Source organism: Cimex lectularius, unplaced genomic scaffold, assembly GCF_000648675.2.
Source record: "Cimex lectularius strain Harlan isolate CLEC.00 unplaced genomic scaffold, Clec_2.1 scaffold283, whole genome shotgun sequence".
In the NCBI taxonomy this organism is placed as follows: domain Eukaryota; kingdom Metazoa; phylum Arthropoda; class Insecta; order Hemiptera; family Cimicidae; genus Cimex; species Cimex lectularius.
Window position 1 is genome coordinate 58,631 of NW_019394189.1, and position 288,358 is coordinate 346,988.

At 32.2% G+C, this 288,358-nt stretch overlaps 19 protein-coding genes and 5 long non-coding RNA genes across 60 annotated transcripts in view; 12 read left to right on the plus strand and 12 right to left on the minus strand.

The window, feature by feature from the left end:
* Positions 1-25,310: 25,310 nt before the first annotated feature.
* On the plus strand, positions 25,311-33,196 carry LOC106669098 (sorting nexin-14-like). 2 transcript variants are annotated; one of them, XM_014398370.2, is made up of 19 exons: positions 25,311-25,663; positions 27,287-27,355; positions 27,420-27,612; positions 27,873-28,004; positions 28,060-28,256; positions 28,340-28,547; positions 28,616-28,730; positions 28,796-28,951; positions 29,012-29,127; positions 29,187-29,245; positions 29,350-29,385; positions 30,453-30,594; positions 30,653-30,800; positions 30,858-31,006; positions 31,132-31,355; positions 31,420-31,595; positions 31,650-31,814; positions 31,905-32,050; positions 32,984-33,195. In XM_014398370.2, exons 1-19 carry the CDS (start codon positions 25,539-25,541, stop codon positions 33,047-33,049), a joined length of 2,622 nt encoding a protein of 873 aa, XP_014253856.1. In that variant the 5' UTR covers positions 25,311-25,538; the 3' UTR covers positions 33,050-33,195. The 2 variants fall into 2 exon arrangements, with proteins under 2 accessions (XP_014253856.1, XP_024085830.1); XM_024230062.1 differs by lacking the exon at positions 29,350-29,385 and having other exon boundaries at positions 32,984-33,196.
* An 11-nt stretch (positions 33,197-33,207) lies between these two features.
* On the minus strand, positions 33,208-35,489 carry LOC106669101 (diphthine methyl ester synthase). Its single transcript, XM_014398374.2, has 3 exons — positions 35,219-35,489; positions 33,783-34,016; positions 33,208-33,729 (listed from the first exon to the last, which is right to left on the minus strand). The coding sequence occupies exons 1-3, from the start codon at positions 35,351-35,353 to the stop codon at positions 33,271-33,273; spliced, it is 828 nt and encodes a 275-aa protein (XP_014253860.1). The 5' UTR covers positions 35,354-35,489; the 3' UTR covers positions 33,208-33,270.
* Positions 35,490-36,817: 1,328 nt separating this feature from the next.
* LOC106669103 (60S ribosomal protein L39) lies at positions 36,818-38,759 on the plus strand. Its single transcript, XM_014398378.2, has 3 exons — positions 36,818-36,929; positions 37,024-37,127; positions 38,613-38,759. Exons 1-3 carry the CDS (start codon positions 36,927-36,929, stop codon positions 38,659-38,661), a joined length of 156 nt encoding a protein of 51 aa, XP_014253864.1. The 5' UTR covers positions 36,818-36,926; the 3' UTR covers positions 38,662-38,759.
* LOC106669104 lies at positions 38,676-42,767 on the minus strand. Its single transcript, XR_001340870.2, has 3 exons — positions 42,375-42,767; positions 39,193-39,328; positions 38,676-39,129 (listed from the first exon to the last, which is right to left on the minus strand). It is a non-coding gene; the product is annotated as an uncharacterized LOC106669104 (long non-coding RNA).
* A 278-nt stretch (positions 42,768-43,045) lies between these two features.
* On the plus strand, positions 43,046-80,651 carry LOC106669096 (phospholipid-transporting ATPase IA). 17 transcript variants are annotated; one of them, XR_001340864.2, is made up of 27 exons: positions 43,046-43,576; positions 56,427-56,595; positions 58,798-58,906; positions 64,294-64,508; positions 64,579-64,677; positions 64,772-64,932; positions 64,990-65,187; positions 65,243-65,520; positions 65,588-65,694; positions 65,749-65,844; positions 65,911-66,045; positions 66,888-66,935; positions 68,070-68,184; positions 68,248-68,444; positions 68,512-68,658; positions 68,715-68,852; positions 68,909-69,061; positions 69,129-69,314; positions 69,376-69,534; positions 70,470-70,655; positions 70,742-70,996; positions 71,055-71,173; positions 71,235-71,369; positions 71,445-71,546; positions 72,659-73,040; positions 73,113-73,214; positions 73,692-73,907. XR_001340864.2 is itself a non-coding variant. In XM_014398362.2 (27 exons), the coding sequence occupies exons 3-27, from the start codon at positions 58,816-58,818 to the stop codon at positions 79,577-79,579; spliced, it is 3,537 nt and encodes a 1,178-aa protein (XP_014253848.1). In that variant the 5' UTR covers positions 43,047-43,576; positions 56,427-56,595; positions 58,798-58,815; the 3' UTR covers positions 79,580-80,651. The 17 variants fall into 17 exon arrangements, 10 of the variants coding, with proteins under 10 accessions (XP_014253848.1, XP_024085828.1, XP_014253849.1 ...); XM_014398362.2 differs by lacking the exons at positions 72,659-73,040; positions 73,113-73,214; positions 73,692-73,907 and adding exons at positions 76,060-76,154; positions 77,796-77,819; positions 79,482-80,651 and having other exon boundaries at positions 43,047-43,576; XR_001340868.2 differs by lacking the exon at positions 66,888-66,935.
* An 844-nt stretch (positions 80,652-81,495) lies between these two features.
* Positions 81,496-85,969, minus strand: LOC106669102. 3 transcript variants are annotated; one of them, XM_014398376.2, is made up of 3 exons: positions 85,843-85,969; positions 81,926-82,195; positions 81,496-81,865 (listed from the first exon to the last, which is right to left on the minus strand). In XM_014398376.2, the coding sequence occupies exons 1-3, from the start codon at positions 85,967-85,969 to the stop codon at positions 81,567-81,569; spliced, it is 696 nt and encodes a 231-aa protein (XP_014253862.1). In that variant the 3' UTR covers positions 81,496-81,566. The 3 variants fall into 3 exon arrangements, with proteins under 3 accessions (XP_014253862.1, XP_014253863.1, XP_014253861.1); XM_014398377.2 differs by adding an exon at positions 83,436-83,573 and having other exon boundaries at positions 81,496-82,195; positions 85,751-85,948; XM_014398375.2 differs by having other exon boundaries at positions 81,496-82,195.
* A 37-nt stretch (positions 85,970-86,006) lies between these two features.
* LOC106669099 (heat shock 70 kDa protein 4) lies at positions 86,007-97,002 on the plus strand. Its single transcript, XM_014398371.2, has 16 exons — positions 86,007-86,602; positions 91,612-91,807; positions 91,877-91,999; positions 92,283-92,516; positions 92,603-92,847; positions 93,033-93,109; positions 93,175-93,430; positions 93,521-93,648; positions 93,716-93,954; positions 94,018-94,164; positions 94,240-94,382; positions 94,453-94,549; positions 94,623-94,784; positions 94,891-95,010; positions 95,075-95,236; positions 96,771-97,002. The coding sequence occupies exons 1-16, from the start codon at positions 86,487-86,489 to the stop codon at positions 96,783-96,785; spliced, it is 2,460 nt and encodes an 819-aa protein (XP_014253857.1). The 5' UTR covers positions 86,007-86,486; the 3' UTR covers positions 96,786-97,002.
* A 2,354-nt stretch (positions 97,003-99,356) lies between these two features.
* LOC106669100 (sensory neuron membrane protein 2-like) lies at positions 99,357-122,708 on the plus strand. Of its 2 annotated transcripts, none has more exons than XM_024230063.1 (10): positions 99,357-99,458; positions 115,691-115,824; positions 119,673-119,830; positions 119,914-120,058; positions 120,140-120,400; positions 120,466-120,680; positions 120,771-120,967; positions 121,097-121,215; positions 121,748-121,873; positions 121,941-122,708. In XM_024230063.1, the coding sequence occupies exons 2-10, from the start codon at positions 115,702-115,704 to the stop codon at positions 122,304-122,306; spliced, it is 1,710 nt and encodes a 569-aa protein (XP_024085831.1). In that variant the 5' UTR covers positions 99,357-99,458; positions 115,691-115,701; the 3' UTR covers positions 122,307-122,708. The 2 variants fall into 2 exon arrangements, with proteins under 2 accessions (XP_024085831.1, XP_014253859.1); XM_014398373.2 differs by lacking the exon at positions 99,357-99,458 and adding an exon at positions 103,255-103,540.
* Positions 122,709-124,535: 1,827 nt separating this feature from the next.
* Positions 124,536-129,029, minus strand: LOC106669136. The gene is made up of 4 exons (XR_001340884.2): positions 128,616-129,029; positions 124,904-125,095; positions 124,671-124,834; positions 124,536-124,611 (listed from the first exon to the last, which is right to left on the minus strand). It is a non-coding gene; the product is annotated as an uncharacterized LOC106669136 (long non-coding RNA).
* LOC106669134 (histone-lysine N-methyltransferase KMT5B-A) lies at positions 127,169-139,887 on the plus strand. 4 transcript variants are annotated; one of them, XM_024230064.1, is made up of 10 exons: positions 127,169-127,543; positions 131,293-131,406; positions 131,683-131,989; positions 132,054-132,166; positions 132,237-132,423; positions 133,004-133,140; positions 133,220-134,576; positions 135,319-135,415; positions 138,882-139,600; positions 139,683-139,887. In XM_024230064.1, the coding sequence occupies exons 3-8, from the start codon at positions 131,684-131,686 to the stop codon at positions 135,325-135,327; spliced, it is 2,109 nt and encodes a 702-aa protein (XP_024085832.1). In that variant the 5' UTR covers positions 127,169-127,543; positions 131,293-131,406; position 131,683; the 3' UTR covers positions 135,328-135,415; positions 138,882-139,600; positions 139,683-139,887. The 4 variants fall into 4 exon arrangements, with proteins under 4 accessions (XP_024085832.1, XP_024085835.1, XP_024085834.1 ...); XM_024230067.1 differs by having other exon boundaries at positions 133,220-134,528; XM_024230066.1 differs by lacking the exons at positions 138,882-139,600; positions 139,683-139,887 and adding an exon at positions 136,390-137,014.
* A 2,724-nt stretch (positions 139,888-142,611) lies between these two features.
* On the plus strand, positions 142,612-170,376 carry LOC106669141 (tetraspanin-9). Its single transcript, XM_014398442.2, has 7 exons — positions 142,612-142,829; positions 166,954-167,027; positions 169,042-169,233; positions 169,464-169,643; positions 169,713-169,821; positions 170,018-170,142; positions 170,209-170,376. The coding sequence occupies exons 2-7, from the start codon at positions 166,965-166,967 to the stop codon at positions 170,299-170,301; spliced, it is 762 nt and encodes a 253-aa protein (XP_014253928.1). The 5' UTR covers positions 142,612-142,829; positions 166,954-166,964; the 3' UTR covers positions 170,302-170,376.
* On the minus strand, positions 170,357-174,628 carry LOC106669140 (ubiquitin-fold modifier 1). 2 transcript variants are annotated; one of them, XM_014398441.2, is made up of 4 exons: positions 174,428-174,610; positions 174,303-174,359; positions 170,640-170,770; positions 170,357-170,568 (listed from the first exon to the last, which is right to left on the minus strand). In XM_014398441.2, the coding sequence occupies exons 1-4, from the start codon at positions 174,436-174,438 to the stop codon at positions 170,498-170,500; spliced, it is 270 nt and encodes an 89-aa protein (XP_014253927.1). In that variant the 5' UTR covers positions 174,439-174,610; the 3' UTR covers positions 170,357-170,497. The 2 variants fall into 2 exon arrangements, with proteins under 2 accessions (XP_014253927.1, XP_014253926.1); XM_014398440.2 differs by lacking the exons at positions 170,357-170,568; positions 170,640-170,770 and adding an exon at positions 171,556-172,614 and having other exon boundaries at positions 174,428-174,628.
* A 3,052-nt stretch (positions 174,629-177,680) lies between these two features.
* LOC106669090 (intraflagellar transport protein 52 homolog) lies at positions 177,681-180,144 on the plus strand. Its single transcript, XM_014398357.2, has 9 exons — positions 177,681-177,774; positions 177,851-177,978; positions 178,044-178,261; positions 178,322-178,445; positions 178,646-178,794; positions 178,859-179,007; positions 179,137-179,385; positions 179,447-179,611; positions 179,880-180,144. Exons 1-9 carry the CDS (start codon positions 177,760-177,762, stop codon positions 180,018-180,020), a joined length of 1,338 nt encoding a protein of 445 aa, XP_014253843.1. The 5' UTR covers positions 177,681-177,759; the 3' UTR covers positions 180,021-180,144.
* A 5,394-nt stretch (positions 180,145-185,538) lies between these two features.
* On the minus strand, positions 185,539-213,730 carry LOC106669105 (CREB-binding protein). Of its 8 annotated transcripts, none has more exons than XM_014398382.2 (33): positions 213,188-213,730; positions 205,375-205,476; positions 203,082-203,275; positions 202,848-202,995; positions 202,639-202,773; positions 200,839-200,963; positions 200,438-200,558; positions 199,477-199,754; positions 199,218-199,410; positions 198,934-199,143; positions 198,544-198,716; positions 198,307-198,458; positions 197,706-198,237; positions 197,311-197,622; positions 197,064-197,229; positions 196,869-196,991; positions 196,519-196,805; positions 196,279-196,436; positions 196,109-196,189; positions 195,874-196,008; positions 195,594-195,809; positions 194,476-194,736; positions 194,237-194,402; positions 193,989-194,156; positions 193,682-193,918; positions 193,378-193,608; positions 193,186-193,305; positions 192,894-193,100; positions 192,562-192,831; positions 187,350-187,516; positions 186,808-187,129; positions 186,398-186,683; positions 185,539-186,173 (listed from the first exon to the last, which is right to left on the minus strand). In XM_014398382.2, the coding sequence occupies exons 1-33, from the start codon at positions 213,267-213,269 to the stop codon at positions 185,785-185,787; spliced, it is 6,747 nt and encodes a 2,248-aa protein (XP_014253868.1). In that variant the 5' UTR covers positions 213,270-213,730; the 3' UTR covers positions 185,539-185,784. The 8 variants fall into 8 exon arrangements, with proteins under 8 accessions (XP_014253868.1, XP_014253869.1, XP_014253867.1 ...); XM_014398383.2 differs by having other exon boundaries at positions 199,477-199,739; positions 202,848-203,007; XM_014398381.2 differs by having other exon boundaries at positions 187,350-187,510; positions 202,848-203,007.
* Positions 213,731-224,028: 10,298 nt separating this feature from the next.
* On the minus strand, positions 224,029-231,646 carry LOC106669108 (membrane-associated progesterone receptor component 1-like). Its single transcript, XM_014398389.2, has 3 exons — positions 230,897-231,646; positions 225,082-225,231; positions 224,029-225,016 (listed from the first exon to the last, which is right to left on the minus strand). Exons 1-3 carry the CDS (start codon positions 231,207-231,209, stop codon positions 224,898-224,900), a joined length of 582 nt encoding a protein of 193 aa, XP_014253875.1. The 5' UTR covers positions 231,210-231,646; the 3' UTR covers positions 224,029-224,897.
* Positions 226,966-230,973, plus strand: LOC106669112. 2 transcript variants are annotated; one of them, XR_001340873.2, is made up of 3 exons: positions 226,966-228,289; positions 228,350-228,504; positions 230,657-230,973. It is a non-coding gene; the product is annotated as an uncharacterized LOC106669112 (long non-coding RNA). The 2 variants fall into 2 exon arrangements; XR_002910901.1 differs by having other exon boundaries at positions 228,350-228,491; positions 230,657-230,890.
* Positions 231,647-235,616: 3,970 nt separating the features above from the next.
* Positions 235,617-238,017, minus strand: LOC106669110 (lipid storage droplets surface-binding protein 1-like). The gene is made up of 4 exons (XM_014398390.2): positions 237,733-238,017; positions 236,003-236,188; positions 235,797-235,941; positions 235,617-235,728 (listed from the first exon to the last, which is right to left on the minus strand). Exons 1-4 carry the CDS (start codon positions 237,865-237,867, stop codon positions 235,721-235,723), a joined length of 474 nt encoding a protein of 157 aa, XP_014253876.1. The 5' UTR covers positions 237,868-238,017; the 3' UTR covers positions 235,617-235,720.
* A 1,136-nt stretch (positions 238,018-239,153) lies between these two features.
* On the minus strand, positions 239,154-252,690 carry LOC106669107 (TWiK family of potassium channels protein 7). Its single transcript, XM_014398388.2, has 5 exons — positions 252,453-252,690; positions 240,463-240,633; positions 240,275-240,404; positions 239,603-239,935; positions 239,154-239,537 (listed from the first exon to the last, which is right to left on the minus strand). The coding sequence occupies exons 1-5, from the start codon at positions 252,573-252,575 to the stop codon at positions 239,206-239,208; spliced, it is 1,089 nt and encodes a 362-aa protein (XP_014253874.1). The 5' UTR covers positions 252,576-252,690; the 3' UTR covers positions 239,154-239,205.
* Positions 249,082-256,615, plus strand: LOC106669111. The gene is made up of 6 exons (XR_001340872.2): positions 249,082-249,183; positions 254,808-255,030; positions 255,107-255,195; positions 255,961-256,020; positions 256,084-256,237; positions 256,510-256,615. It is a non-coding gene; the product is annotated as an uncharacterized LOC106669111 (long non-coding RNA).
* Positions 256,616-258,695: 2,080 nt separating this feature from the next.
* On the minus strand, positions 258,696-263,769 carry LOC106669138 (BTB/POZ domain-containing protein KCTD5). The gene is made up of 6 exons (XM_014398436.2): positions 263,522-263,769; positions 259,908-260,153; positions 259,723-259,831; positions 259,444-259,631; positions 259,248-259,373; positions 258,696-259,152 (listed from the first exon to the last, which is right to left on the minus strand). Exons 2-6 carry the CDS (start codon positions 260,097-260,099, stop codon positions 259,123-259,125), a joined length of 645 nt encoding a protein of 214 aa, XP_014253922.1. The 5' UTR covers positions 260,100-260,153; positions 263,522-263,769; the 3' UTR covers positions 258,696-259,122.
* A 2,643-nt stretch (positions 263,770-266,412) lies between these two features.
* On the minus strand, positions 266,413-274,451 carry LOC106669137 (mitochondrial dicarboxylate carrier). 4 transcript variants are annotated; one of them, XM_014398434.2, is made up of 7 exons: positions 273,920-273,947; positions 273,587-273,690; positions 270,298-270,453; positions 268,929-269,092; positions 267,192-267,399; positions 266,982-267,119; positions 266,413-266,914 (listed from the first exon to the last, which is right to left on the minus strand). In XM_014398434.2, the coding sequence occupies exons 2-7, from the start codon at positions 273,683-273,685 to the stop codon at positions 266,807-266,809; spliced, it is 873 nt and encodes a 290-aa protein (XP_014253920.1). In that variant the 5' UTR covers positions 273,686-273,690; positions 273,920-273,947; the 3' UTR covers positions 266,413-266,806. The 4 variants fall into 4 exon arrangements, with proteins under 4 accessions (XP_014253920.1, XP_014253916.1, XP_014253919.1 ...); XM_014398430.2 differs by lacking the exon at positions 273,920-273,947 and adding an exon at positions 273,791-273,878; XM_014398433.2 differs by lacking the exon at positions 273,920-273,947 and adding an exon at positions 274,164-274,451 and having other exon boundaries at positions 266,414-266,914.
* On the plus strand, positions 274,060-275,850 carry LOC112128215. The gene is made up of 2 exons (XR_002910902.1): positions 274,060-274,099; positions 275,256-275,850. It is a non-coding gene; the product is annotated as an uncharacterized LOC112128215 (long non-coding RNA).
* A 6,214-nt stretch (positions 275,851-282,064) lies between these two features.
* Positions 282,065-286,808, plus strand: LOC106669124 (SUN domain-containing protein 1-like). The gene is made up of 8 exons (XM_014398409.1): positions 282,065-282,385; positions 284,083-284,195; positions 284,267-284,351; positions 284,409-284,522; positions 284,747-284,862; positions 284,936-285,103; positions 286,464-286,556; positions 286,635-286,808. Exons 1-8 carry the CDS (start codon positions 282,232-282,234, stop codon positions 286,746-286,748), a joined length of 957 nt encoding a protein of 318 aa, XP_014253895.1. The 5' UTR covers positions 282,065-282,231; the 3' UTR covers positions 286,749-286,808.
* Positions 286,809-288,252: 1,444 nt separating this feature from the next.
* Positions 288,253-288,358, minus strand: part of LOC106669121 (dual 3',5'-cyclic-AMP and -GMP phosphodiesterase 11A-like) — a 203,154-nt gene continuing 203,048 nt past the window's right edge. For both annotated transcript variants that reach the window (XM_014398401.1, XM_014398402.2), the window contains one exon: positions 288,253-288,358. This exon is cut by the window's right edge and continues 1,031 nt beyond it. The gene's annotated coding sequence lies outside the window, so the exon portion shown is untranslated.

Sequence of the window (288,358 nt, forward strand, 5' to 3'; positions counted from 1 at the left end):
TGAAAACCCTTTTAAAACTTATTTTCATTTAAAATTATTAAAAATTGCTAATCACTTTAAATATTCAAATATTTAAACCTATAGAAAAATACTAGGATGCATGTACAATCTGCATAGTGTATGTATGCAACAATAGTGTATGTATTAAATTATGAAAAAACGAAAAGGACATCAATAAAAAAATTATATCTACATAACACATAGTTGAGCAAATTACCTTCGCTCACTTCAACCCTTTTCGCATAACAATTTTCCATATTCTATATATTTCTTATTTTGCTTAATATTACCGATCTTTAAGGACCTTTTCTGCCAAGACCCTTGTTGCTGAAATACAGACTTAATGTATTCTTATTATGTGTGCATGAGTATTATTTGTTTAGGTCCTGCAGTTGAGGAATTCTGTTCATTACTACGTGATTAAATTTAACCGTCTCTTCCAGAACAACACAAGATTCATCAGTTGGTATCGTAATTTCCATCGTTGACATGAATCATTTTTTCCTTGCAGTTAAATATTAGATATTAATAACACTGTAATTGTTACCAAATTTTGACAGTTTTTGTTAAATGAGAGTAACTACGTTGATTGTAGTAATAAAGGAAAGAGCATCTGTATCAAATTGGCCACCATTTCATAAAAGTGGGATATTCCATAGCTATTTTTCACCTCGCTCAGGATAAATTGTGTGCTAGCCGAAGAGAAATACATATATCATCAAAAAAAGAAATAAAGAAATGGGTCAAAATTTGTGAATTTTGTTATACAAATAGTGTATATCAGCAAAAATGAATTAAACCTTTATATTTTGTTAGAGGTCTGTGTGCATTTAAATGTGAGTATTAAAAACGTGTGAATTTGTTAATATAGGTCATTTAGAACACAATTATTGCTAGATAAATTCAGCAATGTCTTATGTATCAAGGGGGCAATGAAAACAACCCCGTTAAACCGTATTATTAATGCCGCTAAACCTCCGTCGGAAATATTTATACACCGATAGAATAGGAAAAGCACATTTATACACCAAAAACAACCTACTTGGATGGGGACAAAACATTATGGGCATATATCAATACTCAATTAAATCAGACACTCATTCATAGAAATGGGGACCTACTACTTGACCTCGGAAACTTCACAACATACTATAAAGTCTCAACAGACTATAAAGCAGAAGATGAAATTAGAACCAGATTAAATGATATGGTATGCAAATGCTACAAAACAAAAGAAGGAACCGGATCAGGTATTTTCCGTAGAAGAACAAAATATGAGCAATCTAACTCATCAGGGAAGTACATCTCGGTCTTTCAAGCAGAAATTCATGCTATGCAAAAATCCTCATACGTCAGGCAGCTAAGCAGCCATTAACACATTACAATACAGGCAGATCAGATGAAAAGTAGTCAGTGAATGGTTCCGAAATTTCCAAAACCTGAGGAAATGTAATAATAACCTGATGATATCTATGATAAGAACCAGGGCACTAAGGAAACGAAAATGCAGACAAACTTACCAGAAAAGGTTCTGCAAGACCACATATAGGCCCTGAACCTGTACTTGCGATGACAAAAACATCCTCCATCTCGGAATGGATCCAAAAGAAACAATAGGAGAAGAGGATAAACTCTAGAGGTGCCAGACACACAAGCTTCTGATAAAAGAACTCTCACCAAAACTGGCAAACTCACTGCTACGGTTAGAGAATACAAAACGCAGAAGAGTGATAGGAGTATAGTCATTGGCATCTGAGAAAATATCTTCATAATATGATGATGAACCCCATTTCCAGATTATGCAATGAGGACAAAAGAAACAGCCATCTAAATTATCATATATATCAATGAAAACATAACTTCGGAATCGAAGAAAAGCCAGGAAAAGAATTGGTTGGGGAACATAAAAACCCCACTTCCTAGTCTTCATCCATCACCATCAGTGTCCTGAATTTTTAAAACTATTTAATAAGTTTTGTTTATATTTTGCAAATTATTAAATGGTTATAGTATTTACTATTAGTAATACGCATTGTAGTAATAATAGATATTAGAATAGAATAATAGATACCTAACCTTCCCTAAATAATAGTACTTAGCAGTAATAGCCTATAACCATAGAATAAAAGAAAAAGTGGTGTAAAATTTATTTCGAAAAAATGTTGGAAGCCATTAACGAATTCACCAATTCCCTAAATGGTTTCAAAATATTTGACTACTTTAAGTTTACTAATTATTACTACCCTAAGTTAAAATTACAGTAGTTTCTACCAACAACTGTTACACAGAGGGAACGTTAGAGAGAGAGAGAGAGAGGAGAAAGATTAGATGAGAGAATAGGCGGGATAGTGAGAGAGAGATAATGAAAAAGAAAGAGAAGGTTGAAAAGTAATTGACATGATGAGGAAACGTTAGAGAGAGAGAGAGAGAGAGAGAGAGAGAGAGAGTGAGAGAGAGAGGAAATAGGAGTTATGTGATAAAGAGAAAGGTTAGGGAGATGACAAGCAGTAGCTAGGGAGATAGACACAGAAAAATAGATATATATAGATAGAGATAGGTAGATAGAGAGAGAGAGAGAGAGAGAGAGAAAGAGAGTAAGCAGTATTCTTAGCACGTAATAGTACTAAAGTACATAGAAACAATGAAATTTCAACGCATAAGGTTTGAAGTTATTGTTCATCCCCATAAAACTTATTTTTTTATAATATCGGAAGCCAGAACTGTATTCAGTGATTTTCTAAACATTTTATAGATATTTAATTAGTTTCGGAACTTTGATATAATTGACAACAGCCTTTAGCACTATTATTTTATATTGAAAAATCGGTTGAAAATCTAGTCCCACTTTCAACTTGGAAATTCATATTTTGAAATGTTAAGTTTAGGTTTTTAAGTTTGGTATGTATGTTCATATTTACTAACCTTGTGAATTCAAAGTCCTGATAAATGTGATGATATATGTATTCCTCGAAACCATGACCTTATCCCTGATTTTTCACAAAAATACCAAAATCGTAATAAATAATATACTAAATGTAACATGACTTTTATGAAACCCGTGAAACTTATTTCGAACAAATATCGCAGCAAGCCAGGTAAAAAGAAAACACCCTACTTTTGTTTAAAAGCCTAAACTTCATTGGAGGTAAAAGTTGTTGAAATGTTGTTATGCTTTTGCAATAAAACTAAATTGTCTCCGTGATTATAATAAAACGTTGCGATAAAAATATTTTCAGAGTTAATTTAAACTTCAAAGTTTTAACCGAAAGAGGGGTGAGTTTATGTTTTCCTCCTACGATTTTGACCCTAATGGCGTAATTTTGTATTTATTAAAAATCTTGAATTATACGTAAAAGTTTCAGGAGAAAATTATCCCCCTTCGTCCAGTAAAATCTTTACCGGACGAGGGTGGGAAAATCGGAAAAGTTGGCCACCTATTTAAGAGAGGAAACCGTCACTGCAAACAATATATAATTATAATTGCAGAAAGTTTTGTTAATAACCAGAGAGCCATTATGCCATGGAGTGTATAGAGCAGGAGATAGGGGTTTGTAAGACGGCAATTTCCAGTGGAGGTCTGAGTTAGAGCCTTTAATAGGTACATTAGACTTAGGAAAAGAGGAAATTACGTGGCTGAGCTCCTCTGTAAAGAAGAGAGAATAATCTTCCAAAGAGATTCAACCTACGATACCCCTTAATTAGCCTGTATTTCCTTCATTAAGTCACTGCTATGCTTTCGTATTTACTGTAAATTATATTGATGAGGGATGAAATTTATATCAAACCTAATCAACATTGTAGAAGTTTACTGTTAATTATGTATTGTCTATCATGTCTTTTCTAGCACCTTTCGGTGCTTTATCCTCCACGTAAAACACCAAGTGCACTACTGACACTTATAGGTTTTTCCCTAAGTCATATGAACATATAACTATTACAAGTGATCAATAGTTATAGTTCTAATAGTCTATTTTTATTTAAAAATCAATTTACTAAGTCTGAAAAGCTTTCAAACTGTTTAAAAGAAACTGAACTTTTAATTTAAAATTTTAAAAGGTTTCTGTAGTTTCAGTTGTGCAATCATTGCTTGATTCAATACTATTATCTTATGAATAACAATGCACCTACTTAGTAAAAAGATTGTAAGGATATGGAAGTTAAAAAAACTATAGTGAAGGAATGGTTTACGTCCCTTTCTGTTATCTTTAAAAACAGAATATTTTGTTCTAGTTGATATTTTTCACAGCAGCTCTGATAATTGAACCAGGTTCTTTCTAATGTTTAACAACCATCTACATTCCAAACAAAAAAACACCATAGTAGTTTTCAAAGTAGCATCCTTTCAAAAATTTGGGCATAGGCCGCACATTTATATCATATGTAATAGCGTTACATCGGGAATGTAAGCATGGTGAGTAGTATTGACTACAAGCGCATCCGTTACCGCAACGCTTAGACTGTCTCTCTGAAGTGTCTCCGGTTCGAATCTCAGCGAACCTACTTACATATGACCTTTTCCAAATCCCTGTTACCCCAGCGGCGGATTTGATCTCTCTTTTTCCATCAAAATCGTTTAGCCACCATTCGCATTGTTTTGAGACCATACGGAGCGACGAAGCAAGACGTTCTCAACTTCCATTTCTGTCGATCAGTGTTTAGAGGCCTTGATTTTGACTATTTTGCTTCAAAAACTACATTATTTGTAATGGCAATCTACCAACGCTTACTATCTACCAGTTTAGCTTAAACTGGTAGCATTTATGAAAAGGTCCACTTATGTATGACCTCTGTGCGCACTTCCCTAAGTCTCGATGGTCAATATTACTTGGGTCCTGGGCACCTCCTTATCGCCGCACCCCTAGAAAGTCTTCTTGAGTCCCACGGACTCTCACATTAGTGTGAAAACACGGTGAGGTCATATCAATCAATTGTCGCAACAGTTTTGGAAGAGACACACTCAGATCTTTACACTCAAATAAAGCAAAGTATATGGATTCCAAAAAAAAAAAAAAACAATTAAAAGTGAATGAAGTTAGGTGGCTCTACCCGTACAAATCTATTACTTAATTATTAAACAATAGAAAAATTACACCCCGTATCAAAAGGGGTTGTATGTAAGACTGCTAAGCGAACTCGTTCGGTTACCTATTGGCCGTGGCACGTCAAAATTTACATAAAAAAGGTAACTTCTTCTTTGGAAATCTCCGTGGTTTTTGTTTTGTTTGTTCTTGCTTTTAGCTTTAGAAATGTATGTCATTTTTAGCATGTAGACTTAAATTAAATAGTCAGCTCGTACCTGATATTTTGACCAGCACAATTAGCATAGTCTCCATTTTCCTGTACTCCGCTCAATTATATACCAGTCAACCGCTATATTTGTCGTTGTTTTTTAATCCTTTACGTTTTTTATTATTTCGTAAAGTAAATAAGATATAGTTTGTAATAAATATAAAAATAAAAATAGGTTTGTACCATAGCATAAGCACCACTTCTAAGTTAAACTCATAACTACATTATGGTCGAATATCGGCAACTTGAAAACTTTTTATGATAATTTCAATATATTTATACCTAACAATGAGCTACCACTATTCATCATTTTCTTTAACGAACCCATCTTAAACGCTAACACAATCTTAAAATTAACGGGCAAGAATAAATCTACTAGAGTTGATGCCGGGTTTGGTCTGCGAATCGGTGAACTCGAGCTGACCCGGCACTGGGTCACTTATTGGGTCCGTCTTCATTCCTGGGTTTGTTAAACTATTCAAACTGTACAAGGAAATGAACAGACAAAGTGACAGACAGTGCCTCATTGAAGATGAACGCGTTTGAGAATTTTAAACAAACCCACGAGTGAAGACGGACCCAATAAGTGACCCAGTGCCGGTTCAGCACAAATCTGCTAAGTAAACTTCCGCTTGTATCTGAATGGAAAAGACACTACTTATTTGATTGTGAGGTGGTGTCAGGTATATAAGTGGGCTCTTCGCAGGAAGAGTTAATTCTACTTCCATTGCTGAGAACTCTACTTGTGGCAAAATCGGTTGAATCGACCAAACATTTTGCTTTTTAACCTATAATACTCTACAATGACGTATGAGCGTCAAGTGCTTGCTATTCATCTGTCACTCACTACGTATGTCTATAGAATATTTGAAAAATATTCATTTTTTAGTCAATTGTAATGATTATTTTTTCAAAATCAGATGTCCATTCATATGATTGTAAGTCTCCTCGTTCAACTGTCTGTAGAACGAACGATAAAAATTTCATCTAGGTACAAATGTCTGGTTTCAATACACTTGTATGTGTCAAAATATAGCCAAGTTCATTGTTCTACTTCCACCTACAATTTAGCTACATTTTAAATGGGAAAAAGTCTAATTGGTAGATGGTATGGCACAATATCATTTTTATTCCAGCAAATAAAACAAGAAGTTAGAAATAAAAACCCTACTTTTAATTTAAAAGTTAAGATTTATAACATTATCAAGAAATACAGTATAATCATGGATGAAATACTGTTTTTAGAGAGGCAGATAAATGGAGTAACTAGAGAAAAGGTTTCTAAGTTGAATGCCAAGAAAAAAAATTCCAAGCAATATGATCCTCTTTTATTACAGTGAAACAGTAGGTTTTTCCTCTAATATAAAGTAAATACAACACTTCCACTTCAGATCAGAATGTATTGAAAACATTCTACGACTTAATTAATGGGCTTTGTAACTCATTTAAACCCGACTATTAAGTGACGTCCTCCGGCGCCTTCTTAGGTACACGTTTCAGAGGATTAATTAAAAAGACGTTTTAAACTCAGTGTTATCGTTGTAATCCCCCCCGCGGTCGTTATTAATCCGGATTACCATGTCACATCCGGTGAGGAATTACCGTAATAACAGCTATGCACACTGGCCTCCAAATTGAGTTACTTGCGTTTATGAGATATGTCATTTTCTGGAGGGGCTGAATTTCTCGAATTATAAATGGCCGGGAAGATAACCTGTTGTCGTACGTACAAAGAGCAGTGCTATTATTGCTCGACCATGATAAATGTTTCTCACTTTATTTCTTTCTTTCCACCACATTAGGGTAATGTATGCGGCGTTCTCTGCTCAATAGACCACCGGTATATTTAGAATGATCTCTATTTCAGAGATGAAACTCCGAATTGCTTGTAGGGCTTTTTTATCCTCGCCTTTTCATATTTATATTGTTCCTTTTTTTAATATTAATGTGAAAAGGGCTTTCAAATAAAAATTCCTTGAGGTTATTTGAAGGTATAATACCTAAGGTCAGCGAAAGGAACGAAAAATCTTGTCTTTCGAATTAAACTGCTCCGAAAGGCCTCTCTAACTTCGCTTTTTTCTAGACAATATTTAATATAAATGAGTAATAATTATCTATTTGTCAAACCATAAAAATCCTTAGAATGTGAGACGGATGATACAAAATGTTATTGACGCTTTGCCACTTAAAGCTGATGAATGTGGGTTTGTTTCAAATGCTCTTTGTCAAACAATGTCTTTGTACACTTTTGTAGATTGAGAAAAAAGAGTACAAAGCTCCTCGCCTTTTCCTTTCTAGTGTTGACATAAAGACGTAGCGTGTTGTCAAATATTTAGGCGTGTCTTTGATAAAAAAAACCTTTAGATGGAAACTTCAAATGGGTCAACTGGCTAATTCGGATAGAAACGTTCTTCGCCTGATGAGATTTCCTACCAGTTAGGATTGAAAAGATAATGAACCGAATGACATGAGTTCCAGCCAAAATTAATTTCTCTATATTGGATTCTCAATTGTTCAATAATAAAATATATCAATTAATTATTGTTTTATCTAAGGTTTTTGGTTGAGATGAAAAATTAGTGTCACGAGCGGGATTCGAACCCAGGACCTTCGGCCCAATACGCCGCTGCTCTAACCACTTGAGCTATCGTGATTCTCAACCAAAACCCTTAGATAAAAAGAATAATTAATTGGAATAATTAATATGGTCAATTATGGCCACCAAGCAAAATATATCCATATTAACTCACGTATTTCAGAAAGTTTTGGAATAAGATGAGGGCGAGAGAGTACCGACAGTTGTTACGGTAAAAATCTTTCTACAGCCTTGTATAAAAAAAGTACATTAATGAATAAAATAATAGTTCAGGATTTCAATTTAACTAATATAAAAACTAAAATCCGCGTGCATCTAATCTGCTGAAAATTTGTAAAATGGAAAAACATCCCTTCCAATTAACCAATACCACTCCAACTTAACTAAAACCTATGTGCATCTGGTAGACATACTGTTAATAAGTTGACCTTACTTTCATAAGTAATTTCACTCCATAGATGCTACAACGCTGCACTCAGTTGTTGTAGGTCAACTGGCTGTGGATGGTTATCGAAAAGCCTTCTCTAACGCACCCCACATTCGTTCAATAGGATTGAGGTCTAAAGATAATGGGGAAAGTGCAGATGGGAAATTCCCAGGTTTTCTAAACATTGATGAACAACTCTGCCCCTATGAAGTAAGGCATTAGCATCCAGAAATCGAAAATCCCTGCCTTGAGGAATGTATTCCTCGATAATGTCTTGGAGATAACGGACTGCGGTGATTGCCTTCAACAATAGTCCAGTTCGTCCTCCAGTGTAAATCCCAGCTCAGACCCAGACCACTACACTGCCTCCTCCATACTGCACTGAAGGGAGCACGAACTATGGCATTGTACGCATCCCCTGTTCTCGGTACACTCTTCGGCGCTTGCCATCACTATACAGACAGAAACGGGACACATCAATAAACATAGCATCATTCAAATTGGTGTTCTCTTCTGGGCGCTGGCTGCACCATACTCTCACATATGGACTGGTAAACCTTCCGTAAGGTTGGGGGATGAAGCCGGATCAATTGAACTACGGGCGCAAGCATCTTTCCAGCTCAAATGCAATTGCGGTTTGGATTCGTAGTGGTACGTGGTGAGACCCCTGGCGGGTACTCTGAGAAAGACGACTATCCGTTGTTCGGGTAATCGGAGCACATACACTGGGTAGCCGCACTCTTCCGGGGGTGGTTGGTATTTCCACTTAAAACCAAAGCCGTCGTCGGAACGATAAAGAACCTCATTGTCTTTCTCAAGACGATGCGACCCGAAAGGGAGCTTTATGCACTATACTCTCCTGGGTTCTGGTGGCGGACTGTAGCTGCAGATCGTCCTAAAGGGGCATACGATATGAGGCCAACTTCCCACAAACGATTACGAATCATTTGTGTTGATAAAGGCCTTGCCAAAACATCTTGTACTTCATTTAGAACCTGGACACTATAGGAAGCGTTCCTTGTCCACCCTTAGCGTCGTAATGCGCTGAGATCAGGCCTCCTACGGCATTTCCATTCCGTCTAAAGCCCGGGAGAACACGCTTTGAGAAACGCCAATTGCTTTTTCGATATCCACATGCCTATGACCTCGATGATTCATTCTCACAACAATATTGCGAACTTCTGGTTCAATATGATGTTTTTCCATGGTTAAAGAGAATACAACTGGATTAAAATGGAGAAAAGACAAGAAAAGGTGTTGTTTACAAAATAAGTAATCTTCATGTTTTCTATTTTTAAGTAAATCCGTTATTAAAAATAAGGATTAACATTTGTTTGTTTTATCAAACTAGAAAGAATATGTTGGTTAATTTAATTAAAATTAATAGAATAAGAATATCAGAAATATCCCTATTCATTTTTGATCAGTTTAGAAAAAATAAAAGTAAACCGGACACTATAAAAACCTGTTAGGGGACTATTTGACATTAGTATGTATAGCTGGTTTATCGGACTCAATTCGGAGGCGAAAAAGGACGTGAACAGGACAAGAACAGGAAGCAAACAGGACTGGACAACAAAGGACAGTGCGAGGAGAGAGATGGTCAGATAGTTTGAAGTACGACATCTAGAGTATTCGTGAGTGAAAAAGTGGTCGGTACATCTTACACTTTAAATTTACAATTACGACATGTTATTAGAGGGCACAGGATACATAAATATTTATAAATATTTACAGTGTTGAGTTGCACTGATGGGAACAGATAATCAATAAAATTCTCCACTTCTCTTCACTTGATCTGTTGGAGCGATGAGAGAATTTACAAAGAAATTTTTGAATAATTCATTTTTGGATAAATGGGATTTTAAGGTCGTTGTGGAGGGTAGTATCGGAGGTATAATACTGAGCATTTATAACGGATCCAGGAACTTTAGATTGAAAGGGGGAGACGTTGGATATTGGAAAGTTTAGCGGTTACCCACAATTCTATGCCGTCCAAATTGGTTGTAGCATAGTTTTGTACATTGTAAGTTTGTTTCTCATCGAAAACTTGAATATTCTATCATATATTTGAAGAGTAGACGTAGTACATATCAAAATTCTACACAAAGATAGAAGTTCACACTTCGATTTTATTTCATGGTGACAATTTTGTGATTTAGAGTTCATAATTAGCACTGCTTTACCTGGTTAGATGGAAACACACTTTTAGGGTACAGAAATCAGATTTAGCCCATTCTAGCATAAGAGAGCAGTATTAGTTCCTAAAAGAGTAGAAGAAAAGTCGAAGTTCCCAGGGGATTGCCTGAAAATAAAGTAGTGAGTACGTATCCACCTTTTTGGTTTGGCAAATAGTTGGTACATAGTTTTTAAGAGTTTAATTTTGATTAGTATATATTATAGAAAGCCACCTGATCTTTTTTCAGGTCGGATCAAGATCTCTGTGGTTCCCACAATTAGGATAAACTTAACACTAAATCTCAGATGAATTAAAACAACGGTTTATATTTCAACAATTGGTAACAACAGCCTACAACCTACCACAAAGAAAATCGTCTTCGAGGCCTTGGAGCGTGAACGGGATGCCTGCAAAAAAAGGTGTAAAACAATGGGAATTCAACTTCAGAACTTTCCGAAAAGAAAAACCTTCTACCCCGGCTTCGAATTGGTCATTCCCGGCCCACCCGGAGTTTCCTCCTTTACAAATAAACCTTTAACCCTATGTCCAATCTGTGTATCTCCTACCACTATTTCCCATATCATTGATTGACCATACACATGCCAAACCCCACAGCCAAATCACCAACGACCACCCTTCCATGTTATAAACGATAAATCGCTATCACTAAACAAAATTGTCAACTTTTTACCAGGATCCAACTTATAGATTAAATTATCATCACAACCTCTCCATCCTTGTTTATTTTCCTGATTCTTTGAGTGTCAGTCGGTCCTGACACCTGGATTAAAGGGTGCCTCCCCGGACTTTGATATCAAAGCATTTCCAGTGAGTTTAGAGAAGTTGTCGTTGGTAGCTATTTACCGACTATTCCTCGGTTGAGTCGAGAATGATTCCGGGTTCCGTTATTTCCTTGCCTGGAGCCGCCTTTGCTCGGTGGTGTGATGGGGCTTTGGGCCCTTGCTGTGCCGCTGTCTTTACAGACTCGTGACTTATTAATGACCGATGAGAGGTAAAAGGTATGAGGGGTATGATGAGAGGTCAAAAAAATCAATTCATACATTATGTCCAATAGATTTTAAAGCACTATTCATACATATACTGGAAATAAATCTAGCGGTACGATTGGCCTAGATAATCCAAAAGAACAATATTTTTAGATATATTTATGGGAACACCAAGTATTAGGCATTTTCAAATATTGTGTTTAATTATATTTCAAAAGTCCATGTACATTTATATTTATATTACCAGAACCCACGACAGTAAACATAAATATTGATCGTAGCGTTTACAGTTTAAGCTTTTTTTATATGGTGGTTTGAGGTTTTGCGAGTGTAATTCTTAAGTGACTAAACCCATTGAAGGTGTTAAAAGAAGGCAATGTTACAAAAGCAATTTTAAACGGCTTTTTATTAAGGCCATAAAAGGCGCAAACAAGTTATAAAATCACCATTAAACTTTCACAGCAGTTTATTAATAATGAGCAACACATGAAACTTTCTTCTTTTTTTTTGCGGATCGTAATGTGAATTTCGTTAGGGTAAATGAGGCAGTTTAAGAAAATTGCTATCATACATTCAACAAAAATTGTTCCCAGGGCTAGCTTAAAGAAACAAACGGCTAGCTTAACTTGTTTACCCTGGAATTACATAAAATTACAGTATCAAATTAATGCACCCAGCTTTTATTAACTCCTCTTCAGTTCCATACATAAATTTATACATGAAAAGTGATTCATATGAATATAAAATTAAAGTATTGTTTACATTTTTTTAATTGATTATTTTAACAAAAAATAAAATATTTTGATCAAAATAAGTCATTTATATAATCATTTTGAAGGCTTATTTTTATTACTCCATTAAAAACCTAAACAGTAAGAAAACGTAAAACTTAAAAACGTAGTTCATTACTCATGCAATTAATCTGTGTATCATTTACTTAGTTAACTTCTTTTCCATACTGCCATTAGTTATTTCATGTCGAAGCCTCTAGTAACGAGTCCTACTTCCTCCTTTCAACTTCTTCCCTCGACCGTACGTAAGGGACGTATACTAACTAATTACGAACTTGTCCGAAACTCAAAAGACCCTTTGAAAGATAAGATTGATTTTGAAACCCTAAGGTGAAGGGAGTCACAAAAATAAATGTTACCACTAGTCGACCACGTTTATGTTTCAAATTTGTATATGAGAAAAGACTACAAAAGCATAATTAACAAGCGAATATTTGTCGTTTTTTAATTATTTATAACTGGGTGTAAGGAGATTTTTGTTTTTAATAATATGTTGCCGGGTTTTGTGGTCAAAGTGAATGCCATTTTTATTTTTCTGAACAATTAAAAATTTTCATTCATTTAGAAAGTCGAAGTTGAAATTGAATTTGGTTGCTTTTAAGTTATTATTCATCTTCATATTACCTTTTTTTAATTATTTTTAAATCGACATCATACATTCAATATTATTATTGAAGCATGTATTTAAATAAACTCCCTGGCGTTAGGGTGTACTTTCACCAGAAGAAAAGCACACACACTAACTCGTTTAACGGAGGGTCGATGGGGTACTTGATATGCTGCCTTCGACGCTCTTATACTGCACACAAATTCACGTTTATGAAAACATTCTCACAAAATAGTTAACATAGAATATATCTATCACCGAAATTTTATACATAAAATTTTATAAAAAGGGGCGTCGGTGGCCGAAACGGTTTAGGCGTTGACCCGGTGCTCGTCACTGTAAGAAAAGGTCCCGGGTTCGAATCCAGCGGCCCTGCATTTGAACCCGACAAATGGGCTATTTTTCAAAACCACCGGCACCCTGAAGGTTTATACGACCTCTGCTGTTGCGAACCCTCGTAAAAAAAAATAATAATAAAACTAGCTGCAATCAAAAAATCTTTATATAAAAATACGAGTTTTCTCGTAAAATCGGAACAAGGGGCCCGAAGATTCCCTTGTACTCTAGATACTTGCTCTTTATAAGGAGCAATGAATGGCACTCTTCAATTAATTGGAACACATTGGGCATACTTTCTTTGCATGCCGGACACATACGCGGCTTTTGCTTTGACTCAAAATCCGTATGTCATTCGGTTATGGCCGATTCTGAGTCGGGTTAGGATGATCCTTCAACTCTTATCGCGCAGATATCGCGCAAGAGCTTCTCGGACGATTCGAGCCCACTGAGGCTGTCACTTTTTACTATTTTTTACCATTATTTTCCTAAGGTTCTTAATTGAAATATTTTATTTTGCACATTTTGGACTCTAAACATTAAACATTTTTTCTTCTAAAAGACATCTTAATTGATAGACTTAAAATTTATACAAAAAATTCCTTGTGCTAAAAGCTAAAATAACTATTGCTAGTGCTAAACTATTTCTTTTTTAGTTGAAAATCCTGAATCTAGTCATTATTTTATTGACATCCTAATATTTTAAAAAACTGTCACTTACACAAAACCTTTTAAAACTTTATTTGGAAAGAATGGGAAAACAAAACATGACAATTTGTTTTAATATAATAAGCTGTTTTCTCATATAAGCATATATACTGCTTAAGATTAAATAAATAACTCGTTTTCGTCAGCTCATTAAATCCTAATCCTCGAGGTTAGGATATGGGCAAAAACTCAACATTTGCTACCCCTTGAATAAATTAAACCTTCTATGTTCTTACTCATTTCAGTATGATTTTTGTATGTAAACAAAATCATCGTGCTTCTCATTGATTTGCTAATTGTACGTTAAATCTTGGCTAAGAGGGTAAATTTTTAAAAGAAAGTAGTTTTTCTCTAGGGAGCTTATCGGACACTCCTACAATTTTGGCTTTTTTTTTTACTTTTTGAGGTTTCGGGAAAAAATAAAAGACCGGGTAAACGAGTGAAAAATTCACACAAAAAAAAACCGCGCGAGTACTGTTGTGGTTTTCATTGAACGCCTTGTGTACAATGGTGATGGGTGTGGGGTTTACACAATGCTCTGAATGCTCTGGCACAATTATATAGATATCAGAAGGCCACAATGCCGAGCTGTGATTTATCCGACTGCGTCCTTTTGTCCCAACTCTTCTGCGAAACTCGTTTCGCTTCAATTCCCTCGGCCAAGAGAGGAAAACCCTATCGCGATCACCTCCCTCAGACCAAAACAAAGCGGGATCGATGGCAAAATATTGCGATTTGAATGAAAACGATTGTTTCCCCATTAGGCCTGCTGCCCTTATCCAGCAGATATGAAATACTTTTTACCCTCCCACTACCCTCTTTAAATAACAGTGAATAGAACAATTAAATCGTACAGTTGTACGGGAACACGGTAAAGTTCTTTTGTTAAAAATGTCAACTCCCTTAAAACAAAATTGAATCATTTTTTTAACCAATGTAGCAAATTTTACAAACGCTTTGAAGGAACCCAAAATAATTCATGACTAGATCACTATTTTTAAGAAAAACCAAAGGCTAAAAAGTGAAATTTATCGGGTGACATGACAATTCAGTATTGTTCCACAGTACTCTCAACACAATGCAATTAATATAAAAACAAAACACATCCATCGCATAATACTCAACAAAGTAGACCAGTGTCTTTGCAATTGATAGGTATACACAATTTCATTTAAACAGAAAATCTAAAAGTATCGACATAGCTTCAGATAGACAAGCAGAAAATATCATCAGCTCAAAATGGTGAACTATTTTAAGAATGCAAAACATTCACGTTTTACTGAGTTCTAGAACATACAGATGTAAAAGAAAAAGATGCCCTTGCAAGAAATATGCTTCAACGCCGCTGATGTGTCTCGAAGGCAAGGAGGAAGTAAGGGAAAAATGAGAAACACTCACCGTACACAAACAATCCAAAACCTCTTTTTGTGATTTGAAAGGACAGAAAGAACAAAGTGCATAATGGAGATCAAAAAGCCAACCTTTCTTCCTAGTAGTAACCTGGAAGCTTGGCCGAAGTCGCGGTGGAGAATTTCTTCCACCCTTCTGAAGCCAAGGGAAGCAGTAAGTGAAAGAGGCATCACAATTGATTAAAAGTCCGACTTTTAATCTAGCAAAACCTGTAGGTCCCAAAGCAGCAATTTTCCAGCTGCGGTCAATGCAATTGAACCCAATGCACAAGAAATACTCTAAAAGATATTAAAAGTTGCATTGAAAGCTGACGACATGGCAAAAATAGCATTAGCCACCTTTGGACCAAACCAACGAATTGGAACACCCTAGAGCACACTAAAAGCCAAAATGAATAAATGGATAGAAGTGTAGATTTTCTTTTATGTATATAAAATAAGAAGGGGGCGTGGTGGAGTGGTGCGCGCCTAGGAAATCTCTCACTGCAGGTCCTTTTCTGCATGCCTGAAGGGACAGCTATAAACAACAAAAAAAATCGGTGGTGCAAAACAATCAAAGAGATTTCTCAGCATCTCGAGCTGGAAAACAGGGGATATAATGGCTCTTAAAGCCTTGTTTTGTAAAACACAGGATAGTATGGAAAGAAAAAACAAGGCCATATTTACATACTTAATAATAGAATAAACTTCAAAAATAATGGACTAAATTCCTAGTCAGAATATTGAGACTATCAATCACAAAACCCATTGTTTTTATAATTTTTTTTCGTTTTGAACTTTAGCTGAATAATGAATTAAAGTACCATACCAGAGGACTTATGGCCAACAACTTACTGGTCCAAATCCAGAAAACTATTCGTTGATAATAGTACCTTGTCTACCAAGGATTTGAAAGTTAAATATATATAATAAACCAATGTCATAATATCTCTTACATAGAAAAATTGTCAGATCGCTAAATGGTCATGTCCTTATTTCTCAGTATTAAAAGGATATTTGAACGAAACTCTATACGTCTGTAGGGAGCAGGACATACGATCTGGAACACACATTGTTGACAATACAGTACATTTTCGTCCTTTTCCCGCACACCTTTGTTATGATTGAATTTTCTTCTTTTGAGTCATTATCGGTGAACCATGGTCTAGAGTTCAAACCAGAGTTGACGGAGAAATATAATGATCCAAGTGAAATAGAAAAGAGACGACAGCTCAAGAGTTTTAAATTCCCAAACGAAAATATTTATCTCTTTTATGTACTGAACAGAAAAATACCATAGTTCATTGTAATACGTCAGAGACTTAAGCAGTGAGTGGAAAGACCCTTTTTTTATTCAGCAAACTATAACTAATGGAAAGGCTATACTGCAGCTTTCCCTGTTGCAGCATTGATTCAATACGATTGACAAAAGCTTCTTGTTACAGTGAATAAGCTTCAATGAACACATATTCTGGCGTTAAAACTGTGCAAATCATAACTCTACTATTAAATATGTTTATTACATTCTCGTTTATCATCCATCGATGTTGGATATATAACATCGTCCGGAAAAAGGACGTAATCGGGGTTATAGGCAGGGTGAGGGATTGGTGGGATTCCTACATACAGTGCCAAACGCAAACCAATTTTAGCATTGTTTTCTTCCTGTTTATCAAATTTAGACATTTTACTTCTAAAACTTCAAGCTCTTCAGAAAAAGGTCATTGTCCATAGCCCCGCTATAACATGCTCAAAGCGCAAAAATAATAAAAGCAAAGCAAGAGCTTTTTGTCAAAACCGATTCCCTGCCTAGGATTAAACAATGTTTCTATTTTAACAATTTTGTATGTTGTTATGCTCTGCAGAAATCGGCTCAGTGATTGGCTTAAGCCTCTGATGCTTAGCCCGATGTTCAATAAGCAGTAAGGCAAATTATTTAATATGGCTTTCTAATGGTGGCATTTAAAACCAAATTTTGGCGAATGGTATGAGGGAGCGATCAGATCGAAGTCTGCGTTTTCAGCATTCAGCAATTTTTGAACAAAAATGTACAATGGCTTTACAGAAAGCTCTTCTGATGTCGCTTTTTCAAGGCTCTTCTTTACACAACTCTTTTTTTCTACTTAGAATTGAGTTTGTAATACATTTATATTGAAAAAAAATTCCAATAGATGCCAATACAGTACAACAGCCAGCCCTTCGAAAGCAAAATAAACAATCACAGAAGGACAATTGAAAACGGTGAATAGAGTGGAAAGAGTATATAAAACGATACCAGTAAATTGTCTGGCTTTAAAAGCGAGAGGGCGAAAAGAAAAAAAATGAGAAAACCGGCCGGTGTAAGTTAAGAGAGAAAGGGCGCAAGAAATACAAGCGACGTGAACAAACCTAGGGAAGTAAGGGTAAAACATTGATATTGCATTTGTAAAATAAACAGTTGCTATCAATAAGAATATTTATGTGAGCTCTCGGAAGGGAAAAGGCGCTTATAATGTGACATTAAAAAAGGAAAAGAAGTGATGGGTTCCGCCACTGTGGTACTTTTCCCCTTTCCGTCTGCGCCGCGGAATCCAATTTTATTACACCGTCGTTGTTTATATTGTTGCGAATTGGGAGAATGCGCATTTTATGGGACAATTTCTAAGGCCTATCAGATTACTTTTCTATCGAAATTGCCCCATTTATACTTCCCGGTATTTCTTTATACCTGATTTCCAATTTGCATGAAGAGGTACTTCCAATGTATTGTTCACATGCAACAACATACAATTGAAAAATCAATTTACAAAAAAAAAAACATCAAAATTGGCATATAGACGATACGTATGCAATAAAATATTAAATATTTATTTAAATCATCGTTAAGAAATGTGGTTAGTATTGATATTATTTTAATAACAATCAATCATAATAACAAGGAACGTTTTTAATTTAGTGATATATTAGAAGTTCATAGAAGAGTTTTAAAAAAAATCGTTTAAAGATTCAAAAGTTCAAAGATTCATTCATTCTCATTAAAAAGCTCAACGTCAGCTATGAGATTATGTAATTTAGTCTCATGGAAAAAACCTTATCCTCGAAGAAATGGCTTATAACTCAGAAGTTTTTAAATTTGGTGTATTGTAAAGTCTGTAATTTTCTGAAATATCTTTCTGATGACATTCCCGTATTATTTAGAGATAAATAAATCCTTGAAAATTTTGTACATATAATCTCGACAAAACAGGCGTTTTCCAAGAAAAAACATGAGTCAAGAAAATCAAGAGATATAGTAAGTGAGAAATTCTTGATATAAAGGCAGTTTTAAAATTACACTATTTCCTATGATATCCTTTTTTAAGAAGCAAAAGGTTCTGGAGTTATACAGATACTAAGAAATCATTGATAATGCATCAAAGAATGTTTACACGTAATTTACTAATTCTTTCCTAGAGAAAAGCCATGGCATTCAAAGCTGATTTCGTAACTGGAAAATTTTTAGGAATTACTAAGAGAAATTGTACCAATTATTTAGATATTCTTCTTAAAAAGTTCCGAAGTCAATTGGGGAGTGAGTAATTCTAGAGAATGAATTAGTGAAAGTCATTGGAAGGAGTCAATTTTCTAGAAACTCTTTCATAATGATTAGTAACTATAATAAAATCTTAATTGATGATTTTTTCGGGTTGACAAAAATAACCTAATAGTTTATTCAAACGTTTAAACAGTAGTTATTTGTTTATATAAGGTTTTTAAAATTACATAAATTTTTAAAAAATATTATATTTTCTAGAACGTATTTCTCAAAGAATAGTCAAAAGCATCAGGAGTTATTGAAAAACTAAGAAATACGCGATAAAGTATATAACCATCAGGATAGTGAATTATTATGAACTAATACATTATTGAGAATAAGACATAAAATTCCTTAGGGTGCTATTTTACTAAGACGCTTTCTTTTAAAAGAAAAAAGATAATTGGGATTTATGTAGAAACGGACAATTTTTTGAGAAAACGACATAGCAAGTTTTTCTAGCTACTTTTCTAGGATAGACATGAATCAAGAGAATCGAGAGTTATTTAGGAACTGACATATTCTTGAGAATAACTTATGAAAGTTTTTAAAGTATTAATTCTTCTAAGTCACCTTACTACTTTACTTACTTAGATAATCAAGAGGATGAAGCTTTATTTAGAAACATACAAATTCTTGAGTGAAATATATAGAAAGGAAATTTAAATTTCCATGTTTTTCAAGTAGCGCATTTCTAGAATACTCTTCTTAAAAAATATCAACAGGATCGAAAAAATTTTAGAAACTGAGAGAAAATTGAGTACTATAAAGACTTCCATAAGTTATTCTCAAGATTATATTAGTTTCTAAAAAATTTTCGATTAAATTTACTATAATATAAATCAAGAGGATGGAAAGTTATTTAGAAACATAGAAATTCTTGAGAAAGACTTATACAAAGAAACTTTAAAATAATTACTATTGTAGGAAACTTTCTTTTTAAAAGTATTGTGAGGATCTGGACTTATTTAAGAACTGATATACTCCTCAGAGTAAGACATGAAGTTGTCTGACCGTCATATGTTGTATATTTTGAAGGACTTCATCCTTAAAAAGATCAAGAAGATAACAAGTTATATAGAAACAGATTTTTTTAAGTTATAAAAAATCTTTAGAATAGCCACTTTTCTAGGACACATTCCTTAAAAATAATCAAAAAGATCGGGAATTTTTTAGATACTGATAAATCCTTGAGTAAAAGTCATAAAAGTTCTTTTAAGCACATTTGCAAATAAATCTAGCTAAAGTAAAGTCTAAAAAATTATGAATATTATAATTATAAAACAGAAAAAATCTTTAGAAAAACAGTTGACAAAATTCGCTGTGATGAATGAACGCATCAATGAATTTCTACAAAATAGACTATTACCTATTAACAACTATTTCTAATACACATTAGACATGACATTTAGTCGAATTTCTCCACAATATTCTAAGAAGTGATCACAGAAAAAGTTATTTTAAATAACTGGTCGATTAATTATCGTAGAACTAAAAGTTTTTGTTTGTGACGGCCAAAAACCAACAGTTGGTTAAAGTTTCAAATCACTATTTATTTACTTAAACCTTTCTAGAGGAATAGAAGAAATACTAGGCAGGGCTTACGACCCAATTTGAAGAAAAATCGGTTCCTTTACATAGGCCGGTCCCAAGTCACGTAGGATTGTTGTTATTGGAAATAGAGTGGTGGGCAATAAGGGGAGGACTAATTTATCGTCGAGCATCTGGGCTCCGCCAGTCGACTTATTGCTCCCCACTTCAATTATCAACTTATTTTATATTTTTCTTCGCCGCTGGCTCCTTTTTCTCCTTTATTACGAGTCGGACACACCGACGGCCTCAATAAGCCAAACGGAATGGAATGGAAAGGGCTAAGCCGTGCTATAAGGATTTTTATTTTAACGTACAGGAACAAAATGTGGACATGTTCTGGTCTGGTAGATTTAATTTTTAACATTTTTGTTTGGCAAATGTACTACCAAGGTGTTTTCAAAATTGTGACAATATCCAACGAGTTGAGTAACTCAGATTTCAATCTTAGAGTTTCTTCATTTTTAATGGTTTGCCTTCTAAAAATTAAACCATGGACGGAAATTGGAATCCATCCGAAGGAGAGGAATTTCCTGGACAATTTCATTGTATTTCATCATATAGTTATTATTTAGCCTCGTTGTGGAAAAACTTCAGCTCAACAAATCTGACCTGACTACAGCGAAAAAAGTTTTATTTCTATTTCACTGATAAAGACGTTTTTCTGGGAATTTATATAAAATATCTAAGAACGAGTGATAGGTTTTAGACAAAATATGTATTGATTTCTGTAAAGTTTCTGTCTATTTCACAAAACTACTGGATATGGCAGGCTGTGTACGTTTTCCACTACACCAATAATTTCCCTTTCAAAGGAGTGTTTTTAAATGTGTTTTTAGAAAAGAAAAACTCAGCGCTAGTTCATCAATCATAGAGTTTCTTCAGTCTTGGACTATTTCTCGATGTTAACAAAAAATGATCAAAATCATTTAATATTATATTAACCTCGTTATGGAAAAAGTACAATTCAGCAGTTCTATAGGGAAAAAAATTATTTCTACTTCACTGATAAAGACATTTCTCTGGGAATTTATATAATATATCTACGAACGAGTAATCGATTTTAAACAAAATATGTATGGATTTCTATAAAGTTTCTGTCTATTTCACAAAACTACTGGACATGGCAGGCTGTGTACGTTTTCCACTACACCAATAATTCCTCTTTCAAAGGACTGTTTTTAAATGTGTTTTTAGAAGAAAAAAAAAACAGCTCTAGTTCATCGATCATAGACTTTTTTCAGTCTTAAATGCTTTGGCCTCTAAAAACGAAACCATGGACGGAAATTGGAATCCATCCGAAGGAGAGGAATTTCCTGGAAAATTTCTCGATATAAACAAAAAATGGCGCAAAAATCATGCTCTACAATCTTGAACTAATCCGAGGACTCAAAGGAAAAGGGGTGAAAGGAAAGAATAATCCCGCCAACACAGGTGAAGAACCATTATCAAGGCTATTGAAACTAATGAAAACCCTGAACAATCACCTAAGAAGCGTAAGTGTAGGAGTACAATAGTCCGCAGTGCACACTGCTTTAGCCACCTAAACAAATCTACGTCTACATTTACAACCCATGCTTGGAATAAGTTAGGGTCCGAAGATATAATGTTATGGCCGTTATGGTTGGAATTACAAATCATTATTTTTTGTGTGTTCCTTCCGACGTATATGCCCTTGTGCCACCCTGCAGACGAACATGTTTCTCAAGTTGAGTTGAATAAAGTTGCCAATTTATCTAGTGATCGTTAGAAACCAGCTAAAAGAGAATTGATTTCGAAAGTCCACCAAACGGACAATCTGTGTATTTCGGCGAGACCTGGTACGTTGATTTAGAGATCCACTTGAATTTACCGCCTGGCTTTCAGAAATCAGAAATTCCATCAAATACCATATTCTTTCTTTGACTATCCTTTTGTGTCTTAGCAGAAGAAAAACTCACTTCCCTCACATAAACCATTGTTTTAAAGGATTAAGAATAAAATATTTCACCTTCAGTGGCAGGTTGCAGATGAGTTGCCCATACTTCAACACGATGAGTAGCATCGAGAGGCGATTAATCGTTTAGGAATGCAGATTTTATGAATAAATCCGATACCCCGTGCCAAAAGTCCTAAATCAACTGTAAGTTTCTTTTTCTTTTTGGTTGGCGGTATGATGGTATGCGCTTACTCTACTAACTCGTATGTTACAATCGAAAATGTTTGCCTTAAAAACAGTTTTAACTTAATTTTCTGCATTCTTTTTTATGCGTTTATTAGAGAAGAAAGCATTCAAATAGATTCAAAATGAAAGAAATTACTTAAAAATCGATGTTTCCTTATTTGTGTTAAAAGTAGAAATATAATGTTAAAGCTGTACTGACTTGAGAACAATACATTTGTCGTGTTCGATTATTCGATTTCCGTTTTGTTTATTCTTTCTGTTTATTCGTGTTGATAAACTAAACGAATTTCTTTTCACAAACTTCTACAAGAAGTTTTGTAGTTGCTTTAGTTAAACTACATATTCTGTAAATTGTTACAGACATCAGATAAAGAAAATTACGACATTTTTGTACCAAAGAAGTGACTGGTTGTTATTTAAAGCGTTGAGAACAATAATAGCTTATTAAATCCTGGTAAGAAAACAGCAGAAAATAACTGTGTTTGTTCAGTAAAGCTGAGTAAACGCGCAAAACTCGTCAACTCAAAACTCCTTGTCCTCGATTATGACGTCTGTGAATATTACTGTAGATTTTAAGTTAGGCCTTTTAGCGAATCCTGAGCTGAAGCTTTGTGTAACCTACGACCATTAGGCATTTCAGGCATCCCCAGACTAGTCTGGAACTAAAAGCATACGCATTTAGTGTCTTTCATTTTCTGAATATCCGAAAGTATGTAGATCCGTACAACTTCCATTTTCTACTTTATCAACATCTGTGCACAGATTTCGATTGTATGAACCTCGACTTGAAGAATAGTTACAATCCTATCCCTGTTGTATGTTTGATCCATCAGTGTATCATATTAGGGCTCTTTTCTAAAACTTCAAATTACCTTTCTTCCAAAGATCGCTGTTCTCTATGATCAATTGGATGGGGCTGTCAAAGTTAAGTTTTTCTCTGATTTTATCGGGTACTTCTCAATTATCACTCTTTTGAATCGATCCTTCATTAGTGACAGAGATAATGGTAAAATGGATCACATAGTCTGCAAGAAGCATTATTTTGGGCAAAGACAAACACCACAGCAGTTCTAAAGCAGCAAATTCACCTAGATATCTGAGTATATGGTTGGACAGTCCATCGTAGTTTGCGATTTTACATGTTATCGGTCGATAAAATTTGAAAAATTAGTTCTGTTGACTAACAAATAAAAATAAAAGGGGCGTCGGTAACCGCAATGGTTAAAGCGTTGACGCTCGACTCTGGTGTACCGAGTTGTGGTTCTGGTCCCATGGATGGCTTTTTAGTTAGTTGGTCAGCTCAACCTACTTCTATAGCTTAACTTCCTGGAACCCACTTTAATGTAATCTAGTGGGTTCCTACAGCCATTCGGCAATTTAGGCAATCCCAGACAAGTTTGGATATGAAAGCATATGGGTTTAGTTATACGTGCCTAACTGTCTACGAGTATGTAAATCTGTGCACCGTTCATATTTTTCTTTATCGACTCCTGTGCACAGAGTCGATGGATTGCATGCAATATAATCTAGTTGGGGCGAGTCCAAGAGGTTTTACTAGAGTGTATTTTCCTTTTAAACCTTACACTACTCTCTGTTTTATCTTAGATCCATCAGTCACCACCTTCATAAAACTTAGGGTCGTCTTTCTTCCAAACATCCGTTATCTATGGCCACTTGGAAAGGTTCAATTTTCCTCTTATTTTCCGTTATATTCATTTTCTCAGATTCTGTTATAGCCTACTATTTATTGTAATTCTCTCCAGATTTCGTAATGGCTTCTAAATCTGATTTTATTTCATTGTACCTCACGAGTCTGACTTTGTCGAAAGCTACCTACATAAATCAGTAAAGGTGGGAGATCGAGGTGCGGTTTCCATCGCTGCTTCGACACAAGTTCGTATTGCTCCTCTTATTATAAGACAGCTATTCTTTTTAGACTTTGCAGTTTCCTTTGTGCCTCCTTATGCAGTGTTTCTGGCCATCATAATGTAGTCGATAGACCGGTCTGGTCAATGTAATGTATAACCAATACACCATCATGGCATTTATTCCCCAGGTTTTGCTGCATAATCTCTAGCCAAGATTAGTAGTGCTTAGTAGTGCCTGGGCCTTATGTAGTATGTTGTTTACATCTTCTCCATCTGAGCGTTTGTTCAGGGGTTACAGTACCTTAGATACTGTACTTAGTTTCTTTTGGAGAAAGTGAAGTCTTATTTTATAGTGGGTGCTTTTAGGTATTAATAGCAACCAATTGAGCCAAAATTATTGATAGTCGATCAGAAAGAGCGTATTTCTCCTGTTCGTTAACATAATGGACCTAAAAAGCACAACCGACTTTATGGTTTATCCATGACCCACCCGTAAAAATTTTATTATTGTTTTTGTTCTAAACGCCTTTGAAACTTTTTGTGTGTTTGTAAGTGTTTTACGAGATTACAACTTATTAATTATATAAACTTGGTATTGGATTTATATTAAGTATAATTTTAATTACTGCTTACTGGGACAAATCTGTCATGTCCCGGGTATCCTTTAAAGGACCTATATGCTGCAATAAAAATCCGAAAGATGTCAGCATTGACCAGAGTAGTCATGATGTCACTTTTTGTACATTCAGAGTCCGATTTTTTTCAGATAGCAATAACTTTAAATAGACCAACGGGGGGAAAATCCTAGAAAAAAAGTTCGGCTCATTCTCCGATAGTCTCCGACCAGACGGCGATAACAGAAGCAGATATCAGAACAGGGAGGTTGCGACCGCTGTTACCAGATCAGGAAAGTAAATAATGATAACAGAAACGATGTACCTCGGGCTCGTATGGTACAGAAATGTTATAACCAACGGTCCGACGACAAGCTGATAAACCCACGGAAAGAATAAAAACAGTCAAAAACCGCTACGAATGATTATGGAACGTGATGATGATGGTTCAAAACTGGATTGCAAATTTCTACTCAAAGACGGATTTGTCCAGTCGGTCTGTATTATCTTGCTCATCGCCTCTTTAACAGCTTCAGTCTTATTCGGGTGAGTAGACAGACGGTTTCTCATTATGTACGCTGCTTATGTCGATAAGTCTTTAAAGTTACATTATCAACATGTCTCATATGTTTAGCCTCAAGAAATTTATCATCTTAGCAAAACAGAGTAATTGATTAAATTATCAAGTCTTTACACTTCCTTATATATGCAATTATTTCAGCTATTGACATCCATACTTTTGTAACATTTTTTCTAAGTGTGATGAACCCTTTGCCTAGTCATTTCCAATCATATTTGGTCTTGAACAAAGCAAGATCAAAAATGATCAGCAATGACAAAACTTCAGATCCATTCTTTGTTCTATTAAACAGAATTTGGTCTATCAAATACAATATTGTATTGATGTGTATGGTGTTTAGTGACAGTTAATTAATGATTATTGGGAGATAGTGAGATGCGGTCTGGTATGATATAGGTTTAAAAAAACATTTTCTTTATCGTGCCAATGTTTCGAGCTTTATTGAGATCATCTTCAGGGTTCAAAGTGTTTGTATGTAGAAGAGTGGTTACACAGAAAACAGACACTTTGAGCCCTGAAGATGATCTCAATAAAGATCAAAACTTCAGTGCCACGAGCAGAATTCAAACGATCTTCGGCTTGATACGCCGCTAATCTACTACTTGAGCTATCATGACTTCGATCCTCTCAGGCAGTAACTTCCCATCTCAACCTCACCTTTTTGAATGTTCCCTCTTTTTTGCCAATTCGGGTTCGAATCCCACTCGCGACACTGACTTTTTTATCTCAACTAAAAACCTTAATTAATTGAATGATATTAATTGGTCAAGCGGACTATGAAAAATAGTGAAAGATCAAAACGTTGGCACAATTACGAAAATGTTTTCTAATCCTACATCACACCAGATTTATTGATCTCTGAACTACACTGAGAGGCAAAAAGTGGCCAGCCTTAATATTTTTAATTATTTACTACTAAGACAATCCTCTATTGATTATATTACAATAATATTTGGTCCATTTTGAAGGATTATAGATAAACAAAAACACAGATAAAAACTCCCATTTTTGTTCATGATTGGATTTTGTAAATAAATTATTGAATAGTCAATCTTCTTTGTTGGTTTTTCTGTAAAACTTCTAATGTTCCAGTGGTTTGGTTTTTTAATTTGTACCATTTTTAAGATTCAAATTTGTTTGAGTGATAGTTTTAAGTGATACAGATTCGGATAGAATCATAGCATTGTTGGAAGATGGAAAAAGTCAAGCTTATGTGCCCAGGATGTTTAACATTCCCAGAACAACTATCCGAGATACTGGAAGTTATTGGACTTAGCATATCTCTTGTGTGCATGCCCTGTCTAAGTGGAATCTATTTTATTAAAAGGAATTAAGAATGTTTGTTGTTTTCCTTTACTCTTGTTGCATAAAATGTCTCTGTATGTAGGAGAAACAAATTTTCAAATAAATTAAGTTTGTGTGTCTTTGCAACTTCAACTATCAGCTTCATATATCCTTAAAATGCTTTATCATTGGTCATTATAATTTTTGTTTTATTTTATACTCATTATGTCTTTTACATGTTAGTGTTAAACTATGTCAGTGTGTGTTATCCTGCTTTAATGGAAATATATATTAAATGTTTTCAGTTTTTTATGTGGCCTGTTAGTGTTTTCCTCGTTCTTTTTGGGGATTGTCACTTTCCATTTATCCTTCAGGTATACCTAGTGCGTACAGTCGGGTTTTGTAATCATCTCTACTGTTAAATTTCACCAATTTTAGATGCAATGTCGAGTTGTCCAGCATTGTACTTTTTCTTACAAAAGGTTTCCAGTCTGCCGTGAAAGAAGATGCCGAGCCAAACAAATGCAACATATGCGATGACAAGAACTGCGACAGAGAGAAAATTGTACACAAACAGAAACCGTGGGCTGGACTTATGGTCTCTGAAGAGGTTGATACGGCCATCCAAGATGTAATTAATGTTACTGTAAAATTAAACAGTTGTCAGTATAAAATAATTTTAATGAAATTGGAATAAACTTAACATTGTATTTATTTTAAGGTTCTTAATATTCCAACAAATTTGAAATAATGAAATATCTTGCCAAAACCAACAATTCTTAACAAAATAATTGTATTTTCTTTACTTATTTTTAAATTTAAAAATTAGAAAAGTTAAATTCAAATGTCAATTATCATTTATTACCTTCAATAATAAAAGAAAACTCTTAGCTACTAGAAAAGGTGATGGAAGAGTTCATCCAAAGTTGGTATAAAAAGATATCTATAGACAGCAGTTTCCCTGCCGAGATACGCCAAACGATAAGATACGCATCCAGCACAGCACTATCTAGGGTGCTACAGGTACTTGATTTTATTTCTTAAATTGAACTTTAGCATCAATCACAACCGGCTTCAGGTCGATATTGGACTGTTTATAACATCAAAGTTGATCCCAGCAGTAATAACACATATCAATATGTGCATTGGTAGTGGGCCAGGCAGGATCCTGTTCCACCCTGCCGTCTATAACAGGAAAGCTGAACTCGATTATCTTAGGTGTAAAGTTAAGGAAATACTGCCTGTACTTCTTGAACAAAGAAATTTTAAATGCAGGTATTTTACAAAAGAATATTTGTTTAACTCTTGCACTGAGTATTTATTATGGAGGTTTTTTAAATGATTGTCCTCTTTGTCAGTACTTTTTCAGCGATGATGGTGGAAATTCTAGCAGGCTGGATTTTTCTTCCATTGGCGTCAACAGCGGACAGTGCAATCTTAAACAACCTACTTCTCCTACTCCTTGGAAATCAAAACCTCACAAATTATTCCAATTTAGATAAACCTGAAGTCGAATTCTTAGACAGATTTGTTAAAAATGAAATCGGCTTGGAGAGCAACAATTGGGTTTGTGAATTCACCTTTGACATTTGTCTCGTTTTGAATTGAACATGATTTTTAACAATGTACTTTAGGCTCTACACCCTGATTTATGTAATATATTAAAGGACCAATCTCTCCTCTATGCATTTATGCAGTTTTTAAAGGACCAAGGAGCTGTACACATATTGCAGTTTTGTTTGGACGTAGGTCAGTAGAGATTACATGATAATAATACAGTTTCCATTAAATAATATGACAAATTGAATTTTTAGAGGAATTCAACAAACGAATGTTGACACCTGAACTGAATTGTGTTGAATTAGATTTACTGCATAGAGACGCTTGGGACTTATTTTCGGTATACTTCAGCCCACACTCACCCGACAACATTGGATTCCCACCTGACCTAGTAGTGCAAATGAGGAAAAGTAAGCAAGGTCCATTCTAACATTTAAACAGTTTAAATTATCATTTCTTCCTTTGTACAGTTTTATCTAAAGATGTTACCAAGCTTAGGACGTCTCGACCATTGTTTCAAGCCTATGAACATGCTTACAGCCTGTTGGACAAAAACTATTGCCCACTCTTTCATACAAGTGATGAGGTTTGTTCAAAATAAATAAAATTTTAGATAAAACTATTTATTCCAAAAAATGCCTACAGTTTTTCACATGGCTTTGTGGTCCAAGGACACCAGCAAGTTATAACATATCAGGAGCAAGGTATGTTTTACTCCTGGTAAAAATTTGCATGATTTTAAAGGCATGTGATTCTATGTGAATACAATAAAATTAATTGGGTGTTTTTTTCCATTAAAATAATTCAGTTCCCCATCCTTAACTGGATCCCCGGCAAAACACGGGTAAGTGTAACTAACATAATTGTTGAGATTTTAAAGTTCTTCTAATCACATAATTAATTTTTTTAAATCCAATTTGATAATTATATGTGTACTATTGTATAACATTTGTAACATTGGTGTGGGATGGAATTTGCTTACTTTTGCTTTACCCATTTACTGAAACCATGTGGTGGTGTTTGTGTACTTCAAGTACGGTTTGTAACAATTTAAGCCATATCAAAATGCTTAAATAAGTTCTTCTAACAGGATAAATTTATGTGAAAAACTCAAAGCGGAAAAAAAATTTTCAGGAGCACTTCCATAGTCATAAAGTTTTATGTATATATTATTTTATATAATGTTTTCATTAATACATGATACAAGGTACTTTTATGTAACTAAATTAATATCCAGAAAAACTCCCAGTAAAAAATTATGGAGGAGGGATTAAAATCACCCTGTAAAATTTTGAATTAAAAAAAATAAATAAGTAAATAAAGAGGTGGCTTAAAAAATAACAAATGAAAATGTCAAAATTTACATTTGTAAGCATTTACAACAGTTATTTTTGGTAATATTTTGTATTTTGAAGAGTATGATAAAATACTATAGATTATACTGCTTAATTATTTTCAGCTCTTTCCTATGTCCAAGCCTTCCAAGAGTTGGTTTCTACAAAAACTAACTAAAATTATAAACTAGTTGGTTGCAATTTTATCAAATACTAATTATATTTACTAATTTATTGTTTAATTTTAAAAAATACATAAATAAGCCATTTTTTTATTTTATTTTTTTAAGTTGATGCTGCACATTATAATGTACTTATATTCAGTATGTTTATTCCCATAATTTTTTTTATGCTAATAATTGTTAGTAGTAATATATGGGGTTTAACAGTTTTTACCCATAAATAACTTCTGCTGAAAATTTGATGTTAACAAGCAGTTTCTGGTAAAACAGCATCCACTCTCCTACAGCAAATGATTTCATAACAACATTCAAACTAGCAATAATAGTCTATTAATATATTTTTAATTTATTTATATTGTTTGTTGATTCACCCTCTAAAACAATTTATTCAACAGACGATCTAAGAAACAAGAAGGTACTGTTTCTAAATTAAGCTCTAAACTACATAAGATAAAAGGTGCTCTTCGATCTCAGACCATATTAGATGGGCATGCATATGATAGTGAGGTGTTGCAATTGGAAGCGGATACAGAATTTGTAAGCTTCTTTTCCACTGGTTTTAAATCAAATTACAATTGCAATTTTATTTATTCAGGGGGATGACTTAGTATTGATGGCAGAAGAGGAAGAGCGTGATTTGAGCTCTTGGAAAATAAGGATTAACAACGTTGATAACAAACTAGACTTGTCAACAGGCAAATTGACGCCGACATATACGATTCGCATCCACAGATACGTCGAAGGTTTGTAGATTGATGAAAATTACAGTTGATCGTAAAGGTTAACATGAAAAATTTTAGGTCAGTCATGTGGAAAATGGACTGTTGAAAGGAGGCTGGCAGATTTTTACACCCTTGAAACAAAGCTCACAGAATTTCATGGAGATTTTCCAGATACTCAGTTACCCCCTTGTGGTCTACTTGCCCCCAGTCCTCCAACTGAACCTCATGTAATTTTTTTTTAATGTTGAACTTTTTAATAGTTTTTAAATTATTTAAAAAGTCAATATACAAAACATTCTCCGCAAAAATATAAATATTCTATTCTATTTAATATTTCACCTTACTTTTCAAGGTATATGAAGCATATTTACAGAAGCTTTTGTCAAATCCATCGCTAAGGGGCTCGGATCTTTTGTTCTTTTTTTTGACTAGCCCTGGAGAGTTCAGCGTGAGCGATAACGCCTTTGGCCGACTTTTAAGAAAATCCGTTCCTATTTCTCTTAGGAAAGAACGAGGCCAAAATATTGATTCGTTCATTACTACTTTCTTCTTGTCTACAGATAGCAAAAAAAGCAGGTGACTACTTATTAACCAGGTTTTATAGCATTATATTATTTTGATTTTTTGTTTTGTTTTTAAGGCAAGATTGGAAAGATGGAACTTTAGACTTGACACCTCGGAGAATCAGGTGTATAACCAATACAGTATTCAAAGATAATTTAGGTCTCAAGCTTAGCAATTTTCCCTCATTTCAAACAAAGAACACACCAAACATTCCAATTTTAAAAGGGCCTTCAGACTGCTTATTGCTTTTAGGTAAATAACACATTGAACACATTGCCTTGTAGATTTCATTTTTTGTTTTTCCAGGAGTAAAAGTGTTCAAAGTGCCAAATTTTGTAGTGAGGTTGGCTCTGGCTGTGCACTCTTTGCTCAACAAACCTTTGGACATGATTATAACATACTTTATTGAAAAGAAAGTAAAATCTCTTCTCGTTCCTCAAAGAATAGCAAATCTCATCAATCTTCTTCAGTGTGAGTACTGCAACACAGTCTTCCATTGATCCTTCAGTCTTCCTTTGACACATTGTGCTAGTAATTACAATTTTCATATTTTATTTATAGGGGTAGTTTTTGAAAAACAAGGGAAATCAAACCCAAAAGAAATCTCTGACGAAGTCAGTAAGAAAATCAACGCTCTCAAAGGAATCTCACATACTTTATTTCAGACTGTCTTTCTAATTGTACAAAACCCAATTCTTAACAAACAGGTAATAACTTTTAAAATATTTGTGTTATTTTGTTTTAATATATAAAAGGGTACTTGGGCATAATTTATATTTTTAGTTATATTTATATTTTTGTAAGATAACACGTCTGTAGATTATTACGTATATTTTTTACCTTTTTTTATTTTCCTAAAAAAGGATTTTTTTAAAATAGGGTTAGTACAAGAGACGTGTGATTTTTATACAGGTTAATTATTTCACATTTTTTCATCTCGTTTTGGGCTGTTTTTTCTTTTTCTGCCCATCATACAAGAACTACACTCAATTAGTTTACATTATAGCATTAGTAATTAATATCATTTACATTTTTATTTTTTTATGGTTAAACCATCAATATTAATTACCTATAAGTCTCGCCTGTCATCACATTAATAGCACTACAATAGTGAACGAGATGACAAGCAAGACTGCTAGATAATTAATATTGATGTTTTAACCATAAAATTAAAATAAAAATGTAAATTATATTAATTATTAATGCTACAATTTAAACTAATGGAGTGTACTTCTTGTATGATGGGCAGAAAAAAAAACAGCCCGAAACGAGATGAAAAAATGTGAAATAATTAACCTGTATAAAAACCACATGTCTCTTGGATTAACCCTATTTTAAAAGAATTTTTTTTTTTTTTGAAAATAAAAAGGTAAAATTATATACATATTTGGTCAGAGAATTAATTCATTTAAGTATACAGATATTGAACATGTAACATATTTATATTTCATTTAATTAGTTAAATTGGAAAAATAATCGTTTAATTGTTATTGATATAAAAAAATGTAGGCGTGAGAATATCTTACTTTCACAGTTTTGGTTAATGCCAATAATACAAGGACCCCAAATTTTTTTGTGAAACATTTATATCATAAAGCTATTTAGTTTTCATACTCAAAGTTGATTCTTTATTTTTTCAGCTATTTTATACTATTTTTGATCTTGTGATTGAAGAATTATTTCCCGAAATTCTCAAAAAAGGGTAAACAAAACAAAACCAAAAACATTGTACATTCCTATGTAAAGAATATTTTTGTTGTTAAGTTTAAGCTGATATGTAAGAAAAAATGTTACCATTTATAATATAATAATCTATTCTATATGTAAAAATAGGGGGGACATGGGTATTTTTATTGTAAACCAATGTTTTCAGTTAGTATTATTTATTTTGTATAATATATCATTGCATTGAAATGGAAAAAGAATGCTATTTAATCGCACCCCCACATTCTGCAAAATTTTCGATGTATTCCTTCTCTATTTGATGCATGGTTCCAACAATTACCAAGGAATGAAGAGGAGGGCCTAAATCGACTTGGGTCATCTCTTGCAGAGTGCACATTTTGAAGATTTGGTCATCTGACCCAACACGTGCAACACCGATACATAAGGTATCCACTGTAACAGACAATTCTGGACAATTTTTTATCTTTATTATTTCAACTAATTGCTGTGCTGCTTGAGCAACCGTCATGAAGTGCGGCGGCAGGTATTCCTTCTTCTTTTTTGTCATGCTTTCCCATGTAGGCTCTTTCACCTTAATATCGAGCAGACACAGCGTATGCAGACCCCTTTGTTTATTGTTACATATTTTTTCAAAGAAGCTGTCTGGCTTCCACGTCTCAGTCCAGAATGGGATCGATACTGTTTCCCCAAAAGTATAAAGCTGAAAAACAAGAGAATAGTAACCTATTATAAATAAACACACAGATATTGTACCTGCAAGCCACAGCATCCGATAGAATTCATAATTGAAGCATTGTGAACCACTTTTGTTGGTATACCCAACTGTTTGGCCCGTACTAAAAGGTCAACATGAGTTGTAGCACCAAATGGATCACCAACAACAAGCATTGCTACATCTTTTTCAAGGGCTGAACTCAAAATTTCATCAGAGCCTAGTTCAACTAGATCTCTGTCAGCTATTACTAACTCCCGTCCATAGAATTCCTCCTAAAAAAATCCAATGAAAGATTAATTTTAATGGTAAACAAATTAATATATTTTTCTTGAATTGGATTTTCTTTTGTACCCTTGGGGATTTTGTTTTATTTATTATAGCAGAAAGAATTTTTAACTCAAAAATGAATGTTTCTTTGGAAGATTATATATATTCACATATATTTGTTAATTCCAGCACAGTAATAGTGTTATACCACGGTGAAACAGGTAATTTCTGTCAGGGTGATCAAAATCAAACAATATAATTTCATGAAGTTATATATCATAAAATATGCATATCATTTACTATGCAAAAATGGACAAAGTAGACAAAACAAAACAAAAAACTAGACAAGCTTTATTCACTATTGAAAATATGGCAAAAAGAGAGAAAATTCGAACGGTTGTAGGTTGAAATGAGGAGTTGGGTCCGAGGGGATCGAAATCACGATAGCTAAAGTGTAAGAGGAGCAGCGTATTGAGCCAAAGTTCATGGGTTCAAATCCCACTCGTGACACAATTTTTCATCTCAACCAAAAACCTTGGATAAAAATAATAATTAATTGTAATAATTAATATGGTCAATTATGACCTCTAAGCAAATATGGATTAATTTAATAATTAAAAGAAGTAATTACTTCACTAAAATCTCCCTGTTTTGCCACTTTATAAATCGCTGAGAATTGAAACCTGATTACGCACATTTGAAAATTTACCAAAGAGAGAAAATTGGTCGTACATTGAGATGAGGAGTTTGTGTCCGAGAGGATCGAAGTACGCTAGCTAAAGTGTTAGAGCAGCGGCGTATTGAGACAAAGGTCATGGGTTCAAATCCCACTTGTGACATTAATTTTTCATCTCAGCCAAAAACCTTAGGTAAAACGAAAAATTACTATGGTCAATTATAACCACTAAGCAAATATGTATTAATTTATTCATCAATTTAATTATGCATATTATACAGAATACACAACAGAAAATATAATTTTACACATTTTAACTAAAACATTGCTGAATGAAATATGTGTACATACAATTAATTACCTATATATTGCATAAAGAATTTATTTAGTATGGTTCAGATAGTCTATTGAATTTTGAATCTCATACAAATCTAAATATTTTAACAATTTTTTGTTTTTAACTTTTTGGTTAGAAATATGAAACCTCAGGTAAGAAGGAAGAAATAATATTGCTTGAAAGGATTTTCTTACTAGAACATGCTTTCCAACTGATAGCACAGATGTGTACGATTCCAAAAAGACTTTCTCTGCCTTTCTGACAATTTCGAGCCCCTTTACCGTGATGTCTTTAGCATCGCCGAGGCCGATCCCGATTAAGTAAAACATTATGGAAATGTAAATAATAAAAACACGTGTTGATTTTTTGAAATGTGAAGCAGGTTTTGCCCAGGCCGGACTGGACTAATTCAAAAAATATCCTTTAACCTTTAGTCGATAGACAACCGTAACCTGCCATACTTCCCAACCCAAGTTACAACTTCCAATCTTGCCTGAAATGCACACAGAGCTAAAAATATTAAAACAATAAACATTTGCCAATCATTTAAAGTGTGATCATTGATTATACCTTTCGGTCCGACTAATTTCATCGATGAAATACAAATTTAATTATCAGCCTTCAATATTAATAATGTTATTGTACATATACCAATCATACTTAGTATCACAATGCCAAAAACATACAAGAGAAAAACAAAAAAATCCAAGGTGACTCCCAAGAAATAGCAATCAGAGAAACTAAGTTGAATGCAGTCATTTATTGAAAAACTCCTTGAATTTGAATCCTGTACAATTTGAAAAGTGGATATTTAAATATTCTGACATTACACTGAATATGTTACATGAATGTAATGTTGTGTCATCAAAAAAAAAACAGGGAGTTTATCTTTTCAACATTTAAAAGAAGCATATTATTTAAACCAGTATTTATTTTTATAAAATTATCGAAGCCTGTATTTTTTCAAATCCTTCACAAAAAAAGAAAAGGAATAAAGAATCATTAGCAAAATGGTTAACCTGTTACATCTAAATTTAATAAGTTATTAATGTAATGAATAAATAGCAAAGGGCCCAATGCTGTTCCCTGAGGGACACCACAAGTTTAGGGGAGTTAATTACTTTAGCTCCCTGTATCCTATCAGATGGGTAGGAAGGGCAAGAGCATGGATTCAATAACTCGTTTCTCTAACTGAATCGAAATATTTTTGAATGTCAATAATCAGTTTAATAAAGTAATATTTAATACGTTGCAAAACCATTTGTTTAGTATTATTTAATTTATAGATATATTTTTATATACTATCTGTGAAGGTACATATTATTAATTATCTATTTAACAATAAAGCATTCTAAAACAAAAAAAAAACAGAAAGAAAAAGAAGATTAAATATTTTATTTAAATTAGTTGAAGTCGTGAGGAACGGTCAAGAATGAGGTAGATTAGAAAAACACCTTTTTCATTTTTTTAGCGACATTTCTGGCCTGGGTAAGGATGACCCGAATAAAGGTCGAAACGTCAGCAAAAAAAATGAAAAAGGTATTTTTTAAACTACTTCATTCTTGACCGCTCCTCACGAATTCAACAAATTAAGAAACAACAGGTCACTAAGAAACACATTTTATTTAAAATAAAATATTGTTTTAGTTACTTGTTTTATATTTGTTTCATTAATAGATTTTTTTCTCTTTTGGGAAAATATTCATTTCTGATATAATCGCAACTTTACGATTTCTAAAGGTTTGTTTTACAAGGTGAAAATTTAAAAATTGGCGTCGTTTTCTAGCTCAGCCTTTTGAATCAGAGTTCACCTATAGAGAAGGCAGTAGACCGGTTTACCTATAGAGACGTCTCCTCCAGCGCTACCGATCTCCACTTGTGCACCGATCTCGCATTGCGACCATGGTGAGTATTTTTTATCTAAAAACATCCTACTTACCCAATTTTCGATTCTTCTGGATTTGTTTGTGTTTTCAACTACTCGTTTCGCACTTTCCAGTCGGCTCACAAGACGTTTAAAGTCAAGCAGAAGTTAGCGAAAAAGCTAAAGCAGAACAGGCCCATCCCGCAATGGATCAGGATGAGGACTGGAAACACCATTAGGTAAGGAATTTTCTCACATATAAACTTAACATGTCTAGTTTATTTGCTGGTTTGGATATTAATTTTTAACAACTTTGATACGGATGATTACCAAAATTGTAATTATTCTGAACCTTGTTTGAATCAAAACGTGTTTTTGTAGATTTTATTTAACAGTACCGTTTATTTGTATAGAATGCTCATCAATTTTTGTATAGAATCGTCATCCAATTTTTGTAGTACTACTATGTTACTACGTATACTATAAGTAGCTAATTTTAAATATTTAAATGTGAGGGGTCCATCCTAAATTTTGTTCTGTGAAAGGGTCCACTGGCTAAAACGTTTGGAACCCCTGATCTAGAGGATATACATGGAAGCTTTTAATAAAACTATATTTTTAGATTTGATAAAAAAAAAACGATGAACTTAGCAAATAGCTCTAAACAATAATGGAGATGGCACAATAGACAATATTGATTGCAGTGCGCAAGGTCCTAAGAGACTAACTCCTTACTGTAACCTTAACTGAACTGAACTTGGTACATATTTCACCAGTGACATACTTTCGTCTCAAATGGTTCATTTTTCACTGAACAATTTTATTTATCTTTACTATGATGAGATTTATAACAATGCCAGTTTGATTCTTTTCCAAAAGTTTATTTATCAAGTTTTTATTTGATATGTTGGCCATTGATCAATCATTATTTAACCTGTGTTAATTTAACGAAGCATGAGCATTTCTATAGTTTGAACTCGTTAGAGTAGACGTGTTAGGGACATCAAGAGACAGCAGGTATTGGGCGAGGAAGTGAAGTCACCAAAGTGGCTGGTTTCGTCCACTATTTAACAAGTGTTTTTCTAGTGTCTGGTGGTTATCATTTGTTGAAGTCGTGAGAAGCGGTCAGGTCAAATTTTGTTATATTCAAAATCAAAAATGAAATAGATGATTTTCTAAAATACTTTATTCCTCACTGCTCGTCATGAATTCGACAAATGTTTCTAGTGTTAAATTTGGCTTTGTTTTTCTCAAATCTTCATCAATTTCTCCATGGATGAACCTGAAGTTGTTAATGATTTATTTTAAATATATCTGCTGTCACATTTTGTTTCATAAATGTTCCCCGATTTAATCTGGTGGTCCATGTACCCTTTGTTGACATACCATAGTTAAAAAAATTTACCCCATTCAGGACGATCCGCCTGATAACATGTTCTTTGCCCCCCCCCCTTATGTGAGGTACTGAAAGCATGATATGTGCTCTAGTCTTCACAGTTTCAAGTTCTTAGAAGCAGTGTATTGTTTTAGTTAATACTTTTATGCACTAGTAAGAGTGGGAAATGTTTAACAAGAAAGTTTACTGTTTAAGCAACACAGTACTTTGAACTGCAGACAGCGTGTGAATATTCTTTGTATAGTAGTTGTTGGGTGGTTTCCTCAATTTGTGAATAATAATTCAAATTTTCACAATCAACATGTAATGTGTTTTTATTTTTTTACAGGTACAATGCCAAGAGGCGTCACTGGAGGCGTACCAAATTGAAGTTGTAGAGTGATCTGCTTTACCCTCATCTTTTCTCTTCTTTTTTATTATAACCATTGTAATGGTGTTCTAAGTTAGGGACAATAAACAGCTTGTTTTAAACGAATTCTCAGTTTCTAATATTTTATTTACATTCCTATACGAAGTGTAAAAATAGTGTAGAAGGTACGGAATAATTAGGGTGAGTTCACACAGAGCAGTTTTTGTCAGTTCGATAACCATGCAACTTTTCACACTAGGAATGATGTCAAAAACAACTAGGTTCATGGATTAGTGGTGTGTATGGATCCATCCCATTCTATATCAGAGCGTTCGGAGAAAGGGTTTTTTAGTATGTTATGGCCTCAATTGAAGGCATGAAGAGAATTTTTTCAGTTTTACAAGCATGACCGTGGTATCTTTTTACAGCTCCTGAGCACTGAATGTGTTCCAAACAGATGGCCAGTACGAGGGTTTCATTGTTTATTTTATCCATCCTATACAGTTAACAAAATGTAATTTCAAAAGGACAAAAATAGAAAACTGCTTTAATTACTTACCTTGTTGCCCAAAGCTTCTCAGGCCCACCTCGTAGTGTGAACAGAGAAAAATAGGTCAGAACAGCACTGTAAAACATTGAATGATGGGCTGAAGCAACTTTTGTGTCTTGGTGTCATTGTAAATCCATGATTTGAGCTGAAAGGTTTCAACATAAAAGCAAAGCTAGAAAGCCCATAGTCAAATAATCCGTCAAGTCGATAAAAATCACTCAATATGAACTTCGCCTTATAGGTCATTAATCCTGGTTATATTTATTCAGTCATCCAACTTTATATTATATTGTATTTACAAGTTTGTAAACTGCATTATGAATTAATGCTCAAATATCTTACTGGGTTAAATGTAGGCTAATTAAGTTTGGTTGAGCAATTAAGTGTTTATAGTTGATCAGATCATTTATTCAGACATGACACCTTGTCACAATATTAACAAATATTGATGGAAAAGTTGTTGGCAGTTGCCTGTAGTTGTTAACTTTTTTAAATTGTGTAGTTGTCAAAACTTAGTATAGCAATTTTAAGATATTTTTAAATTAACATATGACAATGAACTCCAATATAAAAATGTCTTATTCAATGTAAGAAGCATTCCCCTGGAGTACCTAGGGGCAGAGCACATCTGTACACAATGTGTAGAGATTAGTGACCGTTAATTGATAGTTATTCAGGTATCGTGAGATGTGGTTGGGTGTGATGTAGGTTTCAGAAAAACATTTTCTTTATCGTGCCAACGTTTCGATCTTTTATTGAGATCATCTTCAGGGCTCAAAGTGTCTTCTGTGTAATTGTGCCATCCTTGCGTGCCGTGTTGAGAGTGCCCTCAATTATCACTTTTTGTTCTACTTTTCCTCATCATACAAAATGTATAAGTTTTAAGGAGAGTAGGTGATGGTTTGGCAATAAAACCTTTATAAAATTATTTCAAAAATCAGAATTAACAAATTGCCAATATTCATTAATAAACTACTCAGTGTATCACAGGTAAAATGGTTGATTTTACATTTTTTTTAAATCATCTCTTTAAACACATGTACATGTGTTAACAAGTCTTGTAATCAAGGCAATCAAAAATGGAACCACTACTGATAGTTGCTGTAATGTAGAGAAAAGTTCTAGTGCATTAGAGGTCCTTCCACTAGGCACTTATAAAAGTACTTTTTATTTGAAAAATGTCCATTTCTTCATGTTATAAACCTCGGATTTTCAATAGTTTAGTTTAATTTAAAAAATTCTATGAACCTGTGTGAACAGGTGCAAGCTTGTTAGGAACAATGCATCAAAGATCAAAGGAAAACCTAATGTTACAGAGATATTTTGTCTAATTAAATTAAAGTTGATATGAAACCTTGGCATAGAAGCAATGTAGGCATATTGTGCACCTGTGTTCAGCTCTGTTTTTCAAGTCTAGGAGTTAGTTTAGTGAAGTTTTTGACAATTTTGCTGATAAACTATTTGTATCTTCATTGGATAAATAAGCAGATTCTTCCATGTCTTACCAATAGGATGGTTAGCATTAACGTAAGTTTGTACTACTACTAGCTATTACAGAGTTGTATAGAACATGCGCTGTTGTTTGTTTTTACTATATATAAAACACTGGTCTTTATCTATTATAGACTAATTTTGTACCAAGGTAGTACTTTACTGGATCATGCCCAGTAAATACACCAGTTAGAGTATTTAATTCATTAATGTTAAGTAGGATTTCCTCTATCTCCTTTTTTTTATTTAAAGAAATGTCTTTTTGCTTGTTTAATACCTAGTTGTAACTCCCAGTATTTGTTTTCTTCTTCTGTAAAGTAGTAGATAGTGAATATCCAGATATAGTGGGATGGGCAGCGAGCCACCCATAAGGAGAGGTATTTAACCGCTGACCAAGATGCACCCAACACTACCTACTACAGCCTTATATTTAGGTTTGCCTCATCTGCAGAGCTTGTTTTTCAAGGCTGTGGATAAAAATCATTAACAATTCAACACAGAAAAGACCACTTCTTCTGAGGCTAACTTGCACAGGGAGCCAGACACCGTAGCAAGGCCCAACCTGAATGTGAACCCCCCCCCCTGTATATACTATTATTGTATACCTACTCCAAATAATTTAAAAAGAAGAGCATACACACACACATGCCCTCTTCCCCCACCTGAGAAGTCAGACAGAAAGAAAACATGTGAAATTTGGAATTGGATGATGAATCTGTCAACAGTTATTGTGGATGCTTATTCACACTACTAGCAACAAACTTTTTGTTAATTTCATTCAGTCCTTTTTCTCCACCCATTTTCATTTCATAGCATATCTTTGGTTTTGGTTCTAGTCTGTAGGGTAAGAGACGGAGTTTGTGAGAGAATTATTCCAAGATATGAAATTTAAGAAAGGTTTATTTCGTGTTTCACAGGGTTAGAGCTGTAAGATGGAGCTTCTTTTCCCTGGTGAACTTACAAGTTTTGCATTTGAGGGGTTTATATTTATTTTCCTGGCACATTGCAGTGTTAAATTTAAAGCTTTTTGCAATAATTTACCCAGAAACTTATCAAATTTTCCTCTAATTGTTTTGAGACTCGACAATGCCATCTGTGTACTCTTGTATGTCAAAGCCCATTGTGGTTATTGCTTATTTCTTTAGCATTATTACTTTAAAATAACTACTATATTTGTGATTTGGCCCATTGTCACAATGGAAGTGATAGTTCGCTTCCTCTCGTTGCATTGGTAAACAACATACTGAACTTTGCAGTTTTTAAAAAATTTAAAAAAAAAATCAGTCATAATTGTCAAAGTCTTTTTCTTCATTTCATGCCTGAGAAGACAAGGATATGGATATACCTTTTGAAATATCGCAAGTTAGGTTATGAAATTGTCAATGGTTATCTTGGATGCTTATTTGCACTGCTAGCTCCAAGCTCTTTTGAAAGCTTCATACAGTCATTTTTCTTCATTTCATTTTAATCATCAGTGTATTCTGTGGTTTTTGTTCTAATATATCAGGTAGGAGTTTCTCAGGAATTTGCTTCAGCCCACTTATTACTCATGTTGAGGCATTCTCATTTGATTTTCACAGGTAATGTGTTGGTTATGTGATATGCACATTTCATGCCTGTGCCTTTTTTTATTTAATTTTAGACGTAAGTAATAAATAAATGAATAAAAAGTAAATAAAATAACTGGTGCATCGGCCCACCTGGATTGGAGCACTAGGCCAAAGTTTCGGGGCGAAAATTACCCTTCCGGCCCCTTTAAAAAAATCTTATTTTCTTGCATTTCATGTAATACAATTTTTCATTTTACCCTACCAGCACAGCACAGTTTATAAAAATTCCAAAAATAAAATACAGCTGATCCCAATTACTTTAAGCTTCTTGATTTTTAGCTCTGTATGATTTATACATAAACACCTCGATGCAACTTTTGTGATTTTATATCTAGATGAAGCAATTTATTGCATTATTTTTGGCAAATATTTTAAAAAATATTCAAATTTAGCAAAGGTAGTGAGTGATACGGTTATAAGTTGGTAGATTAACACCTGTTATCATTAAAATCTGTGTACTTAAATTGTGAAAAAGTTAATAAACATAAGTATAAGGTAATAAATGAATTATTTTATATTGATTAACTCGATTCTCGTTGTTTATAAAAAGTTGGAAAATCCTTGGATTTCGTGTTTTTTTCCTTGTAATCATCACTGCTTGTGTAAATAAAAATGATCGGTAATCGTTCCGACCACTAGTAAAACCCTAATCTCCGAAACCGACGGCAAAATCAACCGTTCAGCTGGGAAATTTTATTTCCAACTTAAAATTTACGTGAACAAAACGCGAGTTTTAACAGATTTTCTTTTTATTGGAACATATGTACAGATTTGAAGCGAGTTGTGATTCGAAAGTCTTCCAGTTTGGTCTACCGGTCTCAGACGAGAGATCTACGGGCGTGAGGTGCGAGTGGTCTATCGTTGGAGAGTCGCGCTCGGCTCCAGGTCGGAAAGGCGAACGCGGATTGACAAAGGCCGACGTCTTTTAGGGACATTTTTCTCAAAAAAAAAAAGGATCAAAGGAGAGAAACTCTGAAGGCAACGGATCCGAGACACCTCCAAGTCACAAAACAAACAACAGCTGTCAGTCAATCGATTGTCCCAGCCTCGGGAGGTTATCGTGTAGCTGTAGTTTGTCTATTGAGGTTACCAAAAGAAGTTCCGTAAATTCTCCGTCCGTTGGGATTGCAAGTTGAATCAATGTTTTACGAGCATCTCTTGCGTTTGGCCTGTTTCGACAATACTTAAACACGCTGTGCGTTGATAGGTGGACTTTTTCTCTTTTTAAGCTCGGATTATGGTGCACTGTTTGAGGGGCCGGGCCGATTACACCGAAATCGAGGGAGAGACATGTAAGTACTTGATGTTTTTTCTTTTTCTTTCTACCCGCTACCCAGTAAGTACTAAATTAAAATTGAGCTCACATCGATCTTGCCCGATGTGCTTTTGTCATTTAAATGACGAGCTAGAGTGAAATCGATACCGGCCGGGTCGATACCTAAATAGCTCGCTGACCGCTGTTGAACTGTTGCACGACAGGAGTCAAGAAGGGCGCAGTCTTATTCTTTCATGTATATTTTCTTCTCGTCTCGTACCAGACGGTTTAATTATTTTTTAATTAAATAATGTAATAAAACTTATGAAACTGAATCATCTTCAGCCACGCTAATCTAGTTTAAGAAATAAAAAAGTTTGTCAAAATTTCAAATTACAATATTTTCCATTATCAGGTGGAAATTTACGTTAGACTTTATCACAGAATGAAATGGGGTTGGTCGTAATTTCATATATCGCACTGTAAATCGTGTAGTTCCAATCCGCCATGATTTACAAGATGAAAGTGTTCGTGTGTCTTGAGATTTGAGCCTTTAAAGATAGAGAAAACTATACTCTCTTGAATATGAAATAATATATTTTTAAAACATCATAGAACCGAGCATAAAGTAGGAAATTACGGTCATCCTTTAATTTTTCGCCGCTGGAACTGTGCCTCCACCTTGCAAAGATTTGTAAAATGAGAGTGATCGTTTGTGGACGTAATATTTATTTGAGCCTTTCTATTTATTTGAACCACGCGGTTTTGATGTCAAATAATATATGACTAAATAAAATATTGGAAAATTTGATCCTTTGGCACGATATAAGGTGCCGTTCAATCGCTCCATGATATCGCGATAAAAGGCTGTTCCTATATACACCTTTTAGGCCAAATATTTGTGTCTATTTCTGACTAATATTTGAGCCTTTCTATTTGTCTTAATCACGCGGTTTTGATGTCAAATAATATATAATTAAATTTTATAATGGAAAATTTGATCCTTTGGCGTGAAATATCGTGCCGTTCGTTCGCTCCACGATTTCGAGATGGTCGTGTGTAGATCTCTCAGGACCAACATTTGAGCCTTTATAGGTAAAGAAAACTATACATCATTGAATGATAAATAATATATTTTTAAATTCATCATAGAACTGAGCATAAAGTAAGAGATTATGGTCATCCTATAATTTTTCATCAATTAAGGGGACATGGCGGGTTGTCGGGATGGGAATGTGTTTGGCCTATGTGTCCTATTGGACTACGCTATATAAGTACAATACCAAACCCCGAATTATTTAATCGAGTGTAACAAATTTCAACCATTGATTGTTCTTTTATTAATTTTGTTTGGCCACATTTCAATTTTTTCTTCCATCGGAGTACATACCAGTAAAAACAGCAACTATCTAGTTTTTCGTTAATTGTGAACATGACCTCGATTTGTCAGTAACAACGTCAAGGGGTAATGTTAAACATTTACAAGCGACAACACGCCATTCCGGATGAAACGATTAATGAATATTTCTGACCTTGGCTTCCACCTCGGAAACAGTCGTACCGCTAAATCATTCATGCCTTAAAAAGTATTAATCTATTTTTACTACAAGTTTTTCCTTCGTCGCGAATACCATGCCGTTCAAACGTGCCAAGGAAAGAACATCGGGAGGCTTTTATGGTCTGATATCCGATTCATACTGTTTATACATAGTTAATGCTTCATTAACATAAATCACAATCCGACCATAAAGACTTGGCAGAGCGTTTAGGATTAATGGCTGTTTATGTTGGTTGAAGGTTTCGTTCAGAACTTTTTTTTAAAATTTATTTTATTTATTGCTATCTGTAAAAAATAAATATAATTGAGCAAATAGTATAGTTTTGTACAAACCTGACAGATCTGTCAGACCAGGAGGCAATGGGAAAGAAACAAGCCAATGCTGGAACTCTCTTTTATTTAATTGGGAGGGTTAACATAAGAGATCATGAGGCCATCGTCGTTTTAAACGGATTATAAGGGCGCTACGTTGAAGAAAGAGTAGATTAGGATGTTAGGATGGAAGTTTCGAGTGAAATTGAGGAACTTTGTTCGAATCAGATACTTCTCGAATGGGATTTTAAGGTCTTTATGGATCATTTGATTGGTGACATAGAAGGGAGCATTGAACATACTGCGGAGAACTTTTGATTGGAAGGATTGGATACGCTGGATGTTGGAGGATTTGGCCGAGCCCTATATTTTAACTCCGGAAGTCCAAATAGATCTGATGATTGTGTTTTAAGCGGTTAATTAGTTATTTATGCGTAGTGTTAATGGTCCCAATAGGTGTCTGAGTAGTCCATATGTTTTGTTAAGTTCTTGTCGTTTTAATCTTGTACGTGGGCTATTTAAGTAAAATCCAAGGTAGTGGACTTGTTTGGATGGTGGTATTACCTTGTGATTTATGTGCATTGGTGAGTAGGTTTGACGTTTGAGCGTAAACGTAGATTGTTGGTTTTTTAGCTCGTCCCGAGTGCACCTGTCTGTAATGACGCTAAGATGTTGTATTGATTCTGTGGATAGGATTGGAGTCTGTAGATAAGAGTGCATGATATCCGCGTGGTTATGAGTTTGGATGTTTAGGCATGGCAGTAGTGTCTATGGTGTAAAGGATTGAACCTAGGATACTTCCTTGTGGAACGACAGTCGTTCAGAACTAACTTAATAAGGTTATATACAAAAATACTTTTTACCGTTTAATGGCAGTTTTTGGACACGTTTCATATTCTTCGCGAAAATCTTATCATACCAACAGGACATCATTATGGGCAACCGTTAAGGCTAGTACGTAATATTCAAGCCCTTTAACTTGCGCCAGTCCTTCAAATCTTTTCATTTAGATGGTATTTGTTTTTAATCTTCTTTTTTTAGCCTGCCTTCCAATATGATCCCACAAGCGCTCGATAGGGTTTAAATCGGGCGATTGGAGTGATGTCTGGTCTGTTAGGTGAATTATATACTAGCCATTCTTGAGCTTTCCGAGCTATGTGTTTCGGGTCGTCGACTTGCTCTAAAAAAGAATGTCCTTTCTTACCAAATTTAATAGTGCTTTCCTTTAAATTCTGTTTTATATCATCCATGTAAACGTGAGTATTATCCATGATCCCATCGATTGTGTAAATTGCCAAGCCCCAGACAAGCACCCACACCTATGTTTAACCGTCGTTAGTGTATTCTTTAATTTCAAGTGTTCCCCTGGCTTACTACGTCACTTTCTTTCTTCCATCAGACTCTGAAGCAGTAAATAAACTCATCGGTGAAAATAAGTCTCTCAAAATGCATCGGGTTTACTTATCGTTCCCTTCTTGCTTATATAGTTTCTTTCGTGCATGCCTTGTTTTTAATAAGTATTTAGTACTGTTGTAAGGATCAGTGATACAGTTCTGGTGGTCAGGGTGGGGCTATCGTTTTATCTGGAAGGTTGGTCTAGCTTCGCTAAACCATTAGTCTTCCGAATTGAACCTATTTATCGATGTTGATGTTGATTGGAGTCTTAAAAGTCTCGTTTTTTTTCTTGTCCTATCCATTTGCTATTTTAAATATTTTTCTTATGCTCCGTATTTACCATAAATTAAGACGGTACTGCAATCTCGTTTATTCGTAGTTAAACCATCGTCACGAGAGTCTCGAGTAAATTAAATGAAATTGACTGAAAAAAATTCAATTAAAAAGTGTCATTCATCCCAACACTACTTAACCAAGCACAATTGGCCTGCTCGGCTAACTTAGCTAAATCCGGTTGGCCAAAACCTTGAGAAGTCCAACAACCGCAGAAAGATTCCACCCCAAGGTTAAAACATAAGACGTTTGTGTTAAAAATAGGAGGTTTGTAGCTTAAATACTGCTGAAGACATTTGCTTGCCTCTCTCGAGATTTCTTTGCTTTCTGGAGTCTTCCTCGAAAACTTGGCAAAACTAAGTCTTGTCTAACCCACGTAACTGTTGTTTTAGTGAAAAAATAAGCCTAAGTTTAGGAACTGAAAACATTCAGATTCACAGAGCCAGGCAATGTTTACAAAAACATGAAGAGGAAACATTCTGAAACTATAAAAGCACCAAAAGAATATTTACAGGCAGGATCTCCCTTTCTCTCTCAAGAAATACCATATTCCTTCAATTCTATGATCAGACAAGGACGAAAATCTCTATAAGAAATCAGAATATACATTAAACGTAAAATAATTGCCGGATACACAGAACAAGAAAAAACATAATTGCTTTTGAATAAGCTAGTAGCTCAATCTAAAAATGTTTTTATGAAATAAAAATAAAGGGGTTCTTAGAAAACGAATAATAATTGAACAGAGAAGTAAAGTTCCAAAGTCTGTTCACCGATAGTCAAATGAAACCGTGACCACGCCCAACGTGCATAAGCAATCAACTTAGCCACGCCTTAAGTCCAAGGTCTGCGTCCATTCAACTACGGTGGTTTTGGTCTGCGAGCCGATGAATTTATGTTGAATCACTGACTATGTTAGTTTGCCTATCAGCCAACTTAGACAGTTCTAATTGGCTTAAACCTTGATATTGTTGCGAGACCTAGGCTCGTGGATACGTTATCTCTTAAACTTGAATAATGAAATTTGGTTTCAAGAAAAAATTTCTGATGAAATTTAATTCACTAATATCTGCCAAGCTGAGGACACTAATTAAATTAAACTTGCTTCTTAACAAAGGTGACCCAAATTATTGCCTGAACTACATGGGCATTGATTGTCAAGTAAAACTTCACAGGCATAATTTTCAAGCGTCTTTACAAGTGGGCGGATATAACAAATTAATTCCGGAAGAACAAATACCATTCAGAAAAGGGAGGGGTTGTTTAGATGCGATTTTTACTCTCTCGGCAATAATAAATTTTCAACTAAGATTAAAGAGAAGTAAGTTGTTTATAATCTTTGTAGATTTGAGAAGGGCGTTTGACTCCATAGCCCATGATAAGTTTAAAAAGTGTATAAACTGGGTCTAAATGAAAATTGAGTCCTGAAGTAGCCTATCAGATACGAAGGTAGTTTTGCAGGGCTAAAAGCTGAGCGCACTATTTTTCTCACTATTTTTGGTAGGTATAATTAAATTGTTTCGTAACCATGCAGAAGGCATTAGTGTTGACAATATGAGAGTCCTCCTAATGATGCTGTACGCGGATGATGTAGCCCTAACTGCCTATTCACGGAAGGATACCCAATCTAAACAGCAAAAACAATGTAATTTGAATAGTTAGCTGTGAATACGCACAAAAAATCATTGTACCTTTTCAGAAATCATCCTCTGGAAAATTCAAAAGAGCAGGGGAATAATTTGTCACGAAGAGTTATGTTTCAATCCCTAGAGTTTTAAATATACATTCTCGCTTTCTAAAAATCTAAAAAAAGAACATTAAAAGTGTATTGTTCAAAACATTGGTTCGTTCAATTCCTGCTGTATGAAGAAAATATCTGAGGTCACTGTTATGTAGATGAATTTGAAAAGTGCAACTAAGATTCCTAAAAAGTTTACTACATTTACCAAAAAACTGCTGCCTATGTTCCAACAGAGATCGGTTTCCTACACCTAAAAGTAACTATTTTAGACCAAATGCCGAAGTTCTGCGTAAAACTACTCTCCCTATTGCTAATAGTCTGGGCCAACATGTGGAAATCAAAGATATCCCAATTAATTAGGTACAATCATTAAAAAAATCTCTGAACATATTTGTGCTTAATCTTGGAAGGACAAAGTGTGGCAACAGTAGAAAAACAAATTATTCAGATTTAATTATAATAATAAAGTCAGAAGTTTATGGGCCGTCAAACAGCTGAGGTCTTCGTCGGCCCTCTGCGTGTTTTCCTTCTTTTTTCTGTTCTTTCGCGCGTATTTTGTTTTAAACTGCAGCCATTTGAGCGTCTCGATCTGGTTTCTGGTTCTCTGCTTTAAATGTGTACCAAGTCCATATCCTAAAATGCTAGCCTCTCGTTTATACTTCAGGTTATCAAATACAGAATAGAAACAAAACATACAATACATATACACATAACCATAAATATAGATGTCTGGTCACATTCACTCCCCCAGAGTACTCGATATTCCTCGGGGCGGGGTTGAACCCACTCCTTTCTCACTAATAACTTACTTTTACTCTCCAGACATCACACACTCACCCCAGAGTACTTGATATTCCTCGAGGCGGGGTTGTAAGCAACTCCTTCCTTTCACGCTAATAAATTACATTCATTCCAATAAATTAACATAAACACAACACTCGATAGAAGCATAGAAGTCTGGTCACATTCACTCCCCCCGAGGACTCGATATTCCTCGGGGCGGGCAGTTTTAATTATAAAAGTTGAAAATGACTCATTAAGTATGGCCATAGATCTGGCAGTTACTTTCCATTCAAATTCTCACTTTCGGAATATTAGTAATTGGGGTGGTTCAGAGACATGTCTCGAATGCTGTAAAGATTTAAAATTAATTAGGCTGTTCAGCCAATTACGGCTAGCCAGTGGCTGACACCCAACGATATATTTAAATGGAGAAAAATACAAATTCTCTCCAGATGGTCTTTGCCCTACTTGCTTCAACAGAGAAAAGGATGATGGATCATTTAATGCTGTATTGTACTTTTTTCAAATCAAACTCGCGAAAAGTATTTCCCACCGGACTCTATTCATGAAAATTTGAATCTAAAATCTATACTAATTTACAGATCAAAAAAGACTATATCTGCTGAAATTGCTTGAAATATAAAATACGCTCGCTATAACTGAATTTAAAATATTAGGTTTTGTTGTACAAATTTCTCTGATATTCAACTTGGCAGACACGTTATCATTATTGTACAAACTTTGCTCATCATTGTTTAAAATAAAACAAAACTAATAATTTGCCTCAATAAAAAACAGAAAGATAATTTTGTACAAGAATCAATTTCTTGAAATAGAATAAAGATTTTTTTTTAAATACATATTGTTACAAGCAAAATTTAAAACAATTCCTTTCAAGTGGCATCTATATTTTAACTATGAAGCTTATAATGATTTACAGAATATGTCATGCGCTAAAACAAAAAAAAAAAAATGGGATGACTATTGGCACGGGTGACGTGAAGATGATTTCATCTAATTTATGTGAAAGTATGAATTACGTGGACGGGAATCGCCTTTCCGCCACGACTGCTGTGTTTCTCCTTGTGAAAATTCTGTTCCTACTTCTATTATGGCATTTTATTCAAATATAGCAAAAATGGAAAAAGAACAGTCATAAAACGGTAGTATAATTGGTATTTTGATTGTGAATTCTCACGGGAGGGGGAGGGGTAAATTTATTTAGTTTTCTTTCAACTGGGCAGTATTTATTTTTAACTTTTGAAGACTGTTGAATTGATTTTTTTTTTAAATGGATTGTTCGGAATTCTTTCTGGTTAGAATCGAACGTTAAACGATGATTATCAATTTACCGTGCCGTTTCAGAAGATCGCTTTTAAATAATTGTAAGGAATGGATTTTCAGTACTACTGAAATTTCTACGAGGTAAGTTCAGCATGCAATAAATTAATGGAGTTGTTCGTTAACTTAATGCATAAAAAGTTTCAAAATCATGTTTCTTGGGAGCATGTTTGTGTTAAAATGATTACATGTAACACGATATTCTTCTAATTTTTCTTTATTCCATTAAATTGATTAACATTGCTTTTGAAACAAAAATTGCTTTATGGATTGCAATCGTGTGATCAAAATTTCAATTATTCTTTGTTTAAAAAACAAATATTGTTCCACTTCTTTAAACGTCCTTGGATTTTTGAACAATACCATCAAATACATTACAGAACTGACTAAATGTCTGATGTTTTTAATAATTAAAAAAAAAACAACTAATGTTTCAAAATTATTTCTAATCTCAATTCTAATGTTCATGGTGTGTAAACTGCTGGAAATCATATTTGTTGCTCAATTTTAATTTGGAAAACTGGACTTCTTATTCATTAGGGGCGGGGGGGATTTATGTGTGAAATAAATTATAAAATATATACATTTATAGGTATTTATTTTTTAGAAAATATGCAGGTTAAAAAAATGTAAAATTTAAAAAAAATTTAGTTTTGCATTTTTTAAAAGAATTTTTAAAAGTTATACATATTAATTGAATAACGTGTAAAAAGGAAGAATATAATACGTTAATAAATAAACCTTTAATTTTCAAATTTATTTGAAATAACACATTTTTAAATTTTCGCAAATAAAAATATATTTCTAGTCCTACAAAAAAATCTATAAAATAAAAGAGGCATTTTTTTAAATGAATAAATTAGAAATGCAATATTACGTTATGTATTTGGAAAACGTAAAAAGTGACAAAATAAAAATTTAAAACTTAATCTTTAAAATTATTTAAAAATGTAACTTTTTAAAAAGTTTTTCGAAAGTAAAATTATTCCTGGAGTTAAAATATTTTTGTATCGATACAATAACGTTCCTCATCTACGGAAGTAATAGTGGTCGAATTGAAGAATGCAGTTTCATTTGGAGCGGGAGGAATTTCTTTTTTTGCAATTTTCCCAAATCAAAATAAAAATTGGATGCGATAAAAGCTAAATTTAAAAAAAAATCCATGTTTCCATAATTTATTTTGCCTTTTCTAGAGCTAGTTTTACAATGACGTCCTTAATTTTTGAATTTTTTTACTGTATTATGGCGACTTCTTCCAGGTCCTCCATCTAGTTATCACACGTTGTGGTGGAAGCCATAAATCTGGATGGTTATCCGTTAAAATCTTTATTATACTCGGGACTTTAGGGGAAACTTTTTTTATGTTTGATATAAAAAAAATACGCATCAGAAAATTCACTTCATATATGATTGGCGTTGGGGGGTGGGGCACGTTACGTGTATTGGTCTATGATAAAAGATTTCCCCATTTTCTGTTCCTCGAAATTTTTTGTTTATGCCTTGACTTCTTTATTTCTCTAAAAATCTTTAGTTTTTTGCTCTTTTTTTAGATTTTTCAATAATTTTGTAGTTTATTTGATTAATTATTGACCAAAATATGTAAATTAAGATAAAATATTTATTATGATTATTTGGAGATCGTGAGAGAGAGGCGGTCTGGTGTGATGTAGGTTTTAGAAAAACATTTTCTTTATCGTGCCAACGTTTCGACCTTTATTGAGATCATCTTCAGCGCCTGAGATTTATAAACATTGTTTAAATTTTACAAATACATGTAGGATGTGAAAAAAATTGAATTTATACAATGCTAGAAATTCAATCTTTTTTCCACATCCTGCATGTATTTGTAAAATTTAAACAATGTTTATAAATCCCAGGCCCTGAAGATGATCTCCATAAAGATTGAAACGTTGGCATGATAAGAAAATGTTTTTTAAAACCTACGTCACACCAGACCGCAACTCACGATCGGTCACTAAACGCCACACATAAAATATGTAATTATATGGAAAACAAATATGTATATTTTGTTGCTTCTAAATAGCATGATACATGAAATAAAAGTTTCAAAAACAGTGTACGAGGCTCAAACAAAAAGTTAATACATATAAATCACCAAAGCTTTTGCCATTAAGTCTAAATAAATAAAAGGTCAACTAACGCTAAATGTTTGATTAAAAATGGTATTTTACGTACAAATAAAACGGAATTACAAATTAACATGGACGAAAATATAAAGGAAAGGGCTCAAGAGTCAAGTGACACGTTACCTCGTTAAGTGGACTAGGATGAAAACTTATTTCACGGTTTGTATAGTTCTGCCCTAATTATAAATGAAGATTTCTATCTTCAACGACAAATAAAGATGAACGAACGGTTTCCATCCATAACAAATGGACTTATGCCGTGATGACATTACACCTCCACTTTATTGACCTCTCCCTCTCTTAATAGCTTTCCAGAGTCTGCTTTCGGTATGGCACATAATCAATAAAGTCGATATTTTCCCCACATTTTCCACGGCATTCGCGGCTCGTTTAACGGGCCCTTTGAATCGGTTGGGAGCCCTTTAATTAATATTATTCATGGGAGTGTGTTCATTACTTTGACTTTGGAAAATTAAAATGCCGATAATCGAGGAGTACCAAGATAAGAATGAGAACGACTTCAATTTATCATAATTAAGAGAATTATTTAAATGAAACGATATGGGAGGTAAAGCTTCCTTCATTCTGGACATATTGTTCACGTCTTTTGTCTCAAAAAATTTATTTTCGCACCCTTGCTTTGTGTCGTTTTAATTTCAACCGCTTCACCTTTTAAGGAATGCTTGATTACCCCTTAAACCATAAAATGTTCAACGTCCAGACTTCTCTAAACACGAAAGCACAAAATGTTTTTCATCAAAAGACAAGTGTAAAAAGATTTCACAAGGGTCCCAAGACAGTAACAAAAATCAGCAGCAAGAGCATTGGCCCCTTTCAGAACCGGCGTACCTTGAGAATAGACTAGGTGCAGTTATGATCACAGACAATACTTATTTATCATTAACAGCCTGTTCTAAACACAAAACTCATAATGGAGCTATGTAAACTATAATAATTAATTATTTTTCTACATAGTCGGTGGGAGGTCGGACATTTCAGGTTTCAGGAAAAATATTCCAATAATATAAAATCGTTTAAATGAAATTTCCCGACATGGACATACATACCATTCATGTATATAGCAAATAAACTTAAAACGCGAATTAACGGGGTAAACTAAAAATAGATACATTTCGTAAGTTTGTTAAGTCCACAACACAGTGTACTGTACGAAACGAGCATGCTTGTAACAGATTCTTTAACTTTGATCTCTAGAATCTAGAGACGATTCGAAAATTTTCTTCTGAACATAGGCCGTCAGGGAACGAATCTGTTGTTTCCGTTCGGAACCAAGGTTTAAAATTTTATCAAGTACATTTAATACTTCACTTTTCTTTTTGTTATTTCTCAGGAAAAACGTGAATAGTTCGAATTTTCGAAGTTTTTGCAGAAAATCTAAAGACCCAATTTTGACAGAAATTGTGATGGTGTACCAGAATAGAGCTTGAATTTTAAAATCTTAATTGAAAGTTCAATATGAATGATTACTTGTACAACTTGTATTGTGTATATGTTAAATTAACCATGGGTGTTGCCTAAGTCAATTTTATTTTTATTTCAATTAATTAATCTTTATGTAAGGTATTGGTTAAAATGAAAAAGCTAGTGACACGAGCGGGATTCGAACCCACGACCTTCGGCTAATGTAGGAATCCCGCTTATGTCACTAGCTTTTTCATTTCAATCAATACCTTAGATAAAGATTAATTAATTGAAAGAAGTTATTTGGTCAATCGGACCACAAAATATAATGGATTTATTTTTATTCTTTTGTCACTCCGTTGATTTGATATAATCTACCAAATTCTCATGCATTTTTATAATAATTTTTTCTTCAGATATGAAAACGTTAAAAAAACCAAACTAATTGATTACTGAAATTCTATCTAATTAATTAAAATTTAAAGAATTATTTGCGGAACACTTTGATTGATTTTACACTTTTGAATTTTTTGCTTTATAAAACAATTCAATCATAATTTTTGCTGTCAAAAAACCCATTAATATCATCATTTATTTCCTAGTAGTCTGCATTTGTAACTTTTCTGTGGAGTATCAGAGGACCAAATTTTGCCAGAAATAAGTAAAGTTCAAATTTGCAAATTTTAACGAGACTTCAATATGTAGGTACAAGTTGCATGTATGAGAGAAACCCCTTGACTGAACAAATTTTTCTCGGAATCAATTTTATTTTTATTATTTAGTCACTATTACTTTCATATTGACATTTAATCTAAGAAATTCTCATACATTTTTTTAAATGTTTATTTATTCAGAGGTATACTTTGAAATCCTCGACTCTACAGAACAGTACAATCCCAAATTTTGCCATTAATTTTTTTTTAAATTTCTAAATGTTAAAAAATTTCATTCTTGAATTTTTAATTGCATTGATTTACAAACAGATATCAGGTACACAATCAAGAGACTTGTTCAGTGTCAAGTGGAATAAGGAAGTTATAAATAAAATGCCTTACAAATAAATTGATTATTAAACTATAAATTTCTTCTTGAATAATGAAATAGTGTCATAATAATCATTATTGATAAATTATTTCCCGAGATTCAAAAACTCCGTTTCTACTCACTTCGTTGAACTAGTGGTTATTACTTTTGAGGAAATCACACATTTTTACATTAAAGTAAATTTCCTTATCCCCCCCCCGAATTGGTATACAAACAAAATATTATGATAAATAATGCAATGAATATACGTTTTTAATACAAGTAATTTGATCTTTGCCTATCATCTTATTGTTAGTCTAACTATCCTCCCTGGTCTGGTATGTAAGATGCATTTGTGTCTATCTTTTAAAAGAGACTTAACTTCACTTAAATTACACAGACACACTTTAGATGGCAATACAAATATAACACAATTTTGGTTTTTGTTGTATTCACAGCAAAACCTTTTCTTTTTTTTTATTATTTCAACAACAACGCTAAATATATAGATAGAAATGTTCTTGAATATGAATTGTGCTGTAAAGTACTTTTCTGCAAATGAAAGTTGTTTCGCGCAGTCAGCTTGATTTCCTTTGCAATTTGTATATAATTAAATTTAAATTGTATTATTTAATGTTGCTAGTTTATTTTATTATAACTTTGTTAACCAATTCTGTACAATTTGATAAATTAATATCCAATATTTCTAAAATTTAAACAATACTTTTTCTGGCCATTATTCCTTACAATTATAGTTTATTCCAGTATTATTACCTTAGTTTTATTAATTTTATTTAATCAGCCATATTGAATTTTTGTTTTGTTTTTCTAGATCAGTTTTTAACCCGCCGATTCGATGATGAACCCAAGAAAAATGAAAGATAGACTTGTGGCAATTCGTTTACGATTTTTCATGAAAATAGAAGATTTAATACCTGTAAAAGAATTTAGACAGAAGTTAACAAAATATTCCAAGATATAAACGCGCATCTCAATGCCAGGTTTGTCGAAAAAAATAACACAAAAAAAGGACAATTTTTTAATAGTCTGTTGTAATTTTTGCCTACTTAACAAACAAAAAACTGAGTGTTTAATAATCTATTTGTTCCTGTGCGATACTAATTTATTATTTATTTTATTTATTTATATATTATAAATAAAATAAATAAAAAAATAATATTTATTTATTAATTATTGGATTAAATGTTATAATCTCCAAAATTAAAGGCTTACATAATTAATAAGCCTTAAACTCATTCACTTTATAAAATGATAAAGAGATAAATTTAAAACTTCTTCTATAATTTATAAGATATAAGTCTTATTAAATCTTAAATTTTTTAAGGTGTAAAGTTATATACACATTGTCAGTATATTTAAAGATCATACCGGCATTTATTGATTTTACTTCCATCCAAACATTTTAAGTTTCACATAAAAAGTTCCTTTAAAAAAATGCATGTTGGTGAAGGTAAAAATTAGTGGGATAGGTCTAACATTCTCACCTTTTAAAACTGAACTAGCTGATTTGAAACTAGTTACTATTATAAGCTGGTTTAAACCTCTTTTTCATATTGATTTGCTTACAAGGTAGAAGACATCTCCACCTCTCACAATCATTACTGACTAATTTCGAATTTCAACTTTTAATTTAAAAACGTTCTAAATTTAATATTCTCGATTTTTACCGAGTGTAAAACTCTTATACGAACTCTGTATGCCCTTTTGTCAAAGTTCAGGTCATTTAGGGTAGTTGACATTTGCTTAGTACCCCTTGGAACATTTAGGTCAATGAGCACTTAGCACATCTTCATTTTTAAATAAGGAATAGTCAAATTATGTAGAAATAATTAAAATGTTTTAAAAATTACTACTTAATAATCAAGGATCCAATTTATTAACAAAATTTAAAAAATAATTTCCTCCCCACTCCTAATCAGATTGTAGGAAGTGCACTCTTTTTTTTACTCTCGAGAGTTTAATAATTAATTGTCAGAATTAGCTTATGAGTCAATGAGTGATGACCCTCTTAAGCTTCTTATCTTTTCACCAACTTGTATACACAATTATCCCTCCTTCTTAGTCAAATAAAAAAAATTTATTAACCGTATAAGGACTGACTTTCTCGTCCTTTTTTTTCCTTATTTGCAAGCTAGAACAAGCATTTGTCATATTTGCGAGCCTAGTAAAACTAATGATGCAATTAGAAGAGTGGCCACTAACAGAGGGTTGGAATCCACCCCTGCTATCAGTGACCTGATTGTTCTTCTAGCCTTCAGTTTTGAACAAGCCACGTAAGTGGCAACACATCCCAGGAGCTAAGTTGGTGTATCTTATGTGGGAGGTCCATGTACTATCTGTATGGTTCTTATTTGTAATCCAAATGTTTTAAATTTTTTTAAAAATATTTTTGACAATTAAAAAAAATTATGTGCCAATTATAATCAATTAACAGTTTAATAATAATAATAATATTTGCATGTTAATACATTAATATGGACAAATTATTAGTTTTTTTTTTTTTTTAAGAAATCAAATAATTTTCTCTTTACTTGTATAGTTAAGAGTTAAATGTTAATGATGTTAAAGATGTTAATAGATACATGCTCAACATTCATTTGAAGTTAATTGAAATGAATGTTTATCATAATCTTGTAGAACAAATAAAATTATGGAAATAAGTTGATGAAAGAATTAATTGACAAGCTTTAGTCAGCCACAAGGTGACTTCATTTAGGTTTTAACAAGAAATTCACATATTTGGTATCTAATTTTGAGTAAAGTTTATTCATTTGGATTTGCAGGTATCAAATTATTTTTATTAAAAAACTATTTATTTATAATGGACATAATCTTTATTATTTAAACATAAATATGGCTTAGATAAATTATTAACATTTAGTTTACAGGAAAAAGTTCAAAAATTTTCTTATGTATGATATAATGAGCTATATCTTCTTCCCTTTTATGCTTACAGCTTGATTTAATTGCAAAACTGTCTGCATGTTGGAAAAAATTGACATACAATGGGTTTTCATTGTAATATTTGCATATTCTCTTAACTTGCTTTCATTGAGGGAAACACTTGGAACTTAAACGCATCGTTTTTATTTTGTTTGCATGATATAAATAAATTTGAGAATAATTTTTGTGCGTTTGATTCACATCTCTTATGTTTTTGGCTCGTTATTTTTCCTTTTCAGGAGGTCCATTGGTGAAGAATGACCTCTAGAAATTCCAATCCAGAAACAGATCAGCAACATACAACTGAAACCAGTTTTACCAATAACCATCTCAATGAAGCCATTTGTGGTGAGGAAATGATACCATTTGAAAAGTTTTCCAAACTTGTACATTTTGAAAAATCCACTTGGCCTGGATAGCTGGAATATTTGCCTTTGCATGTTTTGTCTCTGTTATGTTTTAATACCCCATCTTGAATATTATCTACCATTGGATTAGGATCAGTGTAACCATAAAAACCAATTGACTGCTATGACCACACCCAGAATTGATGGATTTTTCTCTTCTTTTTTTAGAACTTCCTCTTGAATCATTTTAGTTAGTTTGATCGGTTCTGACAAGGTACGCTATCTATGATAATAGACCTTTTATTCACAATTCAGGGGTTTTTTTTTCCAACACAAACATTCTTTTATCCCACTTCTATTTATTGTTTTTTTATTTATATTTGTTTGCAACAAACAAAAAACAGGTGGTTTTGTTTGATATATGCAGTTGCATGTCTTTGTATATGTTTGTTGAAAAATATATGTTGCATTTTAAATGCCTGTAATTTTGTTTAACAGTCATTTTTTTCTTTTTAAAAGCATGCCCAAAACAAAAAATACAAACTTATCAAATAATGAGAAAAGTGAATGAACATTCAAAATTTGTTTGAATTTATTCCTGTAAAATGGAACAAACGATATTAGCTAAATTGATAAATAATTAAAATGCTTCATTGCATATTTTTTCATATCAAAAGTCAAACTGGAAAATTTTTTATTTAATAAACTGTTACTAAATCTAATAAATTATTTGGTTTACAATTTTTTACAGTCTAATATTTTTTTGTAACTTTCCTGGTCCAAAAAGTGCTGATAAACTTAATTTGAGCTTTTTTAAGTTACCCAGTGGTTCTCAACAAAATTTGACATTAAAAAAATACAAAAAGCTCGCACTACTACTTTGGTTTGTTTACCTGGTGTGGGGCTGTTTAATTGTGTACCAATTCCAGTTAAAAGTTATTTTAAATTGGCTCCCACAATTATTACTGTTTTGGTCAAATTTTCAAAATCATTAAATTGACAAAAATTACTTTTTAAATTTTAACTAATTCGTTATAATGTTATTAATATAATGCACATTTCAGGTTTGTGTTAGTGTTCTTATGCACAACAAATTATTTATTTAATTATTAATTAATTATTTCATTTTATTGCTTTATTATCAATCAATCACTGTGTACTGTATGGTATATATATATTGCCACAAAAATTTTGCTATGTTTTGTTATATTATAAATTAAACTACACTTTTCTTTTTAAAAACTTTTAATCAAAAATGCAAAAACCCCCTCATATGATAATACATTATGTTAGTAGTACAATATGTCTCAGGATATCTCATGCTATCTGGATGTCCTATCTCAAGAGTTCCAATAAAATTGATATGAGTTTCCTTTGGTTTTGATCAACGAATGGGAATAGGCTGAACTGTTTTTCTTAAATTATACTTATTAGCCTTTAGTTGCATATGTACTTTGTTTTTACTGATAGAGCTTTTTTAATAATTATATACATGTAAATATATGTAACAATTTTAGAAACCCAAATCTTTTAGATCGTTGATGCAAATTGGAATAAAAGTTTTAAAATTAGTAAAAATAATTAATTTAGCAGAAAGTGATATATATCTGATGAGTAATAAACGTCCTTGGAGATAAAAAACGTTTTTATTTGTCCCTTTCTCCATATCGATTTAAATAGTACAAATATTGCCACAATTATTTACGATAAACATTAAACAACGCCCCTTGTTTTTCAACAATCTTGAACAATTCAGCAATCATCCCCTTATCTCGAAAATGGCTTAATTTTTAAATGACTAATTATTTTGAAAAAAGATATAAGCTTGTTTTTTGAATATTCTCATATATGGCCGTAAGAAGGGCCATAAGTGGCTTATCCACTGTGGATAACCTTACTGTTATGTGATGCGTAAAACCATAGAATAACCTCTGTTCTTGTGTTATTTGTGATTGAGAATGAGTAATCTCTCCCAAGTAAAAGGTTTAAAGAATACAGATGCTTTAACACAGGAATTAATTGTGACATATACCACATAATCGTCTCTCACAGAAAAATGGAATGGTTAGAAAATCTATTTCCATCTCTGTCCAGATTTAGATCAGGTATATCAACAGATGTCTTACTAATATTGTTGTAATTGATACATTTATATGACCAGCATTGTGTAAAACTAATGAAAAAGTTGAATATTTGAATCAAATTCACCTATTTTGCCAAATCGATTCATCTTAAAATATGATACTAGTATAAGCAACTTAAACGTATGCCTCCTTTCACTGGGTAGTATCTAAGTAAAATCTAGATTGTATCTAAATTATAAACAAACCAGTAATAAATGAAATCTCATTAGATATATACTGTTCTATTCCAAAAAAAGTATATATAAAAATACTCCAGGGGGTAAGGTCGTGGGTGAAATGCATTTTTATCCAACTTTTTTGACAAGAATGTGACAGTGTAGAAGCTCAACTTCTATAAACCCTTTGATCATATTCCTTTAACTTCAATTCTATATTTTATAAGACCTATGAATCAGCAATAAGCCGTTCACAGTTGTTGCTATGTACAGTTAGTAAAAAAAGCCTACATACACTCATTAATAATGACACAAAAGGGGGTTAAAAACAAATGGAAAAATACTTTTTAAAACAATTAATTTATTTAAATATAGGCCTTTATATTTAATTTGATGTATTTTGAAGTTTTTTTTAACCACTTTATCCATACGTGAAAATTTAATATTAAAAAAAGTAACAAAACGTTTGAAAAAAAGGACGCATATGTAGAAAATAACCAATAACAAACAAACTTAATTTATTAACTAAACAAATCTAAGGATCTTTAGGACCTCTTTATTTTTTATTGGTTTTTTCAAACGATTGCTCATACTGCTATTTTTTTGGTAAACCTACAATTTGTTTTTCCCTACACCTCCATACTAGCCTCAGAAAGTTGGCATTTATATTTTTATGTCACGCTGTTTTAGCTTCTTTTTAACTTCCTGCCAGATGTGCTCTATTGGGTTAAAATCTGACTAATACAGTGATGTTTTTAATTGTCAATTAGTTGTACAGCAACCATTTCTGGGCACTTTTGGGACGATGTTTAGGATAGGTATCCTGGTGAAAAATAAAATTCTTCTTAAGTTTAACTTGATTGTACTTGGTCACAGATTTTATTTATTAATTAATTTTTTTATATATACTTTTTTCAGAATATACATCTATTAATACATTATTCTTTTAATTATCTTTAGTTGCCTACTCCAATTGCAGCCATAGAACCATAAATGATGATCCTTCTCCTCGGTACTTAAATGTCAGTTATAAGTTCTTTAATTTCATGGCCTCGGCTTTTCTCCTCCTCACTCTAACATTGCCATCAGGATTAAAAGTATTGAATTTACATTTATTAGTGAAAATAACTTAGTCCCCAAAGGTAGAAAGCCAATAAAGGGTTTTTTTTTTTTTTTGTGCAAATTCCAATCGCTTAACTTGGTTTACTTTGCGGTTATGTGATTTTTTGTGGTCAGAAATTATTTTTTATGTATTACGTACAGTTTAAGGTGTTACATCAATGTTGCATTCTTGTAGTAAATTAGCAGCTATTTTAGGAGCATTAATCAGTGGTCAGGTTTGTTAAAAAAAAAAAAAATAGAACAATAACAACCAGCTTTCTTGCATATATCAAATATATTTCGGTATTCAGACCTACACATATACACATGCTTCTAGGGTGACAAATGTTATAGCTGAAGAGAGGAGGGGAAGTGTGAGTCCTGAAACATTCAATATATGCAAGAGAGTTTGTTGTTACAGTACCATGTTTTTAACAAACCTGACCACTGATTACATGAACAAATATTTAAGAAAAAATGGATAAATCTATAACTTTCTTATATATTGGCAAATTTCCATTGTGTTGAGTTGAACTAGCGTTTCACCTTTCAAGTTAATGTATAAGCAGTACTGATTAAATTTGAAAATATACAATAAAATAAAAAATTTGTTTGCATTTAGAGGATTAAATCCAAGTGAATGTAGACTTACTAGGAGTAACAAACAAGAGGCAGATGTTTAGTATATCTTGAGTATATATTTATTACATAATCCTTTTCAATTCTGAAACGATATTTCAAGGGTGATTTTATCCTCTAAAGATCTTAATATAGGAAAAATAAAAACTTTAAATAGTACACATATATGTTCATAATTAAATTAGAAAGTAGATTGTGGTGTATGAAGACTTGCTAACTGTACATATTTTTACATATATTTTTGTGTGTTTTTATTAGCTTTTTCTTACAACTATTTCATTTTACTTTTTTTTTTTTAATAATTTGCCAATATGTTTGTTTTATTCTAACTATTCATCTAATGTGATTTTAGGGCATTACTTATATTTTAACTCTTTGTTGCTTTGTTTGCAGGCAGTGAAACTTTGTTTTCTATGTGTTTATTTTTTGACATGTATGTCTGGCCCATCAATAATAATCTCTGTTAGAATTACAGAAATCATTTAACTACAGATGTACATGCTCGGTATTTGATAAAATAATATTACAATAAGTAGTGCAAGTTAAACTCAACAGACCCTCCCGTACAGTTATAAAATTTCCTTCTTTTTACAAAATCATGAATATATTTCTTCAGCTAATATCTCCTAGGTTTAGAACTTAGATTATTTCAACTTATTTATTAATAGACTAGATTTATTAATAGACTATTAGAAACTTAAGTAGATCATTTAACTTTTTAACTTAGAAGTTAAACTTAGATCATTTTATATCTCGTTGATTTTTCTTTTAAGGGCTGGATCGCATGTAGTAGGTTTTTCTTCATCTTAGATTGCTTAAGGTTGAATTCAAAATAGTAAATCAATTTAAAGAAGAAAAAATATCTATCCTTCATACTGTTTTTAACTTTATAATTTCACTTAATCATCAACATTTATATTTAAATTGTTGTACTGCATGAATATATTGATTATTTTCAATATTCTAAGGTTCTTTTTGAAAATAATAAACAACCATTTCTCTGTTAGATTAAATTTATGCAATAAATTCTAAAAATTTTGTTGCAATTAGTGAAGAAGTAAGTGGTGATCATCCTTAATGTGTGGAGCTAATTTTCATTTATAAAAAAGTTAATTTATTAATTCTAAAACTTACGTTCCCATCAATTTTTTATTATTACCAACAAAATCGACTCTACTCGTGTACCGTTCAATGTAAAATTCTACATATTCCGAACGAGAATGTGTGCAGACATATTTAATGTGCACTAGGAGAATCAGCAATGATCACACGGCCTGGTTTTTTAATTTTACTTATGTATTTATTTTAATTTAATGCTCGCTGGTGGTTATTGTCAATTATCTTTTTAGTTGATGGTGATCGCGGAAATTTGGTAGAAAATTCAGAAGCACAACGCAGCCCGGGCTCAAGGGTTGTATTTATCAACAAGCCTCAAACTGACAAGTTCGTAACCAATAGGATTACCACTGCAAAGTACAACAAGTACAACTTTATCGCTTCGTTTCTTTTTGAACAATTCCGAAGGTATTCGAATTGCTTTTTCCTCCTCATCGCCTGCCTTCAGGTAATGCAGTGTTTCTTCTAGCGTCTTAAGATTTCAATTCTGTTTATAATTTTTGTAATATTGTCCACAGCAAATCCCAGATGTATCTCCTACGGGAAGGTTCACGACTCTGGTACCACTTATTTTCATACTGTGCGTTTCTGCGCTCAAAGAGATAATAGAAGATTATGTGAGTTGTTTAATCACCCTTCTGTAAAATATTGTACTGTTTTATACTAAGCAGTTTACACATAAATTTGCTTTTGTTTTTTTCTATTTTATAGAAAAGGCATAAAGCTGATGATGAAACCAATAACAGATTAGTTGAAGTTTTAATAGATGGCAAATGGGTTAAGGTACAATGGCAAAATGTTGAAGTCGGGAATATCATCAAGGTGAATAACAACTGCTTTTTCCCTGCAGATCTTCTAGTCATATCTACAAGGTAAAAAATAATGTGTGTAAAAAAATAAAAAAATAAGAATGTTTTGTCATTTTATAGTGAGCCACAAGGTATGTGCTACATAGAAACAATGAATTTAGATGGGGAAACAAATCTTAAAATAAGACAAGCTTTACCAATAACATCAACATACTTGAACAGCCAAATGCTTTCACAACTGTCAGCAACTATAGAGTGTGAAAAACCCAACAAGATGATTTATGAGTTTGTTGGAAACATCACAATCGAAGGAGAGCGGTAAGTCCATTATTCGAAATCAATTATATTCTTAATAATTCAATATTTGATGTAGTACGTTACCACTGGGTCCTGAAAAAATTCTTCTTCGTGGAGCAATGTTAAGGAATACTAGCTGGATATTTGGAGCAGTAATTTACACTGGTGCCCAGACCAAACTGATGGTGAATTCATCAAGGGTACCTCTTAAAAGATCAACTGTCGATAAAATAACAAATACCCAAGTAGTTATGTTGTTCTTCTTACTTATATTTTTGTGTGTGATATCATCCCTTTACAATGAACTATGGACAAGACAAAACAATTCGGCCTACTGGTATCTCGGAATTAAAGGTAAATAAATATTTTTTAATATTTATGTCTGAAACACAATTAAAAAAAAAATTTTTATCATAAACAGATTTGGGAAAGAACTTCGCCTTCAACCTTTTAACCTTTCTCATTTTGTACAACAATCTTATTCCAATTTCACTTCAAGTGACATTAGAAATTGTTAGATTTGTCCAGGTAATACAAAAGCATTGCCAATTAAAAACCTATTAGTGATTACACCTCTTTTAGGCAGTCTTTATAAATATGGACTTAGACATGTATCATTTAGAATCAGACACTCCTGCAATGGCTCGGACATCAAATTTAAACGAAGAATTAGGAATGGTAAAGCATATTTTTATATACATAGAAATACAGATAAATCTAATATTTCAATCGAATGGTTTTAAGGTTAAGTACATATTTTCCGATAAAACTGGTACTTTAACTCAAAATATAATGGAGTTCAAGAAATGCTCGGTGGCTGGTGTCATTTATGATGCTGTGGGTAAAAATGAAAACCCAAAATCTCATCCTCTTATTAAGGTAAACAAAAATCAAAATTTTCCAGATGGGCCCTTGTTAATATTTTATTATTATTATATGTTTTATTACATTTCCTACATTACAGACAAATCTTATTTTTTGGCCTAAGATATTGAGATCTTATTTGTCTTATCATTATACTGAACATAATGTATCAATTAAATTCAATTGGCTGAACCAGTATAAAAAATTATATATTTTTTCTTTAACTTTTAAAAACTAAATATTACATAGGTCATTCTAATATTTATATTTAGTATAATAATATTCTGGCATAAGAAATTTATAATGTGATAGTATTTTGTGATTATTTAACTACTCTTGGGTGCGTTCAGAAATGGTTAGCAATTCATAAAGTTAATAAAACCGAAATCTTTACCCAGGGATAGGGCTTAGTTTAAAATTATGGAACTTTTTTATTTGTACTTTCTAAATTATAATATAATTCATCCAAAAAATTAAATTTTTTGTCAATTATTTAAACAATAATTGGTTTACAGATTTCAAGCCATTGACTAATAATATCTTACTGGCTAGTGGCTTCCGGTTAAAATATAAAAAGTAAAATAATACAATAATTATTACCAATGATCACCTGACTGAATGAGGTCATCGGTGACTTCGTTTCTCATAAACTAATCAGCATTTTGGAACTGCGTTTGGTAAGTTTGTGGTGAAGCTATTGGCATTGGTTGCCATTTCTGTACGCACCCTTTGAGTTTAATGTAAACTAATTTAGAATCAGTTACAATTAATGAAGAAGGGTACAAATGAACATTCAAAAAGAAAAAAAAATCCAAAACAACCAACACAGTTGTACAAGCACTATTTTTTGTTTTCAGACTATAACAGAAATGCCGAACCATCAGCCTGATGAGAAGGCAGAAAAGGTGAGTTTGATGGATAAAATTGCGTCTGAGGCTTAATAAAATAAAATCACCTTCTCTGCTCTTATCCTTCCTAGCTCCTATTTGTTAAGGAATAAAAGCCTTATGTTACAGTAAAAATGTAACAACAAATGATCCTTAAAAATCTATTCTCGCAACAAAATATATTGTCTATTATTTATAGACGGTTTGCATTTAATGTGGTTTAAAAATAAGCATTAATTTAACAAACCATAACCTGTAATTATAAGGTGAGTAAGAAATTAGCTACTTAATTCATGATTCAACTCCTCTGTTTTTTTACAGAAAAAACCTGTTCCAATGTAATTTTTTAGCTTTGCTGGTTATCTTGAAACAAATCTATTAATTCGTTACTTCATCATATGCTCATAGGTTATATTTTTCCCCTAATAGTCAGTTACTCTCTGTCTATTATTTTTATCACACTAACCTTTTAGAAGAAATAAATGAAGAGCATTTTTTCCATTGTGTACTTGGCACTTTTCACTTTCCCAATATGTGTAATTGGTCATTTGCCTGACAAACATCCTTAATTTTTGACAGTTGATGAGTGATTTTTATTAGATCAGCCTCAATTGTTTTGTGTATACCCTGCCAATATTTCAAAACACCTTCACACACAACTGACCTGTTGAGTGTACCTATTCAGTATTACTATTACCTATTCAATTTAGAACAGAATTCCCATATTTTAAAATAATTTCTTTAAATACAACATCAAACCAGTACTAGCTTAAGTGGCCAAGACGTTACGGGGTTAAGGCCCTTCAGGTTGTCTCAAATTTTATTCCCCCCAAAAAATGGGTAGAATACAAAAAAAATTAAACAAATTTCTTCTATTAAAAAGTTTAAATAAAAATAAATGATCTCCAAATAAATTGATTGCATGCAAAATAATAAAACAAAACAAGATAAAATGAATAAATTAATTAGACAATTTTCCGATTAAACAAAAGAAAATTTTTGCAATCCAAAACTCTGGTGATTGTACAGATATTGTTTTTTTTATTCATCCCTATACATTCTAACAACCTATCGTCAGAACTATTATCTTCTTATTTTCTAATTAGTATAAATATAATATATAAATATAATAAGTACAAATTACATCCACAGAGCATAAATCAACAAAGTACAGCAAGAGATTTCTTAACTCTGATGTCAATTTGCCATACAGTCATTCCTGAGAAAACACCCTCTGGTGAAGTTTTGTACCATGCATCTTCTCCAGGTAATAATTATTACCAAAAAAAATCTTGTCATTTTGCATCATATTTTCATGTTGTTTATACAGATGAAAGTGCACTTCTTCAAGGGGCTAGAAATTATGGTTTCGCCTTTGATACAAGATTGCCGAATTCAGTTGAAATAATAGCTATGGGAAAGAGGGAGACATATGAAATTTTACAAGTAATTGAATTTACCAGTGCTAGGAAAAGAATGTCAGTTATAACTAAGACGCCTTCAGGAAAAATAATATTGTTCTGCAAAGTAATTTTGTTACAAATTCACTTTTTGTTTTGTAAATGTTTACTTCACACATTTGAAATTTGTGTAGGGAGCGGATTCAGTTATTTATGACAGGTTAGCTCAAAGTGGACAGCAATATACAAAAGAAACGCTTAAACATTTAGAGGCTTTTGCCAATGAAGGTCTAAGGACTCTGTGCTTTGCCATGGCAGAGCTTTCAAATGAAGAATACGAAGTAAGATTATTTCCAGTATATTGTAGAATATGACTTTGTAACTGTTATATTTTTAGAACTGGAATAAAATTTACTATGAAGCCTCAATTGCAGTACAAAACAGGGAATTAAAACTAGAAGAGGCCGGTGAGTTAATAGAAAAAAAATTAATACTTCTTGGGGCTACTGCAGTTGAAGACAGACTTCAAGATAAGGTCAAATATCTCTTGATTAAACTTATAATTGAAATTTAATCGATCACTTATTGCAGGTTCCAGAAACCATTGCTGCAATTATTAAAGCTGGAATTAATCTTTGGGTATTAACAGGAGATAAACAAGAGACTGCTATAAACATTGGGTACTCTAGTAAATTATTGCAACAAGGCCAACCCCTAATAATAATAAATGAAACTTCTCTTGAAGTATGTTTTATAATTTACTTGACTGAGAAATTATAATATTAAATAAATTTTTTCTGTTAATAATTAGATGGTGAGAGAATGTATTCTTCATAATTTAAATACATTAGACACTGCGGGTCAGTTTGCACTTATTATAGATGGGCTCTCTTTAAAATATGCTTTGTTACCTGAACTGAGAGGAGATTTCCTTAAAATGTGTTTAGCTTGTAGGTCTGTGATATGCTGCAGGGTCTCGCCTATGCAAAAAGCTGAGGTGATTTTTTTTTTTTTTAAATTTGTATTTGTTCATCACTAAACTCAGTGGACATTTTCAGGTTGTGGGATTGATAACAAGCAATACAAAAGGTGTAACGCTAGCAATAGGTGATGGTGCCAATGATGTAGCCATGATACAAAAAGCACACGTCGGGATTGGCATATCTGGCCAGGAAGGCCTTCAAGCAGCTTGCGCATCCGACTATTCTATTGCACAAGTACGTTATTGTAATTTTTAAGTTTAAGGAAAAAATTGGTGTAATCATATTCGATTCTCGGCAACACATGGAGTGGATTTTTATTTGATGTTTGCATGATATTAGAAAGTATGCCAAAAAGAAGGAAACTTGAAAAAGTTGTAGATTGAGGGGGTTGGTGTCCCAGCGGACCGAAGTCACAGCAGCTCAAGTGGTTAGAGCACCAGGGTATATAGCCGGAGGTCATGGGTTCAAGTCTCCTTGTGTCACTAATATTTTAACCACACTTTACTTAAAAATTATAAATCAATTTAAATGTGGCAACTATTGAACTGTTCACCACATGGTTGACAGATAATTTAGCACTATTTCCTATAATCATCATTTGCAAATTAAAGATTTCCTTATTCAAACTCTACTCCTAGAGGACCCGTGGTAACAGAGTGATCAGCATGAGAACTCTCAGCTTGTAGTCGTGGGTTTAATTCCCATTAACTAACACCCCTGGGTTTTTTTTTCCTTCCCATGTTCCCTTTCATAACAATGAGGAAAAATACAGTACATTGAATATGAGTTTTGGCTAACATTAACAAAATAAATCCATAAAAAAACGTAATCATTTTTTATTTGTTTCTTGTATGCCTTTAAATCTCCATAAGGGATACAATGATTCATATCCTTTTGAGATACCTCCTTGAGCTACTTTTATATACACTTTATTTCAAGGATTTTTTCCTGTTTAGAATAAAATAAAATATGATAAGTCAGCACCAGGCATGAAAAATTTAGCAAATTTGAACAATTTGCCTACCACTTTATTTTATGCATAAGGTGTAGAGCCTTTTTAGTGGGTTTGTTGTTGCCTACACACCATCTTCAATCTTTCAATCCTCCCTGTACTATGTCCTTTTATTATTTTATTTATTTATTGAAAAAAATGTATTAATCCTTTTCAGTTCAGATTTCTTATAAAACTGCTATTCGTCCATGGATCCTGGAATTATAACAGAATGATTAAAATAATTTTATACAGTTTTTACAAAAATATTTGCCTTTATGTAATGGAGCTTTGGTTTGCAATATATTCTGGCTGGTCTGGGCAAATTTTGTTCGAAAGATGGTCCATAGGAATGTACAATGTTGTATGTATCATTCAAAATACTACAATAATTATTTTTTAAATTAATTATTTTTATTCTATTATAAACAAATTGCAAAATATATTTAGATTTTCACAGCTTTCCCTCCTTTTGCGATTGGATTATTTGACAAAGTGTGTTCAGCTGATGTTATGCTTCGTTATCCAAAATTATACAGTCACAGGCCAAACTTTGGTGTATTGACATTCTGGATATGGATTGGAAACGCTTTAGTACATAGTATAATATTGTTCTGGCTGCCGATGTGGATGCTTCAACAAGACACAGTTTGGCCGAATGGAAGGGAGGGTGGATACCTAGTACTAGGAAACTTTGTGTACACGGTAAGTTTTTAATTTTTGTAAAATGTTTATGGGTATAAAGGCAACATTTTATTTGCAGTATGTAGTGGTGGTTGTTTGTTTAAAAGCTGGCCTGCATATGAACTTCTGGACAGTTATCACACATCTTGCAATCTGGGGTTCAATTGCTGCATGGTTCATGTTCGTAATTGCTTACAGGTATTTTAAATTTTATCATATCCCTAAAATTGTATTCTCTTAACATAAATATTTTTTTTAGTCATGTGTGGCCAACATTGCCTATTGGAGCCATAATGTCCGGCATGGACATAATGCTCTTTACAGCAATTCCTTTTTGGTTAGGCTTGATTATTATCCCAATGGTAACACTTCTTCCTGATATTGCTATTATTGTGTAAGTAATCATCATTTAAAAACAAAAACAATTGATAAAAAATGTACATTCCTAAATGTTTCGAAATAATTTTAGAATCCAAAGAACTCTTTTCAAGACCCTTAAAGAGGCTGTTAGAGAGCAAGAAATAAAAAATAAAGACCCAAAAAATCTATTGCAAGAAGGAAAACAATCTGCGTAAGTAGTTAAACTCTTTTAATTATCTTTTACCAAGTTTTAATTGTTCACATCCTTTCACATCCATATAAAATAATGGATTTGGCTTGGTTATCTTCCTTTGGCATGGCTTTAGGAAAGGTTTTTTTCTTTTTTGTTAACATTTTTGGATATGAAATTAAAATATTTTGGTTCTTTTGTTCTTTTGAACCAAAAATTATTACATTCTTTTCAAAATTTAATAACCTAGAAGCAACTTTTGAGAAATTTAAAATGCAACTGTAACAGTTTGAAAAGGAAGAATTATCAGGATTAAATATCGGTCTAACAATTTCAAAAAATTGAATACGTCACTCGATAATCTTGGAGAATTTTTAGATTATAAATTTCAGAGGTTTAAAATAAAAAAGAAATTGTTCCATGTAGGAGGAGTTTGGTGGGCAAGGTTTTTTTTTTATCCAATAAAAGTATGCAACCCAAATTTTCTGTTGTACACATATTCACTCGTTTCATACTATTTTCGGTTGCTTACTATAACCTTTGCTTTTCAGTTGTTTCACTTCAATTCTTCTCAAATTGCCTCATCTGCTTTTTGTCCTGAGTTTTCAAACTGAAAGCAAAGATGTGCATGTTGTAATTTGCAATAAAATAATACGCTGATTTCAATTTTAGTTTTGATTTTTGTAAAAATGTTTCAACAAAGATATGAATTGACAATGAATTACAATACATACATTTTATATGAATGCTGCTAATAATAACATACAAAATTTGTTATATTCTCAATTGTTGCTTATTTTTGAGTTTGTAAAAGCTAAAGTTTTTTTAATTTTTCCATACAAAGTATAATTTCATGTTCAAAAATCATTTTACTATTATGTTAATGGTATATTTTGAGTATAGCATGAGAGTATACTATGTTAAATTTGTGATAGTTAAGTTGTTTTGATGAGGGTTGATGTGTTGGTAAACAAGTGTGTTCTAAAATTTTCAAAAAGATTAAAATTATATTTAAGAGGATCAAACCATATAAAAAGAACTGTTTTAATAAAAATAATAAAAGAAAACTTAGCTTCAGTCAGTAAGACTATCAAAGAGGATCATCAGATAATTTCAACATTTTCTGTTAATAGCCCACCCACGACACAGGGAGCCGATCCTCCAAGTGGTGATGCACACCCTGAATTTGTTTTTAAGCATAAGATGCTAAGAGAAGATCCAAGAATGACAGCTCATTTAAATTTACTAATAACTGATTACAAAAATCCCAGTTCTTCCAACCCACTAAAATCAAAAAATAATCATCCCAATGTGTCAATGGCTTCCCGATCTAAGAAAAGCCCCTCCGTTAGCCCAAACAGAAGCCCTTTTAGATCACCCTCATCTAAAACTGGTGCACAAACAAGCCCCACTAGATCTAGGATGTCAAAGAAATAAATAAGAACATATGAGCCTTAAAAGTAGATCTTATTCAACTCTACAAGAAGGTGTCAGAAGATCAAGACAAATTCAAAGGTTATTGACAATAATCTGAGAAATTACTTTATATATATATATTTTTTTTACATTGAAAATTCACTTCAACAGAAGTTGAACAAGAACAAGATAGAATTCTATCTTCGAAATACTAGTCTGGCCCATGGCCTGGATTTTCTCTACCCGGTTGAGAAGAAGAACTGAATTTTGACGGTAAAAAGTTTTGAAAAATTAATACGTATTTGTAAGAAATTTAAGAAATTAGGAAGCGATCTTTGAAATTAGAAAGTGAATTTTTTTAAATGTTCCCTTATCCCTGAAAAAACCCAAAAAATTTGTGCATTTTTTTAAAACATAATTGTCCTTGAGATGATGGTGCTTATGATATTGATGATGATTATGTGGGCAATTAAGACTGATCTTAGACACTTTATGAATTTGATAGTTCAACGAGTTGATACATTGAAATACAAAGATGGTTATTATTTTAAAGGAAATAACTTTACATTCAATTTTCAAAACTAATAGCGAGTAAGAAAAAATTGAAGTAAAGTTACTGATTATTAAACAAAAATGTTTTTGTCGGTAGGCCTTTAAAAGAATTTAAGATACGTACCATACATTATATTCTTATACCATTCAAACTCTATTCTTGATATATGAATAATATTATATTGTTTTTTTGTTTAGTTGTTTAAAGAGTAGACAGAGAAAACCAAAGCGTTCGGGCTACACAATTCAAGAACCTGATTAAAAGTAACAAGATAAGAATTTTTCCCAGTACATACAAAACTTGGCAGAAAGAAAAGTATATTGCCCTTAGTGCCATTTAATTCCTGTATATATTATGAACATAACTGTAAATATAATACTGAATTCATTTTAATAAAAAGTAACGAATTTCTGCTTATGTTTTTATTGGAAAATAAAACATTAAAAATGTGGGGAGATAATTTTTTAAAGAGTTAATTTATTTTACATGTTAAGTATTAAATAGTTGCAGAGGCTAATTTCTAAGGTCATCCAATTCTCATATTTGCTACGTTACTGGTTTTGGGTCTAAATTTGAAATAAAAAAGTGAGGAGGTTAATCTTACATTGATTTAAAGCTTAAATTGCGTTTGATATTTTGTTTAAACTCGAATAATAACTATCATGATCACTGAAGAGTGATATGAACAAGGTTGGTGTAACAATACATTATGATACTATGCAAATTTATTTAGTTGACAATTTCTCACTAGAGTTTTAGAATAAAAATCCCATTGACATTCTTGTTGCAATTTATAATCTAGTAATAAATTAATCAGTGTAATATAAACAAAAGAGTTAAGTAGGATGATCATTTCAAAGATTTAGTAATTTTTTGGTACTTTATTCTTGTTTGTTGTTGAAATGCTGAAAAGTTTCTGATAGATAAAAAGAATAAAAACCAGAATGATTAGGAAAGTTGAAGCATCTAGTCGCTATTATTCTTTTAAAAAATTCAACAAGTTTGATGATGTTAAGAAGATGGAAAATATGTTTTTAAAAAAAATTATCTAAGGTTTTTGGTTGAGTTGAAAAATTAGTGTTACGAGCGGGATTCGAACCCACGACCTTTTGGCTTAATAATGTGGCAAAAAAGGGAAAATTCAAATTATTGTAGGTTGAGATGAGAAGTTGGTATCTGAGGGGATCGATGTCATGATGGGTCATGATGGGGGTTCAAGGGGTTAGAAGCAGCGGCCTATTGAGCCGAAGGTCGTGGGTTCAAATCCTGCTTGTGGCACTAACTTTATCATTTCAACCAAGATCTTACATAAAAAAATAATTAATTGAAATATGTAATTTAGTCAATCAGACCACTAAACATAATGGATTTAAAGTGAAAAATATTAACTTTCTGATGATAACCTTTGATTGTCAAAAATCTAATTTTAAATAGACTTTAATTAATTTGTTTTCAGCTAAAGTTTTATTATTTCCTTAGCCCTAATAACTTTTGAGCTTGCACTCTGTTTAATTGTTTCGCAGGACATGAAAAAGTTTACCATAAACTTTAATCCATACAGATAAAACAACAAAGTCTACAGAAGTATATCAAATTAAATTTAGTAATCTCTAAAATCCTAATTCTACCCTCTAATAGTTATTAGGATTTTTTTAATTTTTAGCTATCCACAAGTAAAAGATAATAGTCCATTAATGCTTAATCAGTAAGTCTTTATATAAAATTGAATTTAATATTTAAAATTGAATTGTTCTACTGATACATAATAAGTTTTTCCACAGGATTTACTCAAGGAAATGCTTGGATATTCAATTAGATATTCTTTGAAAGGACTATTTACAAAAATTTGTAGTTCTTGCGTTACCAAAGCCACATTATAATTATCATCTGTTATAAGATCTACCATTCTGAATGGTGCATATAAAGACTTACATAAACTTTTTTTAAACCAAAATTGTTATTTTATCATTTTGTTAAAATATAATTTTTTAAATTGATTGCATGCTTTTTCACCAATTTCCAGTATTTAACCTTATTAGAAATGTTAAAAAGTGCATGACTTTTGTAAAATCTACATTCAAAGTCATTTCATCAAACACAATATTCCTTTTTTTTAATCAAAGTTTAAAAAATAATGAAACATTTATTTCGTTTTAAAGCATATAGCACAAACATATATAACCACATTCCCTCAACGCAAAATGCATTTATTATTTTTTTAATTTTATTTTTTAAGTAAACTAAAGCAGGTTTTAATTAACTTCTAAAAAATGTACAATTCATTGTGTTTAGAAGTATACACGCCATTGGACAACTGGTAATGTCGTGTAAGTACAAATTCAGACGGTACTCAAAAGTTTGTCATGCCTGCTTTATCTCAGTACACAAGCACAGCTTTTCCTGACTTGGTTGGGCATGCATTTCTCTCTTTATTTCTTTTTTAATACCTCTAATATTTATCTTTATTTTACTTTGATTGAAATCGGCGGAAAATAACTCATATACAGTTTAAAATGTTCCTACTTATCTGTACATAATAAGAGTATTGGGTTGTAATTAATTCAGGATGACTGAAACGGCGAGACTCCTCAAAGGGGTCAGGAGCGTTTTTCACTTAAGATCGACTGCACAGAGGCGAAATACAGAAGTTGAATTATCACGTAAGTTTCTGTTTTGTATAATTAATGTGATGTCACAATCTCATTGCTGTGCCCTGCTACTTTTTGGTCAATATTTCAACAGTGTGTTTACAAGTTAATTGTATAACACATTTTGGCAAAAGTAGCAGTTAACAGAAGAAAAATGAAAAATTCTGTTTGATTTTTGTAATATTTTATATATTCACAATTAACTTATTGCAACTGCGATATTATTCTAGATCATTGGGAATTTTTAAATTAATTGGCATATCCTGAATTAAAATATGTAAAGAAATAAAATAAAATGGATAAGATCCAGAAAAGATTGTAAAAAAAAAGGTTTGTCTGTTTTGATAGCACTGATTGATTTGACAACTCACATTTTCTTTTTGGCACCTTGTACATTGTGAGTCAGATCTAAAATATTCAGTTTGTATATAATATGTCGTCCTTTGTAAATCACTGTAGATACTTAATGCAATTTGGTTAAAACAAAAATTGAGGATTTTTATACTTTAAATTTTTTTAATTAACATTTAAATGATAAAATTATCTTTAGAGTTTGAAGGGTGCACATTTTCACAAAATGTATTCATTATTCAAAACTAGAATTAAGTTACAAACTATTATGCGTACTTATCTGACGGCTGGTTTTTTATTGTATAAATTGCTATAAACAGTTGTATATTTGCTCTGATGGAATATGATTAGAATAAAAGGGATCAAAATAGTTTATATGCTTGGCAGTCTAGTGTAAATAAGTATCAATATCCTAATTGTTTTTATGTTTATAAAACTGTATAAATTTTTAGAAAGTCTGTACATAACAGATAGTTGTAATGATTACTATGATGATACACTTAAAGTAGAGGGAAGTAGTCTAGTATCCTAGTAAGGATTTGCACACTTTTTTTAAGCACAGCCTTAAAACCAGTGGGAAATGACGGGACCGTAGTACCTGAATGGTTAGAGTGATAACCCTTTGCCCTTCTACCCCTTATTGTTATGGTTGTGGGTTCGATTCCCACTCACCCCTGACCCTTTTATTCATACACACACAGCTAATATGCTAGAAGAAAAAAGAAAACATTAGAATTATACAAGCAAAGATTATTGAAAACAAGCTAATATTAGGGGATTTAGGAATTTCCTTTGAACTATATTGTTGTCCAATATGAAAAAGCCCAAAAATATGTCACACGTTCAGTGATAATTTTGGTTTTCATTTTGTTTATTTATTAAAACATTTATTAAATATTCAAAATTTACATCTTAAAAATGTACAAATGTTAAAAACAGCTGTATGACCAATATTGATGTTTGATGTAAAATTTAAATAGTTCAGCAAAATATCTTAGTTTTAACGATTACCCTTAAGACTACCTTAAAGTGAGGAGCGCCATATTATCGCCTAACCAGTTGCAGCCATTGCCTCTATAATTTTTTCCTATTTTGTTTCAGTTTTTTCATTCTATTGGTTTGAATTTTATTCATTTCAGGCTATAATTTAACTATTTTTTATGTTATAACTACCTGTTTTAACAAAAAAACATCCTGTGTTAAATTAAATGTGTAACAATATCTTATCGCCACCAATTACAGTTAAATATTCATAGATGATTTAGATGCAAAAATGATCTATATTGATACTCCTTTTTCCAGAAAATGGCATACAGTCACTGGATTGTAAGTTTTGTGAACAATATGGTAGTTTTTACTTTTATATTTGATGTTAATTTTCTAATTTGTATGTCGAGAACTAATTCTGCACCAAAGGGGTCCTGTATTTTCCTGTTTGACTGTTTTTGTTTGTTTTTTATTTGTTTATGTTTTTTATCATGCTTAAATAATACCTTACGCCACTTTTAACACCTATTAATATTTCCAAGTCAGGAAAGCCTCGTCACAATTATTGTGACAAGTCTTAGTTTTCTGCATGAAATGATCTGATGTCTAATGTTTAATAATAACGATTAATAACAACTCTCTTAATTTATAAATTTGGAATGATTAATCTCATTACTTTTAAGATGTAACGTCAAATAACCTGGATATCACAAAGTTAAATTTGAATTGTAAAATAAAAGCATGAATATATCAGATTGTCATTTAATCTTTATAAAATGTTCTTTTTCAGAAAAAAATAAGTATTTTAATTAAGAAAATCAATTATAGTAAAACCTCCATTCTGATGGTATGATGGGGAGGGGGTCCACAGAAAATCAAAAACAGTAGATAATGGTATTTATTTTTTAATGTGTTAATTAAAAAGTGAATATTACTTTTATTAATATGTATCAAATCTAAAAATGTTGGTAATTTTTTTCCAAACATTCGTAAAAACTTCTAAAAAGGCCGAAACGAAATATGGTTGACAGTAATGTTGACAAAGCGACACTAAAGGCCTGTAATGCTGATTCAATTCCAAAAGTACACCCAAGGCCCAACAACCTGCTTTGAAAGTGGGCGGGTGATTTCTAGAAGATGTGCAATGTTCTAGAATGACATTTGTAAATGGGAAACGATTAGTGCTTCATTCCAGAATGATGGCCATAACGAATGTGTTCAATGTAGGTAGACCGGTGGGAGTTTCATAGGAAAAAGACAAATGATGGTGTTCTTCAAATCAGAAGTTAATTGTTGCTATGCTAAATATGTACCTGCATACATAGTATATGTATATGGACACCTGGGGCCCGGATAATAGTATTCCTGTATAATCAGACCCTGGATAATGGAGGTTTTACTGTACTGTTAAATTTCAATGGTTGGCGGAGAAAAGAAAACCAAATGCTCTGTGCTGTAAAAATATTTCATTTATTCTGAAGTGAGCTGTAGCCCAGCCAATAGTTACAGATTCCCATTATATTGATACCCAATTGGTGCTGAGGAGGAACCAGTGAGCCCAAAACATAAAAGATTTTTAGGCCACAGAACATCTCATTTTCCTTTCTACACCAATCATCTAATTAGATACTAATTTGAAGGAGACATAGCAATATGAATATTCAATTATCCCATATAATGCAATAATAATGAAGGTATTTATTGATGAAAAAAAGAAGCTATCCTTTAGATTTTTATTATCTAGCTCCAGAATTTACCAGTTAACAATACAAAAAAAAAAATAATTAGAAAGTTTAAATTAAATTTAAATTTGTTTTTCAGAAGTACTATTCAATTTGCAATTTATGTTTAAAATAGTGTGAAGTGTATCACTGTTATTATAATACCATAATCATTGGGCAAAACAAAAATTGCTCTTGCTATACACTTTTATTTTAATGTTGGCTTATGATATTAATTAATTACAATGTGTATTATTTCTATTCTTTCTCCTGAATGTAGATGGATTCGCCTTCTCACAAGAAGAAGGTGGGGCAGTTACACAGTCGGACGTCATTCGTGCTTACAATACTAACATCCCAAAGCCAGGAGGAATGTAATTGTTCGATTAATTTAACTATAATCGTAAGTACAGTCCTGGTTAGGGTGAGGATTTTTTTAAAAATCTTATGACGTTTGCTTGAATTTTTATACTAATCAAAGGATAAAGAAGGGCATTTTTTTTTTTTTTTTATTCATACCTGTGTTTGTAGAATGCAGTTTTTTTTTCTTTATTAAGTCATTACTGAAATGTGGAATTGTTTGCATAGTTACACATTGTACTTATATATTTGTTTCTTCTTCCCATTATTATTTTATAAAACTTATCAAGATCGAAAACGCAACAGTGGTTGTGCTAATTTTTTTAAAATCTTTCTCTAGAGACAAAAACAAAGATAAAAATATATTATCATTTTTAATCTAACTCATTTTACAATTTTAAATATAACTACTTTAAAATCTTTGCATCGTATGTTCTTTGGGAACATAGGCATATGTTGTTATTGTTAAATTTGAACTGGATATTTTCAAAAGTCTGCATAGTAGAGACAGTTTTAATTTGTACATGAATGTCTAAAAAAACTAATCAAATACTTTTAACTGTGAATTTGCTAGTTTATATAGTATAGATTTGTTGATAAAAAAAGACCTGTGTTATTGACAAAAGTATTCAGTTTGTCATTGTTCAGGTGTGTTTGTAATACTCAGATTACTAAGAAAAAAACAGTTTAAGAAAGATAGAAAAAATTGATAAACTAATAAACTAAAAAATAAAGTGAGTGTACAAATTGTACCGAATTATTTTTTTAAGCTACTTAATACGTGCCCAAAAAACATGTCGAATATAGACGATCTCACTTTTTGTGACTTAAATTTTGTATACGTTGTAATGTGAACTCTTTTCATAACTGTAAAAAAAAAATCCTTTATTTTCTCGTTCCAAGTTCTTATTTTCTTTTTTACAATTTTAATAACATTCCAACCACTCTAAAATTATCTAATTAATTAATATCATCAAATGTGATCATCAAATGAAACATCAATTAACTAACTAGTCGTTTTAAATATTCAGTTTATTTTATTTCTTTGTTTAATTTATACTCAAAGCTTTGCAATTTTTAGTTTTTATCAACATATAAATTATAGAAAAAAAAGAAAAGAAGACATTATTTATAGGAAGTCAATTGTTAAAATATTTATATTATTATTATTGTTATTATTATCGTTATGTATAGTTTACTGTTTGTTGTATTATTATTGTTAGTTAATCAGTTGAAAATAAAGAAATTTTGGTTGAATTATGTATTTAATTAGTTATTGATACAGCCTCGACAATCACCCACCCCAGATATTGTAGTCCAGGTCTTGGTTTTATCCGTGCAGCCACTGAAGTTGGTCTCCAGGGGCTATCAATAGCTAGGTCATTTAAACCCCCAATGCAATCATTTTCTAGATTCAGACCCACTTCTTTCCTATTCACTCAGGTTGGTGGAGTATCGATATTCCTCCATCACCCTTCACACATATTATATGACTAAAATAATTTAGGGTCATTGGATACTCAATATTCTGCTATTAGCCCTCATTCTATACATTCACTTTCTATTCACTTAGGGGACCAAAACATTATGTACAACTAACAGTATTACATACTATAAAACAATGTTTCCTCTGAAAATACATTGTACATACATTCTATACATTCACTCTCAATTCACTTAGGGGACCAAAACATTATATACAACTAACAGTATTACATACTATAAAACAATGTTTCCTCTGAAAATCAGAACAGGAGACTCAATTACTAAAAAATGCAAGTGGCATTCTACACGCACTCTTTGGAGTCAAGTAATGCGCGTTCAATTTACACTGTAAGGGCTTTGAAAACTAATTTTATTTGAAATCTTTAAATTTTTCCATATATTTAGGTTGTATCAATTCGATAAAATAATTTATTATCCTTTAATATAAAAGCTTCTTTATTATCTAGCTTCTTCTATAAAGCTTCTTTACGTTAACTGGAATATGTTTAAATTTATTTAATCAACCGTAAATTTTATTTTCATTTTGTACAATATTTGCTAAGAGTTGAAGTAGAGTTTCGACAAATAGACGATCATCCTTTTCTGAAACATTTCCTTTTCCATCTTTGCCATAGAATATAGTTAACATTTCCGACACCTGTTCCTCCAACGGTTTATTTATGCTTGGAGTTGATACATTTTCCAATGGAGCATGATGAGTTGTCGTCTGTGGGTCTAATCTCTTAACAACTCTCTCACAACCAATCCTAGACTTTAGTGGTTCGAACAAGTATATTTCTTGATTGTCCAGGTTCAAATCTTGTTCATTAAAATTAAAAATTTTTTTTTTGTCTTCATTCAACAATAATTTACTTTTACCATTTGAAACTTTGTCTGTGTTTTCATTAACCCATTTGTTAAAAACCTCATCCTTGGAGTGCTTTTTATCCCAATTTTCTTCGTAATAAGGTACTCCATCTTCATTTTGAATGAATACTTTTTGTTGAAAATTATAATTTTGGTGTGTTAATTCTTTATTCTTGTAATTTTGGTCAGAAAATAATGACATTGAATCCGACAAATAATCATAAGTACTCTCAGTATGTTTATTTCTATCAATATAAACATGGTTTTTTTGGGACAATGTTTCTACAAAAATATCGTCAATTATTATCTTGGTCGAAGTAAATTTAAAAAAAATATATATATTTAATATTTATTTATTTATTACCTTTTACTTACATGGTATACCACAAAACTCATTAACATAATGTTTATTGATAATATGTGCCACAAAAAATAAAATAGCTTGGATTCTCTTAATTGAATTAAAACGACAAATAATGGATTATAAAAGTTAAGTAAGAAAGATCATACAAATATATGCAGAGAATTGCTGAAGTAGAGCAAACAAACAAAAATACAACTTATTTTTGCCTTCTTTTCTTATCTTAAAGTAAAGTGTAATGACTCACACAAATAGGATAAAAATCATGAGAAGAACGATTAATCTCTTGTCAAAGTTTAATAGACAAAATGCTGAGAATGATGACTAATTATAAATATGGTAACTAAAGTTTTTTGTTGTTATAGAATCCTTGCAGGAATGTTATTTATTTGTTGTGATAAAAGATTGTGCTCATTTTAAATCTCATTTTCTATTAAAATGAAACAATTTTGCTTTTTATAGCAGAAATCAGATTATAAAGAACATCAGGAATCATGAATGATAACGGATCAGTAAATAATAGAATTCTATTACAAATTTATGTAATAAAAGTATAAGGCTTATAACTGTACATTAATTTAGAAATGTTTATTTAAAAAAAGTTAAAATGAATTGAAACAATTTGAAATATATCAGTTATTAATTATCATCATCAATATAAATTAAATATATTAATGATAAAATTTGCTTAAAATTACTTAAACTGACAGTAAATATATCTATATTTTTGAACGAGTTTAACAAATTTGTTGTTCTTGGTAATAAAAAATGAAACTGAATTTGGCATCACTGGAAGTTCTACGGCAATCAATGGAGAATGTTATATGACTTCTGGAATGAGAAGATGAACATGAAAGTTAATTTGGTTAAGCAGTTATGGGCAATCAGTTAAGGAATGTAATAATTTATACAATAATATGCAGTCAAAGAATTTTCTTCTCCATAGAACAGTTGTTAATTTCAAATCTGACATTTAAACGACTTATTTTATATAAAATACCCAGGAATGTTATTTGTGCTTAGACAATTACTTCAGTAAAGAAATAAAAAACTGGCTCGTAATAGTTTAAAAAATGCAGACAAGAGTTTAATAATTTCATGTTCATAATGATATTAAATAAAATCTCTGCTAATTTGAAAAATGTTTAATTTGATTGTTACCGATAATTTTTGTCCACCTATACTTGCTCAGTTCATCTGTCAGTTTTGCATTTGACATCTCCAGTGGTTTACGTATTATTAAAATTCTTAAGAAAGAACAGAAGGCTGCATAGTCCAAGTAGAACTTCCAAGAGGAGACTACAAACATGGATTCACAAATTTTAACGAAACTTTTTGCTGATACTTGGTCGAAAAATATTAGACATGTATCTGAGTGTTTTAACGATCTGTTTGAGATGATAAATAAATTAAAAAATCGCTAATGTAGATAATTTTTGGAAATATGTTTCTCTGCCTTTCTTGTGCATGTAATTCGGTTTATAAGATCAAATTACAGGTTTAACACCCCATATACCTCAGGGAAAAAATGATGATAAAAAAATATTTGTTGTATCCCGCCAATTTTACATTACAATTGTAGATTTAATTTCAAATTCTCCTTTTTTCATATTTTTATATACAAATATGCATGTTATTTAAAACTTAAAAATGTGAATTTCCTAAAATCTTTGATTCATAAGACTCTCTCACCAGAGAGCAAGAATTGAATGTAAGCATGAGTTGTGGCCTGTAACATTTTAAATATTGATCAAACTTTCTCATAAAAATCAAAGTTTCTAGGATTGTTATTTTCTAAACTAAAAATTGTATTTTTGTATTTTATTATAACTACACACTAATTTCATGGTTATTTTCTAAATTTCTATTAATCTAAAAATTGCTTATCTTTATTGGGAAAAACCTAGATTATCAAGAACAAAGACGAAGAATAATTGGTAAATAAATAATGCATCAAAAAGGATGTCATATTTTGTCAATACTTTTAAGCAACTAAATATTGATGAAAAGATAGGTTTTTGTTTTTATTTATATAAGTAAAGTGTGTTGTTTATGGTGTGATTTCGAGGGAGCAAAATAAGCACCTAAAAAGATTAATGAATTGTTGTGCCAGGTTTGTATTCAGCATCCCCTGGAGGCCCAGGGTATCACAGTTGTATTCAGACCTATTCTGGCTCTATTTCTCTTCCCGGTTTATCTTTCTTTGGTTCCTTCCAGGCCATTAACATCAATCGGCCTCATTACATTATCCAGTCCATCAGAATCAAATCCTCTTTCCACTCTTACAATTCCCACTCATCTCCCTGTGACCTAATCCTGCCCCTTTAAACAGTCTTTCCTGGTCTGTGCAACAAAGTTCTGGCACTCCCTCCCCCTAACTTTCTACAGTGCCTCTTTCCCTTACTTTTTTAAATACCTGTTCATACACTGCCTCTCCCACCAGATTCTATTTACTACAGTTTAAATTCACTCTGTAATTATTATTTTCCTATGTTAATTTTCAGAGTAACTCATTTTAATTTTAACTCCTTTGGGTTTTGTTTTATATAAGCTCGTTGTTATTTCATTAATCACTATGATGGTTTATTGTTGTGGCAAAATTTTAATAATTTTTCTTTAACCTATGTATTATTCTAAGTGCACACTCCTGTCCCAGAATAAATTATTTCTTCTTCTTCTATCTATTCTCTCCATTTAAAATCGATATGAAACGGCATTAGCCAAAAATTTAAACTGCCAGCTAGATGAAGCCTTTTCATATCGATTTTAAATGCTTTCATTGGGGAGGAAGAAAATAAATCATTTTGGTTTTGTTTTATATAAGTCCGTTGTCATTATTGATCACTACAAGGTTTATTTTTGTGTCAAAATATTAATAATATTTCGATACCTATATATTATTCTAAGTGACACTCCTGTCCCAGAATAAATTATTTATTCTTCTATCTATTCTCCCCATTTAAAATCAAGAAAAGGCTTCAGCCAAAAATTTAAACTGCCTGACGATGGCAAATTTCATATCGATTTTAAATGCTTTTTTTGAGTTAAGGATGAAGAGAGAATCGATAAATAGAAACAAAATCCTATAATTTGAACAATATTTAGCTGTTTAAAAGTTTTTTTTCTGGTATTTCAGTTTAAATAATTTAAAAGCGATCAGAGATTAACGATGGAGCTGTGTAACATAAAAATCGTAAAGTTAACCGAAATGAAAGCATTGAAAACGTTTATTATATTATTGAAAAAGGCGCTGATATTCATTTATGTGGTTATAGTCTAGTGACTATTTGCAAGTTTGGGGCCAAAACTTTAAGAAAATTTCGTACTAAAATATAACAAGATAAAACGTGTCCTTATCTTCGATCATAAGGAACGCCTATCCAAAAGATTTGATCAAAATCGAACCAAAAGATTTGATCAAAATCGAACCAAAAGATTTGATCAAAATCGAACCAACAGATTTTGGTAGAGATTACCTGTTACATACAAACCACTTTCTCACTTTATAATAGTACAGATTTGTATAGTTTTGTATGAATAAAATTTTAAAACGCAAATTTTCTCTAACCTTTGATTCGTAAGAGCCAAATACTCAGGAATAAAAAATTTTCTATGAAAGTCATTACTTTTTGAAATTCAGTTTTTTGTGATTTTTTTTTTTTGACCAGTCGGCTTGAAGTTTTCCACCTTTTCATGTGATTCAAATGTTTCTTTAAAAAAAATAACGTATTTTTCAGGTCAGTTTTTTGTTATAGAAAATAGCCGGCTTTATATCGGAGGGAAAAGAAATTTTTCCAGAGAATTCCGCCGTGTTAATCGAAAGTGTGAGCCAACTCCATTACCGAACGCTTTTTCCGGCGTCCTGGAACTGGAAAAAAGCCTGGAAGTTCTAGAATAGTCCAGCCCTTGAAGAACGTTGTTCAAGTCGGCAGTGAACTATTGATACAGCCGCCCCCTTCTCCCTTCTCTGTCCGAATTCCAGAAATCCCCACTCCGGGGGACGTTTCAATTCAATCCGCACGGCGCTCACATGTTCTAGAACTTTCCTCGCCGGTCATCAAACCGAGTCCCGTACCAAGACTCTAGTCGGTGCCTTTTCGACGAACTGAAAAGTTGCCAGCGCTAGATATCTACAGTTTTTCCAGCTCTACGTTCCCAGCACAAAACACAAAGACAGACAATTGTAATTTTTCACGGGCTTGGAAACAATTTATGGCCGCTATGTCCGTGATCGGTATAGATTTCGGTAATGAGTACTGCTATGTCGCTGTCGCCCGTGCTGGCGGCATTGAAACGATCACAAACGACTACAGCCTCAGAGAGACGCCGTAAGTACTCAAAAATACATTTCATAAGATTAAGCACTAGAAACAACAGGAAAGGGAAAGTTTTTTTTCTCCTTCTCCCTATTGCCTCATAAAGTCATGGGGCACAGTTATCAAATTAACTCTCCCTCCTTTACACTTTGCATCTGTTTTCCTTCAAAAGTTTTTATTCAGTTTTTATTCTTTTACATCTAGGAGACAATCGCAATCTAATCAATCATCTTAAAACTACATCATATCAAAGACCCGACTGTCCGTCCTTTTCACCACCTTTAAAAAATAAAATGTTAAATTTCTATTAAACAATCTTGTGAATTTCAAATTCTCTCGATTCGCATTATCAGTAATAATTTTAATCGCAAGTCATTAATTGTATTCAAAAGAAGTGCTAGGCCACATGGCCAAACCTCTGTCAAGGACACTTAGGTCTAACGTTCTTGGTGTTACTCTATAAAATATTGCACAAACTTCTTCCACTCAAAATCTGCATTCGGTCTTTTAACAATCCAAAATAACATACTTCACATTTAATAGCATAACCATACACAAAAATACACCATACATCATTATTCTTTGTAACTGAGAACAGTTTTCTAATTTTTAATAGTTATCGTATTAAATATAACCAACAAAAAACAAGAAAAATATTTTTTTTTTAAATATCACTTTCAAAAGAAAATAGAAAAAGCACTAAAACAAAGCACATTTTTGACATTACACTTTTTTACAGACAACAATGAAATCTCCTTTTATGTGCTTCCTTTTCTTTCAGTCATATATTAATACATATATAATATTTATATGTGTAAATCTAAATAATATATAGTACTAATGTAACATTTATCTTAACTAATTTATGATTTTGGCCAATTTTTTAAAGTTTAATTGATCATGAGGTTATGGAGGGGGGATTCTAGAATATTCCCAAGTAAGAGTCAGATTTTAACCTTTTTATTTTTTATTGTATACAGATTAATTTATAATAAAGTTAATTTTTATAATCATTTATTAAAAAAAAATATTTACGCAGGATAGAATAAAAAAGCACAAACACTTAAAATATTTTATGTAGGAAAATTATTTCCATGGTACAAATTGGTCAGTGCTATTATATTAAATTTGAATTTTGTTTCTAAATAATAAATACAATTTTATGTTTAAATGCATTTCCCAAAGGTATTGATCCAACCTTGATTAATTGTGAGATTTCTTCCTTTGGTCTGCGTTGTTATGAACTTATTAGTTGATCCTTACCGATCATCTTTTTGGTTTGCCGATACAAAATGGCAAAATATATGACAGATATAAAGAAAACACACTCTTGCAAAAACAAAAACACACTACAAAAACAGACAGATGTAAACCGCATTTACAAATATGGGGACAGAAACTTAAAAAACAAATCTATTCAACAAATTAGGAACTAAAGCAGCATTGAAGGCCACGGGTACAATTGGAAAGTTACTAAGACAAAATTTAGACAAAACCTTGAATATAGAAACAAATACATCGGACAAACAGGACAATACAAGGTGTTGTTGTCTGGTTACTCTGGCGTATAGGTTTGGAAGGTAATGAAAAGGTTGGCAAAGTGGCTAATTCAGGAAAGTCTCCGGAATTAACCACAGGGATCCCCTGACGCTAAAAATGCAATAAAAACATGATTAAAAGAAAGTGGCAGTGTCGGTTGGCTGGATCGGCAGAGAGTGTAAGGTAGCCCTCAAAGGATTCATAGAAGAAAGTCACTATCTAACCAATTAAAAACCTTGGTGGTTAGATAGATAAGGCAGAGTTCTGACCCCAGATTGCGGAGTGGGTGATTCTCAAGGTCTGCTGGTAGTCTGCGAGAAGTGAAGGCTCAGCTCTGCACATGGGTGCAGATTTGGGCTTATGTAAATCTGTAATCAGTAATATAAAATCTTTTCAGTACAAAATCAAGCTACAAGAATCACCTTATGGAAAACCACCACAACCTCAACAATTTAGACAAGGATGAAACTGCTACATGACATACACAAAGGGCAAAAAAAAAACTTATTAATATAGAAACACAAATTACCAAGTTTTACATTGTTCAAAACACTTTACAATTAAAAAAAGGAAAAGGACTAATGATCACAATGATGTATTGGAATAATCAAGAAAACCGTAGTTAATCCCTGAAGGCACCAACAAACAAAGAAAATGCCGACACTCACACACACTCCACTCCCATGATAGTATAAAAAAGATTTGACTGAATTTAATTGCACATACTTACTGAAGAAGGCAAAACACCAAACTTGCGTGACTGACCAACCCAGCTAGATAGGCAGACCAAAAAAAAATTTGTAAGGATCAAATTGGATGTATTATTTTTATCTTCCTCAATTCGTCTCATTGAAAATCATTAAGTCGCAAGTCATTGAGAGTATTCAAAAGAGACACACGGTCACAACACTCAAGGACATTTAGGTTATTTGTTTCTATGAAGAAAATGCCTTTTTCCTGGGCCAAAAAGTCAAAATATAATTTTGAATGCTGTGTGGCAAAAATAATTTATCAGACTTAGGAAAAGTTAAATATAGTTTAAATTAATTCACTTTTAGATTAATTAGTTAATTATAATTTTATTATAATTTTCAATTGTATATCGACCATTATTTGATACTATTTAATATGTGTTATGGTTGATATTTTCATTCCTTGCTCGATAAGGTGTCCACATTATTTGCATCAGTTGTCAAACTATTGTAATTTAATGGGATTTAGATGTAAAATTTATTAATTATTAGAAATCTGTTTTTGCACAATCTCCCTTGCAGGGGATATTGCACGTTTAAAGGATACATCTAAGGAATTCTGTTAGATGTGTAAAATTTCTCTTTTCCTCGATTTATTCTTATCATTTATCTACAATCAGATTACTCGTTCTCACAGATTATGCATGTTCAAAACAGAACCAGAGCACATGGTCAAACTGCCCTCAAGGATACTCATGTTGGTCTGATCTTTTGATGATTTGTACTTTTTCTGCCCTCAACAATAACACTTCCTGAAAAAGATATCTTAAATTTTTAAAACACATATTTGTGTAAACATGTGGTGATTAGTGACCGTTAGTTGATGATTATTCAGAGATCGTGAGATGCGGTCAACATTGTTTAGATTTAACAAATACATGTAGGATGTGAGAAAAAAGTAAATTTATACAATGCAAAAAAAAAATGCAGAAAACAAACACTGACTGAATAGAAATACTTTGATTGAATATAAAAATATTTTTTTGCATTGTATAAATTCACTTTTTTCCCCACATCCTACATATATTTGTTAAATTTAAACAATATTTGTAAATCCCAGGCCCTGAAGATGATCTCAATAAAGATCAAAACGTTGGCATGATAAAGAAAATATTTTTCTAAAACCTACGTCACACCAGACCAGACCACATCTCACGATCTCCGAATAATCATTTGTGTAAACTTTTTCGATTGTAAAGGCCGGCTTATTGCTTGTTGAGAATGTTGTTTTTCATCTCCTGTTTCATGTTTTCTTCCTGAATTAGTTATTATTTAAGGTGACTAATAAAAGCACTGTTCAGTACACAGTTTATTAAATAAACGTCTTATAAGTTGAAGCTTTGTAACAAACTGATGCAGTAGGTCAGAATCACTGCACTCTAAAACGTACAGATATTACTCGTTTTTTTCTTTATTATTATTATTGCATAGGGTGTCTTTGTTGTGTTTTCTTTTATAAAGTTTCATTTCATTTAATTCATATACTGTAGAGGCTGGCAGAGTTCTTCCATTTCCAAAATTTTTATAATTTTCTATTAATGTCAAGGCTATTTCTATTATTATTTGATTCAACTATATTTGTTTCTTAGATCTTATCGTGTCTCATTGCTTTTCTTCTCTTCCATTTCTTATTTTCCTTTGTGTGTAGTTGATAAACATTTCTTTTTCTGATAGAAATTTGATATTAATTAAAGACTCGACTGCTTGAGTTTTATTTTATTAATAACATTTTAATTTAAAAGTAGTATTAATTTTCAAGGGTTATTCCAGACCAGAAAGTTATTTGATTCTATATTACTATTCTAACTTGTGATAGTTTCATATTTATACTTTGGAATACTGCTGAATGCTATGAGAATAATTATTGATCATTCTAATTTTAGATTATCATTCTAATTATTTTCGTTGGCCTTGAGTTAGATTTAAATTTTTCAAAATAAATTTAGTATATTGTTTGGGGGGGATGATAAAACTGTTGTAGTGTTAAATAAGCGGTTTGTTTATTTTTTCCTGAAGCATTTTTACAGGCTAAAGTTTGTAATTGGAGGATTTTTTTTTTGCATATGTACATATGCATTTATTCGTGTGCATAGGTGATATGTAAAAATACTGATGGTGAAGACAAAAAAGGACATCCTCTATAGCAGATAGGCTGACATTGGTTGATCAGCCTTGAACTGTAAAACTGGTCCATGACTCATACAACCAAATTTGAATGTAGTGTTTTTACATTTTTTTAAGTTATTTTATTTTATTATAATAATAATAATTTTTTTTTCAAAATCACTATTCAAGATGAAATAAGTTAAATATTTTGTTCATTTCTTATTGCAGACAAAATTCAAACATTGCAAGATAAACAGGTCTTGTGTTTATAGTTTCAATATATGGTCTGACTGTTCAATTATTTCAACAGTGAAATGCTTAGCTTTCCCCCCCCCATAATGTATAATATATTGAAAAACTTATTTTTTCAAAGGTCGAAATAAGCTTTTAATAAAGGGTAAAATAATTTGTGTGAGATTATAAGTGAAATAGCAGAGCAAGTTAAATTTTTATTTATTTATTGCTGAACAAACATTTAATAAAAGATAGCGTTGTTTTGTGATCATAACAGTTTTGTAATACTGGGGGGGTCTTGGTGATAGCCTGTTTCTTTTCATTTTATTAAGTTAGGTTTTAAATGACCTTTTAATCAATTTTATATTAATTTTTCATCTATGTTTTTAGATCATGTGTGGCATTCAGTGGGCGGAATCGTGTCTTAGGAGTTGCTGCGAAGAATCAGACGGTGACGAACATGAAGAACACGATCCATGGTTTCAAACGGGTGCTCGGGAGAACATGGGAGGACCCCCATGTTCAGAAGGAACTGCGTTCCGTTCCTTTCAACGTTGTGAACCACCAAGGGGGTGTGGGCTACAAGGTTGGATTATTTGTGTTGTAATTATATTTTTTTCATACACGACATTTTTAATTCGGTTTTATTTTACAGGTCAATTATATGGATGAGGAACACATCTTTAAACCTGAACAATTAACTGCCATGTTATTCACCAAACTAAAGGAGACATCAGAACATGCTTTGAAGACCAAAGTTAACGACTGTGTTATTTCAGTGAGTGTTAATAGATATATTTATAATTAATAAACATTAATAAAGCCGTTAGATACATGAATATTTGTACATACTACAAATTTGCTGTGTGCTTTTTCAAGGACAGCTATTATTGAGCTCAAATTAAAGAGGGAGTGATTTGAATTAAATTAATCACCCAACCTTCTCTTGACAATTGGTTCTCATTTCCTTTCTTAGCAATTGAATGACCTTTCAATCATTTTACAAAGTTACTGTAACATCATGATAATAATTTGAATTATTTATTATTTATTGATTATAGGTCCCATCATTCTATACGAATGCTGAAAGAAAGGCATTATTAGATGCTGCACAAATATCTGGATTGAATGTTTTGAGGCTAATGAATGAGACTACAGCCACTGCCCTTTCTTATGGGATATACAAACAGGACTTGCCATCGCCAGAAGAAAAGCCGCGTAACGTCTTTTTTGTCGACTGTGGCCATTCCTCTCTTCAAGTCTTCGCTTGTGCTTTCAACAAAGGGAAACTTAATGTAAGCGAGTTAAAATCAAAGTCCTTTACAATTATTGTTATATTATTACAATTATTGTTATACAATTATTACAAATATTGTCACAGATGCTAGCAACTGCTTGCGACCCGAATCTCGGAGGAAGGGACTTCGACAAAATTCTCGCTGATCAGTTTTCAAAGGAGTTTGAGACACGATATCACATCTATCCAAGGAACAACCATCGCGCTTATCTTAGGCTTTTGACTGATGTTGAAAAACTAAAGAAACAAATGTCAGCCAATTCTACAATGTTGCCTTTGCAGATAGAATGCTTCATGGATGATAAAGATGTTCGTGGTGAAATGAAAAGGTGTGGTAAACTTTCGTTCATTGGATAATTTTTGCTCTTTTAAACTTGCCATCTGTGATTTTACCTTCTCTCTCTCTCTCTCTCCTGGTACAACTAGGGTTTTCTATTTGAACTTTTGGACATTCCTGTGCTCCTTCAGTCACCTTAATATTATTTTTTGATGCATAATAACAAATTTCTTCTAGGGCTGATATGGAAGGACTGTGTTCCCACCTCTTCCACCGAGTGGAACAGACACTAAGGAAATGTTTGGAAGATTCAAGTAAGTTAGCATTAGTTGCTGTGTACAAGTAAATTTATCATTAACACAAACAATTTTTTTGTCAGAGCTCCGAAAAGAAGACATCTACGCTGTTGAGATTGTCGGGGGATCTACGAGGATTCCTGCTATCAAGAATTTGATTGAGGTTGTTTTTGGCAAAGTTGCTAGCACTACTTTGAACCAGGATGAAGCTGTTGCTAGAGGATGTGCTCTGCAGTGTGCCTTGCTCTCGCCAGCTGTCAGGGTTCGAGAATTTAGTATCACTGATATTCAGAACTATCCCATCAAGCTTGTCTGGGATCCAAGTGCAAAGGAAGATGGGTTAGTATTTTATAAACATATATATTAATGATTAATAATAATAGGTGTTGTCATTTCTTTTTTTGCTAATTTACATTTTTCTTTTATTAGTGAAATGGAAGTCTTCCCACAATTCCATCCAGTTCCATTCAGCAAAATGTTGGTCTTCTATCGAAAAGAGAACTTTGAATTAAGAGCATTTTATAACAATGATGTTCCGTACCCTGATAAATACATAGGTAAATATTTTTTCTTAATAGTAATTAAATGAAACGAAAATTAAGTACAAATTATTTTTCTATCCAGGACGTTATATTATTAAGGATGTCAAAGCGACTTCTGAAGGCGAGTCTAGTAAGATTAAAGTTAAAGTGAGAGTCAATATCCATGGCATTGTGAGTGTTGTCAGTGCTACACTTGTTGAGAAAAAAGATGTCGAAGAAGAGTCTGAAAACATGGAGGCTTCTCCTTCTGAAAATGGTGCAAACCCTCTGCCGGAACCAATGGAACAGGGTCAAGAAAATGGCGAAGTTGATCCACCTCAAGTAAGTTATTTGGAGATTACAAAAGAAAGTTTTTTTTAAAATTAATCAGCTTTTTTTTTCTAGAATAAAGATAACACAGATAAAAATGAAAAGGGAGACAAGAAAGACTCGAAAAAAAAGAAACAAGTTACAAAAGCCCTTGATCTTACTATTGAATCTTTAATGCATGGACTTTCTACTGAACTGATTAATGATTATTATGAAAAAGAAGTACGTTTTTGCCATTTCTTTGCTGATTCTTTTTTATGTTAAAAAGGTTTCTTCAATTTTTTCTTACAATTTCAGTGCAAAATGGTAGCCCAGGATAAACAAGAAAAGGAAAGAGCAGATGCTAGAAATGCACTAGAAGAATATGTTTATGATTTAAGAGGAAGATTAGGCGATGAGAGTGATCTTGGGCTCTTTATGTTACCCGAAGATAAAGAATCGTAATTATCTGAATATATTTTAGATAAATCTCTTTAGAAAAGCTTATTAATTGCACAATTTTCGTTCCAGCTATATTTCTGAACTAGACGCTATGGAAACATGGCTGTATGAGGAGGGAGAAGATTGCAACAGGCAGATCTATGCTGAAAAGCTCAGTGGGTTAAAGGTGACAACATTTTTAAAATATTAAAAGAAAAAACGTATTTAACACAATTAAATAATTTTATTTCTCTTTGTAGACTGTTGGTGAGGTTGTAAAGAACAGAAAACTAGAATTTGAATGTAGAGATTCGGCTTTAGAAGAACTTTCACATTGCATTATGATCTCACAAAAAGTTATAGGACTTTTTAAGAATGGTGATGAAAAGTACAACCACCTTGACCCTGAGGCAGTCACAAAGGTATCTTGTTCACAATTAATGTAAAAAACAATTTATCTTTTCTAAGTTTGTTCATCTTGTATAAGTTGTTTTTGATAATAATTGCATTGTCGTTTGGTAATTTTAGATTGAAGCTTCTGTGAATGAAGCATTCGATTGGTTAAATGAAAAGAGGACGTTGTTAATCAGTTGCCCAAAGCATCAAGATCCGTCAGTAACTACCTCGGAAATCAAGTCCAAAAAGAAGGTAGTACACTGTGCTTTCCCACAAAACATTCCCTGTTTTTAATGTTTGCATTTTTTGTTTATAGTCGTTAGAACAAGCTGTCTCTGCCGTAATGGATAAGCCAAAACCCAAAGTTGAACCACCACCTGAACCAGCCGGCGACAATAAAGCGAATAATGGCAAACAACAGCAAACACCACCTCAGGAACAACCGGCTAACGATGAAGCAAAGACAGACAATATGGATGTAGATTAATTATTCTAATCTCATGATTATAACGTTATTTATTACGTTTAGAATAGTGAAGACTTGGTAAATTTCCTCAATTTTTTAAGACTTTCTTCAGTTTACACATATCACTCCCTTTTCAAGTAGCTCCATAATAGATACGCTCTCTTGTTTTGTTTGTAGTTATGTACAACACTTGTACATATGCTAAGATTTATTTATTTATTTTTTGTTGACATTCCACTCTTTACGAAGTTTATTTTTTATCTTTTGTATCAAAAAGGAAAGCTCTAAGTAAATTGGGGAAAGTTACAGATTGGATGTATCAACTTTTTTATTAAAGTTGTTAATCGGTGATAAAATTCCTTAACTTGTATTAAAAACAAAAAAAGTATTTTTTATTTTTATCTTTATGTGTAAGGAATATTAATGTTTATTTGTTTTGCACCTGCACTTACATGTAATACGGATGCGATGGACCTCGAATTTATGGAATGTTTATACTAGGAAAAATTTTAAATTTGAAAACAGGGTTTTATAGCGAAACAAAGTTGGTAAAGATAAGATGCAGGTAGCAAGTCGTTAAGTAGAAAATCAAATGAACGTTTTTGTTTACATGCCTTTTTTTCCTTCCCGGTTTATAGAATAAATAGTTCAAAATTGGCAGGTTTTTTTTTGTTTTTTTTTCCAACTGTACAACTCATTCGATTGATACTAACTTTATTAACATGTTTTTTTGAATGAAAGGCTGTTAAAACACATCTTTTGAGTTTTACAGATCTCTTAATTGTTTTATAAAAAAGTTTTTGCCTTGTCAACCATGGTATTTTTATGATGTGGTTTCCCCAGACAAACATAGTTTAAATGTTGTAGAGGTGCTCCTGTTTTATAATTTGTTACCTATACTAAAACAAATCTGAAAGTTAAACTTATTTACTTCCCAATGAAGATTTAAATGCTTAACTTCAAATTAAGTATTTTTTGTTTGTTTTTGATTTCTTAAAGCAAGCCATCTAAAGCATATGTATTTTAACAGCAAATTCCAAAAAATAAACAAAACTACTTAAATTTTAATGCACAACAAAGTTTATAATTTTATTAGCTACAAAATTATTTTTTTAGTAGGGTTAAGTTGTAAATTTCGATGTGCATTTTGCTTCTAAAGTAAAAAATAAAAATCTGAAAACTTTACGTTATAGTCATCGTAAATTCCAATAACCCTTTTCCTTCCTTTTTAGATGTACAAATACAACATGCAATTGATGTTAAATTATTTCTCAAGTTGCAACAAACTAGTCAGAAACCATATCTAATAACAATTACCACTAGTTTATAGCTCATAAAAAATTATTACTTGTTTGGTTAGATGTTTTAAGCTTTTTATAGCATTTAGAAATTGTGTATAAACAATTTTTGAAGTTTCTATATTTATTGCCAGTTAGTAATGACCAGAATTCTAATTTAAAAGATGTTGACATTTTTTTTTCTCCTTCAACATGAGACAATTACACTTTCTAGATTAAATGTTTTAACAAATAAATTTCAATTGTAGAGGGGGCGACGCTGAATTTACTAAAGCTGATGGTCCTCGTGTTCATAAACCTGCGACTACCACATTTTGAAAAAGATGAATATGAGAAGAGAAATAACTGGACATTAAGCCAAAGGAATTGTTCTTGTTCGGAAGCCTTTTGTTTTATTTTCCAGTGATTAGTGTTTTCTTTACAAAAATCCAATGTCTCTTATCATTTCTGATTAACTCCGAAATATAAATATACATTTTTAAAAAATAAAATAATAATTATTTCGCCCAATGTTCTTTTTTGTCCTGAAAGTAAAAGGATTTTGTTAAAATATAATTAAATTTAACAGGACCCTAGTATAAACTATAACAACAGCACATAAAGCACAGAGTCATATTATTCCACTAAAAAAAGCAATGCATTGATCTCTTTTTTTAATTTGAAAATGTTTTGGCCTTATTTTTTGTTTTACTACTTTAAAGATGATTTAATAATTATACTTAGAAAGTATTTTTTCACAGATTGTGAGCCAAACCGTTTAATACTTAATTTAAAAACCCACAATGTAAATCATCAACAATAGCATTTAATTAATTAAAAATGCCTTTATTAAATATTGTGTTAGTGGCAAGAAACAAAATGATTATTAAAAACCCCATAATCAGTGAACAAGTAGCTCATGCCATTGCACTTGTTGTTGAGATGGAAGAAGCAGCAGAACAAGATACAGCGTGGGTTTTAGGTTTGGCTGAAATGACACATCAAGCATTCAGTGGTACTAACTACTAAGAGACTAGATGGTTTGCTCAGAAACCAAGATTGGACGTCCAGTCTGACCGCTGGTAAGACAACCGCACCAGCCGATGACTAATTTATCAGATTGCACATTGAGAATTTGCTCTTCTACTGCTTATGAAACATATCATAGACTTAGAATGATGTCAGATGTGTCTGTGCTGAAACATTAAGAAGGAAACTGCAGAAATGAGTTTAATACAACCCAGAAGGTCAGCCATAGGTCCAACACCTGCCATAGACCATTGTTGGGTCCGCTTAAAGTTCAAGATGTCAATATTCGCATTTTAAGATGGCCAGACCATATCCCTGATTTGAACCACATTGAGCACCTTTGGGAGAAGCTCGGATGTTGGGTAAAATGAAATAACCCTCCTACAACCTTAGCTAAGCTGAAAGTTACATTAGTTGAAATTTGGGATGAAATTCCTCAAGACGTGGTTGAAGGCTTAATTATGAGCAGAAGATTAGAGGGTAATAAGAGCAAAAGGAGATGATTCACCCGATTTGTATGTTTTAGATTTGTTTTTTGTTTTATATTCAAACACAAAAGTGTGATATATATTTTTTCTCTCTAAAATTACATTTTTTGTTTTCAGAGGTGTTTTTATTTTACTACGTAAATGTTTTAATAAATGCCTGGAAAATAAAGATAAAAGGGGTAATATTTCTGAAAAGGCAAGTATATAATTTTTTTCCTGAGTAGTAAGTATACAAGTAGAAGCATAGTTGTACAAGACAAGGTAATGTAATACCAAGTATATTACGTGTTTGATATCTCAAGATCGTAAATAATTGAAAAGAAAGCATGGCTTTACAACCACACAGTATTTTTACATGGTATCAAAGGCATTTGGAGCATACAATTACGTACCTTATTGTAAACAAATTTAAAGAAATACAACATTGCTGAGGCCCATGCAATAAAACTGTGCACAAGAAATACTTTAAAAAGGATTAAAAGGTACGTATTCTTAGACAGGCTAGCACACTAAAGTCTTAAGACTCCTCCACCTTCAATTCAAAGCTGGTCTGGGAATACCTAACATATCTTCAGCTTCTGAAACAACTAAATCAGGTAATTCTGATGTTGATACCAGGCCATGAGGGGATTGAAGGCAACAAAGAAGGTGATAAACTACAAAAACAGAAGCAGTCTTCACACTCTTTGGACCGGAACTGCAAATTGCCTAAGGCATGCTGGCAGAACTGAACAAATGGATGGAGAAAGAAATAACCACACATAGATCGATTCACCTGGAGCAAAATAAAGAACTTCCTCAACATCTCTCAGCCCCAGAGAAACAAAAATGAAATCACTCTCTCAGCATGCAAGAATTAAAGAAAATAATAGACCATTGTATTGGTCACTGCCCTTTAAATTATTACCTCAAAAAATAGGAAAAATTACAGAAATCTACCAACAATTTCCATATCTACCACTATTCTCCTATTCTATTATTGTATTTATCTTAATTAGTTGGGCTTCTGTGGTTGGATATATGTTATGAAATTCACTATTACAAAAACAAACAATGGCTGGTTAAAACTCAATAGTTTTTTAAGCCAGCAGTAAATAATTTAAACGAAATTTTGCCCACAAGAAATAAATCATTTTGTTACAGTGTCCATTATTATAAATACACACTAACGGTAGCCTATTTCCCCCCCCCAAAAAAAAATATATATATAAACATTTTCCACACGCAAAATTACGTCAACAATAAAACCAAGAAAATATCGTTTCTGCTAGTTCAGCTTATTCGAAGGAAGAGAGCTAATTGACAGACGTTTTGTGACCGTCGAGAACTGAAATCAGGCCAGATATTAATCAGTTTACCTTGGTTAAAATGTCATACGGAAATGGTACGACCGCCGATTTATATTGACTTCCTTTGCTGTTAGTCGTAACAAGCGGAAACGTAAGTGTATCTTTCATATTTCTAACATTAAAACAATAAATAATTAATTTCCCAGCGTTGTACGAATCTCTTTAAAACAGTTCTTACACTATGTCAAAATATAGACTTATAAAACGTAATGATCTAATTTTAAAAGAAAATTTAAATATTAGCTTTTAAATAAGACATTTTGTGTTTGAATTCGATTTCTTGGAAGTATGATTTCATTAATTTATTTTGTTTAAGTTGTTTTATATTTTGTAATATACACGCATTAGTGTTTTTTTTTAACTAAAAATTACGTAAATATTAACGTTTTTTATTCGTTATTTTACCAGAATCTGAGAAGCCATCTAGTAATAGCACTGGTTTTATGCTTTTGAATTGAGAGGTTTTTAGTTTGATGCGCCATTTTGTGAAGCACTGCTCTAAGGAGTAGAGATGAGTAGGTCAGAGTGATGCGCCGGAATGTAAAATTTTTTTTTTTATTGAGAGGTTTTAGTTTAATGCGCCATTTTGTGAACAACTGCTCCAAGGCATAAATGTGAGTCTGTAAGTTTCGATGAGCTATGTCGGGATCGGGACTTTAATGATAATATTGTGTCATCAGCAAATATGAGAATCGTAGTGTCAGCATGAAAAAAAATATAGGCTGTGTACATTGTGTGCCAGGACACGACCTTGCGCAACTCTTCCACTGACCTTATGCAAAGGAGAGGAAAAGTACTCAACCCAAACTCTAAACTTTTACAAGAAAAATTGGACTTGAGAATTAAAAAGTGTGTAAAGGATGGTATGCCCTTCATTTTCCCTTGATGACAGACGATCGAAAGCCTGTTCAACATCGAGAAAGGCCCTCGTGCAGCACTGTTCTTTTCGAGAGAATACGCAATCGTATCCACAACATAATGGCACTGTTGTATAGTAGTCGCCTAAATCCAGATGGTCTAAGATAATATTCAAAGATTCGAGGATGGGATTGATTTGTTTGAAGAGAACTTTTTCTAAGATTTTTACAAAAATTGGTGATAAATTGATAGGCCCGTAGAAATCTGTAAGTTGATGGCTGATGAAGTTTGGTAGGTTTAGGAATGGGCTCGAACAATAGACAACTTCTATTGCTTTGGTAAATACGTGGTGTGAGGAAGAAAACTATAGCATTTTTGGGCAGTTTACGACTTTACGCTTAACTGAAGCGATAATAAGGTCGAATCCATGTTTTTTCTTAAGAGGTAGTTTTTTAATAGCACGCATAACTTGAAGTAATAAAGTGTTTTGGAAGAAGAGTTAGAGGTAACATACAATTAAAAAAAAAAAGGCAAGATATCAAAAAATATGGAACTGATTGTAAGTCAAAAATATGGATCAACTCCCGATCAACTTTCTCGTCTGGGAAAAATAATACAAAAAACAATATGTAGTGGAGACTTGGTAGTTCAAGTCTGGCAAAATAGCTTAATTTTGCAGAAGTACATGAAAATGTAAATATGTTTATTATGTGTGGTGGTTAGTGACCGTTAATCAATGATTATTCGGAGATAGTGAGATGCGGTCTGCTGTGACGTAGGTTTTAGAAAAACATTTTCTTTAACGTGCCAACGTTTCGATCTTTATTGAGATCATCTTCTGGGCTAAAAGTGTTTGTTTTCCGTGTAGATGTGCCATTCTTGTATGTCGTGTTGAGAGTGCCCTATGTTTATTATATTACTTATTTTTATTACTTATTATATTAGTTTATTTGTGTTTATCATTTTGTACGTTTTTTACACAAACAAAAGGGAAACAACTTTTCCTTCGAGGAAGGGTCGATGAAGTCTAAAAAGCCTATGGCAAGATTGACATCTTAACTCAAGTTGGCGTTTGATAGTATGTATTGTTTTAAAAGGAGGAGCACCTAGCAATTTTGAAAATAATGCTTATTATTTTTAAAAACTTTGGTGTTTTAGGAGGTGAGATCGGTTGAATAATAGACTCGGTCGTGTTCCATTACTTCATATTTTCATGAATGTATCAAAGACAATTTTTGTTTCTCTGTTTCTCAAGCATAAAATTATGAATTTATTTATTTATATTTTTTTTAAGTCAACATGTTTTTCTCCCTGACTAAACAAGTCCGAACGCCTGTTTTCATACTTGGGCTATTGTGCTGTTATTACCCCTAAAGATTTTCCTTATCCGTTGCGTGTTCGCTGCTCATCAACTAACTGCACGCAGGGCATGGGTTGACAACTTTTTAAACATCGGTTCTGACGTATTGTCTTTTTGTCAAAGTTCTAATCCTATTGTCATACACGTTCACGAAATTAAACTCTTTAATGCAAATTAAGTACCTCCTCTATCGTCAAACAAGACGAACAAGTCATGCCTGTTTTGCACAATTGCGATCCTTGTTGCAAGGAATTATTTATGTAGAACTGGTATACATAAAAATGTAAATACATTATAAAATACTGCCTAAGTGAATCTGACTGCGAGATTTAAGACCCAATTTTAAGAAGCATTTTCTCCTGCAGCTTGACAACGCAATGCAACACATTTTGCCTGATGAAAACTTTAACGATTCGAACTAGTTAAAAAATACTTTCTGTTTTGAAGAATAGCATCAACATAATGCTCAACCAGTAGTTTAGTTATCCCTCCATGGATAGAACAAAGCATGCTGCGAAAATGGAATGATTAAAAACATAAATTCATAAAAAACTAACGTATATAACCAAAATAAAACACAATAATCAACCAGGTCCAATACTTAACGAATAAAACACCAATAACCAATAAGCTGTAATAGACCCAATATGGCCTGAATTGTCAAAATGTGTACAGATATGCTGCTATCCAGCCGTTTCTTCGATTATATCTTTTTTGTGTGCAGATATTCATTTTTCTCTTCCGATATGGAAACGGTTCCAAAATACAAAATTCTAATCTTCTTTCACCACTCGTGTCACACCCTTTTTGCAACACCCACAACAGCAAGTAGAATTAATACAACTGAAACAAAAATGAAGAAACTTGGCGAAAACTTGATGTAATCTAAACGCGTCGTTAATCGTTTAGTTTCTCACGATTCGAATTAAGGCAAACTAACAGATAAAAATTTTTGTAAATAGCATCCAAACTCACTTAAATAGTGCAAGACCGACTGGTAGACCATTTTAGCTAGAATAGGCGGACCTGGATGTACTCTGAATTACTTTGTCTGTACTGATTGGGCTGGCTTGCAACAGAGCAGCAACCGACCTTAGCGTTAAAGTCTCCAAGAATCGAACTATTGTTCTGTCGTTTATAAGTTTATCTTCGTCGATTTTCTGTTTAATAACATTTCACTGTCATGAGATTTTTTAAATAATTCTTTTCTATTCTCAGACCCGGTAAATTGTTTGATATTTAATCAATTTTTGTTTTATTGACTCGAGGGAAAGTGATTGTCCTCGGTTTGGTTCGAGCTTCCGTTACCGGTTTTCAAATACACCTCATCCACCTTGTAATTTTATTTTCCTAGTTAGGTATCTTTTTGTATTTGTTTTTGTGATTACATTTGTAATACATTAAAAAAACGATTAAGACTGTCAAAATCTGAATTTTAACACCTATAAATATAGAGAATCCTTGAATAGCATCCTTTCAAATAGTCCAAAACAAAAACCTTATACACCAATTATATCGAAGGCTAAAGAGAAAAAACACAGAAAAACCCAGAGTAAGGCCGTCTTAGTCAACTCCCCCCTTCGCGAATAATCCGGAACAGGTTCTTCAGCGAGAAGAAGCCTTCTAAGAAGGAAAATAAACTGAACAACTATTTGGGAAAAAATATTCCGGCGAAAAATACGCGGAGTTCTATCGGTGCGCGGTGCGGTGGGGAGAAATAAACGAGAATGGCCAGTTAGTCCGACTTAAGCACTAGTGTATACAAGATCAGACCAGCGGATACTTGGTGTATACAAATCCTCACGTGGATCCGCTATCAGTTCTTTTTTGGCAATAGATGAATTCAAACAAATACGTATTATTCGAGTTAACTTCCCAACAGAAATCATGTTTATAGGTATCTCGTGAAAATAAGTCAATCACTTTGAAGCATCAGTTTAAAAACAGATTTTTAAGTAAGTATACATTTAAAAAGTTAGAACTTAACAACAGTATTCTTTTTACTAACTAAGACGCTATAATAACTTAAAGTTGTTGGGAATCCTGGTCTATTTGCATATAAAGAGTTTAAATGAAAATATCAAATCATTAGATTTTCTTGTATCTGATTAAAAATTCTCTAAAAGAAAACAAGAACTTTTTTTATAAACTATCTTTTAAAACAAATTTTCTGTGTTTCTAAAAAGAGCTTTAATAAACTGCCTTCAAACTTAAAAAAAGACAAGAAATCAACTATCATATTATTTCGAACAATATTCCTTAACTTTTAAGACAAAAATCTATTTTATTACATTTTTATTTTTTAAAAACCTCTATTTTTCTGCTGTTTCACTATTCCTTAGGCTAAAAACAATCTTTTATTACAAATTTTCTGTGTTACTCAAAAGAGCTTTTGAAATTGTTTTATTTAAAAACATGGAAATGTATTCTGACATTAACCACAAAAAAAGGGCTTTGATAAACTTTGGCTTCAAAAAATATGTAACAAAATATATTGTTACACATTTATTTGTGTATCTAAAAACCTTATACGCTTAACTAGGACTAAATATTATTCAAGTAGCATTTACCTTGAACAATATTCTTTAAAACGTTACAGGTTCGAAAAAATCGAAATCATTGACTTTTCACAATTTTTACACATGCTTTGGTTAAAAAAAATTTTTAACCATATTTTTCGACTAAATAGGGCTTTAATAAACTTTGCTTGTAAACTTAAATAAGACGAAGCATTAATCAAGTAGCATTTAGCTTTGAACAATATTCTTTTAAACGTTGTAGATTAGAAACCATAAACTTTTATGCTTTTTTTACGTATATTTTTGTTAAAAACAATCTTTTTTCTAAACATATTTCCCGTTATAAAAGGGGCTTTAATAAACTTTGCTTGTAAACATTCCTGCTTTGGTTTAGTGATACTTTGGTTAAAAAAATATCAGAAAAATAATTTATACCAAAACCTTCAGCCTTCTCATTGACTATCTGAAGGGTTGACCATTTTATTTTTAATGTTATTCTTTATTATATGACGTAAACTGAACTAAATATGTTCAATTCAGATTTTTTTTAAATATTTACTTTTGATTCACTTTGAACTTTTTTGAAGAAAAAAAAATTATTCCACTAAGACAAGGTAGGTTTACAATAGCTCAAAAGGCTTGTCCAACACGTGCTGTTTAAATAATTTAATAACGATCAGATTTATTACGGTTGTATTGAAACATCTAATCCTGAATTCTCTAAGTATCGTGCAAACCGTTATAAAATGGAAAACACTTTCTACTCTATTTTCCAAATTATACAAAGAGCATAGTTATGTTTCATTGTGGAAAGGTATTTACTGAGATCAGCAGTTCACCTCAACCCATGAAAATCCGGCTAATTGAGCCTAAACTAAACTAATTATTATACCACAATGAATTGGTAGACGGTTCAGCTCTGGGTTCAGAAAAACGCATCTCTCACTCTTACCATTTAATGGCTTGAACTTTGCAATTATATGGTTTTTTTATTTGATCAATAATTGTATTTCATTATAACTTACAACTACAATTGTTAAACGTATTAAATTATTAATAATTGCTCGACATTCTAGAAAAGAAAACATGGAAAACGCATACTTTTATTTTCAATCATTAATACTAATTAATGTAAAAAGGAAGAAATATTATTCATAAGACGGTCACTATTTTCAGTTTTTTTTTTAAGTCGTTTGGTATGTTTGTAACACATTATTAAGACATACAAACAAGCGCATATACACTCGCATACACAATAAAAAAACCCCGAAAAACTTTGTCAAAGTCATACAACTTTTATGTACATTTATATAATTACTAGGCATAAGAAGACAACTCATGCTTTTCTTTGTCTATTATTTAAAAAAAATCATTGGTTAATGTTTTCTGGTACATACATTACAAAAATAATCGCATTCATTAATCAGATAACATTTGTTTTACTGTAAGTTGGGCTTTCTGAAGCTACAACTTTGTCTTTTCATTCAAATGTTCAATCATTTCAGTAAAAAAAAATTAAACAGCAATTCTTTGGGGATCAATCTTGGTCAATTTATCGATGTTGTTTCTATTTTGAACTGTAAGCTAGTTTCATTGCTCGTGAAAAAAAAGTTACATTTACGTTTTCATACATAGAAAATGTAATGAAATAATTTTCTCCTATTGAATGGCGGAGGTTTCTATGTGAACGATATAAAAAAACAATCGACCTGGATCCGGTGAATAAATTAATCCACCTAAGAAAAAGTCTCATTCAAATCTCAAAGATTGTTCTCAGGCAATTGTGAGAAAATATCTAACGAAAACACCTTGAGATATCCGTTTGTTTATTACCTAACGTCTGCAAAGTGCAAGTTGTAAGCCCTTCAGCCACCGACCACCGAGCTTGATTGAAATTTCCTTTTTCTTTGATTGTGAGTTGGACTATAGGATTCTGCGACTAGACTTCGCCCGTCGACCGCCGGTTGGTTGTGGATGTGGTGTCCGTTAGGTGAAGTTGGATTAAAAAGAAAAACAAAACCGCTAGGCGAAATCAACATAACTCTCCAAACATTTGCCAACACACCCATCGGAGATATTTCTTTTATCTATTGTTGATAGTTACCTGGTCATCCTGGTCTGCCTATCCTCGCTGATTGGTTAGACCAGTGGTTCTCAAAGTGGTGCCTACAGACCCCCAGGGGGACCATTCAGGGGTCCGTGGAAAATTAAAATTGATTTGGGGGTCTCTGAACAACGTTAGGAGGTCCGCGCAAGGTTTAATATAAAATAATATAATATAAATAATAATATAAAACAGAAGTACGTTGGTTATCTAAAAGTGCATGTTTAAATCGATTTTATGCGCTCTTTGATTCAGTGTTGAAATTCTTGGAAAGCAAAGACAATGATTTTCGACACAATTTAATTAACTCAAAAAATGACATAGCCTATATGACAGATTTATTTGCCGAATTTAACGAAACTAATTTGAAACTACAAGGTGACCAATTAAATGAAATCAAAACTAAAAGCGTTTAAAAGAAGCTAACATCTACTTTTGTTGCAAAACGTTTTCTGTACAAACAAAACTTGTGAAGGGGAGAATGTTCTCAGTTTCCAAATCTTTCGAAATTGCAAATTAGAGATGAAGATTTGCTTGCTTACTGTCAACACTAACGGCTCTTCATACAGACCTGAACCAAAGATTTGAAGATATTCTTCACTTGGATATTCCCCTGGGTGTTGAACCGTTTTGCGCTTGGACAAACTCAGATCCCAAACACAGACGAATCCATACTAATCCAGGAGTAGCTTATTGAAAAATCCACAAACGAGGAACTTAACCAATGTTTGAACAAGGATACCACAAATTCTGGTTGCAAAGACAGATCCCAATTTTATATCCTGCATTATGGGTTATTGTACAGAAGTTGTTGGCTATTTTCCCGTCTTCATATTTGGTAGAACGTGGTGCCGTTATGAATCTGATCCCAAAAGAAAGAAACCGACTAGAAATCAGTGCTCGTGGGGATTTGCGGTTGCTACTCATAAACATTGAGTCGGACATATATACACTCATAATATTTCATCACGTTCATCCAAGTCATTATTTTTTTATATTTTATTTTAAACAAAAGTAATTAATATTATAATTTNTTATAGTTTATAATTTCAATAAATTCTTCTTCAACTATTTTTTTTAATTTGTAATTTTTATACTATACATTTATGTGGCTTTTTTCACTGGGGGGGGGTCCGTGGACAATTTTTGACTATAAAAAGTGGTCCATGGGCAAAAAAGTTTGGGAACCACTGGGTTAGACGTATTTGGGTGCTATTTGTCCTGTACATATTTCCTTTCCTTCTTCGCCTGCCCTTCCTCTTTTCTATTTCCTCTTTCAAAGTATTTAGGGTATTTTGATTTATTTTTCAAATATTACATTTTTCAGCATAATGGAACAAAATATTAGAATTACAATCACTTGGTCAACACACTTATTATAATTTATAAGTTTAGTTTTATATTTAAATATATATTATTTTCATCGAATATTTAACGAATATGTTTTCCCTGAAAGGATTTAAATTTTTAATAAGCGATAAGGCACGATTCGGTGGTTAAAGTGCTCATGCACAATTTGCAAGTGAGGAATGCAGTTCTCCTTCCTTACCTAAGCAAACAATTTTTCTTTGTAACTTTTGTCGGATCCGGTTATATAATGTAAAAAAGCTTAAAATACTATTTTATGGGTACTTTGATCTGCTTGAAGTTTTACTAAGTAAGTATTAGCCTTAAACCCTTGTTTTAGGCTAATAATAAATGAAACTACGACAATAACATTTACAAATATGTTAATAATTTTTAACATGGCTCTTTACACATAATAAAAATTTTAATCAAAGACCTTTCAATATTTTTTTTACTCCCTCTTTAAACGGATAAGCGATATTTAATAGAAAATGTTAAAAATAATTTAAATATATAATATATACTTATATAAAAATATATAATAAGAAAATAGAAATATAATACAATAATATATAAAATCATGTTTGTTAATGTATGGTTTCTATTAGTTTTGCAACTATGAAGTTGAAGTACAAATTACGATCTTCTTCCTTCTCAGGTCTATAATTATAGCTATTATGACCAACTTCATATTCTATTATTTATTTTATTTTTTATATTTTTGGAATAATTTTCTATTATGGTTATATGTCACTGAATGATAAAAACAATATATAAATGAAAATGTGATGGGAAGTAATTTCTTTTTTTCGCTATTTCACCTCGAAGATATTTAATTTCAGAAGGTATATTTGTTATTGTTTAACTTTAGAAAATGTGATTTCACTTTTTTTTTCTTGTATTACAAAATGTTCACTTCATTGTTTATTTTGTCTGTTACATTTGATAAACCTTTGCTGACTTAGCTTATTATAGATGTATCTTAAACCGAAAAAATTAGGACATCTGCTTTAAGTCCTTTGTTAACGCCATGGTCAAATCATTGTACAAGTTGTGCAAATCTTTTGTCTATTTGCATAAAATTGTTGTTGTGTTAAATAAATTTCAATTTATTTCTTTATTTTTAAAGATGAATATACAAATTTATGGTCTACTGCCTTAAGTCTCTTTGTTAAGTCCTCAAATGAGATTATGAGAGAAAAGTTTTTCAATCAATCAAACAAGAATTTTTTCTATTATAAGATCTCGATTTATAAGCTTGAAAATATACAATTCCAAGATAAATTTTTTTTGATAAGTTCGCAAATGGGTCTAGGTTAATGCCTTTTTTCAACCGTAAGATTTCGATTTATATATTTGAAAACATAAAATCTAAAAGGTAGAAAATTACTTAGTTCAGTTCACTATTTCTATGACAGTTCTTTTTTCAGTTAATCAGGACTTTTTTGAATCGTAAGATCTGGATTTATAAATTTGAAAATATGAAATCTAAAAGGCAGAAAATTCGTTTCTTAAGTGCACAAATGGGTCTGTGATAGTGTCTTTTTTTCAATTAATCAATCAAGACATTTTTGAATCGTAAGATTTTTGAAAGTATAAAATTTAAAAGGCAGAAAATTGGTTTGTTGTTTGTCCATTCTTTTGTTTATTTTTCTTGAATTAATAAATTCCGATTAGTACTTGATTTGTAAAACTATACGTACAAATTACTTCTCTCTCATGGCCCATTGTTAGGAATTGAAATAATCTAATTTTAAAGCGTTCATAGTAAAATTATATCAGGTTTTTTATTAAATCTTAATCTATTTAATCTACACATTTTTTAGTGCGGCAAAGTAATTAACGTGGTATAGTGAAATCGCCTGCTTTTTATTGGACACTTCCTTCCGATTTTATTGCAAATCTATTATGTAGTACTCCTTGTTTAATATTATATGCAGTCAGGCCCTATTTTTAAATTTGATATTGGACTTTTTTGTTTAAAAAATTGCGCTTTGCAAAAACCATGTCGATTTGGATAAGACAGGCGAAATGTGGGTGAGGCATCACGATTCAGCTGAATTGAAACAAAATTTGCCGCATCAAAGACTGTTTTAGGAACACATTTAGGAAAACAAAACCATTTCGAGTCACTAAACGCAAACTGCTTTCTTCTGATAGCTGTATTTAGACGGTCGAGCTGGAAAATGTGTTTCGCCTATAATCTCAGATAAACTGTTTTCCAATAATGATCTCATCATCTTTCGTCGCTAATATCCTAAGAACTGAATTGTTATCTTGACGATTTTAATCATGCTACAAACACAAATAAGAGGTCGTCCTAATTGCTTGACGTATGTACCATCAGAACTTATCACCAGAGTCATTCCGAGAGATTATATCTTAAGAGAGTCGTCCTTGGTTCATTCAGAATAAAGTCCTCTAGTTCAACTTGACAAACCATCTGTACATCCGCTTACTTGTATTTTCAACATGCCTGACTAATACCTCTATCCTAATAAAAAAATTATCGTTACAAAACGAATAAAGGTTTCATCTAGCTCCACCATGCTAGCAGTGAGAAGATCATTGAAAATTTATTAAAAACTGTACTGAAAAACGAGATAATTGTGCTTTGGTCTTATTCTTCTTCTTCCGATCATACTGGTCAAATACGTTTCACCATTTCGCCAAATTCAGGGTGATATTTTTTCAGTTGTGTCCGTTCCAATAGGGTGCCTGAAGTTTATTTGCTCAATCAGTCTGGTTAGGGGAAATCTAACATTCCCAAAACAAAAGTTGTTGTCAACACTTTTAAATTTTTAATTTAATGTGAATGAATGAAAGAAAGAAAGAGAGAGATAGATAGATAGATAGATAGATAGAGAGAGAGAGAGAGAGATAGAGAGAGGGAGGGAGAGAGAGAAAGGGAAAGATATAGTGATGGCTAGATAGATAGGTAGGTTAGGTAGGATAGATGAATAGATAGTTACATAGAGAAGAGAGAGGGGGAGGGAGAGAGATAGATAGAGAGGAGAGGAGATGAGAGGAGAGAGAGAGAGAGGGAGGGAGGGGGAGAGAGAAAGGGAAAGATATAGTGATGGCTAGATAGATAGGTAGGTTAGGTAGGATCGATGAATAGAGAAGAGAGAGGGGGAGGGAGATAGATAGAGAGATAGATAGATAGAGAGGAGAGGAGATGAGAAGAGAGAGAGAGAAGAGAGATAGAGAGAGAGATAGAGAGAGAGAGAGAGAGAAAAGAGAGTAGTAGAGAGATAGAAGAGAGGAAAGAGAGAAACCTACATACGTATGGAATGTACTAAACTTCTTTCTTCCCTCTGTTCAATTATATTGGGAAATAGGGAGAATTGCAGTCTTGCCCAAAATTATAAAATAGCTTCATCAACAAGGTTAAAACTTGCTTAATTTAAGCGACCCTACAACTCTGAATGCCTTATGAGGCTTAAGTAAGTACCTTAACCAACAGACAGATTTAATGGCGTCATAAACAAGCGTTCTTTTAAAAATGCAGCCTAATTGAGAATCCAATATCTATGCAGTAAAACGATACATTCATAAAAATTGCTGTTTTTTATACCAACTTTGTAAACATCGATCAAACTTAATGACTTGTCGATATAAAAGTGTAGTTCCAGAGATCGAGACCCGTTTCAAGTGTTCAACCGACAGCTTTAAAGCCGGTTGGAACATGTTCAATAATTTATGGAGGATGTTTACTTATTTTTATTATATTTATTATAGCTGGCGTACTTGATAAATAAGTGCAGTATTGTAAAATTTCGTTTATTCAAGTCAATTGTATTTTGGTGTGAACTATGAATTCAAATGGCAAGACTTCCGCTATTGATTCCCGGGGTTTGTGCGGGTATCGCAACACCCAGATTTAACAATTGTTCATTTACCTCTATTGATGAACGAGTAATCAATCATTCTAAATCTAAATGTCAATTCCAAACCAAATAAAATAGCATTACAAAAAATATTTATACTTTTCTCACTTCAAGCCACCTTATATAGTCACAGTCAGTAATTTGTTCGTCACCAATATTGAAAAGTAAATCCTTTTAAAGAAATGCAGATGCAAAAGTAATGTAACATTTGGAAGTTTGCACTAATACTTTGATAACACAGGCGATTTGAGACATGTATTAATATCACAAATAAAGACGTGTATTTTACAAATGTTTATATAATTAATGACTATTTGTAAAACGGAAATCCTTGTATTTTAAACAATTTTTCTTATGCGTTCGACTTTTTAAATTGCACATTTTGCATTATTTTATTAAGAAACAATACAGTACAAATCGCAAGCAATTACACTAATAGTATTAGTTTATATTCCATTATGAAATAGGCCCCTGGATTTCTGTTCAGAAGAGGACAAACCTTGATGCATGATATAAATAAATAGTGATAGAATAAAAATGGAAATTAATTTTTTTCTGGGTGCTGATTCTTTTTGATAATAGATGTAAAAACTCAAGAATTGATCTTTCGGACGGCTTTTTACCAATTCGCATGCGAAACTGAATCATTCAATTCATTTAAATTATTTCAAATTCATTCAATTTAAAATTCATTCAAATTCAAATAATCATTCAATCATTCATAGTAGTTGAGAATACGGTATTATGCAGTTTTTTATTTTTATTTTTCATTTTGTAACCATTATCCACTTGGCGAATAAAACTTGAAACGCCGAAGGAAAGATCTACTCAGCAATATTACGCCATAAATGTGAATCCCTTTCCCCCTTGTACAATTTCTTGTTTGATGAAACCACAGTAAAACATTTGGAAGTCATTTTAAACCGTTGATTTTCTTTCATTTAGGGCAATGTCGGCAAAAAGATAAAGGATTAGACTTACAGAAGAAAATCGGTTCATCAAGGGGTTACAAACATTAGGTAGAAACATTAATTTTATCCATACATTTCAAACCGTACAGAAATTAAATTTACAGTTGAAATAGAATTCCCTTGTAAGTGGCCTCTTCTGAAACGGAAGAAAGTCTTTCAAAGAGACTCAATTTCGAGACAAAAAATGGTCAAATCTCCCAATTATATCATTGAATTTAGATCGATTGATCTATTCATATAGGGGTAAAACAGAGTAAAACATGTTTAACGACCGTATTCGGACCAAAGCGGACATTTTTAAGCCTTGGGAAATGACATTTCTGATCATAAGATACCACACATGCAATGACAGTATTAACACGACTAGAATTATGGGTTTTCTAATTTGTTGATATTTTCCATTCGCTTTTCTTCCATTCCCGCTTGAGGTAAGTGTCTTTTACACCGAATATTTGTTGAATGGTTCCAAAGTTGTTTATTTTTTTTAAAACAGCCAGTTTTACGGATTAGACACGACCAAGTATTTCCTCTAAATTGTCGACAAAACTCGTACACATACTGAATTATATAAGTTTATTTTGTTGAAAAGATAATTAAAAAAGCAGACCAATTTTGCTCGGGGTCTAAGCAATTAACGAAGCGGTCCGTTTCCCATCATTATTTAAAAGTTATTCCAGTCCCAGCAAATAGACTGTTGTTGGACGAAATGTAGTTTAAACAAGCTGCACGACTTTATTCTTATAGATAAGTGGTAAAACGGTTTTTGAGCACTGTAAAAATAACAACTTGTGATTTTTAACGGAAGAGAAATTTTAGAATATTTAAGAAAATTAAAGCCTTAATAATGGGTTAGTACACAAACCAAAAATACCTTCTTTTACACAAGGTTAAATTAGAAGATTTATGAGTTTTTATACACTAGCTTAAAATATTCAGTTTTAAGCTATCTTAGTCGAGAAAAATTATTGAAAGATTTGTTTTAATTTAAAAAAAATAATAAAATAAAATATAAAATAATTACTCGTTTGGAGCGAGTTTTCAAGGTTTTTTGGTCAATCTCAATCGTTCAGTCCAAATTAAAACAAACGTATTTAAAAATGGAAGAAATATGTTAATGGGCAGTTCCCAAGTGAACAAACACCTAAAAGTTCTCAAAACGTACAATTGTGTGAATCGACAGAATTTGAAATTTGAAACAATTTGAAAAAAAAAAAAAAAAACACTGGGATCTGATTTTTTCCAGGGTTTTTAACAAATTGAATATAACATTCTAAAAAAGAAACCACAAAGTAGTGGAGAGAAAAATAAAAAACAAGAAATGTTGGATTAGAGACTACAAAAAATGAGAAACGAGTAGTGACAAGTGACCAAAATAGAAACTGCACGTTAAAAAAACGAGAAGAAGAAGAGACAGAGAAGAAACTACTTACATAAAAACAAAAAATGAGAAGTAATAAGAGACAGGATAGTAAGTATAACACGTAAAAAAGGGAACCAAGAGGAAGAGACAGGCTAAAACTACAAGTAAAATTGAGAAAGAAAAAACACAAAAAGAAACAACATAAGTTAAATGAGAAACAAGAAGGCAAAAAAGAAACAACATAAAAAAATGAGAAACAAGAAGGCACAAAAAACGAAACAACATAAGAAAAATGATTAACAATAAGATACACAAAAAAACAAAAGCAAAGTGAGAATCAAGAAGACAATAAAGAAACATCATAAGAAAAATGACAAAACAAGTAGACCCAAACAGAAAAAAAATAGAAACAAGACCAAAAATAAAAAATAAGAAATGACAACGTAGAAAAAAAGGCATGACGAAGTGGCATTGTAGAAACTATAAGAAACAAATGAGAAACAAGAAGTCACAATCTAGAAACAACAAGAACAAAAGAAAAAATGGAAAATAGCATGAATAAGTGACATTGTAATAACTACAAGAAAGAAATTGGAAATTAAAACAAAAAGTAAACCAAATCTAGAAACAACGAAAGAAAAACGAGAAAAGATTTGCCAATGTGCCAAGAAAAATAAAGAAAGAAAAAACCAAGAAGGCAGGCTGAAACCTACAAGAGAAATAAGCAGACACAAATTAGAAAGAACGAGGGAAAATGAGAAACAAGAGGTCGCAAACTATAAAAACATAGAAAAGAAGAAGGTACAAAATAGAAAAAAAGAAAGTAGAAATTGAAAAAAATGAAACAAGACCTCACAATCTTGAAACAACAAGAGAAAAATAGAAGAAGTTAGCAAAGTAGAAATTATAGACAAATGACGAACCAGAAGTCTCAATCTTGAAACAACAAGAGAAAAATAGAAGAAGTCAACAAAGTAAACATTATACACAAATGACGAACCAGAAGTCTCAATCTTGAAATAACATGATAGAAATGAGAAAGGAAGATCTGCCAATGTAGAAACTAAGAAAAGTAAAGAAACAAGAAAACGCAAAGTAGAAATAACAAGAGAAAAATATGAAACAAGACGTTTCGGACTAGAAACTACAAAAAAAGAGACAGAAAATAGAAACTACAAGACAAAAATTAGAAAAAAATTGCCAATGTAGAAGCTACAAAAAATGTCACTAAATAGAAACTAAAAGAGTTATATGAATATGTCACAAAGTAGACAATGCAAAACAAGTTGAGAAACAAGAAGTGACGGAATAGAAGCTGAGAAAACAAACATGAAGAAGTGACATAGTAGAAAATACAAGAGAAAAATGAGAAACAATGAGTCATTATCTAGAAACAAGAGAAACATGAGATAGGTTAGCAGAAACTACAAGAATTAAATGAGAAACGAAATAGACTCAGTATCTAGAAACAACAAGAGGAAAATTAGAAAAGATGTGACAAAGTAGATACTGTAAGGAGCAAATGAGGAAAAAAGAATTAATAAAAAGTAACTACAGGGAAAATGTAAAACAACGTGATAGGGGAGAGGATAAATATTACCTGATCGAAACCCTTATAGAGTCCTATAAAAGGAATTCGCCTTGTGATAATTCACAATGTTATAAAACACCATAAATTAACAAAGGACAAAAATCCTGAAATAACAACGCAACGTTTAATTAGAGGCGGTCCCAAAGAATTATTTCCGTGCAAATAATAGTAAATTACGCCGACTCGGCAATTTCATCGGCGTTTCTCACTGTGAATGAGATGTTATAAACGGTCGACTATTTCTCACAATGGATTGTTATTAGCTATTGTAACTTCTTTGAGAGATCCCTAGCAAAACTGTCATTTCGAATGTTCTGTTTCAGTTAAGCGGAGGATGGGAGCCCTAACGGTGAAGAGGATCCTTTATGTTGCCGCCTTCGGGGCTTTCTTCGTCATCCTAGGCGGCTATTTCGGATGGTACGGATTCGAGTACATAACTATGAGAAAAATTCACAAAGTAAGTTTAAACTTATGTTTTACATATAATTATTGTTTATGAAGGTAGGGGCCGCAGTGGCCTCGTGATTAGGGCGCCCGACCCGATTTTGCCACACTATTGGTTCTGGGTTCGAATCACGTCATAACACTTGAAATTTTAATGGTTAATAATTTTAAAAAGCTATAATAACGTGGTTTTGCTGTTGGACGTTGGATGTTAGCACTCCAGTATGACAGGAATTTACTTGAAATGATAAATGGTGGAATGAGTGAGTTGTTCAATCTTTTTAAACAGAGGAATTTACTTAACTCAATGTTTTTAAATTGAAATCCCAGAAATAAAACTGGCTCACTTTTATGTGTGTTTACTACAAGATCAAAAAGGACAATGAAACTGATTTTTTTATTTTTTTATTTTATTTATTTATTTTTAACTGACATGGTCCTCAGTACGGCTGGTCCCAACAACATTCACGCTTCAAACACAAAAAGTTTTTAGGGGTAGTTATAGACCGAAAACTCCTGTGGAAACCCCACATAGTATATGTGGTGGGAAAATGCGAAAAAAGCATAAATGTAAATCGAAGCATCGCAAAAGTGAAATACGGAGCCCATCCCAGTATTTGTCTTATGATCTATCGAGCGCTTATAGAATCGCGGTTGGATATCATAAGGTATGGATCCATGGTTTTTGGCGACGCAGCACAATCCATCTGAAAAGATTTGATCCGGTGCAATACAAAGCGGCGCGATGCTGCCTAGGGCAATGAAATCTACTCCCACAAACGCCTTGTTGGCTCTAGCCCTTATACCTAAGAAGGATAAAAATCGCTAGAAAATTTTTGTCGAAAAGACTAGATGATGAGACACATCTTAATGAAATCCCTCTACAACTAGCACCTTCTTACAGTGATGATGTATTAAGAAAGGAAAACAGTGTCCCGCTACTCGTCCACTCTCATGAAGCTGGAAGCACTCACAATGGGGAGGAAAATAATTAAACGATAAACGTAATACCTTGGAAAATACTTGGATATTTCCCGGAAATCATTACTAGCCAAACAAATATCACTGAAAAACTGGAAGATATACAACGTGCTTGGGAAATAGGTGCTTGCACAAATATACTGACCCTCTAGAAAGTTGGCTCTAAATCCAAGAAAGGGGTTGGAGCTGCATTCACGGACACTAATAAAATAATAGAACGGAATTAAAAACTTCGCACTTGTTAACCATCATGCCGAAGCCATTGCGATTCTGGAGGCCCTCAAATAGATTAACAAACTGACATGAAGAAAATAGATCCGAAAATTGAATCGTTCTGTCGGACAGCCTAAGTGCAATAAACGGCACTTGGAAACGCGAAAATTCCTAAGGATCCCTTAATACTGACGATCAAATTAACTATTTTCAATCTTGAAAGTAGACACAAAAAAGTATGCTTGATCTGGGCCAAAGGACATAGTGATAACAAATTTAATAACGCGGTCGACAAACTGGCCAAGACGCTGCGCGGGACGGAAATTGATCTCCGTTTTAACTAGTTCCGATCTATGGGCACATTTGGAGGCAAAACTGGCAACGTTATTATGAAATCACAACTAAGATCAAGGGAAAGACGATGCGCTGATGCAACCTAATATTAACTTTATTATTAAAAATAAAAACTTTCCCGGAAAAATTATCATGACAATGATTAAACTAAGATTTGGCCATAATTGTCTCCCTGTACATCTTAGGAAACTTGGTGTTGTGGGGACCGCCATTGTCAATATGACAGCATATTCATGGCGGACGAAGACCAGATATTGGCGTGCCCCAAAACCATGGTTGGTAGGGAACACCTGTACTCTGTCCTCATTAACAGCTGAATACAACTACCTACTAGGGTATCTCTAATTATCCGGGAAATATAAAAAGATGAAACAATGAAGGCGTTATACAACATAATAGTCAGAAATGATGTACAAATGTAATAAAACATCTTAAAGACTACTTAGAAGAACCTTGAGCCCCCTGGCACATACAGACGGCTGGGGTTCTGGTCAAGTCCGAGACATGGCCAAGTTTAAGTACAAGGCGAGAAAAAAATAAACAAGAATCCAAATGATTCTCATGGTTTATTATTTATGATTCAAAGCCTGCATTATTGTTCTTCTAATTCTAAACTTCATTTAACAATAAGTCATAAGGGAAAATTTGCTTCAAATTTTCTTTCGCCGGTGAGAATCAGAAGAAGAAAGTAAATTTTATTCTGGGTCTTTGGGCCCTATTGAATGTCATAAAAAGGTACAAAATTTGGCATAATTCATATCAAAATTAATATATAAATAAAAATTTAAATCTAATAGAAAAAAATAAATGAAATTAACTAAATTAAATAAAAATGGGAACAATTAACAGAAAATGAACCATTCCTTAGTGTTAAATTGTAGTGATATGGCATTTAGGTCCTCTTGGATTTGTGTGTTTGAGATTTGAATGCCATGAGGTGAAAAAGAGAGATAGATTTAGAAGACATTTGCGTAAAGGTGATAAGTACAATATTTAAGGATATTAGGAATATCATTAATCATTCGAAAAAGAGAGGCTGATGATTGTACCCTCGAGGAACTCCTAACAACATGTTTGGCAGGGATGAGGAGGGGGCTTGTCTGGGATGAGGACTATTTGCGAATGGGCTGATAGGAAGGAATGAAATCATCGAAGAACATTTTAGGAAAAGGAAAGGGATTTGAGCTAAGAAAGAAGAAGAGAATGGTTTATGGTGTCAAAGGCTTTAGAAAAATCAAGAAGGGCAATAATAGTAATTCTATCTTGATCCATAGCCATCTGAACCTAAGAAGTTATTTTTAAAATAGCCAAATTCGTAGAGAACCCAGGACAAATGCCAGATTGAAGGGGTACAAGAAAGTATAAGGATTCTAACTAATTGGAGATTTGAGAGTTATCTAATTTTTCAAGAGGTGTAGATGAATTAATGGGAGAGGAAGGATTAGAGACTTCATTCAGGGGTTTGACCAAAGATTGCTTCAATAATTTTGAAAAAAAGGAATTTTGTAAGCAATAAATATAGAGGATTTGGAAGGGTGGTCAGGAGACTGGCCTTACTGGTAAATAACAATTAGATTTAGATTAGTAATTAGAAATAAGCAATTAAATGATAAAAAATACTTGGTCTTTTCTCATCTGATTCTTGAAGGAAACAAGGTTATATTGTATATACTAACAATAGTTTTGTGTGTCTAGTGTCTGTTGAGAGTGAATGTATTTATTGGCATAAATGTATGTTGTGAGAGGGCAGATAGTTAGATACTGAGTACCCCATCGACCCTCAATTACGTTAGTTATATAATATATGTAAAGGGTGATAGAGGAATAACCACTAACCACTACCTTAGCTGAGTGAATGGTGAGTAAATAAGTAAGAATGTATTTAAGTATGTAATAGAATATATAAGAACGTATTTTAAATATGCAATGTATTTTAAGGGTGAGTGAGAGTGTGAATGGATTTAGGAATTGATTGCATTGATGGACAAAATGACCTAGCTGCTGACAGCCTCCAGAGCTCAACTTTGGTGGCTGGACAGGTAAATCTGAGGTCTGATCCCGGACTGTCAACACCTGGGGTGGGTGATTCTCGGGGACTGCCTGTAATTTATTGTAAATCAAAAGCTGGAATCACCGATGGACTGCAAGAAGTGGTGTACCCAATTGTGTACATATGTGTATGTATGTACATTTGTGTGCAGATTTGAGCTTATGTAAATCAGTAATCAGTATTTGCTAGGAAACACTAGTTTTACTTAAGTTGTTGCTCAAGGTAGCATAAATTTAAATTTATAACTTATAATTTGTTTTCAGGATCTTTCTCTAGATAATGACACAAAAGGATTCACTAATTGGAAAAACCTTCCAGTTCTAATCAAATTTTCTATGTACCTTTTCAATGTAACCAATCCAGAAGAAATTCAACTAGGAGGAAAACCTATTCTCCAGGAAACTGGCCCTTATGTTTTTGAGTGAGTATTTTAATATTAAATTTCATTTGGAACTTTCATTTTTGTTTTTTAACTCTTTTATGGAATAAATTCTGTATTTTCAGAATTCAAAAATCTAGAACCAACATTTCTTGGTGGCCTGATGGAACAATTCAGTATTATGATAAAAGTATATACAGATATGCTCAAGACACTGACGTCCAAAATTCTCTCGACGAAGAAATTACACTTTTGAATGTAGGACTTCTGGTAAATAATTTAATAATATATTGATGTTATTTAAGATAAAGTGGACTTCATATTTTGTAAACAATAATTGCATTTCTACAGGGTGCAGCAATACTAGTTGAGAGAATATTTCCATTTGGGCTCAGCCTTGTTAATGAGGCAATTCCGCTTTTGTTTCCAAATTCAACAGACATGTTCATTCGTGCTACAGTGAGAGAAATACTGTTTGATGGGGTGATGATACAGTGCAATTACACATCAGGTTCAGCCATGCCGATATGCAACGGTTTAAAAGCTAAAGCCCCACCAACGATAATAAGAGATGAAGTTACTAAACATTATTCCTTTGCGATGTTGCGACATGTAAGTAATTTATGCATTACATTTTTGGTAGTTACTGCTTTTCAGTAACATTGATATTGTTTCAGAAAAACAACACGCTTTCAGGTCCTTATAGAGTTAATACTGGATCAAAAAATGTAAGTGAATTGGGAAAAATCGTTGAGGTGAAAAATAAAATGTACATTCCATTTTGGGATAAAAACACAACTTGCAGTGAAATTAAAGGAACAGATTCAACTATATTTCCTCCTCTTACAGAACCAAAAAATGACATTTACATATACGTACCAGACGTGTGTATGTAAGTAATATTTCATTCTCAAGAGTCTGAAAATTTTGAAACTATACTTGAAATCACAAAACTTTAATTTTTTTAATAAATATTTTTAAGATCAATGTCAGCAAGTTTTGTTAATAAGTCTTACTTAGACAGCAAAATAACAGCGTATCATTATGAAAGTTCGAAAAACAATTTCGCCAGTGTTGAAGAGTGGCCAGAGAACAAGTGTAAATGCTCAAAACTAGAGGACAGCCACAAAGAACCATTTTGCTACAAGAGGGGTGCTTTTGAAGCTTTTGACTGTCAAGGTGATTTTTATTTTTTGTAAATTGTAAAAAGTAATTTGTAACAAACGTGTTTTGCATTCTAACGTTAAAATAGCTCAAAAGCTAATGTATCAGTTAATCTTAATGCCAATTAATACAAATATATTTTAGGTTCTCCTATCGTATTCAGTCCACCACACTTCCTTGACGCAGATCCATCTTATTTGAATTATGTTGAAGGCCTTAAACCAGACAGAGAAAAACATTTGACGTATGTTTCCATTGAACCGGTATGTTCAGTTTGGTGGGTTACACCCTCAAAATATCACAAAGACAATATTTAAATTGAATTCACTGCTTTACATGAACAAATTTACAATGTTGTTAAATGTAAAGAGATCTGTTTATAACACAATCAAACCATATGATATTTTCTCTGCACTGATAAAACTTATTTTTGTTGATTTATAAGAAGGTGAAAATGGTATTTTCTCTGTACTGATAAAACTTATTTTTGTTGATTTATAAGAAGGTGAAAATATGTGGTAAGCACTTTTGTGTACTATTTTGGTGATACGTTTGTTCAAGCGAGCTCATGATCAAGACGGATCTTAGTTTAAAATATTATGCCAAATGGTATAAGCTGTTGGAAGTAGGCTGACTTTTAAAAGTGAAGAATTTTACTTTAGTTCAAACTGTTGCTTAGCCTTTTCTTTAAACCAGTGATATTAATGGATAAAAGTTTCTTTGTTTGCTTTGAGGGATGATAATTTTTTCTTGATAAATTTTGTTTAATCATCAAGTGTTTTTTTGCCCTTTCAGTTGACTGGTGTCCCGATAAGTGGGCGCAAAAGAATTCAAATGAACATGTTTCTCAAGAAGATCAAAGGAATCACACTGCTAACAAATGTAACAGAGGGTTTATTTCCTATTGGCTGGGCTGAAGAGGTGCTTTTTATTTTTCATGAAGAATTTGTAATCAAGACTTACCATAACTTCATAAATAATTTTTCAGGGCGCTGATTTGCATTCTGGAGGCATAACCGAATTGGCTAAACTGTATTATCTTCTTGAAACGTTCAAAGTTATTCGGTGGATCCTCATCATTCTTGGTGTCATTTTAATGGTTATAGCTTTATTGTTATATTTAAAAATGAAGCATCTGCTGTGTTTTCACAACAATCAGGTCACAGCGGAATTTGAGTATGGTGTAAATCAATGGAGGGCAAAAGAAGGCGAGCCTCAAAAACTATCAACGTTCAACACAGATAAGGTTTCTGGAGTTGAAGATGCACCACAAACCATATCGACCATTTATCCTCCCCTTGGAAATAAAGGCGATGTTCCAACATCAATTACTAGCACAACTGTGCCTAGATGATTTTAAAAGTAGAAGATACGTGTTGACTCTATTTTAACTTATTATCCAAGCAGACATGCTTTCAAAGCTGATATTGTATTGTATTATAATCTATTTGTACATAACAAAAACTTGTAAAATAGATCAAATTTTATCAATAAATATTTGAACTCCCTATTCATTCATATTTCCCTGGTGGTATGTAAACAAAAATTATAACTAAAATGAAAATGTTTAATTTTTCTTTATATTATTTTTAACCCAATGTCTAAGATTTAACACTACGATCTTATGCCAAAAAGTTGTAAAAAATCTCTTCCTGATGGGGCTACATACAGTATTCCAGAGTAATGAAAATATTTTGAAATATTTATATTTTTGTATATAAAATATATTTGTAAAATAGAATGATTTTAATAACAAGTATTATTTTGCTCTTTTCCATTTTATCCTTTTTATTCTGCTAGTGTGTAAAAATTTTCTGAGTTAAGTTTAATTAACTTTGATTTTATTTTGAATTATTGTTAAATATTAATATTTGAACTTAATCAGAAAAGCTAAAACTACTAATTAACCACTTATTCAGTAAATAATCAAGTTTAAAAAAATTAAAAACAATCACAAAATTGCTATTATAACAACAATATATATAAAATATATACTAATATTTAATAAGTAATAATAATACCTTATTGAAATGAAGAAAAATGAAAAGAAAGTGGTATTTCAGCAAAGGAATATTATTCTGTCTGCTGGAGAAGTAATAATAAAATCAAAAACATAAAAAATGAAAACTGCTACGGTCCCTTTATCCTTAAAATTATATTACACTTTGTTAACAAATCGTACATATAGATACCAAATTGAATTGTAATAAATATATTGTTCATTTTAAATATTTATAGTTTCACTCAGCATATTTTCACTGTTTTATAACTGAAAGGCTTTGAAAATTATCAATATATAAAGACATAACAATGAAGATGGCAACTCCTAAATATATCTGACATACCGTCATAGTGATGACCAAATTACAGGTTCATCACCCAACGGACCGTACAGATAAATCTAATGGTCATTTTTCAAAAGGAATTGAAAATCAAGAAAGAAGATCTCTTGAAATACCAATGGTAAAAAAAATTGGACCGCTAGTTTTCTGGTAACCTAAGTTTCGACCAGTATGTTAACAATCTTTTATTTTTAATGATAGTAAGATTTTTATTTTCTTATGAATGGCAATTCCAAGAAGTTTTCGATGATATTCGTTTTTGTTTTTAATTAAGTCAAAAGGTCAAATTATAATGCTTATCTTTGGAAAGAAATGGATTGTAATAGCTGTCTTATTTTTCATTACATTAACACTGCGAAATAAATAAGTATATGATGTTAAAGCTCATTTGCAAGACCATTTACAAAAAGTTAAGTATGTTGTAAAACCTTTTAGTGAGACAGTTTTATCCAACATATTTTCAACATTGTACAATAAATTCAATCATTTGTAGGTGATGTGCGAAAGGTCTTTGTCGATGGTGTCAATGATAATTTTACATGGCCATTTAAAAAACTAAGTATAGCTACTGTATGAATTTAGCCAATTACCCCAATAATAATAGTTTAAGATATATATCTTAAAATGCTATAGGTAAGAAAGGAATCGTAATATATTGTTTTCCTTTTCAAATGATTTTCAACTGCTTTATTTTCATATGTTGCCAAAAACCTGCAAGGTTTTTAATATTGTTAGTACTTTTATTTATTTATTTTATTTAAATTGTGGTGGATACTAGAAGTGGAAGGTTCCCCTGAGCACTGAAATTCTATACAACTTATTTACTCCTTCTGGCTTTGTTTTTGGGAGCTCACAACACGTGTGAATAAGCCCCAGTGTGGTGTTCTGCATTCAATGTTCGGTTAACGCGGTCTCCGCCCTGGTACTTAAACAAACGTGTCTGTCTAGGTCTTTCCAGAACAAATATTGGCTATTGAACAATTAAGAATTAGTAAATGTTGATCAAACACCAATTTTTGTAGATGATATCACAATCTTTGCGCAAATCCCCTTCACATTGAACAACTCGTGTTACTCATGAGTGTGAAAAAATATTAATGACACACAACTCAAACAATATAATTAAAAAAGAAAAAATCAGGACCTAAGCCAAATAAATTAAATCAATAACCTTTTAAAATAAGTGAATTAAAATTTAAAAAATAAAATAAAAATATGATCAGTAGCATATGTAACTCCTTGCCATTAACAATTAAAAATAAGTGCCTTCAATGTTGAAAAAAAGGTCCTTCCTTGCCCTTTTGGGCCTCAACAAGCCTGTTAATCAGAGTAACTTGTATTAGAGATTTTGGCATTATCATTGATAGTAAACTCACCTTTAAGCTATATTTACAAGAAATCAAAAATCGCTCCTTTAAAATGCTTGGCTTCATAATCCAAAGTATCTATCAGTTCAAAAATCCTTCTTGCTTTGTCTATCTATATAATTTACTTGTTCAACCTATTGTTGAATGTGCCTCAATCATCCACACTACATAAACTGATATAAAACTTCTTCAAACTGTTCAAAATAAATTCCTTCATAGATTATATTTCAAATTAAACTCACAACGACAATTCCTCTCATGCACCCATTAAATCTGACATCAATATTTCTCATCTTAGCTGCAGAAGAAAGTATTTTGAGATTATTTTTATTTTCAAATTAATTAATAACTGTATAGATTCCCCAGAAATCCTTGGTAAACTCCAATTTTATGTACCTCCTTGCCATCTCAGAAATCACAAATCGGTTTTTGACCTGCAAAATAAAAATGGTACTATGCATGTAGTTATAATGTTTTATTATAATTTGTTGTATAATTCCTAGTCGTTATAATTATACAGATAGGGTGTTTAATTAAATCTTTAGGTTGTTTTATTTATAAGGATTTTATTATCTTTTTCATTGATGCATACTGTAGTGTTATTATTATTATTATTATTATTAATTTTTAAGGGCGTTTTAACGGCTAAGGTCATTTCACGCCCTAACATCCAAACCTTCTATCTTAGGTTAGCTATATCTCTTCTGAGTGCTATAAAGCTCTGACTCCAAACATTCACTCGTAATCTTATTTTTTCTTTTTAAAATTCTTAATTCGGAAGGCCAAATGCATACAAAATTCCCATTTTAAATTGCATAAAATTTAATAAAATTATAAAATTTATTTGTTTCTTTTTTTAATTAGAATTGTGAATTTTGTTCCATAATTTAAAAATTCCCCGTAGGCTTGTATGGCTAATAATAATAATAATAATAATGGAGTCAGACTAGCAACAGTCTCAGCATGAGTATTGGCTCATCCTTATCCTTTTATTCTTCCATTCAAATATGATATGTAGTGTTTTATACTTTATTAATGTTGAGTTAGTTATAAACATTGCATTGTATTTTTTTTTCTTCTTACTTTTGTATAATTTTTCTTTTTAAAATGAGGTTTTCACCCATTAAAAAATGTACTATGTATGCAGTTATAATGCTTTATTACATATTTTTTGTATAATTTCTAGTTGTTATAATTATATAGACAGGATGTTTAATTAAATATTTATGTTGTTTTATTTATAATGATTTTATTGGTTTTTTTCATTGATGTATAGTGTAGTGTTCTATTCTTTATTAACGTTGAGCTAGTTATAAACATTGCATTGTATTTTTTTTCTTACTTTTGTATACTTTTTCTTTTTACGAATGAGTTTTTAGCCCGTAAAAAAATGTAGCATGTATGCAGATATAATGCCTTATTATATTATGTATATATAAATATTTTTTTATAATTCTAGTTGTTATAATTTTATAGACAGGATGTTTAATTAAATCTTTATGTTGTTTTATTTATAATGATTTTATTGTCTTTTTCATTGATGGAATAGTGTTTTTATTCTTTATTAATGTTGAGTTAGTTATAAACATTGCATTGAATTACAATTAATTAAGGTTTTCAGTTGAGATAAAAAAGTCAATGGCACGAGCGGGATTCGAATACTAACTATAACTGCTATATAACTATAATTGCATTGAATATATTTTTTTTCATACTTTCGTGTACTTAAGAAATGCGTTTTTCACCAGTAAAAAAATGTACTATGTATGCAGTTATAATACTTTATTATATTATTTTTATATAGGTTTTTTTCTATAATTCCTAGTCATTACAATTATATAAACAGGTGTTTAATTAAATCTTTATGTTATTTTATTTATAAAGATTTTATTGTCTTTTTCATTGATGTATAGTATAGTCTTTTATTCTTTATTAATGTTAGTTAGTTATAAACATTGCCTTGTATTTGTTTTTTCTTCTTACTTTCTACTTTTTCTTTTTAAAATGAGTTTTTCGCCCATAAAAAAATGTACTATGTATGCAGATATAATGCTTTATTATATTATTTTTATATAGTTTTTTCTATAACTAGTAGTTATTATTTTGATATAAACAGGGTGTTTAATTAAATCTTTATGTTGTTTTATTTATAAAGATTTATTTATTCTTTATTAATGTTCAGTTAGGTATAAGCATTGTTATTACATTTTTTTTCTACTTACTTTTGTATTTTTTTTTCAAGAAATGGGTTTTTCACCAGTAAAATAAAAATATAAATAAAAAAATATAAATCAGCAATAATCTTTTGAGTAGGTCAACGTACATATGTCTAGATTATTATCGATGTTCTGCCTTTAAAGGAATGTGTAATCATCGTATTTTCAGTAATCAAGAATTAAAATGAATAAGTTAAAAAACAAACCGAACACTGAAGAGTGTTTTAGTGAAAGTAAAATTCGTATAGAAGCGGTAAAGAAAGTCAAGCGAAAGCTCCATCTAGGGAAAGGAGAATTCTCATCAGTACTAGAAAGGGATCATTGTACTCCTCCGCCCCAACGTTTAGAAAAAGTAGTCCTTTCCAGTATTAAATACGTTCTCTTTTTTTATTTCGGCCTTTTTTTGATAAAATTAAAGTCCGCGGGTCTACCGGTGATTGTAATGTCGCGGGACGGGCTCGAGCCGAGTGCTTCAACCCGATCCGAATTCCGTCAAAGCTGCAGACAGAACTCGAGTTCTCACTGCCATGATTGATTTTAAGCGTCTTTCAGAGTTAGATAATTTTTTAGCCAACTCCTTCCTCCAAAATTTTATTTACTTTCGCCACTCGATTTATGGAAGATAAACGCCCCAGGAAGACGGTGGAAACAGACCAACGCTTTCAGGTGAGTCGTCCCTTGGCCCGTGAAAAACCATCTCTCAACGTTGACCATTCCAACTGCCTTGTTTTCTTATGTATGTTCCTTTAATTTTCCTTGATAGATCCTTTACCCTTTGTTTTTCCGTTTTAGAGACCCGGGCGTACGCCCACGCGTCTTTTTACGTCCGTATTTTCAATATTTCCATTTCCATTTTACGGATTTTGTTTATAAGCAGTAAGAAAAAACTCAGCCATTGTGCTCGGACCGGAGGCGTTCCTTACATATGGGTGGGGACGGCTTGTTGGAATTAATTCACGTCAATCTAGGAACATAAATGACAAATTCGACAATCTGAGGTATTTGCTATTTGGGTAGTTAATTAGTTTTAACCCTTTCTGGGTGTCAACATCCCCCGAACCTGCTATCGACGCCTGTGTAAATATGTTTACATTTTGAAATCGCCCTTTCCTCTTTTTCAGGGTTCCTTGGATTCCAACCGAACTCGCCTAATCCTTCCAACGGTAACACTTTATCCATAGCAACAAAATTATGACAAGCGTGAAGGAAAAAGCTTTGTTTTGGTTGAAAAAAAAAGACTATTAAAACATTTAGCCTCATCGTCTCTCATGGTTACACCATTATTATTAATTAAAAAAATAAATAAATAAATAAAATTTAAATAAATCACGAAGAAATCGTTATGTGCAAAAATTGCGCATTTAATCTAACCCTTTCTTTTCAACTGATTTCATTTAAACAAATAATACGGTTAAGTTTAATGTTTTAGATTTTAACGATTTACGTTCCAGGACGTATGAAGGTAGAAGGGAATTTTGCCAGATTTTTTGTAAGGACAAATTTTAAAAAAATTGGTTATCAAAAATTTGCAACCTTCCATTTTTGGGGGAAACAAAGCACGCAGCGCAACCTAACAAATGCCCGGCCAATCAGACTGATTTGCGTCATGTGTAATAATTATTCTAAGCTTTCCAACTTGTTATTATTATTATTTTTCAACTTTGGCATTTTTAAAATTGCTTGTATTTACTTAATTTAAATTGTTTGTAATATTTTTAAATTACTTAAAAAAGAGTACCTTGCGTATGTTGAAGTAGTGCAAAAAAAGTTTGAGGGATATGGGCTTGAAAGATACAAAATTAATACACAAATAAAATCCACATACAGCTGATGACCTTTAGAAAATGGAATGGTCATTGAAAAAAGTCTAATTTTTTTAAAGGCCTAGCAAACTAGCATATTACCAAGAGTACATTTTGAGGATTATTTCATCATATATAGTTTGGGGGGGAGGGTTGTAGGAAAAAAGGGCCAGGGGCCACAGTAGGAATCGAACCCACAACCACAGAGTCTATGAGCTGAGAGTCTACCACTGACCACTTAGCTACCCCAATTAATCGATTCTATTTGTTAACTATGTAATCCCACACTGGATACAGATATAGAACCTACCATAAACCCTAGCTCTACTACCTTAACATTCTCCACCTATTTGCCTTTAATTATATACAATTTCAATTAATTATTCTTTTTTATCAAGGTCTTGGTTGAGATTAAAAAGCCAGTGTCACGAGTGGGATTTGAACCCACAACCTTAGGTTGCTGCTCTAACTATGGCGTAGTGAGCCGAAGGTCATGGGTTCGAATCCCACTCATGTCAACTTTTTCTTCTCAACCAGGACCTTATGTAAAAATAATAATTAATTGAAATTAAACATAATGTTTACTCTCATTTTTAAAAGTTTATTTACAAACATTATTTTTATTGCATAACAATTATCTTAACAGGCTTACTTCTAGATCAAGATCCCCCCCCCCCCAGTTGTATTAGATTACAATTTTGTTGATTGTTTGTCGAGTGGATTGTTGAGGAGTCAGCCAGAAAAGAAAGGCGAGAGGCAAAAAAAAAGTGACCATCATTAATATTTTTAATTATCACTTAGACAATCATCCATATCTTACAACAATGTTTAGTCCATAATTGGTTTGCTTGATTAAGTAGCAGAAATTTTGATTTGGATCCATTGATGATGTCCAAATTTATACTTTTGTCAAAAATAATCGCATGAACACTTAACAATCTCATGCAACTGTTTCAATGCATCTGAGAGCAGTTGGATATGTTTGGAGTAATATGTGGGTCATTTGTTGATTGTGAAGTTGATCCATTATCACTCTAGGGTAATTAATAGATTCACACCATAGTGAACTCACTTGTTTATATTTTTCTTAGAAAACAGTTTGTAAATTAAATTGAAAAACAGAGTTCTGAAAATGATGTGTCTTCATTTTACTATGAACTAATCATCGGATTATCTAATTGTCTTATTAGCCATGTAAGTGGTTCTGGTTTCAAATCCTAGCATTGCACTTGTTATTTTATGTGACATTTATTATATAAAAAGTATGGATGGGTAGTTGAACCCCCTTGTATAACAGGAATTACTTTATTTTTACTGCAGTTAATTTTAATTTTCCAACAATTGCAAAAACTTGCTCTGTGTTATTTAATCTGTTGAATGTTGCATCGGTCCTCCAGGAGGAAGAGTAGAGGCTATAGCATTGTTAGCATAGAGAGCTGTTTTGACATTTCATGATGAGGATATGAAATGAAAATATATCAGGAAAGAGTCGGTCGCATTATGGATTTCTGAGGGCCATTATTTCTAAAATTTAATAATGCTTATATTTAAAAGTGTAAAGCAGGTTGAAAAAATTAATCGGAAATGTACATTTAATAAAATTAGTACAATCTTCTACATCCTGAAAATCAAATATGGCGTTTAGGAAAAGGAATAGTCAGTATCTTTTAAAAAGAAAAATACAGTACATACTTGTATTTTTTTATTTAATTGGTGATTCTCCTCAGTATATGCTGCTGATGAATCATAAACTGTAATTCACCCCAGCTTTAACATATTGTTTGACCTGCTATGCTTTTCTTGAATCATTTCTATTTTCATTGTGTTTTCTAAAATTTGAAAGTACGAAAGATGTGTCTGGCTATATTGGGCCAACACAAAAATTCCAAAAAGAAGTTAAGAAAATGTGCTGGAGATATCAGTTTAGTTAAATTAGTATAAGAAGAGTACTTTTTCTACATTACTTTACAGTTTTAGGAAGCACTTTGGTATTACTGGCGGTATAAGGTATTTTTGTCTTTTGTTTTATGAGGGTATTTCAACTATGAACTCTCGGGGTGCTGGTGTTTTTGATAACAAGCCGTATGAAGTGCTGCATTCTAAACCATTGTAGCCACCGATGTCCCTTGATGTTTTTAAATCTCACTCTGCCAGAACATGTTTTGTTGAAAACAATGACATATTAGCAGAGCAGTCCTATTGTTAACTTATGAGTTTGCATGTTTTTTTGTTATACGTACAAATTATTACAGAGTTCAGTGTAATGGTCATACACATATAAATATTTTTTTGATGTTGGTTTTTAATTTAAATATTCAAAACTCAAATCCTTTTATTCCTAAACTATTCGCAAAAGTCATTCGTTGTATTTTTTGTTTTGTTTTTTGATCCTTTTCTTTTTTAAAGAATGTTTTATTCATAAAGTTTTTATCATTTTTTCTCGTATTTACAATTCTCTTATCCCTCGTCGTTCCATTTCAATCTAAATATCACATTTTGCATTCGTTATTCTTAGCAAGTTTGTTTTATTATTGATAGGATAATTTTATTAGGTCTTTGTTAATTTATTTTGTTTTTCATAGTACTAACAAGCCGTTCAATTTTTGTTCGCAGAAATGTTCAGTATGTGATTCTAACCAATTGCATAAATGCATTTGGTTATGCAGAGAGGACTGTGGAATATGATATAAACTGTTAAGTTAGCATTTGACTTGACTACTCACCAAAGTGAGTAAAACATTTTCCGGTTCTTATTTTATTGTTTTTTTTCGTAGAAATATGATTTAGATTGTTCAGTTGTCATATGTATTTGTGATAATATTTGTGCATTCTCTGTGTTTAGAATTGGTCATCACCGATTAAGCTTTATGAGGAGCTACACAAACTATGTTTCACATTAGTTAAAGGCACTCATTATTACCTCTATACAACTGTTTTCTAGATTGTATTAATATGAAAAATGTCATACTATGCTTTACAGGGTTTTCTATTTTTTTATTTCAGGATGGTAGTAGATTCAGGTCAGGTACACAAAGCACTCACTGCCGGGATGAGCCCTAGAGAGCTCTCCGAAAATGATGACATTGCTACTTCAGTTGTCCTGGACCCTTATCTGGGCTTCGTTACACACAAAATGAACATCAGGTTCCGCCCTATCAAAACCAACAGGGATGAAATCAAGAACATTATCGAAGAGTTCAAAAAGCACCAAAATTATTCTGCTACGTATAAGAAACTTGTCAACGGAGACTGGATGCCAAGAACAAGTCATATCAGAAGTAAATTACAGCAGCAACGCCTAGAACAACATGTAAGTTTTTATTATTTTTAAAAGATTTCCTTTAATTTAACTAATACAATTTGAATTGGTTCAGATTTACCGTTATTTGAGGGTCTTTGATAAGGATTCAGGTTTCATAATTGAACCATGTTATCGATATTCCATGGAGGGACAGAAAGGTGCAAAAATATCTGCAACAAAGAAATGGTACTTAGTTTATAAAAGTGTCTTAACATTTTTATTAATTTTCTAGAATTTCTTAATTTTTTTTTTACAGGTTAAAAAATGAAAAGATTTCATGCCTAGTCGGTTGCATAGCAGAACTGACTGAGGAAGAAGAAGCCCAGCTGCTTAGACCCGGGAAAAATGATTTTAGCGTCATGTTTAGTTGTAGAAAAAACTGTGCCCAATTATGGCTAGGCCCTGCAGCGTTTATCAACCATGACTGCAGGGCTAATTGCAAAGTGAGTGTTAAACTTAAAACATTAAATCTGTGTTTACAAATGTACACATAAAACAAAGTTAACACATTCACTACGGAGGACATCAGATGCGTCTTTGGTGATTAGTGGGGGTGGGCTTTGTGAGGAAACATTCTACCTGCTCTATCCGTCCTCAGTTTGACCCACCCAACCTATCCTAAAATGCATTTTGCCCAACTCATTTCGACTACTGGATTTTTTTACTTATAGAGAATATTATTTTTATATTAGATAGATATTTATATATTTTTTATATTATTATATTAATTTTATTCCTATATAGAGAAGTGGAAAAAGGTTAAAAGGGTTAGGTTACCAAACAATGAAATAACGCCAACTGGCTGCGGGTTGTTCCTGAGTTTTTCGAGCAGGTAGTGCGAGTATGGCCTACACTACAAAGGCGATAAGGCGCTGCTGTACTGAATGTGTTAAATATAATTTTATAAAAAACTAGATTTATAACAAAATTCAGGCAAAACCAATAACATGTTATGTTATTATAATAACTTGTATTAGTTATTGTTACTTTAATGGTCAAATTTGCATTTGTTTTATTCTTCAGTTTGTTGCCACGGGGAGGGACACAGCTTGTGTTAAAGTACTGAGGGATATCGAAATTGGAGAGGAAATCACATGTTTCTACGGGGAAGATTTTTTTGGGGATGGAAATGACTATTGTGAATGTGAAACATGTGAAAGGTTTGTTTTACCTTTAGTATCTATATAAATATCTATATAGATTGGTTGAAATTTGAAAAACTTTTTCTACTTTTTTCAGGAGAGGAACAGGCGCTTTTGCTAAAGGCAAGCCAAATAGCGAAGATCTCACAAACTCGGGGTACCGACTGAGGGAAACTGACAACAGAATCAACAGAACAAAAATTCACAAACAGAATGGTATTCCACCGCCTAAACAGGAAAGCTCTCCTGATGTTCCAGAACAGATCGAACCTGTAAAAACACAAGGGATTGTGACCCCCTTGAGTATCAGGGAACTCAGGCAAAAAGGAATGACTAAGTACGATGCGGAAATGCTAATTGCTCAGGGTTGCCAGTTTACCGACATTAGCGAAACGAGCAAAAAATTGACAGAGAGCAAGATCAGTTCAGCTTTGAGAGGGAGATCGGAAAGTGTTTCTAAGGAAGCTGAAGTTGTAATGGTGCGGCATAGTAGAAACTTAAGGAATAAGACCAAATTATTGGCTGAGGAGGTTAAGAAGAAGGAGAATGAAGATTCAACACCATTTGAACTTACTGTAACTCCTACAGCTGAAAGTACAGTCCCGGCTAGCAATGTGCCATCTCCAGAATTGGGCGTTGCACCATCAACAAGGATGTCTTTAAGAAATAAGCGTTTGAGTGAACCCTATTTTGATGAATCGTCAAATGTAAGTGATAAAACCAGCAGTTGTACTAATTTGAATGAATTGATCCCTAATTTAAGATTTGAACATCTTGAGAAACGGGATGACTCGAGTGAGGATTCAAAAAAAGAAAATTTTAAACAGTTAGCATCTTATATAAAATATAAACAGAGTGAAGGTGAATCTGTAAATAACGTTAAACATAAAAGTAACTCATATATTCGGACAAATTTAAATGGGAAAGTGCACAAAGCGAATATTAGAAGGAGAAAAAGTAATGATAAGACAAGTTTGATTTATACCGAGCAATGTGGTGAGAAAGACATTTACGAATTTAGCGATGAAAGTGAAACCCCGACATTACTTAGGAAATCTAGAATATCGCATAGGAGGACTAGTGAAGGTTCAAGTTGCCAGGTGGAAGACCACAAGCCAGAATCTGAACAGGTGACTCCAGAAAAAAGTAGAGGCTTAAAGCTGACTCTTCGTATGAAAAGGAGCCCTGTTCTTGATGAGATAATTGAGTCGGGTACGAGCTGGAGTGAAGATTCGTACGAACCCCAGTATGAGATTTTGCGCTTCACTGGGGTCGATGATGAAATCAGAAACACACATAGAAAGAAAAAACACAAAATGAAAGATAAAGAACATAGAAGAAAAAAATTTAAGGAAGATAGATATCAACCAATTCATCATACGCCTCTTAAGAGACTACGGTTAATAGTAGGTAACGAAACTAGGACTATTAATTTACCTGCTACCGCTCAACAGGTAATTTAGTATTCTCTGGTAAGAGAGTAGTAGCGACAACAATTCGTAATTTAATTTTTTTTATCAACTTTCAACTGTTATGTGATACTTATATAATTAGATTATCATATCCCTCTAGCTCTTGAAACAGTAGGCTCGTGAAGCTCACAATTTTATTTATTAATTCAAGTTTCACATCAGTGATGATTTTGTATAAAATTTAATAAATATTTTATGGGACAATTTAAGGGGAATTCAATAAAAAATGTATGACTGCAAATCACGAGTGAAACTAAATGAGAGCCAATTTTATATCGGTTGTTTAGTTGTTTTGGGACACCTGAAGCAGTTGGTTCTAGTCAATTCTAACCCAAATCAACTATGCAATGTGTATCACAAAACTGTTTTCCGTATTTTTTTTAGCATCACGTGTCACTTTATTGTAGGAGGCTAAATCCATCTTCTGAAGTATGCATACTAGCTCTCAAATATTTATTTTATTATTTTAATTTAACAAGGAAACACAATATGTTACAAAAAAATTCATAAATGTCAAGGGTAAAGGGGGAAAATCCAGCCTTATGATTCTGTAGAAATAAAATATAAATTTTAAATTTTTGTTTAAAAATTGTTTTTCAGCCTAACAATGCCTTAGATTTAGGCTGCTCGAATGGCTTTTATTATTTTTTTTATTGATATTTTAGTTTACATAGCAGATTAAATTTAATACAACTTATTGTATTTTTCTTTTTTTGTTAATTAGGAAATATAGGGTCCTTCTACTGTTGCAAGGTCTGTACAGTCACCGTTTACATATTTTTCATAGTTTAACTGGTTACAACAAACAAATTTGATTTCAGGTTGGTGAAAATAATTTTTTACATATTTATGTGTTTACATTTTTATTTATTTAAGTGGGTGCTATGGTTAAATGTTCTTTACAACTAACTTTGCAACAAAAATCGCCAACAAAATTTGTAATCTTACTTTCATTATAGGGACTAAATAATTTTTGTTTTTGTGTTTCCTTGCGTATTACTCGTTAATAACTTTTTTTTCTTCAAATAACATGTAAAGTCAAAGAATTACTGAAGTTTGACAATCTTATCTATAATCAATAATGTTAATAATTAAAATGAATCTGTTTTTATTATTTTTAATATGATTTTTTAAATATATAAATGAATTTACTGTACAGTGTATAATACCAAGTATTATATATGGGTGATGGTAAATTGTAATTATTTGTGCAATGAAATCTTAGAAAACCTAGAAAGAAGTAACACAAATAAAAAAATAAAAAAAATAAATTATAAAAAAAAAAAATTAAAAAACGAATGTGTGGTCAATAGAATTTGGATTAAATGTATTTTAATGTAAGAGTGTGTCAACCATAAATAAATGTTAAAGGCTGAATTGAATAAATTGTTTTAGATTATCCAGGCCAGGTGATCTGTCTTGAAATATATCTATGTGCAATTTTGACAGAAACCGCTTGAAATATGTTTTAGAATTGTTTATATGTTGTCAGTACTTTCAACCTGCACAAAACAAAATGTTTTATTATATTACTTTTTGTACAATCTGTTGATATATCTGTTTATTATTTGAGGGATTAATTTGTTCATTAAATAAGTCCCTTAATGACAAGCAAATTTAAGAAAATGAGATCAAAATGAAGAAGAGAAAGTGAATTTAAAAAGATGTGTAGTTTGGGCTTAGTTACATATTATTTTTTTAATTAGATCTGAGGGATGAATTTGACAAAACATGACAAGAGCTTTAATTTCTTTTAGCGGAATCACCTTTTGATAACTTGATTGTTTGTTTATAGATGAGAAATGAGGATGAAAATATGTGAAGAGAAAACATATAGTTCAGCATGAAGTGTAGGTTTTGTTCATCTCATTCACTCCACATACATTCCACAAAAAAATGTTAGTCACAGATACAAAACATGTTTTTTATTAGCTTAACAACAGCCTTGTCTCTATTCTAATAGACAGTAATATGTTATTACTTATTAGCAACTAGGTATGATTGTTATAAAAATTATAGCTAAATACTTATTTTATTGCTTATAATGATTTATAAAAAGATATATCTTTAAAAAAAAAATTAACGTAGTCAAATAAAAATGACTGAACATTTCATTCTTTATGTTTCAATTGAATGTAAATTGTGCATAACATTTATTATAAGTATTTTTAAACGTATTGTATGACCAAAATGGTCTTTGTTTTGAATGCCGCGCATTCAACTATTAGTATCTCCAGGAAAACTAAATTAACTGGGCTCTTCCTTCTATAAATAATGTTAATATTTGTATAATATTGTTAATTATTAGGTGTCATGAACAAATGGCTAATGTAATATATTGTATTTATTCAGAAGTTAGTTTTAAAATTAGCTATGCCCTGATGACTGATGCTGTGAATAAATAATTTTTTTGTATTTGACATTTTTTTCACTCTCATAAGACCTACATTTTTGACTAAATTTACCTTTACATTTCAATCGTACATCAATCCGTAAAAATCTTTACTGAAGAAACCCCAGAAGACTTAAGATTAAGATAGAGTAGGAGTTGGTCTCTTTACAGCCTGTACACCTTGACGAGTATTGGTCTATTGTGCATCTTCATTGCTGTCCAGTGATCCTTAATAAGCATAATTTTGTTATCCGATCTCAAAGCTTTTTCAAGGACTTACATATGTATCCTTCCTTCCTACATAGGCCTTCGAACCAACATGAAGAACCAGATGAAATTCTCTACTTGGATATATCTGCGCAGGCTTGTTTCTGCCACTCTGAGCCTATACGTATGCCTCTGGAGTGTAAAGCGTCCCACAGACCAACAATTCGAGTGCTAAAAAATCCTAGATTTAGTAGTTCCGCGGTTACTTTCTGCAATTGTCCTTAGATGAACTTTTTCGCATGTCTCTGCCCTGGTCTACATTCCCATAGAACAGAGAACTTATTTTAATGTTTCAACAACTGCCATTTTCAAGAAATTTTTATTTCTTAAGTTATAAATTTTTAAAAATTGTTACCGTTCATATAAAGTTGAAGACAAATGAATTACAAAAAAAAGTCATTTTTTATGTTAGAAGGTCAACTGTTGCTTCTGACCATACTTAATTTGCCTTCGCTTTATAAGTAGTAGACAGTGAATGCACTTGCCATATTTTACAGTAAATAGGCTACAAACAAATAATATAAATTTTTATTTCAGTTTTCGTCTGGATAAACTATGTTCATAAAAATGTATATGTAAGGAAAAGCATTGAAATATTCAATTAAATTACTATTGTTTGGAAGAAGGGAATTAAAATTTAGAGTTTTTTTTATTATTTAGTAACCATATTTGCTTAGTGGTCATTAGAAACTTGACTGTTTTTTTCTTTTTCATTTATGTAAAAGGCTTAAGCCTTTAATTATTGTAAATAAATAAATTTCTCCACTACTTTACTCAAGATGCACTTCTTTAAAATTAAAAATTAAAAATATAAAAAAATTACAATACTCTAAATAATTCCAATTAATTATTCTTTTTATCTAAGGTTTTTCATGTCAACAACAAACCGCAGATAAAAAAAATAATAATAAATTAGAACAAATAATATGGNTTTTAATTTTTATTTATTTATTTATTTTATTTATTTATTTATTTATTTTTTTTAAGTAGTGCATATTGGGTAAAGTAGTTAGTTGGAAAATTTATTTATAATAATTAAAGGCATAAGCCTTTTACAACATAAATACATAAATGATCAAGAAAAAACCAGACAAGTTTCTCTAATACAAACTCATAGGAAAAACTTATATACAAATTAATCTTTTTATGTAAGGTTTTGGTTGAAATGAAAAAGTGTCACGAGAGCAGGATTGAATCCTTACATAAAAAGATGAATTAATTGAAAGAAGTAATTTGGTCAATGTACTAAATGTAATTGATTAAATACAAATAATAATTGAACAATAGAATGAAGTAAAGTGCAAATAACATGAATAAATAAGATGAGCAATATTATAAATAAGAATCTAAAGAAAAAACATTAAACAACACTTTTAAAATATTTAAAGAAGCGTGGAAAATATCAATGTCACCAGGTAGTTCAGATATTCTTTAAATTCAGTCTATTTGATAATGATAAGTTTAATTGCTTCTATGATGATGAATGAAGAAAGAATTTTGATTCTGGTCAATCTATTAAATTTTCTAATAATTTGTATAAGAAAAATGAATAAATAAATGAAAAATATAAATTTGTACAGCTTTATGGTATGTATAATAGAAGTGTATAAAATTGATTTCTGTTGCAGAATTTAAGTTTTATGAACTCTATATCCAATCAATCCTAAAGTTGAATCAAGCATTTTCATCAGTGAAGAAAGTCAGAAGTTGGTACATTTAAATCTTCAACTATCATCATTGTGTTAGGTTTCAATAATACATCACAAGTTTGAGGCTTTTTTTAAAATAATTTCAAGATACTAGTCGTTGTTTTTGGAGCATTATAGTCGAAAGTGATATTTTATTCATAAATAATAAATAAACATTTCTCCATTTGTTGAGTGTATTTGATGACCTCATTGAAATTTCAATTGAGAGACCAGTGCAGACATGAATTAAAACATTGAAGTTTGAACATATTTAACACAATTCATATCAACACACATACACACAAACACAAATCAGAATTGGTAGAATTATTACTGAAAATTAAAATAAAAGAAGTAAAGAAAAAGAATTTGGATGATGTTTGCTTTTCCCACGTGCGGATTTTGCCCTTTTCTCTTAATCGGAACTCAACCTCATCCCTTTCTAATTTATCGACCGCTCGCCTGATAAGGCACCGGACTTGTTAAAAGCTCAGTTGAAGCTTTTGAATTTAAGAATTTCGACAAGTTTCCGACGGTCAAAATGATCCGGTTAAGGCCGACGAACAGAGCACACGCCGAACAAGAAAAGCGAATGGCGAGAAATTCCGTTATATGCAATATTATAGTCTTTGCAGCCACTGTGGCGTTGATAAGAGCAAGTAAGTCCAGTTCGAATTGGTATAATTTTTTTATATTAGCCGAGATCCGACATAATATTTATGTACAAACTGAATTTTCCAGCACCAAGGTTTGTCACCTCTTTCAACACCTACTACTGCTAGTCACGTCGAAGAAGGGGTTGATGAGCGTTTAGCGGAGAGTCGAGTCTTGCGTATCCTTCCACAGACAACTGGAAAAAAGTTGTGCTCCTCAGAAAACATGTACATTTTGTTGATATTGATTTACCATATTATATTGCACAATAAATAAAGTATATACAACATTTTTACAACCACTTATTTCAACCTATCTTTTTATTTTATTTTTTTAAACGAGGACATTTCAACTGTGGGTGTAGGTGTTTTTGACAAAAAGCCCATTCGTAAGTATGTCTGGTTCAAAAATGTAGGGCCACTGGATTCTAACTTTACAGTGATGAGCCCATGTCAATGCCTAAACATTTGCAGCCACTGACACAAACAAGCAGTTACCACTTTTATATTTACATTACAAATTATTGGTTTTACAGTTTCCCAAATAAGTAAAACATACATACGTAAAATGTTTATAACCCAACAATTATATAATCTTATTTGCCGTCTCTATACGTATATCGTCTCTAGACCATCCGCACCACTGATACTATTGATTTTAGACTTACTCTTGAGTATTTGGAAAAGGTTCTCTATTACAATTAATTACAGCTGGCGTACTCATATTACACAATATACACAGAACATTCTATTTTTGCACGTGAGCACCACGGGTAGCAATTTATGCTATAGAGGTCCCCTCATTTGGAAGATTGTTCTGATTACTGATTTATATATAAGTTACATGCATGCCTGTACAGAGTTGAGCCTATCACTTCTCACACTTCACTGGCAATTTGTAATTTACAATAAATTACAGGCCTCGAGAATCACCCATCCAACTGCCAAGATTTGGCTCCGGGGCTATCAACAGCTAGGTCATTTCAGCCCCCAACACAATCAATTTCTAGATCCACTCACTCTTAATTCATTATTTAAAATAGTCTGAGTACTGATTTGTGTCTTCTATATTTTTTTAATTTAAACTTTCAAAAGGTTCGACCAAATTTGAAGTTTATTTTGTAATTATTTGTTAGACACTTAACAATTGTCTTTTTTCCCACTGAAATGGTAAGGATAGCTTTTCTGTTGAAAATTCTTCATTTATCAGTATCAAAGCTTGTATTTAGTCCTCTGCAGATGTATAATTCTATAATTTTCACCCTCTGCAATGTTTGGGTGGTAGTCTATCCTCTGTGTGAGACATATCTTTTTCTCTTTTTTTAAATGTAGCTCACACCCATGATATGCTGTGTTTTGTAGATTTTCTCTATTCTTTCTTGGTCCTCTTAATTTTTTGTGGTGTAGGTACCAGTAAATTTTGAATTGAATTTCTCCAGGAAGATGGAGGTGTTTGAGACAAGAAATTTCAATAGGGCATAGCATGAGAGATGGGAGGATCCTGGATAGACTGCTCATGCTGTGGGAGAGAAAGAAAGAGGAGAGCGTCACCAGGTATGAGTGTTTCCTATGAGTCACTATATGGAAGGCTTTTGACTGCTAGAAAATCTCATTTAATTTTTTTTGTTTTTAATTTTGATATCACTTGCAATAATATTCTATTTTATATTATATGTTTCTGGTTTTAAAATTGCATTAGATATTGGTTGATTTCCTCATTATATTGTTTATATTATTATATTTATATAAATAAATAAAGTATGTAGAACACTTTTAATTGCTGACTTAAAACTATTTGTTGTTATTTAGAGATCGTGAGATGCAGTCTGATGTGACATACCTTTAGAAAAATATTTTCTTTATTGACCCAATGTTTCGATCTTTATTGAGATCATATTCAGGGCTCAAAGTGTTTGTTTTCTGTGCATATGTGTTATTACTGTGTGGCATGTGTTTTATTTGCATTAGAATTCATCTGTTGATCAACAGTTTAAAACTGAAGCAGCAAATTAGACAAACTACCTAGAACTTTTCTAATGCACCTTTTTTCACTTGTCGGAACAAAGTGAAGATCTGTTATTATCTGTTTACTTTTAGTTTAATAAGTGTATTCTTTTCTTACTTAATTCGAAACAGCTTGGAAAAGAAAATTCAAACAAGTTCATTAATATCTTAAGAACAATTTTTATTGGTTGTATGGTTTCCTAGGAATTAGAATTGTCAGATTTAATAAACTCTTGAGGACAACAGCTTAAAACAGTGGTTACATTTTGTGAACGACCATTTTAAATGTTCTTCAGAACAAGGTGAAGTCTATTGTATTGGGTTGAGACTTTTCCTTTTACTCTATTTCTAACAAAGAAAATTAGGCAAACTCTGTTATTATCTGTTTACTTTTAGTTTAATTAGTGTATTCTTTTCTTGCTTAATTCGAAACAGCTTGGAAAAATAATTCAACCAAGTTCATTAATATCTTAAGAACAATATGATTTCCCAGGAATTAGAATTGTCAGGTTTGATAAACTCTTGCAGACAACAGCTTAAAATGGTGGTTAAATTTTGGGACTGACCACTTTTCATGTTCTTCAGAATAAGGTGAAGTCTATTTTATTGGGTTGAGACTTTTCCTTTTACTCCATTTCTAGCAGAGAAAATTGCACAAACTGTTATTATAAGTTTATTTTTAGTTTAATAAGTGAATTCTTTTCTTGCTTAATTCGAAACAGCCTGGAAAAAATAATTCAACCGTCATTAATATCTCGAGAACTATTTTTATTGGTTGTATGATTTCCTAGCCATTATAATTGTCAGATTTGAAAAAATCTTGCAGACAACAGCTTAAAATGGTGGTTAAATTTTGCGTCTGATCACTTTTCAGGTTCTTCAGAACATGGTGAAGTCTGTTAAGTTCATTTCGTCGGGTTGAGAGTGCGCTTAGTGTTTTCACTCCTAGGAGAGAGATAGAGAATAAATAGATGGAGACAGCCGGCTGAAATCAGTTAGAAGAGGGAGAAGCGAACGCCGACCCTGCGCGTCCTTCTTTCACCTTCCCCGTTCTCTCATTTTATCTTAAGAGTCCGTCCCGCAAAGTACTGCGGCTCTTTTGCTATTTGCCTTCCGAGTTCCACGACGTAAACGATAAACTCAGTTCGGAATGTTCAATCCGCTATTTTAGGATAGAAAACGTCTTCTTTTTGCAGAGGATAACTTAATTTTTTTTCTGGGAAAATTTAAGGTAATTTTGTCCTTATTTTATGTTAATATTTATTTTATTTATTTTTTAAACTACTAATTATGCGATATCAAGACATATTTATTGACGTTTTCAATTAACTGGAAATATCCAACATATACATACGTTGTTTCAGCCATAATTTATCTAAAAACGTTTTTCGCACGTTAAAATTTGTTTAAATTTACTTGTAAAATATATCGAAAATTCATTGATATAGAAAAGCAAGTTTTCGAACAAAAACGTATAATTCTTTCAGACATACATGAATAAACAAAAACATTACAATGTTATTACAATATTCAATTAATAATTACAATGTTAAAGATCGAAAAATGCATATATACCATATAAGCTTTCTATAAAATATTAAACAAGAATAATCATTAGATAATAAGCATAATAATATGACTCCAAACAGATCATAAAATAAATACTCTCATTGACATGTATTTTGATTGATCGAAATATTTTTTATTTTAAAAAGAAAACATACAAATTACATTTTCAATCGTCCGTAAAATAAAATGGCATGGCTAATACCGTCTGACAGAGTTTGCCATTAAAAACGAAAGAACTATTCACTAAGAGAAAATATTAATAATAACTATGTATAGAATAGTAAGCAATTATTAAAATTAAGAAACAAAACAAAAAATTTGTAATGAGCAATAATGATATTTATATAATAACAAAATGTGTAATTACCCTGGATAATAACAATAAATAATAACAAAAAATGCATTATATCTTTAATATATACAAAATTGAATAATATAAGAAGTAATATTAACATGTATATATATATATTGCCATTTTCAAGTGTTACTATTCTGTCTTGTTAAATAGAATGTACTTGAAAAATCCACCTCTTTCTCTTTACCCCCTATCTCTTTCTTTCTCTCACTCCATCTCACACTCTCATTCACTCTCTCTATCTCTCTCCCTCTATCTATCTGTAACTTTCAAGCAATCATCTCTTTCTCTATCTCTGTCTATCTATATCTCTCTGCATTTCTATGTCTATATATTTATTTATCTATCCCTCTCTCAATCTATCGAACTACAGAGAGGACGCACACTGACAATAAGAAACAGCACAAGTCAAATCAAAAATTGGTGACTAATAACTATTTAATTTAATACTTTGTAAGTATAATATGCCATATATTATTTCCTCCTTAGGAAAAAGTGAATATTTTAGTTAACTGACTAACGCAAATCAAATTCAAGTTTAAAATTATATAAAATAAATATAAACTGTCTTTTGAAGTTTCTTACAAAATTGCACTGTCTAATTTCCATCCATCTCTCTTTTGCAAGCACATACAACAAAATAAGTAACAAAATACAAAACGTATGCTAATGAGGTTGGCCACACGAATATTTTTGTTTTTAATTTTTATGTGTAATGTAATATATAATATATGAACACCTTCCAAACTCTTTCTCACTGCTACTCTGTCTGTCTGTCTGTCTGTATGTCTGTGTTTCTCTCTCTCTCTCTCTCTCTCTCTCTCTCTCTCTCTCTCTCTCTCTCGCTCTCTCTCTCTCTCTTTCTTTCTTTCTTTCTCTTTCTATCTGTCCATCTATCTATTTATCTATCTTCTATCTATCTATACCTCTATATCTCGCTATCTCCCTTTCGCACACATTCACACAAACTGGTTGGGTTGGTCCACTTATGTTTCTTCGAGACCGTGCATATCTGCAATTTAAATGAGTTGCACGCGAGTGGGCGAAGAATTTTTTTAATACAAATATCAACCTATATAATATATATTTGTGCCTTTGCTGTTGTATCGCTTTAAATTTGACTTTGAAAAAGGGTAAAATTTGACTCTTATGCTTATGTAAAAGGTGCAGAAATAGTGTTGTTAAAACATCGTACACTCGTGTTTGTACAGACCTCATTGCATAATTTGGAAACCAAAATTCCCTCTAAGCCATGCTTTGGTATTCAACATTTCGAAAAGAATAAACATTTTTGCTTGCATAACATGTAAACGCATGTGTTTTTCCTAGTTTATGCTTTCACAAGATACATTCGATCGGAGTCTTTGCACGAACAGTGCTTTTTGTGCTTCGTTTAATGCCGAACTTGGTTCATATCGAAAAATAAGCGGAAGATATTTATGGCACAATAATTGTACCATTTTATAACTAGTTTAAAAATAGTTGGAGTTTTTTTTTTTACTTTACTGGTTTATAAAGAATAAATAAGAACCCAAAATGCTCATATGAAGTATATGACATAATACTACATATAAATCCATTAGTTCGTGGTCCGATTGACCAATTAACATTTTTCAATTAATTAATATTTATGAAAGGTATTGGTCGAGATAAAAACTATATGTAAACCCAGTAGGCTTCAAGTTTCTGTTTGATTATTATTTTGTATGCATCTGTAATGCAATATGCATGTTTGGATGGATCCACACGGTTCGTCATGGTGGAACAAATAGAAGTCTATTTTTGCAGATTTTACGCATAGATCATAGATTTTCAAGCCATGCGGAGAAAGCGGATTTATTTCTCTAGATTCGATTTTATTACTTTCAACTCAACCGAATCTGTATAGAAAATTTCGTATAGTTTAATAAAAAGACAATAGGGATCAATAAAAAAATTATTTATTGGCCACGAGTAATTTAAAAGAAGAAGAAAAAATCCGATATTACTTTTCCTGACTGTCTAGGTGCACCTTTCTAGGAAACTATACTTTCTAGCATTATATTGTATATCGGAAGATGATCGGTTGCAATACCGGACAGACAAGAAAGTAAAACGAATTGATTTTCCTCAAAGCTTGACATTTCTTGTTACTACTAAACTAGTCAGTGGCTGAAAATAAAACGGAGTATTCAGAAAACTCCCAAGTAAGAGCTGGAATTCGAACCCAGGACCTACATGACAAATTCGACGCCGAAAACGTTTCAATTTTTCGATTAAATTAACTGAATTTCCACAATATATAATGGAAGTCAATGAATTAGCCCGATTTATTTATTCTTAACCTGGACACAATTCGGCTTTGATTAAAAATCAAATTTAAATTAATACACTCTAATATTAACAGACGTAATGTAGAATGGAAGGGTGAAAGATCTCGTCTACCTTCGAAGTAAAACTCTTATATTTATTATAGTTAAAGGCATAATTTCGTGGATGTTTGTATTTATAAAACGTTTGAATCATCATTAGTAGTTTCAAAGTTCTGATGAAGGTGTTATATTACTGTTGAGATTGGCGAAGGAAAGAGTTTTTTCTTTCTTGCTTTGCCTTATCCTTATCTTTTGTTTATAATAAAAGTCTTGTATTATATTGATCTTATAGTCTCTATAAATTGTCTTAATTCTAAACTATAATTTTTATTATGTGATAATCTTGTAAATTCTTAATAAGAATGAAAAGATATTTTTAACCCAACTAGTGATTCTTAACCGAGCCAAAATCTGGCATAATCAGCTTTATAAAGTCCAACTTTGTCACTTATTGTCGAAAAAAGTAAACTAAGTTGATGTAAATTCGACACCTTCCTAACCGTAGCCATAAGCGGTACACCGGATGTATAATGAATTTTAAAGGAGCTCGATCCAAATTTGGAATGTTGTGACTGGAATTATTTATCGGTCTAAAGTGGCACGATATGTCTATTTTACGAGCTGCTATCACCCGATGATGTGAATCTTTTAAGCGTTAACACTTCTAAAACCTAATATTGTTTTGAGTTGAAAAAATTGCCTATAAAACACTAGACGTAAAAGGTAAACAAAAGTGTAAAATATAGCCGAATTATTTTTTAATATCAACAAAAATCAAGATCAATGATGATCACGAGTCTTGACGCACAATTCTTATGCCTTTATTGTTTTCGACATATCTATATCTCAATATTGAGAACAATTACTAATTTCTGAGAAAATTCTTTATCCATAATCCAACTTTGACCTTACAAAAATTTAAAATGAGATGATTATGCAGGTAAATTTGAACCTAACATTGGTTTGTATGTGGAATATTGCAAAAACAATCATTAGCTATTTCTATTGGCTTATTTGGCACAATCAGGAAATATTTCATATTCCTGAACTGATTTTTTTTCCAAATATACGCTAATTATTATGTATTATTTGTTAGTGATTCATTATTTTGTTCATAGTAACATCTGAGGTTTTCGTAATATAAACTGTCGATATTGCGTCTCCGCTATATTTTTTTTTTCTCGTAGCCCGTAGAGAGCTTTTGGAAAGTGTTTTACTTCCCCCTGTCTAACTAATGGGCTTCCCATTCCGTCTACATCTTTCACACTTCTGACCCAAAAGTCGTACGGTGAGAACCGTACAACGTCGGTAGAAAACTGGCCGTTGACTTCTTACCATTCAGGGCACACCTTATAATTCGGGCCCGAAGGCGATTTGAATAATTCCAGTACCATTCCAAGCACGTACCGCATCCGAATGGTCTGCACCCGGAGGCGGTAACGATAAGGGGCTATCTATGTGTGCCATCTCCTTATCTTTATTGCTTTTCAGGAAAAAAAAGGCCGAAAGAAAAGATGAAATAAAACGTTTTCTCTATTTATGTACATATAACATTTTTTCTTAATTATTGTTAATTTGGTTTTACAGGCAAAGCTCACGAACATCAAAACAACGATTGTATGCCTAACATACANAGACACACACACACACACAAATCACACATCATTAATACATTGAAAATAATAAATAATTTGAAACTTTCTATTGAACTGATTTAGTGATTTATTTGCAAAACGTTTGATAATGACTATTTTGAATTTATTGTTAAATATTATTCCATCCAAAAAGAGTGCCTTTTTTGAACTGGTTACTAAGTCCCTCTTGACAGAAATAACAAAATTATATTGACCTTTTAATTTTTTTTTTAAACTGCATTTTCAATTTGTATACAACTTAATTTTTTACGTTTTATATTAGACTGCACCCTTTAAACGTAAGCATTTTCTCTCTCAATAAGCCAAGAGATTGTTGAACGTAATCGTTGTCCACCATTATTAACCAAGCTTTTAGGACTTTTAGGATGCAGAAGCTCTGAATACGGACCACAGAATTGTTGAATGGTTTTCAACCGTTCTAACGTAAATAAACGTGAAGCATCGCGTAAACAGTTACTAAAATAAACTCACAGTTTATTTACCGTCGAATTTTCGGGCCGAGCCATCAAATTTTCCCTTCCAAGTATGGTGTTCCTCTGGGTTTATTTGGGACTAAAAATGTTATTACCTAATTCATTAAGTCTCCCTTCCACGTGCAAAAGACGATTCAATTAGCCTAATTTTCGTTCTCATTAATGTGAAGACGGTGAAATCTAGCGTGGAACATGTCGTAAGTACCATTCTCACCTCATTGCACCTCCTAACATGTAAAATGGGTATTTGTCTCTCGCATCAAGTTGGAAACGTTTTCACAACGCCCTGTTATACAACCGAAAACCTTTTCTTTTATAAATTATCTAATTTTCAACTTAACTATTAACGAGTTTCTAACGAAGAGTACTTATAGACAAATTTGTAATTATTATTTACATTAGCGAGGATTGTTGTGATGTCAATTGAGGCTTTGTGAGGAAAATCTCGGTTCCGGGTAGGAAAATGTGATTAGCGTGCTGAAAATGATTAAATTCCCCTTTTCCACCTCTATTACATGCTACTCCCAACTAGCGAGACAGGACTTCTAACCTTGTATTAACAATTAATCACGGAAGGATTTATCATTAGGGAAAAAGTAATTGAATTTTCAACGCACGCTTAAGCAATCGAAGCGTTTTTTGTCTGTTTAAAAAATAATTATGTTTCAACAATGTTTCATTCTTTCCCAAACTTATTTTAAGATAGATGCCCTATGGCACAAAATTTCGTTAACCAGAAGTAATTTTTTTAAAAATAACTAATACTCTCGCAACCTGAGTCGTGAAAGAAAATGCCTTGCAACAGCATAATTAAAATATGTGAAATCATCTAAATAATTTTCCCTTTAATTTTCCTTTGAAAAAGGCCGATTCACCGCAAATCTCGAGGAAGTCATGCTGAATGGCTGCGGCTTCTAGGCAAGGTCGCTCCGAAGGCGAAATCTTCATTTTATAATCATTCATGTCTTGTTTTTTTAATTTCTTTTTGCTCCGGTGGTCTTTCCCTCCTGCTCCAAGGGATATTTCACACATGTCCCTCCTTGGAAAATTCGTATCCGGCTTTCGTGGTAATTAGTTCATCCTGGGAAACTGTAATCGCGAAAGGTGTATCACATGGGCATAGCAGGACCGCCGAAAAACGAGCCCGTTCCAAAATAATTTTGTTCAAAAGGCCATTTGAAAGGAATCCCTTAAAGGATAATCAAGCCGAAATCGGAGAACCGGCTCGCAATTGGATCCCTAGATGAGATGAGCTTTAACACCCACGCTGGATTTTCAGTGTTTTACATCTGGGAGCTGCCTCGAAATAAAAAACGGGTCAAAAGAGATTTTAAATTCTTCCTTTTTGTAAAACATCTTCGATCTTGTTTGGCATTTAGCCATCTCGAGAAAACAAGTCAATGATTGAAAACTCGGTCTCGTTCTGCAAAGCTATTTTGTAAACAATTGATCAATTCTAGCATAGTCCACCTTAGATGATTTACTAGCCTGATATCCAAAGGCAACTGGTAACAAAGAAGACACTGAATAAAGGATAAGTTAGGCACTTTTAAATTTATAAAAGTACTTTTCCATATTTGAAAAGAAAATCCTAAAAAATCTCCAAAACTATAGATATCAGGAAATATCAGAATCCCTTAATCCAATGCAAAACAATGAAAATTTCAGTCAATCACCTATTTTTAACTTTTTGCCCTTTTTAGACCCGGAAATTATTAACGCTTGCAATACGATAGTTAATTGTGTGCCCGATCGATATTCTTATCAATACCAAAAAAAAGGCAGATATGAGGTGGAATATGACGGTTTTAGATGCGTCACAAAATTGTAAAATGCTGTTTTTTGATGTGTTTTTTAAACAATTTTTTCCCTTGTTTTTGATCTGTTTTCTCTTCTTTCAAAAAACAATACACATGCGAAGTTTCCTGACACTGCACAATCTTGTTGCATGGAAAATTGGTGTACTTTTTCTTATATCTGTGAACAATATGACTTACCTAACAAATCTATAAAAAGTTACCGCCACCTAATAGTCGATCTGGAACTGGGATGTTAACGCGTTCCGGCTTTGCGTCATCTTCAGTGAGGAACTGTGTAGACGGACAAAGTGACCACTTAGTGCCGGTTCAACATGTGTACACCAACGCGCATACCGACACCCACCATCAACTTTAACCTAATTGTTTTTGAAAGTTTGTACTGTACTAAATTGATGGATCTGTCCAAAAATTAAGCAGCAACAACGCAGTCTTTCTTCACCAGAACTTTAAAAATTTTTAATTTTAAAAATCTGAATATAAAATTAAAAAAAAAATTATATATATTTGTATTTGCGACTTTTAAAAGTCCTTCATCAGACTGTTTCGTGTTTTGTTTTCTTGTACGATATGTCCTTCTAACGTAATAATCCATGCACTTTAACCCTGGGTGATTTGTATAAAATATTCGGTATTCAGAAAGATATTGCATATTATCATTTCCCCCTCTCCTTTAAATTTATCTATCGTTTTCTACGTATGTTTAATATATTTAATAACAGATATATTATATATATTTTTTAAAATTAATTTTAATACGCCGTTATATTTTTTAATATCGTCATTACCAGAGATGTGGTCGTTATGCTGTATTACAATAGCTGTGTTAAAATGCTTGATTTTTACAAGGAATAATATTTTTCTGAAATAAAATTATTCAACAGCTCAATTAAACAAGTTGACTCAACAATACAATTGTTGCAATGTATTTTTGTTGTTTAGTATGTTCGTAATTGTCCATTTGTTCTTATGACCCGTTGTTTATATTTGATCCGGTTCATTTTCGAACACAGTTTTAATTTAGTAGATTTTTTTCGTCAAATAAATTATAATTAGACCACGCAAGAGAGTGTTTGAAGAACACTCGCAGGCTTCATGTCCTGGTTCCTGTTACATTTGCCTCTCACGTTTCGGATGCACCGGCTTCTATTCTTAATCCGGGTTTTATTTTTAAACTTCGGCTTACATTCTAGTCTCCTGGTTTTGAGTCGTTATTCAAAATCAAACGATCCAGGTGATGGGGGTTTCAAACAGGGCCTATTGGCAGGTCGGAGGGAGACGAGTCGACACAATCCGACGATGTTTATTTTCAGCCTGGCGTTGTGGTTCGATTCAATCGCTTTTCATACTTCCGGGAGCGTTGTGTATAATCTCGTATACAATTGTTGATGCCCTGTGTACATTTGAATCCAAACTGACAATGAGTGGGTGTATTTTATCCGTTTTATTATACATTAAAAAAATTCGAGTCTAACTAGCTGCAAGTACTAATTTAAGCTATCCATCTTCCTTCCACAACACAAGTTATTCTGTTCGAATTAGTCTTACAAAAGAATTTTTTTACATAGTTTTAAAACAAACCATAATAAGACTGCATAAGTAAGGAATGTTTTACAAAGCCAACCCTAAGCAGTTATAGAAATTAGTTTTAGGCAATAAGAACATTTAGGAAAAGGAAACAAAGCCTGAACTTGAAATTTCAGTTCCAAATGATTTTTTTAACACACGTTTTTGGATTTCATTTCAGATTACATCGATTATGGGTTGAAATTTCTTTTACTTATGCCACTTTTACCATAATCGTGCTTCTTTGTTTCTCAATCAAAAATTTATAGCCGTTTAAATTTTTCATATAAATTACAAAACCGTTAGATTTTTGATTTTCATATTATTTCTTTTTCCTCTCTATTAACAAATCGCCACAGTCCATATTTGTTAATGGATTTTTTGTACTTATTACATTTTTTAGCTTCTTGTTTTCAAATGAGAATTCAGCGTTACACTTGATAAAATGGCCAAAACTAGATTATCTCTTTTGATACACGAACGAGTTGAAATATGAATCATAGCATAGCGGCTTTGAGGTTTATTAGGCTGGAATTTGAAACAATTAAGAAAAAGTTCCTTTGTCGGCCTGAAACTCCATTAAGACAGTTTGTAAAAAATTCAACACAATCAGACTTAATCAGTTTTTTATTTCACATTTCATGCTTAACTTCTAACCAACTTATTTATTATATCATGCGAGATTGGTAAAATCGGTTCATCTGATGAACACCATGTGATCAATGAATCAATTCTTCTTAAATTATTCTTCTAGAAATGCTTCTGGGATCTTTCTTGTAGAAATATTCTTAAATATTTATTTCAGAAATACTTGATCTTTTTTTCTTTGAAATCTTCATTTGAAATTATGGAGCGTCGGTATCTTTATTTCAGGCATACTTGATACCTTTACTAAAGAAGTACTTCTGGGATGATCAATTTTTCAAAATTTTTCTCCAGAGCCACGTGTGGAATATTCATTTTTAGAAATATTTTTCTCCCAGAAAACGTCTACAATTTCATTTCAAAAATATCAATCTGTATAACTTAAGCAGGTGTGGGATATTCATTCTAAAAATACTTTTAGCACTTTCATTCTAAATGCACTTGTGATACATTCATTCAAAAAATCGTTACGGATCATTATTTCAGAATTGTTTTCGAAATCTTCATTGTAGTTTTGATACCTTCATTCCAAAAATGGTACCTTCACTCTACACATACTTCTTGAATTTTCATTCCAGAAATAACCTTCATTTAAACATACATCTTGGATCTTTATTCCAGAAATGTTTCTGAAATTTTTCGACGATTTTAATTTCAGAAAAAATTTTTAGTAACTATTACAGGACTGTTTCTTAAATCTTCATTGTAGAAATACTTCTGGGATTTTCGTTCCAGATATACTTCTGGTACCTCTATTTCCTGGGATCTTTATTCCAGAAATTTTTTGAATGTAGAATTATTTATGATGTATGTATTCATTCTAGAGACATATGGTACATCATTTCAGAAATACTAACAACATCTTCATTCTAGAAGTACTTCTGATACCTTCATTTAAATATCTGAACTTTAGTTATAAAAATGCTGAAAATTGGTTGAGGAAAAATGATGGGTTGATACCTTACAGTATTTTTTTCATGTGAATTAGGCTTGTGTCTACAGATAACATGTTGTTGCTACAAATGCAATGTTCTGTTTTGAACAATAAAGTAAAAAAATGATTCTGTCTCTTCATTACATAAATACTTCTACGATTTAAAATTCAGATTTTTTTTTCTAAACGAGGGTTTGTTTACAGCAGGCGCGTGCCTATGTATTTGAAGAAAAGCCAATATAAGTGGTTCGAATACACGGCCGCTGGATTCAAACCGGGGACCTAAACATTAAAGTCATGAGCTCCGTGTCAACATTAAACCGTTCTAGATTAACATATACCTGCATAAAACATTAATCCCGGAAATACATCTGATTTCATTTCAGAAATACTTCAGAAATCTTTATCCCTGAATAACCATTGGGATCTATTTATCTAAATTGTCTGGCTAACGTCTAGTACCTATATTAAATTTAAACGGTGCAAGGATAGGAAAATCGAATTGCCACGCGTAACATAATGGAGTAAACACACTTTAAATTTATCAGTGTAAATATTTATTTTCCAGCGGCGTGGAGTCGTAAATCGAACAATGCTGGACCAAGTTCATTAATAAATCATCGTGTCAAACATTGTGCCAGGATTTTCAACGCTGTCCCCAGTACTAAAGAATGAAGAAACTGGATTTGAATTTATCCAGCATTTAAACAGTCGACAAGGATTTTCTAAACGTGACACCGCACGGACGTCAAGGGAAAATGAAATTAGCTGTCTTCATTAGCATCCGACCACTTTCGAGTAATTCGACTTTCACATAATTTCAATTCAGCCCTAGACGTCTTACTTCTGGATTAGAAAACCTTTACCGACTCAAAAACTGACTGGCATCTTTTGGATCACAATATATTTTTCAATGATTATGATTTTTAAATGATTACGAAACTACAAGAGAAGTGTACTGAATCTCGTCATTTATTCTCGAAACGAAACGCAATAATAATTTATACACACTATCTTCATGGTTAACGAATAATACAACAAATATTATCTTAAAATGATAATTTAAAAAAAAAAAATTGACTTACAATGTGACTGGAATGAGAGATGGCTAGAAAATCATACAGGGAAAAATATGTAAAAGTGTATGTATAATATATATGTATACAACGTATTTTGTCTGTAAAAAGAAAGTAGATAATAACAAGAAACACACATGTAGCCAAATACATACTCAAAGATAGATCGATATATAGAAAGATAAAAAAAATTATGCATACTACTTATAATAAGTAGCAAACAATGTGTACAGTGAAAGTAGCTGTATCGACAAATAGCTTACTATTACAATTTTTACGAACATACATATTACATGTAAATATACGGTCAGGTCAAAAATAAAACAAAATTTTCCCACTATCCAAAACTGATATTTTTTATCTACATATAGTGTTGTAACAATCCTGTTTGCATTTGCACCGACAAAATTATCTAAATAATTTCAAATTTGTTTTCAGATTTGTTTTTACTTTTTGAGAAAGGGTTTTTGTTCATTTAATTCTACTGTTAAAATATTTTCCATAAAATCGAATTGAAAAGGAAGAACATATTGAAAATTATTGTCTGGGAAAATAAAGTTTGATGTGATTTACATCAATACATATTGATAAGATCGATACGTATATTGAAAGATTAAAAAAAAGTTTATACATATTGCTTATAAAAAGTAGCAAACACTATATACAGTGAAAATAGCTGTATCGACAGATAACTTATTATAACAATTTTTACGATACATATTACATTTAAATATAAGGTGTGGTCGAAAATAAAACAAAATTTTCCCACTATGAAAGATCGATATTTTCTATCTACATATAGTATCGTAACAATCCTGTTTGCATTTTCACCGACAAAATTATCTAAGTAATTTCAAAGGATTTGTTTTTACTTTTTGAGAAAGTATTTTTGTTCATGTAATTCTACTGTTAAAATATTTTCCCGAAAATCAACTTGAGAAGGAAGAATTTATTGAAATTTATTGTCTGGGAAATAAAGTTTGATGTGATTTACATGCAAATGTACTGGCCTTTTTTGAGTCGTTTTGTGGTCTTTTAATTATCCATTTGTCCTTCCGGTCCATTATTTCCGATTCGGCCATGAGAATCTTCTCTCAACTTTATTTCAGACATGTTTTGTTTAAATATAGTTTTTCTTTTGTAGTAACAAAGAGAAGATTTTATCAAACGTTTGGTTAACAATTTTTTTTACACGTCTGTAAATTGGTTCTTTTAACAAAAATGTGTATATATATTTTTCACATGGAATTGGGTTGAGGTGTTTTATGTGTTGTTATTCTAAATTCAAATGTTGTTAATCAGCAAAAATCACTGATTTCTTAATATACCATTTGGTAAATTGTTCTGTTTGTCCGATTTTTTAACTTGTTTGCCTAAATTGTTTATCCTAGAATAAACAAGAGGCTGATTTTTGACGAGATCTGTATTCAAAACAGCAGTCCAGCTCCTGTTTTCAAATATTTGCGTGGGCCACGTGTATTCAATTATTCATTTAAAACTAAAGTCCCATTGTTTTGATAAAAAGTCACAAGAAACTAAGAACATTTGTGAATTGTCTTTTTTTAATTTATAACAGTCTCAAAACAATGGCTCATTCATAAAAATTTAGTTTAACAACTGATAACATTCCTGAAAATTGATAAAACGTTTATGATTTCGGATGAAATCATTGGAACGGCGATTTCGAATTAATTAAGTTTTTTTTATTCATAGAAAGCTGATATAATGGGTAGGGGTGAATTTTAGAAAAATCAAATCGCTGCTATATTCATTGAAATTTGTGTGTTTAATTAGTTCAATTAAATTTAACTAATTAATTTAACAGTTTATTTAAACTATTCCGAAGGCGTTAACATGGACTAGTAAATTATACACTAAGAGTTAAATCAGGATTGTTTTTGTTTTGTATTGTATAAAATTAATTGTATAAATAATGCACGGATGATGTTTGAATAAAATATTCTTTAATTTAGTGATAAAAATCTTAGCGATACCCTCTGAATATTATTAAGATAGGATAGATACCCTCAGACAGTTTTAAACCACGAGGAACGTCCTTCTTGTTTTGTAATTAATTAATAATTTCGAATTGTAAACGTTGTATATATATTAAAGAATAAAAACGTATAGAAGTAGTAAATAGTTCAAACACTCCTCAGTAATATTCTCAAATCTGGCCAGTTCCTCAACTTTCCTGAGATTGTTTATTAAAATCTTTGTCCCACGGGTGTATCTCTGGTACACTTGAGATTAGGACGCCAGCCAGGCCACATGGCGAAGTTCTTGAACTTGAAGCAAGAAGGGCTTATTCCGTTAACCCTGCCGGCCCAAATCCCTTAAAAATTCTAAAATAAAATCAACACAAGACCCTGAACGCCTCTCGTGCCGAGATCCGATTTATGGCCATTACACGCTCAATAACTCTTAGCTATTCATTCTTTATCTCAAGGTAATTCCGAATTGTCGTGACTTTGGGATTATACGAGTCGGGCGTTATCATCCTCTCATTTTGAATCTTTAGCCGGCTATTAAAACTGCCGTTTTTTCGACTTTGCACGTTCAAAAATAAAAATTACACAGTGATATATCTGTTGCCATAAATATTTATGATTTCCAAGAACAATGGTCTTGAACCCAAATATCAATCCTGCATATCCTCTTCCGTCTTTTGGATTATAAGAAACCTATTATATACATTTTCTTTTGTTGGATTAAATTATTGAATTAAACCTTGTCTCTTATAGAACCTTGAATGTTTTCATTTTATTTTTGTATTGGTGTTACTGTGTATATTTAAAGAAATATTTGTAAAACGGTTCAGGATTATTAACCTAGACGGCTATTAAATAAAGTTTATAAAAGTGAACCGTCGAGATGATTTGACGCTGATAGATCGCCGATGAGATCCACTGTCTTTTTTTAATCCAATCGATTATCGTTAATTATAGCATCGGGCATTTGTAAACATCGGCCTTCAGTTTACATCCTTAAACACTAATATTTGTGGTAAATCGAACAATATTAACAATAAAGAGTCGCAAGTTGAACGCACCGAGTTCTAAAAATACAAATTTGGCTTGAGAAGCAAACTTTCTAGACTGTGAGATTAAAGACCTTCAACGATATGCGTCTTGCATATGACAATAATACATTTTCACATGGAACAAAGTCGGAGTACACATAATTTATTATATTTAAAGTTGTGTATCTTCAAATAAATGATCTATCCGTATCAAAACTACTCGATCATCCCAAAAGAGGATATTTTAAAATCGTCTTGTTATAAAAGAAAGAAATGCAAAATTGCCACATGTTTAGAGTTGAAAGGCAAATATAGCCGAAGAACGATTTCGGAACATTATACCTCTTGTACACTATCTCCGTCCCTCTACAGACCGTTTGTTAAATTTTACGATGTTTGTTTTACTATCGGGAAACAATAAACGAAAAAAATAAGATGTTTCCCTCTAGAGTACTCTTAACGAAAATAAAAACATATATTTTAGCCAAACACATCATTCCAGTTGTTGCATTTTTTATTCATTTTTTATGGTCTAATAAATATAAACAGGAATTGCCCTATCTTTTGTAATCTGACAGAACCTAGCTAACAATTTACGAAACACACGTATCTTATGGTCTTCATTTATTCAAATCAAACGGCAAACAAGGACACATTATCCGTTTATGCATTGAGGTTTCAGGTTTTTTATTTTATTTATTTTAGTGTTTCATTATTCATGTATATTATATTTTTATAATATTAATTTTATATTTAATAAAATTTATTTAATATATTTTATATTATATTTTCATATATTTCATTATTCATGTCTGGTAGAATACCTGCTAAGCTCTAAGTTCAATATACTTTAAGCCATAAGTCAACAATCATCTTAGGATATAGGAAGAAAAATAGTTTTATCGTAACGTTCATAAGTCAGAGTAAAATAGTTGTCCTGTAGTTTATATTCGTACCAGGTCGACGATCCAAGTAAACACTTTCTTGTAGCATTCTCCTTCTCTGCGGTATTTGTTTCTCATCCAGTGGTGTTTTTGACCCACTTTGTGTAAATACCGGTATGAGAGCTGGATCAGTTCAAATTTTAAGAGTTGACATAGCTTATGCTTTCTGAACTGACCTTGTGTCTTCAAGCCGGTTGGTGCAGTTAGATCTGAGGATTAAAAAAAAAAAACATGTTAAAATTAATATTAATTTTTAAAGAAAGTTTTTTTGTTGTTGAATATGAATGTAAATTACGTTTGACTTTTATCTATGAATGTCTAGGATTCAGTTGCTTCAAGGATAAGTTGCTCATGTAGAGTGCTATTACTATTATGGCAATCGGTTCTGTCTCATTTTGGTCAAAGTCACGAATATCGATCAGAAAAACGACCCGACGCAGGTTCTCTTACCGGCCGACTTTCGACTTCTATTTTGTCGAAATGTAAAGAAACAGAAATTATGCACTCGTATAAATTGCATGTCATTACAAGGCATGGTCCTGTAGTAATAAAGCAGGTGAAATATTGTACGATTTCTCACTTAAATCCCATTCATATGGGACCCCAGAGTTTCGCTTGCTATCCACAAAAACCGAGACGTCCTAGCGTATTGGACCTGAATGTAACTAACATGAACATAATTGGCCCAAATATGCTCCCCTTTTTTTTAAGCTCAGATCGCAATCAAATCTTATTTCAGCTTCTCACAAATCAAACTCTCTCTCTCTCTCTCTCTCTCTCTCTCTCTCTCTCTCTCTCTCTCTCTCTCAGTACCTACCCATCTATCTATCTCTCTCCCTATCTATCCCTCTGTATTAATTAAACTATCTGTCTCATGTGAGAGGTGTTTTTGCTTATTTTTAATTTTCACCCAGGAAGACGTAGTAACAGAATGGTTCCNTCTCTCTCTCTCTCTCTCTCTCTCTCTCTCTCTCTCTCTCTCTCTCTTTCTCCTAGTAAAAACTGAAAGCACTCGTACGGCTGGAACTATTTTAAAATCGTTCACGGCAGAATTAGTTTCTGTCTATAAGCAGTCCACATCTGAAAAAATAAATGGTCACCAACACGAGCTTCCCTTAGACATAAAATATTTAATTAAATTAAAAGCATCAAAAACCTATTTTGAAAACGGCGCTCCTCATTTCATAAAAAACTGCTAAACCTACTTAACCATCGAGCAAGGCAACTAATCAGCCTTTGGAGAAACGATACTTAGAAAGAATATCCGAGCAAAGTTCAGGCAAGCAACCATTAGAGAATTACCAAATGTGATCCCAGAGTTGCGGTACCTTACTATCTAAAGGCAGAGAATATGTAAACCTAGCCCAGAAAATGGATCTTTTCGCCTAAACCTTGATAACGGTACTCATAACAAACCCAGGTCTAGGAACGTTTAGACATCGGCGTCAAGTAAACCAAAAAGTGAAACACTTCTGCAAGTCAGCCAAATTCAAAAGAACTGATTGCAAACTAGTCTCACCTAAAAAAATGAAACAAAACATAATAAAAAAGCTAATAATAAAACTCCTGGTGCTGACTATTAATAACAGAATGCTCAAAAACTTATCCAGTAAAGCGCTAGTGTTTCTGACATAAATATACTATGCCCGGATACAAAAATTTACAAAACTTCAAAGGTAACAAAAATTTTAAGTGATGTTGTATCCTGGTCACCATCAGTCAAGTATCTTGGTACATGGTTGAATAGTAAGCCAAACTTTACTACCCATACTGACTTATTTGTGAACAAAGGAAAAAAGTAAAAAATTTCCCCCCGCTGTTGTGTAGTACTTCCTTCTCAGTGAAAAAAGTAAACTTCATATTTACAAAAAAGTAATAAAACGAATATTCACATATGGCCTGCCTGGTGTGTTACGTGCTCTACAAATGTAAGATAATAATTACAAATAGCACAAAATAAATTCCTCAACTAGGACCACCAAAATAAAACTTCTAAAAGTAAAAGTTTACAAACAAATATGCGACCAATGTTTTTACAACTGTAAAAGAGGTAAACATGCAATATTGTGAGGTTGTTCCCCCTAGGAATTGTCACAGAACAATTCGTGGCGAAATGCTTAAGCTTGAAACTTGAGCAGCGTAAAATGAATATTATGTAATTAACTCATGTAACATGGAATTACATTTATTACATGTACATTTGTTAGTTTATAAATGGTTTTGAAAAAAAAAATATGTGAAAAAAGTAATACAACTAATTTTGTATGCTTTGTAAAAATGTACATATATTAAGAAATATATTCTTCTTCTTTATCAATTGTATGTCACTGAGAAATGACGTTCAATTTTTAAAAATCCAAGGACAGTCGGACAGTACTAGTATATCACTGGTAATATATCTCCGTCACTGCGAGTCTCCATTTGGGCAAACATTTTAGAGAAAAGCATCGTACATTCATAAATACACCCAAAGACAAAAACCAGAGACTCGTATTTTGTTGTTTATTTCAAACAATATACACTTTAATCGTTATATTAATAAAACGTACGTATGTTAATGCAAACCAAATTAAACGAGATCAGAAGTTCTTTCAAAAATATTTAACTATGAGGTTTGAAGGAAAATTCACCAAAATTATTAACAAGTTTTTCTCATAATAACGCATGTTACCTCCTCTGGCATCCGGAGGGCCTTAAGTCTCCTAGGTATCGAGTAAATAAGCGACTGAATGGAGAGAATGGGACCACAACACCCAGAAGAACATCATCAATGTACCTTAGTCAAAGAGCCATTCTGTATGATAGTTTGGTACGGGCATGGTTTGATTCCACCCCGTACCATAACGGACTTTCTTTGAAAAGCCTACTCACGCGTGGTACATGAAGCAAAGCGTTCTCCATGTCTTCTCCACACACGGTCCCGGTCATCTGATTGCCACGAACCAAAACGGTTCTCGTCTAAACAGCCCTGCATTGTTCCAATGCCCAAGCTAGATGCTGATTTGTGAAGAGTTGCCATTGTGCTCGAAGCTTCTCCAGTAGTAGAGAACCTGAGGTAAGGGCAATAAAACGATCGTCTCTAGACGTCGTATATCGCGGTACCTTCTCTTCGATCGAGACTTCCAGTTAAACCGCTGTAGTCCATCATGGATGGTAGAGCGCGACACACCCAGGTCTTGAGCTAAGCAACGAACGGTACGACCGTCGTTGGCCAAAGCATCCGACCGGGCGAGATCTTCTCGACTTAAAACCATGCATTTAAAAAAACATTACTTAAATTTATTATTTCAGCAAAGAAAACAATTTAAAAAACTAAATCACTCACAAGATAAGTTGGTTGAGGAAAATATGAAATCGAACTGATTATCTTATTTTTAATCTAAACAGTGGAAAACGATTAATAACAGTTTATAAAGGTAAAGAACAAGTTATTAATGTTGTGTTTACGTATTAGGTCAACTATTACTAGTTATTGTGGCAAATAAACAAATCAGTACAATAATTGGTTTTTGTCTTTGTGTGAATATAGAGAAAGGTTATAGCGATGATGAACTCACGATGAACGTGTCTAGGAAAACGACATGACAAAGACATTTTGACTTAATTTTTGAAATATCTAATAAAAAATTTGAAATATGCTCTACAAGCCTAGGTATATTGATCAGTTATCAATAAGCATATTGCAGATTTTTAACACTAAACATACATTGTGCTTAGGAAATTTAAATTTTAAACATGATCGAAACTATTGAGTTTGTCGTACCTTGTACTGTTTGTAGTAACTTAAACGTGGATATCTTATAAGGTATATCTAGTTACTTCTTCGTCTCATATAAACCAGTATTACCTTTATTATGATTCCAAAGACTTTATTTTAAAATTATTATTATAAATCTTCGTATGGCTTAGGTGATTATGGATTGAGGTGTGGTGCTCTTTAAATCTCCCCCTCTGGTCATTCTGCACTTCATTAAAACACGTGTTTGACATTTTGCCCAGTACGAACCTTTAACATAAGTTAGAACTTCTGATTAGGCGTTAGTATGGAAGGGCGATATATTTAAATAAATCAGAAAATATCGTAGATACATCGAGATTCCCTCGATGTATTCACAATTTTTGTTCTAAATCTTTTACACAATGAAAGAGATGTATGGAAAGTTAGATATCAGATGAGGAAAAGCCTTTTTTTATTTAAAAATATAATAACATAAAAACAAAAATACAGAAATATTAAACAAGTACAACTTCATACAAACATGCAATGACAGGAGACATGCAGCAATTCTACTTTAATGTATCAAAACTTATTTTTAGTTAGTAATGACAAAATTAAACGTTTTAAAAGCATTTTTGGCAGGAGTCAATCTTTGACAATGATGCTGTAGCTCCAACCTTTGAAAAAGACTTTCACTTGGTACCGAAGTTGACGGAATTGTTGCATGTCTTTCTGAAATTTTGTACAAATTTGGGTACAAACGTTTCATTTCTTGCCAAGTCAGAGGATCTTGATGGAATTAGCAACATCTAAATATTTTGTTAGCTCTTTGTACTCCCCCCTTTTTTTTAATTTCGAAGCATAGGCAATGGATTTATGGTGGGCCGAAGGAATCCATCCAGGGGATTCCATGAGATCTGTCTCAGAACTTGAATCGGGTGCACCAACATTTAACTGCTTTAAGATATTGCGGTCACGTTTTTATGACGTTGCAATGGCAGTCGGATTAGTCACAGTAGAATGAATGTGTGCTAAGTTAAAAATATATATCGAATGATATATCAAAAGAATCTATTGACATATCGGAAGATTGTTCTCGATATATATCAAAAGAGCGATATATCGGGAATAAAGTATCGATAAAAGTGGTTGACAGATATATATCGCCCATTCCTAGGCGTTAGTTTCAATTTTTATTTTCTCAAAATCCCACAAACTTACTATATGCTAAAACTTGTTTTAGCACAAAAACATCATCAACTAGATATTTAAGGACTATACCTACCGTACATGTATATGCTGATAAGAATGGCCCGAGATCCATGAAGGACTCACTCGTCTTTTATCCTTTGAGTCAACAACAAATTTCTAGGATTTTTCATAATTTAATTTAATTCCCATAAAATTTAAATAATATATGGCGAATTTTTCTCTTAAATAACTGAAAGGAAAAAAATAGTCTAAGAAAAGTAATCCGTTAAAACCGGTTAAATAATTGAAATTAGTACGAGTAAATAATCTTAATTAGGTAAAGTAAGTAGGTAGAAAGTTTAAATTATGAATGTAACTTTTTGGAAATTAAGTCCATTAGTAATTTCTGTCATACAGGAGAGCCTAACGTCGCCGAAGAAGGGGCCAAACAATTATTACAATTTTTTTTTCATATTATTCTCAATTACAATTCCATGGAGTGTGCCGGAATTCCAATCCAGAACCATTATGTGGCAAATAGAAGTCGTACACCCTAACCACTCGGACACCACGATCCATAATTTGTTGTCTCAAATATTTAATAAAACGGGGTATTTAAGAAATTCTGAAATACTTGCTTGCTGATGTGGAAGACAACGGCGCCAATTATGAAAACATAGAACAATTTTACAGCGTTATAGTAAAGAAAATCAATAGTTATGCTTGACGAAGAAGAAAACGTGGTGCAATTTTCACCTAGGTGTTATTATTATTCAGGGACACTACTGTTCAAACATAAATATTCAAACATTTATCACCTCGTTTTTTCGATTTCTAAAGTCAAACATTCCAAGCCGAACAGTTTAACGTGTAAATCCTCTTTGAATATATACACAGGGTCGGAAAAATCGGCCAAATTTCTCACGGGAAGAGAACCCGTATTGAAACTAATTCCCAAGAATCTTTGTCAGGGATTACTCCTGGATATAATTTTCCTTTATTTTATTTTCTTTATTTTTTTAATTCCCAAGGTTTCGTAAGAATAGCTGGTTACGGGTAGCGCCCGCGTCCACGGTTGGTTAACAGTCTAAAAGTGTCTTTAGTTTTTATTTTGTTGTAAATCACGAAATGTTTTTTTATCGATCAAACCATTTCTAAATTAGAAACCCAATAGGAAAACCTTTAAAGAAATTTGTGTAGAAGAATCTGCCTGGGTAGCCCGAAGGAACTAGCGGTCTAGCTTTTGACTAGTGTTACCGTTGCCTTGGTAAAGGTCAGTCTCGCTTCAATAACGGTAGTCCCCCCAACTTCTAAACTGTCCATTGTCTGACTAACATATTTCGTGTCATCTCACTAGAACAATATCAGACGTTCGATAATTTTACAATTTCATAAGGTAGTTTTGAAAGAAATATTCTTTCCTGCTCATAGAACTGGAGATGTGTTAACAAAAACCAACGTAATCAAGAAAATTAGCTTGAAATCGGGCAATTATCACAATTTGCTGTTCTTATTAGTGTCTTAGTGTCTCGTTTGTTTGGAAGTCAACTTATAAACTATTCTTTATGAAATGTAGTGACATGTTGTGTCAAGTTGTGAGTGCCATGTTGTGTTAGATTCATACATTTTTAATGCTAAAGATTAGATAGTGCAAACAGACGTTCATTGTTTTATTTTGAAGCATTGGTAGTAGTAGTGAATAATGCAATGATAATATCATCACTCAAAAACAGACTTTATTCTGCTTTCTTCTTATAAAAATGTCAATTTTTCTCACAAAGTTGAAACTTGAAAACTCGAACATTTTTATTTTTTATATTCCTTATCGCTTAAAAGGAAGCTCAAATACAACGTTTAAATTAAACCGTATTAAATACGCGTCATCAGCAATGTTTAGGCGTGACACAAATACAACAATAAAAACCGCCCAACTATGCATTTCAAATTGTTTGTTTTTGTACTGAATTTTCAGTCGTTATTGATCGGCGATCGATGAGAAAAAAACAATCGGAAAATTGTCTTTAAAGCAAATGAAAAAGGGGGAAACCTTAAAAATATTAATAAAAAATTAAGGATTAAAAATATATTAAAAATAAATAAGGGATGTTTAATGTATTATTGGTCTACATCAGATCAAGGCCAGTTGAAAATGATTAAACACTATAGTGTTAAAAGCCGGCAGTCAATATTGCCATAATAGGGTACTTTTTTTTCGAAAGTCCACAATACGTTTAATTTTCTCTTATTCCATAGCTGTGGTTTTCTCAAGAGTTAAGCCAAGGTTTACTTGGGTGAACCAAGTTCGATTCCTTTCTCCTAAGGAACACACGCACAGTCGGAGAAAGCATAGTCTCGACCTATTTAGGATACACAACATACTCCTCATCGCCACCACTCCAACACCACTTGATTTCCGTTCGGCAAAGGAAAACACGAGGGTTCAATGACTCGGAACGTTCAAATTTAGCCAGGATCGATCTTACGACAGTCTAATTATGGATTTGGGGCTGGATTCAAATTTTAAATTGTCATCATTAGTTTTTAGATATCGAGATGTCAATCATGTAAATACATACCATTACAAATCTAAATCCGCATTTCTTTCCTTTTACCTGATTGCCTTCGATTATCTTCTATAAATGACATCCATGGAGCACAGAGCAAATGTTACTAAACGCATAGTTGTTAGTTTTTCTCTTCCGACGTAGAATATACCGCTAATAGTCCTTATTAAAGTTAATTGTACTTTTTATTTTTATTGGGTGTGCCCCTCAGTCTAAATAAAAAATAAAAATAGGTATTAACGCTTGCGGAAAGAAACTTTTTCAGCCGTAGAATTCTTTTGCCCGGGGTAACTGGACCGTGTATTTGTAATAGAAGCCTTCTTGGATGACCGATTCTTTTCTCTCTTATTTCTGCGGTCAGTATCGGACATGTCATCATCATCGGGTCAGTCGGATCGACTGCGCGCTTTTCTACGTTTTCTCCTTAGGCAAAATCCGGCCGAATCAGCGGTAACACCAACAATTGCCGGCTTTAACGGCAAATTTACATTGTCTTGGGTACTATTGTTTTAAAATTTTCATCCAAGACAGAAAAGGATTTTTGTAAACGTTGACGCTATCGAAAAAGATGGCCAAGGCTGAGGAGAAATGATCGCTGTGTTTGTGTGTGCAAATCAAATTTTCCCTGACATATGATATCTACGAAATATGAAACTGATCTTTAAGAATTATTCAATATCAAAATAATTATATAACTCAATCAACGAGTAGTATCGAAAAGAGAGAGAGGGTGTATGATGTTTTGCGACATCCAGCTTATCTGTGATCTATCCTAATCAAAAATATGATAGAATCCGTTGGTTCGTATGGCTTTCCTCGACGACATGTCTATAAATCTTTGGAAAAGTTACAATATTGAAAAAATAAGTCAAGTTTGTAAGTTGTAACGTTGCTTGAATAATTTACTCTTTATTTGTAGAACAAACTCTAGTAACAATAGACCATATCTGTGTTATTTATTTGAATAAAATAGGTGGTATTAGACTCGTTGAACTTTTAAACACATCAAATTTTGCAAAAGTGTATTAACAGGACGTAACAAATTGCATGTTCTCTTGCTATCAACGTGTAAAGGAGAAATTCGAGGAGAAAACGTTTAAGATCGAAGCACCCCGTCGTGATACCAGCTTTCTTACTACTCTAATGATAAAGTATCTTCTTCGGGAAAAAAAAATAACAGCAACCGCTTAAAAAGCGAAATTATAAATACAGCGCCGTTTGGGACGTGGAAGTTTCAATACATTAATTTCTTACACGGCTTAACACGTTTATTCGCCATAGAAGCATATTTTCATTGATGATAATTATGAAAACACCATTTTGGCCTATTCAGCGCCCTTCGGGTACCGAGTTCCCTTTGCGAATCGCATTCCGTCACGTCCAACGTCGCACATTTATGTCAAAAGCCCCCGCGATTAACTTTCTGAGCTTCTTAGCTCATGGCTTACTCAGTTTCATTTTATAAATTATTCCAGGTGGAGTAAATATGAGCAGAAGCGGCTATACATGCGTTAGATATATTTTCTGCTACGTCAACGTCCTTTTATGGGTAAGCATAATTTTTTTAAAAATAAATATGTATTCCTAATACAGACAAAAGAAATCCTTAGGGATTAAGAAGATCCTATGGGTATAAATAATGAAAGTTAAAATATTTAAAAAAATATATTGGTACAGATGTCTGTTTACTCATTTTTAAAATGATGTTTTGGGAGGATATTCTATATTACTACTATATTACGCTATTAATTTTAACACTTCTCAGGCAAGGCAGAGTTGGTGGGTTATTGCATTATATTATTTATATTTTATTTCCTTTATTATTATTCCTTATTGTTATTATCATTCCTTATTATTCTTAATAAACACAAAACAAATCCTTTGGGATAAAGAAGATCCTATGGCTAAGAAAGACAATTGAAGCAAGTGAGCAATGAATGACGAGGTGTCAGTGGGAAGGAGTGTTGTCACTGGGCAACTTCAGTAGAAATAGAAATTATTTACTTAATACAAGTTTTGTAGTGTTATAAATAAATGTAATAAAAAAAAATCAGTAATTTTCTACGTTAAAATTATTTTTGTTTTTAAAATCTAGTAGTACATTTGTAGTACGAAATAAAATAGAAAACAATGATTGAATCACTAGTGACCCGCCTTGCTCAGAGCCTTACATTTGAGAGCCTTGCCTGTAGAGGGTTTAAGTGAAGAAGAACTATGAAAATTTATGGTTAATACTTTCTAATATAAAAAGATTCAAAGTATAGATTACATATTAAATGTGTTCTTTCCTAGCCTCAGTCAATATAATAGATAAACATTCCGAAGGTTGTAGGTTTGAATCCCGCTCGTGACACTAACTTCTCAACCTAGACTTTAGATAAAAATTATAATTAATTGCAATAATTAAATAGGTCAATTATGACTGCTAAACATATAATGATTAATATAATTTTTTTGTGAATAGATCTTGATAAAGATTGATATATCAAGAAAATGTGATAATAGTGTGGATTTAACATATATGACCATTTTTGCATAATAAAAATCACAATTATGATTGAATTTTGCACAATTTTTTTAACATTTTGAATTAAACCTTTGTTTGATTCATTTAAAAAATTTACAATTTATTGAAATTTAAAACAGAGAACTACTTAAATATGTGGTTTATATTTGATGCAAAACTTCGCAATAGAGTTAAAATTTTGTGATGTTGAATTTAAATCTCTAATGTAAATTTTTATCAAGAATATCAACGCATATCCATGAGGTTTTAGCCCCAGGAGTACTGCCAGCAGATAAAAACAGTTAGAAGAGACAGTAAGAAGTATGAAAAGCCCCTAAATTTATTTCCATTCCATGTCTTCTCAGACAATTAATTGCAGTTTGTCTGCTCCAAGATTATTATCTAGAAGCTCAAATTCATTATCCCATATATTCAACTAGAAACCAAACTTTTACATAATTCTTAATTTAATTTTTAATTGATTAGATTACTAACATATTTTGTAAATAATTTAAGCTAATAAAGGTGAAATTTTAAAATTTTATATATAAGTATAAGATATTTTGCTTAGAAAGGTCAAAATTAGAACCACTCTAGTGTCAAAATGTAAATTTTTAACCAACATAATTTCTTTTTGGTATACATTAATGATTGTCTCCGTGAAGTAAAAATCTTTCTTTCCAGAAGTAAATTTCTAGCTATGCCCATTGTTAGTTAATTTAAAACCTTTTGTTGTATTTAGAGCAGAATGAGGTAATGGTCCATTATGGGCCATGAGTCCGAACAATTAAAACAAGTCTAAAATCAATTATTTTTATGTCACAGAATACTTTGTTTTCCTTTCTCCACCAACCATTTAAATCTGAAAACCTTGAGAAGAAGAAGAATTTGATTTTTTTAGTACTCATCATGTAATTAAAAATTACAATAAAAGTCTTTGCTAACAGAAGAAACATTGCACAATTACATTTCATTTCTTTAGTTTACTATGACAGACATGGTCACCATTTTAGGAAGTCTGCTGAGGGTAAATAAATATGTAATTCTTCTCTTTTAGCTTTCAGGCTGCGGCATTTTAGGAGTTGGCATTTGGCTCAGATTAAACCATGAAGGCTATGCCAGTCTCGTGCCCCAATACTCTTTCTTCAGCGCTGATTTTATATTTGTGACTATCGGCTTTATCACCGTACTTGTTACATTCTTTGCTTGCTGTGGAAGCTGGTTCCAGAGTCGATGCATGCTTATAACAGTGAGATATTTTTTTTTTTTTAATTAATTCAGTGCAGTTTTTTCCTAACTGATTATTCTAATCTGAGCGTACAGTGAACATAAGTAGACTGGTATGGCCAAGTAAAGGAATAAAACTGCTCAAAGCATCAATTTATTATATTATTATCCAAGAAATATAAAAGAGTTGCAGTAAATTAAATTCTCTTTAAATACTTAATATTAAAAAATTAACAATGCATTATTTTCTAGTATTTTAGTTTGGTCATATTCATGTTTCTACTTGAATTTGTCCTTGCTACACTCGCATTTGTCTATCGAGAAAGCCTTAATGATTTTCTCAAAGATGAACTGTTAGATGGAATAAAGAAACATTATAGAAACTCTTCGAACAACGGCTTGGACATGATTTGGAATGAGACGCATACCAAAGTGATTACTAATTCATATTTTACCCTTTTCGTACTTTTTATTCTGTTACTGATTTTATTCTTTTTCTAGTTTCATTGTTGTGGTATCAAGTCATACGAAGACTGGTATTCAATAGATGCATGGCCTAATGTACGAAGGGTCCCAGATTCCTGTTGCCTTCCAGCATTTAAGAAAGCTGGTAAGAAAGTGAATTATGTCATTTAATAGGTAAAATTTATATAATGAGTAAGTTTAATACATAATTATAAAATTTATTTAATTAAAAATTAATATGTTTGTGCATGATATTTCAGACTGAATTTGGTTAAATTCTTGTGGAAAATTATCATTAAATTTGAAAATTCTGCCAGATTGTGCAATAAGTTTATTTACAGGGTGCGGCAAACCCGGAGGCCAGGACCACTGGTATACCAAAGGCTGTTCTGAAAAAGTATTGATGTGGTTTGTCAAACAGCTTCATGTCGTCGGAGTTGTTGGCCTCATAATATCATTTTTCCAAGTAAAACCTCTTATATATAATTATGTAGTATAGAGAAATGCTAAATAATTTTTATTCGTTTTCCAGCTTTTTGGTCTAATATCGGCGATGTTGCTTTTCTGCACTGTGAGGCATAAAAGGGCAAAAGGTCACATATACAAGGCATACTCTTCAAGTTGATTTTCAAAATTAAATTATTGTAATATAAATATGTAATAAGACTTACAACAAAAAATATTGTGTATATTGTTTATTTATCATGAAATATATTTATACTCTTTTAATTTTTGTTGAATGGGTACAACATATCACAATGAGAGTCGGGCATTCGATTTAAGAAAAAAAATGCAATTTAACAAAATAACAGTAAAAAATTTTAACAACTAAATCCAACTTTATCCCTTGGTATTAACCTGAGTTCTGAGCCGTGCTTCATAAATATCGAACCTAAAAACAAAAATAGTTTCAATTACATACATAATAAACATATTGGACGGTATTCAGAAAAAGGTTTTTACCTGCATTTTGAGAAGGATTGATTCCAATTCCCTCATTGGTAATTATAGCCGATGTTGATGGTGGTACATTGAACTCCTCAGCTGCAAACTTAACGACAGCCGTGAAAGGAGTATTTTCAGGTACGCTTAGTCTAAAACCAATTAAAATTCCCATTGAAATACAAATGGCAATGATCTACTGATACAAATGCTTTCCTTTATACCTGGGACTGCCTAGCTTCAATCGTTAACACACTGCCATAAAATTGTCCAATTGTAATTTTATGGATAAATTTTGTTTTTATTTGCAAGATTACATTTACATTAAACAGCTGGCATTTGGAAAAGCCTCTGAATGTATTGAATACAGAAAGTTTGTAAAGGGAACAATCTTTTTAACTTTATAACTATTTTTATTAGTACATATTAATTTATGAAAAAATAATGTGGGGTGTATAGTAACCGTTAGTTAATGATTATTTAGAGGTTGTAAGATGTGGTCTGGTGTGACGTAGGTTCAGAAAAACATTTTCTTTGTCATGCCAACGTTTCGATCTTTATTGATCTAAAGATCGAAACGTTGGCACGATAAAGAAAATGTTTTTCTGAACCTATGTCATACCAGACTGCATCTCACTATTTCCAAACAATCAAAAATAATAATGTTTTGAAATTGTATATACAACGAATATTGTTTGTATTTAATGCTATTAAACCAATAAAATATTATCTTGAGGAAATTATCCATAATAAATAAAGATAAAGATCTTTTGAATAAAATTTCTCAATCAACTTAGCATTTAATAATTCAATGGGATAAATAAATTAGGACTATATTTTTATTACTAATAAAAAATGGTCTAGAATTAAACAAAATTCTTCATGTAAAAAAATATATTCACATAGTGTACAAGCAAAGAAATAAATATACATTATTTAAAAAAACTTCAGCTATCAGATCTAACTTTTTTATAAACGAAGGACCAAAATTCTGAATCAAATTTATTAACGTTACGCATAATTTGTTCTAAAACTAGACACTTGAGGTTTTTAATTGCATATAACTCTTTTACGATTTCATAAATGTGAGTTTTAGATTGGGCAGAATTTGTATTCCTGGTTTGATTTAAACTAAAAAATCCTAATATTTTAAAAACGACAATTGTACTTTCTGGATAAGCTTTGCAAGCATTAACTAGTTGATCTGAAAAAATCAAATTACCCCAAATAGGCAGTTCATTTTCATGATCAAACACTGAATTTAATTGTTTGATTAAAGACTCTTGAATGATGGCATTGCTCTTCGACAAAATGCATAAAATTGTTTCTGAACATTGAAGTTCTTTGATCATTTGAGTCATTATCGACTCAACTTCTTTTCTGCCTTCTGAACGATATTCAATAATTTTTGTCCATGATTTTATAAAAATTGCACTCTCAATATCAACATCTTTAAATGACCGATGATACAAGCTCGAGACTGACAAAAATAAAGGTCTCAATTCAGAAAGGTGTTGAATAGCTTGATTAAACCTTTCTTTACTGCAGAGTTTTAAATATGTTCGAATGGCACTTCTCGTTAAATCATTAGGAACTGATGGTATCAAAAATTTGGCTAAAATGAAGTCGCATAAGATTTCCAAGTTAATGTGCAGTGGTAATGTGATGTTATTTAATGAGAAATAGTTGGAAATTGACTCATTAAAATGCTCCACCTGACCTTGGAGTTTAAAACGTGTATAAATTGTCTCAACATAAAACCCCTGATTGAAAAGTGTATCTATCTCATCTGCTCTCAAACTCTCAACTGACGCCAACTGTATAAAAACGATTATTGACTTTATAAATTCGAAAATATCTTCGACCAATGCCTCTGAATTTGAAGACATTTAAACACTACCATTTTCTGCCTATTCAACAATAGTATCCAACAAAATCGGCTTTATAAATCCATGTTTCTTTCCCATTCTTCACAACTGAGATCCTTAAATATCACCTGAAACCGTACATTGCAATTATTTTTTTTATTGTAAACACTAATTTTCAAAATCAACACATTAGAAGTTAAAATTATAATTGCCTACATGAAGCAAATCTGGTTTTTTGATACGACCATTGAATTGGTAAATGAAAATGTTACATTCAGAGAGCATATAAGCAGACCAAAAAACATCCTCACACCTTAAAGTTTTACAGAAGGATCGTAAGTAAAATCTAGTTTTGTCATTCAAAATCCTGCCCTAAATATACAGATTTCACCTATGGTGCCAACAGACAAACTAAACAAAGCATCAAACCAAAAGAACGTAAACAACTACAGACACTGGCAACTCATCCTACAGCTAGTATGGAGAAAATACTGAGTGTAACCTGTCTCACTTAAAAGATTAAGAATAATCTCAGAAGACTTAAAAATTTTAAAATTATTTATTCATAGCCAATACAAAGTGATAGATACTACAAATTCGATTAGGACTTTTGATTGGAATGTGCTGGATAATGGAGACTTGAATAACCCAACAGCTCTACTCTGCATATCTAGAGTGGTTGAAGCAGTTTTATTAATTACTAATTTTTTATTATACTGAGGCTTCTTTTCTTTAGATATAATGGAGGTACCTTTCTTAAATTGACACAATTGTTGATGTACAGCGAGGGTCTGTTTTATGTCAGTTTTATTTTCCACTTTGTGCACCATTTGATAAGTTAGAACCAGCACGTTCTTAGACGTTGAAGGTCCTTTGTGTAGAATTCAAGTTAGGAGACAAAATTACAGTATCATACATATAGATTGATGTCCATGAATTGGTCAAATCTCTGTGTATCCAATAATAAAAAAAAAAGGATTTGAATAAGAAATGTTTGATTTATAGTAGAAGATTTCTGGGTGCAAGATCAAATCTTAAATAAAATTAAAACACAACCATCCTGATGAGAATACCCAACTAGCATGGCTATAGGGAGGACAGAGCAATTTATTAAATTAAAACAACTTTAAAACAAATCTGGTTCCACCTAATTATTAAAAATAAATTGAAATGCGAAAAATGTCCTCCATCAAGAAAGATTTGATATACCTCCTTTTAGGAGCAGCATTCAGTATAGTTTTTCACAAATTGAAGGATGCACAATTATGATGTCAGATGTGAAATTGATAATCATCAGATGGTTCCGAATTGAAAAGCCAAAGAAAACCCGTTGTTCTTGTCAGACAAGCAGCTGCCTCTTCCACCGATTCAAATTCAAACCCTTAAGTCGAGGGAGTACCCACTATCAAAGCCATTTTTATAATAGAGATAATGAGTTTTTTTATTTTTAAGTTTTTAAGAGAAATTCAAAAGAAAGCAAGAAACGCAAAAATCTTGAAGTATGACTCTACATTGTTCTAATGCCAAATATAATTTATCAATCTCATGAACCACTTGTTCGAATATACACAGCATTTCAAATCAATCAATATCAACTGAAATGTATCTTTTATATGCAAATCAAAACAAAACTAATTTGGAAAAAGTGATCTCTTTAGGTTCAAGTTTTGAGTAAGTGCTAGCTTGTAAAATGACAGTATGAATAAATTATATTTCTTTCAATAAAAGCACAAATATGTTGATATTTTTTGAAAAAAACACCATTATTCAATATAAGTATTAAATGAATATATAGGAATTTTGCTTATATACTCACACTTTGAACGGAAGTTTCGGGTCCGATGTCAGTGTGATTTTAAACGTAACTTTTGCGCTGGAGAAAAAATAATATTTACAAAACCATAAAAACATTTAACGTCAATAGAATGGTTTGGATCTTACTCAGAGGCCATCGTATTCAATTTAGTGGACAGTAGAATGACTCCTGGTTCGAAATAAGGTCTTGATTTCGACCCACGACGTCCTGTTCCTGGTAAAAAGAAATGAGAAAAACAAAAATTATGGTACAACCATAAGGTAGTAGTGAAAGTTCCAGTATTTCGTTAGTGGGGAAGGGAACTTCAACGTGTTACGTTTATCGATTAATCGAGTTAGACGCAGACGGAACTCAAATTTATGGTGGCGTAACCATTAAATTCATCAGTAAAGTTTATAAAATAAACAGGAAAAAATAGTCATTTACAAGACGAACCGATGATATAATTTAAGTTTGGATTTATTATTGATCTAGATCCCAATAGATAGATTATTCTCCAAGCTATAATATAAAAAAACCCTGATTTGTGAATGTTAATTAACCTAAAACCCAAAGGATTTAATTCATTCAGTTTTAAATTATAATTACATTGCATTAAATTTGTTTGATTTGTAATTTCAAACGTTGGCAAGAATGTTTTTTTTTTTTATAAATAAAAAGACTTGATATGTTACATGTACGGTAAATAACAAATTAGCCTTTTTATTTTCAGTAAATTGTCAGTAAATGATACGGAATTCGAAACATTAAGAATATAAAAACGAATAAACAATATAAAAAGGATAATTATAACTGTTTCCTGTATATTTGATTTATATAAGCTCAAATCTACACATGTATATACATACACATATGTACAGAGTTGAGCATATCACTTCTTGCAGTCCCACTGGCAATTTCAGCTTTTGTGTAATTTAGAGTAAATTACAGGCAGGTCTTGATAATCATCCACCCCCAGGTGTTGGCAGTCTGGTTGGGAACCAAGGTTGGGGGCTCTGGGAACTGTCAACAGCTAGAGGTCTTTTCAGCACCCAACACATGCAGTTCCTAAATCCAAACCTATTCACACTCTCATTCTTATTTAAAAACATTTTTTCCTATTCATTCAATTAAGATATGAGCTCTTGATATTCTTCCATAATCCTTTACACCTATGTAACTAACCTAATGGAGAGTCTATGGGGGTACTCAATATTCTGCCATCAGCCCTCTTACACTACACAGTCATGCCAATAAGTACATTTGCTCCCAACGAATGCTAGGGATCCAAAACTATCTGTACTATATATTGTAAAAAAAGCCGTTTCCTCTAATATTTGGAGCAGAGGACCCAGGTCACACTGCCATAATCAAGCAAGATCCTCATAGTGGATGAGGGATGCATTCCTACTCACTCCCTATACAGAGTGAAAGACTTTCACCCTTCAATTAGGTGGGACATATCAAACAACTTTTCTCTATATGCCAGAAAAAACGCAAGCTTTGGCCCAAAAGGAAGTGTCAGTGTGTCAACCTTGTACAGCCTATCCATAATCAGATGAGGATGACCCTTATTCTATGAGTCAGATCCTCCAAGGGCTGCCTATTGACAGTACTCTTGATACATGAGAGCTTCTCTGCCGACCCGGCGCACCGAGTTTCCTCCACATTAATGTATAATATATATATATGTATTTATTATTATTAATATCGGAATGCCCTTTTTATATTATCCTGAAAATAAAATAAAACTGAAAATATTTAAATAAGCCATATAATATGCATTAATAATACCTTACATATGCAATATTATATGCACTAATAATACTTTAAATATGTAATATTATATGCACTAAAAAACCCTCAAATATGTAATATAATTTGCAGTAAAAATATTAAAATATACAGCATGAATGTCAGAGATATCACCCAACAAATTTTTTTTTACCTAGACATGTATTACCTTTTTAGTCTGGTACATATTCATTTTGAGAGGAAATAGGATAGGTAGATAGATCAAATAGATAGATAAAAAATCTATACTTTTCTTTTTACAATAACTAGTGAAAATTCATGCTGTATTGGCACAGGGACACTCACTGGGTTTTTCTCCATTCGTTGGTTTTTCAAGTGTTTTTCAAACTTGTTTCGGCATTGTGCAATCATCAATACTAGCTTAGTAAAAATTGTTACATCCATTAGTGGGAAGTAGATATTGCACACATTGCAAAAACATGGTTGAAAACCGATGACTTTTATATATATATATATATATATATATATATATAAAACATATATAATGCATATAAATAACAGACAAAAGAAAGAGGGAAAGAAAGACAAGGTAAACAGTGAGAAAGAAATTTTCTAATAAATGAAAATGAATCTTCAGAGTATAAACAAAATCAAAACAACTGAAGTCTCTAGGTAAAGCATATAGTTCAGGGTAAATTATGCCATGAATGTACAAAATAGGATAGAAAAATCTTAGTCACACAAAAAAATCATATAACTTAGAATGTACAAAACAAATAATTATCCTAAATAAGTTGATGATCTTAAGAAACAGTTCATACATTTCAAAGTTAGTTTCTGTAAAATGGACTGTTTACTGCTCAACAAATATTTGTACTTCGAAAAGAATTAACATCAAAGGGAGCATATATGAACTTAAAATACATATCTGGATCACCAGTTTCCTGTATAACAACTTTTTTTTTTTCATTCATGATTTCATTAATTTTCCCCAAATCTGTCAATCCGGTGTTTTTGTCTGGGATGTTTTTTAATTTCTCTTGTAATACACTGATGGGCAAAATATATGCACCACACTTAAATTTTAATGTATTTAGGTCAGATATTTCATGAGAATTCAATTGTATCAGATTGTTTAGTTCTTTCTTCTTGGCAAGTTAATTGAAATCCGAATAAAATTTTAGGCCCTTGTGTTTTTCATCTCAGGTTCTAATTGCTTAATTTATATTCCTTTTTCTTCAGTAATCAAAATTGTTTCAAATTGACACAAATATGCACAATAAAAGTTGAACCATTGTACTACCGAGGTCGGATTCGGATAAATATCTGATCACTATGGTTGTAAGTGTTATAAAATGAATGTGCAATTGCAGAAAGAACTACTTTTTTGTGCTAACTATGTTTATAAATAAATTTTATGTAATATGCAATTACTTTCTTAAGTATTTTTATATTTTTGGTTCTTAATAGATTCTGACAAGTTTTATGCAATGTTTTGCAGTTAATAGCTAATATTAAGTTTTAAATTTACCTTAAGTTGTTAAATTTTAATAAATGTGCTAGAAATGAAATATTAATATTTCATCACATATCTAATTTCCTCAAATTGCTCTATTGCTTCATAGATGCAGTGGAATGTATGTTTTTATGCAGTTGCCATAGCGACTCTTGTAGCCTTCAGTTTCAAACAATCTATTTCTTTTATTGTCTAATATAATTCAACATGCCTCCAATTGAAGTAAATAATCATTTTACAAATATCCTCGTAACAACAATGATAGATTGTCTATTTTTTACACGGATAACTATTCCAGGGGCCGCCTTTACAAGATAACTATGAGAAAAGCATTGTGTTTGACCAGTCGAAAAATGAGCTGTTTAAAATTAATGACAACTACAAAGGACTACACAGGAAGATAAAGGTGAACTGGAAAGTTGAAGTGTACGTGTCTGCATTTATCAAGTTATATAAGTTTCCAACTACAAACTGTTTGCTTCTGTGTGCAGTAACAAAGACGAGATAACCCCAGAAGTCCTTAAATATGCAGCGGTGTTTATCATACCAAGCCCAAGGGAAAATTTCACGGAGAACGAGTTCAACACACTCAAAGGCTATCTGGACGGTGGTGGCTCGGTTTTAGTAACCCTAGGAGAAGGTGGTGAAAAGAAATTCGAAACCAACATCAACTACTTACTTGAAGAATATGGAATTATGATTAATAGTGGTATATAGAAAATTATTTTTACAAAATTATATATCTACACACGTTGATTGTGAATTTTAGATTCTGTCGTCAGGACACATTATTATAAATATTTTCATCCTAAAGAATGTCTCATTCCTAATGGAGTATTAAACAGAGGAATTGCTAAACTTCTTGGGAAAGAAGTCAATAAAGATTTTGTACAGTAAGTATGCCAATAGTTTTTCTTTTTAGCTAGTTACATAATGTTCATGAAGTGCAGAACTTTGCAGAAATGATGTGTAGATTGAAACTACTGCCTGAGTAGATTGAAGAAAATTATTTATAATCAATTTCAATTTATTATAATCTTAGGACACTTTTCTGAAAATGAGACTTTGACAATAAATATATTTAATTTTAAAGGTGTCTTAGTTTTGTATACCCTTATGGTGCGACATTGAATACAGCAAAACCTGCAGTACCAATACTCTCATCAGGCCCAGCATCATGGCCTTTGAACAGGCCTGTTTGTGCCCTTGCATCATTATCGACCACTTCTAAAGTTAAAACTGGTAAAGTATGAAATTATATGGAATGCACATTTGCTTATAACGTTTTTGTTTGATTTTTTCTTAGGAGGAAAGATTTGCGTTCTAGGTTCTGGCTATGTATTTGCTGACAAATACTTGGAAAAAGAGGACAACAGTCAATTGTTAAATGTTATAACGACATATTTGACGACTGAAAATCTTGAGTTGAATCCAATTGACACTGAGGACCCTGAGGTTTCTGTTACTACTTTTATATTCCATAAATCACACCAATAATAAATATATCTGTTTTTAATATCAAAATCATAATAAATTTAAAAGTCTTTTTAAATAATACTTTTACAATTTAGACCTTATTTGCAGGTATCAGAATACACCGTGGTAGCAGATACTTGTGCCATATCTGAAAAAATCCGAGGTTGCCTAATTGAAACCACAGAAGATCTCCCATCAGATTATATGAATTTGTTTAACACTGATTCTTTCTATTGGGTTTCGCTTGATCACGTTGCAAGTGTAATCAATGCTTACAACGAGCTAGATGTGCCTCACAGCAATCTTAAACTAGCAGTTCCCTCTTTTGAAGAATCTGTACCAAAATTAGAGCCTGCAGTAAGAATCATATTTTAAAAATAATTACACAAAAAATAGATAATACAAATTTCTCGTTTAGGTGTTCCCACCACGATTTTTAGACCTGGGCCCACCTGCTCTTGAATTGTACGACTTGCAGGAAGAGTTTTACTCAGAAGTGTCTCGTCTATCGCAAACGGCAAACAAAATACTCTCAACATCATTAAAAAACGCTGAAAGGACAGTTGGTGAAAGAAGGCCACAGGTGATGGCACTAATTTTTTTAAATTTATTTTTTATTTTTGTATGAGGATTTGCACAGCAGAGACCCCTTGGGGTGTCGGTGTTTTAGAAAAAAAAGTCCATTTGTAAGTATGTCAGGTTCAAATTTAGCAGACTGTTGCATTTGACCCTGGGACCTTTACCTTACAGTGATGAGCACCATGACAGTACCTAAATTGTTGCGGCCACCGACGCCCCCCACTGATAGTTATCATTGTATAAAAATCTAACTCCAATAATAAATATTTCAGGTTGAAGCTGAAATAGAAGATGTAGAATATTTTACACTGGAATGTGCTCAAATTCTTGGAATAAATAGCACAAATGTTCGATCGATACTGTGGCAAGTTTCATTGCTTATAGGAAGTTTCAAAAAGAATCTCCACAAGTGAAGAATTAATAAAAAAACAAATTATACATTATGTGATAAATAAAAAAACAATACTTTTGTTATACAGCAAAAGCTGAAACAAAATTACACATATATCAATTGAAAATTGTTTTATTCCTTATTTATCAACACTTGAAGTGTGTGCATAAATATAATATGGCTCATGTTAAGCATACTATTTTATTATTTTAGACAAGATGTAATTAAGAGAAGCTAGATTGAATTTTTGTACTTTGTTCAAAAATACTAAAAATAAATAAAAAACAATTTATTGAAAAATTCAAAAAAATTAATTTCTAAAAAACAATTAAATCAATTATAGTTTTTTACTTGAGCATTTCTCAATTTATGAACCAGGATTTATTAATTTTTTTCCTTTTTTAAGGACAGTTTATGCATTGCTTCATTTTCCTTTCCTGTCTTGTTCTTTCTTAATTCATAATTCATAAGTCTATTATCATTTCTAAGCCTTGTAGGTCAACCTTCGTTCACTCCTGCTTTGAAATAATTTAACATGTTCAAACTTTGCCTTTAAACATCATGACATTGATTATTTAAACAAATAAACTTCCCAACTAATTAAAATTATATGAATGCACATTGCTTTAACAAGTTTTATGGGCAAGGTCTTTGCAAAGTGGTATATGGTTGCCAAGTTTAATCTTAAATCTAAAAAACCCAACATTAATCTAAATTAAGATAGTATAGATCTAAGATCGAAAAGATTCCAATATAGTATTGGCATTTATCATAAAACAAATAAATTAATCTGTTCATTAAATATTTAAATTTTTGTTTTAACAGATTTTAATAATATTTAAGATGTCATACCCTTTTAAAGCCCATTCCAACTAGAACATTTTAGGGGCAAGTTTTTTGCAAAGTTGTTTAGACATTCTCCAAATTTAAAAATTAATTTTTGCATGGTCCTTTGTAATAAATAGTCTTGATTTAATGTCATCTAACACTCAATATAATTTATTCAAATTCAAATTGAAAAGGTTTAGAATTCAAAAGGTGGGGTTGAGATGGGAAATTAGTGTCCGAGTGGATCGAGGTCACGATAGCTCAAGTGGTAGAGCAGCGGCGTATCTAGCCGAAGATCGTGGGTTCGTATCCCGCTCGTGCCATTGACTTTTTTAATCTCAACTAAAAACCTTAATTAATTGTAATATATTAATTGGTCAAGCAGACCATGAAATCAGTGAATTTAATATCATTTATATTCTTCATAAAGCTTTTCCATTTGAAAATCATATTTTATTTTCTTATAGACAATAATATTAGTGTTTTTATTAGTAAAACTTCTTCAAAATTTCAAGGCAGGAAGGCTGTTTCTCCGCCACTGTCTGCATCTATGTAGATTCAATTGAATTCTACTCCTTTGTTTCTAATTTGATTAGAATTACTTCTAAAAGTATGTAACATGTACACTAGAATGAAACAAATTTTCTGTTTAAGCATATTTGTACCATCCAAATCTTTTTCAACTTCTTGGTTGTTAAAGGCTCGTTTTGATGATTCAACTTTTGCTGATCAACTAAAGTTGATTGTGACTACTTGAATCAGTATTTTTTTTTCAATAGAAACTGATCACATTTTTGGTTTAGAAACCATCAAATTCTTCTTATAATCTCTTAATTTTATTCTACAATTGAGCAGTAAGTCTGGCAATTTCCATATCTTTTCCTTACTCAACAAACTGTGGACTCAACACATTTTCTTTCACATCTTTATTTTTATGGAAATAATAGATGTATTATTAATTCTGAGAGTAGAACCATCATTTACAAAAAGTCTCTTTGTTTTTATACTCATCAAATCATTGTTATTATTAGGCCATGGGGTTAATTAATTACCACTGTTGGCAACCTTTGTGACAACAGTCTAAGCATTTTCTCTCTAGACGAATTGGGTATCCCTTCACCTTCATACAAACATTACACGAGTATCCCCTATTGCCAAGTTGTTTCATAGTGGACTCAACTCCCAACATAATACATATACAGCTATTTATAAGTGAAATCATTATCCAGTATTATTATTACCGGTACAGAATCAGAAAAGTGAGATAATTGTGGGCCTATCCTAATTGTACAGTGCCGGAAATTTCTCCACTTCTGCCACAAATTTTAAATTAACATTTAAGTTCATTCATTGCGCATGCCAATGATATGAATGAAACTGAGAGACTGTAATTCTTAAAGACTAACATGGAAGGTCTCCTAGTATCTGTGTGGCGCTACTGAATTACCCCCTGTCTGAGTGACAACACCTAATTATGCAGGACGGGTCTCTTGGTCATATATAAAAATACAATACAAGTCAGTGATTCCAAAGGCTTATAAAATTTTAGCATTAAACTTCAAATCCACTTGAGGTTTATTTTTTTTAATCTAATTTATAAACAAAGAACAGTGAAAAAGTTGAAGAGGAAACAGCCAACTGAAATGTTTCCATGTTTCAACTTAACTCATGACTTGAATGACAAAAAGTTCGACTGGATTAGTCAACTGAAAAGTTGATCAACTCTTGAACTGACAGTTCTAACGACAGATTTTGTTATACTTTAGTTGACTGACTAAAGTTGAACTGTGAGAACATGCTGTTGCCTTAGATGATGCTGAGCATAGGAATGAATGAATAACGCGTTCATATAACAGAATTCAACTTGACTCCAATTTCTTTCAAACTAGGTGGGTCACATCTATTATGAATCTTTTCTTTAAAGCTGCAACTTTTTTTGTTGTCTAAATGCGACTGCACATTTTTTTCTTTTCTTCAAAAACAGTCTAAAATTATATGACTTGACTATCAAGTGAGCTTACCCTTAAAACACCCTAAAAAAGTCAAAATCATTATTTTTTAAGAGAAATGCCAAGTGGATTATTGTTGACCCATGCTGTGTACATTCCCTTTGTCAAAGTTCAAGAAAGGTCAACAAATTATGAATAAAAAGAACTTGAATTTTATCAATCAATATACTTTTTACATTTTTTTAAATATTTATTTTTATGAAAACTACTCTTACCTTTATACATAAGACAATAATGATGTGTACCAATTGTCCTTAAAACAATTCACAGAATGAAATAAATATACCTACTTTATATTTACAATATACTTAAGTATTTAAGATTGCTTTATCTCAATTTTTGTTTTTTTTTCTTTTTCAAATATTTTTTTCAACTGTACAAACGTATTTACAAATTGAGCTTACGTCCACGAATTTAAACATCACCTTCTTTTGGTATTTCAATAATACTGAAAAGCAATATCACACAAATTCGTTTTCAACTGAAATTTTTAATAACAATGTTTTTATTTTTTTTTTAAATTTTTATATTTTATTATTCTTATTAGGAACACATTTCAACATAATGTAATTTGATAAATTATTTTCTTTGAATAAACGAAATATAATAAAAAAAATGAACAAACAAATTATGAATAATTGAATATAACCTAGAGTTGTCATAAAAAAATTATCATATTTAAACTTAAACAGTTAAGAAAAGTACACAACCGTTATCACCTTTATATTATCCATCCTACCAAGATATGCAATATTTTTTTAATTAATATAGCTAGTGGAGAAATTTCATTGGGAGAATTTTTGTTAACATTTTGAAAGAATGTGCTGAGTAAATGTGCTTTCAAAAGTGAAAGTTAATTGACATTTTCTTTTAAAACAATTATATATATATTTTTTTGTAAATCTGCTTTGTACAAATTACAATTGAGGAAGCTTGCCCCACTGTCACTTAAAATATTTTCAAAATCTAAGTTTTTCTCATTTCTATAATTAGAACTTAAAAAAAGTTTAATCATTTGACATGTACAAAATAGCGACAATAAAGTTATGTCAATAATTTAGCTCAGGCAGGTACAGTGAGTACGTACAATTTTTTTGTATAAAATGTGTTATCTACATTACTAATTATATGTAAGACTAAACAACTTCATTAAGTAATGCTGAATGCCTAAACGACTTTGTAGTGGCCCTGTTAAATAAAATCATGAGAAAATCGGTTAAATTTAGATTGTTTAAATCCTAAGACATGAGGAAGAATAGGAACTTTATTGTCGCAAATTATTTAAAACAAAATGGAATTTGAAAATGTGGTCCTGATGTTCTACATTATATATGTTTCAAAACAAAAATTAAGTCGTAACATTTTGTGGAATGTCTATTGTTATGAATAAATTCAAATTCCAAATAATTTGGTGATGTTGCAGACAAATATAAAATTCTAAAATTTACAAAACCTTAATTGGAAAAATCAATTTTGTCACAATACTTAAGGTCCGACTTTTTTTAAAAATTTATTTTATTTAATAAATTGCATAGTTTGTTGTTTTATGTTTCAATAAATTGATAGATAAGCATTTAAGTTAAAATGAAAATAAAGGCTGATATGATAGGGGTTACAGACTGACCGCACATAATATTTATGTAATTTAATTTCAGTATCTATTATAATACATTATGTGCAGATGTGAATGTATTCATCATACTATGAATTTCACAAATCAGTAGCCGATATCAACACTGCCTAAAAAAAGAAACACATACTGTACAAAAAAAAGTAAAAAAAGCACACAGGATTAAAGAAGTTGTTTATACATACAATAAATATATTTATATATATATATGTATATAAAAAAATAACAGCGCCTCTTTTAATGTCCAATCTGAAAGCTATGAACAAAAAAGGTTTTGAAAGAGATCGAAGGCTCCTTATTCACCTACCCTATGCCTTAATTAAAAAAAAATTAAATGTAAATTGGTGTGTACCTTTATTTATGAAACAAATTTAGCCATTAAATTAATAAAAGTCCACTCGGCAATTTTTATTATATGTATATATATACAATAAAAAAGAAAATTTAAATATATATATTTTTTTATATTTTTTATAATTTTGTTATGAAAATTTCTAAAACTCACACACACGCACTCATATTTTCTTTACAACACAGCCTTAAAAAAGCCGAAATACTAGATTGTAATAATCTTATTCAAAATGGCTCACTACAACCTCTTCTTTTAAAATCAGGGGTAGTTTCTTTCATATGTATATTATTTACATATTTTGCATCAAACAAAAATCGATAATATAATATGCGTTCATTTAATTTCAAATTAAGTATTTAAACTTTCATAACTCATTTTGTTTCTCTTCCCATTATTAAATTATATACATAACAGTCAATCTTTACTAAGTGTTTATATGTACAACACTGCACTGTGTTTTACTTTTTCTTATATATTCTTATTTAAATAGTTTTTATAATATTGATTAATAATAAAAAATGTTTTAAATAAATCTATCACTTGATTATAATATATAAAAATTTGATAGTAACAATGTTTTGAAAATACCGTATCATTTTTTTAAAAATGTTTATATGAAATGGTATCTCTTATTTGTGGGGAAGCCTCTATGTACAATGAACTATTTATACTATCAACAAAATTTACAGATGTTAATAAAACCTACATAAATAAACATTCCTTCAGTTAGAAATGTTTTAAGACATTTTTCACATTATTTTTCTTTTCAATAAAAGTACACATGTAAGTCCACTTTGCACTTTATAATAGAGAGTGAGCGAGCACAGCACTTCAAATATTTAACAAGTTGGACCAGCTTTCAAGAGACAAAGAAGGATTTCGATGTAAATAAACAAAATAGTAAAAAATAAACCACCGGTACGGTACGAGTTTTTCCTTAAGTACAAGCGCTAAATAACTATATATACTACAACTGTTCAACAAACTTTGACAGCTGGTCTTGAGGAGTGAGATCATTAGGGTCCTGCTGCGAAGGTGCAGGAGACTGGTGATGCATATTCGGTCCCAACTGGGAAAGCATCATATCTGTTGGAGAAGGAACGGGCTGTGTTCTCGGCGAAGGCACCGGCCTTGGTGAGGGATTCGGCTGTGGTGATCTTATCGGAGGTGGTGACCTCATCATCTGAGGTTGTTGAGGACCAGGCTGCCCTGACTGGCTCTGCACCATTGGTGGCCCCATTACACTTCCCTGTGGAGAAGCAACACCCGGTGAAGGTTTCACTGGATATTGGTTACCTTCACCAAATCCCTGGTAGGATCTCACTCCAGGCATTCTTTGCTGCTGGCTCTGGTATCCTAAAAGTTATGCAATTGTAACTAGTAAGCTTTCTTTTACACAGATGTATTGAATATTCATTTCTTTCTAGCTAACAAAACAACTAAAATTAAAATAATTTCTAATCTGCAAAGAATTTTAATTATACATTTAATTACTTAAATTTTAACAAAATCTATTTATATTAAGTTTTGTGAAATACTTACTCATTATATTATAAATTAGTGATATCTGAGTTACTCACCAGGAGTAAATTGTTGCTGTTGTTGTTGTTGCTGCTGCTGCCTTTGTTGGAGGACCATCATCTGTTGATGTTTGAACCAGCTTTGCTGTGGTTGTCCTGCTGCTTGGTTAGATGGCTGCTGTTGCTGTTGCTGCTGTTGTTGTTGGCTTAACATTTGCATATGCATTCTATTTTGCTGCAGTAGATGCTGTTGCATCTGCTGCTGCTGCTGTTGTTGCTGTCCTGTTGGCTGTGCTTGCTGAGCACCTGCCTGCTGGTTTTGCTGTTGTTGTTGCTGCTGTTGTTGCTGTGGAATGTTACCAAATTAATATGGGAAATCTATTGCTTAAAACATATTTAACGAAAGCTACGTGATTAAAGATAATTATTTAACAAGTTTTAATAATTCTTCTTAAATAACATTTATATACCTGTCTTTGCTTAATGAAAGCGGCCATGAGTTGGGGGTTGGTTTTTAGGATATGTAGAATTTGCTGTTGTTGTTCTGGTGTTGTGGGTGATCTTAGTGTCTGCAAGAGCTGTTGTAGAGCTTGTTTCTGCACTGCTGGGTTCTGCTGTTGTGGTGCCGCCTGTCTCATATTTGGCACTCCAAGATTCATAGAAACTACCGGTTGGGGTCCTATCTGAGGCGTTGATGTAGGCTGTGTTACTGTTTGGTTCACCTGTTGGTTAACTAACATTGGCCCTGTTTGTCTTATCTGCCCTTGAACCGGTGTTTGTAATGGTGGATATCTAAAACAATAAAAAAGATGATTAATTGTTTTTCCCTGCATTTTCCTCAGAACATGTTAACAGAAAACATGTTAGAAAATTTCATATTTTTTATTGAAAATCAACAGTCATAATCATCACTAACTAATTTACAAAATCTTAAAAATAACTTAAAACATCATACTTCATATAACTTTTTTTATTTTAAAAACTTATAGATCATATAAAATCTGTGCATTACCTTGGTTGCCACTGCTCCATAGATATTAACTGAGGCACTTGACTTTGCGGTATTGTCCTTTGTGGAGGAGGCATAACTTGTTGGACAGCTGGTGGTGCCACTTTTCCTGTGGGGTATGAAAGGGCAGTTTGCGGTGTAGATGATTGTCTGAGTGCCTCTTCCTGAACCTTGCATAAAACAATAAAAATTTCGTGTAATTCCCAATATAAAAATCAATTAATCTTACATAAAAAGGTTAATTAATTGAAAGAAGTAATTTGGTCCACTGGACCAAGAAATATAATAGAAATATTCAGAATACATGAAGTGATAAATTGAAGTGTGAAAGTTGGTACATTAATTAAAATCAACTCTATGATTTAATTATTTAAAAAGAAGATTGTTTTTGACTACACTGTACGGAATACATGTTTGCATGTTACAAACAATCATATTTTTTTGTTGAAAGCAGTCATAATTGTCATTAACTGAATTATAAAATCATTAAACTCAAACACAAAGAAATTTTTCTTTTAATGAATTTTTAATGAAATTTTTATAAGCAACATGATTGGGAGGGGGGGAAATATATTCATGAAATTTTCTGTTGAGATCTGTGGGCTGATGAACCTGCACCTTGTTCGTTTCTGCCACTGACCACTATCTGTGGTGGAGTTAGTGCCTAATTAAAAACCAAAAAGGATCTGACAGACCAATCTGAACAGAAACGACCAAGCTAAAAGATAAATATTTTCTTGAATAAAACATCTTAGCTTTAATATTTTGCTAATAATATCTTGGAGCAGACTCAGAAAATACATGCAGCTAAATTTAGATCAAAGCGAATTTCAGAGTTTAAAGTCATCACTGATAGCACTGCATAAATCTTTTAATCAAAACCACACAAACACTACAATATGTTAAAATGGGATAATTTTAATATTCCATACTAGATTAAAAAATTATATAAGATTGTAAAAAAAAGAAGTTACATTTTGAATATTTAAGGTAGGTAATAATAAAATTATTATTGGAACTTTATAAATTAATTATTCAACAATTACTTTGGTAATGTTCAAGCTTTACAACAAAAAGTTATGACAGAAATACCCCACATTGATCAATTTAAAGAAAGCTATTATACCCTGGGTTTTGATCTAGTTTAAGACCAAAAGCAATACAAAGATTTTAACCCATTTAGAGTATAATCTTGTGAATATTAAATACAATATTCAAACAAGGATATTTTCAAATTACTAAAGCAACAGATATTACAAGGGTGTGATAAAAGACTGCATTTTCTACTTATTTGCTTCCATCACTGTTAAAACAATATCCGAACAAATTCTCTCAAAATATTATGTGGATGAAAAATAGAAATCTAATTAAAGATGTATTTAATTGAATATCAATAATTTTTATTTTAAACGAAAATAAAATCTTACCAAATTTGAAACAGTCAATGTGGTTTACCAGTTAAAATTAAAATTTAGGAAATGGTATTCTTTTCAAAACTAAATATTATACCCTGCAATCCTAGAACAACTCATTAATTACTTGCTTAAAATAAGCTATGATAAATTTTTATGTCACGGGTTCATCCAGGACATAAGAGATAAGAGTGTGAGGAGGGGGGTAACGAGCAAGCCGAGGCAGGAGTGTTCAACTGGATCTTGCCGTGACCATATCATTTGAAAACCCTGTCTGTAAGTTCGTTAAAATATTTGTCCTAAGTTCTGACTTGAAGGGGACTAACTCGATTTGTGTACTTATGTTTTAAATAAAAGGTGAAAAGAAGTCGATTCATAATTATAGTTTATTTTTATTTCCCTTGTTTACTGATCACCCTCTACGTACTCTGACTAATTTCTGGGGTAATTAAATTCACCTCAAGGTCAGAGGTGACAATGAAGCTGTTCACAGATATTTTTTAAAAGTAAAGTCTCGGAAATACATGAATATAAGGTAAAATCATAAGTAGATCAGCACTTTTTATCATCATTGACAAACAGTTTGTTTGTTTTGATGATGTTAACAGGTATCTGATGTTTTACCACCATTCTGGTCTGCCTATCAATGGTGATTTGGAAAATGATCGTTAATAACAAAACTATAGGTGATTCATCACCATGCAGACCACAAGGACAATCTAACATCTACTATCTAGTAAGAAATGACATACATGCTTTTTTACAGTAAAATCTCAATATGTACACGCAGACGTTCAGTAAAAACCTAAGTAAATTAACATTTTTTTAATCATAATTGACAAACGGTTTATAAATTTTTTGTTGTACCAAAGTGGCAATTTCATTTCCATCAGCAGAAAAAGCTATTACATACTGGGTTTTGCAGTTAAACATTGAATATGCCCATTAGAATGAACATTAGAAAAGACAAATCATAAATCATGCTATCACTTTAGTTTATTAGTTGGCGGGAATCTGTTCAAAATTCACAAAATAAAACGACCAAAGCTACATTTTAAGGAAGCAGCATCAAACAATTTTTCATTGTTAAGTCAAGGTTCAGTTTTTTTGCTGTTAAGTCTCAGATAATACATGCAATCTGTAATGTAAAATCATAAGTACATCAGCATTTTTTGATCATCATTGGCAAATAGTTTAGACATTTTCTGTTGTACAAAAGTAGCAATTTCATTTCCATCAGCAGAAAAATCCATTATTACATTTGGGTTTTGATTTAGTCCAAGAGCGAAAACCAGTTAAACATTGCATATTTACTGGCCATTAGAAAGGACATAAATTATGTTATCACTCTGCAATTTCTTATGTGGTTGGCTACCTACTATGTAATCACACATTAAAGACGATCAAAGATATATTTTAAGAATGCAGTATCGAACAGTTTTTTCACTGTTCTCAGGCAATACATGCAATTTGTAATATAATATAAGTAAATCAGCATTTTGTTATCATCATTGACAATAATGGTTTAGAAATTTTCTGTTGTACCAAGTAGCAATTCATTTCCATCAGCAGAAAAATCCATTATTACATTTGGGTTTTGATTTAGTCCAAGAGCGAAAACCAATTAAACACTGACTATTTAAGGGCCATTAGAGAGGACAAATAATAACTTATGCTATCACTCGGCTATTTCTTATTATGTGGTGGCTATCTACTATGTATCACACATTAAAAGCGACCAAGATACGCTTTAAGGAAGCAATATCCAACAGTTTTTTCACCGTTAAGTCTCCGATAATACATGCAATTTGTAATGTAAAATCACAAGTAAATCAGCATTTTGTTATCATCATTGACAAATGGTTTAGAAATTTTCTGTTGTACCAAGTAATAATTTAATTTCTATCAGTACAAAAAGCTGTTATTACACATTGGGTTTTGATATAGTCCAAGAGTGAAAACCAGTTAAACATTGCATATTTATTGGCCATTAGAAAAGACATCATAAATTATGCTCTCACTCTGCAATTTCTTATGTGGTCGGCTATCTACTATGTAATCACACATTAAAGACGATCAAAGATATATTTTAAGAAAGCAATATCAAACAGTTTTTCGCTGTTAAGTCTCAGATAATACATGCAATTTGTAATGTAAAATCACAAGTAAATCAGCATTTTGTTATCATCATTGGCAAATGGTTTAGAAATTTTCTGTTGTACCAAAGTAGCAATATTATTTCCATTAGCAGAAAAATCCATTATTACATTTGGGTTTTGATTTAGTCCAAGTGCGAAAACCAGTTAAACACTGAATATTTATTGGCCATTAGATAGGACAAATAATAAATTATGGTATCACTCGGCTATTTCTTATTATGTGGTGGCTATCTACTAACACATTGAAGAAGACCATCAAAGATATTTTCACCTATCATGAAGTGTCCTAGGTCCAATCCTAAACCATCTACTCTGCTGACATACACACAACTCACAATCTACGTGGATGACACTGCAATCTTATCTACACACTCCAATCCTAAACTAGCAACAGAAGCACTCCAACAACACCTGAGCCTCATCACCGACTGGCGCAATCTGCGGTGGATCACTATTCACTGGCCATTAGAAAGGACAAAAAATCATAACTTACACTATTACCCTGCAATTTGGCAGGAATTTACTCAGAAATCACATACGAAAGACAACCAACAATAAATTTTTAAGAAACTACTCACAGATAGTAAAGTCTCAGATACAATGAGTAAGCAAGAAAACACCATCAGTTTTTAACGTCTAAGTCTCAGATAATACATGCAATTTGTAATGTAAAATCATAAGTAATCAGCATTTTTTTTATCATCACTGACAAACTGTTTAGCAATTTTTTATTCTACCACTGAACAACTGCATTTCCATCAGAAGAAAAAACCATTATTGTACAATGGATTTTGATTTTTTTAGTCAACATTTTTTTTCCAATATCAAAAACTATTAGATTAAAAAATCAAAAAATATTAGAAAATAATAAGAGATTTATTTTAAATTATTATTTATGTAATTATTTAGGCAGCCTTATCGTGAGGATAGATTGCTCATCTACATTTAACAATTTATCTTGTGAGAATGTCGGAAAGCGTTATATCTGATGGGAACCCAACAGGTCCCCATACTCAGTGGAGAGGATAGTGGTTTCTCTTTTATTTTTTCTCTTTAGGACAAAATAGTAATCACCTAACTGTTGTAATATCATAAAAACAATCAAATTGCCAGAAATGTTAAAAAACCTAATGAATAGGTTTGATTAAAATTCTAATTTGGCCAAGTGTAAAAATAAATTTTAACAAGTGAACATTATTCATAATAAATCCATTATATTTAGTTACCAAATTACTTCCTTCAATTAATTAACCTTTTTACATAAGGTTTTGGTTGAAATGAAAAAGGTTAGTGTCACGAAGCTGGATTCGATTATTCATATTATAGCAAACAACTAGTATAAATTTCTTTAAACAATTAAGCTAAAGATGGATAAGGGAAATCAAATAGGGAAGAAAACACATTTATTATATAGTATGTTTTCTGATAAAGCAAAGAGGACATGTTTCAAACCACATTTGTGCCATTATATAAAAGGATATAATGTGAAATAAGTGGATTATGATTATTTTAATATCGTCCATTAGCGAAAGCCAGATAAATACTGATTTAATGGCCATTAGAAAGGACTTATTTTGTAAGAATATGAAACAAGTATAAAATTAAGTTTGGATATAAACAGTTTGCTTTAAACTGAGAACTCACCTGTTTCACAACCTGTAGGACATTGGCAGATGGAGACTGGGTAGGTTTATGACCAAGGTTGGAGTGTGGCGCCTGAGGGGGCATGAGTTGGCCTGCGGCACTACTGCCTAATGGGCTAACGGCTCCACTCAACGGTGCTGCTGTCCTTGTTGTGTTCATGACTGCCATTCTCCTCCTAAGCAGCTGGGCCTGTTGAAGCCTCTGCTGCAACTGTTGTTGTTTCATTTTGTGTTTGATATTCAAACAGAAAGGCACTGGACATTTGGTTTCCTGAAATCGCAGTTGAGTTAAAGTTTGTTTTATTTTTAATGGATATAGTAAAGTGTTTTTACCTGACAGTATTTAGCATGATAACAACAGAGAGCAATGAGCTGTTTGCAAATTGGACAATTTCCATTGGCTTTTCTCTTGCAGATCTTTGTGTGTTGGACAACTCTCTTCATCTTCTGGCAACTAGGTAGCCTGCAGTTGGCATCTCTACATTGGCAAGCATGTACAAGAGAATGTATACACCTTTGTATCGAGTGCTTCCTCGCTTCCTGAAAATTAAACACATAAAAAAATTAACATTTCAATTATATGAAATTTTATGTTTTAACTTTTTAAACAATATATAAATCTCACTTGAGGATTGGCTTTGTTGTTTTCTGCAGGTGATGAGCCATCATCAATATCAAGTCCAAGTTTTTCCATTTTGTGAGGATGCCCATCCTTTTCGTAGCACGTAACACAAAGATCGAAATCCTGATAAAACAATCAAAACGTACATAAGTAAATGTGTTTATATGTTAGTTTAGATGATTTAAAAATACATACATCACAAACAGAACAATGGTATCGAGTTTCAACATGAGCTTTACAGTTGTTGCAAGTGTAAACGAATTTATCTTGGCCTTGGTTGTGAAGTTCATAAAGCATAGCCATTGTTGAGAACTTCGCTCTTCGCAACGATGAGAACTCGTAATGTCTTTCTTTTGCCATGGCCAAAAATGCATCACGACCATCCATGAGTTCGCAATTTATAAAAGGATCGGGGTCTTGAATGCTCTAAAATTTTAAAATGGATTTATTAAACTTACCATTTGAATTTATTTTCTTAAGTACTTTTTATTATTTTTACCTTTAAAGTGGCTACTCTTTGGGCAGGATGCAGCTTAATTACAAAAAATACCTCACGATGTTTGTCCATTGTAAGGAAAATTTTTGCAGAAAGGTCACTTCCTGTTTGTGGCATGTTCGACTTTTTGCTATTTGACTTCCTTTGGTTTGCTTTAGATTTGTTTGATTTTTTTGCTTTCTTTTGACCTTTTTTCTTACCATCAGGCCCTATTTCGTTATCCTCTTCCAGGGAAAATATCTAAAAACAACATGTTTCCATTTAACAGTGTTTAAAAATTAATGTGTCAGTAATATTTAACTGTGCTTACAGCACTTGCAGCTGCTTCGGCCGCTTCAGCTTGTTTCCTCCTCTCTTCTTCTTCTTGATCTAGCTCCTGAATACTCTGCTCAAGAACATTGGGCCAATAATCTCCTTCAAAGTATGGGAGTTCTGCTGCTGAACTTAATTTATCGTCCATCGCTTGTTTTAAAATATCCTAAAGAAAAAAAAAGAAGTAATTTTTATTTGCCATGCAATTCCTCAAACAATTTAATGGGGCAAAACAAGATATCCAACCTTATAATCAAGAACTACAGCTTGACTAATCCCCTTGTCCAACATTCTTTTGTACCATTCTTGAAGGCGTTTGGGCTTTGGTATTCTTTGTTCTTGAGGATGGCAATGGAAGATATAATCGTCACCTTCCGAAGGAGGACACGCCCAAATATGGGCCATTGTATACCTTAAAATTAAAATGAAATCATTTTCAAAACAGTTTCTATTAATTGACAATTGCAATTTTTCAAGATCCATACCCTAATTGTTTAACATATTCGAGATAACCTAATAAAATTTCATGGTATACGGCAGTCCTGAACTGTCTCGGCCTAAAGAAATGGACAGAATCGAGGTATGCTATATAGACTCGCCGTGTATTTGGTGCGGGACACTCCGATCCATATTCTTGCACATGCATTCCAAAGAAACACACATCAGTCCCATCAATTTCTTCAAATGCAAAAATAGCTTTCGCTCGGTAAGGGAATTGATCGGCCATTTCACCTTTTTCGACAAACCTGAAAATTATTTGTTATTAGTTTGTCTATCAAAACATTGTAAAACTTGCCCCTGAACAGCCTGGGTCTTTTTATTGTTGGCACACCCAATGATGTGATGAACTTAAGTATTATTTTAGGTGTTATCAGCATGTTCAGCTCGCTTTATAATACGTATGTTTATGTACTTATATTTAATGAATTGATTACACCTCATGTAAGTTGTGTTCAGTGAGTTGTATGTGCATATCATCTAAGTTTATGAGTAGTACATTTTTCATCCATTTAAAATTAAAGAGCAACTTGAATCTTGCCGGTATAGTTCCCCTTGGTTCAAACATTCGAACCAATCTTGCTTTCATTCTGATTCGACAAGTTATACTGAACTTAAGGAGTTCAAAAGGTTTTTATTGTTTTTAGTGCAGTTTTTATGAATATTTTACTAAATAATTAATATGTGAGGTGTATTTTCATTATTTGCGACATTTTATATTATTTTACTTTCAGCAGTCTGTGGTATTGACCTTCATAAATTTATTTAGGGTCGCAAGTATGTAAGTACGGATAGTTTGAGTCTGTTGTCCATCTTTTGAATGTCACATAGGCTGATTGTTTATATTCTAACCATTTTTGTGTTTGTGTTTAGGTTTGTGCTAGCATGTTTTCATGTTATTTATTGGTAAATGTGATCAATTTTATATTGTTGAAGGGTTTTCTGTTCTGAAAATACAAGTAGCTGTGCTATATGAAAGAATCAATATTTTCCATTTGCCCTCAAAACTTATTAGCACCTCATTTGAAAGGGTGCATAAGTAATGAGGGCTCAACCATCACCCCCTTTCCTACCACATGACATTCAGCAGCATCTTTCAACTTACCTGCTCCTCATCCCAGGTTTGACTTCGACCACTTTCTCAGAACTGGCCACAACTCGTATTGCAACTTCACCAGCCCCAGCTTCCTTTTTCTTGAGGAAATTATTTACTCTAACTTCTATATATGCTCCTAATTTAGTCGTTGGTAATTTTTTGGCATTAAATTTATTTTCTTTCCTCTTCATTGATTTTTTCTTGAGACAATGATCACAAGTGAAACTAGAAAAAAAAATTAATTTATTAACATAAAATACAATTTAACCTAAAACCTTTTTTTTCTCACCCTTGGGGCCAAATGTTCTCCATGTAGAGCACACAAATTTGATGAGACTTCCTCCCACACTCATTGCACTCGACAAATGGCTCTTGCTCTAAATGGTCATTCTTCATTTCTTTAAATTCATTTTTATTCATAACACTAAAATAACATTATTTATTAGCAATTAAAAACAAATAATTATATCAATAAAATTATTATTATAACTTTATATCAACATATTTTTATTAATCAAACTTACTTTTGAGGCTGTGTTAAATCATCTCCTAATGTTACAGTATCGCCAGGAATATCGTTAAAACATTTCTGACAATAAAAGTATCTAAAAGAGAAAACAAAATGTAATTATTTAAAGAACCATTTAAAATAAATAAATTATCAAGAGCAATGCGATATGAAATAGCAATTTACCTATTTTGATAACTGTAATATTTGGCATCTCTAGGAATAGTACATAATTGTTTTCCTAAACAGCATAAGACTTGATGGTTGAACGTGTATTTTCTACCGCAACAATATCCTAATGCTTGCATCACTGGCTTTATCTCCTGTTCAAAAACTTCAGAAAGCTGTAAAATCCACAAAATGTTCAAATTAACCGATGATCAATACAAACACAAATGAAGTCTTATGAAAAATAATAGAAAATACCTTTGTACATTGCTTATAAACTTTGGATGTTTTCTTATTGTATATCCAGGCATTATCAAACATAAGCCAAACATCGTTAACATACTCCCAAGGATCTGAATATAGACCTGTGTCAAGTTTTCTTTTAACGGTTGAAAGATCCATCGGTGACTTTATAATATCAAAATAGTCAGGTATATTAAGAGCTAATGGGTCTACAGGCTGCCTGAATGGTAGTGATTCATCTTGTCTGTATAGTTTCTCTAGTGTAGGCATCAATGCTTGTCGCAGTTCGTCTGGTTTAAAAACTAAAACATAGATGTTAATTAATCACAATGTTTGTCATTTTTATTTTTTAAATTAATACTTACGACATTTCTTCTTCTTGTCCACACCTACAGCATTTTGGATTGGCTCAGGCACAATTTGTTTAAGATCTACAGTTGATTCATTTGTTTTGGGTGAATGTATTTCTTCTTTGACCACTACTTCTTCTGTTAATGTGAAATGAAACAGATGAGTGTTTTGACAAATGGACACAGTACAATAAAACGATATGAAAATACCTTTCACTTGAATTCCATCGTCCATCGGCTCTTGTTTTATTTTCACACTTCCAGGCATGGTCTTTCCAGTTCCTGCTCTTTCATTCTCTTCCTCGTTTTCTTCATCTTCTAATTTGACACCACCTTTTCCTCTAGATGTATTTGTGGACGGGGGTGAATCATCATCCTAAAAATAAAAATTCAAAACAATAAGCAATAATAAATAATAATTGTAATTAAGAAATTATTGTAAAAATTGTGTACATACTCTGTCAAGAGAAGCAGTAATGGCTGACATTTGACTGGAATAAGATTTCGACTGGGAGAGAGGAGCGCGTGGGGGTGGTGGTGCAGGGGTGTGATTTGAGAATTTTCCTAATTGTGAGCTTGGTGAAGGTGTCAAAGAACTGACAACTGCTGGGGAGGTTGTTGCTGCCATCATTGGTGAACTCGGAGGTGAAGGATGCCGACTGCCATTACTTGTGACCCCTTGCTGTGGGCTTGGAGAGGGAAACGTTGTTAATCCAAAGGCAGGAGACATTTGTGGACCACTGAGCCGAGCAGCTACACTCGTTGGTTGCTGTTTTTGAGAGAGAGAAAAAAAGAAGATAATGATTTATTTGAAATTTTTTAGAACAAGAAATTTTCAAGTAGTATACAAACCTGGTGGTTAGTGGCCTGGAATTGACTAGTTGTGGTTGGAGGGACGGAAGGAGGATTGTTGGCGGCTGTAGGGCCAAACGGTGATAATCCAGCTTGTTGGGAGTTAGGGGCATTCGGACTAGGACCCATTTGCATTCGAGTACCGATTCCGCCGAGACCGGGTGAGTGTGTGTGGAGAGGCTGGGAAGTCACAGGTCTAGAAGGTACTGCAGCTGTCGGTGCACAAGGCCTGACCTGTGGCTGCTGTTGTTGAGGTTGGGTTGGTTGAGGTTGTGGTTGCTGACTCTGCTGTTGCGTCTGTTGCTGCTGGGCTTGCTGCAACTGCTGTTGCTGTTCTTTTCTCTTTATTCGTTTTTCTTCTAATTCTTTTTGGATTTTATATATTTTCTCAGCTAATAGGTGATAGTATTCAGACCGTGTATTTGCCATCTCATACATATCTCCTTCAACTTTACGCGCATAAGCAACCAGGTTATGCATTCTTTTATCTAACATTGCCTGAGGATCAGGAGTTGGAAATATTGCTTGCACCCTAAATAAAAATGAGACAAAATAAGCATTTTGAAGCAGTTATTATGATTAAAAGGTAATTAAAACTTACAGCTTGTGTACAAGATGATTTCTAAGATCAGGTGTTACCGAGTGATGCCAGTCTTTGGTTCCTTGAATAGGATTTGCAGTGACTTGGCCAACACCAACTTGGATACCAGGTGGAAGTTGAAGAGATGATAGTCTGCTCTCAGTACTTCCTAGCTGTATAAGCAAAAACCAACAAAACAATTAAAATACTTCAAGATAAGATCATAAAGAGAAAATTAATTTAGTAACTAATAATTACATTGCTTGTAGGTACGTCAGCATTAGAAACAAGTCCAAATAAGTTATTGTGCATACTCGCAACCTGCTGGATATTGGCTGCTGTTTGTGCTGCTGCAGCCGCACTAGGACCTTGCTGGGCCTGAGAGTCTAAAGGCTGAGTTACTTGTGGGGTCTGACCAACCACAGTTGCACCTGAATTAATAATAAAATTATTCGTACAGAATCTAGTACTTTTATAGAACCGATTTCATTAAGTTTTCGATTTTGAATAAAAAAGTTAAACATGGCCTATAAAATAAGAATAAAAGCACGTATGACTAAAAACCATTACTGATAAACTTTTATTATAATTGTACAATGCAAACAAATTGGTGAATTTTGAACTTTTTTTTGGAGGAGTTTTAATTACCTTGAGTGGGAGGTTGTGTACTTGGAGTTAGAACTCTTGTTGCTGGGGCGGGAAGCCTAGCCCTGGGTCCTCCGGCTCCAGGAGCACCTATCAATTGGCCCCCGCCCCCAGTAGTAGGGACTTGTATTCCTAGGGCGTCATATGCTCTCCTCATGTCTGACATTGACGGGTTAGTTTGGGCAGTTGTGACAGGCTGCACTGCTGCTGCAGCTTAAAAACAATAACAAAATTAGATCCAGTTTATAAAAATGTATAGTGTAACCACACTAGATGGGGTTATTTACCATTAGAGTTTCGATGTCTATCTGCTTGTTTAAGTGGTAAACAGACTGGGCAATCTGAGCGTGTACAGTGTTTCCAATGAGATATTATTTGTCTAGATGAAGAACAGTGTGGTACTGAACAGGTTTTCCCTGCTTGACAAGTTGTCATATGACTAAGAACATTTTTCATTGTCATGCAGTGAGGTAATGTACACTGAAAGATAAAATTTAAAATCATTTCTATTCTGATAGAAGCTAACAAAAATAATTAAACACCAACCTGCCAAGCTTCTCCGTTCGCCTGACTCTCCCTTCTCTGACATTTATGAGCATGAAGAAGTAAAACTAACTGCTGCTGAATAAGCTTTCGTTTCTCTGGATCTGCTGATGTGGAAGTAGGTGCAGCTGTTGCAGCAGACCCGCCAGGTGCAGCAGCTTGTTGCCCTCCAGTCTGGGAGACTGGCTGAGCTGGAGAAGGCACTGTTCCTTGCTGAGCAGTTGGAGCCTGCTGCCCAGTTGTAACCAAGCCTGCATCTGTGCCAACTACATTTGCACCACCTACATTAATCATGGAATATACCAAATCATGCACAGTTTTTTTAAAAATATTTTAATATATATCATTGGTCTATTTATTGTATTTTCATGATGTTTAATTATAAATGAATAAATAAAATATATTCATATTGCTGATCAGTATAATCAACTATTTAAAAAATCCCCATGGAATATTCTGTTGCTTAATGGCCTTTGTTCAAATATTTTTAAAAACAGTTTAAAATAATATAAAATTGAAAATGTTTTGTTTCTATATAAATCAATTTAAAGGAAAGATTTTTCAGAAACTAATAAAACATGTCAACAGAAAAAAATCAATTAATTAAATTTCGACTGAGAGAATACTTCTAAACATCAAAATTCTAAAAATTAAATAGAAGAGACAACTAGAGATAGATTTCAATCTAATTATCCTAGCAGGTGCCTAAATAGGCTAATAAAAAAATACGCAATGAATTGTAGGCCTAGATTTTTCTGCGAAAGTTAGTAAGTTAGTAAACGATAACATGTACTATTTAAAATGTTGACATTAAACATCATCAACAGAACAAAACTGTAACATAAAATACAAATACAAACACACACACACACACACACACACACACACACACACACACACACACATATATATAATTCACATTTAAATTTCAATACTAAATTGTATTTGTGAGGTGACAACTCACCGATCGAAGAGGGGAACCTTTGCTGAATCGCTGATAAACTTGGAGGCACTGGTCGCTGCTGTGGTGCGACAACAGTTCCATAACCATACTGCGTCCCGCCTAATCTGCACATGTTCTCAGCCTGAACAGAAGACGCCGTCAGTCGTTTGTTATTGTTAACCAACATAACAACATGTGGCGATCTCACTGGCTTTTGGGATTCCAGGGGACGGGATACTCGGACGATGTTTAGTGTCTGGGGATGAGGAGCAATGTACTTAGGGATTTAATAGGACAGGAGTCTTGTAAACCTGATGCGACTCTCAAAAGGGTTTGATTTTAATTTTTCACAAGGAAAAAATGTTAAGTTTACAAAATTTAATGCATTTAATAAAAAGAAAAGTAATCTCTATTGTACATACCTGTATCCGAGGCTGCTGAACGTGAATTGTGTTAAGGGGAGATTGAACTCGATTTACCAAATGACCCGGCAGTGTTCGCATCCCCCCTACAGGACCATTTTGACCAACTCCTGGTTGGAGTATGCCTGCAAAAATAAATTAATATGTAATTATACCCTCAAATATCAAAACTTGGAGTATATTATACTGCTGTATCGATCTAATATGGAGAGGGAAGAAACTATTTTTACTTAACTATTCAGAGCAATCTGTACAAAATTAAAGGAGAAACAAGAACTTTCTTTGATAGCAGCATGAATAAAACTTTATATTCTAAGTGTTTTTTTAAAATTATTACTGGTAATTTAAGCTTTCATCATCAATTTTCATGTGAAATGAAACTTCATCATTCAATCAAGTTAGAACATGTATTATGACTTCTGACAAAATAGTTTAATACGGTTTATTTTTGATAAGTAACAATTTAAGGTCATTTTTCTTTACTTCTTAATACTGCGATTCCGACCTAATAAGAAAACATACAGTCGTTTACATTAAAAGAAATGAAATATTATTTCAATACAATGTAGTGGTTGTGGTACACCTGTAGTAGCAGTATGTACAATGCCTTTTACATTATAACACCAGTTCCCATAGCATTCAAGATGTCAAAATCATACAAAAATAACGTATTTCACCCACCAACCCTCATAAAACGGCAGATAAATTCATTTTGAACTGTGTTACTACCGAGGTTTAGAGTATGTTCGATTTCAAAAACTTTGCCCTATAAGGGGTTAATCCAAACATGGGGATAAACAAATAAAATAATATAATAATTTATTAAGTAAGCATGGAAGAAATTGCCTATAAATGGGGAAAAAACCTATATTCATCACCAACCTAGTAGTCAAGGTCATTTTGTGGTGTACATATAGTAATATAGAATTACTGAAAGGCAGATTTTTATTATGTTTTAGAAAATTTACAAACTGTGCAGTGTTTGTTTCCTTTAATTTTTCTCAACGTCATTTCATCATACATGGATAATGGTTAAATTCAGACAAAACTTGTTTAATTTTTTATAGGTCAAACAATATATTGTTAAATTGTTCTGGCCTCCCTATCCTCACTGATTTTGGTTAATTCAGATGCATTTCGGCATTTTGCCATCTTCTCATGGCATGACTCCACAAAAATCATCCAAACTTTGAATACGGCGAAACGCATCTGAATTAACAAGAATCAGTGAGGATAGGCAGACCAGGATGATAGAGAACTAACAAACAATAGGTTTATCATCCCGTAGAACCCAGGAGGAAATCTCACAATCAAAAAATATGTGTGCGTTTAACTGTTATACTTCTGAGTATATGTGATCAGGGTATTTTTAAATCAAACTATTTAACTTCTTGAATGATTCTGATCTCAACTAATTTTTTGTTATATATTCATGAATATTTTTTCCAAATTACGACTTTTTAAACCAATTATTTTGGCAACATTCAATACTACTTCTAAAAATCTACACAGAACTTAAAAAATAATGTAACCAAAACTCATTGCCCATATCTAAGTTTAAGGTTTGACGATCAATTAAATTTCAAACAAACTTGAAAAAATCATCAGAAATACAATTAAATTTTTTAAACTAAATCTACTTGACTGCTTGAACGTATTGGAAAGAATGATAACACAATCTTAGTGTTGTTTAAATTTCTAGTTTCATCTTTTCGTTTCTGAACATTATTTCACATGGGAATGGAACATTGTTAGAACAGTTTGAATTTTCTTATTGCAACTGAAAATATTATTAATTACCTTGAGGAGGAGGAGCAGTTGTATTAGGGGGAGCACCTGCCATCATGGAAGCGACTGCTGCCGACAGAGGTTGCTGCTTATTTGTTACTACTAAAGTGCTCGCCCCCATTGGATTTGAGCTTGTCATAATCATACCTTAAAAGCACAAGAATTTAAAATAGTTTCATTGCAAGAAGAATAAACCTCACAAAACAGTAAGAAAAACTTACCAGCATTATTTATTGGGCCAGGTTGCAGCTGATGTTGCATAGATACCACCATAGGATCGACCGTTTTGCTCACAGAGACATTAGGAGGAGATTGAAGAGTGGCAGCTTGACTTTTCAAGCCGAGTCCAACTAACTGTGTTTTTGCCCCCTGAAAATTCCTCTAATATAAGACGATTTTCCTCCATCTTTATCCAAAATGTATTAATTTGTTATGCGAGTGTCAACTATTGTTACCTGCTGTATGAGGTGATGTTGCAATCGTGTCTGATCATTGGGATCAATGCCTCCATTTTGCATTGAACCTGGCCCTGGGCCAGTTGCTGGTGGCTTGTTACTTGGCGGTGCATCTGATGTCGAACCCCATGAATTTAATTCATCAGGCAAATCATTTTCCAAGTCAAACATATCAGTGCTACTGAAAATGTCAGCTGAAAATTTTATTAAAACCGGGTTTAGCACTAAATCGAAACAAGTCTTCTTATCCTGGCTATACTTCCTATACAATGTTATATTTGTGTAATGATTTTATTTGTCTAAGATTATCTTGAAATTATATGCAAATGTGTAATTTATTTACATAAATGGTTACAAATTGAACCAGATATAACGAGCAAAATTGAGACTAAACATGCTACAATTAAATCATGCGAACTAATTTTAAAATTATGAATATAAATAAACACATTTATGAAATCCATCAAAATAAAAATAAAATTTAACACGACTGTTTATTTTCAAAGAGCCTACATTTAAAATAAAAATACAAATTACAGACACAAGATTGGTGAACAAATAATTACAAGTGCTTACAGGCTAAACATTGATAAGCATGAAATTACACAAATATAACAATGATTTCAAAATAATATAATTAAATACTAACACAACTACACATCGATAAATAAAATTAAAAAAAGACCTAAAATGAAAGAAACAAATAAAATGCATTTAATGAATTCCTTTGTACCAAATTGGTTACTTGGTTAGGATTTGGTTAATTAATTTTGTTGTACTTTTATTTTGAAAGTATCAATTAGCCTTTAGCAAACTACTGTGGCGGATTTTATTTCTGATTTTGAAAAGAAGGGTTAGACTGACATTTTAAAAGCAAAAGGATTATATATAATTTTAAAATTAAAAATAATATATCTGCAATATTTTATACACTACCAAGCAGTTAATACCCTTTTTCTTCACTAAGAAATGAGAGCTTCATTGCATTACAACGTAAAACTGCCAAATCCAAATGTGACACCACCACTTCTAAGAATAAGAAAAACACCAATAGGTTTCTATTTTCCAAAGCATATTATTTCTGAGTAACATCTGGAAAAAGTAATGAAGAATTCCTAGTAACAACGTTAACAATTTGAATTTTTAAAATTCAATTGGTGATAGATCAAGCTACTCCTTATGGAAACAAAGTTATTGGAGTTCATTATACATGGTTTCTCTACTATTCGAGAAACAACACGCGTAATATTACATTAATGTTTCAGTTATTTCAATTAGCAAAGGGGTGGTAAGCGAGTTTTTTGAATCACTAATCTGGTCAATTCAGGTCTGCCTATGCTCGCTGTCATTTTTGACAAGGAACACACTTAAGATTGTGTCATTTAAAGTCAAACAGCAAGAATAGACTGATCTTAAGTTCACACATATCTTATTGTTTTTGAGATCAAACAGTAACCATTTTGTTTCAATTTAAAAAACAAAACAAAAATAAAATAAAGAAAGAAAGAAAGAATAGAAAAGTGAAAATACAAAATTCACAGCAATAAAAATTATAGTGATTCGCACATCAATAAAAAGGTAAGAAAAAGCAAAAGGGCACCAATGAAATGAACGCTAACAAGTGAAAAGTGCTATATGGGGAGTAGGGAAACGAACAACCAATTACACACATCTACATATCAATACTATTAGCTATTTTTCAGCAGCATTGAAATTCCCAGAAAAGAGAAATTTCTCTAACATTTTAGAACTCATTTCATTACTCGATCTCTTTATTAATTTCTCTTTAAATTTTGCCCCCTCCCCCTTTGTCCGTCAGTAATTTCACTGAATAATATTGCAGATATATTTCCTATTCTTCTTTTTCTTTTATGAAAGAGCGTTTTCTCCGAATTTAAATATAACAATAAAAATTATTAACTATTTTGTCTAATAATAATTTTATAAGCAAAAAATCCAATCCCTTTCTACTATAAATACAGAAATTGCCCGATTAAACAAAAGTAAACAGAAACAAATTCATTTTTATCTCAATATATAAATGAAAAATTTAAATCATAAATTGATAATATTAAAATAATCAGAAGCAGAAAACGCATAAGAAATTTTACAGTTGACATCTATAAATTAAAAATAAATTTAAAAACAAAACAAAACAAAAAAGGGGAGATGTCAACCCAATTAACGAGTTTTGGTAGGAGATTTAACTTTTTTCTTGTAGTTATTTGAAATTTCCATTCAATGCTTTTTCTCTGCCTCATTTTTCATAATTGTTCCAATTTTTTATTATTACTTCTCTTGGGTGCGTTCCACTGATGTTGCTGATGACCTGACAATACTCCAGGCATGCCACCATAGGTCCCATACGGCATCGTAGTCCCAGGCGCCATAACGCCTGCACCCACACAAAAACCCTTATGGCTATCATTTGTATAAAAAAACATTTAAATTTTGTCATTTCTATCAGAAAGTTGGTAAAGACCGTTTGATCTTGTTTAGATACTTTTTTTGGATTGTAGTTATAACACTGTTTTGAGAAACAGGACTGTTTTTAACCATCAAATTCCACTTTTTATCGTTCTTAATGAAATGAGCAGAACCGGATATAGAAAACTTTTGTCTAAAAAAGTTGGCCATCTTAAAGTTAAATCATGCAATTTTTCCTACCAATGCCCATGCAGTTATATTAGCCATGCTAAACATTGATTTGCTTACAGTAAAATAAATACATGAACGCATAATATTTAAAACTAACGAAATCATATAAATGTACATTTATAAATTGACACAGATTGGAATTTAAATTTTTTTCACTAACATTAATTATTTAGTAACCAAATTCTTGAGTTTTTAATTTTAAGTTTTTGTCACACCTTATAAAAAGAACAATTTCTCATACTCAAAAATTTGATTATAATATTTATTAATAATTATAACAATTAGTGCAAATAGGATGGTGTTTAATTTCAAAATGAGATATACAGAAAACAAATAACATTTAGAAGACAACTTGCCTTGAAGAAAACAAGTCGAAAACATAAAACAATGTCTCTACTTAATATTTTAAAAAATAAATAAGAAGCAAGCATTTTCAAACAGAATGGATACTGAAATAACGCCAAATTGTTAAGATAAATTTTAATACTGTTTTTGAGATAATCCTTCACAATAATTATAACTTCTGTTGCACTTGAATTAACAAGTGAAAAATGCTCAAACAATTATCTCTAGTTAATCCCTATAATACAAAAGAGAATGAGCTGATATTGAAAATTAATAATTTTGTCTTGAAAATGCTCTATTTTCTCTCATTCTCTCTTCTGTATACCTCATTAGAACTGGAATAATTGATGACATTTGTATTATTAATTTCCATAATAATTCGTACGAGCTATATAGAGGCAATATATATAAGAATGTAATGAAAGATGAAATGAAATTTGGACCGGGCAAGATGAATTCATGTGCAAAGGTGGACGGGAGATGAAAAACGTAGCTATTCTCTTTTTTAGTGTATACAGGCAAAAATGAAAGCTATAATTGTGAATAAAACTCTTTTAGCAAAGCGTGTGTGACAACTGAAGCAGCAGGAAAAAAAATATAACGTCTAAGTAAATGTTATAAAGTTGATTGTATAATTTGAAGAATTGCACAAACCTACAGAAATAAACTTTAATTAATAATCCCTTGACATGTTTACTTCTTGAACATGGGTTATTGTGCATGTGCATGTGCTGTGTTAACATTTTGGTCAGGTCATTTTTCTCTCTAAATATTGACATTGTGGTAGAGAAGTGCTGAAAAGTCTGCATTATCTTGTGACACATAAGAACAATGATTCTGTGAAAGTCTGTTTAAACACAATTCATAACCATCGATGCAAAACTAATAACTAAGAATTCAATTGTTTTCCATTAGTTTTTGTTGTTGCAAAGATTAATTACCATTCAAATTGCACAAGGAAGCTGCAACTGTCAATGAAGAACAAAACTAAATGAAATGGGATTATTGAGTATGTGGCCAATATATGTGAGGAAAGGAATATTCTTTAGGAAAAAAATAAAGATAAAATAAACTTGCTAAGGCAAATGAAACTATTTGGAGAATGATGAAAATAATAATATAAAAAATGCAGATAAAAAAATGTGTGACAATTTTCATGTGCATCGAGTAAATCCCCCCTCCCCGCCTTGAGCTCACCAAAACCTCGGATCCACACAAAATAATCCCAAAATGAGAATGCAACAATGTGTGCTATGATAAAATGTTTGCATGTTTCTGTTATGCGCAAGCGAAATGATTCTGCACAAGGTGGATGCAAACAAAAGTGTACATTCACAAATATCCAATTGAACCATATGAAATGTCAGTAATTGGGGCAATATTATAAAGCTGGAATCAATACGATAAATACCTCTTTAATCTATAAAAATATTCTCCTTTAGGTGAAATACACTTCTCCCAACTGTAAGCTTTTTTTATCCCATCCTCGTAGACGTTTGAGTTCAAGATGTAAGGAATTCTTCGATTGCTGTTTTGAGAGCACCTCCAGATTGAAAAATCTTATTACTTAGAAAATGGTCCAGGGCACAAAAACAGGTTGAGGTCAGTTGGTGATAGGTCAGGTGAATACGGTCAGTGTGGAAGAACTTCAATTTTAAGCTGTTGAAGTTGTTGCATTGACAATCTTGAACTGCAGAAACGAGCATTGTCGTGCAGGAGTATAGTATTCTAATTGATCTTTCTATTAGATGTTTTTCTTGGAGTTTCTGATAAAGATTTCTACTTCTTGGCAATACAAGTTTGCTGTGGTTGTTTCGCCAGGGTTTAAAAAATTAAAATAGATCAAACCACCCATTCCCCACCAAACAGTCAACTTAATTCTTTCGAGTGCAGGCTTGATTTTGCCATCTACTTTGGCGCCTCAACTCCGTCCAACCATTGAGCTGACCCTATCTGATTCTCGTACAAGACCCAATTTTTGCCAAAAGTGAGAACCCAGTTCAAAAATCGTTCATTGTGATTTTGTAGCAAAAGCAAAGAACAAATTCCATAAAGTTGATCTTTCTGTGTTTCAGACAATTCATGTGGTACTCATTTATCCAATTTTTTTTTTTCATTTTCCCGATTTCTTTTAAATAATGCTTTGAAACGGTTGTCGCACCCAGTTCGTTCTTTGGCATATTCCCTAGTGGTTTTTGAGGGACAAGACTCGGCCATTGCCCTCAGCTAGTGATTATGCAGTTTGGTTTCCGTCGTACCTCGTTGTCAAAATTGCCACTCCGAAACCTTGAAAACCAGGGTAAACAGTTTTTTCATTCGCAGAATCCTTCCCAAAATTGATAATACGGCGGCACGCCTCAACAGCGATATGGCCAAGTGTAAATTCATACCGAAAAATTATTATTATATTATTCCAGTGAGGTCATTGTTGTTGATAATAATTTATTTCTCAAAGAAATTTCACAAATGAAAGCAAACCAATGACTGAAGAAGTAGGAGGTATAAAAGAGCTTTAATTTGGTATGAATGAAAACTATGTTTGTAAACATTGAATTAATAAAAAAGGAGGAGGATTAAGAAAGAAAACAAAACTGACATTTTATACGGCACAACCGAATAATAATCAATTTAAAACTAATAGTATTAATATAACTAAACAGAAATGCTGTTTAAATTCAAAAAGATCCTAAGAAGCTGGAAATATCAGTGGATGATTAAAAATGAAAGAGAGCATGTTCTTAGCATAAATAGAATTTCTGGACCCAAATTACAACATAATTTTGCATAATGAACATATCTAATTAGTGCAAAATGTGAGCAATAACGAAATGCAAGTAAGTTTATGTTATACAACTATATAAAAATGAAATAGTTAAGGTTTATTTGAATGAATTTATGTTTTTGTTCATTCATAAAACCCGGTGTTGACAATAATTTTTGTAATATAATGAAACTACTATGCTCCTGGGTGCCATGTAAAAACATAAATATAGGAGGAATGATGTTTGGGTAAATAAAACAAAACAAAAACTGAGTAACTAATTAGGTGCTATAAATATATTAATAATACAGAAAAATGTTTTTCTTTTGCAGGCAAGATATGTGCTAAAAATTACACGTTAATGTTATTGTATGAAAGCCACATGTAAAACATGATCATGAATTTGATTACAAATATCAAATGTGATTCCTGTCCAAACTGTAGAAATGTTCCTAAGAATTTGCAAGTATCAATGTATATGAAACAAAACTTAGGGTATTTGGAATAAACTTCAAGACCTGAGTAACAAATCTTACAAATAACTGCACTGGTAATTCATTAAAACAAATTGATTTCCATTCACAAACGTTTGTGCTGATTTTGAAGTGCATCATACTAAGAAAACAAACCAAGCCCCCCTCCTCCATTCTTCACACAAGGCAACAGTCATAAAAAAAGTTTGTAAAATTGTAGAACTACTGCGACCTAAAGCATGAATGGCAGACGTGAAAGCACAAATGTACGCATGTCTCTGTTATATCCCCCAAATGAATACGCTAAAAGTAAGGGCAGGCCAACATAATCAAGAATTCACCAAATTAATAGTTGTGTTTGGAATATTTTTGTAATGCAATTTATAATTATTTTGTGAATAATGTATTATTATTGTTCAAATTGGAAAAATAACCCTGAGGTAGTTAAGTGTTGATGAATTGATGATGATTAAAAACAAAAAATTGATGGAAGTCACGATCACAGAGAAAATGAAGATGAGAAAAATAAAAATTAATGTGATAAGACAAAAAATTTCCTTTGGGGACAAGATAATTTCATGTGTAACATATGAGAAAATCCAAGATCCCCCTGAAAATACATACCAAATGAAGTCCCCTACAAATCAGACAAAAAAAGAAGCAAGGCATAGTCATTGAGGTAAAAATTAAATAACTACGAAACTACGAACCCCAAAAATTTCAACACATTCAAAACACACTTCTCAAATAAACATCAAAATTGTGCATACTACTATAAAATGTTTATTGCTTGTTTTTTTTAATCAAATATAAGAGAGCACTGGCATATTATAACAAGAAAACCAAACAATTCTGTTTTGAGTAAATGACAATTATTTAAAATATAGACTGCCACGTGATGAAACTGCAGTTTTGCTTAAATGTGTTGTTGAATGTGAATATGGATCTAATTGATATAATAATCAATGATGAACAAATGAATGAACAAGTTAATGGATTTTTTTGTTGTAATAAATAAAAAAATAATCTGTGTATAACAATTGTTATAACCTGAGAAACAATTATTGTTACCAAATAAAATAATAACCACTTGTATGCTGTTAAAAGTTTCTTTTGCAGACAAGATTTTAAAATTTCTGAATTTTCTGTACACTGTTTAACAAAACTTACAACCCATTTTTCGTCTTACAAACATCAAAACATGGAATCTCCTTGCATTGTTTCCAATGTGTAAAAGATGAATACACATTATCATCAATAATCATTAACAATATGCAAATATCCCAAAGATGCAGCAAGTGCTAATGCGCACTTGATGGAAAAATTAAGTTCTTCATAGTAAAAACAAAATATAACCCATGTCAGGACACTGAGTAACAATAATTTTGTTACACCATATAAGCAAATTTTAATAAAAAATACTTGCTAGGTATCCTTTCAGGCACATTACATGTATATAGTACAACAAGATCAAAATCCTCTAAAATTTTGCAAATTGTTCAACAAATTTGTACATGTTGATACGAAATGCTTGGGGGGCCTTTCTAAATTTAAAAAAGCAAAGAAATGTTTACCAAAAAGAGGAACAAATCCATCAGTCATTACAATTAAAAATTGTATAAATGGCCATAAAAAGAAGAAAGTGGCAAGGAACAATTTTGGAAAAAGCATGGTCTGTGTTGTAAATAAAATAAGCCAAGTTAAGACACTAACGATCATTGTGCGAGTAGTTCTCAAAATATACAAATGACCCTAAGAAACTGCAAGTGTCAATGAACAATTGTTAATAAAAAAAATAAAAATTGAGGAATACCATGTTCTTTGATGTAAATAGGATAAAGTAACCTTGTTGAGACATGAGAAACGATTGTTTACAAATATTTTTGAGCCTGTTAAATGTAAATGAGTCAAATTGAGTGTACATAGAAATGAAGAAAAAATTTGAAAGAATGAAAAATTGTCTAAATAAATGTAATCAAAAAGTTTTAAGTTGTTTATACAAATGTGTATTGAAAAGGGGGTGGAAAATTTCAGGGGGATGAAATTCTGATCGCAATTGCTCACAAATGATCATAAGAAGCAGCAAGTGTCAATGAACAATTGTTGGAAAATGCATGTTCTTTAGAGTAAACAAAATAAAATAACCCATGTTATGGCACTGAAAAACCATCATTGAGTTTTACCATATAAACAAATTATAATAAAAACCACTTGTTAAGTCACTAAAAATAAAATACTTTCGGAGGCATGGCGAATGCTGAATTACATGTGTATCAAAATAACGAAATCCAGAATCCCCTAAAATGAAGACCAACTTTGTGTATGTTTAGAAATGCTTCTTGGAGCTTTTTGAATTTATAAAAGCTCAGAAATGTTTACATGTCGCGTTAAAGCAAGAAAGCGATTGCACATCATGATTTTTGTTTGTTTAGTCCTTAAAATATACAAATGACCCTATGAAGCTGCAAGTGTCAACGAACAAACAACTGTTAATAAAAAAAATAAAAAAAATTTAGGAAGACCATGTTCTTTGGCATAAATGGGATAATAACCTTGCTGAGATCTGAGAAACAAATTGTGTTTTTATTAAATATTTTTGAGGGTGTAAAATTAAAATAAGTCAAATTGAATAAACATAGAAGTAAAAAAAAAATTAAATGAGTGAAGAATTGTCAAAATAAATGTAATCAAGAAGTTTCAAGTTGTTTATACATAACATGTGTGAGGGTGGAGGATTTACAGGGGGATGAAATTCTAACTGAAAGTGAGAAAATTAAGGGATGATAAATAGAGTCGAATTTATGGAAAAGTGGAACAAATCCATCAGTCATTACATTTAAAAATTGTACAAATGTCCATATAAAGCAGAAAGTGTCAATGAACAATTGTTGGAAAAGGCATGTTCTCTTTTACTTCATAAACAAATTATAATAAAAAGCAGTTACTAAACCACTAAAAAGATCCTTTCGTATTGGCAAATGCTGAATTACATGTTTATTGTAACAAACCCCAGAATCCCCTAAAATTTTGCAAATCAAACAGCAAATTTTACATGTTGATATGAAATGCTTCTTGGCTCTTTTCGAATTTATAAAAGGGTAGAAACGTTGAGTTGTTGTTAAAACATGAAAGCCGAATGTGAGTTTATATCATCATGTTCAAGAATTGTACGATTAGTTCTCAAAATATACAAATGACTCTAAGAAGGTGCAAGTGTCAATGAACAAGTGTTAACGAAAAAAAAAATTGAGGGAGACCTGTTCTTTGGAGTAAATAGGATAAAGTAACCTTGTTGAGACATGAGAAACAATTTTTCATTAATATTATTGAGCCTGTTAAATGTAAGAGTCAAATGTAATATACATAGAAGTGAAGAAAAAAAATTAAACGAGTGAAGAATTGTGTAAATAAATGTAATCAAGAAGTTGCAGGTTGTTTATAGAAATGTGTGTTGAAAGGGGGCGGAAGATTTACAGAGGGATGAAATTCTAACTTAAAATGAGAAAATCGGGGGATGATAACGATGGTCGTGATGTGGAAAAAGGAGAAGAAATTCTTTTTATATAAAAAACGCCGGAGTGTTTTTGGATGAAAATGTGAAAAAACCGTGTTTAAATGTGAAAAACGGCGTTTCCCGACTCAGGGAGGACGGGGCGGCCGAGAGGAAACGCCGTCGGATCGGGGTTCGAGAAGGTTCGTCGGCCGATAAAACTGAGTGGAAACCCCTCGATTCCAATATAAATACAGGAGTTCTGGGAGGCGGGTAAAAATCGGACGAGAGGAGGGAAATTTCCCAGACGGGCCGTAATATTAGAAAAACGCCTTTCGAGAAATAAATAGAAAAAAATTGTATAAAATCTTCGACTTACCAGAAGAATCCGTGGCCGTTTGAAAATGATCGGTTAATTTGGGCCGCTTGTTTGGCGGACCGTCGACGAGATGTTCGGCCATATCTCCCCTGTTTACAAAAGCCGTGCCTACTCACTACGATGAACCGTATTTATAACAAATCCAATCCACTACACATGGTTTTCGTATCTGTCCCATCCGAAAATATTCGTTTTAATCTGATCCGTGCCGAGTGTCCGATGCGGGAAACGTCTAAAAAGGCACATATCAACGGATCAAAATACACCATCGGGCATAACGAAGCCCCAAGCCGACCCGACGAGCTTTACGTTCCTCTCTCCATCTTCCTTCTCAACCTAGACAATGATCCAGATGTAAATCATCGAGTCGATATCGCCGTATAACCACTAGAAACGATCCGGACCCTTAAACGACCCGCACGAAGACGCACCTCAGCCCGTTCACCGCGTCGAATAAATAATCCGGCATTTGTCGAAATTATTTTCCATCCCTTCGGAATAAAATGTTATTTTCACTCACTCTCCGACACACCAATATGGCGGCTGTTGATGAAAAGTTTTTCTACGCTTGTCAGAAAATATCCGACTATAAATGAGCTGTGCGGCCTGGGATTGGCCGGCGGAGGCCACGTGACCGAAAGGCGGGATCCGATTGGCCGACGCCGACACGGACCCGAGCCTCTGACGTCACAAGGCGAACCGAACATAGACGAAGTGTAATTGCTCCAGCGGCCCCCCGTGCGTTTCGCTCTCCTCAGGAGATTCGACCCCGGCATCGTCGTAGTTCTCGCCCTTTCCGGCCGTCCTTCCTCGTCGATGAAGATTTCTTCCGGGTTCCATCGCGGGACGACGTCTCGGACATCACCGGCACCCAATCGGAGGAAAAAAAATCTGCATTCGCCTGGCTGACGGACGACCGGTAATTTTCACAAAATCAAAACACACCCTACGAATTGGACATACGCGAGTAAAAAACGGACTGAACTGTTTTAAAATGACTGTAATTTATTATTGTACAAGCTTCGCAGTATGTGACAGTTAATACTAAAAAAAAAAATTCAACTAATCAATCCGACATAAGTTTACCGTACTCAATCCACATATTTTCCACATTTACACCAGCATTCTTCAACACCGGCTTAAAAATCATCTTGCATATTCGTGACTTTTTAACAATCCATCACTAAACAACAAAAAACCCCGAAAAAATACATTTTCACGACAAAAATCTTAAAACGGAAACAACCTTCACTTAAAAAATCATTGTTTGTTTACATCCCCTTTAACACGGTACCACAAGTGATTTACATTCGAAAATCGTCTGTAAGTTTAAAAAAAAGCTTGGTTTTGTATCAAAACCCCTTCGACCTTTTCGTCGGGAAAATATGAAAATCTGAGGGCTTAACGAGGAATTTGAATTTCCCGCCATTTTCTTCGGTTTTGTAATGCCCCTAGGTTGAAACACTGGCTTAGGTCGGCTTTTCACTTTCACCCAAGAGACATCTCACACTTTTTTTCATTCGTTCATTTTTTTTATTTATTAAATCAATTTCCCGAAAATCTCGTTGGCAAATATTAAAAATCAAAGAAAACGACGAGACCTGATAAAAAAGGGCTGAAGATGCTCAAGGAATTTCTTAAACGGCAACGAGTAGAAACAATAAATTGCCGTGTAAAGCTTTTATACACATTCTATTAGTAAAGCCGATGCGAATAAATCGTTGATAATTGTAGTAAATTTATTGGTACAAAAGGGATTGCAGCGTAATGCAATATAACTGCAATCTTGGTCCTCAGGAAGAAAACTGTGTACTTAGTGACTTATATATATTTTTTTCTTTCCAAAAGGTAGATTGGGGATGAGGCCAGGAAGACAGAAACAACATTTATTTTCTTGTCGAGCTTTCGGCAGAATATATCGCCTTCATCAGGACTTCGAAAAAAATTGTTATACTATATGAACAGGTACATGTGTGGATAACGGATAGCCGGTAGAAGGCGATATATTCTGCCGAAAGCTTGACAAGAAAATAAATGTTGTTTCTGTCTTCCTGGCCTCATCCCCAATCTACCTTTTGGAAAGAAAAAAATATATTTAAACTGAGAAGGCTGATCAATCACCAAAGAAAATATTAGTGACTTGTGTGATGCTTACTCTGATTACTGATTTATAGTAAGCTCATATCTGCACACAGATAATGCATGTCCATTGCAGCCCACTAGGAATTCCAACTTCCAAAAATGGTAAGGAAGTCACCTGTAGTAAGATGGATTGTATGAGCTGCACAGCAGAACAGAGCTGCATGTGTGAGGAGCTCCAGGCTTTGATGCATGTTTCACACACCTTTCTCATAGTCACATTCAAGTATTGCAAGGAAGAAGAAAAGTATGAATATACTAATCCTAGAAGCTGGGTTTTCACTGTGCGAAACTCGTCTTGCATTGTGGATACCTAGCTGGGACTCCAAAACTTTTGATGCGAGGGTGTTTCGAAGCGAGCCTTCCAACTGTCAGTTTTTCATTGCTCTAGTATCTCTCTGTGTAAACGCACACTTCTCGAGCTTCATAATGAACCAGGAGGACTGTATTTCACTTATACAACTATATCAGAGCTCTCAGTTTTTGTGGGATGCTAAAGAGAAAAGCATCAAAATAAGGACAAGAGAGGTTTCGTTGGCTCACCTTGTTTTGCCTTGTGGAAATGGTTTTAAACTGAGACGGCTGTTATGCGAGTAATTTTTGTCCAATGGAAATCCAGGTTGAGAATGCTGCCCATATACAGGTAGTTACTCCGCGTGAATCTAACTACAGCGCGGATGATGACCATCGTAACATAGACTGTTTCACCGATGGTTCACTTATTAAAGGCAAGGGAAGCGGTGCTGGAATACATATACCTAAATTAGGGATCAGCATCTCCTCCCCTCTTGGAAATAACACCTCCGTTTTTCAGGCGGAAATATGGGCCATTAATGTTTGCTGCAGAACACTTATGGATAATAAAATCAAGGGAAAAGATATTAGAATTTTTTCCGACAGGCCAGTCTTAGGTCATTACAAAAAGAGTTATCAACATCTAGGCTGGTGGAGGAAACTGTTGAACTTATCAATAGGATGACTTCTAGGTATGAGAATAGGGTAACCCTCATTTGGATACCAGCACATAAAGGACACTATGGCAATGAAGAGGAGGATAGCCTGGCCAAAGAAGGCTCAAATACTATATTTGTCAGGCCATACCTGGTATTACCCCACTCTATAAGCACAGTGAAAGAGAGTATTAATAGCTGGGGCATGAAACAATTCCTTAAAGAATGGAATCTGTCCCCCGGACATAGGCAATCGAAGGAGTTTGTGAATATCAAACCAATAGAATCGAAATGGCTATTCTCTAACTCAAGGAAGGGAATTAGGAGGCTGATAGGTATCCTGACGGCCATTGCCCTTTGAGAAGACCTCTTCGTAATGGGTATTTTACCAGACCCCTTCTGCCGTTTTTGTGAAATAAAAGAAGAAACGGCACGCACTACCTCACAGAGTGTGATAGGTACATCAGGTATAGATTCGAAACTTTTGAAGGAGGGGACATTACCAAATCACTCCCCCTGAGTTAAAATGGTCCAAAATCTTGGGGTTTGTGAACAAGTCCAAGAGGTTTATGCAGGACACGTGAACCGACCAAATCCCGGACCCTTTAGGGGGTACGAGTCTACCCAGGCATTTAACCCCTCGGGACTTGGTCGCCCGCCCTGCATAATTATATATATATGCTGCTCATATACCCTTTTGTCCTGTTGTGTTACCTGGCTCCTCACAGGCCATACTCTTAGTACAGTTTCAAGGTAAATATATGAGTAGTTGCTTGCCATTGCCTTCACTTTTTATCTGTGTATGCTGCTGTTTATGACCAAAAAAAAAAAATAAATAAATAAATGGGGGCTGAAGATGCTCAAGGAATTGCTTAAATGGCAAATGTAAAACTTTTGTACACAATCTAGCCGATGCTAATAATTGGTTTATAATTGTAGGAAATTGATTGGTAACAAAAGGGATTGCAGCATAATGCAAGATAACTGCAATCTTGATCCTGAAAGGTAAAGGTGAAGTTAGTGACCTAGCTGTGATGCTTATTCTGGTTACTAATTTGTGATAAGGCCAAATGTGCACACAGATAATGCATGCCCATTGCAGCCCGCTGGGAATTCCAACTTCCAAAAATGGTTAAAGTAAAGAAGTGATCTGTGGTAGGATGGCTAGTGTGAGCTTTTATTTTGTGGGACCTGTGGTACAATGCTCATAATAACATATTAAGTACAAAACAAGGTTAAAAAAATTGTTAGTTAAATTTTACTCATAACTAAATTATTTTCTAGTGCTTTGGTGAAATTTCTTTCAACCATCATAATTATTTTTCTAAAAATTAAAACTCATGAATTTTTGATTTGTTTAAAATGGCTTACATTAATATAAGTGGGAGATCACCTGACCATAAAACTTGAAACGAGCAAGAATTTCCACTCCGGAAAAAATCAAGTTTTGAGCTATATTGATACAGCATCTAGCATCATTGCAGACTATATAATGGGCTTTTTCTAAACACCCCTGTTGCAATCTGATACCTTACTAATTAATCCTATCTAGCAGTTTTGCACTGAACTATAAACTGCTGCTCCATATCTAAACTTACTGCTAAGTATATGCTAAATATTCTTAAAAGAATGTCCCTATTCACTCTCTAAATATAATTAACGAGGAATCAGACCCAGTATTTTCCTTCCTGAATTAGTCGGTTGGGCATTTGAGATTTCCATCGAAGAGCTTTGTTGAAAGAAACGCCTAAATATTTGACAACATTGACTTCCTTTATTTCAATGCCAGAAAGGAAACGCCGAGGTGTTTCATAATGTTTTCTCAGTCTACAAAAGTGTACAAATTTGAAACCCTTATCTTCTGCTTTTCATGTCAATGACATTTTGTAAAGTCCTTTCCACATTTCGAAGATTTTCGGACAAGGAAAAGCAAAGCTCATCGACATACAAAGGCCTGACTGTATGATCATTTATATTATCAACCAGACCATTTACCGCAATAGAAAATAAAGTGACCCTCAGAACCGAACCCTGAGGAATACCATTTTCTTGTATTAACGTACCGGATAAGGTGGTACCTAATCTCACCCGGAATTTCCTCATTTCGAGGAAGTTTTTAAAAAATGTAGTCATTTCCCTCTTAAACCCCAATCATAAAGTTTCTTAAGAATTCCAAATCTTCAGGTAGTATCGTATGCTTTTTCGAGCATGAAGAAGACAGCATGCTCTGTCTCTAAGAAAGTGTTCCAATAGCACTTTCAAGGAGGTCTACATTCTTCAGAGCTAAAGTGCCTGATATTGTACAGACCTTTTTTCTCAATAAACCAATTTAACTTTTTGTTATGGCTTCGGATGTCATGCTGAGACACGATATTAGTGAAATAGGTCTGTAATTTTCTGGGATGCTAGGATCTTACCCAGCTTTGCAATGGTATCACAACAGACTCCCTCCAGTTTCCTTTGATCTGTAAAATTGTGAAATATTTATTCTCTCGTTTTGGAAAATTTTTATATATTATTTGATTCTTTATGTTTTTGTTGTAATTATTAATTATATTATTCACTTATCATAAATCAGTTTATAATACTTCCTTTCACCAAACCAGTTAGAATGGATTTAAACACTTAAGGAACATCTATAATCCTTATATGGTTTATTTGCAACATTAACCCTTCATTGGGCAATTTCATCTTTTTTATTTAGTTTGAATTTTTGAACCAATTAGTATTTAGTATTTATTTGTTCTTTTATTTTTTTGGATGGAGTCGTTAAAGAGAAAATTTGTGTTTTCAGAAGTACATACTATTGACACCTCCCTAATATAAGTATAATAATCTTCATTATTTTGTGATCACATTTTAATCTTTCTTTGGTTATATTTTAATTGATTTTTATTTTTTTTATATTTTTTTTTAACATCTGAAAATTTGTATAACAAACCTGAAAAATTTATTTGTACAACTCTTCGATGAACATGGTAATGATTTTGTAGATTTTACAGATGCTAGTGAAATGAAGCAGAGAATTAATGCAAGACAACCATGACAGTGAATCAGAGCAAAGCGCCAGTGAAGATGAAGTAGAATAAGATGAAAACATACAAGTCAAAAATGCCCACGCTGATTATACTTTTTCATTGTAAAAGATAATGATACACTTTGGATAGGCAATCCCACTGTCTTGTTCCATAAAATGAGCAAAAAATATAAAAACTTTATCAGGTCTCACCAGAGTTGTGCTGGATAGATTTTAATATGTTTTTATCTTTCATCGCTATCGATTGACGATATATTGCTGTATAATAACAACTACATTGTTGTCAATAATGCAAAAGTGTATAAAGACATACAAAACCTATGAAGAAAACTGAGGTAATGGCTGTTTTGGAAGACTATATTTACTGTCAAAACAAAATCAAGGAAATGTGGAAAACCGATGGTGCCAGTGTGCTAATTTTGAGAGCTGTTTCTGCTATAAAAGATTTTTGTTTCTGATGAGATTGGCACACTTACGACAAATCAATGAGAATTGATTGAGAACTTTGTCATTTGTTTATAGAAGTATTTAAGTAGTCCTAATTATTAGTTCTTTTGCATTATAAATGTTTATGCTTATATTTTCATTCTAATAAAATGTTTCTATCAAGGTAACTTTTTTTCAAGTTGTTTTGTCATGATTTTACAAAAAAAGTGGGGAAAAAATGCAGAGCTGAGTGCTGCATGTGCCAACTTCTAAAACTTTATATAAGTGCCCACAGCAACAGGGTTAATGACTTAACGATTACTGTAGGGTCAACCTATAGAAAAATACAACTTTTTTCCTATTTATTTCCTACCAGTTATTTTCCAAGAATGAAGTGTTTGGAGTTGTTTTGCACTTGAATGTATTGTAGTCAGTTGGTCTAATGATTGAGCTGTATTTTAGACAGATAAATAAAATACTTTTGTACAAACAAATATACCAGAATAGTTTGTGCAGTTATTCATTTGTTAATCAAATTTGTTTACATAGGAGGATTAGGTGTTTAAACCATATAATACCAAGAGGCCTCAGTTCATAAAGAAAAGTGTCTCAAATTTTAGCCTGATACTAGGGAGGCAGAGGTATCAAAAAATTCACACTGCATTCGGTCATGAAACAATAAGTGAGCGCACTACCCAAAAGTGGTTCAAAAAGTTTGTTCTGGGAATGAGGGAATTTAAGCTGCAAAGGACAAAAGGAAAGGAGTTTGCATATGACCTCTACTTGTTTTTATATATATCCCTGATATTTATTACAGCATTTTACTTTTGCGTTTTACATTTATTAAAAAGACTGAGAACTAAGAAACGACTTAAATATTTTATTTTATTATTATTATTATTTTTTTTGCAAAGGCAGCGACCTCACTGGTCATTTAGGCCTTGGAGAGTAGGTCGAGACACCCATGGTACCTGGCATCAGACAGGCCCAGGCTCAAGGGCTAGGCAGTGGGGCCAACAGTCTCTCACGATTCTTTATAATTTGGACCTTGGCGCGCAGTGCTTATTCAAGGAGGGGTCGGTGCTGTCTCCATCGACACTTCTTCAAGTTCATCGTGGATCCCAGAGTCCTGAGTGTCCCCTCCCCCAACTCAGCCCTGGACCAACCCGGACAGTGTAACCCGCCATACCACCAAAAAATATTTTATTTATGTTGTATATAATTGGATTTTTCATTACTTTCACTGCATATTAAAAAAAATTACAGTTGTGATTCTTGCAAATTATGCAGAACCCTACCTACATGAGTAAATAATATGGCAAGTAAAATAATTTTGTTAACAATTAATTTTCCTCCAAAACTCCATTTTGTTTTTAGAAAAAGTTAAATAAAAATAGATTCCGAAAGAATTTTTCACTCACTTTCAGATTGAACCAAAATTCAATTGTTTCTATGGTTTTGTCCTCTGAAAAATTCTTATTGTTCTGTGGATTATTGTGACTAAATTTGTTCGTTGCAGAATGTGAAACAAAGCTCGCTTGTTCCTTCACCAAAAGGAGTTAGGAATTGTTTGTAGTGCCTTGGGTTTGTTATACAAAATTACATACAATATACACAAAAATCTGGACACTCATATTTTGTTGTTCACTTCAAACTATAGGTATGTATGTATTTTTATCTTTACAATAATCACAATATGCTTATTTTAACGTAAATCAAATTATAATGGTTTGAAATAAAATTCACTGGAATATACATGTATATAGTAATAGATTAAAATGTACCTAACAATATATTCTATCATTATATTGTTTTCCAGTGTTTTGGTGAATTTTCTTTCAAACCATCAATTAATTTTTTTAATATGTATATTGTAATTAATATAATTTAAAATAAAAGCATTTGGTTTTTAAATTTTTTGTCTTTGAGAATATAATGATATATAATGTAAGTACACTATGTTTTAATATTTTTTTACTTTTGAAATTGCAGTCTTTCCTTCTGTATTATAAGTATTGTTAATAGTTGTTTTCCATTAGTTGTGTCAAAACTCACTCATTCCAAAATAAATTTAAAAATTTCTCTTACATGTGAGACAATTTTGCACAATAGTATATCAGACTTCAATATAGAAGAAAAAAAACATACTATTAGGTCTTGTAACAAACTTTGTAACAAGTTTTTTGCATTTTCTGAAAAGTAGAGTAGAATGGAACTGAGTGTTGGAACTCATCTGCGCAATTGTTTTGTAATATTTGTGATATCTATATTGTTTTATTATTATGTATAATTATAGTACAGTTAATACAAATGTAATGAGTTTAATGGATATTTTACATTTACTGAACGGCTACATGCATGTCAGATGCATAAAAAGCCTACATTTTCATAACTAGCACCTAAATCACCTATTTTTATCCAGTAGATTTTTATTTGCCACTTATTTTACATCTTGTCAATATTAGTAAAATCTGAGTCAGTTCTGAACTACTGAAATTCAAAATTGAAGAATTTGGACATGAACATTGAGCCTCATGAAAGGGCATCCATATAATTATCTCTATCATAATTGCTAATCGCTATTATATGTGCCCATAAATTAAAACATTGTAATTACCATTTTATTATTGATACTATTTTAATAAGGCTGCATCGCAAACTACTTGTTCCCACTGCCTTATATTTGGAGAACAAAATCGCCTACAGTTTCTTTTTTTCCTTGTTCTGCAACCCTTGTCAATGTTCTGCTTTCGTAAATTAAAAATTAGCCATCAGCATACAATGGTTAATATAAATACTTGCTGCTGATGCTTGAAGTTGAAGTAAATCAGGATACATAATAATAAACAGGCCAATAATCATACACCATTCATGTAGGATTGCTAAAGTACTGAGTGGAAATTTAAAATTTTATATTTGCAACAACAAAAGTAAAGTAATTCGTCATACAGGAGGGCTTAATGTTGGGTTTTGTGGATGTTAGGTACTTTCTCGTACTATTCACAATTAAAAATCCATGGGCATGGATTTGAACCCAGAACTGCTAGCATAGCAAATTCAAGTAAATACCTAACCACCCTGGCCTCCGCATATTTATAACAGATAATTTTTATTTATTGGAGTGAAGTGCATTTTGATACCAAATAAAGAGAGAACAGTATGTGTACAAATGTTTTACAATAGTTTTTACAAGCTTAATAACAAACTCTAATTGCTTTACATTGTAAGCAACTATTAAATCATGCTTAATTTTTAGTCTTTATAACTTGTAATCTTATAATTCCAGTAGAACATTTGCAATATTTTTTTTATAATATATTATTTTATGTTTAATTATGATTTCCCTACTAAATATTTTTCTACTTCGGTTTTGAAAAGCAATTTAATTTTCAAAATAAGAGGCTGATGTTGAAAAAGATACTGCGTTTGAGTTTAGGCTTTAGCTTGGAAATTTAAACTCAGATTGGGATTATCTAGTTGGGTCTGACCCCTCATCCATGACAGATAAGGGTTGTTGGACTTGAGCAATATGCATGAGTAATTATTATTTTTTAATTGGCCCAATTAGTTTTTTTTTTTGGGGGGGGGGCTGAAATGCTTTGCTAGTTGATAGTTATTATATTTAGTTACCAAAAAACATTTTGTTACTAAAAATGGTTAAATCAATCATCTTGCATACAACATATATCAATGGGTTTAAAAGAAATTGCTTTCCTCTTATTAAACATATTTTTATATATAATTAATATAATAGAAAATTACATAGCTCCATTTATTATAAATAAACCAAAAAATATTAGGACACTGTTTTATGAAAAAATATTTAGTATTTTACAGTATGTTGTTAATCTTTAACTGATATATATATATAATAGCAATAATTATTTTTTATGATCAAATACAAACCATTTTTAAGATAAATTATTCATTTAAATGCAATCACTAATTCTTAAGGCATTGAATGACATTCGATCAAAATACTGCTTTAATAAAATTTAAAAAATTACAACTTTTGTATAATTAACTATAAAGTTAAATGTCATTAAATTGCACTTTAATTTTATGGAAAAAATGTACAATCTGAAATATTAAAATACACAATGCTTCACAGCTTCTAAAATTTAAGTTAGCTTCATCATTACATAACTAGGAATTTTTCATGAAATATGTCTGCACTTTACAACATAAATTGTTTAACAAAAGCGGTGATAACAAAAAATGGCTTTTTATTTGGTAAAATAACAATTAGTTCAAAAAGAAAAGAAAAACAATAACAATATTAATAAAAATGGTAATCAAAAAGGCAGTCTCACAGTACCTGGAAGTCTGTATTTTAAATCAAATACGATGAAACAGTTTTGGGCAAACAGGATTGAATTTTTTTTACTTTTGCCTTTTGTTGACAAAAGGAAATAATTTGATTTAATTATAATCATGATTTTATAAAAAATTATAATTTTTGTTATGTTAAAAACAACAATTTTTACATTTTGATGTAGGGTAGATACAACTTTACTTTATTTGCCCAATAACCAGTGACTTATTGAAATAAAATGTAACACCGAATTCTTTCAAATTAAACATAAAATTAAGCTTCCGCTGAAAGGCTTAATATTTTAGCCAGATTCAACAAATGTATTCAACTGTTTATTTTTTAAGCCCCTCAATTTAAGCTTTTTTTATTTCTGTCGGGCAATGAATTTTATAAGGCAAGCCATGGTTGCTGTTAATTGGCTTTAATGTGCTTTTTTTGGTTTTTAAATAAAATATAATTTGTGCATTTAATTGGCATTAACAAAAATTGAACATACTAAAAGAATAGAAGAGCAGATCATGAAAATTAAGTATTAATTACCAATTTTACTTTGCGTTACAACACCATCACCTCATTATTTATGCAAGTAAATCACTCAAAAATGGTAACAACTCCTATCCAGGAATAAACTGCCCTGGGGCTAAATTAAACATAAATCTTTGCATGTTTGAAAAATGTATCTAAATAACGACACCCAAAATTTAAAAAAGTAGGGTGTTCACCATTTTTTCGTTTTGCATAAGTCCTCTAGTTGCTACTGCAGTTTTTTTAACATAGGAAAATTTGGGTTTTCAGCACACTTTATTTCAAACGTTTTGTTGGAAGCCATTAAATTGGATGAAGTCAATCTTCTTTCGATAAATCATTAGGCTCTTGTTGACTTGTCTCTTCTTCTTCATCATCAGAATAACTTGTGGGTTCCTGGCCTGGTTTTAGCAGTTTACCAACACACTCATATCGTTCTAAAAAAAAAATCTGTCATCTCTTGAATCTATGGGTAAATAAAATTTAAAAAATAAATAAAAACCTGTAAATTGTGTCTCCCACTCCCTAATTGAATCCATTTCCATTGAACCTAAATCACTAAGGTCATCATATTCTTCACTGTTACCTTTAACTGAAAATGTGGCAAGGCCTCTTGATGCATCACATCCGGCAAATTCAGCATAAGTACCACCTGAAAATTCAACTCAAAATGAAACATCTGCCAAAAGAAATTAACTTATTACATTTTTTCTGAAACTATATTTAAACAATTATATTTTCTGGAAGAATAGCTAAACTGAAAATTGTAAATGTTTTCTTTGTGTTTCAAATAATTAAACGAATCTCAAATTCATGTTGAAAACAAGGTTGTTAGGTGTTTTAACTGAAAAGCAAATACAAATTATTTGCACTCCTTGAATTTATTGATTTTTCTGTGATAAAATTGCAGATAATTTTCTTTTGTTATCTCATAAATTCTAATTTAGAATTAAATAACTACATAAACAAAATCTATTATGTAAATGGTTATAATCAAAATTTTTATTTGAACATGTTGTCTACAACTGTCTAATTTCAACAAGTGTTCTAAAAAGTTTAAGAGCAAACGTAGAAATAAGATAAATTATTAATGATCAAAATTAATAACTAGTGATGAAAATAAGCTAACAAAAGTTAAGTATGCTTGATTTTCAGCCTTTCAAATTTACTTTATATAAAAAAGTAATTTCTGTCAAACAGGAGGGCTTAACGTCAACTACCTGTTGGGAGGTGTCTTGGATGAGTGGGTTAAACCACTTTACAGTATGTTTTTTATACCATTATCAGTCAAAAAAGCCATAGGCACAGCTGGGATTCGAACCCAGAACCACATGGCGAATAAGAGGCCTGACCACTTGGTCACCGTGGCCCCCAAAATTTGAATGGAATGTTTCACATGAAAATAAGAAACTTTTAATTTGGACAAGCTAAATAATATTGGTTTATAATAGGATGTTGAGACTGGTTAAACTTAAATTTAATTAAACACGATTGAGTTAACTCAGCCTGTCATGAGGGTGCAGAATTAGAAAAATATAGGATTATGCTAAATTTTACTGAAAATGAATGGGGCAAAAAATTAAACAATTGACTTCAAGTTTAGTTAACAGAAACTTTATTCTTATTTAAATAATGTCAATTATTAATTAATATGAGACTGATCTTAATAACTATTATTACATGCCAACTCTTGTTTCAATGAATACTGTACTGTCGATAATTAGATAACTTATATATCAATCATTTATAAAATGATATACACTTAAATTTAACAATTATTCTTTCATTCAAACTACCAATATTAAGAACAATGACGAATTTTAATAATAGTAATTTTCAAGCGTTCTACCCTTCAAGCTTATACAATAACAACCGAAGACCTTGAATTATAATGGATCAATAAAATAAAACTTTAACAATTCACATGTTTATAGGTTACCTGCATAATTATCAATTAATAGCTGTAGGTAACATTGAAATTGCAAATTAGTAATAAATTGTTTAAAATTAAACAAATGGCTTTTAATTTAAGAAAAAAGTTGTGCAGACAATGGTTTTCTTAAACTTTAATTTAATGCTATAATAATGTAGAAGGGCACATGTCTGCAGTATTTCTTTCACATTACCAAATTTATAGTAAATCAAATCAACATAGGGTCAAAAAATTCCAAAAGCAAAGCACTGCAAGAATGACCAACAGAACAGCTCAAGGGCATTATTGTACCTTGTTAGTTGCAAATTACTAATTTTTTGTTTGAGCTGATGATGGGTGTTGGGTCTGTGAGTCAGTGAACACATTGTGTCTGTCTTCATTACAACAAGCCTGTGCATGAAGACACCATATAAGTGGATCAGCATGAATTTTTTATTTGCTAGTTTAATTTTTTGCTATGACCAAGAATTTTGTATTTAGTTTTAAAATAGTTGTAATTAGTTTAAAATAAAATAAGATTTAGTCATCATTTTCCCTACTAAACTTATGCATATAAATAAATACTGAACCAAAGATTGTCTTGGAACTGCCTAAATTCCCTGAAAAAAAAACCCTGGGATCTTCAACTAGCATAACACTAAAAAAAAGAACAGCATATAGGCCCAAATTCAGTTATTGGCATAAACAGTAGCCACATTAAAAAAGAACGAAACAGGAATGTTGGGAGAAAAAACCAAGCATGAGGCAAGCAAACTGTACTCACAAAAACAACCAAATGGAAGAAAGAGAAAATCCTAAATGGAAAGGAACCAAAAACTCTAACTGACATATTTGCAGGACTCGCTCAAGTCAAATATCACCTTAAAAATATAGAACCATCAACAAATGACCAGGATGGACTATGTGTAGAAGAAAAAAAAATGACAAGAGATATCCTATAGTTAGGAAAGGCTATTTATTGTACCAGGGAAAGCCATTCTTGAGCCATACAGATGTAGGTATCACACCCCAGAGAAGAAATCTCTACAACATAAAAGAAACAAAAATCTTCCAAAGGAGCAGAGATTACAATAGATGAAAGTTTAAGTGCTAAAAGGAGAAATCCCTAAGACTCCAAATGAGGAAGGTATAAAAATACTGTGCAATTATTTTCATGTTTAATTAAAATGAGTGTGATACTCATTATTCATTAGCATGCGTAATACAGTTCAAATAAATAAACACACGTCCTCGTATAAATACACTCATTCTTGGCTATTGAATTTTATTTTATTTTTACAATATAATTACAATGTCCTTTATAAAAATGTACGATGTGAGATAAATCTTTTTTTACACAATAAATGACAAAGACTGTCAATCTAATTTCAAGCTGGCAATAACGAAAATAAATAAAAGTGAAATAAAAGAAACTGCTTAATCCTTGTAAACAAAACAAGTAGAGGATCGAGATAATTTATTCACTCATTTTTAAAATCCCATTCTGCAAAAGTATCAATCAAGTATTTTATGTTGTTTGAGAAGTGTATTGTTTAAGAAAGTTTTAAGTTAGTGAAGGAAGTTAGAATGAACAGGCTTTTGAAATATTAATAAAACATCTCTGTGAAGATTGTGATGACTTATTCGTCTCTTTTGGTTTTTTCTTTTTTAATCTGGAGTCCATCCAAAATGGTTTTGCACTATACTACCTGTGACAATCCTCCAAATAAAAGTAAAAAACTTACAACACTAGCACAATCGATGCCAATGGAAATTTAAAAAAACAAAGAAGTAAAATGTAAGTATTGACTGATTATGATCCTTTAAATCTAAGGGCTAATAGTTATATCTTTTATAGTGAAATGAAGTCTTTATTTTAGTTAACAATTAAAAAATAGAGTATCAAATGTAATCTGGCTACAACTCTATGAAAATAACAAAAGAGCGCTGAAAAATATGTTTACTAAGTACTTAAAAACTTGGATCCAATTGAAATCACAGTTGTTTGCTATGGTAAGTTTTTATATTTTGTGTGGTGATTAGTGACCGTTAATCAATAATTATTCAGAAATCGTGAGATGCGGTCTGGTGTGATGTAGGTTTCAGAAAAAATTTTCTTTATCGTGCCAACATTTCGATCTTCATTGAGATCATCTTCAGGGCCAGGATTTACAAACATTATTTACATTTAACAAATACATGTAGGATGTGGAAAAAAGTGAATTTATACAATGCAAAATATATTTTTTTATATTCAATCAAAGTATTTCTACTCATGTATAAAGAAATAAAGATCTAATACGATAAAGAAAATGTTTTTCTGTATCACACCAGACCTCATCTCACGATTTCTGAATAATTTTTATATTTTGTTGAAGTTGTGAGAAGAGGTCAAGAATGCGGTAGTTTACAAAAACACCTTTTTTCATTATTTGTTTTTGCTGACCTTTATTCGGGTCAATTTCAGGGCATAAAGTGTCATGTGGTATTCGATTTTTTTATATTACAGAAATGGGCAGCATTATCCATACTATTTAATGTACTCAAGTCACTAATTAAGTATCGTAATGCTTATAATTTTTTGTTATAAGGGAATTAAGAACAAACTTGATTAGAGAGAAGCAATACAATTAACTGTACTAGCAAAAGGAATGAGTTATTTGCTGAAAACAAGAATAATACAATTACTGTAAACAAGAAAGTACTATAAATAGTCTAGAAGTATCGTAATGCTTATAATTTTTTATTATAAGGGAATTAAGAACAAACTTGATTAGAGAGAAGCAATACAATTAATTGTACTAGCAAAAGGAATGAGTTTTTTGCTGAAAACAAGAATAATACAATTACTGTAAACAACAAAGTACTATAAATAGTCTAGCTTGGATTGAATTGAAGACAAAAATAAAATCTAAATAATACTAATAATAATCAAAAATAAAATAAAATAAAATCATCAATGATAACAAGAGGAATGTGTCAATTGTAGAAAATAGGAACAAATAAAAACAGGAAATAATGCTTAAAAAAACTGTTAAATTAGAACAAAAAACCTACTAGGCTTGCATTAAAGACTGAACCAAGAACAACAAATCTGAGCAACATGTGCAAATTTATTATTGTCATACCATACATACACAACCATTTAACGTTAAATTAAATAAAATACCACTTGTGACGCTAGCTTTTTCATCTCTACCTTACATAAAAAGCATAAATAATTAAAATTAAATAAAACGTTTTTATGTGACAATTGGTGAAAATAAGAACACTAAAAAAAGGAAGGAAATAATGTGAATAAGTTATGTTAAATAAGTTTTAAAAACCAACTTGCTCGGTTGATTTTAAGTCAAACTTTTATTGTTAAGATGAAATGGCACATGTTTAACATTTGCCTTTTTATGTCTAATTTATGTATGTTCAGTAACAGTATAAACAAACTGTATAACAATAACAGTTTAAACATGAGTAACAAAAAAAGAAATTTAAAGCTGAAATGAAAGTTTATAGCAAGTCGTTCTGTAACGCTAATTGCTTTTATGAATTTTCGTTTTACGACTTTTGTATCTTAATGGTATATAAGGAGGGCAATTTTAGAAGCAAGCTTCTCAATATCGGCAGGACATTAAAACATTAGATAACTGTGCTGTTTCCTCAATACTGAGTTCACACATTAATCGACTATAAGCACCGACTTTTTCCCTGTCTTATAATCCACTCTAGGACTCACATAGAACGTTTTCTACTCTAGGATAATTACACAAGCTGCAATTTTGCATTTCAACTGCTGTGTGCAGATGGAAAGAGACAGGTGGACACAAAAATCTATTTTGAACATAAACGGATAATACGTTTATTACAAATTTTGCATTTCGGAAACTATTGAGTACAAATACATGACATAAATTTCTGTCAGTATGTATCAAAGCGATTTTGTGTTTGACATTCAACATTTCCGGAAATGTAAACATACCTTAATAGTCGTGCATACATAGGTGTAATGTAATAAGCCTCGTTGAAAACTAGCTGTTAATCAGACTATTAATAAAATGCAAAAAAAGTACATTGTAATGTTTGTATGTGTTCTTTTGAAATAACTAAATGTGTCTAGTAGATTATTGAATTTAGTTGTTTGTATTGCCATTATTTGTGAAATTTTATTTAGGATGATGGCTGAAGACGACACTGAACACGTACGAAAATGAATTAGAGCAAGGCAGGAGAAAGGTACGTTGTCAGCTAGAGACAGAGTAAAAACAATGTATAATACATTAGAGAAGCTCATTTAGATTCGGTTCGGTAAGCGAAGAATATCAAATTAAGTTAAAAATGATTCGCCGCTTTTCAACCAAGGGCGTGTTCGATAAACATAAAAAACTTGAAGAAATAATGTCTAAATATTTACCTGGTCCGTAAAACCTTTTGGCCGTGGATACGTCGAAAACTTTTCCGTTGACGGCGACGAGAATCCTGCCGTCAGGGCCGGTGCCGTCGAATTTCTTCAGTTCCTTCAGAGTGTAGTCCTTCCTTTTGAGGCTGGGGAGCCGGGGCTCGACTTGCTCCTTCACGACGTACTGTTGCTGGCCCCTGAAGATCTTGTAGACGAGGACGGTTATGACGGCGACCAGGATCAAGTTCAGCGGGCTTGTAAATATTTCTGACAGTACGCTCACGAAGAATCCGCTTTCTTGTCCGCTCTTCCCTTCGCCATTAGCCATTTTTACGTTAAAAAAAAAGAAGAGGAAAACAAATAAATTTAAAAAAGAAAAGCTGCACTGTAGGACAACTCCTCGATAACCCTGAGACTCCTGGGGCGCGGGTTAACTGCAAACGCCGACTAGTTTCCGAAATTCCGATCTTTTTCTTTCCTACGATGAGTCTTCCTTCCTCCTGTACTTTCCCCGATTATTTTCCTCCCGTCATTCAATGCTTTTACTACGAAGCTACTCTTTCGTCAGTGTTACCAGCGAAGATCCGTCCTGCGGGAATTTCCCTTTTCCCTCCTCCAACTTGCGCCGATTGACTCTCCGTTAACAAAGTTTCTATTTGCAACACAAAGTCCCCCACGAGAAAAAAAAAATTAAACAATTATGATGTAACCATGAAAACATACAGTTGTTGTGTAATTTTTTTTTTAAATAAAACCATTTGAGCAAATGGTAATCATTACGAAAATTATTTATTCTGAAAAAACCAAGCCACATTTGTCAAAAAAAGAAAAAAAAATGCCTCTAAATAACAAAGATTTACACATTTTAACAAATTACATTCTAATAGTAATCATATTGTCTACAAAGACTTAAAATATATCAAAACAGATTTTTAAAAAAATAGAAGCATTTTATTATAAACATATATTTATTTAATAATATTAGAATTGCTAAGAATGTATTTATCAAATAATGACAAAGCAATTAATTTATGCACTTTAGTGAAAGAAAAATCCGCCCAGTATAACATCCAAGAATAGTGGAGTGATTTAAAAAATAAATAAAAATAAAACTACTTATATTCCAAACTTTAAACTTTATTATAGAATACATCAAAATGGATTTTAATCAATAGGTGAAAGCAAAAATCACCCGATATAACATAAGAAGATAGTGATTTTTTTTTAAATATAAAACTTCTTTCTTATCTTTAGTTTGAATTTTATTCTAAAGCGCATCAAAATGGATTTTTAATCAATAGTGAAAACATAAAATCACCTGGTATAACATCAGAAAATAGTGATTTTTTTTTTTTTTTTGTTAATAAAACGCCTTTTTATCTTTAGTTTGAATTTTATTCTAAACCACATCAAAACGGATTATTAATAAATAGTTAAAGCATAAAATCCACCCAGTACAATGTTAGAAAATAGTTATATTTTTACCAATAAAATTTCTTCCATTCTAAATTTAGTTACAACTTTTTTTTATGTAAGTTTTGGTTGAAATGAAAAAGTGTCATGAGCAGGATTCAAACCCATGACCTTCGGCTCAATATGCCACTGCTCTAACCACTTGCTTGAGCTATCATGACTTCATGTGACAGAAGTCACGACTAAGTGGATAGAGCAGCGGCGTATTGAGCCGAAGGTCGTGGATTCGAATCCCGTTGTGACACTAACTTTTTAATTTCAACCAAATCTTTACATAAAAAATGTTAATTAATTGAAAGAAGTGATTTGGTCAATCAATAAATATAATGGATTTAGTTACTTTATTGTAGAATACATCATAATAGATTTTTAATAAGTATAAGTACATAAAATCCACCAGTCCACTCGCTATAATATCAGAAAGTATTGATTTTCTTTAAATAAAACTTATCTTTTTAACTTTAATGTGAACTTTATTGTAAAGTACATCAAAATGGATTTTTAATAAAAGCATAAAATCCACCTAGTATAACATCCAAAAAGAGTGATTTAACAAAAATAAAACTTCTTACATTCCAAAACTTTAGTTAAACTAGAATACATCAAAATGGATTTTTAATCAATAGTGAAAGCATAAAATCACCTGATAAAACATCAGAAAACGGTGATTTTTTTTTTTTTCAATAAAATATGCCTTCTTAGCTTTAGTTGTTAACCTGTGCCCTTCTCCATATGTGATATTTACCGGTGGTTCTAAGAGTGCTTAAGGTGTGGGATGCGCTTGGTACGATGTCCAGACAAAAGAGAATGGAAAATACAAACTGAATAAAGAACTATCTTCTCAGCAGAACTAATCAGAACTTGAACGGCACTGGAAGTCATATTAGGAGGAAATTTGAGGGAAAAGAAAGTGTCTATCCTGATGGATTGAAGGAGCTCGATAGAGTATTAAAAATTTCAGCTTACTGTCAGGTTGCTCCTATATGGTGTCCAAAATTATGGAACTCAGCCATAGGCTAAATAAAATTGCAAGTTGAATGCACCTTCTGTTGGATACGGAGCCATGGAGGAGTCCAAGGCAATGGAGCTTGTGAAAAAGGGCAAAATACAGAATCCCCCAATCCAGTTGAGGAGTTCAAAGGCAGTTTGAAAAAGGAAGTATATGACACGTGAAACAAGCAACTAGACTCCTACTCCACTTGTAAATTTTACTGGGATATAAATAAACCCAACAATCGGGTCATGGTACTTAATATCTAAAAAGTGCACTACAATAAAGAGAATCAGGCCTAACAATGGAATAAATGAAACATATTTGAAGAAAATAGGGCAAAGATGGAGTGACCTATGTTTAGTATGCGAAACCTGGAACATCCCATAATGAAATACAAACAGTATTATAATGAAAGAACAAAGATGTTGGACAGGCTGTACAAAATTGGAAAGCTGATCAAGCCATTTAATTATAAATCCGTACTTCAATTAAATGATTTGGGAGAGTGTAATGCAGTTTTGGATTTTCCAAGGACTATGGACTTAAAAATTTGATCAAAAAGGAAAACAGTTTGTCTCTGAGCCAATTGCCAAAGAAGTAAAGGCAAAAAAAAAACTAGTTTGAATTTTATTGTAAAGTATATCAAAACAGATTTTTAATAAATAGTTAACGTATTTCTCTAAATCCACCCAGTATAATGTCAGAAAATAGTGATATTTTTCCAAATAAAATTTCCTACATTCTAAACTTTATTGTAGAATTATTGTTACATTCTAAACTTTATTGTTACAACTTTATTGTAGAATACATCATAATGGATTTTTAATAAATAGTTAAGCATAAAATCCACCAAATCCACCTGGTATAACATCCAAAAAGAGAGTTTTTTTTAATTAAATTAAAATTTTAACAAATAGTTTAACATAAAATCCACCAAATCCACCCGGTACAACATCCAAAAAGAGTGATTGTTAAAAAAAATGTTTTTCTCTAAATTTTAGTTTCAACTTTATTGTAAAATGCATCAAAATGGTTTTTTATGAAATAGTTAAAGCTACTATTAGAAAAGAAATCACCCGGCATAACATCAGGAAATGTGTTTTGTGAAAATAAATTTGTTTACCCTTCTAAACTAACTAGTCTGTGACTTGTATCATCATAACAAAAAATTCTATAAGATGTCAGTCAAACAGAAACAGGAGGTGAATGGAAAACCTAAGTAATCCGTAAATATTTCTTTATTTTCTTTTGGTCTCATTGGTCGATCCTCAGAAGCCAATATGAGTCTCCATACAATGGACAATTTGACATTAAAATTATGGGCATAGTGACTCTATTTAAGCCGGTGATACATTGTTTTTCCTATGGTATGTCCAAAAATGCACCTTCCTGAATAATAATTATGACGAAATGATTAAATTAGACACTTTAGTGAAAGTAAAATACACCTAATTTAACAGTGCCATGTTTGTTATTTTATACACTATTTGGAAAAATTCTTCCAAGTATTTCCATACAAAACAGTGATTTCTGAAAAATATTTTTTAAACATTTATTATTGTTTTTTAATTATGTAAGCATGTGCATGATGCACACAGGTCGTAACACAAAGAAGTATAATTATTTGTATATTTTATTACGAGGGTATTTCAACTACAAGGTTATATAAACCCTCGGGGTGCCATGTCATTTTTGAAAAAAAAAAGTCCATTTGTAAGTATGTCAGATTTGAATTCACTGGCCCTGAATTCGAAATCGCGACCTTTACTTTACAGTGATAAGTTGCCATGTCAACGCCTTAACCAGTATGGCCACCGACACCACTGAAGTATCATCTTTAATCGATCTACCTGCCTTTTAAAAATGAAATTTCCAATTTTTCTCATTTCTCTCATTTATAAAATTTCTCATTTTTAATCAAATTTATACTGTACAAACTGTTCTTTTTAAGTTTCAATAAAGACTGTTAAGAGGGTGGAAAAAATCAAATTATTAGCATTTCATTAGTCTCTGTGCATTCTTGGATCACCTTTACTTGTTGCATGTACCTGTTTCATTAATTTAGCACTTCAGTAGTTGGGTCTGTGTGTTTTTTCTTGCACCCTTTTTGCAGGGGCTGGATAAAATGGAGATGTAATTGCTCGAGATTGTAAAATTCTGAGAAGCTTCCATCAGGCATATAGCAAGAGTAGATCAATGATTGTAGGAACTATAAATTTGAATTAAAGATGGTGATCGCCGTGAGCATCAAAAACAAATTTTATTCTGTTAGAATTATTACAACAATTTATTAAAATATTTATTACAATTTCTGAACATTAAATACAAAAATATAAGTAAGTATTTGATAATTCAATATAACTAGTGGGGATTCAGTTTTCTGCAAGCAAAAATAAAATAAATTTTATGTTAAGATTAAAATGAAAACTAAGTTAAAAACAAATCTACCTTTTGGCACTTCTATTTTTTCCTCTTGTTTGGATTCAAACACATATGAATTAATGGTCTTGGCTCCGTTTTCTGCATATTCATATGCCTTGTAAACTGCTGGCACTACAGTATTGTTTATCGCTGTTTTTGTGTTCTGATACATCTGTAAATTAACAATTGTAAATTGAGCAGTTCATCGATAAAATGGGGATTTCACTTTTTACCTCTCCAGGTGGCAATTTAATCGAAGGGATTTTATCTTCGACATAATCCAAACTTGAACATAAAATTGTATCGACTTTCTTTATTGGTGTTTCCAATTTGTTGGTCAACGGCTGAGCAGCCTCTGTAGCCTGTTTAATAGTTGATTCAGCAGTTGAAAGCACTGAATTTACTATAGAATGTGACTCCTAAAATTAAAAAAAAAAAAAAAGAAAGTTAAATTCAATATAATTAATTTATTTGAAAATAACTTCTGAAGAAGGAAAACTCCAGCTATTTCTTCTGATGTAGGTTTGTTAAATCTACGCATAACTATTGGTACACTATCAAAAATATATACATACAATAAATGTATACATACATACATGCAAACTCTACCCATCAGACAAATCAGTGAAGAAAATCATAAATAAAAATTACAGAAATCAATCAATCCAGCAAGTGCAGGATTCAAAACGTTCGGTATAAAAAGGAAAAGTCAGTAATGAAGTACTTACTTAACAAAAATAAACACAATTATCAAAATAATAAACAAAAATTATACAATAGGTGAAAAATTCTGGTCTTCTCAGAAGCAGGTAAATGGGACGATTAAAGAGAAAAATAAAACAAATTAGCTAAACTGCGTAATAAACTGGAGAATAAAAACCACTCTAAACACCTCAGGAACTCTTTAGAAACTACAAAATCGAAATGACAAGTGTGTACACACAGTTCCACAATAAATCAAATAAGCTATCAGAACAAAACAAATATTTACAAATCCATTATATTTCGTTGTCTGATTGACCAAATAACTTGTTTCAATTAATTAATCTTTTTATGTAAGGTGTTGGTTGAAATGAAAAAGCTAGTGTCACGAGCGGGATTCGACCCCACGACCTTCGGTTCAACACGCCGCTGCCCTAACCATTTAAGCTGTCTTTAAGCTCGAAGTCACGATAGCTCAAGTGGTTAGAGCAGCTGCGTATTGGGCCGAAGGTCGTGGGTTCGAATCCCACTCGTGACACTAACTTTTTTCATTTCAACCAATACCTTGCATAAAAAGACCATTTAAAAACTTTAAAACTTATAAACCAATTAGCAACATATGACTTAAGGTTAATAAAAATTTTCATAATAAATCAAAGAAGCCATTAGAACAAAGTCAATGCGTGCAAAACTGTAAATTTGAGGCCAGGGCTTTTGTTTAAGCCATTGAGAGCAAAAATCCTTGGAGCAGTTCAGCTGTTCACAATTATATATAAATTAAAATAAGAAGTGATAAAACTAAAACGTTCTTTTGTGGGAAATGTCTCTCTGCCTTGTTTTATCGTTAAAGCTTTATAAACGTCAATGTTTCTCCGCAACATCGCACGAGCCACGACCTTTCAGATTTTTACATTTTTTTCAACATAAGACCTGCCTTTGTACCAAATTTCAAAGGAAGTGCCTTATAAATTTAATGACAAGACTACCCCCCAATTTCAAAAGCCCATCTTAAGAGGAAGCAGAATATGACAGTGAGAAAGTCTGGGTTGGTGGAGAAAGATTGGTTTGAGTAAAGATACATATGGCAGCTTGCTGGAACTAGTCCAGCAAACTGGTTTTGTAGTGTAAATGAATTTTTAATGTATATTCAAAATTTAAAACAAGAATTTTTAAGAAAAAAATTAAAAACAAGAATTTTCAATATACATTCAAGATTTCCTATTCAATTAGAACAATTATCATGAAATATAATCTCTCTTACCTTAATTTTATCGTACATACTTTGAGCTGCATTGACAGTGCTTTCGACAACTGGAAGTTTTGATATCCTCTCGAATGATTCCATTTTTGCCTTGTTTTCATTTGAATTCCCTGTATCTTTATCACTATTTTCCATGTTAACTAGTTTATTGATACTTTTAATGGTGAAAGAATGGGATTTTTTTTCAAAATAAATCAATTACTTTTAACCTTTGCTTTCTTTAAATAGAGAGGACTCACTTACAAGCAACACTACAACGTACTGATATATTTTTAAGGTCTAAAGACCAGCCAGAACAGATTACACAACGCTCTCCAAAGGAAAAATATCAACAGACTCTAAGATAAGAACTACATGATTGTGCATGTGGTTTTTTTTTTTTTTTATTTTGTATTCTCAATAATTTATAAAGGATGTTAAATTTATATCAAATATTTTTATTACACAAAAATGTATTTCAATTTGTTTTACCTTTTTAACATAAAAATTAGTCTTATTATTATTAATGTTTGCTTTATTTTTAATAAAATGCATTCCTGTTTAAATTTACCTTTTCTTTTCTTTTAAAACTATAAATTGATATAAAGAAAAAATGAAAGTTACTGGGTAAGGCCAACAATGTTCAGTACGTTTTGCCAATTGGCAAATCAAATGTCATGTGCGCAAAATCTTTTTCTTTTTTTTTAAATTTTTAAATGAATTTTTACATTTTACTTTTAAAAAATTAGTTTATAGTGGGTACATTTCTTAAGTGAACATCCAACACATTATTTCATTTTTTACATGGATTAAATTCATTGAGTTCCCATAATTAGTTTTAAACACAAACAAGAACAAATACCCGATGAGTAAAAAATAGCATGATATATGCCCAATATACAGAGGAAAAGGAGATAACGGAGTATGAAAAAATACAGAGGAATTTCACTTTTAAACATTATATGTCATTCTTTCTTTGGACATCCTAAATCGCCTTAAAATATCTTCTTCTTTAGAACAAACTGAAGTACTGTTGATCAGATAAGATTTTTTTTCAGGTTTTGCAAGTACTTTTTATTGATTTCCAACAGGCCTTTGACAAAGTTAGCAGAAAGGCTATGCTCACTGCATTGAGAAAAAACGGAATGCCTGAAAAACTAGGCTTATAAAAATGAAATTAATGATTCCAAAGCTGAGTCTTGGTTGGAAATGGTAAGGAGCCACCCTGAATATTATTGATGGAGTCAAATAGGCAATTTTTGGTAGCTGAGAGTAAACTTTTTTATTTGGGAAGAAATTTTAATATTTGTAGTATGAAGTAATGTTGCTTAGAAGTGGCATTTATGCATATTTGCATAACCGATGAAAGTTGATTTTTTTTTAGAAAGTATTAAATGTTTATATTTTAAAACAGTAAAAAAATAAAAGGAAAAAACACTAAATAACAAAACTATAAACCATTTAATTAAATAAAACATAGAAAAACACTTAGTTTTAGACAGATGTTTCATAAACGATAATCTGTACAATTTTAGGCTGCGGTTTTGGTTGGTTGACACTTTGCAAAATGGATTCGAATGTTTTATCCCACATTTTAGAAGCGCTTTTCCTTTTATCCATCACAGCAACCATTTTCTTCAAGTCATTTTGAAAAGCTGCGACATCAGATCCGCCAGCTTCGCTCAGCTTTTTAAGAGCTTCTGCCAGAGCCTGGAGTCGCTCCCAAGATTTCGCATATTCATTTCTAACTACTTCGATAATTGTGGATGTGAGGCCGAGCCCAATCAGGATGTACAAAGTGCAAACCAACATATACTGCGGTTTTTCTAAAAAATAAAAAAGTATAATAATAACTGGGTTTTATTTCATAGTTGGACATATTGACACTTACGAGGCACCAAGTCCCCAAACCCTATAGTGGTCATTGTGATGAAACAAAAGTAAAAGCTGTCGAAAAAAGTCCATTCATCTTCAACATACATGAAAATGACTGCTCCGATGGACAGAAACAAAAATAGAAACACAAGTGCGGCGAATGCTGATATCAAGGATTTACTCATTACTCCGCCTACTTTGTCGAAAAGAGCAGGCAGTCCTGAACAATAATCTGCTAGGATTCCACCTAAATCTGCTATCACTGTCAAGCAGAGAGGAATCCCAATCAGAGCGTAGAATAGACAAAAGAGTCTTCCGTTGAATGTTACAGGTACAATGTTTCCATACCCTAGAATCATAGATATAATAATTAATTAAAGCTAAGCTTAAAATTTAATCAAAATAATATCACAATTTTTATTCAAAGTTTAAAAACTATGTATATCTTAAGTTGTGTTAAATTAATGCACTGTAAAAGAAACATTGAAATGTAATGTAAATACAACCCTGTTTTAGCTATTGCGTAAAGTAAAGGAAAAAAATCCATTTTATCATATTCTGAAGCAGGTGAAATATGGACTACAATTAGTTGTCATCTTCATAATTTTTTCAGTTTTAGTGATGATACATATAATAATATATAATAATAATATATAATATAATTTAGTTTTTTTGAAAATTTGCTTACCTATGGTCGTGATAACGGTGGATGCAAAAAATATACTCTGCAAGTCATTCCATCTGGCGAGATCCACAATTGATTTCACCTGATCGAGTGGGAACTCAATCCCTGATTTAACTGCGTTTTGCACGGATATCTAAAACAGAAGAACGAGTCAAGATTTTTAAAAATTATTCTCAAAAAATACCACTCACCTCATATTCTGCAAGACTTTTTTCAAGGACTTCATCGAAATTGTCAAGATTCCCCTCTCCGATTCTGCCTTGGATTATCTCTTTGAGGAATTCACCCCTTTGCTGTCGAACTTCGGCGAATGATTTGGCTAAATTGTCCAGTTCTGAAGGATACTCTAGCGTTCTAAACACCTGTCATTAATGTTCACCTATATGAGATGAAGAATATAATAAATTTTATAGAAAATATGAACAAACGTTCTACTAATTTCTGACTACTTTACAAACTAAAAATAAATAATATATATTATAATTATAGTTTTGGTACAATATTTAAGAATGTATCTTTTTATCCAATCTGTGTATGTATTTTCTCTTTTATGCCTCACAGAATATATACAAATGTTTATTTTATTACTTTTATGCATGTTGTATATTAGAAGTAAATCTAATTTCCAATTTACAAGTAAGCCCGTTTTCCCAGGGTTCCCAACAGCAGAGGTCATATTAACCTTCAGGGTGCCGGTGTTTAAAAAAAAAGCCCATTTGTAAGTTTGTCGGGTACGAATGCAGGGCCAATGGATTCGAACCCAGGACCTTTACCTTACAGTGATGAGCGCCGTGTCAATGCCTAAATCGTTGCGGCCACCGATGCCCCTAAAAATATATATTGTAGTCTTTTGTTTTTATAATATATATTTTCATACATTATTATATACTATGTATTATGTGTTATGTGTTTACTAACGACAGCTAGAAAATAATGAATGACAATAATTGTAGAACAATATTTGTGAGATTATGTTCCAAAGATTTTTAATGAATTTATCAATAATTAAAAAATCATTAACCATGCAACATAAAACTTTTTCCTTTTCTAATTTAATTTAATTTTATATATATATATATATATATATTTTTTTTAATACATTATTCCAATGGCACAAATAAACAATATTCTATTCTAACAAATAATGACATATCAATAATACCTAATTTCTCAACCTGCTTTCTGAAATAAACTTTTATTTTAACATTTTGGATCTGACAATTAAATATTAACAATAAACAATAATATTGATAGGGTAGCCATGGCATAACATCAAAAACTGTGTGAATGTATTTATTTGTATAAGTGATTATGGACACAGTTGTGTGGCATATTAAGTACCAACATACCTGTCGAACTAACTAGGCTAACCTAGGACAGTGAATGAGTTATACTGTGTGTGAATGTATTGGTTGGCATGAATGAAGGAAAGGCGTCAAGGTGAAAAACGTCTTGCTGGCTTCCCAACAGTGGGCCTAGGCTGAACATAATTTTAGCGTTGATATAGGGGCGGGGTCTCAGCAGTGTATCAAGAACTCTTGAGTCCCTCCAAACTTAGTAACCAATAGGTGGTGTCCAAATAGTGTGAATGTGTATTTCAATTAAGACAAACACTTTAATCATGTGTAGAAGGGTTAAACATCAAAGATAGAGGTAATAAACAAATGCGAGATAGACATTGAGTTCTAAAGTCTAGTGTGTGAATGTAATTTATTAGCATGAATGAAGAGGCTCCTTCCACAATTAACCTGAAGAATACCGGTACTCTGGGGTAGTTTAATAAGTTTGGTGTGTGTGTGTGTGTGTGACTTTTTAGCATGAATGGAGGTGCTCCTTCCTCAATTAACCCAAGGAATATCACCTATGTGTGGCAGTACGAATTATAACTTACAATTATTATTAATATTATTAATAACTATAACTACAATATGCTTTTAAATGTATATTTTATGCTTGACTGATGAGGCTCTGAGGTAGAGAGAGGCTGAATAGGATAAGCAAACGAAAGTTGGTTACTACACCCAAAGCGTAATAGAATATGAATATAACATGACTACAAAGTCAGAAAAATGAATTGGCAGGAAAAAAATGCGAGAAGGAAAGAAAAGGGATAGCGAAAAAAAAAAAAAAAGGGCTGGCGATGAGCAATGTATTTTAGCAACACTATCCACAATATATAGTTATATTGATCAAAATATACAATATTAAATGGATTAGAAAATTATCAAATTGATAATACATGTGATTGATATCAGCCTTAATATTATATCTTTCAATTAATTAATCTTTTTTGTAAAGTTTTGATTGAAATGAAAAACTTGACACTTCAGAGGTCATAAAGTCACTATAGCTCAAGTGGTTAGAACAGTGGCGTATTGAGCCGAAGGTCGTGGGTTCGAATACCTCTTGTGACACTAACTTTTTCATTTCTACCAAAGCCTTATATAAAAAGATTAATTAATTGAAAGAGGTAATTTGGTCAATAGACCACTAAATATAATGAACTTAATATTATATTTTATTTTAAAAAAAAAACAAAAAAAAAACAGGGATAAGGTGAATTTGAAAGAGAGAAAACCCCTTAGTTCCTTTAGTAAGTTTTCAAGAAATACATCCCCTTTATCAGGATTTTGTGACTATTTATGATTTACATGATTAACAAATAAAGCATATTCATAATTTGAAAACAAATTGTTGATATTTATCTTTTAAGTTATTCGATTAAATTTATCGTCACCATTAATTATAATTTTTTTTCAAATAAACTACAATGATGGCATTTAAACAAGTTATTTTGGCTTTGTAGATTTTTCTTGTATTTTACTGTATATTGTATTATTTTGTCGTATTTTTTAAGTTCGAAATGCTCCTGGAAACCCAGACTACGTCTGTTATTAACACGCATATTTACCAATTTTTTCATCGTCAAATTTAATAACCGTTGATAGGAACGTACATAATTGGAACTTTAATCAGATCGTTTCCGTTGTGAAAAAGGAGCATTTCTATTTCTGTCTATGTTGCCATTACTTCTGATTTACGACTCTAACCGCATTTCGTTTTATAAGAAGCCCCTATCCCGATGTTCCTGTCGGATTCGGAAATAGTAAAGAAAATCCATTTGAAATATAAATTCGTATAAAAAGTAAATCTTCATGAAACGGTCTGAAACTAAAACAGTACGGTGATTGACAAAGCATTGTCGGTGAAAGATAAATGATTGTTTCTCATGGATCTTGGCCAAAATGGCTTCAAGTACCATTTTGTATCGTAAGTTTATTTTGGTAGATACATTGAAGATCTGAAAGCTTTTCCCATAATGGTTTGGTGATTGCATTGCTAGAATTATTACAAATGTCTAAATTTTGTGCTACAAGAAAAACCAGACTCCTGTTAGATTTGAAGGTTCCCGGCTTGTACATCAATCAAATCAATGTTTAGAATCTTCTTTCCAAATAAACAGCTTGGTCATTTTAAGAGTAGGCGAAAATAATCTTTTTGACGTTTTTGGAAATGTTCTCACGTTTAACCACTTTGGCTGATTGTTGTATGTTTTCCTATTAGAGATTTTTATATTCAACAATTTAATTTAAGAAAAATGTTAAGAGCTTTATATTCCTATATTTTTTGACATATTAAAAAAAAGGTCAAATTTCGTATAAAAAATTTGATCTTTTGTGGAAAATTTAGCAGTAAGATAAATAATCTTTTTGATCAAACATTTCTCATTATTTTCCTAAATAAATCCCAATTATTTTTGTACCCTAGGCAATGTGTGTATGTATGTGTAATGATGTATTGTCAGTTGATGAATAAAACAAGCAAGTTTGGTAAGTTTGAATCTAAGTTCTTTTTCTTTTCTTTTTTAGATTTTTGTGGCGAATAATTGTTCAATACTTGTAAATTTTTATAAAATACATAAAATATTATATTGGGTATTTTTGAAATGAAGGGATAGCCACTAAATAAAGTTAAAACGAGAATTAAGGAACGTCAAGAAAATGAATAATAGAATTGAATATATTCACCGAATGAACCTAGCCAGTTTTTCCTTGACCTCAATCCTATTCGTTTCTATTGTTCTATAAAACAGAACAAATAATTTTATTATCCTTTGTGCATCGAACAACTTTTATTCGGGTAGCCGTTTGCGATTTAAAATTAATGGGAGTTGAATTCAGTTTTTTTAAGATCTGACCGATTTGCGTTAACGTTTTCACGTTGTTTTGTTTTCTATTTTCAGAATGCACTGAAAACAGAGGTGTTCTGCTTAAACAGCTAAAAGAATTCGGTTAACATCTAAAAGTAGGAACTGTTGACGTCTTTGGATGAATTTTATCCACGCGTTGATTTTTTTAAACGTTGAATTGATGCTTTTTTAACGTGATAATCTAAACTGAATAGATTTTACAAAAGCTCAATAAACAATATATATTGTATATTTGTAAGCATGTCGGATTCGAATGTAGGGCTGCTGGATTCGAACCCGGGACCTTTACTTTACAGTGATGAGCGCCGTGTCGACGCCTAAACCGTTTTGGCCACCGACTCCCCGCCAGGATGCTTTTTCATACACCCATTCCCGTAATAATTGCAGGCATTTAATCTGAATCGATACAAATAAGAGGTTAAGCAAAAATGTAAGAAGATCATTACCCCATTTGTACACAATTTATGGAGATAAGATTAATTAGGATAATAACTGGTCCTATTTGTACGCTACGTAGCATTACTAGGAAATGAAATTCCGATTTTCTTATTATAATAGTAGATTCCTAGCAAAATATTTTATTTATATTAATCAGATTATTGAAAAGAAGGTCTAATGAAGTTTTATCTTACGGAAACTTAAGCATAATTTGAAGAATATTTGATTCTCGTTGAAACCACATAAATTTGTGATGTCCCATTTAAAATACCTGTTTTTGTTATAACGTCAGTGGATTCGTAGGAAAATATTTTATTTATATTAATCAGATTATTGAAAAACAGGTTTAATGAAGTTTTATTTTACGGAAACTTAAGCATAATTACTACTACTACGTATTAGCATAATTAATTGTGTACGACCTATAAGTGTCGGAATGTCCCCATGAAATGTCTGTTTATTTTATAGCATTTTATTAGACATTCATAAGGAAGTCTAATAAAGGAAGTAGTCTTAGTTGGTTTTGAAAGTTTTCTCCAGGTTTCAGAGGTATAACCCAAAAGAAACAGTTGATTGTTGCGGAATCAACATCGTTCGATGAAGAACTTCTTAAGGAAGATATGATAGATTATCAGATAATCAATCTGAAACCGCCAGAGAACGGCACAGATACTAGTAGAACGAAGTTTCCTCACTTACGTGAAATCAGCCAAAATTGGCGATATAAATGGGATCAGGGGCAAGGGGTCCGTTGTTGTGGAGGGTTCTGGGGATGGGAAAGTTAGCCACGTGGAAAATAGGGTTACGATGGATCAAAATATTTTTGTGGAATTTTTGGTAGCGGGATCGAATTAATTCATTATCAAATGTTTTGGATGGAAGTAATTTATCTCAGGGCTTTTGATTGGAAGGACTGACGCAACTGCATTGCTCACCTCCGTCCAAAACAGTCGGAGTAATGTCTGTATAGATTTGGTTGTTTTGACGGTCAAAACAGATTTTTTGTACAAGTCTTCTTAGTTATAGTAAAGAGATCAGGGATGAAGCCATGCAGGTGAAAGAACCAACTTGTTTTTCTGCTGTCGAGCTTTCAGCTGTATATAATACAGCAGAAAAACAAGTTGGTTCTTTCATCTGCATGGCTTCATCCCTGATCTCTTTACTTTACTATTTATCATGAAGGCCGATGCTGGACTCAACTTCTTAGTTATCCTGGTCTTCTGATGTCTCTTAAGTCGTGTGTGAAAATTCCACGTTAGCCATTGCCTGAATGGGATTCGGTAGCTCATCCAGATACTTAGCGACATAATCAGCGTCAATTGTAATTTCTTGATCATTGCGTTCACTGGCATCGAAAGAAATATCTTCCATCAACCGTTCAATAACGGTATGTAATCGACGAGCATCAATATTTTATATTTTTTCATTGACTTGCCATGTTGCACCAACCTAGTGTGGCAACGAACGCCAGCCAATGGCTATTCCCCTGTCTGATAATGGTGAAGTCAACCTGCATATGTTCAACTGGTTCGGTCTCAAAAAGGACAACAATAATGGGTTGCTTCATAGGAAAGAGAAAAGCGTTTAGTGAGCTGTTGTTTCTGCTGATGTACCCCTGGTCCCAGACTCCCGTAGCATAGTATAGGAAAGTTAGGAGTATAAATATTATATAGGTTATGAAAGAATGCTGGAAAGTGGGGTTTTGTACTCTCTAAGCACTGCAGTACTTGTACTTTTCCTAGTTCATTAGTTGATTCGATCCTTATCTTAATAAGTATTTGGTCATTGACTGTCATTGCAGCAATTATTTTCCGGGTCTTCTTGGTATCCTAGGTTATGTCGCCTGCTTCACATTCGAAGATATGGATGGCAGTTTCGGTTTTTTTTCAGATGCCAGTGACCGGTAGTATCAAACTCCTGAGTTTTATCATGTCTAAATGTACCTATATGCTTGCCAGTTTTAGTGAGTTTCTTTAAGCATACGTTTACTTTGTTAGATTAGATAGTGATTATATTTTATAAACATTTTTGATTGCTTATTGGTTGAGGCGGCTCAATTTTGAAATGAAGTATATTTATAATTTCACTTTTTGTAAATGATGGTTCTCCTCACATATTTGTCGTTTATAACGATTTCGAGCATTAAACGCTCATAATCAGATTAAAGGAATTAAAACAAGTCTCTCGGTATGAATTGTAGAGAAGTTGTAATTCTTGTCAAGAGACGTCTTTGTAACTCATTCAACCTGATGATGAGCTCTCGAAATCCTGATCATTGTAATCGACTAATCTGTGAATAGAATCATCTGAAAAAAACTGAATCACATACTCACCCCACCTTCCTCATTTCTATTTATATTTTTGTAAGGCATTTTTGTATATTTTTTAAACATTGTTATGGCAATACTGTATACGGTTTAATAAAGGAAAACAGTTCTTTTGAAAAGTAATGAGAACATTTTTATTTGTACAAGTCCGTCGGTTTGATTCCTTTGTAAATAAATTCTGACAGTCGACCTGCCAAAGGGAGGCAGCGAAGATTAAAGTGACCAAATGATGCAAATATAAGGCCCACCTCGCTCGGGTCGTTCTATTTCTCTTTCTCAGAAGCGGTTCATCGGATTTATTTTGGAATGCTTCCCGATTGAGACGGTCGACCGCAGTTTCAATATGTGGGCACATCACATCTTGTACCATTCTGAACTATTTTCAATAAAAAAATACCTCTCGCCATGCAACTGTAGTATGCTCGTGTGCTTAATTAGGGCAAGTGGCATTTTTCGAATAGCTTATGTATAATCGAAGGTAAACGAGTGCAGAAAATATTGGGGTCTTTGGATTTTAATTAGAAAGGTTCATTTGGCAATCGTCTGCTTGAAGTTGCAATAATTACAACTTTGTGTATGTTGATGTCAGATGCGAAAGTTCAAGTACAACTCATTAAACAAAAAAAAGAGAACATAGTCTCATTAGTTTTTGGGCTGATTCATTCGCCTTATTGACGATTCCATAACCAAGCCTAAAGCCAGAATCTTTGTCACCACAACGGATCTGCAACTTCAGGTTGAAAGAGGGAATAAAATAGAAAATCACGTTGTTTTTTCTCTTCATACTATAAGAACTATACAGCCCTAAAAATCCATCTAAGGATTTTAATATTTGACTTCAGAGACTTCTCCTACCGTTGTGTTGTAAATCCTTAAACATCTGCAGCACAGTGTGACTGCAGTATGTTAATAAATGTGTTATTTTTCGTTTTCCTGCTTCTTTGCAAAATCAGCACACAATGTCGAACTTATTCTCTGGGTTCTACCGGTGGTGCAGCGACTTTTCTTGCAAGGGCACTGCTTCTTCATTTCAGTGAAAGCTGACTTGTTTCAGTACCCTCTTCGACTTTATTAAAATCGAGCGATGTTATGGCTGCTTGGTGATGAATTGACTTCGTTTCTCAATTGAATCGGAGAGTGCAACAAGGTTAAGAATCCAACTTTCCAGTTTTGACAAAAACAAAGAAAACTTATTTTCTTCCTGAAAAATATTTTTAGTCAAAATATTTTTATTTTACGTTCATTCTAAGTCTTGAAGGAAATTATGCGAATTGTTGAAAAAAAATTATCATAGCTATATTAAAAAACATCTGTTGGAATTTTATCTTTCTTCCATTAATTGAGAAAAAAGCAAAATATTCATGTATTAAAAAATGTATTTTAAGGAATACCTTTATTTAAAAAATTGCAAAAAGTCATTTTAATTATTGTCGTTGTCGCTCTCAGAATCCTGGTTGGTAGTTGGCCACTCAAAAATCCCTTGGTAGATCGGTTTAAAATCTTCAGGCACATAGTAGCACATAGACATTTTTGATGTCTTCTGCTTTCTTGTAGTTGATTGGTTTTTTCTCTGATAAGCTTTCAGTGAAGGTAACTGCACTGGGGCAGCATTTTAGCCTATTTGAAAGTAACTGGAATTAATCCATCAATGAATTCGCAGGCTTTAACACAATCACGCATAACTATTCGACTACACGAGATTTCTGTACTTGCTTATATTGAACTTAATTCTTTTTTTCTCAATGTCTGTGTTTTTTTTTAATACTGAGGCCACCAACCTTTGACATCCAAAATCAGATCGGTATAAACGGTTCTTACCTCAAAATGGGGAGCTTGTTTCTTGACTGTAGATATTATCTCTTCGTATTGACTGGGGGAGTAAATTCTATCCAAACTTCTAACAACACGTTTAATCACTGAAAAGGTCATATCGCAAGGTAAGAAACTGTGTGAATCTTACCCGTCTTGTTCTCACTAACATTTTTCATAACGTTCTACGACCTAAGTAACGATGTAATCTTAACCGTTTTTGACTCATTCGATAGCACTTAGATACGGCTACAAAATGGTGTTCGTCACTCATTTCAGCCAATTTTGGAATCTCAACCTTGTTACACTCACCGATTCAATTAAACGAACTTGCAAGAAAATAAATGAGCGTGGAAGATACTGGGGCATAAATACTCTAACCTCTGTACCTTTTGTATGTGTATGTAAACGAAATTGTTCCTTCTTTGACAGATCGGGACATCCCAAATATAAATCTTCGCTAAAATCTCGATCAAAAACTATATTTTTTATGTTATTTAATGTGTGCACAAACGTCCGTCTGTATACTTCATTAAAACATCCAACTTTTTCCATTATTTGTAGGACATTGGTACGTTTGTTGTCGCATCTCGGCTTGATGAATACTCCAATGTAAGGTGTCCAAGCATTTCTCTAAGAATAACGGAAAGTCAAGGAACATTTAAAAAGTACGAAGTTTACTTGATCTTATTTTTGGAAAGATGGACATAGTTATGATACGAAAAACTGAGTAATGGGCTAGGAGACTGTAAAGATTCATTATTAAACTGCTCAGTCATATCTTTCAAATTATTATTATTTAAATGATATCCTTTTTATTACACCCATTCGTTTAAGGGAAGTACATAAATTTAAAACTAATCCCTTTGCTCATACTTTCAACATTTTTCGAAATATGAGCTCAAGTATTTTCAAGTCTTTCTATTAATGTCAAGATCCGTCTAATCTCTTTTACGCCAACAGACTCAGTGCGTTGACAAACAACGTGTCTTCAACAAAATGGCATCGAGTGACAAACTTCTTTCAAGATGAGCAACTGAGTAATAGTTGCCAACTAATTACTCAAAACGGTCGCTCAGATAAATTGGAACAGTATCGTGAGTCGGGTTCAAAAGACGTCTGCTTCCCGACGGTTCAACCGCTATAATTTTAGAGTTATAAAAATCGGAACGGACTCATCAGAAACGCCTCCAGAGGAATGAGTAACATTGGCTTATTTATTGCGAATTAGACGTAGATCCAATTTTAGCCTGCATCCCCCGGTCGAGAGCACAGGATGGGGAACTGGTTTGCCAAATGTTACATTTTTCAATATTTCAACAAGAAATGAAAATTCAATTTTTAATAAGAATATCTATACACTTAAATCAAACTCGATGAACCGCCGAGACTTTATAAAAAAGGGTAAACAATTTATTACACTAAACTGACAACATAATTGATAAAACAATTAAGTTAAAACACCTAGTTTGACTGTTCGTAAAATAATACAATTCCTAACCACTCAAATTAGTAGTCAAAATCTTTTTGCTATGTGCAACAACTATGTGCAAATCCATAAGCGAAACAACAGTACTTTTCATAAATAATTCTTAATCTCCTAACTTGCCTTTGCAGCAACTACAGGGTTCATAAACCTCCCAACTTGTTATGTACAAAAATTGCAGGATCCACAGACTTAAACTAAATGCATCAACTACAGAATCCATAAACCTGACTTTGTGGAAACCCTACAGGATCCATAAGCTCAAAATAAGCTGAACAACGACTTCTTATTTTTCTTAAATAATTTTCAATTTCAAATGTTGGCACGGCAATAACTACAGGATCCATAATCCCACATTAAGTGAAACAACTAAGAACTATGGAATCCATAAGTCTAAATTTGGTGAAACAACGACTGAAATTTCGCTAAATATTTCTTAGCCATGCGCAGCAACTGCAAGACCCATAAACCCAAATTTGGTCAAATAACGACTTTGTATTTTTCTTAAATAATTTTAAACCGTCCAACTTGTCAAGTGTAAAAATTACAATATCCATCGGTCCAAATTAATTGCAAGAAATAAGGGACCATAAGACTAAATTTGGTGAAACAAAGATTTTGTAGTTCCGTTAAATAATTCTCAACCAGTCATACAAGACTCTAATTCCAAATTTGGTGAAACACTGAGTTTAAAAGTTACATACAACTAACAACACCAAAAACAATTACCGAAAACCCAAATTTGGTTAAAACACTGACTTTTGATCAATATTTAAATAACTGACAATTTTACAAATACCACGAAACGATTTCGATCGAGTTTTCCATACAATTGGATGAAAAAAAATGTCCAAAAACCGATTTAGTATTTATGCTAAATCATTCTTATCACACAACTAGACGTGTATAACAGTGATTGGTAATAAAAAATTCCTCTTTGGTTAATGAATATTGTCTGCATAATTGTTTGAAATAATTAGTAAACATTGCTAATATTTTTGAAGCTGGAACTCAACAAGCATCTTTCCAAATGTCTATGCCAACTGTAACAATTCATAATTAATAATAATGGTGTAATTGTTTTTGATGTTAGTTGTATGTATCTTTTAAACACTGTGTTTCACCAAATTTGGACTTATTGGACTTTGGAGTCCTGTAGTAGCTGCTGGTTGAGAGGTTGAAAATTATTTAACGGAACTACAAAATCGTTGTTTCACCAAATTTAGACGTAGGGTCTCTGTATTTGGTGCAATATTTGCTGTACATATTCCTATTGTTACTACAAATGAAATGTAAACGTTGACAACAGCAAAGAAAAAAAAGAAAAAAGAAAACCGACTATTGGATGGAATGTTGAACTGCAACGTCTGGAAAAAGGGAACGTTTCTTCGAATTATCGTTGAAAATAGATTTAATATTTCTTGGCGAGTATATATAGCACATCGTATAGGTGTCGGGATCTTCATTTATTTCACAGGGAAGAAAAAATCTGAGTCTAATTGTGTTGAAAACTTTTCAATTTCAATGTAGAAGATCAATCAAACTTCGCTTATGTAATGTATTATATTTCTAGATATGTGATGTCATCATATACTTTTGAATAAAGAGCTAAATGATTAGCTGCGTACGAAATGCAAAAAGTTGCAAAGTTTTATGTGAATCTTTCTAAGGGTCTGTCCAGATTTTTAGCATTTACATTTGTATTTTGTTGTTCATATTTATAATGGTTGAGGAAGGAAATCTATCCTTTAAAAATGTTATATTTATGGCAAACAATAGTTATGTTGTAAATTTGCAAATTTCGAACCATTTCCTTTAGCGAGACAGTTTAAAAAAAACTACTATTCACAGATTTTGTTATTCCGGTTTTTTAATTACTTATTTTTTTACTATTTCACACAATTGACTTACAATTCCGCCAACGACAGTGTACAGTGTGAGAGCCAGGCATAATCCCACATGGCCCAGAATCGACTGTATTTTGGCTTTGAGAGGCGAAGTCTCGGCCTCTTTCAGATCCTCCTCAGAGCCCATCGCTGATCGGACATCCGTTTTTGACAAGGCCCGTTCCCCGACTAGATCCCGAGGGACAGACAATACCTAGAAACTCTCTGCTCAAAAATAGCAGAGGGTTAGTCGACCGACGAGATCTGGGCCAAGAGGGGATGGGATACTCACTCAAAGGGCGCCGGGTTAAGTTGCCAAAATAATTGTTTTTTTACACCTTATTGTTATTTTTTTATTTGGACAGTGTCCATGATTCCACGTTGATTTGTACATAATGACTCATAGCATCGTCAGGAATTGTGGATCAATTTTTGTCTCTTGGCGTTCTTTTCTGAAATCGTATCTTTAATAACGTCAAAATTTAAAGAAAATATTGTATTATTGCGACATATTACTTATAAATTTTAGCATTGCTGGACATGTTGGTTTATGCTTGTTTCAAAATGGCGTTCTCATACTTTGTCAGAGGGGTACACGTTTTCAGTAAAAAGTCGATAACAAAACTTTTACCGTTTATTAAAATAAACTTTTACCAATATCTTGTTAATGTCTGGAATCTTAATAATAAAATTACGAGAAATTTAATTGGCCAATGTCACATAAATAATAAGCGATAGATACGTGAAAATCTACAATTAAGTATACAATTTCTTGTAGATAAGACAAATAAAACATTTTAAAATTTGTATTTGAATAAATATTTTAAATTAATGTTTCTCTCCCTCGATTTTACTAGTAGAAAATAAAAGAAAGTGATTAACTAAAAACTTAAGGAATTGACGATACTTATAATTTCAGTGGTTTCTGGTTTTATTGTTTCACAATGACAAGATAAAAATTTACTTTAAAAAATGGCGGTTTTGTTTTCTATTTTATTTTGCAATCTTGCACGTGACAGTAAAAAATTATCCCCAATGTGCCGAAAACGGGACAAAGCGTATTTTTTATTTCCAATAAAAAAATTTGTTAATATTACAAAATACAAAACAAAAAAGCGCACTTAAATACTATATGTAGATGATAAAAAAAAATGAAACAACTATCTTTACATAGAAATAAGATACATAGATATATTATGATAAATATTGATGAATAGGGGAGAACGAATTGCTGGTAACTTAAATTCTAAGCATTGCCCTATGATCCATAGTTGACACTGAAAGTTGTTGATACTGTGATTAAGTAGGAAAATTATTCTAGTTTCAGTTGCTACAATCAGTTATTTTTTCAGTTGTAAACAAATTTATAAAATTTGTAAAATGTAAAACAAGGGGTTTGACCGGCAATATTTTTTTTTTCTTTTACGAAGGTTCACAACAACAGAGGTCATATAAACCCTCAGGGTGCCGGTGTTTTTGATAAAAGCCCATTTGTCGGGCCTGTTCGATTGCAGGGCCGCTGGACTCGAACCCGGGACCCTTACCTTACAGTGATGAGCGCCGTGCCAACGCCTTTATCAACCGTTGCGGCCACCGACGCCCCAAAATCACCAATATTATCTTATTTTTATAAGCAGGTAGTTGTTTCATTTTTTATCATATACACATTTAAGTGCGCTTTTTTGTTTTGTTTTTGTAATATTAATAAATTCTCTTATTGTAATACAAATTGTCCCGTTTTTGATACATTCGGGATAATTTGTTACTGTCATGTGCAAAATTGCAAAATAAAATAGAAAACAAAACCGCCATTTTTTTAAAGTTAATTTTTGCTTTATCTTGTATCATTATGATATAATAAAACTGGAAATCCCCTGAAATTATAAGTATCGTAAATTTCTTAAGTTGATCATCTTTTAGTTAATCAGTTTCTTTTATTTTTTACTAGTAACATCAGGAGAGAAAATTATTAATACGCATCACACAACTAAATATACAAATAAGATCTTACATTTGAAGATTTTCCCAATTGCATGAAGTGAGCAAGTAAGAGTGTTGAATGTGTGTACGCTTTCTTGATGACAGTAACCCTAATGCCAGGGAGTTTATTGACATATGCTCCATATATGTATATCTTGACCAAAAACAATATTATTTGTTTAAACTTCTATAACTTACAATATATTCTTTGTTTGATTGATTATTATTATTTTAAAATTCTATTACTGAAATGTAATTACTTAATTACCAGACCGCATCTCACGATTTCCGAATAATTGTAATTACTTTGTAATTTTTTAAAATTGATGTTTTTTGTACTGAATTTAGGCCACAAGTTTTGAAAATCAATGCATTTAAGAGTTAGGAATTTTCTGTGCAGGTCTTCTTCTTCATCAGCACTGATGGTCAGCTAGAGCCCAGGTGATGCCTTGCAGAACACACAGATTGCTTTCTCAAAGTTCGGGCAGCCTAAATGCTGGATTGGTGTCTAAACTGTAGACAACTTAAAAGAGAGCACAGACATTAGTATATTCACAGAAGGAAGCCGAATAGAAGTTGGGTGGGATGCGCACTCGAACAGAGGAGCACCATTAACCAAATAAGTAAAAAATTTTCCCATGATGTTCCAATAACCAAGTAGAATTACTTGCTATAAATATGAGTCTAAAATGGTTTCAGTAGCAGCAGGCCGTTAGCAAAATAGCATTGGTTCAAATAAGGTATTGGAAAATCCATTTTCTACTGGTAGAGCAAGTGAGTTTTTACTGGTACGTTTTTGACAGAATTTATTATGTACCTAAACTTATGGACTTTGAACTATTTTGATTTGTTATATTATAAATATTAAAAATTGTAAATTATAACATATTTCATAGTACTTTCATTTTACTGAACATTTCAAAATGATTGTAAGTTGTAAAATAAGCAAAACTTTGTGCCTGTAATCACATGTGGGAACAGGCTGAAGAATAAATTCAATAATTTGGTAACTGCTGGAAAAGTTTCCTCAATGGAAAGGAGTAATTTTGATTTCAAAATTTCATAAAATACACTATTGTCCCAAAGAATTTGGTCCTTCACTGCACCCCAAAATTATTTTCAAGTAGTTCTGAAGTAATGCTTAACGAAATGCTAAATGAATCAAATAGAGATTTCCCAATCACATATTACCTGCATCTAATAAAAATATTATTAAAAATTGAATATATCAAGTTTAATTTTCATGTGGTTTGATTGTAAAGTTCCCATATAATGGAAAAATTTAATACCCACAATATAACCTCTGTTTAAAAAAGCTAAATATGCATAAACATATTTTATGACTAAATATGATATACCAAATAATTAAAAAAATAAAAAGTGCAAAAATGTTTAGCTAATTTTATAAATAAAGAGTAATTAATGATATTGTCAAATTTCCAAAGTTCGTTTCCATGGTAAATTATTTATATTGTTTGAATATAAGCTATTCAAATACTGTTTACCTAAAACTGCTATAATGTTTGGCATTTTAAAGCTTGCTGTTTTAACAGGAGTGGCAGCTATTGTTGCATATGGCTTTCAGTCCTTGATAACTTTACAAGGAGATGGTGGTAAAGTTTTTCTTTCATATATTTAAATGATTTTTATTTTTTTAAATAATAAATTGTACGTAGATGTGAGCGAGTCAGAAAAGCGAGAACGAGAAGCAGAAAATCATGAATTTGAAATGCTGGAAATTGATTCAATTATGGAAAGACGACATTTCGCTTATCGCATTTATAGAAATGGGGATTTCAATTATTTACGAAGTTAGTCATAATTTAAAAGGTAATATCAATTTATCATACTGGTTTTAATTAATAAATCTAAATTATGCCACACCACAAAACTTATACAGCTGCAAGTATCAAATTTTGAAATGACACAAGAAAACTCTATTTTTACACTTGTAAAAATGTAACTATGACGGGTTATAATTTAGATATAAGTTAAGGCGTAATTGCATTAATGGGAAAGTTAATTGTTGATCAATCATAATTTTATATTAATTTTTTTTATAAATAAAAGTCCATGTAATTTACAATCAATTTTGATTTTAGGTAGCACATTATCTTCAAGTAGATGTTGGTTTTAACCTAGCGCTAGAAATTGATTTTTAATTTGGATGCTTCTGTTGTCAAATGTAAATAACTAAATTTAATGTATTATTACAATTTTATAATAAACCAATTTTGAAAAACAACCATCAAATTTATTATTGTTATTTTGTAAATAAGAAGGTATCAACCACAATTGATTCTTGTTCTATTACTAGTGGATCAGGTATGTGGTCATCAGAAACAAAAAGCTTGGCAAGATAACTTGTTTTTTAAATATTTGTTTCCACATACCTGATCCATTAGTAATTAATTAAGGTTTTTAATTGAGATAAAAAAGTCAATGGCACGAGCGGGATTCGAACCCACGATCTTTGGCTAAATATGCCGCTTCTCTACCACTTAAGCTATCGTGACCTCGATCCACTCGGACACTAACTTCCCATCTCAACCCCACCTTTTGAATTTTCCCTCCTTTTTGCCATTTTTCAGTTTATCTCAACTAAAAACCTTAATTAATTGTAATATATTAATTGGTCAAGTGGACCACGAAATTAGTGAATTATCACTATTATTGTAAAATAAGAATAATTTTAACCTATCATCATTAGCTAATTAGTAGCCAAGTGGTTAAGGCGTCAGACTCTCGGCTAGTAGATCCCGTGGTCATAGGTTCGATCCCCACTGTTGCGCTGGACTTTTTTTCTGACACTTAAGGGACCAGTGGCTGCAATTGAAAGAAATTGACACGGCACTCATCAATGGAAGGGGCAGGATCAGATCTCAGCAACCCTGAATTTGGTCCCAAACCCCTTCAAAAATGAGTTTCTTTGATGGAAGAACATCGGCTAATCGAGAACTGGGAGCTCAAATTCACATGCGTGTTGCGAGCTCCCAAAAATGGAGCCAGGGATAAAGTACAGTGAGCTGAACAGCTGCAGTGCTCAGGGAGAAACTCATGTCATCTTTTATGTATTTGTAATTAGTAAAGCTTCAGGTTCATCCCAATATTTTACAGGTTAGATGGAATTACTAATTAATATTTTATCAGAAAATAGTACAAACATTTGAGAAATAAACTTTTAATTCAAAGCTGGTCTGGGAATGTCTCTAGCCCCTTGTAAAACATAATCAGGTGAGTATAGGACTCGAGGGGATTGAAGGAAACAATTAAGAAATAGGCTGAAAAAGAAGCCCTTATACCCTTTGAATTAATCAATACCTTGAAAAAGAAATTAAAGAAAATAATAGGCAGTTATACTGGTCATTGCCCATTCAATTACCACTTCATAAAATGGGGAAAACAAACAGAAATCTGCTGAATCTGTGATAAAAAGGCAGAAATGTCGGAACATATTCTCTGTGACTGCAGTGTTAGCTTGGAATCCATACGGCCTTTTTTGAAAGGCAATATTAACCCCTAAGACTCTAAACAAGTAAAAAAAGTCTAACAATAATTTTTTATTTAGGGGAGGGGGAGAGTGTGAATAAAATTCCAGGGTTGACACTAATCATCTGGATACCGCAGTATTAAAAAATAAACATAAAAAAATGGTGAGTTATAGTGTTTCATAAGTTGAGTGAAAAACTGTCAGACAGCCTCAAATAGTGAAGATAGGCAGACAGGAAAATTGGCTCTGAGTGCTCCTAAATCCAACTACCCATTTTAGGTGTCACTGACCACTTGATGATTATTTTTTTTATCCAAAAATGGTTATTGATGCAAGAATTGGATGCCCTAGAACTAAGTCCGTTTTTTTATGACTACTGAAAAATTGATTTTGTATGTGAAGTTATTGTAATGTTTTTGAGGTGACCTATAATCTGTTTTCCAACTTTCACTTGTATCATCTGTCTATCATCCTTGGTTTAGTCTTTCACAGTTAGGACTGACCTAAAGATCACAGAAGACCAGGATCAAAGTACAGTAAGCTTATTTTAAAAGATCATCCTTTTAGAGAGGAACAAATTAAAAATTAAATCAATAACAAGAATAAAGGGTTGGTTGATAAAGTACACAATAAGTACTGTCTAAACTTTTAATAAAGTTACTGGTTTGCACATTAAGTAGCAAAATATTTTTAATTTTGTACAGTCATACAAGACATAAAAATGACTTTTTTTTAAATTTCATTCATAAACAATTATAAATAAATAGAAAACAGTACAATTTCACATTTTAACTTTCGTCACTAACAATATTAAAAAACAGAAAAGAAAAAGAAACCAATTAACACTTGTACAAAACAAAATAAGATAGGAAAAGCAGTAAGCACCTGCATAAAGGCTAAAAAATTAATCACAGCTTATTTAAAAATTAAAAATACAACTATAACACCATTTGGTTCCGTTTGGTAATTCAATAAGTTATTTTGTAAATTAAACCTACTGAAAATACACAGGGATGACACAAAACAATGGACAAATTAAAAAAAATATTAATAATGGAGGGAGGTGTATTTATTAAAATCAAAATATTTTTTGGTTATTTAATAATTAGGATACATTTGCATCCAATTTTGGACACTTTATTGTCTTATGAGACTCTAGTGAATAATGGACATGGTGCTTTGGAGGACACGGCAAAAACATTTCTGCCCAGCGACCTTAGCGGTGTTACATTCTAGAACCCATTTGCTGTAATACCTAAAAATCAAACAAATGACAGTCTCATACAATGAAAAACAATTATCAATTAGAGTGAATTAATTCTAAATAAGGTGTTTTCATTGTTAGTTTACTTTGGCTCGATCAGTAGGCTCTGCTTCTTTAGAACTGCTGCTTGGCCCGTATTCTCTAGAGACGACGAATAAAAATTCCGCATGATCATCGTTACTGTAGTTATATTGAGATCCAATATTAATCAGCTATAATTTAAACAAAAACAATTAAAATTATTTATAATAATGTTTTGACAAAATGACTATGATTACAGACCTGCTCGAATTTCCATCCGTCTGACATTGTTGAGACCATCTGAGTCAACTCATCTTCGTGACATTGTAGCACCCGATACACGTGTTTTTTGTTGTCTTTTAGAGGTCTGGTATCTCTTTGCATAATCCTTTCCTTCACAAGGCGGATCAATTCAGTTATATTATAAAACTCAGCTTCTTCTAAAACACCTGAAATATTGAACTATTATAAAAACTAAATATGAATTTTAGGAATATATAACTGGCACACATGTCTGATTTAGAAGAATGAAAAACTTACCTTCTTCTTCTAAGTCTTTGTTTATTATAAGCTTCCCATGTCGTAGGTAGTTTAATATAGGGCTAAAATAAGTAGGATCCCTGTCGATCAAATAAGCACCTTTTTCATCCTGAAAGTAAGAAAAAAAAACATTTCAAAAACAAGGCACATTTTAATTTAAAAAAATTGAGTATCAAGATGCTTACCCTATCTGATATAAGGTCAGAGTCATCCTTACATAGCCTGTAAAGGAATGAGTCAGGATACCGAGACAGGGTTGTCTTAGTTGTCAGAAAGCACGTTCCACCGACGTTTAATTTAACCCACTGCTTGCTCCCCCCCTGGCTAATATTGCACGCATTTTCAGATACACTGCTTGTGTTCAGTTCTTCGGCCATACTTATTAATTACTGAACACACAGTTGAAATATTTTAAAAAATCCCACTACAGTCTGAAAAATTGAATAAAATTATCACTTTAGGTTCGAATGATACAACGAACAAATGATATGATTATCACAAAGGACATTTTTGAAGAACAAGTTGATAATAAAAAATATATTTTAATCAGCCATAATTTTACGTTTTATATTTGCATTTCTCTCCATATTTATATAATGTTTTATTTGTTCCAATTTGTTTTTATAAATTGTTATACGTTGTTTTTTTGTTTGTGCTTGCTATTGCTCTTCTTTTATAGATGTAAGGTAGTTTCTTTTATCGATCTTGTATTTTTTGCTACTTGTTTTATTAAAATTACTTATTTACAAAAGGACTGCAATGCATTTCGCAGCTCTGTCTGATTAGACAGGTTTTTCTGTGGAGCAGCTTTTTTGTTGCTCAACATGTTGCAAAAAATACAAGCTAGATAAATGAAACTACTCTACATATGGTGATAGAAATTTTGTTCAAGGATTTGAATTTTGGAAAAAATAATATTGCCAAATGAAGTTTTCATATTTTTGTGTGTGGATATAATGGATGCACGAGTAAACAAATACATCAATATTAGTGTAATTTTCCTTCCTTTTATTATTAATCTACACCTACAACAAGTTATGCAATAACAATGTATGCTGCAGGTAGCTTGTAAAATATGAATGTGAGCCACTCATCAGTGACCAACATTAGGCACCATCTATTAGGTTTGTGGTCTGCTTGACCAAATAAATTCTTTTCAATTAATTACATGTGAAAAATTGCAAAAAGGAGGGCTGAGATGGGAAGTTGTCCGAGTGGATCAAAGTCACGATAGCTCAAGTAGTAGAGCAGCGGCGTTTTTAGCCGAAGGTTGTGGGATTGAATCCCGCTTGTGACACTGACTTGTTTATCTCAACCAAAACCTTAATTAAATATTAATTAATTGATTAGGCAGCATCTTCAATGTATGACATGAACCCTATAAAACGCTTAGGTAACCAGTTGGTCAAGAAACCAGCAATGCTCAACTTTGATTTCCAATACCTCAAATTCTACTTCAAATAATCTTCACTCCAATTTCCATCTTCACTATCCCTGTTAAGTTACTATTCAAGAAATTCTAAATGCAAAACTCTATGCAGCCATACTACATAGCAATTTGTGAAATTATTAAAAAAAATATGTCTACAGTAGCAGACAAATTAGTTATTACTGAAATAATTCTGTATGAGTAACAGAATATTCAAGAATTTTTACTTTCCAATGCAACAGTAATGGCAAACAAAACAAAATAATAATTTTTATTATTATTTTGTTTAAAATGTTATTCAAATATAATTATTATTTGTGAAATTTTGTTTTCAAGAATAAATTCTTTCATCTTTTTTCTTTCTACTTCACTACAATTAAAGCCCTATTCACATGGGATAATCAAGTCTCTAAGCAACTAAGGTACTCGGCCATCTAGAGACCCATTATGCATAAGTAGGTAGTATCACTCAGTAGTTCAGTTGATACTAAAAGACCAACATGTTGGCTCCCAAGTCTCTCAGTCTCTTTTTTAGATTCATACCATAGCGTGTGAAATGAAGGAACGAAGATTCAATTCAAAATTTGTGTCAGAATTGGATTATTATATCATCACACTAGAAATTGTATAAGAAGTTTTTTTTTCATTATATCTTTAATATCTTGCCACTGTACAAGATGTAGAGTACATAAGAATGACGAGATGCTGATTCCCACGACCAAAAGTACCAGGCGAACACCAAACAAAATGCGGACAGCAAAAACTTTACCTGAGGGAGGAGATACATTAGTAAAACCAGAGCCCCTTTTGGGGATATGCATGTACTGCCATCATCTACACCCCTGCGAGCCTTGAGGTATAAAAGATACCCAAACTTTCAAACTGCTCCCCCCAGTACCCCTGCCACCAAGGACCCTTCCATGCAGAAGCATGACTACCCCCCTGGATGCACTATAAGTTACAGGTAACTTTAAATATTTAAATTATATTTTTTAATAAATTTAAATATCAATTTGTAGACCAACAAATATTCTGAAGCTATCATTATTTCAAGGATAAAGGGACTGTCAATGACATTACTTTCAAAAACTTCTGCCAAGAAATTTTCTCTGGTTTTCTGGAATTCCTCACAATCAAAAAGTAAATGTTTTAAATCTTTGAGAACTTGACAAGTGGAACAATTGGGGGATTGTCTCAGTTTTATTTTGTAAAGATAGGCACCGCTTATTCCATGACCAGTTTGAATTGGAGTCAACGGTAAAGAGACCCTTACTACCGACTACATTTAATACCAGGGTATTTTATGAACTTTTGGGAATAAAGCCCCGTAGAAAGACCCCTTTTCAGCTCTGCCATAAATTAATTTATTTAATCCAGAGTTTATTAAGAAACTTTAGCACATCAAGTTTCAGAATATTCATATCTTGAAAGCAACCAAATTGAGTAGCATGCTTGGTCAATTTGTCTACTGCGTTATTACTTTCACTAATTTCGTGGTCCGCTTAACCAATTAATATATTACAATTAATTAAGGTTTTTAGTTGAGATAAAAATTGCGTTATTCCTCTTTATGCCACTGTGGCTTTATGGCCTCGTACTCAACAGAAACCATGTTCTTGCTTGGTTGGCTGAGATCAAAAGTTGTTTTAATAATTTCACAAAGCAAATAATCCGGCTTGAGTTGTTGCTAAAATTTTGAATATTCTGTATAAGGAGTTGAGTATGTAATGAATGCTTTCAAGACTGTGTGACTTTTTTTGGGAGTGTGAGTCTTGGCAACATTGGGACCGAGTCGGTCTTCAAAGAAATTTGAGACTATCTATTAAAAACTTAATTAAGCAATTTGTAGACATAATTAAGATTGTTTGGCATTGATAATGACCTTAGAATAGGTTGAATGCTTGGCAGTAACAATTAAATTTGTTTATTTAGAAATCGTGAGATGTGGTCTGGTGTGATGTAGGTTTCAGAAAAATATTTTCTTTATCGTGCCAACGTTTCGATCTTTATTGAGATCATCTTCGCGGCCTGAGATTTACAAACATTGTTTAAACCAACTCACGATCTCTAAATAATTATAATTGTAAAGTTTATATGTTTCATTCCCAATATAAGTTGTGCTGCTCAAACGTGCTGAACAAATGAAAGAATTTTTTACTCTTTTGTCTTCAAACCCTCTTAAGGTACAAACTATAAAGGAATTTTTAAAATTGTATACACATGATTTTTGAACTTAAACAAACCGATTAGAGTAGAAATTTAATTTACACAGGACAATGGTACGTTTGTTTTGGTTCAATTATCAACCCTTGACAATCTGAATGATCTTAGCAGCCAGGGGAAAAACTACATTTTAAAATTGACACTTACCCTTTAAAAAAATGTACAATGGGATGGCTTTTCTTTTTAAACGCTAAATTGAAAAACTTGTCGTTACACCCTTCCGCCTTTCAACAGATTTTGTTAAATGCATAACTAGTCAAACGGACTCCGAATTTGGAGGTAGACAGTTTGAAAACAATAAATATAAAAATTAATTAAAAATCACATCAAAGAAACGCACACAAACTGGGCATAAATAAAACTCAACGAAAACAGAAAACGCCATAGTGATGCTATGTCAAATCGATTATGAAATTTCCAACTGGGCCTGTTTCGATTTCTATTGAACCACACTAACAAAACCCCAAAACTGGCCTTAACACAATTATATTAATTAAAAAATATTTGAACGATTATAAATATAGTTGATAATAGTTTTAAATTGACTAACAGAGCTTATCTGAGAATCTAACGGATATTTTCAATCGATTAGTAATTTTAGTCAATTCAATAATTGTATATAGTATATCAGTATACCCCATTTCTGCTTCCTTTGACTAAATCTGTGCCTCGTCACCTTTTCATTGATTTCAGTTTTCCTTTTAAAAAGAAACAATTTTCTGAAAATAAATACCGAATAGGGATATATTGATGATTAATTTATTTAAATAAATTACCATTTTAATAATACAATATGAGGGTAATATTGCTTTACACAAGATACATCATGCTTAATGCAATTTCAAAATGTTTCAACTTGGTTCAGCTCCTTCCTCCCGCTCGGGTAGAGAAAAACAATTTATAAAAAAATAATAATAATTAAAAAAAGGCATACATAAAAACAACGTATAAAACTAACACCAACCAAAATAATAATGTTAAAAAATCAAAAAGTCATATGGCAATATTTCCAAAGGAAAAAACTTGGTACAACCAAGATTTAAATTTCTTCCTCTTATAAGGGGATAGGGATAGGCTTAAAAGAGACCTCGACCTGAATAGATCTATTGTGCTCCCTTGTACATAACCTGAAGCTATAACTCACTGGCCAGCTTCGGTTATTAATCAGCCTCCACAGCTTTGCCAGCAGCTCCTTGGTGTAGGATCTTGCTTGTGGTTTTTCTTGTCCTAGTTGTAAGAACCTGCACCTACATAGACCTTCACAGAAACTTAGAATGTGTTCTGCGGTCTCCTCTTCCTGGCAGTATCTGCACAGTAGTTCTGTCTGTACTCCTATCCGGTGCACGTGCTTTCTTAAGTGGCAGTGCTCTGTCAGGAGTTCAACCAGAATCCTGGTTCAGTTGCGGTTGCCTTTCAGAAATTCTTTGGTAAGTTTTGCGGATGGTCCTTCTATGAATCTCTTCATGTGCCTCATACCAGGTTTTGGATTCATTAAGGATCCATTTTAAAATGTATCCTCTTTTATGGCAGGCTGCTAAACAACAATAGAGTTCTGGGACCAGTGTCCATGTTGGCCCCGTTTTTGGCCAACTTGTCAACATTTGTTGTCTTAATGCCCCGAATGTCCAGGGGCCCATGCCAGGGTCAGCTCATAAGGGGGATCAAATACAAATATTTTTATCAAGAGCAGAATGAAGAGACATGTAAAAATAAGGAGACAAAACTATGAATTTCAGTCCCAGTGATTCGTGGCTTTTCTAGCTTAGTTCTGTTTCATATTAAGTTTTCATTAACAACAAAAACAGCAAATGCCATACAATCCCATCATCTAAGTTTTAATAAATCCTGAAGATATAAAGTCTGCTTTCAAACTTAAATTAATTGACAATTGGGAAAATCAGTGGAAACAAACCACTTCCTACAAATTAAGAAACATAAAAGAAACTTTAAACCTTGAGAAACATCCTTCCAAACTTCCAGGCGTGATGGGGTCGTACTATGCCGATTATAAATAGGGCATACAAATTTGACCCACAAGCACCCCATGGAAAAAATCTATACCACCAACATGCCTTTGTGTCTTGTGGTGATAAATGTATTACACATAATTACTTTTGTCTGAGGTGGGCCCCAAATTACCCCAAAATCCCCTGGACTATAAAGGAAATGTACTTCTAAAGTTTAAAAATGAGATATTTCTGTAACCTTATATAAATTTCCATAATTTCCAATAAACCACTGGTAGTACAAAGGCGATGATAACCTTTAATGTTAAAAAAAAATTAACAAACTATCCATTTAGTTTAGTTTAAATGTTTAGTTCTTCTGTGTTTTATCTTTCCTTTCTAATACATTCTAATATGTACATACACAAAATACTGATAAACTTGCTCCAGGCCTTCGCCTAGGGGCATTCTTTTTGTATTATTATTTTTTGTTTTTGTTTGATGAAATAGGTAATAAACATTTTCTTTTTAAATGTCTTATTTTTACAACCAAACCTATTTTTTGTTATGCAAAATATGAATAAACCTAAATACATTAAAATTTAAGTGAGGTGCGTTAATTTTGTCCATCAGATGGTAACATAAAAATAAAATATAATGGATTTTGGATTCGGATTTACATAATGTCAAATCTGCATGTGCATATCAACTCATGTACAGGCTTGAGCTTATCACGTCTCGCAATTCCAGCTTTTGTAATTTACAATAAATACTGGCAAGCTTCAAAAATCACCCACGTCGGGTGTTTGCAGTCCCGGACCATATCTCAGTCTTATCCGTCCAGCCAGCGAGGTTGGGTTCCAAAAAATGTGCATATAACAAATAATGAGCATGAGGATTTACAAAAAAGAGAGATAACACTTTTCACTATCTCTCTGGCAATGCAGGGTTATGAAGCAAGAATTCATAAAAGTGGGTTGAATATGATATAAAAAATTTTAGAACAATACTGCTGTTTATTAAATATATGATATGTAATGATAAGCATTTGTTAATTTTTACTATATTTTTAACAAAAATATATCACAATAAATGTTAAAAATAAATTATATAACCAATAGATATAAAAATTAGAATTTTTCCAAACTTAACAACATCAACTAGAGTAAAAAATTCACATGTCAACAGAGATTTTCCTTTGGAAGGAAAGACAAAATGTTTGGTCAAGAAAAAAGCTAGTAAATAGCACCTAAAAATCAAAACTGAAGAGTTGTAAAAATAATTTTTACCCAGTTTTTAACATTAAAACTATTTAATTATACATCACGGTTTAAATAACCCTGTAGTAAACAACATCAAATTTGGACAAGAGGGGAATTTAATTTTCCTGCTTTTAAACAGTGAATTGAATTTGATAGTGCAATTGCAAAATTATCAATGAATATTTTCAACCAACTATAAACAGTTAATGGCAGGATGTCCTTGTTTAACATTTGATCTTCTTCTCCATTCCAAAATTTGCCCTGAGTTGCTCCATAAAAAGGAATGTTAGGATTGTTTGCGGTGCCAAGCGTACAAATGCAGGAACAAAACCCTATTAAAAAAAGAAATAAAATAATTGCATATAGAAATGATTATAATTAATGAATTAAACTCCTTACTTTGAAAAAACCTAGGGGTCCAAGTTTGGCTGTATAAAAAAATAAATCTGCCATGTTTTTGAATTCCCCTGCTTTGGCATTCATTGCTCTAGTCTTCATAACATCCAATGGTTGGGTCATTATAGTAGCTACACCTCCCTACCAAAGAGAAAACCCCCCCCAAGCAATTAACAGGATTGTCTTAAGATTGAGGAAAAAAAAAAAACTCACAGCTCCTAAACTGGCTAGGAAGTGTGTTGTGGGTGTGTCTCCAAAAGTAGTGAAGCTTAGAATAAAGGACTTGAATAAGTCATAGAATGCCAATTGTCCTATTGTCATAAATATTGCTCTCGAAGTCGCCATACTTGCACCTGAGAAACACCGTCTTGGCCCCTCTTCAGTCAAAACTCGATACAGGCCATCTACAGCATTTTTATAGCTGTCAACAACAAAAATAAAAAATAAAATAATTACTTAAGAGCTTTTGAAAAATTACATTCTTTTTGAAGAAATATTTGTTTTTATTAATAAAATTGCCAAGATCAAAAAGTTTATTAAGATGCATTAATGCATTAATTTAAAATAGTTCATTTTCAATTTCCTCCCAAAAGCAAGAAAAAGAGCCCATTTTAAGCTGAACAGTAACAGTGTAAACTGAAGTTGCCCATGCACTATTAAAATTAAATGAAGGCAAAACAAACACAAATAATTTTTATTAATTATTTCACGTCTAAAGTTTTGGTTGAAATTAACTGAAATAATTAATAGGTCAATTACGACTGTTAAACATACATATATGGATTAATATAATTTTTGTTAAGTTGATTTATAATAAAAACTAACTCAGGAAACATATTTTTTAGTTGTTTCTTCTTTCCTGTTTATTCTACAGGAAATTATTTATACATTTAGATACATTATTTGGAAAAATAGCATCACAGAGACTGAGAGTGTTAGGATATCCAATACTTTAATTTGTCACATAAAAATTCTGGGCCTGACATCTGAGATTGCTCTTTTAATTTTATTCAAAAATTTGAAAAAATAAAATAATTTCAGAATTTTGATACAGGAGATCTAACTGATCAAAAGTGTGATTAGGATAGGAATTACCAATCATATTACAGATTAATCACCCCATAGACCACATGGAGAGATCTGATCACAAAGGTCAGAATTATTCAATCATTATGTAATTTGGAAAAAGACAATAATTAACTGGATAATATTTTGACCCTGTCATAAAAAATGCAATTTGAGATCAGTTATAAAAATTATAAATAATTAACAACTAAATCCTACAAACTATAAAAATTTACTTAGGAATTTCTCTTCATTATCAAAAAATGTCTATATGATCAAAAACAGCATACTTTAATTACATATTTAATGTTTAAACTAATAAAATATTCTAATAATCTATACTAAATAATTGTCAGTTTAAAAATATAGTCAAAATATATTTATTTCTATATTAGCTTTGTGATCTATCGTAATCCTATAAGCTAATTTATGTGACAGTAATCTAATTTGAGAACAATGATGAAATAGATAAAATAAATATTGTAAGATACAGAAAATGGTTCAGACAATTATAATTACAGTATAGAAAAAATCATTCCCATGCTCGTTTAAAAACATCATTGTGAAATGAATTGTACATTTATTTTATAATAATTATAAAGGAAGAAGGAACATTTGTGCAAAATCGGAACATGTATCTTACTGAGATTCGTTTTCCCTAGTTGTAAACTGCAGAAGCAAAGAGGGAGCTGAAAAATTGGAAGTACACAAAAATCAAATGAGTTGCTGAAAGTAACCAAGTTTACAGTAAGAACTAAAACTTGGTTTAATTTATACAAATGGTTATAAATTATCTTTATATTCAGAGAAAGATTAATATGAACTTACACAGTTTAAAAAGAAGAAGAAAAAAACATGCAAAATTCCAATTTGAAAAATACTCACTTTCGCCTCTGTTCTGGAGCTAGTTTGATATCATTCTGCATTCGGACATTAACAAGGTCTGCCGGTGATCCAACGACACCGCCTGCGGCACCAGCCAACCCGGCAATTACGACCTTCTTGTAGAAAGGTACAGGACCGTCACCATTGTGCGACTGATTAAGTACCTTTAATAGATTATATCTTTTAAACATTGTTCCAAAATATCAAAGATACGAAAATACAATAAAGTCATTTACAATTTCAAAGAAATGTTGTATGGTTTATTAACAAAGGACAATTACTTATTTATGTATTAGTTTTGTTAATATACAAATAAATTGTATTACTGAAACAAAGAAAATGACACTCTCTTCTGTTGATGAAAATATTATATAAGTTAAATTACAAGCAAAGCTTCAAACGACATTAATTAAAGGAAAGTTTATTGGTTGTTACAAGTGACTTTATTTAAAGATAAGTCTGTTGTGTGTTGAAGTATGACTAATCATCACCATCATCATAATAATTATTAAAAAATGGTTGTTAATTTAAAGTGTGTAAAATAATGTATAATGTCATTTTGTTTATTTATTATTTTATTATTTATACAAGATTTTGTTTAAAACAACTTGACTTTAGGTAGGTTAATGAGAACCAATCCTACTAAAGTATTATTTTAAAAATGATTTTTTAATATGCATGAAGGAAATGGATAAAGGATTTTTTTAAAAATTTGATTACAATGGTAAAAAGGTAATTTAAAAATTAATTCAAGCTTATAATGAAAAAATATTTTATCACATATGTATTTTGCAACTTAATTTTTATTTTGCACGGTTCCCAGTATTCTAATGTTGATATGAAGTTTGCACTCAGATAAGGAGAGTAGATTGTGGCTCTAGTTTTAGGATAAAGACATAAATAAATCAACTACTGACATTCACTGATAATGTTAGAGAGTTTAAATATGATACTGTCGTTAAAGTATAACAGTAAAGTTTGGCAAGCCTGCTGTAGAAACTTGACACATTTAATCTCTGGTTCTGTTCATAATTAATTGATAAACAAGAAGAAAATTATTTTGTTTAGGGAATTTCCCTAACCATCCCTATTTTGTTAATAACGATTGAAATTTTACAATAATTCAAAGAAGAGAAGAAAAGTAGTATAGTATTAATTTACATTTATAATATTTTTTAAACAAAAAAACAACGACAAACTCTACAAAACATTTTATCACCTTGCTTTAATTAACCAAAAATATCCCTTTAGTTGTCTTGTCATCATGCAACCTGAAACGTCACCCTTGAGAACAGCCTAGATTTATAACGTAACAAATGTGGATGAATAGAACACAACACAATGTGGGAAGTATGCTTTCAGCGTTTACCTCATATATGCCAAACCGTGCAGTGGAATAGGTGAGCTGTCTGAGGAGAGAAGCCGAAATTCCATTGTACAACGACAAGATGCCATCTTGTTTGATGATGTTCGTCGTGAGTTTGATGACACCTAGTTTCGTCTCCTGCTGAGTCTGTAGTTGTACCTGATCAAAGATTATTGAGATTACACAACCATTCAAAATGTTATAATGAGTGCTTAATTATAATAAATTGAAGTTGAATTAATTGATTTATTAATCGAATTAATAAATTGAATTATCATAATTTTCCCTTGAAATATGCAATTTTTGGAAGAGATTTATTAAGCTTATATAAATCCAAATCCAAAATCCATTGTATTAAGGGAAAATTTCTCCTAGAGCATAATAAACAAGTTTTCTTTCCTCGTACAGAACATAAAAAATGTTAACATGGTAACATTTTTTTTTCATATTTATTTTTATATAATGGATACCAGGAAATAGAGGAGTTCCCCCTCTATTCTACAGCTTATTGTACTTCCTTCCTGGCTCCATTTTTTGGGGGCTCGCAAAATGCGGGGATGAATTTGAGCCTCTGGTGTGCCAGTGTTTTTCCATTGAAGAAACTCATTTTTGAAGGGGTTGTGACCAAATTCAGGGTTGCTGAGATCCAATCCCGTCCCAGACCTTCCATTGATGAGTGCCGTGTCAATTTTTTCAATTATGGCCACCGGTCCCCTTAGGCTTCAGAAAAAAAGTCCATAGGTGACAGTTGTTATTGAACTCACAACTTTGGGATCTACTAGCCAAGAGTCTGACACCTTAACCGCTCGACTACTAAATAATTAAACACTTCACAATCAGAGGCTATATGGAATGATGATGCTTCTGTGTAATTTCAAACTTGGATTTATAAATTTACTGAACTGGATGCAGTGTGTAAGAATATAGTTCAAAGAGTATAATGACCCGGTCTAAAATAATTAAGAGTAAATGTTAATGTTTAAATAATTAGAAATTTTCCAACAAGAGGCATTACAGAATGATAATGATTCTATGTAATTTCAAAGTTGGATATAAAACTTGTAACATGTATTTTAAACATCTTTTTACACTTTTACCCTCATGACAAAATATTTGACCTTTTTCTTTATCAGTTGTTTATGCATCTCATTCCTGATAGGAAATGTTACTAAAAAATTGATGCATATTGTTAATTTTTAAAATTACCAATTGTCAAAATGTTTAAGTCTTAAAGTTGTACTGTGTTTGCTCTGTCATACAAATAAATTTGTAAATTGGGATATAAACATTTGTTTTCCTCGATAAAAGAACCCCATTCACCTGACAATAAGGATGTCTGAACGTATTTTAGAATAACTAACAATGGTTTATGCATTATAAAATGCTTGCATTATTTTTTTTTTTCAGACAATCTTTACAAAACGAATTCCATGTAATTTGCATCCTTACACTTACGCTCCCAGACAACATAATGTCGGAATTGTCCAAACAGGTTCATTTTCATTTTTAGCCTGCAATTGTACCTGGTTAGAAGTATTTATTGTTGTATGATAATATTTACATTAGAAAAACAATGTCTGACAATGAAAATCAGCGGTTTGGTAAAAAGAAAAAAAAGAAAGAAAAAGGTAAAAATAAAAGATAAACATTTGGAAAGGATAGGACTATAAATTAACAAACCGAGAACTATTATTCACTCTAGTTTACTCATACCCAGACTGCCTGGCCAGGTTGATTACATAACAATCATCGTTCAGCTGGCAGAGCCCATTCAGCCCTGATAAACTGTGTTATGTAATTTTTTGGTCATTGAACTTGAATTTCAAAGAGTAACTTGTCTTTTTAGCATAATGAACCAGTTAAACAGTTAAAAGAAAATGTAAAGGTCACTTGCATTACTTAAAAAAAAAAGAAAAGAATATTGTGGAAATCAATGTTGCAGACTTGAGTATAGAATAAAATAGTAATATTTATTGGGTTGTTTGGAAAATAATGCAGGTTTTCATGTTTTCTTTCAATTACCCCTCTATTAATATTGTTTATGTTTGATGGATTATTCTTTTGGATGAATGTCAACACTTTTTAGTCCTCTTCCAAACAAAAATATGTAGCATTTCATTATTTGGGAATAATTCAGTCTTTAATAAGATGACAACACGTGATTTTCACATAATTTTGTTTTACGAGTTTATACTCTGCTGGACTGGTGCCAAAATGGTCAGATACATTAATAAAGGGTAATGGCAGTGTGAGTAAGAGCACTTTAGAGATGGTTTAAAAAATTTCGAGAGAGAGACTTTAGCATTGAATAGCAAAGCTTTGGATGAAAAAATCCCAGAAGAACTGTTCGAGAATTTGCAGAGAATCTTTCAGTTAGTCAATCGACCATCGCTGACCACCGTAAGTCAATTGGAAAGATGAAAAAGCTGGAAATTTGGGTTTCTCATGCATTAAACGAATGCAAAAAAAATCATCGTTATCAAGTTTGAGCAACACTTCTATGATGAAATAGAAACAAACATTTTCTGGGTAGAATTGTTACTTGTGAGGAAAAGTGGATTCTCTATGATAAGAGCAGACATTCGGGACAATGGCTCGTTAAAGGAGAAGCAGTACCAATTTTCCTCCTACTTATTTAAAAAAGGTGATGGAGACTTTGGTGGGCTTTATTTGGGCTGATTTACTTCAGCTTGTTGAATCTCAGTGAAACAATGAAGCAATCCACTAGAAATTGGCAACCAGACAAGGCCGATTCTGTTATATGCTCGACCCCATGTCTCACATGTGACAACACGAAAGCTGTTGGATCTTGGCTATGAGCTTCTGTTTCACCCTCCCTGTTCTCCAGACCTCTCGCCTACCAACTACCATTTTTCATATACCTGGACATTTTATAACATAAAAAATTTATTGATCAAAAGTCGTTAAAAATGTGTTTAAAGAATTTGTTAATAATAAAGACTCAAAATTCTATTCAGAGGGTATAGAAAAGTTGCCATCATGTTGGGAGAAATGTATTGAGTGTGATGGAGAGTATTTTAATTATTGACAATTTTTTAAAATAATTTATTTAACTGTTTATTAATTTATAACCATAACTACATTATTTTCCAGACAACCTAATATTTAATAATTTTTTTTAATTGCTTAGAAAACTTGGATAATTAACAGTTTTCTCAACCTGATTACTTTTCCAGCATAATATTCAACTTGACCAAAATCAGTCTATACATGTCATTTCTAATATGCGGTCACAAGTTATATAAGGATATTTAATTTTTTTAAAAATCACCTTGAGTAGATCCAGGGGGTGCGTAAAGCAGGCAGCTCCTGCTGAGGAGAGCCCTCCGAAGTACCACCGGGCAACTTTCCCTTCGCCTTTCTTCGTCATCTCACCTAAAAAAGGAAAAAAAAATCCTTGCTTAATCCTGCTTACGTGCGACGGGACAATGAAAACGGACTGAAGAGAGCAAGTTTTCCTCTTCTATTCGCTCACAAACGTATTGATGACTAGTTAGAAAACTCATGTTCAAAAACTCATGACACAGCAGTAATAGTGCACGGTCATTTCATTAAGATAATTCACTTTATGTTAAGTTAAAACTCGAACAAGAATCTATCTTACATCTGAACAGATTTCAAAAGAAAAATGTAATAATACATTTAAATTAAATCAAATTATGGAGCACTGGTTCTTCTTTTTTCCCCCATTTTTTGCGAGTGATAAAGAAACAATGATTAGATAATAGGATAACAGGATCAATTGAACATTACCTCCTACAAGTGCTGATAAGATAAAAGTCTCGTAAGTGAGATTTTTGGCAAATTCTACGGAAATATTTAAAAGGATTTTTGCTAAAACTTCTTACCTGGATCGAGGGAACTTGCCTACTGGCCTTGTTTTGTCCATTTCAGATAAGTTGTTAACCCAAGGACTCGTTACATCATTGCCCGACGGGTTGACGGGAGGCCGGCTCGTTTCTCATTCATGAAAGTTTTGGGAAATTTTCCGAAAGTTTCTTGGAACTGAATAAATACAACGGTTGATTTCGACACAGGGTGGAAAAATTAAAAAGCGTGCTTTACGTTTATTTTATTTTATTTTTTTTTCGAAACCGGCACTCTAACGTGTATTCCGGACGAGTTCGTCACGACGATCGTCCGAACGCGCAGGCTCCCGCGTCCTGATTTATTCTTGGCCCATGTCGAGTGGAAAGATTTATTTTGTCTTATCTAGCACTTTAAATTTAGAAACCAACTTTTACTATATCCTAAAAATATCTGAAGTAGCGATTCATTACACAAAAATAGTTTGATTTAAAATATATTGGGCACACATCATTGAGTTAGGTAACACAGGGAACAACAACTACAAATATAATTAAACCATTCACATTTCAATGCCAAAATATGACAATAATGACTCAATTATGCATAAAAATTTGAAAAACACAATGGGATACTAATTAAATTTGAAGTTTTTGTAAAAAAACATCTTGTTCGCAGAAAGTGATTCTAAAGTAGGTCACTTTCATCCCGCAGAGGACAAATAAATCTTATTTTCCTCCATAAAATCCTCCATAGTACCATCGACGGTCCAGACCTCCTTCATTCTATTTCCTTCAATGTCCCAAATTATACCACTAGATCCTGCCAAACTTTCCACATTCCTTTCCTAAAAGCCGATTTTCTTAAGTTCACTGGAATTAACAGAATATTGAAAGATGATAATAATTCACAAATAGATTTTTTCAACTGCTCAATCTCCGATATTAAAAGACGATTTCTAAAATTAATCGCCAGCAACTCTTTCTTTTTTTATATTTTTATTATTACATATTATTATTATTATTTATTTTTTTAGTATTTTTGTTTTCTAAATTTTACATATTTCTATTACTTACTATATTATATTTAATTTAGTTTTCAATAATGCTAAGTTTAACCAGTTCTCATTTCAGGATGGGTAGGAAAGTCAACAGTATACGTTGAATAAAAACTCGGTCCGAGGATAATACCCTGTGGGACTCCGGCCATACCAGGATAGTAGAAGAGCAAGATGTTCCTGGCTGACCTGAAAGAAGCAGCCAGTCAAATATGAGCAAACCCAATGCCAGACCCTATCAAAGGCTTGAGCCACAACAAAGAAAGCACCCGAGCAGTACTGTTTCAGCTCAAGAGAGGAAGGAATAGCGTCTACAACACGGTGGAATTGCTGGATTGTGGAGTGATGTTTACGGAAGCCAAACTGGTGAAATGGAACAGTTTTGTTCTTCAAAGATGGGAAGGATTCTTGGAATAATGTTTGTTCTTCGAAGATGGGAAGGATTTTTTTCAGAAGAATCAAACTTGATCACTCTAAACGTCAAAGAATTAAATATCCCAATTAGGTCTATTGATAAAACGTTAAAAAAAATAACAACGTTCTTCTTTTAAAAGTCAATAAAGGAGATAGTATGGTAATCACTGAACTCCAAAAATACATTTCTACGGAAGAAATCCTAAACAATAACGAATGTAGGGGCGTCGGTGGCCGCAACGGTTTAGGCGTTGACACGGCGCTCATCACTGTAAGGTAAAGGTCCCGGGTTCGAATCCAGGGCCAATGGATTCGAACCCGACATACTTACAAATGTGCTTTTTTCAAAAACACCGGCACCCCCTGGGTTTATGTAACCTTTGCTGTTGCGAACCCTCGTTAAAAAAATTATTTTAGTGTCATTTGATGTTAATAATTTATTTAAAAATATCCCTGTTGAAAAATGTACTAAACTCTTAAAACAAAGACCTCTATTAACGAATTTGTAAAAAATGATATAAGAGACCTCTTAAATATATGCCTACTAACTAATTATTGTAAATGTAATAATAAATTTTATGAAATGGATCCACTATCTCCAATTTGTGCCGAAATATTCATGGATAAGTTTGAAAAATTTCTTTTCAAATCAAATAACAAATTAATTAAATCTCCAAATCTCCCCTTTTTTTGGAAACGCTATGTAGACGATATTTTATGTATTTGGTCGGGAGTATTGAGGATCTGAAAGAATGAAGGAGGAAATGAAAGAATTCCTCCAATTAATTAATTTTTTTTTACCTCGGAAATGAATAAAGATGATTGTTTAAACTTTTCACTTAAGACTCCATAATAAATTAACAAAACCGATATTCATTTAGTTCAAGTATAGTATGTATCTCTAAGTAATAGGTGAAGTTTTAAACAGGTACTTAATACTCAGGTACTCAAGCAAATATGTAAACTGCAAATATGTAAATATTGTACGTGGAATTAAAATAAATAAAATAATTACTGCATGATTATTGTCCATATTAATCTATATTTGCTTAGTGGTCATAATTGATTTGATTGATATTTATTATTACAATTAATTATTCTTTTTATCTAAGGGTTTGGTTGAGATAAAAAGAATAATTAATTGTCCATAATAAATAACCTAATTGAAATAGACGTATATAGAAAAACTACAGACACCACGATAGAAGCAGATTCGTTGCCATAAAATTTTAGTAGTACACCGGTTTGGGTTTATTGATTTATCTTTTATATTTGTTATACAGAATATAATAAAAAGAAACAGTATAATCTTATTAAACCGCATAGTAATTTGGAATTTCATTTTGGAATTTTATGTATTAAAGCTTTTTTTAAAATTGGATTTGAATTATTTTTTTAAATAAGCAAGTTAATTGAAACAATTATAATTTTGGCAAGAATGTTAAATAACAATTGGAAGAAGTGCCGTAATCTTGTACATTTCGAAACTTCTGATAAGGTCGTGTTGAAACTAAAATTTTTGAATGTGATGAAATCTGTATTAATCTGATAAGATGGTAAACGTTAAATATTGTTGAATTATGTTATTTAATAAACTTTTAAAACTCTTTATATCTTACGTTCACTTAAGTATTATTTTTTGGTCTTGACCTCTAAGAATTACAATTTAATTAATTTCCCATCAATCACGGAGCAGTTTGGCTAAGATAGAATAAGATTTTATGTAAATATTAATAATTATTAAATAGTCCAAACTGCATTGGGAGGGAGGCTAAAACGACAGTCTAAGAAGTTTTTTATTCAAGTTGTGAGTGTTTAAAAAATTCTTCTTTGACTCATCTCTTCTCCCAAAACGCAAGTTTTATTGTTAGTCTGATTACAATTCAAGAGATCTCTCGTTGGAGATACAAAGTTTTCTCCCTCTCACACTCTCGTCTTGTCTAACTTCGCCCTGACAGGACGTCAAATGTCGGATTTTCTGTTCAAACTAAGTCCTTGTCATATACAATCCTATTTATCTCTTTCGAACAAACGGGAGTAATAGGCTGAAGTGATTTAAATTTAATTTGTGTTACCCAGTCAGTCATTTGTTATCGAGGAACATAATTAATTTCATCCATCATGTAGGTAGTAGACGGTTTGGATTTATTGATTTATCTTTTATATTTGTTGTACAGAATATAATAAAAAGAAACAGTATAATTTTATTACCTGCTTACTTCTTTAGGAGCACTAGCTTCTTCAGAATATTATGTACAGAATTCTATTAGGGAAATAAATTCAGAAAATGTACTGGGCGAAATAAATTACATCATCATATTTTTTTAACGATCACTATCTAAAGAAGAATAAATGAACCTTTTAAAATCCGTATGGACAGTGAACTATACCAGGACGCCAGGGATATAAGCAGGGAGAGGCAAGACGCTGACCCTTTTCAATGTTTTACTACATGTCATTTGGATGGTATAAAAGAGATTTTGGAATTAGCATAAATGATTAAAAATTCTGATTCAGTTTGTTTGTTTTATAGATGGTAAAAGTCTTTCGGTCATAATAAAGTTGAATTAATAATTATCAATATTGGCCTACATGAAGTTTACCACCGAACACAAATCCATTATTTTCCGTTGGTTTTACCCATATTTCGTCCAGAATATGAATTTGGTAACGATACATCTCTTTCTGGATTAAAATCCTAGTATTGTAGCAAGATAGCACGATGCCAGGGAAATAAGCAGGGAGAGGCATGACGCTATTTCCAACAGCAACATTTTGTTATATTTAAGATTGGTATAGAAGGAAGCTCTGTATCACCTATGGAAAATAGAATTCTTACAGTTTTTTGTTCATAGGTGAAGACTTAAGTCATAATAAAGTACATAAAACGAGATGATAATGATTGGTATAAAAGGTAAATGATTGGTATAAAAGGCAGCTTTGTGTCACCTATGAAAGATAGAATTCTTAGAGTTTTTTGTTCACAGGTGCAGACTTAAGTCGTGATAAATTACATAAAACGAAATGATAATGACTGGTATAGAAAGTAAATGATGAGGTCTATAAGGTAAATGATTGGTATAGAAGGAAGCTTTGTATCATCTATGGAAGATAGAAATCTTACAGTTTTTTTTTGTTCACAGGTGCAGACTTAAGTCGTAATAAACTATATAAAACGAAATTTGTTTTTTATCATTTTACTCACATTTCACCCAGCATTTTAGTTTGCCGATACAGCTCTTTCGTACAAAAAAAAAGTTCCAGGAAATTAGTGGAATCAGGACTAAAAGCAGCGAGAGGCATAACGATGACTCAGTCCAATTACCTACCATTCAGGCAGAATAGAAGGACGATTTGCATCCAGTTTGAATTGCGATCGGGTTTTGTGCACAGGTGGTTAGGAAAATATTGATCATAACATTTTTTTTCTAAAGTCACTATTGACTTACATGCAATGAACTATATGAAACAAATGCAATTGGTTTGGCAAGTATTTGAATTTGGCGACGAAATAACTAGTTCGAGAATAAAATTCTTGGATATTAGTTTTGGTTACTAAATTGGTTTTAGTAAATTTTTATTTCAAAATCAATATAAAACGCAAATGAGTGATTTCATAAAAGCCAAATCCATTATTTATCACACTTTTACTTACAGTAACATTCTGTAAACAGCATTTGAATTTGGCGACGATATCACAGTTCCTCCCTATCAAAAGTACTTACTTTGGCATCCGCAGTCTTACCGCAGTAAGATTTTATTCTGCTCCATTTTGATGATCATCGACTGACCGAACTTTTGAAATTTATTAAGATGTCCGGCATTGACCACTGATTGTAAGTTTTTTTTAGATTATTTCAGTATCATTTTCATTAATAAAATTATTGAATTGTTAGTTTAGTTCTTTATTTAGTTTTGAATTGTTAGTTTAGTTTGTCACCGAGACGTTAAAGGTCAATAGCAAGGGCATGTTTACTTGGAAATAAAAGATTGAAAAGGAAAAATCAATGACAAAGTCAGGTGTATTAGAAAGCTATAAATAAGTGCAAATATCGTCACGTCTCTTTATTACGCCGTAAAGCAGTCTGATCATTGTTTTCCCAAAAGGTCACGATCTATATCATTAACAAATCGTTCGCGCATACACGACTGATTAAACGTTGTTTTTCCTGACCGAGCGTCGTTGCTCTGGAAATGCTAATGTTTGAACTGAATACAAAAGTTGGTTAATTGCGTTGCAGATAACTTTTAATTTTGAATAAAGTTTGTTGTTGTATATTTTAAGTGGAGAACTTTTGAGAAACTTTGATTGAAGAAACTGTATTGCAGAAAGACTTTCTTGCTTGTTTTATTATTAAGGAACCAAGTTGACGGACACTCAAAACGACCTGAATCGTTTAGATTCTACATCTTGAATTCATGAAACAGATATTAACTAGGACTTGTATATTTGTCTTTGGTCTATATTAGGCCTATAGGTGGGTTATACAGTGGGTGATTATCGTCTACTTATTGAGTCAATTATTCAATCTTTGGCTTCAATCTTTATTTCTGCTTAAGACTGCTTTTTCTTTCATTTTTGTGTTTACTTTATGAAATCCAGAGTGGTTTGTAGACATGGGAAATACCTTTACTCTATTTGCTAGTGGAAGAATGTACCTTCTTGAGGTAATTTTATTTGCAAATGATACAAGATTTTTTTTGCAGTCTTTTATTTTGCACTGGTTTAGACCAGATGCAAGTTTGTGCATCTCGGTAATGTGTAATATTTAAGTATTTTTACAACAACTGCCATATTGCAGAACAATGAAAACAGGTTACATAAAAAATAGAACAAAATTATATTCAATTAATTAATCTTTAATTAAGGTTTTGGTTGAGATAAAAAAGTCAGTGTCACAAGCGGGATTCGAACCCACGACCTTCGGCTAAATACGCCGCTGCTCTACCACTTGAGCTATCGTGACTTCGATCGGACACTAACTTCCTATCTCACCTTTTTGAATTTTCCCTCCTTTTTGCCATTTTTCATTTTTTATTTGGTCAAGCGAACCACGAAACCTAATAAAAATGATTATAGTTGCTGTTCTTTTATATATCTCAGTAGTTTTCAGAGATATTCTGCTGCCAGTCTACCACTTTAACATCGGAAAATAATTGTAGTTGTGGTGAAACACCCCGTCAATGATTATTGATGTCAATGATTATAACAGCCTACACTATCTTTTGTTTAGAGCCAATTAAGTATTCAAAGCTTTATACTGGTTAGTTGTAGAATGGATTAATGGACGTTAACGTTTTGAAAGGTAAACTTGGCTAACTTTGATGAGATTTTGAAAATAACTGGTATTATATGTAGGGTTCCAATCTTCGTAGAGGTCATTAGACAGGTGAAAAAAAGACTGAATGCTGGGTTCACCGAGCTTTCGGCACCTTAGTGCCATTTTATAGGCCCTGATGATGGCACTATAAGGTGAAGAAAGCTCGGTGATCTCAGCATTTAGTGTTTTCTTCACATGTCTAATCAACTGTACGAAGATTGGAACCCTACATAGATTATCTGCAGGTTGATCAACGAACATCATAACTGGTATTATTGCATTGGCAATTGAGTATAGTCAAAAGAATTCCGTAGTTCTCTCTAATACTCACACAATATTCTTCTTTAAAAATCTACTGATTTTTTACGGTTTCTTACCCTCTCTCATTCCCTTGTTTTATGTCCGAGGCTGTGAAGGTGGCAAGAGGTATGAGGTCAATCGCGTACCGAGTCATCATTTCGTCAACGCCAAAGTACCTTGTCACTTTCTTGAGAATAGGATGTCGCCTCAGTAGATTTCATGATTCCGACTCCGAAAGGTCTATTTAAGATCGTCCTAACTGCTGTTTCTCTTAGGTATCTTTCGTTTTTAATTAAAACGATATTCCTGCTAATAGGTGTTAAATGACAACTCTGGTTTAGGTAGTTTTGGTGCGGAGGCTGAGATTCCTATCCCTAGGAGAGAAAAAACCAAGGCGTGAAGGACACATACGGTAGCTTTTAATATTTAGGCTTTTTACCTAGATAAAATGGAGATTGTACAGTAGACCAAAACTGGTCGTGGTGCGGAAAGTTGTAAAGAGACTAAAAGGTTTTTAGTTAGAATATGAATTTGAAGAGTTTAAATCTTAAATCTTTAATTAAACATATCAAAAATATTCTGCATCAGTTTTATGTATACATTAAAGTTTTATTGTATGGCCCATAAACTATACTGAACTCGTAATAAAGGACAAATTTCCAGCTTAATGCATTAATTTACCCACTTCAAGCAGCCGTAGAAAATATTCACAACGCATTTTTTAAACTTAATTATTATTATAAAAATTAAAAGAACGACAACTATTTTTACCATTTTTAAAATTATATTTGATATATTGGTTTTAAATAATCAGCAGGCAACGAATAAATATTAAAAAAAGGAAATTTTGTTTTTATTGTAAAAAATAAATAATTCATTGGCAAACCATAACAGAAATAATCGATATTCAGGCGCATTTATCATGTGATTCTGACTTGAATAATAATGTCTGAACGTTCAAGGCTCCAAATTATTGTTACACATTGTAAATAAATTGTCACACAACAAATTACGGAAATGTCTTCACCTCGGAGGTCCTACTGCGAACCTCGGTGCATACGCGTCAATTGTGTTCCACATTGTCCGACATGCCAGCCTCACTATACTTACGGATATGTGCTGAGAAGCAACCTGAAGTCACTCGGTTTGGTCATAATCATTGCCGTTCTAGGTAAGTTCCTCGATAGGGAAAAATCATTTTAAGCATTAATGTTGTTTCATTCAGTTGATAATCACTGTCCGGTAAAACAAAACTAACACTACATTTTGACTTTTATTCTAACGTTGCATTGTAATTTTGTTTAATAAAAGTCAATATTTATGAAAAAAACTACTTTCCTAGAATAATAAAAACCTACTTTTGATGTCGACAGTAAACAGCTCTATTTTATTTAACCGTTTTGTGAATAATGCTATAACTATATTTAGATGATTATAGGATTTGGTTGCTCATGTTTTCAGTAGAACTAAAAGAAATTTATTTTTGTAAAGTAAAAAAGCTGCATAAAGATGAAAGAAAAACATCGTATAGGCCGATTCTGAACATGTGATACAAAATAGACTCGTTTTACTTTGCTCGCAGAATTTGCCCTAAACCAGACACTACCAACCACAAAATAGCAAGCTTCGAAATATAAAAACTTTCTAAAATATGTACTCTGAATATGTATTGAAGCTTTGGGAAGTAGGAGTCACCCATTTTTTAGGTAGCATGAGACAACATGGTTCCTCAAGGACTCAAAAAGGGCAAAAGTCCTCAGACGTAATTGAATGTGGGATGAAAGAAGATATCTTAGGGTATATGAAGACAAACAGCCATAAGTGCTGAGAATGAATGTGGTTCGGCTAATTTAGAAGATGCGGCAGTCAGAACTGTCTTATTTTATTTATTTTTATTTTTTTTACGAGGGTTCGCAACATCAGAGGTCATATAAAACCACAGGGTGCCGGTGTTTTTGAAAAAAAAAGCCCATTTTTAGTGTGTCGGGTTCGAATGTAGGGCCGCTGGATTCGAACCCGGGACCTTTACCTTACAGTGATGAGCTACGTGTCAACTCCTAAATCGTTACGGCCACCGACGCCCCTCTTACTTTATTCAAGGGTTTGGGGCTCAACATTGCTCAACATGCCATATCCCTAAGCTCTCAAAGTTAAACATAGTCTTGGCAAATAGTGTACCGATGTGATGGTTTTGATGGTTCAGAATAAGTGGTACATCTCCCGTTTCATTAGCTTGATGGTTATGCTTATGTACATGCCAGAAACTGCAATATTTTAAACTGGTAATTCTTTAAGAGTAGTACCTACCGAAGTTACCAGCTATCAATTATAAACACAGTCCGGGTTATTACAGAAAGTGGGTATCATCCCCATTTTACATTTAACGTGCATTTAGTGACGGCTGAAAACAATTTGGCTCTGTACTTAACCAGGAATGGAAAATTCAAGCAATTGGAGCATATCAACCTCGAAGAAAACAGAGAATGAATGTGGCCATTTGCCCGAAGATTTTGATATACATTGCGAAAGCACCAACTTTCAAATTTAAACAGTGTTCAGAGTATTTTTATTCTTGGAAGGACATCAGCCAAACAAATGATGAAGAATCCAGAACTAAAGTAAGATACAAATTAGTAACTAGTCCGCCGATCTGTCTGCCTGTATTGCTTAGGTTGAAGGATAGTAAAGATAGGAAGTATTAATCACCTTGGACGGTCTGGAGAATTTGGCACTTTGGTCCGGTTGAAGGCAATCTTTAATATTCATGAGTAAATCTATCATCTAAGTTACAAGGATTTTTTTTTAAATTTACGTATGATTTATTTTTAATTTTACGTTTTTTCACTTGTCATTTACACGGTGTTTCAGCTGCTTACGTGGTGCACTGCTGGGAAACCAATGAAAACAGAAAGGCCTTTCACGATGTCCAGGATAATATCAATGGTGTCCACGGTTCATTGTACCAAAAACTCGAAAAATTGGTAATAAAATATATGAATATAAAAAAGAATAAAATAAATGAAAATAACAAAATTTTTTTTACTGTGAATAGGAGGGTTCTGATAGCATTGAAACCCTTGTGAGAAAAGTGAATTCTCTTCAAGCGGATGTTGCAGGAATCCACAGGACGTTGTCTGGTTGTCGAATAATAATTATAAAAAATAATTATTATTTAATCTAAAATTTCATATTAGTTTTAGGCAAAGATGAGTGTGGTAATAACTTGGATTTAATGGCACTAAAAGAAGAGATAAAGTTATTCGATTTAGATAGAACAGGCAGGCCAGATTTTGCCCTGGAAAATTCAGGTATGCACATGCATTAAATCGTTATATAAATCTTTGGGCATAATAACATTAATACAATAATTACTTTCCCATATTTAAATCTTTGGTTTATGATATAGATTATATTCTGACACCATAAGTTTTATATTAATTTAGGAATATTGTTTTTATGACCAAGGAAATTTGAAATCTCTCTTATAAAACATGCAAAAGGATTAATCAAAATTGATAATTTGTTTCCAAAGGTGGTTGCATTTTAACAATAAGAGATACAGTGACTTATGCTGAAGGTTCTGGGAAGGTGTCTCTTCTTGGTATTCCTTTGATCAACTACAAGCCCGATCCTAGATCGATTATCCAAGTATGCAACATTCTTAGTCGGACATTGTCTTTATTTATTGTCCTATTTATTTTTTGTTTTCTTTTGCCTCTAGAAAAATGTCTCCCCCGGAGAGTGTTGGGCTTTTCAGGGTGAGAAAGGCACGGCGGTCATTCAGCTGATCGACTTCATCTACGTCACCCACGTCACTCTGGAGCACATTCCGAAGCAGTTGTCGCCGAACGGCAGGATAGATTCCGCTACAAAGACCTTCTCCCTTTCGGTGTGTAATTTATTGTAGTCAAACATTTTTTAAATTATGTATTTTGCCTCAAACTGCTCTATTAGATATAATGACAAAGAACACAACACTACCAAAACCTACACGAGCCAGGAAGTTGATAGCACTAACTTTAACGATAAATGTCATGTAATGTCATGATAAATGTAAAAGGAGGGGAAAATTCGAAAGGTTGTACGTTGAGATGTGGGATGGTGTCCGAGTGGATCGAAATAGCCAAGGGGTAGAGCAGCGGCGTATTTAGCCGATAGTCGTGGTTCGAATCCCGCTCGTGACACTAGCTTTTTCATTTCAACCAAAACCTTACATAAAAAAATAAATTAATTGAAAGAAGTAATTTGGTCAATAGACCACGAAATATAATGGATTTAACGATAAAGTTGTTATTCGCTCTCTGAGAGCAGGACGCTGGGCATTTTCAGATGTGGGAACATTTTTAGGAAGCGACTGAACATTTTGGTGATATTTTTTTATAACATATCTCACGTCTTTTTGAAAAGGATATTTAAGTAATGCATGTGCTGTTGGAGACATAAAATGGTGTGTTATTATAAATCTTCGTATGATTGCAAGATGGGGATTCGATTGAGGTTGGAAGGTTTAGTTGAACCCCACATTTCAATGCAGTAAATTCATATAGGTTTTAGTATACAACTATAGTTGAGTCTTTTGTTTCACGTAGAGGTTTGATTAGTCGGTAGCGTCGGTTCAGTTCTGTTCATTTGTACGTTTAGGTTTCCAAATGAGTCGTCGTCTATGTACAGCCCAAGGTAACAGATTTTCGAATTGGAGAGGAATAAAGTCATAATTAACTGGAAGGAAAGTGTTGCGGTGGAGAGTAAAGTTTATGCTTTTCGGTTTAGAGGCGTTTAGGTTGATGCGCCATGGTGTTCTAAGGCCTAGAGGTAAGTCTGTAGGAATGAACTATGACGGAATCAGGATTTGATGATATGTGTTACCAGTAGACGTGAGAACTTAGTCAGAATGAGAAGGTATATTGGCAGTGTATACTGAGTATACAACAGACCAAGGACGCTACCCTGAGGGACTTTGCATCGACCAGAAGGGCCCAATCTCTGAAGTGTCAATCAGTCAGAAAGGATTTAAAGATTAAAAAGTTGGTAAAGGGTAGGATGACCTTCAAAATAAACCGCGACTACAAACAAGTGAAAGCTTGTTCCACATAATAAAGGCCCCCGAGCAGTTTTCTTATCGAAAGAAGATGTAATAGTATTCACAAGATGATACTGGATGTATTGGAATGACTTAGCCTGACTTATACAATCTAAAATTTAATTTTAATAAGAATCGCTCACAAGGATTGTTTAACATTTATTTTCAGGGTCTGGAAAATGTAAGTGACGAGTCACCTCATATGTTTGGACAGTTCGAATACAGATTGAGCGGCCCTGCTATTCAGACATTTGAAGTGACAGTGAGATGTTTTTCTATGCACTGATTTTATTTAGTATTAATTTTAATCGATTATTTACAATTTTTTTTACATTTGCAGAATTACAGTGAAAGGGCGTATAAAGTTGTAGAATTCACTGTCCATTCAAATCATGGCAATCCCAATTTCACCTGCGTTTATCGAATAAGAGTCCACGGCCAATTGGAGACCTAAAAATGGGTGTTCATTGTTTTATTACTCGAGTAATAAAAGTTGAAACAATTTTATTAATTATTTTTTCTTTTTTTTGTCTGGTTACAGAGGGGACAAAACACACAATTCGTTTTAATTCAGTGTATAATTGCTGCAATATTAATTTACAATACTGTATTATTGCGATTCGTCATAGAATTTCACATATTTTATTTGTGTTTATAATAGATATTTTCTTTCATTGCTTTTAACAACGTCATAATATTTACACGATCAAAATTTAATGCCTTCATTTTATTAAAGTACATAAAATATAATCTACAAACTATATTTATAATTATTATCGTGCGTTAATTACGATTATATCCAATAATGTGTGAAAATCAAATAGGACAATTATAAAAATTTAAACCTTCTCTTTAATTACCAATGTACAAAGTTTTTACATGATTTTATTGCAAGAAAATCTTTTTAAAGACATTTTGTAAAATATATGCATCTTACCTTTTTCTTTGGTAACACAGAATCTTTGACGACTTGGTTTTTTTCTTTTCTAAATCTAAAATAACTATGTATTCAATCATAATAAGAAATTAATAGCTGAGAAATGGTACAATCATCTATATAATTTTTAATATATTTTAATATGTTTAAAATAGGAAATTGTTAGCAAATGAGAGAGTAAATGAAAATTTTCTTTAAAAAAAAAAGAAGCTTCTAGGTAACTATATAATGCAAGTCCCTTTCAGTCTATGATAGTCCCCTATATTACATTTAAAAAAATCCACCTTAAATTTATGCGAGTCCTTTAATCCTGTCGTTTTTTTAAAAATATTGTGCCCAATTTTTCTTTTGGTTTGTGATTTGAAAAAGTAGTTGAACGCTATCTTTCGCTGAGCCAACAATAAGCGACATATTGGACGGACTTCTAAAAAGAAGAAAAAAAACCTTGCCGGAACAATAAATAAAAAAATGTTAATGTTGGAAAATTTATACGAAAAGAATTGCCTTCTAAATCACGCTTTCGAAACGTACTACTCAATTTGCCCTGGAAAAACTGGCCGATGTGACATATTTCGATCGTTTTGACACTACAGAAAACAGATAAACTAACATTATTGCGACAAAAGTTCTTAGATAAAATACTTCTATTTACATAACGACAAAAAACGTGTATTTAAAAGTTAAACTTGTTGAATTATTTTTATTATATATGTAATACTCATTTTTTAACTATTTAATTATATTTTATCATTATTTTTTTGTCCGAGCCCTTTTTTACGCTTTTAGGTCATTGATGCTTATGATCAAAATATTTGGACTTAACATTCACAAAACTTTGTAAACTTGAAGCTTATTGACTTTGGAAAAAAGCCGTCCTGTTTTAAGGAAGCTTTATCTCGTTTAAATTCCCCCCAAATTAATTCTTTAAATTTCCAACGAGGTACATACGTGACAAAGAAATTTATTAAACATTTTTAAATAGAAATATTAGAAAACAGTACGGGAATGGTGATTTCAATTTTAAAAGTTAATCACAGTAAACAGACTTTTTAAAAACCACTCACTACCTTCTAATATTGACATTTTAAAATAGCAATTTTCACCTTGCGACAGAGTTGAGCGATCTG

What these genes read in the sequence shown, in the direction of transcription:
- LOC106669140 (XM_014398440.2), bottom strand. Translation starts at nt 172,507, where the DNA reads ATGTCTTCAAATTCAGAGGCATTGGTCGAAGATATTTTCGAATTTATA.
- LOC106669102 (XM_014398375.2), bottom strand. Translation starts at nt 85,969, where the DNA reads ATGAAAAGGTGGAAAACTTCAAGCCGACTGGTCAAAAAAAAAAAATCA. An exon ending in TTGGCTCTTACGAATCAAAG is followed by an intron (nt 82,196 to 85,842) that starts GTTAGAGAAAAT and finishes ATATTTTTGTAG; the next exon opens with AAACATTGTCCCAAAAAAAC.
- LOC106669138 (XM_014398436.2), bottom strand. Translation starts at nt 260,099, where the DNA reads ATGGCCGAAGAACTGAACACAAGCAGTGTATCTGAAAATGCGTGCAAT. An exon ending in CTGACCTTATATCAGATAGG is followed by an intron (nt 259,832 to 259,907) that starts GTAAGCATCTTG and finishes TCTTACTTTCAG; the next exon opens with GATGAAAAAGGTGCTTATTT. An exon ending in ACGGATGGAAATTCGAGCAG is followed by an intron (nt 259,374 to 259,443) that starts GTCTGTAATCAT and finishes TTTAAATTATAG; the next exon opens with CTGATTAATATTGGATCTCA.
- LOC106669101 (XM_014398374.2), bottom strand. Translation starts at nt 35,353, where the DNA reads ATGTTTTACTTAATCGGGATCGGCCTCGGCGATGCTAAAGACATCACG. An exon ending in CAGTTGGAAAGCATGTTCTA is followed by an intron (nt 34,017 to 35,218) that starts GTAAGAAAATCC and finishes GGATTTTTTTAG; the next exon opens with GAGGAATTCTATGGACGGGA. An exon ending in TCGGATGCTGTGGCTTGCAG is followed by an intron (nt 33,730 to 33,782) that starts GTACAATATCTG and finishes CTTGTTTTTCAG; the next exon opens with CTTTATACTTTTGGGGAAAC.
- LOC106669105 (XM_014398379.2), bottom strand. Translation starts at nt 213,269, where the DNA reads ATGGCCGAACATCTCGTCGACGGTCCGCCAAACAAGCGGCCCAAATTA. An exon ending in TAGACATCGAAACTCTAATG is followed by an intron (nt 199,144 to 199,217) that starts GTAAATAACCCC and finishes ATTGTTTTTAAG; the next exon opens with CTGCAGCAGCAGTGCAGCCT. An exon ending in TTACTGCTTCTCTTGACAGA is followed by an intron (nt 197,230 to 197,310) that starts GTATGTACACAA and finishes TTTTATTTTTAG; the next exon opens with GATGATGATTCACCCCCGTC.
- LOC106669124 (XM_014398409.1), top strand. Translation starts at nt 282,232, where the DNA reads ATGTCTTCACCTCGGAGGTCCTACTGCGAACCTCGGTGCATACGCGTC. An exon ending in TTTTGCCCTGGAAAATTCAG is followed by an intron (nt 284,523 to 284,746) that starts GTATGCACATGC and finishes TTGTTTCCAAAG; the next exon opens with GTGGTTGCATTTTAACAATA. An exon ending in ATCCTAGATCGATTATCCAA is followed by an intron (nt 284,863 to 284,935) that starts GTATGCAACATT and finishes TTTTGCCTCTAG; the next exon opens with AAAAATGTCTCCCCCGGAGA.
- LOC106669137 (XM_014398430.2), bottom strand. Translation starts at nt 273,821, where the DNA reads ATGAGTTTTCTAACTAGTCATCAATACGTTT. An exon ending in AACTAGTCATCAATACGTTT is followed by an intron (nt 273,691 to 273,790) that starts GTGAGCGAATAG and finishes TTCCTTTTTTAG; the next exon opens with GTGAGATGACGAAGAAAGGC. An exon ending in GCTCCAGAACAGAGGCGAAA is followed by an intron (nt 267,400 to 268,928) that starts GTGAGTATTTTT and finishes TGTTGTTGACAG; the next exon opens with CTATAAAAATGCTGTAGATG.
- LOC106669096 (XM_014398362.2), top strand. Translation starts at nt 58,816, where the DNA reads ATGACCTCTAGAAATTCCAATCCAGAAACAGATCAGCAACATACAACT. An exon ending in TCTCAATGAAGCCATTTGTG is followed by an intron (nt 58,907 to 64,293) that starts GTGAGGAAATGA and finishes TTATCTTTTTAG; the next exon opens with TTGATGGTGATCGCGGAAAT. An exon ending in CTTCTAGTCATATCTACAAG is followed by an intron (nt 64,933 to 64,989) that starts GTAAAAAATAAT and finishes GTCATTTTATAG; the next exon opens with TGAGCCACAAGGTATGTGCT.
- LOC106669099 (XM_014398371.2), top strand. Translation starts at nt 86,487, where the DNA reads ATGGCCGCTATGTCCGTGATCGGTATAGATTTCGGTAATGAGTACTGC. An exon ending in GTTCGTGGTGAAATGAAAAG is followed by an intron (nt 92,848 to 93,032) that starts GTGTGGTAAACT and finishes AATTTCTTCTAG; the next exon opens with GGCTGATATGGAAGGACTGT. An exon ending in ATGATTATTATGAAAAAGAA is followed by an intron (nt 94,165 to 94,239) that starts GTACGTTTTTGC and finishes TTACAATTTCAG; the next exon opens with TGCAAAATGGTAGCCCAGGA.
- LOC106669090 (XM_014398357.2), top strand. An exon ending in GTGAACTGGAAAGTTGAAGT is followed by an intron (nt 177,979 to 178,043) that starts GTACGTGTCTGC and finishes TTCTGTGTGCAG; the next exon opens with TAACAAAGACGAGATAACCC. An exon ending in GTCAATAAAGATTTTGTACA is followed by an intron (nt 178,446 to 178,645) that starts GTAAGTATGCCA and finishes TTAATTTTAAAG; the next exon opens with GTGTCTTAGTTTTGTATACC.
- LOC106669103 (XM_014398378.2), top strand. An exon ending in AGGACTGGAAACACCATTAG is followed by an intron (nt 37,128 to 38,612) that starts GTAAGGAATTTT and finishes ATTTTTTTACAG; the next exon opens with GTACAATGCCAAGAGGCGTC.
- LOC106669100 (XM_024230063.1), top strand. Translation starts at nt 115,702, where the DNA reads ATGGGAGCCCTAACGGTGAAGAGGATCCTTTATGTTGCCGCCTTCGGG. An exon ending in CTATGAGAAAAATTCACAAA is followed by an intron (nt 115,825 to 119,672) that starts GTAAGTTTAAAC and finishes ATTTGTTTTCAG; the next exon opens with GATCTTTCTCTAGATAATGA. An exon ending in CTATTGGCTGGGCTGAAGAG is followed by an intron (nt 121,874 to 121,940) that starts GTGCTTTTTATT and finishes ATAATTTTTCAG; the next exon opens with GGCGCTGATTTGCATTCTGG.
- LOC106669134 (XM_024230064.1), top strand. Translation starts at nt 131,684, where the DNA reads ATGGTAGTAGATTCAGGTCAGGTACACAAAGCACTCACTGCCGGGATG. An exon ending in ATATCTGCAACAAAGAAATG is followed by an intron (nt 132,167 to 132,236) that starts GTACTTAGTTTA and finishes TTTTTTTTACAG; the next exon opens with GTTAAAAAATGAAAAGATTT. An exon ending in ACTGCAGGGCTAATTGCAAA is followed by an intron (nt 132,424 to 133,003) that starts GTGAGTGTTAAA and finishes TTTATTCTTCAG; the next exon opens with TTTGTTGCCACGGGGAGGGA.
- LOC106669098 (XM_014398370.2), top strand. Translation starts at nt 25,539, where the DNA reads ATGATTATGGAACGTGATGATGATGGTTCAAAACTGGATTGCAAATTT. An exon ending in ACTTTCCATTTATCCTTCAG is followed by an intron (nt 27,356 to 27,419) that starts GTATACCTAGTG and finishes CACCAATTTTAG; the next exon opens with ATGCAATGTCGAGTTGTCCA. An exon ending in TCTTTCATACAAGTGATGAG is followed by an intron (nt 29,128 to 29,186) that starts GTTTGTTCAAAA and finishes AAATGCCTACAG; the next exon opens with TTTTTCACATGGCTTTGTGG.
- LOC106669108 (XM_014398389.2), bottom strand. Translation starts at nt 231,209, where the DNA reads ATGGCTAATGGCGAAGGGAAGAGCGGACAAGAAAGCGGATTCTTCGTG. An exon ending in CAAAAGGTTTTACGGACCAG is followed by an intron (nt 225,232 to 230,896) that starts GTAAATATTTAG and finishes TTGAATTTTCAG; the next exon opens with GTGGTACTTATGCTGAATTT. An exon ending in GTGGGAGACACAATTTACAG is followed by an intron (nt 225,017 to 225,081) that starts GTTTTTATTTAT and finishes TTTTTTTTTTAG; the next exon opens with AACGATATGAGTGTGTTGGT.
- LOC106669110 (XM_014398390.2), bottom strand. Translation starts at nt 237,867, where the DNA reads ATGGAAAATAGTGATAAAGATACAGGGAATTCAAATGAAAACAAGGCA. An exon ending in GTATGTACGATAAAATTAAG is followed by an intron (nt 236,189 to 237,732) that starts GTAAGAGAGATT and finishes TTTTAATTTTAG; the next exon opens with GAGTCACATTCTATAGTAAA. An exon ending in TTAAATTGCCACCTGGAGAG is followed by an intron (nt 235,942 to 236,002) that starts GTAAAAAGTGAA and finishes GTTAATTTACAG; the next exon opens with ATGTATCAGAACACAAAAAC.
- LOC106669141 (XM_014398442.2), top strand. Translation starts at nt 166,965, where the DNA reads ATGAGCAGAAGCGGCTATACATGCGTTAGATATATTTTCTGCTACGTC. An exon ending in ACGTCAACGTCCTTTTATGG is followed by an intron (nt 167,028 to 169,041) that starts GTAAGCATAATT and finishes CTTCTCTTTTAG; the next exon opens with CTTTCAGGCTGCGGCATTTT. An exon ending in GGAATGAGACGCATACCAAA is followed by an intron (nt 169,644 to 169,712) that starts GTGATTACTAAT and finishes TTCTTTTTCTAG; the next exon opens with TTTCATTGTTGTGGTATCAA.
- LOC106669107 (XM_014398388.2), bottom strand. Translation starts at nt 252,575, where the DNA reads ATGGGCTCTGAGGAGGATCTGAAAGAGGCCGAGACTTCGCCTCTCAAA. An exon ending in AAAGTCTTGCAGAATATGAG is followed by an intron (nt 240,405 to 240,462) that starts GTGAGTGGTATT and finishes CTTCTGTTTTAG; the next exon opens with ATATCCGTGCAAAACGCAGT. An exon ending in CACCGTTATCACGACCATAG is followed by an intron (nt 239,936 to 240,274) that starts GTAAGCAAATTT and finishes CTATGATTCTAG; the next exon opens with GGTATGGAAACATTGTACCT.